The sequence below is a fragment of the Oreochromis niloticus genome, linkage group LG7, assembly GCF_001858045.2.
Source record: "Oreochromis niloticus isolate F11D_XX linkage group LG7, O_niloticus_UMD_NMBU, whole genome shotgun sequence".
Lineage (NCBI taxonomy): Eukaryota > Metazoa > Chordata > Actinopteri > Cichliformes > Cichlidae > Oreochromis > Oreochromis niloticus.
In genome coordinates this window covers 18039486-18303854 of record NC_031972.2, presented here as the reverse complement: position 1 = coordinate 18303854, position 264369 = coordinate 18039486, and the positions used below count along the sequence as shown (strand labels likewise).

General features: G+C 40.7%; 11 protein-coding genes and 4 long non-coding RNA genes across 25 annotated transcripts; 4 read left to right on the top strand and 11 right to left on the bottom strand.

The window, feature by feature from the left end:
• Window positions 1-2940: 2940 nt before the first annotated feature.
• Window positions 2941-7242, bottom strand: LOC102081351 (uncharacterized). Of its 2 annotated transcripts, none has more exons than XR_266710.3 (3): window positions 7150-7242; window positions 4343-4650; window positions 2941-4132 (listed from the first exon to the last, which is right to left on the bottom strand). It is a non-coding gene; the product is annotated as an uncharacterized LOC102081351 (long non-coding RNA). The 2 variants fall into 2 exon arrangements; XR_266709.3 differs by having other exon boundaries at window positions 4373-4650.
• Window positions 7243-19561: 12319 nt separating this feature from the next.
• smad7 (SMAD family member 7) lies at window positions 19562-36391 on the bottom strand. The gene is made up of 4 exons (XM_003451503.5): window positions 34806-36391; window positions 33914-33967; window positions 30287-30358; window positions 19562-20472 (listed from the first exon to the last, which is right to left on the bottom strand). Exons 1-4 carry the CDS (start codon window positions 35269-35271, stop codon window positions 19934-19936), a joined length of 1131 nt encoding a protein of 376 aa, XP_003451551.1. The 5' UTR covers window positions 35272-36391; the 3' UTR covers window positions 19562-19933.
• A 1525-nt stretch (window positions 36392-37916) lies between these two features.
• On the bottom strand, window positions 37917-42446 carry LOC112847370 (uncharacterized). Its single transcript, XR_003220886.1, has 3 exons — window positions 42028-42446; window positions 41255-41372; window positions 37917-39630 (listed from the first exon to the last, which is right to left on the bottom strand). It is a non-coding gene; the product is annotated as an uncharacterized LOC112847370 (long non-coding RNA).
• Window positions 42447-46237: 3791 nt separating this feature from the next.
• dym (dymeclin) lies at window positions 46238-106241 on the bottom strand. Its single transcript, XM_013275202.3, has 17 exons — window positions 106001-106241; window positions 104792-104997; window positions 99880-99932; window positions 99560-99653; window positions 97506-97642; window positions 96656-96722; window positions 93942-94067; window positions 88747-88886; window positions 80401-80586; window positions 79142-79320; window positions 78073-78198; window positions 77844-77957; window positions 76602-76696; window positions 73329-73428; window positions 58643-58825; window positions 55591-55704; window positions 46238-47639 (listed from the first exon to the last, which is right to left on the bottom strand). Exons 2-17 carry the CDS (start codon window positions 104929-104931, stop codon window positions 47490-47492), a joined length of 2004 nt encoding a protein of 667 aa, XP_013130656.1. The 5' UTR covers window positions 104932-104997; window positions 106001-106241; the 3' UTR covers window positions 46238-47489.
• Window positions 106242-107068: 827 nt separating this feature from the next.
• c21h18orf32 (chromosome 21 C18orf32 homolog) lies at window positions 107069-108794 on the bottom strand. Its single transcript, XM_025909434.1, has 3 exons — window positions 108661-108794; window positions 107629-107845; window positions 107069-107408 (listed from the first exon to the last, which is right to left on the bottom strand). Exons 2-3 carry the CDS (start codon window positions 107806-107808, stop codon window positions 107343-107345), a joined length of 246 nt encoding a protein of 81 aa, XP_025765219.1. The 5' UTR covers window positions 107809-107845; window positions 108661-108794; the 3' UTR covers window positions 107069-107342.
• On the top strand, window positions 107852-113453 carry rad1 (RAD1 homolog (S. pombe)). 3 transcript variants are annotated; one of them, XM_013275200.3, is made up of 7 exons: window positions 107852-108378; window positions 109205-109443; window positions 109557-109665; window positions 109756-109913; window positions 110130-110230; window positions 111171-111269; window positions 112519-113453. In XM_013275200.3, the coding sequence occupies exons 2-7, from the start codon at window positions 109249-109251 to the stop codon at window positions 112694-112696; spliced, it is 840 nt and encodes a 279-aa protein (XP_013130654.1). In that variant the 5' UTR covers window positions 107852-108378; window positions 109205-109248; the 3' UTR covers window positions 112697-113453. The 3 variants fall into 3 exon arrangements, with proteins under 3 accessions (XP_013130654.1, XP_003451546.1, XP_005456338.1); XM_003451498.5 differs by lacking the exon at window positions 107852-108378 and adding an exon at window positions 108748-108872; XM_005456281.4 differs by lacking the exon at window positions 107852-108378 and adding an exon at window positions 108777-108872 and having other exon boundaries at window positions 109242-109443.
• bxdc2 (brix domain containing 2) lies at window positions 113318-117534 on the bottom strand. The gene is made up of 10 exons (XM_003451497.4): window positions 117341-117534; window positions 116058-116169; window positions 115921-115964; window positions 115767-115837; window positions 115627-115676; window positions 115463-115536; window positions 114456-114506; window positions 114153-114254; window positions 113917-114045; window positions 113318-113823 (listed from the first exon to the last, which is right to left on the bottom strand). The coding sequence occupies exons 1-10, from the start codon at window positions 117488-117490 to the stop codon at window positions 113578-113580; spliced, it is 1029 nt and encodes a 342-aa protein (XP_003451545.3). The 5' UTR covers window positions 117491-117534; the 3' UTR covers window positions 113318-113577.
• A 5521-nt stretch (window positions 117535-123055) lies between these two features.
• Window positions 123056-136784, top strand: dnajc21 (DnaJ heat shock protein family (Hsp40) member C21). Its single transcript, XM_003451496.5, has 12 exons — window positions 123056-123452; window positions 123972-124065; window positions 124196-124319; window positions 125878-126009; window positions 126159-126463; window positions 126550-126701; window positions 130961-131054; window positions 131225-131380; window positions 131683-131731; window positions 131843-131976; window positions 134132-134216; window positions 135074-136784. Exons 1-12 carry the CDS (start codon window positions 123356-123358, stop codon window positions 135233-135235), a joined length of 1584 nt encoding a protein of 527 aa, XP_003451544.1. The 5' UTR covers window positions 123056-123355; the 3' UTR covers window positions 135236-136784.
• A 296-nt stretch (window positions 136785-137080) lies between these two features.
• LOC100702026 (alanine--glyoxylate aminotransferase 2, mitochondrial) lies at window positions 137081-155388 on the bottom strand. 3 transcript variants are annotated; one of them, XR_002062731.2, is made up of 12 exons: window positions 155186-155386; window positions 153651-153739; window positions 150538-150722; window positions 150310-150433; window positions 150138-150232; window positions 149973-150066; window positions 144164-144256; window positions 143755-143887; window positions 143140-143228; window positions 141195-142160; window positions 140262-140360; window positions 137081-137503 (listed from the first exon to the last, which is right to left on the bottom strand). XR_002062731.2 is itself a non-coding variant. In XM_005456280.4 (12 exons), the coding sequence occupies exons 1-12, from the start codon at window positions 155280-155282 to the stop codon at window positions 137402-137404; spliced, it is 1350 nt and encodes a 449-aa protein (XP_005456337.1). In that variant the 5' UTR covers window positions 155283-155380; the 3' UTR covers window positions 137081-137401. The 3 variants fall into 3 exon arrangements, 2 of the variants coding, with proteins under 2 accessions (XP_005456337.1, XP_019216561.1); XM_005456280.4 differs by having other exon boundaries at window positions 141195-141344; window positions 155186-155380; XM_019361016.2 differs by lacking the exons at window positions 137081-137503; window positions 140262-140360 and having other exon boundaries at window positions 141201-141344; window positions 142076-142160; window positions 155186-155388.
• A 1270-nt stretch (window positions 155389-156658) lies between these two features.
• agxt2 (alanine--glyoxylate aminotransferase 2) lies at window positions 156659-175729 on the bottom strand. Its single transcript, XM_003451538.5, has 14 exons — window positions 175553-175729; window positions 174826-174914; window positions 174457-174647; window positions 172124-172247; window positions 171943-172037; window positions 170558-170651; window positions 169797-169890; window positions 169184-169284; window positions 168833-168925; window positions 167379-167511; window positions 166469-166557; window positions 166219-166368; window positions 158187-158285; window positions 156659-157267 (listed from the first exon to the last, which is right to left on the bottom strand). The coding sequence occupies exons 1-14, from the start codon at window positions 175647-175649 to the stop codon at window positions 157166-157168; spliced, it is 1551 nt and encodes a 516-aa protein (XP_003451586.1). The 5' UTR covers window positions 175650-175729; the 3' UTR covers window positions 156659-157165.
• A 1979-nt stretch (window positions 175730-177708) lies between these two features.
• Window positions 177709-195531, bottom strand: prlra (prolactin receptor a). Its single transcript, NM_001279548.1, is given in 9 exon segments — window positions 177709-178897; window positions 179009-179078; window positions 180566-180662; window positions 181401-181542; window positions 181749-181918; window positions 182961-183130; window positions 188360-188492; window positions 188814-188908; window positions 195353-195531. Coding segments are annotated over 8 exon segments (1893 nt in total). The 5' UTR covers window positions 188887-188908; window positions 195353-195531; the 3' UTR covers window positions 177709-177859.
• Window positions 195532-197354: 1823 nt separating this feature from the next.
• Window positions 197355-201206, bottom strand: LOC112847573 (uncharacterized). The gene is made up of 3 exons (XR_003221183.1): window positions 201159-201206; window positions 199288-199383; window positions 197355-198315 (listed from the first exon to the last, which is right to left on the bottom strand). It is a non-coding gene; the product is annotated as an uncharacterized LOC112847573 (long non-coding RNA).
• Window positions 201207-201328: 122 nt separating this feature from the next.
• Window positions 201329-244796, top strand: nedd4l (NEDD4 like E3 ubiquitin protein ligase). 5 transcript variants are annotated; one of them, XM_013275198.3, is made up of 32 exons: window positions 201329-201657; window positions 203421-203494; window positions 207452-207533; window positions 210328-210366; window positions 211074-211127; window positions 220254-220289; window positions 220946-220996; window positions 223406-223467; window positions 223737-223839; window positions 224676-224830; window positions 225699-225834; window positions 225946-226131; window positions 226254-226331; window positions 227782-227841; window positions 229125-229262; window positions 230208-230414; window positions 232911-233108; window positions 233363-233440; window positions 235158-235212; window positions 236563-236621; window positions 236953-237018; window positions 237833-238062; window positions 238746-238867; window positions 239032-239102; window positions 239299-239394; window positions 239507-239580; window positions 239687-239747; window positions 240179-240238; window positions 240561-240668; window positions 241442-241538; window positions 241892-241964; window positions 242870-244796. In XM_013275198.3, the coding sequence occupies exons 1-32, from the start codon at window positions 201613-201615 to the stop codon at window positions 242970-242972; spliced, it is 3057 nt and encodes a 1018-aa protein (XP_013130652.1). In that variant the 5' UTR covers window positions 201329-201612; the 3' UTR covers window positions 242973-244796. The 5 variants fall into 5 exon arrangements, with proteins under 5 accessions (XP_013130652.1, XP_013130653.1, XP_013130650.1 ...); XM_013275199.3 differs by lacking the exon at window positions 220254-220289; XM_013275196.3 differs by lacking the exons at window positions 201329-201657; window positions 203421-203494; window positions 207452-207533; ... (1 more) ...; window positions 211074-211127; window positions 220254-220289 and adding an exon at window positions 214927-216181.
• Window positions 244797-245940: 1144 nt separating this feature from the next.
• Window positions 245941-248563, top strand: LOC112847572 (uncharacterized). Its single transcript, XR_003221182.1, has 2 exons — window positions 245941-246309; window positions 247178-248563. It is a non-coding gene; the product is annotated as an uncharacterized LOC112847572 (long non-coding RNA).
• Window positions 248564-248711: 148 nt separating this feature from the next.
• alpk2 (alpha-kinase 2) lies at window positions 248712-259425 on the bottom strand. 2 transcript variants are annotated; one of them, XM_005456274.3, is made up of 10 exons: window positions 255705-257625; window positions 253121-254663; window positions 252887-253034; window positions 252613-252740; window positions 252460-252504; window positions 252065-252363; window positions 250144-250232; window positions 249836-250053; window positions 249682-249730; window positions 248712-249586 (listed from the first exon to the last, which is right to left on the bottom strand). In XM_005456274.3, the coding sequence occupies exons 1-10, from the start codon at window positions 257469-257471 to the stop codon at window positions 249379-249381; spliced, it is 4494 nt and encodes a 1497-aa protein (XP_005456331.1). In that variant the 5' UTR covers window positions 257472-257625; the 3' UTR covers window positions 248712-249378. The 2 variants fall into 2 exon arrangements, with proteins under 2 accessions (XP_005456331.1, XP_005456332.1); XM_005456275.4 differs by lacking the exons at window positions 248712-249586; window positions 249682-249730; window positions 249836-250053; window positions 250144-250232 and adding an exon at window positions 259367-259425 and having other exon boundaries at window positions 252262-252504.
• Between the last annotated feature and the right edge of the window lie 4944 nt (window positions 259426-264369).

Here is a 264369-nt window from a genome sequence, read left to right as displayed (position 1 = left end):
CTCCTTTACCTTACCTCTTTATATCCCCTCCACTCCCATTCTCTCTAGCTTAATTATCACCTTTTCATGTCCATTCATTATCTTTATCAGTCTTCCACACCCTTTCCCTCTTTCACCCTCCCTCTATCTCCTCTATTATCACCTCTTTACTCTCCTTCATCCCTTTCTCTCTCTTTCTTTCCTTTTTTCCCCCTTTTCCTTCGCCCCCAACCAGACACCCTGATTCTGCTGGATGTTTCTTCCTGTTGAAAGAGCATTTTTCCTTTCCACCCTCTCCTAGCGTTTGTCTCTAACACTGTAGGGTCTTTACCTTTACCTTACTCCCTCAATCATCCCATTCCCTATACCCATACTCTTCTACACCCTCTATCAACTGAATCAAATAGCATTATAATAATTGTCCATCCATGCATCGACAGATGAACATAAACAGACCTCAGCTTACAGGTGGATTTGAACCCAAGACCTTCTCACTCTTAGGTGACAGTGCCAACCACCGCAACTCCATGTTGGCCTCTGTTAATAATCATCATCATTATTATAAATCATTAAACAAAACCAAATAATATTCCTGCATGGTTGCTGCATCTATGATTAAAGAACATTTTCTTTCACATGGTTATCAGACTCTTTTAGGATTCTTAGAATACTTCTGTTGTTAAATGAGATATAAAAATGTTTTAGGAGACCCTGAACTTCCTTTTACTGTTAATACATCAATAAAAGTAACTGAAAATGGAAACCAAAAATGTTCCCAGTAAATATTCCCATTGCTCCATGTCTGCTACACTGGAAATTCTTTGCTTTGTTAGAGTCCAGGAAGAAGTCCATAAAGTCCATAAATCGTAATTATCCAACATCCCCAGATCTGTTTTCTTACAGTTAAGTGGAAGTTTGCACAGTGTTTGGTAAGTAATCAAATTCTCAGTGCTATATTATAAACATGAAGGGATGCATCACATGACAGAAACACCCATTTAGATAAAGAATTGTCTTTCAAAGCTTTAAAGGTTTTTTTTATTAATGGTTTCTGTAAAACAGATAATCAGACAGATTCCAGTTATGGAGTCACAAAATAACTGAGTGACTTTATTACCTGATCCAAGGTTAAACTTTCTGTAGACGAAGCAGGAATTTAATCTTTAACAATCACAATCGTCAAATGGGATGACGAGAAGCCACACGGGTAATTGCAGATGTTTGAAAATCTGACATAGTCTTCTAAAATAATAATAGCTGTTATCTCATTGAAAATGCGGCATGAATTACTTTTTTCCAGTTGATCAGAAGGCCAACTTAATATGGGGATTAGTCTATTAAAGCTGGTAAAACATCAACGACATATCTTATAAAAGTAAGCATGATTACGGTATGGCAAGTTGCAGAAGATTCGATTATTTTTCAGTCGTTCTATGGAAACAGAGTCTAATCTTTAGAGAAAGATTAGACTTGAATACAATTTATTGGTATGATAAAATAAAACAAAATGCTATTTGAGGAGTGACAGCTTCTGGAGCTATCAATTTCACAATATTTGTTTTTTTAAATTAATGAAATAGAATTCTAAGCACCACAGGAGTGTTTATACCCACAGTGGGTATAGCAGAGCAAGGGCTGTATGTTTGGGGCAAAATCCTGTCACACATACTAATGTTGGTGATGCGAAACAAACGCAACATTGCACTGGTGTCACTGGTGCTACCGTGTAAGAAAACCTTCCTTTAGCCAATTTCCTGAAGATCTATTAAGAATTATTCACAGTCAGTACAATGTCTCAGGCAATTTATCACAGTTATTTTCTCTTTTATTTCATAATTTCATAGGAAGCCTCTTTTTCGGTCACTGCTTCCTTATGATGATGATCAGTCAGTAAGATGGAGAGTAAGGATCTTTGGCCTTACGTATGTTACCGTGTGTGGCTTTGTTTCCGTCACATCAAATAAAATGTGTTTCGTTTGGCATGACAATAATTTTGCATCCACTGAATGTTGCTACATTAGAATAAAGCAGCAGAAACTCATCTTTCAGACACTTTAACATCTTTAGCTCTAAAGATTAACAATTATTGGCCACAGGCAGTATCGGGCAACAGACTCAAACATCACAGTCTATAATAATACAAGGACATCCAAAAAGTCTTCAAAATTAAAATAGGTTATGTCATAACATCTTATATAAAGTTTCACATGTATGGGAATAAAAGAGGTTTTGTCTGCCTTTTCATAGGCAAGTAAACTTGCTGGCCAAGATGGTAACAGCTGAAAGGGACTGATGGAGGGTGTGAGAGCTGTATGACCAGCAGAGTCAGACAGTGGTGTTTAAACTGTATCTGTTTTGTCTTGTGTATAACAGTGAGGCTATTATGCCAGGATTAAATACTGAAGGTCCAGACAGATTCAATGAGTGACTTGTAAACCAGGCTTAAAACTTCTTTACTGATATAAAACTTCTGACCTTCCTTGGCAGATTTTGAATCGTGGCTGTTGAGTTATCTTGTATATTGAGTCAGAATATACGAGAGAGAGAGAGAGGTACCTACCTCTGTTCCAAGATATTTGAAAGACTCACCTGCTCTACCAGCTGTCCTTGGGGTTAGGCATGTCGCCTTTTGCCCCTACAACACTGTTCCTCTGTCTTGCGTATAATAAGCTTTAAGGTGTTTTCCATCAGTGACCTCATGTCACCAGGGCCATATCATCTGCACATTTTAAAAGAGTCATTGTTGCAGTACGGGAAGTACTGCTATTTGTATAAATGTAAAAAGAAAAACTGGTGATAAAACACGATCTTGTGGCAATCCTGAGTTTAAAACTCTGTTTAGATCCATACCACCAAAGCTGGGTTGACCTGCATTTGGATTAAACAGTAAAGTAAAATGTGAATATTCGCAGTATTAAAAGAATATGAATAGTATGAATAGACCCCTAGTTTGAGGATGTATCCAATGTCCAGCAGAAATAAGCTCTCATACTTCACACTAAAATTTAGCAAACTGGAATGAGTCGGATTTATCATGGAAGCTACTGCATGATTACTTATTTAAAACTACTTTTGAAACAGTGTTATTATAGAAACTACATGGTTGTGCAAATGAACAAATCATGCAATCACACTTCCAACAAACCTGTTAAAATAAATATCATTATTCTTCTGTGATTCTGACAACGTGTGCTGAAGAGACAGAGAAATAATATTTCATCAAAGTACCAAAAGAGTACGAAAATACCTGCCACAAAGAGACGGCACATGTGGTCTTTAATTAAATGCACAAAAAAAGATTTAAAAGAAAAACACAGAGCTGTTGTTTTTGAATACATAAGCTGTATTAGTGTGACCAAAGTTCAAATGTTAGAAAAAGAAAGGACCCATGTGATGAAACCATAAACAGCGCTCACTCATATCGGTAACATTACTCTTCTTTAAAAAAGTCTGACAGCACCGTGTTTGTTTTCCTTGTTCACCAGGAGTTAGACCAGAAGGTCAACATCAGTTTAATCTGTGTGCTCAGTTCAGTAATAGGTTGGAGACATGGTCAGTCTAGGTTAGCTGGGGAAGCAGTTTTCAATTCTGACTTTCTTCTTTTCTACTCAATGCAAGGGCTGCAAAGTAAAAATATCAAGCCAGTTAGGCCCCTGTTGCTTCTCCACTTGCCTCTGCTGCTGCTGCCACAGTGCTGTAAAGCATTTCTTGCTTCATACCGTAGAATTATTTATCTTATCTAGCTTTCCAAAAACGTCTGCTTCCCTGTAACAATGGCAGAAAGGGCGGAATGAAAAACATTTTCTCAGGCTCTTTGCAGAAGGAGCCATACACATCATCACACATATAAAGCCTGTCAGCACACTTCTCTCTCTCCGTCTGCGATTGTTCTCAATAACCCCTGTTGCCCAGATGAATGATGGCAGGTTACTGGATGAAAGCCAGCATCTACTCCACTCCAAGTCTCTCTCCAGCATTTCATTCAGTACCATTCAATATCAGGCATCGCTGCACAACCCAAAGAGTGATGTGTAAAAGAGGTGGTGGTGGTGGTGGTGGGGGGGCTGAGATGAAATAGCAGCGTGTTGCTCACGAATGATGAGCTCCGTTGGGTGTGACTGTGGCGATTTGGAGCGAGGTGCTTGTCAGTATGCTGTTTGAAACACAATAAAATTACCTTCTTTGATTATTTAAAAAAAGTACGTTTCAAAAAATCTACAAGTACAGCAACTACAAAGATCACTCTAAGAAATAACAATGACGTTGTAACCCCGTGATTTAATCTAAGAAACTTTGGGGAGGAACAAAAATATTTATTCAGTTGATAAAAACTATATTTGTATATGTAATCCTTGATATTTACCACACAGTGCACACAGCACAACAAACCCACCAGGACTTTCTTCTCTCTCTGGTATCTTGTTTTAAAAAAAAAAAACAGTCCCTCCCTGGCGGTATTTTTTTTCCCCTTTATCTTGATCTTCTTTTTGCCAGAGTGTCTCTCCGTCTCTCTCAGCTCCAGTGTGTTTGTTTGGAGAGTACAGCTCGCCCAGTACAACATGGAAGTACGTCAACGTTGCTGGCTCCTTCGTAGATAAGGGCAACAGGAAAAGACCTCTCATAGAGAGCAGAGACAGGAGGGGAGGAGGACGACAAAGGGCCAAAGCCGCGCTGGTGAGGAAGAAAATATAAATGGAGGGAAGAGAGGAGGGATCAAGAGGTCATGCACAGTGCAATACATCAATGACTTATTACATCATAAAGATTTTTTCTTATGTCTCCATTTACTGAATCCTGTCTTTATCATGCCTGGATGTATAAAAAAACACACCTGGCTGTTAAATTGTTGTAAAGTTTTATAATCTCATTAAGTCTCTTTATCAAGGAACCGCTGCTCATGTTCGGGTTTATAAAGATACGAGTGGATGCTGTCATGTCATGTGAGTGTTTGTCTCCAGTTATTTCCCGTTGTGTGGTTGGTTTAGGTTCTTGTTTAGGCTTGTGATGGGTTCGTATTGGAATTCTGGGAATGTTATTATATGCTGATGACATTATTTAACTTGCTCTAAACAAAAAAGGATCGCCGTTTCTGAAGTCTCACATTTTAATGTAGTAGAACAATTCATGTGCACACTGGCCACTTTATTAGTTACAACTTGCTGGTACTAGTTTGGACCAACATTTGCCTTTAGAACTGTCTTGATTCTTCATCGCATAGATTTAACAAACTTGCTCAGAAATGTTGGTCCGTCTTGACATGACAGCATCACACAGTTCCTGCAGACCTTTTGGCTGTACATCCATGATGAAAATATCACCATTTAGTACCTTCCAGCATCGCTATATTGGACCAAGACCCGGTGACTATGGAAGCCCTTCGATTACAATACGATTTAAATGCAGATCAGCTGATATTAAGGGGTACAAAGGAATTATTCGACATACCATTACACAACCCCCATCCTGAACAGTTGATAGAAGGCAGGATGGATACATACTGTCGTGTTGTTTACACAAAATACTGAACCTACCACCCACGTTGAAACTCATCAGACCATGCAACATTTTTCAAACTTCTGTTGCTCAGTTTTGGTGAAACCATGCAAACTCTAGCCACAGTTTCCTGTTCTTAGCTGACAAAGTGGCGCCCGCTGTGGTCTTCAGCTGCTGTAGCCCATCTACTTCCAGGTTTGATATGTTGTACATTCATGTCGTGCATTCTGCATACCTTGGTTGAAATCTAAGTTACTGTTGACTTCCCCTTAGATCAAAGTAGTCTGTCCATTCTCTGACCTCTGGCATCAACATGACACTTTTACCCAGAGAATTGATGCTCACTGAATTTTTCTCTTTCTAGGACCATCCTCGGTAAACCCTAGAGATGGCGGTCTTGGAAAATCCCAGTAGATCCCATTTTCTGAAATATTTAGATGGCACCAAAAGTCATGCTACATTTAGAGCAAGTTAAAATAACCTTTCTTCCTCGTTCTGATGCTCCATCTGAACTCCAGCACCCTGTCTTTGCCACGTCTACATGCTTAATTGTATCAGTTTGAGTTGATTGCATTATCAAAGAGTTGCAAAGGTTTGCCTAATAAAGCAGCCAGTGAGTGTATTTAATTGAGCTAAAGACAGAACATGATGTTAACAGCACAGCAAAATCGCAAAGTTGACAGGTCAATGTCTCAACCCTTTTTGAGTGTGTTACTTCTCTTCAAGGTGATCGTGAATCGAGAGTATCAAAAACATGTCTGAGAAATGTTTTCAAATTTTTCACAATGTTAGCTCTCACTACTGTGAATGTTGCAAAAGAAAATCAATTTAAATCTGTTATAGTAAGGTGGAGGCAGACAGGTCAAACTATAGAAGCAAGGAAGTTTTTTGGCACTCCGAGGCCAATGCAAAGTAGACGGCGAATTTGTCAGTGTAGCACAAAAGAAACCAGATTTCCAACAAGTCTGTAATCAAGCATGCTTGAATAGACAAGCCTTTATCTGCAACACGTATTGTTATGGCATTGAGTGAGGAGATAAAAACAGAAGGTGTAGCATTCATCCCGATACATTCAGTGTTTCCCTCCCTTTATATGTCTTTATCTCTTCTTCCTGCTTGATTCAGGACTAATGCTTTGATCTGGTTCTTCACATAACAAGGCCCCAAGGTGGACTAACACAGCAGACACAGAACAAACTTAAATATGTGCTTATGTATACATTTGACTACGTATATCTATCCTTAAACTATGTGTACTTTCCGTGATAAACCTATCCAGTAGGTATAGCGTAACCACAAAGCCTTCTGAAACCCTGCCACATAACTTAAGCTATAATTTGACGGTACCACCATTTCCTATTATTCATTTCAGGTACTTCTTGTTCTGCCACTTTTTTGTTAACCAAATAGAAGAGGAGTGTACAACTTGAAGAGAGGGAACCCCACCAACAACGAGTGATTTGGTTATACTACTGATCTCAGTTGTGAGTCCTAGTCAACATTAAAGTTTTTGACCGGTATCCAGGTACTTTTAGTATATCCCTGCATGTATATATTCCATTGTTAGTTGGACCTCACAAATACCTTATCTAAGCATGAAGGTGACCGATTTAGGATATAGCTTGTGGGATGATTTTAAGAAAACAGACAATCCCAAACCGGTGACCTCAAACATACCTTATCATTTGAGACATGCCATACCCGATCAGTCTAATGCAGGGGTGTCAAACTCCGGGCCTTGAGGGCCTGCAGGTTTTAGATGTGTCCTTGATCCAACACAGCTGATTCAAATGGCTAAATTACCTCCTCAACACGTCTTGAAGTTCTCCAGAGGCCTGGTAATAAACATTTGATTCAGGTGTGATGACCCAGGGTGATATCTAAAACCTGCTGGACACCGGCCCTTGAGGCCTGGAGTTCAACACCCCTGGTCTAATGTTAGCTACTTAGCATTGCCAGTTTTAAGCTCTGTTCGATCACTCTTCATTCATGACTAAACGTACCTGTTCATTATGTTCTCAAGCACTCTGGACCATGACTGGGCCATCGCCACATTCAAGATTCAAAGCGTTTATTGTCATGTGTACCAAGAAAAAGCATTTCTCTGTACAATGAAATTCTTTCTCCGCTGTCCACACACAGATGCCGGTTAATATGTACAATAGATAAAATACAAATAGCATGAATAAATAAATGGAGACAAAAAGGAAAAATTGAAGTATTAAATTGATTTATGTGCAAAAGAGGTATGAGCTTAATATGCTGGTTGATATGTGAGATGACCTGATGTGCAAAAATTATTCTTACTGTTAAAATAGGTCAGCTGCTCAACATGGCGATCTTTTTTAGTTATTCCATTAAATTTTTGCCGCTCTGCTTGAGTTCATTGTCCTGTTGCATGACTCAGTTTCACCCAAATTTGAGGATGGCCTCACATGTTACTATAGAATGTTTTGGTGTACAGACGACTTCATGGTTGACTCAGTGACCGCAGAGTGCCCAAATCCTGTGCCTTCAAAACAAGCCCAGATCATCAACCCTCTGCCAATATGAGGTGTTTAGGCTGATATACAAACCCATGCCATGCTGCCATGTTCTTTTTAGAGAGAAGAGGCTTTCTCCTGCCAAACCTTCCAAAGCCATACTCGTTCCATCTTTTTCTAGCTGTACAGTCATGAACTTTCACATTTAACATGCTGAGGCCCGTGGAGACTGAGATGTGTTTTCTGGGGTTTTGCACAGTCTGACCTTGGGGTGATTTGCTTGGAAGTCCACTCCTAGGAAGATTGGCATCTGTCTTGAATACTTTCCTCTCCATAATCTTCCTCACTGTAGGATGATGGGCTTCAAATTGTTTGGAAATGGCCTTATAACCCTTCCCAGATTGATGGGCAGCAACAATTGCTTCTCTAACGTCACTGCTGATGTCTTTCCTCCTTGGCACGTGTCAACACACACCTGAATGCTCCAGTCCAGCAAACTACTGCAACTTGTGTTTTCATAGGAGGGCTCACACTTGCTCATGATCAATTGCATTTGATTAGCTGCACTTGGCAGCTACTTAACCTCTTAAGTCCTATGTGTGTACTTCATTTTTCATGTACTATTTCTATAACTATAACTTCTGCTAAACAAGTGGCAATGCAGTGTAGCATACTATGTGCTGTTGTTCATATGAGGTTGTGTTTAGCTAATTCTAAGACCTGATAACAATCAGATTATTTTTATTATGTTTCTATACAGAAAACATTCCTTAGAATTGAAAGAGAGAGGTGTGCTTTTTTTTACACTGAAAAAATAAAATAAAAAGTCAAGAGTGTGCATTTCTCCAGAAAGGATCACTATAATTTCTCTGCTGAAGCCACTTTATCATAATGTGCTGTTTAGTTACTGTATTTGTGTTTTAATACTGCCTAAAGGTCAGGTCTATTCTGGGTGTTGAGGTTATGGAAATATCATTATCTTGATTTAACACCCATGTGCTGGGGGTTAAAGAGAAATTGCTTTTTAACCTTGATAAAAGTTCTTCTATTTCCTGAATCTAACCACATGCAGCCACCACAGCCTCTGCAGTAAAAGTCATCTAATTTATGCAGATTAATTTCGTCTGCAACCAGTTTCTCAGAAAGTCCAGTGTGTTGAATAAATGCTGCGATTCATTGTCATAATTCACACTTGATTCTGTAAAAGTAATCCAGGAAGTATTTAAGTTGATCAGTACAGTATAGCTGTAAACAGAGACTTTTTACACGTGCATTTTAGAGGCACACAAAAAAAGGAGATACTGAATGTGGGGGGGAAGGAGACTGGACGGCTTGTTCTGGCCCAGCCAATGTGTCTCTTGCAGAAGGCGGTATGTTGGTGTGGAGGGATTCCCATTCCTCTGAAGTCTGGCGCTCGGTATCTGGTTACTCCTGCAGGTCTGATGATTACCCTCCACTCAAATTCCACAGCCCTCATTTACTCCAATCCACACAGGAATCTTGCAAAGTCAGCTTTACACACAGAACAAAGACACACATAAACACAAGGACCGACAACCCCGATGGCTCTCCAGTCCAATTTTAAACCAACTTTTAACTCAAAACATTCAAATCTAATTAATTTTATGACCCCTTCTCTCATCCCCGTTTCCCCTTCCAGTTGTCTCCGTCACAAATTCTCTCAAGAAATGCAACACACAACACAAGAATGCAACAGCCTGGATAATGACTTCGACTGTGGGTGAGGTTTGTGTTGCCACTGCAGTGCTAACCTGGTTGTAAAATGCCATAATACTGCAATCCACATGTAGCCGTTTGTCACCTCGCACCAAACTGTAAGCAGAGCAGCAGCAATGTGGCGGTTTAGCCCTCAACCTTTTCTGCTCCCCTCCTGCTGCAAGGAATGCGGTCGCAGACAGCCGACTAGACACTGACTCAGCTGCGCATATACCCACATGTTGCACAGCTCCGTGTTGCTGCCACAGGACTTGGTGTTCTTTCAGAGAGACCACTTGATTTAAGACATCAGTGTTTGTGTGTTAGTGTGTGAAAAGGTCACACACTCCCTGCAGGACGTGCCTTCACCCTTGTATTTGGCAGTCATCTTGTCGCCAAACACTGCTTCCTTCCTTTTGAAAATAAATTTCCCATTGCTTTATTAAAGTCAGGTCTCTGTCAGGTAGTGTGACATCACAGTGTTGGCCTGTGGGAGAAAGGTCCAAATGGACAGAGGACAGTGCAATTCATAATCAAGAGGCAAGCTAGGAAATGTCTCTGCTTGGTTAACGTAATTGAAAAAGGAAAGGAATACGATATTGTAGTGATCTCAAGCTTGTCCCACGGTGATATTGCGCAGATGAATTATTTCTCATAGGTTATGTTTCGAGTGTTCACTGGCATTTCTCTTGATTTATCTTGGTAATAATAAGCGCACAGTATTCAATACAAATGGGAGAGAAAGGGCATCAGAGAGAGGGATGTATGTGATGATTTAATGTTATGGCCATGTAGAGGGTATAATGTATAAAACAGGGGTATCTATGGAAGAATACAGAAATCCAAACAATCTTTATTTTGCAAAACCATCGCTAAAAGCAGACCTGCTGAGCATTTTGTACTCAAAAGACAGATTCTGGGTGGAATGTCGCTTAGAAAGATATTAAGGCGATGATTCACACAGCTGGGGAAAACAATTTAAATTGTGTTATAATTTTTGTTGTTTGCCAGTTTGATCTCGGGCAATTGCATGGCTTTTGCAGGTCTACACTTTAAAGTCAATTTCATTTAGCGCTCTGCTCTGCCAGAAAGACGTTGCAGCTGCTTAAGTAAATGAAATCAGATACGGTGTGAGGCTTGCAATATTTGTGAAAAGCCAACAGACAGTTGAAGACGAGTCATCCTGTTTCTTTCGTCATTGAGCCTGTGATGCCTAAATCTGAAACGGCACAGGTTTTTCACAGTATACCAGCTGGTTTTTGTTCAGTTGTTCTTCATAATTTAGTAATTTTGTCACTGTGTTTAAGTTTTACAATCTATGCTCTACAACACTAATCCCTACTTTTTGGTGCTTCTTTTCTCCATTTTCCAGTCATAAAAAGAATAGTTATAACTGAAATGCATTAATGAATTGAGAAAATAATATGTTAACTGCAAATCAAGCTAACAGCTACAAGCTACAGCCCTGTCTCAATGCAAATCTGGTGCTAATAACTTCCTAAAAATGATTCATCTGCAGTAACTGTGCAGTGATAGAGAAAGAACAGTTCTACTTGTGTGTGCTAAAAATGTTTAAAAATGAAAATGTGCTTACTGTTATCATTTTGAAGTATAACTCACTGACGTCTTTATTAGGTACACATGCTTGACTCCTTCTGAAGAAGGGGAAGAAAGGTGAATTACGTGACTCAAATGTGGCATTATCGTTGGTGCCATATGAGCTGGGCTGAATAGTTCAGAAACTGCCGATCTACTGGGATTTTCCCACAAAACCATCTTTAGGGTTTACAGAGAATTGTATGAAAAAGAGGAACTATCTAGTAAGCGGCAGTGATCTTTGCGAAAATGTCTTGTTGATGCCAGACAGTTTCAAAGGGAAGACAACAGCAACTCAGATAATCACTTACTATACCCAAGGTATGCAGAAGAGCATCTCTGAACGCACAACACAGTGGGCAACAGCAGAAGACCACATCGGGCGCCACTCCATTCAGCAAAGAACAGGAAACTGAGGCTATGATTCACATGACTCACCCAAACTGGACAACAGAAGATGGTTTTGTCCAGTGGTCTTGATTTCTGCTGCAACATTCAGGTGTTCGGGTGAGAATTTGGGACAAACAATATCAAAGCACAGATCAACAGTTTGGGGCTGCTGGTTGTGGTGTAATGGTTTCTTCGCACACTTTAGGCCCCATAATACCAACTGACTATCTTTTAAATGTCACATCCTACCCTGGTATTGCTGCTGACCACCTCTAAGACCAACCACAGTGTACAAATCTTCATATGGCGATTTACAGCAGAATAATGGACCATGTCACAAAGCTCAAAATTTGTTTCTTGAATGAAAATAAGTTCAGTTGTGAAGACAAATGAGGTTCCAACTTGAGAACTTACAATGTTTAATAGTGTACATTGTGTACATTGTGCTTTTCTCTCAGCTACACTGGTGTGTGGTGAGGTGATTTCCGTGCTGTTCTTTGTCGTAACTGCGTTTTGCCATTTAAAAGACAGAGTTTCAAAACGTCCCTCAGAAACCTTCAAGAGATCCTGCTTTCGTGTATTCCTGTGCTCTACATGCAGGCATATGTGGCTGCACAGTCGTACGGAGGAAGGAAGTAAGCACTGGTTTAGAAACTCACAAATTCCAATTACAGCCAGCTTGTCTGTAAGCACCAGATCAATGTTGGCTCAAAATTCATCACACTAAAAGTGCTGTGCTCAAAACATTTTTCTAATTACAATCAGGGAGCTGTGTTCCTGCTAGTGTCAGCTAATTTTAGTTACAGTAATAGCAAAGTCTTTTAATTTACTGCACTTCAGTGTTCACTGACCACCCAGAAAGATTTCATAGCAAGAGAGCATGCTATTTACATGTAACAGGACTTCAGTGTGCATGTGTGTTTGCACGTGTTTCAGCCCATCTGTACTTGTGTTTGTTTTTTGTGTTTTCTTTAGTATGTGCAGGTCAGGAAAGACAAGAGGGCGGCCATACTGGGGTTAAAGTGGCATATGAAAGCCAGAAGTGACTGTCATCTTCTTTAAACCCCCTATTGAACTCCCAGCATGTAAACATGGCTAGACTGTCCTCGCCCCACCACCTCCGTCACCCCCAATCCCAAGCCCCGGCCCCCCTTTGGGGCACAGACTGTCTTATCTCCCCACCAGGGAAGATGAAGCGAGGGAGATGGGGGCTTACTCTTTGTCTACCGGCACAGGGCTTTGTGCTTCTCCCCCACAAGCAGGCACATGTGCACAAATATATGACAGCATATACACACGAGCACAAACACAGGCAGAGGTGAGCAAATAGCATGCAACACACACACGCCAAGCAAATGCAAGGACAAAGCATGCAGAAACTATTCATCCATACATACTGCACACCAGCATTAATACGGTGTCACATGACTCATATTCAAGGAATAATTGGCTTAACAATCCAGAGGATGTCTGCATCTGATTGAGTGCTAGATTCTGATTTGAAAAATAATCCCTGACACGAAAAGGTCAGGGTATATTCACACACCTGCAACAGAACAATGCAGCCACCACTAACCCCACCTATGGAGGCCCCAACCAGGGACGTGTTATTTTCACAGCGTGTTGGAAGCGCTCCTTTCAGATTGTCCTCCACGGTGACACAAATGCACCATGTAATTTCAGGGTTTTATTGAGTTCTCTTCCTGAGGTCTTCTCCTAATCACTACACCTTGACCTCAGCGGAAAATGTCATGAGGTCAACGAAGAATGTATAAGGGAAAAGAGAAATGTGGTGCTCGGTTTACTTTATAATGTAATAGTGGATTTTGTTGACTTGGCTCACATGAAACAGAACAACTGGCGATCCAGTGTAACTGCCAATTAATTAAAGCTTTGTGGCAAAAATGAACAGAATTTATGTTAATCCTAAACACTAGCAAAACACCAATAGATAAACTGAGGGCACAACTAATGCAAACTGAACCATGATAAACAACCTTGATATATATATATATATATATACACACACACACACATATATACATATATATATATAGATAGATAGATATATGTTAGGTAAGGTAACAGCTTCATAATAAACTCATTTTATTACAGCAGCATACAGTTCATAGTTCACTCGTGGGTTTTACAAGCCTGTAGATGAAGGTTTAAAACATATGAAGGGATTGTGGCATGAAATAGAAACATACCGATTATCACGCACGTGATTATCACCAATTGTCAGTTATGTTGATTTTTTTTAAATAGCAGTTGTGTGAAATACACAGTATTATCTCACCTCCGAGATAATACCGCTTTGTATCCATTGCGTGTCCTACACTAAAGGAGGTTATAAAGGAAGCACTTGGTATTTTAGTTTGAATTGGCCAGCTGTCATTATGAAGCTACTTCCAGGTCAGTTAGGAACCTTCTTAAGCAATAAAAACAACTATTGGACCTGCAACCCTGGTGAGTGAGGAGGCAACTTCAATTAAAAAAAAAAGAAAAACTAATTTACAAGCATGTTCAGCTTGAAACAACTATCTCCTTTGTGGCAGAGCAGAACATCAAGCTATAAATCACCCAGATCAATGGGATTCACTCAGATGTTGAGAAGCAGGTATAGACGAAGTCATACATGCACAAGGACAGAGAAAACCGAAGGACAGGAGGCCCACATATAGCACATGTGACAAATATGGATACTGACTGAATTAGCTGCTGACCCAGTGGTTCAATAGCAATAGAAGAAAGACACTGCCAAAGGTGGCGAGAATCCAGAAGAATAGAGACACTATTGGTGGAGATGGTGAAGTGACCCTGATACTGTAAATCTGTCTTATAGAAAAATATTATAACCTGCCACCATGGCCGTAACCAAGGTCACCAATGTCTGAACGTTGTTTTTCTAATACAACACAGTATAAATTGTCCCAACACCACTTGTGACGCTCTGGATGGTTTTTACTTTACTCTATGGGAATTGCCCTGCAGTGCGTTGTGTTTAAAAGGTTTGGTTGATGCATGACTCAAAAGGAAAGACTATTGGTTTGTTTAGGTATGAGCAGTGAATCAGGGGCACAGCAGGGCCAGAGCCATTGAGTAAGTACCTTTTTTCCTTGTGACATTTTAATTTCAAGTGAAAGAAATATTTTGTATTTTTAGATTTCGTTTTATTTCATTTTTTTATACTCACAGTTCACCATCACACAGGTGCTCCTGCAAAATAGGGAATCTCTGCAGGTGCTACACCTTTAAAATATGATGCATTAAGAGAAAAAATTCTGGATTTCACTCATTTCTAGAAATGAGTGAAGAGAAGAAAGACAGAAAGCCTTCTTTCTTTCCTTTTCTTTTCATCCTGCCAGCAAGCCTTAAATGCAAAATTCCCCCAGCAGAGTTTACAAGGTGTTCAAAAAGCAGAATAAAGCACCAATAAAGCCATTTGGGGGGGAAAAAAGAGAGACTATGTATTTTACTCATCTGCAGCATTAGGTTGTTACACAAAATACTGCATTAATTGTTGATTGTTGATAGATTATGTTACTTAAGAGTACTCTCTGGACAAACTCATTTGTTACCCTAGTCATGACATTACTGTTGTTTTATTAAAGCTTCGGAATAAAACTGTAATTCTACTGTGGAAATATGTACAGATAGAAATGGAGGCTACGATACTACAAGCTACCTGTGTTACCTATTGAAGTTCAGTCTCTGGCTCCTGGGCTGGGGTTGGCATACACTCAGGGTTCTTTGCTGTGTGTGCAGGCGCTTGCAAAGCAGAGACATTGTGCTAGGAGTATTGTTTCTGTCCTAATGCGGTTTGCACTTTAACACTAGGCTCTTGTTCTTTGGTGCAATGGAAATAAAAGCAAAGTCCATATCGACACTCCTCAAAAGTTATAGACCACTCTACCAACTTCCTCCTTCCTGAAATTAGCTCATTGTAGTGGAAGTGCACAGGAAGAAATAGACATGCTTGACATTTTAAATTTTTATTATTATTATTTCTATCCACCCATCTGCCAGATATCTGAAGGACTTTAGTAACATAAGAAATGCCGTAACTGTAATGTGATTACTTAACTCAGTATAGTAATGTGTTACATTTCTGCATTACCAAAAAATGTAATGGCAGTAACATGTCACTCCCAACACTGCTTACCTGATGCTGATAGCCATTTCTTCTTGTGGCTGGAGCTTAAGTGGTCAGTGTCCAGGTGATAGTCTTGTCCCATGGTGACTTTGGGGGACTTTGTTTACAGAAGTATCCAGCCCTAGCAAACAGTGAGTCTAGCTAAAACATGGTATTTGATCTTATTTATACCACTGGAAGTCTAAGGAGCTTACCCCTGGAAATTTGGCTAATGGCAAACTAGTAAGCTAACATAACGGGCGTTTTTTTAAAAACGTTAGTATGGGCTCAAAATGTGGTCATAAATATTTTGTACTTGTAAATCAGTTTTGTACTTGTAAATCAGGATTTGTATGTGTAAAAAGAATTTGTGCGTGCGTAAAAAAGATTTGTATGTGTAAAAAAGATTTGTGTGTGGACTTAGCCAAAAACCCCTCTGCAAGTTACAAGTACGAATTTTGACCCTATTTTTCTTCCTGTCATCTGATTGGTCAATGTCATGTCAATCACAAATGTAACAATCCAATCAGAGAACAGATGGGTTTGGCTGTTGGAGGGGCACTTTTTTGAACTGCAGGTCCTTGAAGGGAATAAATGCCCTTTTACATGCCAACCCAGCGTTTTCCTTCATCACCAGGAAGGAAAACAGTCTGTGGTCGTCCGAGTTTGGTGATTTGTGTGTCACAGGTCTACGTGCTTTATACAGGGACTTCCACAGCCTTTTCAACAGCGCTGCGGACCGCGGGGGGGGGGCAGTGTTTTGGAAATGACAGTCTTCATTACAAAGCTTTCTTCGTTATGAATTAGCATACATGTTTTTATTGAACATTTGAAGAACTAGCAAAAAAAACAGAAACTCTTGTAGAGGACATAAAGTCAGAGATAGAAACGACAAGGAGCAGGTGCATCTAGTACAGGTAGAGCTGCTGCAAAAACCCACAGAGCTCAGCAGCCAGCGCAACAAATTCTGGATCCTTTGCTTTTAGTTAGCAGTTAGCATTAGCAGCACATCCTGCGTCTGATGTGAAAGGACCTTTATGCTGCGCACTGTGACTCACAGCAATGGTCCCGGGTCAGCCCTGACTTTGTGTTAAACTAATCCTAAAGTAATAATGGTATTTCTAACCACTGACATACCACAACTTTATCCTTTCAACAGCTGCTGAAAGTAAGGGGACCTAGCTGCTATCGGATATTTATATAGAGATCCTCCAGCTTCAAACTGTATTACCCTTCAAGGACCTGCAGTTCAAAAAAGTGCCCCTCCGACAGCCAAACCCATCTGTTCTCTGATTGGATTGTTACATTTGTGATTGACATGACATTGACCAATCAGATGACAGGAAGAAAAATAGGGTCAAAATTCGTACTTGTAACTTGCAGGGGGATTTTTGGCTAAGTCCACACACAAATCTTTTTTACACATACAAATCTTTTTTACGCACGCACAAATTCTTTTTACACATACAAATCTTTTTTACACACACACAAATCTTTTTTACACATACAAATCTTTTTTACGCATGCACAAATTCTTTTTACACATACAAATCCTGATTTACAAGTACAAAACTGATTTACAAGTACAAAATATTTATGACCACATTTTGAGCCCATACGTTAGCTACACCACATTTTGATGTGCCAAAGGTAAATAAATTGGTACAACGTGTGACCGGCTGTTTCTTTGTTCATTTCAGACTTACTTCAGCTAGCATTAACCATTGACAGTTTCACAGTAGCATAACTGCCTGTCATAATTTGACAGTCAAAAGGTATTTTTTTTTATTAAATCCAAATTTTTATCAATAAATGCTACTCGTTTGCTCAACTGGGATTAGCTGCCATTTACTGCATTGTACCACTAGGGGCACCACTTCACTAATTCCACTAATTTATAATACAACAAGTTATTCTCAAGAAGAGCTAAAAAAAAAAAGTCTTCATTATTGTATTTATTTGGCTAAATATTCTTTCCTTAGAAGATGTTGAAGGCAGTGTTTTTGCTGTTTTTTCCTAAAACAGACTCATTTAAACATACTGAGTCAGATACTGTGGAACTAAATCACTCGTGTTTTTCCTAGAAGCGATTCACACAAACAGCTTACTTTTGCTGTGTACATGTACGTGCTGACGAGAGATTCTGGAGAAATCTGCAATACTTTTAATGGAATTATTGAATCGGGGTCACCCTGTCTGGAGAAGTCATGGGTCATGGATATAAGGACGCACAAACACACACAGCTCCGAGCCGCTTTAGCTGTATTAGCAGGGTTGGGGATTATTGTTTCGAAGGACACACACAACACACACAGATAGCAATGAGATTTAAGGGTCCCATCATGTGGAAAGATTTTGATTTAAGTGATTGTCTCTGTGTGAAGGTTTCTTTGTGGGTTTTGAAGGCGATACAAAGATATAGAGTTGTGTAGGTGTTGAGCACAGTCTTTAATAAGACAGAATATAATAAGAAAGAATATAAATATGCATCCATCCTTGTGTTTCAGCCACAAGCACTGGCTGATATATTTTTTCAGTGTGGCTTTATGTTTCTGATTCTTAGCCTTGTGGTGTATATCGACTCCTAGCAAAAAAATATGTAAATATTGCATTTTCCAGTGTTTAAAAAAAAGTTGTTCAAATACACAAGCAAAATGCAGCAATAAGAAACATACAAGCACATAAATTCCCCACTAATTATGCTGGACAAGACCTATTTGAAAGGTCTGATATTTCAGACATTTCTAAAGGGTTTCTTCAAATAAGGAGGACATGAAGAAAAACATACAGACATCTTTCTGTCTAGACTGCAAAGTTTCTATCAGTAAATATGATTTTTGTCTGTGGTATTCTCTATGAAATGCCATGTGTTCTTTAGCAGAGTGCAGGATGGGGTGGTTAGAGGGGATTGGATGGCGTGGAAAGTGGGTCTTGTGAATGTAGGTCTTTGAGACAGTGTGTGTGTGGGTAAAGCAGGCTTACAGTAGTAATCCTCTTCACAGACACCCATCTGACTAGCAACAGGACGGGACCCAGACAGACACACACGCACGCACGCACGCCTCGCGCGTACACGTGTTTGTTAGAAGGAAATCTGTTTTGGTTTGCCCTGTTTTGAGAAATAGGCTGTTAATGTGCCAACATCTCCAAGTGCATGCTCGATTCACCCCTCTGATATCTGAAGATGTCTAAGTGAAGTTGTAATCTTCCAAAGTAATCTTCGTAAAGTTTTAATTTCCTTAGGTGTGGCACCAAATTCTTCTGCGATTGTTTGAATGCTGCATTCTTTTTGTTTTTATCAGCCCTTTAAATAAAGTTGCGCCTCCAGGAAACCGGACCCTCTGTTGACTTTATTGGTTCCTGAAGTTTGTCATTAGGGCTTCCTGGCTGTGATGTCATCAGTTTCTTAATGACAGAGAGGAAGAGGGACATTCATCCCCCAAATAACTCAGGAAAAACAGACAATTTTAAAAGGCATAATGAGCCTGTTGGAGCACGGACAGTGAGTTATGGCTCTGTCACCGTCTGACTCATTTCATCTCGGGAGGGAAATGCTTTTAAGTTCGTGGCACAACATCAAAGTCCCTCAGTAATATAAAGTTAAGCCACTGTTGACTTTGGGTGTAATGAAGACAGAATCAAATTAGATGGGTTTTAAAGAATTGACATGTGGATCCATTCAAATAATCTTATTTGAATTATGCACTGAAAGCAAACATGAATGAATGAATGAGACCACCACAACTCCAAAGTAAGACCGGACAAGAAATATTATTTGTATTTTTTTTTTATTATTATTTTGGCATTTCTTTGTTTTGCATTTATATTAAGCAAAGTGCATCTTATTTTTTTTTCTCATCAACACATTGCACAATACATAAATAATGATGCATATAAAACGTCTTCATATTTACAATTAATAATATATTTATATATAACATAAAATACATTTTTTTCGCTTCTTTAATTAAATCCTAGTCATTTATTAAACAAAAGTCCCGTCAGAATTTTAGACTTTCTTCTTCTTTTAAATCCTTTTTTTTTCCCGTGGAGAGAAGGGAAAAAAACCAAACAAGGAACGTGGGTGTAGTCCGTTTGTGAGGGCCGTTGAAGAAGAGGGGGAAGGCTGCTGCTGCTGCTGCTATCGGGTGTTAAAGATGACTTCCAGCCAGCACGGGCAACTACTGATGAACTGTCTGGTGTAGCACTGTCCCCAGCCTTTCACAAAGCTTATCTGCACTGTGAAGCCTGTGCGAGGCTGCTGCGTGAACTCGTGATCGTTGGGCCTCTGCAAGCTGCCGGCCTTGTCATAGTCAAAAGCTTTGATGGAAAATCCGGGGAACACCTTGTGCACCAGTAGCGTGCGCGAGTCCGGGTTATCCAGTGTGGCCGACTTAATGAAGATGGGATAGCAGCTGCGGTTGTAGACCCACACCCCGTCCGGCTCGCGCGTCAGCTGGATGCCATAGCCGATCTTGGCCCGCACCATCTGCACCAGCGGGGACTTGTTTTCGGAGCAGAGCTGGCCCAGGCAGAAGCCGTTCCCCTGAGGTAGATCATAGAAGATGTCCAGAGAGGGCTCCTGGACCGAGTAGAGGCGCCCGACACGAGTCTTCTCCTCCCAGTATGCCACCACGCACCAGTGGGCCCGCTCGCCAGACTCCTGCAATGCCAGGGAATCTGAAAGGAGAGTCAAGAGAAGGAGAGGGTTAGATTTGAGAAAACACGATGACACTGAAACATTAGGCAATAAAATACTCGAAAGGAGAGGAGACTAAAGAGACATAAAACCAGAAAAGAACAGTGTTTTATAAACAGGCCAGCTAGTAAAAGTAGATCAAGAGGTAAAGAAAAAGTCAACTATGTCGAGGAAGAACACTCCCAAAACGTATTAAAACGTTGCTACTTCAGAACAGTTTCTTCCTCATTCCCTGTTTGGGAAATGGGGAATTTGCTTTTGTCAAGAGCCAAAGCTAAACTGTCATCCTCGATTTCTGCCACACAGGAAAACCATGTTGGAATTCCTGGACTTCAGACAAGAAAAGCAACTCTGAGACACTGGCAGGCAAGCGTCCACACGCAGTACAATATTTATCTAGGCATTAAATGCTTATCTTCTGTCTGGCTCGCTGTATTTTTGTTGCGGCGTGGCCAACAATGTGCTGACGTCAACCGACTGTCCGATCGTCTCCCTGTCTCTCTCTCGATGGCAACGAGCTTCACCCCGCTGGAGGAAATGATAGGAAACCGTCTTCGAATTTTTGCGTGACGGAGATTAACCTGAGATGGCAAGAGGAACTGGAAGGCTCCATCTCCCGTAAACACGTAAACCGTGTTTAGCTGACGAGCCAGGCGGGCTGTTCACTCTCAAAAACCTCCCGGTTGTCTGAATCGTTGACAAGCTAGGCCTCTGCAGTCTAAAGTTTCCCTTGAGCGTAAAAAAAGTGTAGCGTTGGCCACGTTCCAGTTTCCAAACCCCCCCCCCCTCCACCACCCTTTAGAGTGCCTCCTGCGCCATGCCTTGCGCCCCCTCGCCACCCTCCCAACCCTTCATATCTCTATTCCACAGAAATCTGGCTCCCAGCTACTCCCAGAGAGAAGAGTGGGAGCCAGTCAGGCGCAAGGGAAATAGAGGGAGACAGAGAAGAGAGGGCGAGAGGAAAAGAAAGAGGGGGTGGGCAGGGGAGGGAAGGCTTTTCACATATTTTGACTGTTACTTTTGCAACTTTGCTTCCTCTCGTGGTTTTTTAGGAGCCTCCTGCGCCTCTGGGGGGTCATCGCATAATCGCCTCAACTTCTATCTAACTGTTCGGCCATCTTTTATACTTTCCGTCTTCCTCACACACACACACATGCACACACACACACACACACACACATTTACAAAAATCCAGCCTCTATGAGATATGGAAAGGTTAAAAAACAGTTTGCAAAGGGAAACAGATATGAAAAAAATGGACAGAGCCCCTCTCAGTTGCAACCATCCTTCCCATTCAACAGCCACCCCCCCCTAACCCCTCTTTCTTTAATCTGGCAGTAGCTGTGAATGTAACCGGTAATTTGGAAGGTCCCGTCTGAGAAAAACTGCAACATTAATGTGGCAGGATCTGTGCTGGCCCAAGCCGACTTACCCCAGCCTGTCATTAGCCTTCATTAGAGGAAAAAAAAGAAAGACAAAGACAACACCGGGGAAAGAGACAGAAACAGGAGGAGAGGGAAGGGGGCACCAAAAAAAAAAAGGCGCATGCCTTCCATAAAACAAGAGCCGCTGAGCTCTTTGAAGTTGGTCTGAGCCGAGCCTCGGGGAGTTTATCGTAAATCCATCCTCATGGGGTGCTGGGGGAAACTAAGTACCTAGCTCTCTACCTCAGGCCAAACTGGAGGAAAAGAAAGGTTCATCTTTGAGATAAGAGACAGAAAGTGTCATCTGTATCTCAGGCCGGTGTCACTCGGTCTTGCACATACTGGGGCTGATGGGCAAAGAGGACCGAGTGGACTGGACTTTCTTAACAGCTGACAGCGGGCCTGCTGGCGGAGCTCACCTGTGGGGCCCTTGTGTGTTTGTTATTGCTGAGAGAGACAGGGCCTGGCGTCAGAGGTCATTAGAGCGGCTGCCTGTCTGAGCCTGTCATTGCAGCCTGAAAACACCCTGCTATTCAGGACTACACTAACTGCGTTTCACCCCCACCCTCTCCTTCCCCCATCTCCCTAGTCATCCTCCCCTCTCAGAAGCTCGCTCAGACTGCAGGTAAGCGAGAACCGCAGAAGAGAAAAGAGATGAAAGGATAAAAAGTACGCAAGGCAGACAAACGGAAAGGGAACTTATAATAGAGAGGCCGGGTAGCAAAGCAGCACGGAAAGTAGGATTCAAATCCTTTTATAGGTTAAAGCTGCACCACTGTATTTTTAAAAGAACACTACAAGTGCCGTCTTGCTGGACAGTTAAGTTAAGGTCTGATCCAAGCTCTAATAAACAGTGCATGCCACTCATAATCCAGCTCAAACGGCCCTCACAGGTAAACAAACACCAACTTTCACTGTTCAGCAAAGCAGTAGAGCCGAAATGAGCCGAGATCCTTGGGGTGCCGCCTCAGGAAGAGTATGTTCGCAGGTTGTCCTGACAGCAGATGAGCTTACACCTTATACTGATGAACATTAAATGAACAGACACATATACATATATTAATATAGGTGAAAGACACACTCTTTATCTGTGGGCCCCCGTATCAAGGCGCCTTGAGCGCGAGGCGAGACTCATTTAAACTGATTTAAATTTTTAACACATTTTGTCTGACAGTCTGCCTCCTCGCGTTACCGTCTGACACTATTTCAGGTGCGTCTGGTGTAGGTGCGTGCGAAGCTGTGCCGTCAAAGCGCCTGTCCTAGCGTGTTTTCATCAGATATGGTCTCTGAAATGCTTCGAAGGCTGTTTGATTCTCTCGTCTGTGCATCCGTCTGCCCGTCCAAGTCTTAGCCCTTGTCTCCGTCTGCCTACCCCCACCTGCTCATCTGCACCCTGTCCTTTCAGGCCTCTTCATCACTGGAGATAAGCTGGCTAGCTAGCAGCCCTCAGGCCATCTGTCACCCCAGCCCTTTATGTTCTGCCCCTGTCTGGCTGCTCTGTCCCATGGGGTCCACGTGTAACCCCCCACCCCTCTATCCCCAAATAGAAAAACAGTTTTCATGCTAGTTTACTAAGAAGAATGCCAAAATGATGCTGCAGGATGTACGGGCTAATGTGAATACTGGTTATGAGAAAATCAGCATATTTCTAGCTGTATTTTATTTTATTTTTTTTGGTATTTAATGCACCATCAGCTTGGAGATAAGTCCGCTGCAGCATATGAGGAAATTATAAATACATGTTGTTAAATAAACATCCCAAGCAGCGCAGCATTTTTAGCACATAATAGCAGATTTGGCAAATGGTCAGGGTGTTAGCTCCCCTGTGGTTTTTAATGGTCCCCAGGCTTAAAGAGCGGACGCCACGCTAGCTGAGACAATTGGACTCAGTTTGAAGGGAGGAGGGGTGGAGTGGGGGTGGCAGACTAGGTGCTTCTCTTACACAGTCTGCAAAGGTTAATCATTACCTCTGTCTGACTCCACACACACACACACACACACACACACACACACACACACACACAAAGTTGTTTCTATTCTTAGAAGTCAGCACTGTCACAGAATTACACGTTAACGCCATCATGGACACACACACACACAAAAAACCTCCAACCTTCTGTTCTGAACTCTACACTTTCAACATCTGTAAATAGCGAGGAGGCTCCTGAGAACCGTCTCGCATCGATCCCTGAGAGCTATGTGTGTGTGTGTGTGTTTGTGCTTGTCTCAACTCAGACGTGTAATGACCCTGTCGTCATCACACACACACAGAGCGCGGCTGAAAACAGGAATGAGGAAGACATAAAGGATACAACACCGCTGGGGTGGGGGAAAGGGCCCTTCACGGTGCCTTATTTTCCAAGTCAACACCCTCTCTCAAGCAGGGGGGAAAGTCTATCCCAGAGGTCAAGGGTCAACCTTGAGGCATTCCTTTTGCTCTCTCTGCCATGACGTATATGCTCAACGCTGTGTGTTTGTGTGTGTGTGCCTGAAAGCCTGGCATTTCTCACTCCGTGTTCACAAAGAAATGTAGTCTCATTGATTTTAGTGTAATCAACAGCAAACTTTCAGCCTTCTCACAACTACTACTGGCTGATCAGCTCACTTTTTTCACCGCAAGAGACAGAAATGTCAGCTGTTCTGCGTGTTACCGTTGTCTCACATTAGCACAGACCACAGATTATAGACAGTATACAGTCTGGCTTGTGTTTCTCAAGTGCTGAAAGACAACGACCAAGTCTACACTTGATTGTGATTGATTACTTGTTGTGCAGCAGAGTATGCAGCCATTAACAAAAAAAAGCCATTAACTTGGGCTAAATTATGTTATTCATCAACTGAATTGCACCGTTTCTTCAAAGAACAGAAACTCAAGCTAACATTGCAATCCTAAAAAACAAGAAAGCGAAAGAAGACGAGAAAATGAAAAACCTGCAAGTCACCTGCATTACCCACAATGCAACTTGACATTTCTTGGTAAGTCCACACTGATGCTACGTCAAGTGATATATCGAAGTTGCATAGAGGGGGGGGTGCAAATGTGCAAAAATGACTAATACGGCCATTTTCACCGTGCATCAAGCAGTAAAACTACTTTTACTGCTTTAAGTGTCCAATTGTGTCTGTCGAATGCTACCATTTGCAAATTGAGAGCGAAGAAGAAGAAATGATGCACCAAAAGGCAGAGTATGAGAAAAAAGAAAGAAAGAGAGAAAGGAAGACAACTGAAAGGCGGTGGGTTTAGTAGCAGACAGAGGAAGTGGTGCTTCAGAGTGGCAGGTTGGGTACGATGCAAAGTCTTACTCCTCCTCCCCCCCCATTTCAGGAAACATAAATAAGCCCCGATGGCAGGAAAACCACCAAGGGGAGTGGCACGGTTTCGCTATCAACAGATCTGACTCCTTGCAGAAACACAGATAGAGAGAATGAGTTGCAGACACGCCATCTCTACCATGAACCATCCAGCCACGATGGAGGGGGGAGAGAGATAAGGAGAAGAAATGTTGCATGCCCCCCCCCAATGTCTCCATCTATGGTATAATTTTCTCTTGAGTGGACGTTCCTGCTGTAATTACACGATCCGCATGTCTCGAAGTCGCTCAGGCGTGGTGTTCTCCGCGGCTTGTGACAAAACACAGGGCCGTTTCGTAATGAAACGGGGCGGCCGGCGGCTTCCATCTGGATCCACATTATCGCTAAATTGCAGCACAATACTTTTTTCCACTCAAGGACACCCTTGTTTCCGTGGCACACCTCCTCCCTGCTCCTGCTGAGTTATTATTCCAACACTTCATCAAGCTGACCCCAACACACACACACAGCCACTCCCTGCAGCCCAGATTTCCCAGGGTGACAGGACAAATAAACACCAGCTAGTTGGCTACAAGGTGCCAGGCAGACTGCAGTGATGTCATCGGCTCACTTTTTGCAAACGCACAGGTCGAGAGATTACCCGCAGGATCTGTATCTCAAGAGCCATTTATGCACACAGACACAGACAGATGGACAGACAAGCCTGACAATAACCTGCATTGTTGTGGCACAAAAAAACAAACAAAAAAACACCGTGGGAACTAAACATCTAGCAGAGCCAGTTGCATGTGATCAGAGGTTTTTGTTGCATTCTTACTCTGTTATTAATTGTCATACACCTCTACGCGTCTGCGAGCATGCATGTGTGTGCATGTGTGTGCGCGTGTGTGGGTGAGGGTGGTTATGCCAACGCTCAGGATAGAGATGTGGCTACCGACGGAGTTGAGCCTGTCACCAAGATGAAGAGAGACAGAGCGAGAGGGAGAGACAAATACACACCCCTCCACTCTGAGTACACAAAAGACAAACCGACTACATGAATGAGCAGGCGGGAGGGTGGAGACGGCAGTACTTTGTGTCACACTAGAAATTTCACACACACATACACACACACACACAGGTTTACAGGCATGTGTCTCCACTTATTTCCATTCCTGTTTTTATCCAGTTAAAGACGGCTTCTATCCCTTCCTTCCTCTTTCCACTTCGCACGCTCTGCCTCTCTCTTTCTTTCCCTCGCCTCCCTCCTTCATTCATATCTTCATACATTGAGGTAATGTCAAAATCCACTTCCACAGAGTGACTGCAAACCAAAACAATGTTCATCTTGTTCTGGGCTTCCCTCCAGCTTTGGCTCATGGCCAAATCTGCATGGGCCTCTTTTCAATCAACGGGCTCGGCAAAGGTAGGTAAATGTTTTCAACTGCAAGCGATGCTGCGAGAGGACAGGGAGCGTGTGAAGCTTCGCAAAAACTAGATGCGCTTTCCTCTTCTTCCCCTTTCTCTTTCCACCCCCCACCCCGCACCTCTCTATCCTCTGCTGTCTGTGTGCGCTGTTTTTTCGATTTGTGCAGCATAATGACACAGGGTGGGGAACAGAGGACAGCCAAAACCAAAATTAAGTCCCTTGCCAAGAGGCGGTTTGGCTGCCGCGCAAGGAGAGGAAGTGGGGAGTAATGAGAGATCCTGGCCCGGCACGGGGCGGCCCAGCTCCGCTCGGCTCAACTCGTTGGCTAACGCACAGCCTCCAAAATTACAGAGAAGAGAGCAGAGGAACCAGCCACCTCTCTCTCTGCCTCTCTCCCTCTCCACCCAAAGCCGCCATCTTCTTCCCCTCTCCATTCCTTCCTCTTACTGTTCAGGCAAAGGAGAAATTTAAAAAAAAAAGAAGAAGAAGAAGAAGAAGAAGAAGAAGAAGAAGATGTAGCCAAAAAGCAATGAAGGTACAACCAAAACAGACACCTTGTTACGGTCAAGAAAGTGCGAATTCGCTCTACCGTAATGGGTGCCGCACGCGTTTCTCTCATGGTTTAAGGAAAACAAATTTTCAGTTACTCTCTCTCTCTCCCTCCTTCGGTGCACTCCACTGTTTGTTTTCTGTCAAGATGAGGCCTCAGCTGCCTCCCTGTCCGCTCGCCTTTTCCTCAAAGACATGAGGTCATATCCTGCGCAGCCCTTTCCTCTCCCTGCTAACCCAAACAAGGCAGGAATGCTGAGGGAGACTGAGGGTGCTCTGTTTCTGAGCTGAGCTCCTAATTGCTGGAGGTTCTTTTGCAAAAAAAAAAAAAAAAATGTAAGATGCCGTCTTAGGTATTTAATACTTCATACCAAACATACAGGCCTTATCTCGCCCTCCGTTTGCACCAAAAATGGGCCGTTTCTCTGGGACCTTCAGCATGACAGCAGAACTAGTTTGATTTAATGAGCCAAGGTGCCAGGACTAAATTTAATCTCTGATGAAGGTTAAACCTCCAGCCGATTCACTGGATGACTAATTGACTGACTACAGGGCTGGCCGACTGTCTGTCGAGTGAGGTGACTGGTTGGTGGTATAAGAATACAACTGGACCTAAATTTAACCTGCACTGGGAGGAAGCGCCTGTGTGACAGTCGGCCATGCGCCAGGGCTCACACCAAGTCATTCTATCTGCCCGCCTGTGTGTATGTGTCAAAAACTGTATGTGTGTGCGTGTGTGCATGCGTACATGTCACCACAGCAAGACGGGATCCTGTTACACATAGGCACTCCGGGTCAGTCCCCAATGGCACCAACAGGCATGCCACCGACACACAAACACCAGCACTATACATCCCAGAGACTGGGAACATCAACAGTGGTGGCCTGTAACTTGACTTTAAAGAAGGCTTTAACAATAAACTGCAGAAAGCTGACAGTTAATGTCTGATCCAGACTTCCATATCTTCAAACTCACAAGTCACGAATCCAAAAACTCACAACCAACAACATATTGCAAGCCTCTTTAAACTTAACAAAATGAATGATTGGCAATGTGAATGCTACCTGATCTGCTCATAAACTCAACTGAATGCACTATATGGCTTTTAACGAGTTACTTAACACCCTACAGATTCATAACTCAGAGTCCAGCACCCTCTTAACCCTGGCCTGCTCTCCATTTCAAAACCTCTCTTTTTGATCTCTCTCTTCTGTTCTTGGTTCAACCCAAACCCCTGATCCAAGCCCTCACTCCCAGCTCAAACAGAGATCAGCACCCCGACACCCAGCTCCAGGCCTCCAGCCATCGACCCCTCCTCCTCTCCTTTTCCCTCCTCTCTACTCTGTTCCAAGCTGATGACGTGAGCCAGCGAGAGGAGCTTTGGAGCTGGTAGCCTGGCAGGCAGCCTAGTTTGCATTTGCGCTTGTCGCTGTCACAGCTCACTTAACTCCTTCCTGCCTGGATGGCTTTTCCTGCAGAGAAAGAGCCTCCTCTTTCCTGACTCCCGAGATATCCTTTGGTCAAGCTTCTGCCCTCGCCTCAGGTGTAGTTGCGCATTAGATCTACAGCTCGAGCCTTCTCCTACAGACGACGAGCACTTAATTACTGCACTACAACGCCAAAGCAGAGAAGAAGTGGCACAACTCTTGCTCACTCCCAAGTCTTTCCCACTCTCCTTCCCTGAGAGCCACCCTCCTCTCCCTCTCTGTAAATATGTCTGGAGAAGAACATAAAAAGGGCAGAGTGAGTGAATTAGAAGGTCAGCAGCGGGCCTCTGGGAGAGCCATGTTTCTTTTGTCAGAGCCCCAGAGGGAGGGAGCAAAGAGGGAAGCAGGGAATGAAGGAAGGGAGGGAGTGAGAGGACGAATGGATTAGCCATTTTTTTTTTTTTCTTGGCTTGCCAGGGAAATCATGAGGGCAGAGCACTGGAGCCACCCCGCCTGGCCTCTTCTACCTCTAATGCTTTTTACTGAGGAGACCCATTCACTGAAACGCTGCCATGTCACCCTCGCCAGGAAAGAAAACAGGGGTAGGAGGAGGAGGAGGGGTGGCATGTATACTTCACTGAGGGAGGGGAAAAAGAAAGGGAGGGGAGTACGAGGAGACCTGTTAAGACTCCACTTCTTGGGTTTCACCGCTTGAACTGGGCCTAAAATGTGTCTTTAGTTAATGCACACTGGGCCTACTTTAGTGTCCATCTGATGGTCTGGCAGAGGAGGCGGAGGAGAGGAGAGACTGATTTTTAGGTTCTCTGTTCCTCTAACACACACACACAGGCAGACAAGCAGGCTAACCCCACCACCACCACTAAACAAAGGAGGGGGGTGGAACGGGCAGCGAACACCAACTGACATAAAACAGGCTTTAAAGGCCCGGTAATGGGAACCATCTGAGGCCAAGGAAAGCAGAGAAAAGCACAGAGCAATCTCAGGCAAACGGCGAACAAACTCTTTCTCTCTCGTGAACACACATCTTAGTCTGGAGCCTGCGGATGGGGGGCAACGGGCAGGGAAGGCGGCGCTGCCAGAGGGAGATTATGCGGGAAACGCCGAAGAAGCTCGAAATACATCCTGCCAGGGAGGTTGAAGAAAGAAAGACGCCTGTGTCTCGCTCTTATCCCCACAGAGCCCGGAGGAGGATCTAACAAATACGTCCCCTGTACGCGCAAACACACCCAAACAAACACTCATGTCTGTCGAAGCCAGCTTTTTTTGCTCGCCTTTTTCCTCCCTCAATACCACACACACAGAACATATTCTTCTACAAACAACGCTTGAGCGTGTTTGTCTTCCATTACAACACAACACGGAAAGGGGATGAGAGGGAACGGGGAAGGAAAAGGAGAAGAGTGGAGCGTTGTTCAAAGAGCCAGGAGGGAGGAATTTATGTGGATGTGGGAGAAATACGCCGCCCTCCTTCAACGGTTTTTTTTATTACAGAGGGGAAGCAGGGGCCCCCACAATCACCGCCTCCATCATCGCAAGTATGGAGGGAATACGTGTGGTTGTTGGGAAGAATCAATAGAAGAGGAAAAGGAAGACATAAGTGGAATGGATTGGGAGAAAAAGAGCAGAAAAATGGGTAATAGTAGGAATATTTACCTGAAAGCCCCACAGGGGCCGAGTAAGTCGTTCCTCCAGTTTCACTGGATGAAGGTCCAGAGTCTGGAGAATCTAATGGAGAAAGAGAAGAGTTTGAATTAGTGTCGTGTGTGTGTGTGCATTTGCATGGCAGTGAGAGGAGACGGCACAGCAGCAGCTGCGAGGCCGTCAATCACTCTGGTGAAATCAATGCCTAATGAAGACGCTGACGACGAAACTCGCACCCTCACACATACGCACAGGAGACTTACAGCGGAGCGCTTCTCACACCCCTGATAATCCCCCATAATCCACTGCTTCAGCAGGAACGTTAGCCCGGCTTCCCCTGCACAGACGAGCTGCTGATCCGAAAAGAGGTGTATTCTTTCTGCTAACGACTGAGCGGAGGGTTCAGTCTGGGCACGATAAACCCCGCTCAATAACCCAACATTACACGACCGCTCTGGGCCTGAGTAGATCGGGCTTGTGTAAAAGATCCGAATGTCAAACCGACATCGGAGTCTTCACGCCAAAAAGCAAACAGAGCTGTCAAAGATGCAAAAACAAGCCTCGAAATCATTTAGTGGGATTTACTCAAAGAGACGGAGCTGACACAGGCGATCGTGGCTCAAGAGTTTGGAGCCCGCCTTGTAATCGGAAGGTTGCCAGTTCGAGCCCCGGCTCGGACAGTCTCGGTCGTTGTGTCCTTGGGCAAGACACTTCACCTACCGCCTACTGGTGTTGGCCAGAAGGGCCGATGGCGCGATATGGCAGCCTCGCTTCTGTCAGTCTGCCCCAGGGCAGCTGTGGCTACAACTGTAGCTTGCCTCCACCTGTGTGTGAATGGGTGGATGACTGGGTATGTAAAGCGCTTTGGGGTCCTTGGGCGGGGCTAGTAAAAGCGCTATACAAATACAGGCCATTTACCAAAAAGTTGCTTATTCTAAATGTTCTTCACGGTGAACCAGCAGACGGGCACAATAGATAGAGAGAAAACTAGACCTTCCTGCTCTCTCCTTTGCTTTGCATTTGAATGCTAAACTCCCACTAAGACTTGTAATGTAGACTAGTTTCAACACGACACCTGAATGGAGCTTCAACAAAACCACAGCATATGCTAGGAGAGGGCTAGCCCCAATGCAGACTGCTGCTGGTAGCTTGGGACTTACTAATGATACATATTCCATTTGCCTCAACAAAGCTCACTATCACAGTATGGAGCGGTGGTCAGCTCCACTCTGTAAGTTCAGTGAAGTTTTCCCAACTCCCAACAAAGCACGCGCTCTGACTGCTGAACAAGGCGTGAAAAAGTGTTATATTTATTTATTTGCACCTACAAAAGTAATCCACGTATGGCAAGGAGTGCTATTGTGTTTCCGCTGAAAGCAGCTGACAGAGAGCCGACCAGAGTGGTTTCGCTGCTCCCTTCCCACCCTGGCCCGTCCAAACGCAGCCCATGCTGCTGCGGTCACGGTAACGAGATGCACGGGCATAACCCAAGCCTGCCTCGCTTTCACCGGCTGCCAACGGCCTTGCCCTGGTCTCCCGGGCAACAGTTCACAGCTGACCACAGGGCTGAGGTGGGGGGGCATCAGAGAGAAGGAACTAAACAGTGTGTGATTTATATTTCCCAGAGCTGAAACAAGGTAGCGTTTTATGTCTGGCCTTCTTTCATATTGACCGCCACTGCTGGAGTGGGCAGGCACCATGACACATATAACCCCCCCTCACCCACACACACACACACACTTCCTGCTTGCTGGAATCATAAAACCATCATCATAAAATTCATGGCCCGTCCGCTCCATGCAGATTATTTAGTAACGTCCGATCACCCTCCATGCAGATTTCTCTGAATGTCATGAGGATTTACCACAGCCTCGGATAAACCAAACACACAGAGAATTCTACAGAAAACTGTAATAACGTCCAGCTACATGAACAAGCTGATGACTGACAGTTCCCTGAGGTGGTAGGGAAAAACCCCTGGCTTTTATTTTTTCTTTTTAACTTTTTTGCATGATAAGCTTATTTGTCCCGTGTGCATACAAGTGTGTGTGCGCACTCTCCACCACGCTGCAGTGTCCTATTAATACTTCTTTCACCCTACTCTGCCAATAAGGAGACGCGCAGACAGACACGAGTCGTCTCCGAGTAACCACAACCGCAGCTACGCACGCTTAACGCACGCTTAACGCACGCTTAACGCAACCGAACGAGGAAGGAGAGCAGCAGGTACGCTCTGCAGAGGCGTAAAACTGACACATCTGCTTGCACGCACACATTTTCTGTGTTTTCTTTTCTTTGGGGGGGGGGGGGGGGGGGGATTTAATTCCCATTCAGGCTGGTAGCATGAGTTGTATAATCATTTCCTTTGTGTGCATCCAGCCTGCTTTTCCTATTTACATTCTTGTTTCCTTTCATCAGGGGAAAGTCTCAAACTGAACTCGTACGGAGACGCCACTGCAACTCCACAGGGCAGACTTCACATCAGCTGAGCGTTAAGCACGGAGAGGACTGAGCTCTGGCTTTTCTTTTTTTTTTTGGTTTTCTTTTTTTCTTTCCAACACTTTAGATCAACCCTACTTCTATTTAACTTTTTGAAAAACGCTCTTTAAGGACAACATCACTGCTAAAGCGGTGATGACAAAGACGGAGGGAAGGAGGAGGGGGGCTTTGAAGAACCGCAGCTGCAGCTGCAATGACTTCCTATTGTTTCCACTCACTCAAAGCCACTTTCTCCTCTTCTCCTGACTAACTGGCTGGCTGGTCGCCTAACTGGTCATTGTTTAACTCCTGCAGTTGTAGACAGCAAGATGATGAGCAAACGAGCAAAAAAACAACACAAAACACAGAGGACAGGATGGGAAATTATGTAGATCTCACACTATTCTAGCTACAGTGTGAAGTTTAACACACTGAAAACTGACTTCGCCTTGTTTGACATAACTTGATGCCACTTTCCTGCACAGAGGAAGAGAATGACAGCAGGAGCGATGTGTGGACTGAAGTGCACAACTAACACTGTTGCAACAGCTACGCTTTAGATGTGGAAGAAATTACAACAAAGCCTCTCTTCTGTTCTGTAAGACATCAAACCGGGAAATGGGGACAGTGACACCCCCAGCTATACACACACAGACACACACTAGAGACACACAAGCCCTCACCCTCATTCTGTTGATTAATTCAGCTGATAAAGACTGGCTGGCTCCAGAGACGCCGCTGTCTGTCTGTTTCTCCCTGTGCTGCGATTCACAATAGATAGACGAACACACAAACAAACTCCCTCCCCCCCTTTAGCCACACACACACACACACACACACACACACACACAGGCTGCCCCCGGTGATGTGCCAGTCAGTCAGTCTATAGCTGGTGTCTCAACTTTGTACTGCCTTGCCCTGGCTGTCAGCCATGCTGGAAATGGCTAGCCAGTCAGCCAGGCGTGCCACTCCACTGCTATCATAAATCACAACATAACATGGAGCCATTTCCTACACACACACACACGCACTGGAGAGGCACAGACAACACAAACATTCATAAATGCAATATAGCCTTTTAGATGGAAATGTTATGCAAAAACAAATGCGCTTCTGGCAATAACATGAATGCATGTATTTATGCATGAACAGCAAGCTCACCTGGTGGTTTAAGATAGTCCATGGGATAGCGGGAATATGGTGGAGGAGGAGACTCTGTATGGAGAAAAAAAATGAGTACATGAGGAAAAAAAAGGGGGAAAACAAGGGAGAGATCGAAACTTTATGATAAGATTTGTCATTTTTCAGGGGAAAAAGATTTGTGTCTGTCAGCTCCGCCTGGAGAGGCAGGCTGAGAGGCCGGCTGGGCGGCTATTGCCTTTCATTGGCAGGCAGATAAACAGGGGGGGGCCGCCTGGCGCCAGAAGGGCCACTATCAGCGTCTAGGACAAACTGAGATACGGGCCTCTTTTGGCCCGGGACGCCAAGCAAACGCGCGCACTCAGGCGAGCGAGCGAGCGCGTGCACGCACATACACACAGAGACCCTGGAAAAACTTCACTGTGGAAAGACTGGAAGACTGTAAAGCCCTGTGCACTTTGGAAATGCCATCTATGAAAGGTTTAAATAGCAGAAAGGCTTTGTTGTTGTTTGGAAAGCGCATATTTGAAGTGCCAAAAAAACATAAAATAAAGCATGTTTGGATACACGTTACCGTTTTTACAACACGGCCAATCAATCAATTATTATTTTAGTCAAATGACATGCCAAACTCGGATTTAATGACGCCACACTTCCGAAAAGATGGGAAGGTGGAGGGGGGTTTGGGGGGTGGGGGGTCTCAGCACGCTAGTTTGACCTTATGGAAACTCAACACAACTGTGCCAACAGAAGTGATGTCATTTGAATTAGGCTAATTAGCTCTTTAGGTAATTGAACTTGAACTTGCTCTGAAATAAGGCCAGAGAATGCCAGAGAATTCAAAATACTTGCTGCCAATAAACAGATAAATAAATAAATAGATAATGTCTATTTTCATAAAAATCCAACTCACCGAGTTCACAGAGCCTGCTCATGTGGTGGGGATTGCAGCAAATGAGCTCTGGGTTGATTTTCCCGTAGGATTCACAGCAAGACAGCCTCTTCAACTCCGAGGAATGCCTGAGGTCCGGCCACCTGAACACTTTGTAGAGCAGCATGGGGAGAGAGTAAGACTGTTGACCCACTTTGGCGTCCACTTTGCTGGGCAGGAGCAAACAGGGGCTGCGGGCACCCCCTTTGGACTCCACTGCCTGCAAAAGCACCTCCAATTGTTTCTCTTTGATCTTTTTCAGTATCGAGTGGGTCAACGCCTTCAATTCAGCCTCCGACCCTGCGTTGGACTTGGCCACCTTTGTCGTTTTGCCCAAGCAGCAGCCCCCGGAGCCATGCGTCCCTCTATCCGTTTCCCCGTCGCCCTCCACGGGCGCACGGCTCCTCCAGAGTCGCCGGACGAGCCCCGATCGTTTGGTCCTAAACATGCGGGACGAAAAGAGGGTTTCCCGGCTAAAAAACGAGCATTGTGTCCGCAAATCATGAAGATTCCGGGATCCGAGTCCAGGCGGTGATAAGCAGCCTGAGAAAAGACGGTGGAAAAACTGGGGTCTGGACAAGCAGAGGAAATCTGTAGCATACGCCAGTCTCTTTCGCCGTCTCCTGCACCCCAGATCACCAAAAAGAAAGAAAAAAGCAGGCAGGGTTCACGGGACAGTTAACTTTTCCTCCGGGGATAAGTCACCATCACCATCGGGAATTTAAGACTTGTGTCTGATGACGAAAACCTAGCAGAATGTGATCGTTAATAGCGAATGGGGGAGCAACCCTGCTGCGCGGAGCCTAGATGTGTTACAATTTTCACTTGGTGATGTGCAACCCAGAGCAGTGAGCTGACCCCTTAAAAATACTCCAGGCAGATTTTTCAGCAAATAAACACTGCTTTTAAAAAAAGAAAAGCAAAGAAAAAGAACGAAAAAAAGCTTTCTGCCAGTGCGCAGTAGCTTTAATGGAAATTACAGAACGTGGGGCCTAATTAAGCCTAAAATGCTATGGCAATTATCCCATGAAAACCGAAGCTCGCTGCCGTGTCTTCAGGAGCATTAATCCACAAAAATCCGTGATCCAAACTGCACAGAGTGCGGTTCTCCACCGGGCATGCGGAGGCTTTTTTTTATTTATTTATTTGTTTATCCGCTATCGTCCAAATATGCCAATCGTCTGCAGAGGATGTGGTCTGCCCGAGTTGAGATGAGCCAAGGAGCAAAAATCCAGGTCTGAATCTCTCACCCAAGTTGAGTTGCGTTTCTAAAGCCCGGAGAGAGAGAGAGAGAGAGAGAGAGAGAGAGAACACTCGTCCAGCCGCCGAGCCTTTCGACCTGTTTCAGCACACAGGCGAACCTTTTTCTTTTTCTTGTCTGAGCGTTAAAATAATCCCAAGCTCGTATCTCACGCGAAGTTTCCGTGGAAGAGAGAGCGAGCCGCCGACTGCGATCTCGAGGGGGAGTATGAGGCTCTCTGTAAATGAGGCGGATGGTTTGGGTGCCCTTGCTCCGTCTCCAGTCTCCAGTGCGCATTGACGCGCCCGGTCACGTGTGTGTCTAGACACCCTGTCGCTTAAAAGAAATGTGATTGTGTGTTGCGCAAACAACAGATCAAGCAGAGCCTGCGGCGCACACACACACACACACACACACACACACACACACACGAAAACCTTTGAAAGGAGGAAAGTTTGGGGGCAAAAAGTTGCCAGAAGGGTAAAGTTGAAAATAAAAGGGCAGTTGAGAAACTGTGAGATGATATAAAGTCTTACAAGAAATTTCTCTCGTCACTGTTTAATGCTGAATAATTGGCAGAGCGATAATGACGTAAATTTGGCCCCTTTGTGTCATATAAAAGTTTTTTCTAAGTTTACTTGATGATTGTAAACTCAAATGTTCTTTTCAAGCTCCAACAACGTCTAATAGCTCTGTTATCTCAGCTTTACTAACACTGGCTTCGTATTAAAGCAGCTCTGTTGCTGATGTGTGAGTGTGTGTCATTTAAGCTAGAAACACTCTGATTTCCACCTTTTTTCTCGTAATATAACATTTGCGCATTTGTCATCATGATTACTCAGGATGGTTTGGCTTGGGAGGGGGCTGCGTAGGATGGTCTCAAGGGCGACACTTCAACCACTCACCGGATATGTCGGGTCGTAGATGAAGCTGGTTCAGATTAGGGATTTTTTTAACGTATAAAAAATGTGCCTGCAAGACTTAACACAGGGAGGGAGAGAGAGAGCGAGAGAGCGAGAGCGGCCACTGTGTCCCAAAGCCAGACGGGAGCGCGCTGCTGCCGCCCTCTGGACGTTTGGTTTCCAGGTGGGACGAGCATCACCAGTTTTCTGCCTTTTAATCATCAACACGGCGGTTTCCACCCTCTTTTATTCATCCAGCGCTCTTGCCCATCACTTTCCCGACTTGCCTGACAACAGATGGGATGTGCCCACATGACTGCTGTCTTTATTATCGGCCGAATCCATATTTATTATGACAGGCGCAGCGGTTTGATTCTTACCGTTTCGATCTGTTTTGCCGTATTGTGTGTCGCTGAAGAGGCAAAACACAAACAACGTCATTTAAGTGTGACAGCTTATTTCTCTATATGGGCACACATAAATGATCTGTTCTCTCAATAAACTCATTTTTATTCAAATAAATAAATAAATGATTCACACTTTGAACCCAAAGTGTCCGAGGCCCTCAGATAGGATCTCCTAGCATCTACCAAACCCTTTGCAACGTGCGCATGAATAATATGCGTGTGTCTGTGTTTGTGTGTGTGTTACCTACATGGCTTCATGGGTTTACCTCCACAGACACAAGTCCAGAGGAGGAGGTGACAGGGGTGCTCCGGGGGCAGATGGGATGGGTGTCTGATAATGATGATTGCAGAGATGTGCGGGGCTGGGTAGGGGGGTGGGGGCAGAGGTGTGCATGGGGGTCGACGGATGGGGGTCGGGCTACCCGCATTGTCCCAGGATCACCCACTGGCGCCGAGCAGGAGGAGACTCAACAGCCCAAACAACGCAGGGGACTGCGCCTCTTTTTTTTTCTTTTTTTGAAGAAGTCTGGAAGCAATCAGTCAGGGGAAAGGGTCTGTCAGAGGTATTGTGGAAGTCGCTGCAGACGCACGCTGTCCCCTCCCCTCTCCCCCTCTCTCCCTCTCCACTTCTCCCTGCCCTTCCTTTTGTGTGTGTGACTGACTATTCCCCAGACTCCAGGAAGTAGCCAATTTTATCTAACCAGTTTCCATTTCAGTCTGGCGAGGAATGTCTGCAATAAGGTGCAGGACTAGGACTCATTAATATATATATTTTTTCCTCCCTGCCTGATAACGTTTTCATGTATTTTTAAACCACACCTGATAATAACTGAAGTAAATACTGAATGGTGCATTCACATGCTTGGTGGAGTCCTGTAATTTGGTGTTGCGAACACTATATTTGTGGAACCTGTCCCCCACACCTCTCCAAACTAACACGTCAAGGTCTTTTATTGGATTTTTGACAGTATGACAGTACAGCCATTAAAACGACATGCACTCACTGGACTCTGTACATATCGATAGAACCACTTTGGACTTCTTTTTGCTTTCAGAACTGTTTTAATTCTTCGTACAACAGATTCAACAAGATGCTGGCAATATTCCTCTGGGAGCTTGGTTAATACTGACATAATAGCATCACACAGTTGCTGCAGACTTGTTGGCTGCACATCCACAATGTGAATCTCCCATGCCACCACATCCCAAGGCTGCTCTATCGGATTGAGATCTGGTGTTTGTGGAGGCCATCTGAGTACAGTGAACTCACTGACATGTTCAACAAACCAGTGTAAGGTGATTTGTACAGTGAGTCCATGAGAACTGTAGCCTCAGTTTCCTGTTCTTGGTCTACAGGAGTGGCAGCTGGTGTGGTCTTCTGCTGCTGTAACCCATCTGCTTCAAAATTTGAAGCTCTAGCTTTTAGCGCAGCAGTCCCATCCACCTGGTGCTTAAACCCTTTGTTTGCAAGGGGCAGCCAATCAGAAGAAAGCTGGCTAAAAGAGAAAGGAATTGCTCATTTCAGAAAGTGGATGACCCAAGGGGGCTGTACCATCATCCAGTATAAAATGAATTATTACTCTGAACTGTGCAAAAGCTACTCCAGCAGGGTCCAAAAATAAAAATGGAGCTGGAAGTGCTTTCTGGTTGACAACTGGAGTGTGGTTCTAATGTTCTCACATCCTAAGGCTACATACAGCAGGCTTAGTTTCATGTTTCCCCGCCTGTTCACAGTCTTTGTGCTGAGCTAGCTTCCAGCTTCAGCCTTATGTATTCATAAGGCATATATACAGCAGTCTTGCTCATCTAAGTCTCAACAAAAAGTGAATAAATGTATTTCTAAAAGCTGCTGAGCTGTTGCTTTAAGAGCCTTGTTAAGCTCAATCAAGTGACCCTGCAGAGGTGATTCAAATGAGGGCGTGCAGTTGGCTAAAACAGCATTACACAGCAAGAGGGATGATTAATATTCTAGACAGCAGCCCAAGCCTTTACTATAATTTATTGACACAGTGACTGGTTTCAGACGAGTGGGGGTCACACATATGCAATTAAACAGGCTTATTATGTGTGAATGAGAATGTTAAGAATAGGGTGAAGACTGCATGCAGGCAGGCAGCCAGTCACTGGGGAGATAAGAATGATAGAAATAAGGCAACTTTAATTAAATAGATAAGAGAAAACTTTAAAAATTCACAACTTGCACATCCGATGTCACAACAGGAAGGATGGAAAACACCCACACTGGTAAATGACGCAGCCTGTTTAAAAAAAAAATAAACAAATCATGCTGTGAAAAAGCATAAAAAAGGAGGAAAAAAACCTATTCATCGTGTGTTGAGAAAAATGTACAATTATCAGCATCTCCAGTGGGGTTTGCTCTATAATGAATGAGAGAAAGCTTCAGTCTTGTGCTCAGACATGCGGTATGACCCACATTTTATCCCAGAATGCTAATGTTAGCTACAGACCTACCAACCTGCCCCAGACTCCTTTTAGCCAACTGAATGTTCAAAGAGTGAGTTACTCTCCTACGCTAAAAATGTCAAAGTCTAATGCAACAGCCTGGCGATAAATTTTACCTTCATGAAGGTCGTGATCTTCAGTTTTAGCTGAAATGATTAAGAAAAGTATTACTCCAAATATTGATAATATCGATACCAGCGCTGGTATCAGTATCGGATCGATACTAGCACGATAGGATCGATACTTTCTATCCTCAAAATTCTGTATGTAGCCCACTGAATAGTGTTAAATAAATTCTTATTCTTTTGGAAATGAAAAAAAATATAACACAAACATGAACTATGAAAAATGTACCTTTTTGTCGCCTGCCAGGTCTAGTAGATTTACAGCCTATATTTAAACAACAGAAGCTGACAAAGCGCTTTAGAGACTAGAGATTTTAATTCTTGATCTACAAAACATTTAGTTTCAAAATACATGAAAGTATGAAAGTGTGTTTTATTATAAAATGTGGAATGTAAACATCAAATCGTGTAGTGTTCGAGTGTTCATGTGTGTTCAGAATTTGCAAATCAATAATGATTCATCTCAAAAATCATGACACACTGCTCTCCCCTATATAAGCTAACTTTATAGGTTAAAAGTGTTGGTATCAGTATTGGTAATTCTGGCCCTGTATTTACTTGGTATAGGATAAACTGCTAAGTTAATGCTGGGTAAAACCTGAGGACTGGGGTGTAAGTTCAGAACTTCATCTTTAGCCGACAGTTGCTCAGTATGTAGCTCGTGCCCTGCAGCCAGTGGTCAGTCAATACAAAGAAACCCCTCAATTCAATATTAATAACTTTTAATCAATCCAGACTTTTAAGTTGGATCAAAGTGAGCCTGACACGTTGAGATGCAACAATGTTATTTTACACCCAATTACACGTGCAAAGTGCACTGAAGCTCAAAGAGTTATTATAGATGTTATATAAGATTCAAGTTTTCATATGAGAAGCATTTTGTCTTGTCCAAGGGGCTTTTGTCTTTTCAGTATGAGATGAACTAATCTGTAAGGTGTTGTTTGATAAACCTCTCACAGAGAGCATCTACTTTCAGATTTCTTTAGTCTGGTTTGGGTTAAGGGATTACATCTTTGTCATGTTAAAGCTGGAGGCCTCAGTGACCTAGTTCTCTTTAAAGGCCACTGGCGTGAAACTGCATGCATTTAACTGTCCTACATGGACGAGTGCCCAGGCTCAATTGTGATACTGATGTCAGTCATTTTTTTTGTCCCTTTAAGCAATTGCGTGATGTTTGTGGACGAATGTTTGTGTGGGATGAGTCCTTCACAGGAGCTACACGGTATCGCTCACTTAACTCCACTTATGCTTAATTCATAGCACCACAACTGTGTCTGCTTGCAGAGATATTTACCTACAGAGGGCCTGAAGAGAGGGGCTTTCAACCAATGAAAATCTTCCCATGCAGAATTCCAACTGCTTGTTCCTCGATGTGTATGATGTTGTGAGTTGGTTGAATGCAGACTGGCAAACTAATGAGAAGAGAGCAACGGTGGAGCAAAACGGGAAAAAACAAAACATTAAAGGCCACAGACCGGTCATATCACATATACTATCACATGGGCCATCTGACAGCAGATGCTCACTGCAGGCAGACGAGCTGTCCAAGGCAGCCAGTGTGCTGGTAGTGGGCTACCACTGCTGAACAATGATTTTCCCATTGTGCTTCATGGAAAATATGGCCTTAAATCTGCATACGTCATCTGCTATAGCCACTGAAAGCTAGTGAGGTGCTAATGTTTTGCATCAGAAGGATAACTCTGCAAAGAAATGCTAGCTTTTCACACAGGACATGGGCCAGCCACTGTTTTAACTTTAGAAAAAAAGATGAAAAAAAGAAGATAATATTCATATAGAAATGCTAGAAAAGAAAAATGTTACAGTTTCCTTGAGCAGGGAGAACTTTAGCATGCTCTCCATGCTAACATTAACATGCTAACAGAAGCGGCTAAGAAAAACTGAGCTAATGATGAAATTTGATAAAACAGAATAACTAAAATGACTACAATTATTCCTGAAGGGATCACAAAGGTTTATAGAGAATGTTGTGGCATTACATACACCAAATGTTCTATATAGAGAGCTTATTAAAATTATATTTTTTGTATAGTTCTTCATCATCTTTACCTTCATTGTTCATCCTGCAATCACAAAAACAAGACTGCGCAAAAACCTTGAGCTACCCCTCATTTCTTTATAGTGTGCTTCTGATGAGCCAGACTCCTTTTATCCAACTGAATTTTCAGTGACTTGTGTTTTCTTCTATAATCTCTCAAAAGAGATTTGACTAATAGTTCTCCAGACTTTCTCCAGGTCTTTCTGAGTTTTGCTTTGGACATTGGCTGCTTTATCACCTAGTTTTAGTTTAGTCCTTGTACCTGACAGACTGTTAACAATGACATACGAATCATTTAAACAAACAAAAAGACACAAAAGTAAAGCGGTGAATCAATTTTATGTCTACACATGACAGACAACTTGTCAAAGAACAAGTTTTTAAATTGTATCTTTATGCACGTTATTAACACAGTTTGCCAGGCATAAAATAAGATTTTTGCACCAACAAGGTGATTTGCAAATATCTATTATAGAAAATTTGGCAATCTTAAAAAAATATACAAAAAAACAGAACAAATTGAGGATTAAAGAAAAAGTAGGAGCCCTAAAAAAAACCCCATATACATAAGATGAACAGAATCTGAAGGCGATTTCCTTAAAAAAAAAAAAAAAAATACAGCAAGAGTAAAATTCCATTTCCTATTCCAGGGATCTGACACAGGACCTGAGAGCCGCCCCTTCAGTTGAGCCATCTAATGTTTGCTAAAGCCTCATCAGAAGTGGTCTCAGTACAAGGCAGTCAAGGAGCCATTCTTAAGGAAAGAAAAAAGGTAAAAGGCTGAGGTAGTCCAAACTACAAAAGAACTGGACTGAAAATCAGTGGCAACAGGTGTGATGAAGTGATGAATCAGAGTTTGAAATTTTTGGGTCAGATCGTCATCAGTATGTATGAAGGTTGTCAGGAGAGAGGTATGCGTCTGCAGCCATCTGTAAAACACAGTGGAGGTACTATATCACGGTTTGGGGTTGCATTTCAGGTGATGTTAGGATCTCATCAAAGCTGAATTATGAATTATCAACACATAAAAAGCACCATGAGATTTTGATACACCATGCAACACCGTCTGAAAAGTGTCTGATTGGGAACAGCTTCATTTTTTTAATGTGTTACATTACTTTATGACTTTACATGACTTTACATAAATAGACTGATGACTGGTGACTGGTACGAATTAAGCCATGTCATTTATAAGATGAAAAACAGAAAACACTTTCAGTGTGAGGTATGATAAAAGGAAAAAACGAAGAGAAATGTTTCTCAAGGCCAGCTGGACAGGGCTTGTTGACTTCCTCCAAACCTTCCATACTCACAAAAACGAGGTTAACTGATGCAGACATCAAGATCATGATAATATGCCTGTCTCATCTTTATATCTCACTGATATTTTCCACTCATGGGCCAGCCCACAGATGCAATGCTTTAATTCCAGCCAAGCTTTGGTGGTTTATTTTTACATGTGAGTGAGAGCGGAGAGTGAGCCAGCGACGTTATTGTGACAATGTGGCTCACTGGTGTAAATGCTGTAAACTCTGGTTTGGTGATAACCCATGGCTGTAGAAGCACACTCCACTCACCTAGACCTTGAGGAAAAAGTACCAACATCTGGGGGGAAAAAAAGATGCACACACACAAACAACAACAACAAAACTACCCATCCCAAAATCCCTGGCTCCATCCATCTTCCTGCTGTCACCTGAAATGGGATCCGATGGTAAGGTGACCCCTGCGCCATAAAGGAACAAGGGGAGCCATGTCACTGTGTAAAAAACCTCCGCTCAACCATCTGGCACAGAGATAATAGAGCTGGAGGCAGGTGAGAGTCAGTGCAGAGAGAGAAGGCTTCAGTCTCCTTGAGCGCACGCAGTTTCATTGTAACCTACCAATGAACCCGTCCTGAAAATGAGCCATTCTTTACATCAAATTGCATCCATTATATTGTCCCTGAGAACAAGAGAATTTCAGGCATGAAAACCAATACAATAGAGACGAAAGGCATGAAATTCTCTGGGGAAGTGGGAGCTCCGGCGACACAGTGGGTGCCATTGTGCCGTAAACTTTTGCCCCCCCCCCCGCCTCACTCCCGACGTGGTTTTCCGCCTCTGTTTCTGCTGCTTTTGCAGCGATGATAAAAACAGGCGACAATAAGACGCGCGGTCAACGCTAAAGTCTGCTCATAGCCTAACAGTCCAGTCTTAAGGATGATCGTTCTTTTGTGCCGCAAAGATGCAAGAGAAGACTGTGGCTGAAATGTGCCGGGCAAGCAGGGATGAAATCCAAGGCTAAACACACACACACACACACACACACACACACACACACACATATATTATATATATATACATATATACACATACAGTGTTGGGCAAGTTACTTGAAAAAAGTAATCAGTAACTAATTACTGATTACTTCCCCAAAAAAGTAATCCCGTTACTTTACTGATTACTTATTTTCAAAAGTAATTAATTACTTAGTTACTTAGTTACTTTTTAAAAACACAATTTACAACCTGAATAGGTGATAAAGCAATAGATCTTTCAGCCCAATTCTACTTTTTCTGCATAATCCATCATACAAAATGTAATCAAATGGAAATGTCTCTTTTTAAAACTTGTTTTATTAGTTTTAATCTTTTAACTTTATGCATCAAGCAAAAATTAAATTATATGCAACATTCTCTGACTGGAAGAAATTAGTTTAACATTTAAACCTATTTTCTGCACATTCCAGCACATAAAATAAAATATTTTTTTGTGTTTACACTCACTCTTTCAAATAGATGCAAGTAAAACACAGCAGAAAATAAATAAAGTCAAAGGCTAGTTGCTCTATTTTCACCTGTAAAGCAGGACGGGGGTAGGCGGAGGTTTAGCCTGGTGCAGGTGTGCCGCAGCGGTCAGTTGAAGAATCCGCGAGTTTCTCTGTGAATTTCCCATTACAGTCGTAGCGCACTCGGCGCTTGCTTGGAAGTTAAGGGGTTTTTTTTCGCTGTAAAAAGAAGTTTTCTTCCCACGCACAACGGACGCTAATGTTTTTGTCACTTTTTATGGAATCAAACTCAAAATACGGTCAGTACTTCCACGCTTTAAACGCTGCACGCTCATACTCTCTCCCGTACTTGATATATTATCCATTGTTGATCTGCAGACAGCTGTTGTCACGAACGTCGCACTCGCTTACGTCACTATCATGAGACATTCTCGCAAAAAACTCACGGTTTTAGTAACGCAGTAACGCAGCGTTCCTACGGGAAAGTAACTGTAATCTAATTACCGTTTTTGCAATGGTAATCCCTTACATTACTCGTTACTTGAAAAAGTAATCGGATTACAGTAACGCGTTACTTCTCTGTATATATATATATATATATATATATATATATATACACACATATTTTAGAGATTAAAAAAATCTAAATCTTGCGCATACAGGCTTCTCACATCTTTTTCTAATCCTTCCTTCTACACTGCTTAAAAGGTCACTCTGATATCAAAAGAAATTACACCTCCTCAGACTTTGTTTCCATCTTCAGTCTGACATTTTCTCCTGTTCAGCTGATTTTTGAGGGGGATGGGATTTGTCCCACCCGCCCCGACTCAGTCGCTGAAGATGTGTGTGTTCTGAAAAAGCCATTTTTAAGTCAACACTGAAGTGTAGAAATACCATCATGCTGGTTTCACAGGTGTTATGAGAGCAGTGTTCGATTGGATTGCCGGCAATCGCGAGGGTTGTGTTTGTGATGATATGACAATTTGCTGAATACAACCAGCGGCCAACCAATTGAGCGAAGCCCCCCGTTGCACAATGACACAGACCGACTCAGATTGATTGTTTGATTGCAGACTGATTGTCTAATCTGTCTGCGTTCATCAATTATTAGCAAACCTTCACTAATCTGTCTGAGAGCGATTGGAATCAGACCAAGTCAGACCGCGACTGTTTGGATTGTTGCTGTCATATTTTTATCCCAATGCGACTGAGCCATAAAGGATTGTGCAACTGGGCAAGGCCGGAGGACATTTCAATCCACTCGATAAAAATCAAGACCGGCTGCTCAGCTTGTGGTCGATAAACACTTTGCATTTGTCAGGCTGACAGAGTCATAAACAAGGTTTTCAGTCCAAAGTTGCATAACCTTAAAACAATTAAGACAAACGTGATAAACGTCACATGAATGCTGCAGTATTTCACTGCTAAATAACAGCGTGACACTCAGGCTGGTTGGATTTCATATTTTTATTTAAACTTCTATTTTCAAGGTAAACGTTGCCACAAAAAGGACAGCTGTCATCATATTATATGCATTTTTATATAAAGCCAGGTTCCCCGTCTGGGAATAATCAAAGTATAGTACCATTGCTTTTCTCTTTCGGTAATAGTAGTCTTTTCAGCACTACTGCACTTTACATTTTGGGATGGTGAATATATATAAAAACAATATACATGAAAATAAATAACAATAATAAGTCCCTACTTAAACATGAACGTAACCAGTTAAAGAGACAACGGTAATTATGCACAACAGGACAGGAGGTTTAATGACCGTCCCTGGTTTAAGTATTTGCCTTGGGTGAGCATCAGGAAAAAAAATGCTAATGACAAAAACAGGGTAAAGTCTGGAATAAATGAGCTGCAAGCAACAACGAAATCAGACGAATTAAAGAGTGATGCAGAGTGCTTATATCATCCGGGGACTGAAATTTAATTAAGCTGTACTTGAATGTGGGGGGTGGGGAGGGATATTAAACAGCCGGCAACACTGTAACTCCTGCATACTGATGATGACAACAGAGAGTTTTCTCTCTCTTCACTTCTTCAATTCAAAAGCGCAAACGCGTCAAAAGCTGTTGTACACTGAGAACAATGTATGCAAAAAGAGAAGAAAAACAGTTTATGAGATAATCGCGTGTAAAATCAACAATAATAGGACATTTGAAGATGAGTGGCAGGTGTTGAGTCACAGCAGGTTTTTAGTATTCAGTGCAGAAGCAAATGAATGTTCATCAGAGAAGTGTAACGTGTGTCCGCATGTTTTAATTGACCTATTGAATTAGCCAATGCCAGCGTCCTGAGCTCCTCGTGATATCACAAGTCAGCATGTGCTGAACCAGATGAAGCAGCTCAGACGCTCCAACAGGTGTTCACCGTGGGACTGAGTGACCATGTGCATGAGCGGGAGCTACCGCGGGAACTGTAACCCAAGAGCAGGTGAAGCTTCACAGTGTAGAAGCAGAGAGATTATTAAGATACGAGGGAGAACGAGGTTGTGCTGCATGAAAAAGAAACACCATCCTCTACAAGGTTGAGGCACTTTCAAAGCAGCGTGAACATACTATAAAGGGTAATGCATACACACCTACCCAGGACACACACACACACACACACACCCACCCACACCCACACCCACGTGCCATCAGTTCCTTTTTCTGTACTGAACGGAGATGGAGACGCGCAATCTGCTGCAACGTGTCCTTCAGCCGGAGTCCATGCTGAACAGCTCGATCCCGTGTGGGCTCCAGTGGAGGCCGACTCCAGAGTTGAAGACCAGCGACCACACGTAGGGGATGAAGAAGTCCTCTGGCTGGTCCTCCTCCACATACTTGAACTTGAGCTCTGGGAATTTCTATTCACAGAAAACACCGGGAGAGAGAAAAGTGGAATGATGAGCAAGTCATAAAAAAGCAAATGATGATGCAGAAATGTTTCTGCATCGAGTCTTTTCAAAGAAGACATTTTAACTTATCAGATTGACAGTTTTATGCAGTATGAAGTCGACACTGAAACTGCAGTTCCTCCAGTGGTCAATGGATGCTCACTAAAAAGTGAGCGAATCCCCTTAAATTCTGATGTTAAAAGCTACTTTCAGATGCTCCCTTTTTCACGAGGGGGTTTCTTATATAGTGCCTTTATACTCTACTTCAGCACTCAAATGCTTTATAATTATGTATGTAGTTTATAGTTTGTCACATTCACCCATACATTCATGCAAACACTTGTTTCTACATCTAATCTAACATTCGCAATCTGAAGAATGCATTGGGAGCAACTCAGACTTCAGTATCTTGCCGAAGGCTTCTTTGGCATGCAGACTGGAGAAGCCAGGGACCAAGCCACCGAAATTCCGATTAGTAGATGACCTGCTCTACCTATTAAGCCACATGGCGGTACACTATCCCTATAAATTCCCAGTAAATAAACATGTTCAGAGCCTGGTAAGAAATAAATATTTTGGAAATAGCTAGCTCTATTATTAGCTCTAATTAGAAGTTAACTGTGTTGGTGTGAAACAGCTGTAGAGTTTATGAATGTAGCTTGCTAACTGATCTCACTCTTGTCCAAATATGGTCACTTTTGTTTCCAAAAAACCGAAGATGTTAAGCTTAATTGCTTCATAAACCAACAGGTGGGGTCACGGTGGCTACATCTATCTTTTATATGCAGTTTATGCTGTTAAAAAACAAGACCTGAAGCAGCGTATTAAACCTGCGCTACAATAACGTGGTATTTGTTGTTTTTTTTCTTCTGTGTGTTGTAAAAATGTGGATTGCCAAACACAGCTCACTGAAATAAAGTCTTTTTACTGGAGCCGGCTGTTGAATGAATGAAATACTTTCACATGAAGAAGAAAAGCTGTGCTACTCAAATCACTGTTAATACCGTGAAATATGACGGAAGACCTCTTTGAAACCTTGACACTTCCCAGCAGTTTGTGAAGTGGGAAGAAGTTTTGAAGGTGTTCCTGGTTTGATCAGGAAAAGTCTCCTTTTTATTTTTCCTATAAAGAGGAGACATGATCTTCACTTGGGGGAACTTCTCCACTTTGGGTTGACATGCTGTCTTTAGAAATAGCACAAAAAAAAAATTCAATTGCAGCTCTATTTAGTTTCATATCATCTATTTTTAACTGGTGCCCTTTTTAACCTCTCACCATAATAAAAAGTAAAACTGAGGCAAAATTCTAACAAAATCTTTCAATGAAAATGAATTTTAAGAGTTTAAAAGTCACAAATTAACAGATCGATAGCTTGCGTAATCAGTTATCATCTTGAACAGCAGCTTTTTCCAAACCCTCTGGAAGCCCACCAACCAGACCAGACCAGACCAAAGCATGCATGAGCCAGCCCACCTGACAGCAGGTAGGCAGCCGAGGAAGCACATCAATAATACATAATGGTACCTCATTATATCCTCCTGTCTGCACATGCATGTATGTGCACACACGCGGCCGGTAATCAGTCTGTGGTGAAAGACAGATGCTGTAAGCCTTTATTTGATGGTCTGAGTCCAGTCTTTTCAATCCTGATTGGCTCCATTCAAGGCCTCACTATCGGTATCACAATGACACAGACCGAGGGACTGTGGGGTCACAGGCCATATGCCAGGTTACTGAGGCTAAACTGTACACACATACACACACATACACACACACACACACACACACACACACACACACGAACACACACACCACTCCCATTGTTGATGGCCAGACACAACACAGGAACTGTATTATCTGGGTGGTATGGGTGTGTAGGTGACTCCTTCGTAGCCTAACGACTCATCCGGCGTTCACATGACCTTGTTGGTGACAGTTGCTCCACACATTCAGGCCTTTACTTGTTAGCGTAGAGGAAGAAATACGGCCTTTAATATTTCATTTTGATTGAAAATAGTTTTCTTCAGCAGTGTCGTGTTTACAAGCATGAACAGACGGCAGCCGAGCAGATTAATACCCTGCTGCAACCACCATGATATATGAAAACATATGAAGCACAACCAGTTGTGCTAATTAGGCAATTAGGTTAATCAAAGCATAAACCAGCAGACACAGCTATGTCAACATAGGTTTGAAACAACACATGTTACAGCATCAGCATTAACCTATTTTTACTCCTAAGGCATTATGTGTACATGCGCAGTCAATGTTAACACCTCCAAAACTAATCCTCTATATGAGGAAAATACAGCATAAGCGCCTTGTTTCATAGAAACCAGACACACATAAGACACTGAGGCTACTTTGGTAAACGCTTGCTTAAATACTCTGAATATAAGTAGTTCTCCATCATGACCCCTGAACACAGCAGTCACAGTTTAAAGAAAAAGGTAAAGAAACTCAGAGCTTACGCACAAGCACACAAATGGTATTTACTCTAGCATTACTATATGGATTTGGATGCTTTATATCTGTATAAATACAGATATGAGTGGCTTAACTTCAGTATTAAACCCATAATTTATCATTTTCATGGCCTCATTGAAAGAATCTAAATTATTATTCATGGGAAACGCAGAAACATCACCAATCATATTATAATCAGATCTTTACAAATCTCTGGCGTGCTTTTAGTATTGACACGCTAACATTATCACTACTTCAAAAATGGGTGCCACTGAAAGGAATTCCTCTGTAATTATAGGAATAGCTTGGCATCCAATCTGTGTTTCTTGATATGGATGCGAGGATCAATACCAGACTCGTGCCTGTACTTTAAATCTAAAATTATAGTTAGCCATCTGCTTAGATTAGAGTATGTCCCAAGCTGAATAATAAACACTTATAGAGGAGAAGTTGCTGTTTAACACTGATATCTCTGGTGGACAATCGCAAGAACTCGACAGGAATCTGGCACAAACAAAGCCCTAAATATGTCTTACTATAACACACAAAATCTACACCTGTGTGTTTGTTTCTTCGGCTGCCAACTCCTCCTACGCAATCAGGAGTTGAGCAACAAAACTTGGCACACAGGTACGTCTTGGGCCCCTGAAAGCACTTATCTATATCATATCAGACATGACATCCCATGTTGCCTAGTAACCACCTAGCAATAGGCTAAAATTACAGTTTTTAGCAGGCAGGCATCTACAACACCTTAAAAAAAGCATCCTTAGATTCCTATAGTTTAATTTTACACCAATAACATCTCATTTATATCCGCAATAGCTGAATTATACACAATGTGGGGTTGCAATCACCTAGAAACATGCTAAAATGAACCATTTTAAGCACATAAACATCTACCATCTCTATTTTGTAAAAAGTTTGCCAGCAGCATGGGTGTGTACTAGTAAACAAAATATGCTATTACAGGATAACTGTCCCCTGAAACCATGTTACATCTCCATCTTTTCATCTAACCTTTAGCAGTAAAGTGTTAATCTTTACTAATCTCAGAAGCCCTTCAGTGGCAGGTAGAGATGATGTTTGTTGAGCTATGATGACATAAAAAAATTGACACAGTGGGAACTTAAAGTCGATGCAATTTCCCTAAATTTCACAAAACCAGAAAAGAGAAAAATGACCCCGAATCCCAACGGCCGCCTTCTTCTTCTTACATCTATGTTTGAGAGCCCCACCAGGGTAATTGCCTTGCATATTGCTAAGTGCCTCACAGCAAAAATGTTGCTTTCAGGCTTGAGTGAATACTGGGGGAAAAAATAAAATCAGAGCATCTCCAGACTGCCACATCCAGTAACTAATATTATCTCTGTCCCTTATTCTGTTCATACTGTCCCAGTACATATCTCCTCTGTCTCTCTGCTGACTTCCCCTTCCCTCCCCTTCTCTGTTTTGTTCTCAGTCTGACTGCTGTCTGGGGCCCACTTGGCCCGGGCTCATATCAGTTAGTTATGGGTCCTGGCGGGTCAGGCCCTCGCCCCTGAACACAGACTGGCTGGCTGGCCTCATATCTTTACTTAGGACGCTGTGTTCCCTTTCCTCCACTGTGCTTTCGCTGTCAGAGCTCGGCGGCCAGACACAGAAGAATGCGGCGAGGGAGCAAATAAGAACTTGATACACACAAACACACACATTTACATGCAGGTACACGCACAAACACTGAAAAGTCAGATTTCGAAACGCTTTACAAATCTTTGACAAAAGTCGTGGGTTTTATATTCACATTCTGCTTTTTAAAGTTGTCCTCTGGGAAAGTTTAGTTCGTTTCATGGGTGTGTGATGTATCTGATAAACATCTTTAGCCTACAGTAATGTTAACTTTAGCTAGCAAACTAGTTTGCTAACATAGCTCATGAGACTAGCTTTCATTTTGATCCTCCAAATATAAACAGGTTACATTATATCGATATTTTATTATGGTATAAACTTTATATACATTTTTAAAAAATGATCAGAGGTGGAATTTAACTCTCGTTTGTCTCAAATAGTACGTTTGAGTTAAAAGTCAAAGTATTTATTTCAATCTCACATCACTTTACACCTCTGTGACTTTCTCACAGGCAAATATTAACATACTGCGATCACCACAACTGTCTGAAAGCTTTAGTTAGTTATATTTATGGGCAATGTCCCATAGTGACAGCTGAAAAATAACTAAAAAGATATGATCCTTTATATGTTTCAGATAAAATGAAGGGTAAACTGATGTAGTAAATATTCTTCTATTGATTAATGATTAAATTTTTTATTTGCAACATCATAATTTTCTTAAGAGGGAAAGATATCAGAGGTGACATCGGATAGACTCCTAAGTCTTACTTTGAATGTTCTAACAGTATAAAACAGTTATTATAGATGAACTGGAGAGAACTGGAATGTTTAAGAAAACTTCAAGGTGACCTTTCTTTCGACAGTGTGGAGCCATTTTCATACATGAATTTCGGTCATTTTCGGTGAAAATGGGTCCCATTTTCCAGAGTTATCGAATCCACTTCAGACGTGCGTGCATTACTGGAAATACTTTGCAGGCTTTAAGTGAAGGAGCCTTCTGGACAGGGTGAGAAGAAGCTGGGACACATGACGGCGACTCACTACCAGTGAATGCACTGGAAAAATATCTGTACCAGAGAGCTCGCAGACTAAAAGAGCGGCCAATCTCCGACCTAGAGAGCGGTGGACGTTTATCACACGGTGCTTCATTTGGTAAGCACTAGAAAAGTTCAGGGCTACAATGCATTTGTGAAAACTGCTTAATACTATTAACGCTTTGCAAAGCCCCGATTGCCCTAAGTTTGAGCTCTGAAGGCGGATTGTATTACACAAGTTAGGCATGGGCTTTCTGAATTTACTGCACTCATCTGAAAGAGGATTTCTACATAGAAACGTATAGAAACTGTGTTGTCAGTGTGTGGGAAAGTAGTAATGGCCAGCCATCAGGCCTCTTAAGCCCCAGGTACTGACTGACTAACAGCTGGTAATCCCCCTCCCCCTCCGTCTCTTCCTGAGGAGCCAGGGAGTCTGTAGGCTATCGCTGCTCAAAGAGGCAGATTTCAGCAGGAGAGGCTAAACAACACATTCCGCAGGCACTGCCTATAAGCGCCACTCAACCTCACACACCCTGAAACAACACACACTCAAAGAATGAGAGGCAGGCAGCTGAGTGTTGAGGGTCATCCAAGGGGTACTTACCACCTTCAATCCTTTCTTTCAGTTAGCGCCTAATTTGCATGTCTACATTTTGCCCGGTTAAAAATCTGCATCCTCACTTATATGTTTCTATTTCAATGCATTTAACTAGTGTCCATGCTATCGTCATGTCAGTGGTTTACCTGACAAGTGTCTGCAGTTCCCAACCAACCAAATTTGAAGTTATTATATTGGAGCCATGTACAGGCTGTGATATACAGTAGATTAACACTAAATGTGGATTTTTTATTTTTTATTTTTTTTAAAAATACGTAATTTTAAAGATCATTTTGAAACTAAAAATGTCCAAACATTTGCATGCAATAACAGTAAATTGTGTCTTAAGCATCAGTTATTCTCAGTGGAGGACAGCTGGAGACCCGATGGGGTAATAGTCAGTCCTGTTATGCCACACACTTCTTGGAGGTCTGCTTGAAGTCAGCTGTCCGAGTGAATGGCTAGCTGATGCATTCGTATGCACTCACTGCGTGCTAACCATCTGATGATAAAATTGATTTTGGTGGGACCCAAGCGGACATTAGCAGACCTGCAGACATGGGAAGTATAATCTCCACCTAAGCCTCTGTTTTATGCTTGTTAACTCGCCTCATGTCAATGTAAATGGCTGAATTCTCATTGCAACTGCATAACTGAGCAGAAAAATAAATAACCACAAAAAAAGACGATATCTGAAAATAATGTCACCTTATTGATGAATTTATCAGTGTGCAAGAAGAATCATGGAATATAGTTTGGGAATGAAGTTTCATAGATATTCTTCCCCAGCTGCACTACAACACCATAGTGCTGCTTTCAGCTTTCAGCGAGTGTTAACGAAATGTTCTGATTTTGGTTGTTAGTGTAGACATGGGTGCAACTTTAAGACTTAAAAATTCATGCACTCATTTACATGCAATGTTCACACGACCCGAGGGTAGAAAAACTCCACAAACAAATTAATAAAAAACAAAAAAACCCTTTATTTTTAGAGAGAGAGAGGAACAATCGCTTTTCCCGAACATTTCATTCATGTCAGCCCTCTCCGTGGAGCAACAACTGATTGAGACACCGATACTGCTTCATCTGAGTAATTGCCGACTTATCGATGACTCCACACAATATTAATCTAACCTATAGATTTTTACATTGGGGGGGAAGCTGAATGACCTCATAGGATGACGGGAGGCGAGAGGTGGAGAGACAGCTGTTTGTTTGAGAGATGGTGCCATCAAATGGTAGGGACTTTTCCCAGAAGACACATTGCCCAGATATACTTTTCACTTCACGTCACCCTGTGGAGCTGGAAAGCACTCTGATGTGGAGAGTCAGCGTGAGACTCAAAAACACTTTTGCACAAAAACGTAGACTGCCATTTAGTCGGATGGTCATCAGCAGACATACACAAATGCAGGAGATAACACACACACACACACACACTCATGACCCACATTCACTTGTGCCACAGGTACAGCACTCTCGCTGAAGGACATGAGGGTTATCCACATGGCTCTGCGGGTAATTCTGTGAATTCATGGTCGCTACATTAGTGCTCTGACGTGCTCGCTGTGAGCACGACAGAGAGAGTGAACATGGACTCGTGGCCGCGCACCATCCCTCTTCCACAGACAAATGGCTTGCAGCCAACCGCCAAGTATGGAACATGAAACACATGATAAAACATGCAATTAAGAGCTCCCGAGCTGCTGTGGAGACCGCTGGTTACATATTTCCTTACTGATTAATGGAGGAGCATTGGAAAGGGAAAGGGTTAGAGAACCCGCCAGGAGTGTTGGGTAACGAGGCATGGTGGCAGATTTATGTCTCCTTCATCCCCTCCCCCCAATCTGATGTACCCATGACAAAGTGCCGTTAGCCGTCCCCCCATCCCATCTCCTTGAAATGTCATTACATGTTCACATGTAGCAGGTAAGCAGAAATGGAACGAAGATGGGCATTAATGCTAATGAGAACTGGGCTTTGGCCTTTTGTGTCCACTCCCAATGGCTCCTTTCCATCATTCCATTGCCCGAATCCATATCCCAATCCCAAACATCTCAATTGTTCAACTGGACTCTCTTCACATACATACAAATTTAACACTTCTTCTTCTTTTTTTTTTTACCTTTTAGCAAAGCCCACATTTTATGACTCCTGTTTTCCATGCTCTTCCACTTTGTCTGTCGCCCCGCTGTCTGTGTGAGTGAATTACCTTCAGTCTGTCTTTTGGCAGTGCCTGGGCTCCTTTCATGATGACCTCCTGAACTCTCTCAACAGACAGGTCACTTCCAGCCTGCTCCAGACGCTGACTGAAGAAGCCAATAACCTAAAGGTCAAACGGGAGGAAACAGCCAATCACAAACTTGCCATAGGGTCTTTTAGCTTGCCTTAAAGCGCTTTGAGGTGACTGTTATTGTGATTTGGTGCTATAGAAATAAAATTTAATTGGACTGAATACAGTTGGAGTATTTCGGGGTAAACACAGAATTTAAATACAAATTACCACCAGTACAGTGTCCTCAGTTTTTCATGTTTAGCCAGGAAAATGGGTAATAGGTGCAGTTATTTATTGAAATGTACAAACACACAGGGAAATACAATATATAAGACAAAAGCACATTTTAAAAATCAATATGTTGGTGCAAAGCTATTATTTTATGCTTGTGAAACTATGATATATTAGGCATTTTTTATAGATTTAACTAGGGAAATGTGGGGGAATTGTGACAGGCTGCTAGTAACAAAGTGTCTAAAGATATAATTAAAAAAACTGGTTCTTTGCTAAGTTGTCTTCAAGAGTAGACACAAAGTTAAGATGTCTCTTTTGTTTGAATAACTCATAGGTCATTGTTAAGTGTCTTAACAAAAAATATGTGACAAAGCAGGCAGTGTCCAAAGCAAAATCCACTTTTTATCTAATAAAATAGAAGAAAACACAACTCACTAATGAAATTTGACTCTTGTTGATTATCTCATCATATTAAATGGTTATTTTAAAATATGTCTCGTCAGGTTTTGTGTTAATGAAGTTATTGATATCTCTGTTCCATTTTGTTCTACTTGTAAGTATAAATCAGCTGGTAGCAATAGCAAAAAATAAATAAATAAATAAAAAAATCAGTATTCACTCTTGTCTGTGTTTCCTAATACACACACGGGACCTTGTTCTCATTGAGCTTTAATGTCAACTCCCAGCTCCATCATGACCCTCTCCGACTCTTCTAATCCCTCTGTTTGGAGCTGTCACATTAATATTTCAGCAGCCACACCCGATATGATGACACCGGGTGCAATATGAAGATCTAGGAACAAAATGGCATCATGCTACACGCGTAGGCCTGAGAGACCTCAGCTGTGTAAACAGTAACACTGGTCAGTGTTCCAAAGGTGGTCTGAACATCACGTTGGAGGAATCGGTGCTGAACCTACAGTACGTCGACAGCTCGTTTTCATTTGAGGCAAAATATTGCCGCTTCCATAAACGGCCATTTAAACACGTGCATGGGCTGCCATGTTTCCTAGCAACAGTAACTCGCTTCTGTAAATGCTTCTTTATAAGGATACAGTACAGCACACACTATTCAGATAAACCAGCCACATTAAGGACACCTACCAAATATTATGTAGGACCAGAAAAAACAACTCCGATCTGCAGTATCAGCTACCGTGACATGAGCAGCAGATCCTTTAAGTCTTGTAAGTTGCAAGGTGGGGCCTACGCGGATCAGAGTTGTTTTTCTAGCACATCCCAGGTATGCTCAGTCAGAGCATATTGTTGTCGTATTCTTTAAATCTTAAACAAGCACGGCAGGGGTGCATTAGCCTGCTGAAGTGGATTACTGCCACCAGAGGATACTTTTGCTTATTTTTCTGAAAAGGTGTATGTAGTGTGCAACGATTTCCAATGAAACCATGGTCCAGATCATCACAGTACCTCTTTCGGCTTCCCATAATGCTTTTTGGTGCCATTTCACCCCAGGTAAAGGTTACCAATACATGCACGGGTCTCCTTAAAGCTTAAACTGAAGTGAGCGTGCTTTTCATTTATCGAGGGCTAAAAGGCAGAGAGACTTACAAACAAGCAGCAACTAAGGATGGCTGCAGCAAAGATGCAGCCGTGGACCACCCAGCATTTGGCGCACGTCCATGTGTTCCAAACCTCAGGCTTCAAGCATTAAAATAATCATTGCATTTATGATTGTGTAAGTTTATCAAATTACTCTTAAGCCTGTTAGAAGACAGAAAAAAGTGGCTATAATTGGAAGAATGACTAGATTTAATTTTGGACTGGACTGGCTTGACTGGTGCCATTACAATGAGATGTTTTAAGAGATACAGCTGATCATAAATCAAGATGATTTGCAAAGCTGGGTGAATTCTGCTTATTGTCAGCAGAAAAAAACCTAGAGTTTAATTTTATTTTAGCTCACTTTAAATACGTAGTTCACCGGAATTAAAAACTGCTTTCTGGGTTTAACCTCAAAGAAGAAATCTAAGAAAGTCTTTTTTGTGTTTCCACTGCTCTTCTAAGTTTTTCCCTGAAGAAATGTTTGGTGTTCCTTAATTACAAAAAAAAAACTATTACAAATTCCTTTTAAAGCTCCTTTTTTTGTCAGAGCAACATTTAAAAAATGCTTCTACAGGCAATTTTTTTTCTCAGTGTGGGCGGTTTTAAAGATTTCAAGCACACCAGAGTTCATGGACTATGTGTGTCTACATCTATCTAATACTAATCTCTTCATTAACTCAGAAGGCCTCCCATATGGGCTTATTTTAGAAGAGCAAAAAAGCCGCCTCGCATCCTGAATAGCCTCGGGGAAACTGACTTAACCGAGGGATTCTACCTAGGCATGCCTCCCTCATACTTATGGATAACTGTAAAAGCCTGCGGCAATGTATGCAGCAACCCCCATCCATTGCACACACACACTCATAGCCACCAAAGCTTCCTTTCCCTTCTCTACGTGACTGTGAATGACAGATTTCTCGGACTGTGCTTTCTTACTTATACACCACACATACTCATTGAATGTTTGAGATGTAATGGGGAGATACTTGACACCAGTGGACTGATTAATTCAATCATACTACTTAAGTCATGCATTCTGTATCGCCCGACTGCAATCTTCTGCCCGGCTTTTTCAACATTTCTGAGCAGACAAAGAGGACACTGCAGAAAAAACTGTCAAGCTTCTCTTAATTCACTTGTGATGCTTTGGGCGATTCCTAGTTTAAAAAACCCAAACAACAAAAAACAGACTGACCGTGTCGAGGTTCTGCATGATGTCCTGGAAGGACGGGTGCGTCCTGAACTGCTCAAAGAGCTCCCTCTTGTAGAGCAGTGCGTACACCAGGTTAGGGTTGTGGTGTAGAGAGTTGCACAGGCAAGAGTTGATGATTTCCAGCATCATGCGGATGACTTCCTCAATCACACTCAGGTCCTGGGCCTGGAGGGAGAGGGAGGATGTAAAGGTTAATTGGTTTCCCACTAGACTGGTTCCACTTATTATATTGTTTTTAAATGATTGTTTTCTGATAGAACGATCAGCAGGGGGTAACAGACAGATGGCAGAAATGGCAGCAGGGATCAGACGAAGGACAAAAAGTAAAGCATGAATGTCAGCCAAGGTCTTAGCAAGTGGCAGAAGGGTGATCTTTTAAACCAGATATCAGGTTGTGTCGGCCTATGTTTCCTTGTGTGGCAAAGACGGCTACTGAGTGACACGTGACAGTCAAAGACTATAAGAAGGACGGACAAAAAGACGCAGAGTTTTAAACCTGACATGATAGCGTTGTTTTCAGTGTTATTTCAAACTAAGTAGGCTTGTTTTAAATCAACACATAAACCCAAAAAGTTCATAAATAAGGATTTAAAGATGGGAACATCAACACAAGTGATTGTTGGAGAAATGAAGTGAAATCTCAAAGCAACATCAAAAACAAGTTTGACATTTTAGAAAAATATGCATACTTGCCCTTTGGTGAAGACAAGGTTGATAACATGTAATATCTATGAAGGTTCAGACAACCTTCCAGATAGGAAAATGATCTTTCTGCTCCCACTGTCTGACTCCAACTAGCTGTGGCGGCCAAATGGTCGCTCGGCGATCGAGCATGTTCCACCCTCGACCTCCATTCTCCAAACAATGCCGGTCCGATTCTCAAACAGATTGACAAAGGCTGGCAAAATGACTGTTGTATAATTTATGAACGGAGCCAGTTCGCTAACGTGTTGCAATCAGTCTGAGTCGGTCTGCAACAATGAGTGCAACTGGTCGGGGACACGTCTTTTTATAATTGTGGACTTGATTTTACTGGTTATCAGCGGGTTCTGGATAACAGCAAAAGTGACTCTGTTATTTTGCAGTTAAATTACCATCCTGCAGCAACTACGTCACCATTTGAGAAAGAATTCTTGTTTCAGATCTACCAGCTTCTGACTGGACTCTGAATGTAGGTTGTCACTTCAGTTTAATTTAAATTTCTGCATATGTAGACAGCATTTGCAGTTAATCACAGTTAACCAGTGCATTATCATAAACTGACAGCATGTAATTGTCAACTTGTCCCCATATCATCCCCATTTCTTGACTGCATTTTATTGCAGTTTTATGGCAGCTGACTGCAAGTGGTTGCAGACCTGCTTCCCATCTTTGAAGCAACAGTTTCAAAGCCAATAAGATTCCAAGTTCATTGACCTATAGTTGATTTAATTGTGGTTGGTCCAACTACTACTGTGACTGCAGCAATATGATGTTCCCTTTTAGTAGCTCCTTTTGCTCAAGAGCGGTGAAATGTTATTTTTGGCATAATTACGTCCAAGTCCTTCCAAAGAAACAGTTCAACAAATTTATAAAGGCAAACAGATTGCCTTTATAAAGGGGGTTATTTTTATATTTTTGTTTTTGTACAGATTAAACAAGAGACACAATCTGTGAGCTTGAGAGATGCGGGTGCAGCAGAAATATTTTGTTGGCTTTGGATACAGTCCAACTACCGTCTCCGTGTTTTCAGCCTTTACGATAAGCTAGATAAGCTAGGACAGCTAGCTGCTGACTAAAGCGTCATAGTGATCACATACGTATGACAGTGGTATTAATCTTAACATCCAACCATAAAAGTAAATAAATAAATTATATTTTATTATCCCTGCATTCAAAATGTTCACAATTAAAAGTGTACAAATTAAAAAGTCCTTAATTTTGCACTTAGTGTGAAGCATTTGGCCACTCTTTTGCTTTCAATAGCTTCAGTTATTAATCAGATGAACAATCAATCTTTTTAATAACTTGCAATTAAAGCAGTCAGTAGGAGAATCCTTTCTACACAGTGAGAAAGGTTTTCAGTGCCATTGATGTTTTTAAATGATGATAAAGATGTCTGCACCTGTCAACCTTTAAAGTTCGGTTTCATTTACCTTATCAGCGTGTTTATGCTACAGAAACCTTGGACCTTAATCTGCGTGGTGGTAACTTGTAAAACATGCGCTTACTTGTCGCCTTTAATGATATTGAAAATCGCTTTCATCATTAACGGAAGTCTATGCAGCTAGAAGAGTTTGGTTTCATCACACAACCTGCTTTTAATGGAAAAAGGGATGCTTTAAGAAAACTGGCTTATTGTCACGCATTGTTCTTTAGTTACTTCATTCACAACAATCCGTTCACAAGAGAGACAGACAGACGCCACTGTGTTGAGATAACGTCTTTTTGGCGTGTTCAATGGTGGCGCACAACAAGAAAAGAGCAGAGAGCGTGGGAAAATGAATAATCTACAGAGAGATAAAAACTTTGGTCAACAGAGTTCATGACTGATTTCTCATGGTGTGACAGCTGTGGGCAGAGCGTTACAAAATCTACTGTCTACGTTTGATGATATTACAAGATAAGCTCCATAAATGAGAAACCAGAAAAATATAACTCAATAACAACGTGACTCATCTCAATTAAACCAAGAACTACTAACCACGAGTGCGAGTTTCTCTTCACTCCCCAAAAAGACAAAAATATGATCTCTGCCTCTTTTTTAACACGAGCTATATTATATTTGATCTATACACAGCATACAGCATCTATGTTAGGCTAAACAGAGGCAAAGCCTGCCTGTGTAAGCAGCTCAGAAGAAGCAGCTAGGACAACAAAATGCAAACTAAGAGAATGCAGGAGTCAGGGACATCCAAAGCAGCTTAGCTTAATGCAATGGACTTCTAATGAAATCAGTCCAATGGTAGTCTGACCACAACTGTAACACGCGACGTAGACTATCTGACAGGTTTTAGTTCGGATCCTGGATCTTTAAAGATCCCTGCATGCCTCCAAGCAGATATGAATAAATATGTGTGCTCCATTCTGCACAGTCTTCATTTTGCAGTGCTGTCTGCATACATAAAAAGTATTACAATTACTATTACTATATGTAAGAATAGCATGACATAAAATTTCATTGAAAAGATCTCCCACTGCCTTGCAAAAACTACCCAAACCACTACCAAGAACTGTCTGAAAAAACCAGCAGATGGGTGAGAGGAGAAAGAGGTGTGCCTTATACCAAAGTATTTATGAAATCTGTGTGTAATAATGCTCAGTGTAGTGTGCATTTATCACAAGATGTTTACTCAGCTAAAGTTTGCCCATCTTGTTTTAGTTGTGCCACAGCAAAAATGTAATTAATGATATAATGCCGATAATATGACCTCAGTCCTTTATGTGCATGTATAAACTATGACAGTGAAACGCAGGCAGCTGTGCTGAATACAGTGCTTACTATTCACAACTGTCAAAATTTCTCGTGTGAAATGCATCATTCTAAGTGGTTTTCATACGTGAACTTTGGGCAATTTTGGGCGACCTGCATTAGGATATTTTCCACAGCTGTCCTTTCTCACATGCAGCACATACAGTAGCAGGAAACAGGCAGTTTCAGTCACGTTTGTACTATTGGGAAATGCTGCGTATTGTGGGTAAAGTACGCAGGAGGCACCACGCAAAACTCAGCATATCACCAAAACCCGACACCATCCAGCCTTTAAGTAGGAATCTGTCGGGTTAAAGCATCACGCGTTTGTGTTCTCACATGTACCTCTGTCGGCAACGGTGCATAAATATATGAATACTATGACAAAAACAATTTGACGGCACTTTTCCAAATGTTTAACTGACCAGTTCAGCCTGTCGGTCTGAAAACCTTTAATCATCGTCTTTGCTTTACAGGAAGCCTCGCCTTAGACAGTTACTCATCAGAAACTTCCTCTGGGTTTACACGCTGCCACATTTCAGGCTTGAAGTAAAATTCCTGTAACATGTTCATTAGAATAGGCAGCAGAGATAGCAAAGCTTTCTGATAAAGAAATAGAAAAAAAAAAGATGTATTTCAGAAGGTCTCATTCTTGAGCCGGGCACAACGTGAGCTTTTATATTCGCCATAGCGCACTTATGCTTACTGATTCATTTGCATCACTGTTCTGCTGATGACCTGTTTTGATCAAGAATTTGCAATATCTGATTCGAAACAGCAACATGGTGAGACTCCTGCTGCGAGCTGATTGGCCACTGAGTCTACCTCCAATCTGGGCTAATCATCTGTAACAGAACTGCATGTGGTAGCATTTTATATTCCATCTTCAGTGCCCTGCTTTGAGAGAAGTTCTTATCTTATAAATAACTTTGCTTGCTGTGATGCTTTTTTTTAATACACACAATCACTCCCTGAAAAAAGCCGGGGGATTAAGATAACAGTAAATAACTGTATTCTTTTGTGCACTGGAAAAGGTTACTTTAGAAATATAATGGGTTACAGATTATTGGTCGCTCTGCTGAAAATGTAATAACTAGGGCAACCCTTTAAAATTAATTCAGAATGATGTATCTTATTATTTTTTGTTTACGGTGTGATTACTTTCCTACCAAACGTATTTTTTTTAAACAGGGCAAATCCAGCTGCTGCAGGTTACAGAGGTGTGACACTGTGCAGCACAAACAAGCTTCACGGTGAACAGCGATGCTGGAATCTGTGTCAGAAGTGTCCGAAAAGAAATGTTGAATGTCCAGCACTGAAAGGCATTCTTGTCCAGTGATGTGGCCAACTACCACAGGTGGGGTCGCAGGCATGGAAACGGGTTGCTCAAAGCAATGCACATCGATTTGATTGGAAGAGAACCAAGGAAAAAGAAGGCTCGGACGCCACCATAACTCAGCTCGCTGAGCGTGTGACCCAAAGGCTGCAACAGGGGTAGCCTAGATTTGAGTCCACTCCAGACCACTTCCTGCATGTCATCCCCCCACCACCCGCTCCTTCTCCCTGCTTTCCTGTCGGTGCTCTATACTTTGCTGTCAAATAAAAGCTGTAAACCTTGTAAGCCATCCTATTCTCCAACAGCTTTGCTGACCCGTGTAGCTCTCTGACAGAAGCCATTCAAGCCCAGCAAAATGATGAAGAAGGATCGAACAGTTCTAGATTTCTGATCTTTATATAAAACAATACATCAAAACCATCAACGCGACTGGTAACAGAAATCTAGTTTAGTTATTTCAACACACATCCAATAACATTGCTGCACTGATTTCCACAAGCGTGGTGGTTGAAGGTGTTGAGCTTTAACCGGCAGACGTGGAGAGGCAATAGGAATGCAGGAGAGCCAGCTCTAATGAGGATTGATTGTGCGTCTGGAAGCAGAGGTGGCTCTCTGAGCTCGACTCCACTGCCTAGCTATACTTGCTCCACTCTTTTCCGCAGTGGCAGGCCATAATTAGACAGAAAGCAGGGACAGATAAGAGAGACAACTGAGTAGGAGGATGTGGAGGCAGGAGGAGGAGGACAGCAACAAAAATGGTAGCATAGATGATAAGAGAGTATGGGGGGTAGGGGGGCTAGCTGATGGAGAAAGCGGACGTGACGAAGAGGAGACAAAAGCAGGAGAGGGAGGCAGAGTAGGAGTGAAGGATGCCTGGTGTGTTTGTTCTCCAGCTCTGCACCAAGCTTAATGAGATTAGTCTGGCAGGGAAAAAATGCCACACTGGGGAATTCAGGTCACATGAAAATAGGCTAGCTAGACGTCTGCCTGGCCTTGTGTGTATGTTTGTCAAGTGGATGAGATTAAGAGGTCCACGGTCTGGTTGAAACCCAGACAGGATTTAAATATCTTGGCGGCTCCTCCTCTTCCACTTCCCACTCTGTCCTTTTGCACTTTTTTTCTCTTCAAACTGCATCCTCAGCCAGAAAAAACAAACAACAAAAAAAACCACTTGACATGTGTTTGTTTGACAGCATATTCTTCCTACCTCTCCCTCCTCTTCTTGCCTTATTCTCTCTTAGTCATACATCGTTTTCCAACCTTGTGCCTTGTCATTTGGTCACAGCCACTCATGCTGCTATTTCTCGTCTTCTCTCCACCCAGGAAAACATAGGGCTTGGGCATGAGTCGTATCATTAGGCTCAATGATCCCGTCCTGTTTTACTTGCATCACCACTATTGGAAAGAATAGCGTTTATGTGCCCTTGTAGGTTTACACCCTTCCCCACCTCTGTGCAATTCTGCTGTTAATTCTTCAACATACCGAGTGCGAATGTGTCGCATCTGCAGGCGTGTTTGACCTCTGCCGTGTCTGACAACTGGCAGTTTGTAGATGCAAGCAGTGACTAGAAAGCCAGAGCCCGTCCTTTCTATCATACCCACACATGTTTTTAAGCGAGCGTTTGTGAGTGCGGACAGGGTGTTTAGAGACAGAGACATGCAAATCCCTGTAAAGTAGGAGCTGGCATCATTAAACCAATAGCTTAGTGATTCCCTGGCCGGCCCTGCTGCTCACTGTAGGCTGTTGCAGGGCAGACAAACCAGACATATTAAGAAAGAGCACTGACGAAGACAAGGGCATGAGGATGCAAACAGAAAGAGTGAAAAGCCACACCTACAGGTTGAATAAAGCACAGTGGAGGAAAAGGATGAAGAGGGGGGAAAAAAAAGCCACATGGACAGACAGAGAGGGTCAGACTGGCTGAGCAGCAGCAGCAGCAGCAGCAGCAGCAGCAGCAGCCTGCCCTCGTCTTTTGGGAGCTTTTTTTTTTTTAAATAGGTCATTGTCTGACCCGCATTATGGTACCACAGCCATGTCATAATCACACCATTTTGAAGAGCATTGTGCCCAGGTCAGCTTCTCATTACCCCATAGTTTCGCATACCCACAAAACATCCTTTGTTGGATGCACACAGAGGAAAAAAAGAAAAAAAGACAGTGTGTTTGTGTGTGTGAGGGGAGGGGGAGGGCTGCACAATGTTGGACCCTAAAGAAAAAACAGCAGCATCAACACGGTGTGATTATTTTGGATGCTGTCTGCATCACTGTCTCGTGTGTGAAGGGAGGACCCCATGTATTTGGGTCCATATACCTTATCCAGATTAAATAGGCACACTACTTCTCTGAGACTTGGCTAGCGCTAACAGCGGGGTGGCTTGGGTGGGGAATGAAGGCAGTACTGTGGGTCATGACGTGAGTGATAATGATAAAAAAAAAAAGATGACGCCAACTGCTGCAACAGCACTCTGGGAGATAGGTAGGCAGTGCTAATTGATCTGCTACGAGCTGTGCTCTGTTTTGCTGTGCCTCGATCGCGAAAGGACCACAACGCAGCAGGGCTGCCCTAATTACCATTTGGAAGCAGCAGATCATTAGGACCCCAGAGCACCTGCTGCCTGCAGGGGTGGCAGTCCTACTGCCTGAGAATAGCAGCCGAAAGAGGCAATGATGGATGACAAAAGAGGAGAGCATGGCACATATATAGAGAGACGGGCTAACAGACTAATAAACTAATAACTGGGCCTATCGTCGTTGTTACCGGGCAGGTGAGGGGGTGAGGGGTGAGGGAGGGGTAACCCCTAAAAGATCAGAGACCAAATTGTGGAGTCAGTGCGTAAGCTAACTCTCACCTCTCAGCAGGAAAGCGCCTTAATGAGAGGAATGCAAGGAAACAGATTTATGAGACAGAGAAGAGAAGATAATGAGCTACTTATTGCGTGGCAGAGAGGTTAAGAGGTTACTTGTTATATGTGATTAGTTTATTCTATGTTCAATTTCACTAGAGGCTTAGCTACTCAGCCTGGAGCCTGAAGTTGAGTTCATTTGGTGCAGTTGAAGACCACCACTCTAAAAGATCTCATTTAACTTGGTCTCCTATAGGCAAACTCCTAATTGGAGTTCAGTTAAAAAAGAAATGCTGGTGTGTTACATATACATTTCCTTAAATAAAATGCCACAACCCAGCCCATGTATTACTAAGATGATTTTAAGAAGTCCGTCTGAGTAACAGATTTGGAAATTCAAGGCTCGCATGAGAAGGTCCTCTGGAAAATGAGCAACATATATTTATTCTCTTTCATAACTTTCCAGGAATGTACACTTGATTAATTAAAAGATCAACACATAATACTGATAATTAGGCGTTGTTAGATTGAAATAATCTGTTAAATTAAATGTTCTGGAGTTACAAAAGAGTGTTCAGATCTTTGTTTGTATGTGTGACTTACACATTTGATGCCAAACGACCGTGTGATGAATTGCCTTTGCTTGCTTTGAATCGAACTATAATACCTGTCTGAATAAAGCCTCATAAACAGCAGAATGCATTTCATAACCTGGGGAGGTGGGGAGGTCTTTATCAGCAGGAAAAGCTGTAAAACCTATAAAAATAGGTTAAAAAACATATCAAAAAAGTTTTCCCGTCACATTAGCCAAATTTATTAAGTGGTCTGGATTGCAGTCGTCGCTGAGCCGGGATTCTGAATTGAAAGTGAGAAACACCATTTGCCAAAGCGTTTCCATGACAATAAGAAGTCTAAACAATCATCTATGTTTAACCCGTCTCATCTGGCCAACTTTAAGCTCGAGTGTGCTGTGTGGTTTAACGTTGCTAGGATGTGAAGAGGTCTCACTTTCTCAGTCTTCTCCCTGGTGCAACAATTCATAACGTGAGAGTCCTCTGTGATCTCATCATCTTATTACCAGTTTATAAATAACCTTTGGGGTCAACCTTTGCTGATAACAGCATGCCTGAACTAGTCTAATAAATGGTTCATGAATTGTCTTTTTTGTGTGCAGCAATGCTGTGCAAAAGTCTTGAACCACCCTTTCATTTCTTTATGTTTTGCTGGGAAAAAGAGAAATAAGTACAGTGATTTTTCCAAACATGTACACACACATGGAAATACAGTTTAAAAAAACTGAGTTTGTGCAATTCTAACAAGCTTACAAGTCAGTATAAATCAAAGCTCCTATGATCGTCTTTAATCTTCAACACAGCCTGAACTCTCTTAGACAAGCTTTCTTCTAATTTGTAGACACTTCCTAGTTCACCTCCTCCACACATACTGACGAACATTTGAAGCAAAAAGCTGAAATTTGGATTCATTGCTCCATAAAAGCCGTTGCTCCAGATTTTCAGTTCACTTCAGTTCTTTTGTAATTTGGCACACCTCAGCCTTTTCTCTCTGGCAGACACTTCTCAACTTCTTGACAGCCACTCTTCCAGCTGAGACCATTTCTGATGAGGGTTCAGTGAACAGTAGATGGACCAACTTCAAGCTCCAAATGCATCTTTCAGGTTCAGTGTCTGCTCTCTGCTGGATTTCCCCCCCCCCTGTTTCTTAAGGACATGACTCTCAGATAGTGTCTAATTGCTGTAGATAGTTTTTAGGGCACTTCTTCTTTTGCCCTCCACTTATCTAGTTTCCTTAAAACTTTTAAGGACAAACTTGACAACACGGCAAGACATGATGAGTTTTCAGCTCATATCTCTACAAACCGCCATAAAAAATGTTCAAAGAAAATCTCTGAAAGACCTGAAGAAAGCCTGAACTATCGCTCATTAACGCTTTAAAAATGATAAGACAGCCTGGCTACGCTAAATATAAAGAAACGAGGGGTGACGTTTGCACAGTATTGTATATAAGCTTGTAACTTTTATAGTGTGTTAATTCAATTTTAATATTACCGCTTATGAATACTAATTGACTAAAGTAACACTCTAAAATATTACACTACACATTTTCAACCCTTTGTTTACATTCGGACTACAAATCTTTTTCCATCTACATGTGAGCTATGTTTGAATCATCAAACAACCTACAACACACTTAACGCAGTAGAACATCGTAAACAAGCGAATAAAAAAAGAAAATGTGCAGTGAGGCCACTTCAAATAAACTAAACAATAACTGTCAGCACAAACATTAATGCTGCTTGACTGATTACAACTACTCACTCACATAAACATCGCAGACTGTATAATAGCTCGCTTCAAAAGCACAATTTCTAGTTAACAGCTTGCATCACTGAATGACTCTGGACTTTACACACACACACAAAAAAATCATTTTGCAGCTTCCTAAGAAATCCGCACATTCCTGAAAGCCCTGATAATAAACAGAAGGCATAATGTTTATTATCTGTTGATATATCCCCGGGCTCTGCTTTCCTCTTAAACAAGAGGAATGGTGCTACAAAGCTAATGCATGTGTCTACTCCAGCTATTAAAAAGAGATCACAGAATGTGACTCAACCAGGACACATAAACACATAGACAGGGTGGTCCACCATGCTCCTGGCAGTGTCTGTGCGCATGTAAATGTGTGTGTGAGTGTGTGTGTGAGTGTGCGCGCTTGTAGTCTTTTCCCAGAAATGTGCAACAGTAAACAGACTAAGAGGCAGAGAAGTAACATTACCATTACTGGCTGGGAGCATAAACAGTGACAAACAATGCAACACATACTTCCATCTTTTTATGTTTGTTTGCATGTACAACCGCAAACTGCATGTCCTCGGCATATCTCATTGGATGGGACAGAAAAATAAGAATAAAAATGCAGACTCAGAGGTAACCATAGGATCCCATGAGAGCTGCCCTTCTTGGTCTGGGAGCCTCTGGATGTTCCCCCCGGGGGTGGGGGTGGGGGCTCAAGGGCCCCAACCCCTCACTCTGTCTTCCCTGATACTAACCAGACACAGCCGCGCAAACACATTCAGGGACAGGGGGCATGTTCTGTGTGTGTATATACCAGAGAGAGAGACAGCAACCAAGAGGCAGACATCTACAGGGAGAAGGGGGGGTACAGAAGAGGAGACGGAGGGAAAGATGAGACATTGACACAGAAGCAGACTGCACCCAGCTTTAACTCCCAGCTTAGGGCAGTTTGACAACGTTTTCATATCCGCCTCTTGGTCTCTCCCTCGTAAAGAGAGCGATTATACGTCCAGGACGATCCCACATTAAACAAACATTAGTTCTCTCTCCACAGCCGGGCTCGGCCAAATTGCATTGTTTCCAGATGCCTGTCACAAAAACACGCTTACACCCACCCCAGGGCCCTCTCCTCCCCTCGTCCGCTCTCTCCTCTCTTCTCCTCTATCTCTCCTTACGGTTGCCTCAGCCTCCACACCTCCCCAAGTTAAGACGAGGGTTTGTGAGTAACACCAGGGCAGGCTGCTTTCAATTACGCCGCCACATCCGCTACTACCGCAGGAGCAGAGGAGAGCCGGCGATGGAGGAAACAAAGGAGCCGGCATAATGAGACAGCAGCCCTTCCTTCAGATGTCACAACTCTCAAAACCAATGACGGGCTTTAGCTGGCGTGTAAGGTCGTGTTAAGTGGCCAGACATGGAAAATTAGGAAGGAATTTCAACTTAACACTATTAACTATTAAAAGAAGAAATTGCTATACTATGCTTTATACTTGTTCATATACAATTTAAGGCCTGAGAGCAGCTTTGTGTCAGTTTCATATATTATTTCTAAATAGAACCATGTGAAGCCTAAACCTGAGCATAATGAGTATCTTAGGGATGTCTAAGTGTAGCTCTGACAAAAATCAGCTACTTACAGCGACTACCTTCTGAGATTTTATTAACAAGTTGCTAACAAGACGCAAACTGCTGCTCATCGGGTCTACATTTTAAACTCTCCATCTATGCCAACCTCAAATCAAAGAGAATTAACAATAAAAAAAAGGTCTAGCAGTGCAGAGCCTAAAGGTATATTTACATCTCAGTGACCCCTCATTATTCTGTTTCTGCTCTATATGGCTGTACAACAGTGCTTTAAGCTAAATGCCACCTTCAGCATGTAAACAAGCTAAGCCGGGATGATGCAGACCATGTTAAACATTTTAGCTTAGCATACTAGCATTTACCGACAGGCACGAGAACAGACTGATGGGAATGTCCTTCCTTTTGCTTGATAATAAAAAACCCAATAGCACACTCAATCCAACACTTTAAATCTTACTCACAAATGCCAACATTTAGGAGGGAAACAACAAGCCAAGGAGTCTGAAGATAAGAAGATGGTAAGCCATACAGTATTAGCTGGAATATGTTTGTCAAAAGAGAGCCCATGGAGCTTCCTTCTGATAAGTAGACAGTACTCAGTGTGGCACATATCCCAAGTTACATGGCAATATATGAATCAATAAATAAATAAACAGAAGCTACTATAATCACTTTAATTTCTGAAAAAGAAGTCAAACATCTGCTTTTGAATTTCACCTGTGCTACTTGAATGTGAAAGAGATGTAAAACAACAGCAGGCTGGAAAGCCCCCCTTTTCCAACAAATCTCCTCCAGTGCTCGAAAACACCTATGACTAAGATATTCACCACTCAAAACAAGGGGGAAGCTAATTGTGTAGTTTTGTTAGAGCTTGTGCTCAAGACAAAATTTCACTCGACTTATGTCTCACGTCGAGTGTGTATATGTGTGTGTGTCCAAATATACAACATGTTCCCTTTCGTTACGGCACACTGTGTGGACACGGAGACGTGGATAGTAGACATGGGAACCAATGCCACAGCCAGTTAGTATAGTCTAAGCTCAAGGATAACAACAATATCAGAAAAGCTGACCAGTTCTGTCTTTAAAGTCTATGACCCAGACTATGTGTCAGACACTTCAAGGAAAACACTCATTCAAAATTCCCATGAAATAATGGTGCTGAAAATCTGCCATGTACCCTTGAGCAGTAAATTGAGTCTCTCTCAAAAGAGTGCTGTTGTGTAGATGATCTTATGATTTGACCTCGTACGCCCATGTACGAGCACGTCTTTGACTTTTTTGAATTTTTCGCTTCTATTATATTCACTTTAAGGCCATTTTCTCATATAACCGGCTGCACTCAGAATTTTTTCTTTTTTTTAAGAAAATGCAATCGTGGCAAACCGATCTATATATTTCTCCTTTTGATTTTCAGTCATATAAAATGTCCACTTATGCATGTTTGTAAATAAAAAAAACAGCATTAAAATAGACCCTGAAGGAAGGAGGCATCCAAACAAGGGTGGATAATTACGCTTTATACATGTGTGTTGTGTACTGTGGATGTCTGCTTGTAAGGGGCCTCATCAGACAGTCACTACACGGTTGAAGAAGCACTCACATACACTCATGTTTCCCCAACACCTTAGGGTATTTATGGGGACCTTGTCCAAACTCGCACTAACAAACACACACACACACAAATGTGTTTGCATACGCACGCTTATCTAGGACCAAGCAAATCTAATGAGACAGCCAGACCGAAAGGCAGACAAACATACCCGAGGGCAGCGGCGTCTACGTGTAAATACAGACGACATATGTTTGTCAATAGCCAACAGAATGCTCTCGTCAGGTGTGACTGTCATATCAACATATTTAAAAAGAGAAATTTGCTGTCAGTCAATACCATATTTCTTTTTTTAAAACTGTCTGTTTTGTTGTTTTTCTGTCAAATAACGTGCAAAATAACTAGTTAGCTAGTTACTGCATCTTCTTTTCGCTTCGATCCACAGAAACCGTAAAGTTGCTTTATGGTGCTGGGTTATGCCAAATCATTTTTTATTTTTAACCAATCATGACTACGTTGTGTTATAAAAGTTCAACGCCTCAAAAACATCAGGTGCAATTAGACAAGGAAAAGAAAAACTGGAACACAGAAATACATCAAATAAAACCAACTCAAGTGTAGAAGTACCCAATGTTCTTGTTTGTATTCATTTAAAACTTAATTATCAAAATTCAAAGGCAATGACAATGCTAATTTTTCATCATTATTGAATGTTAGGATCAAACGGTCAGTGGAGTTATTTTGCTGATTAATCGGACTGATCAGAACATAACAGTCCAACATTTGTTAACACTTATTTGCTTTCTTGCCAAGATTTAGATGAGAAAATGAGGACCACTCATCTCTGCAGGCTAAAACAACCGATAATTAACATATTATTATTGTGTTCCTTTAATGCGTGCAACAACCAAAGAGTAAAATAAATGCCATCATTTGGTTTTATAGGCATCAGGAGTAATTTATGGATGTTTAGCGCATCCATGCTAAGCCCTCAGTCTAAGGAGAATATTCACAACTAAAGTAAAAGCTCTGCCTGGTTCCTGGAACCAACATGTTTCAATAAATTCAAGTTTTACTTTGAAGACAAATGGTCTCCATTTTGTGTCACACTTTTCACAGTTTCACTACCACTTAGCAAGCAGTTGCCAAGCGTTTACAGACACGTTGACATGTTCTTTACAAAGTACTGCTGCAGCACTGTATAACTCTTTGCAACCAGTTTCACTTAGCAACTTCCACCAGCATCCCCTCACCAACCAGTTAAGGACTACACACGGTTCCCTAGCAACCAGTGATTGCCTATTTTCTGAATTTCTTTTAAAAAATAGATAACTTATGTCCTTTGGAAAGACTCATTTATCATTGACTTGAAAAAAATAAAATAAAAATCAGCTGATGTTTTTTAAAACTAAAAGATGCAAATACGCTGCTTTAAATGCAAACCGATCAACTCAGCTAAACTGCCACGGATGCCCACATCTACTTACTATTCATAGTCCAAGCACAGACATAATTTGGCAAATATGATTAAACTTAGTGCAGACTGGGACCGACTGTGTGTGTTTGTGTTTGTAAGTTTTACTCACATAGTCTGGCAACGCTGCGCTCTCTCCTTGTCTGCCTCTCAGAGACTGTGTTGCCTGCTCCAAAACCTTGTTGTGCTTTTTGGAAAGCAAAGCAAACAAACTGCAGGGGAGACACAGAGAGACGGAAAAGGAATGAGTGTGCCTGTGACAGATGAATAACAACACAACTCAAGTGCCATTTTATACTTAACAATGACCTTTCATTACCTCTGCTAAGAACAGAAACTTCTATTCAGAACAGTTTATTAATTTAAAAGCAGACCTGCTTGATTTGTAAATGAAGTCTTTAAAAATGAATGAATATTATTTCATTTTGGAATGACACTATAATCGGGAAACTACCAGGAGACTCATTTAATCACAACTCATGTTTTCTTTTCTAAATGCGACACTTTATTTGTGTACATCTCTACATGGAAATGGTCGTTCCTCTTTTAGCCTGACATGTCTGGCTCTTATTTTATGCGTTTGTCTAAACCGCTGCTGTTATGGGACCGCATGATGGCACGACACAGACAAACATCAGTCTGCTTGACTGCACCTGGGGCGTAGTAACAGTTTGGGTCAATGCATGCACAGACCCACAGACAGTAACCATTACTGCTCTGCTCATGCAACAGCAAACTCATTCATAGCTGAAAAGAGACAATATTCTAAAATGCATTTTTTAAGAAGCATCCTGCTGATTATCAGTGTTATTAAAAGTATTAGTGACCTTATCTTGTAATTACAACTTTGTAATCTCCTCTGTGGGTGCTCAGGGGTGCTAAATCTTTAATTTGTGTGTTAATCAAGAAGATTTAAAAAAAATCTGAATAAATTAAAATCAATGACATAAACATGCTAAAGAGGCACAAACAGAGCTCTGATAAGCCCTTGGAGCTACACCTACCCACCTGTCAGCACAGCACAGCACAGCGCACACATGCACACTCACACTCTAAATCCCATAGCATTCATTATCCGGGATAATTGGTGAAATAGAGCTATGTGAGCAGCTACGCGGAGGTCTACTTATCATCTTCAGACCTAAAGTCAAAGCCTCTATTAGCCACAACTACTCAAAGACCTCTATCTACGCTCGTTTCCCACCACATTTTAAGCGAGAGACCACCGAGTGAGCTCCACCTGGGACGGTGCCCACAATAACACACTGTCACAAGCTGGCCTGTCTCATCAGTGACACAAAAGATTTCAACAGTACTGGCATGATCCCCAAATCAGTTATGAGCCCGAAGTCATGACAGACACACTAAAGACCTAAAGACGTCCTGTTCCCAGCACTGCAGAGGTTTGGTTATGGACACACACTGTGCTCGATTGTGACTGAACATTTGTACATATGACACATAAATACTCATCTGGAGGCTTGGATTATTTTCTAAATCTAAAATTGAAACGTAGGAACGCTCATTTATACTTTCACTATTTTAGGGCTTTATTAAAATCAGCTCATATGGTTTAAAAATAAATCTATTTATGGCCCTACAGTAAACACAGTAAACATTTTCCCCATGCCTTTATGGTCTCAGTTACTTGTTTATTTCATACAACATGATGGTCATTTGGTATACAGCGGTCCCTCGTTTATGGCGGTACTTACGTTCTAAAAATAACCCGCGATAGGTGAAATCCACGAAGTGGATACAAACATACGGTGCAGCACTTCAGAGTCACAGTGCTAGCTTAGAGTCATACTGCTAGACTTATGTAAATTTGACAAGCTGAACGCATTCTGTACTGGACAGGAGACACGGCACGAGATTGATTGGCAGTGGTCTACAGCCAATCAGAACACAGAACACAATGCGCTATACAAAAAATAAAAAAATAAAAAAATCTGCGAAACAGGGAGGCCGCGAAAGGTGAACCGCATTATAGCGAGGGACCACTGTATTGTAATAAACAGACAATACAGCAGGGTATGTTTTAAAACAGATATCCATCATGTTGGCAAAAACGGTCACAGGTGATTTCATGGCAAACGGTAATCCGAGAAACAGTGGGCGGCACCAGAGTGGTTAGGCCTGTTTCTTATATCCAGTTTGACCAAAACAGCCTCTCGTTTGTTTTTGTTTTTTAAATTCTGGCACACACCTGTTTGCATACCAATGCACAAACCTTTCACACCAGAGATAAAGGTAAAACCTTTCCCCCAAATTTAAAATATGAATAAAATGAGCGTGGATCGCTGTTAAAAATGACAACGAATTTAGCTGTACTGGTTTATTTAGACACAATTCCAGCTTCTTATATGTGAATATTAAATCTCATGAATACATTTTTTAATAACCAAAACAATGAATTGATTAATATTATAAAACAACTGGCAGATTGAAGATGATCATTACCTGCAGCATTACAGTGACCTAAATTGCATCTGTTGAGTCTGCCAACACACGAGCAGGGATAGAGGAACAATTTGGCAGAAAGGAAATATTGATGGAGAGCAGGGAAAACGTTAAATTAGTAAGGAAAGATGTGTGGGGGTTGTGGTGAGGGAAAATCAACCCGCTGCCGCCTTAAAATAAACAGCACCAGCCGCGATTCTCTCAGAGAGTCAATTATGGAGCAGAGTTCAGCGCTGCCAGTCTGACATTAGGAAATTCCTGGCAGGAAATTCCCTTTATCTAGCAGCCAGCCAGTTTAGCCCAGCCTGGGCCATCGCAGTCATCACCATTATCATTATCATCAGACATGGAGTCGGTTCTTCTACATCACTTCTGGACAGACACGTAGAAATACAGAGACGCTGTTCCTCTCTGACTCAAAACACACCAAAGTCACAGATATGGATAGAGACACAGGCGGGGAGATAAGACGATCCTTGAGTGTGCGTGAGTCTGTGCACGTCTTAAGGGAAGGAAAAATTCCCTTCCTGTTGTCTGGAGTTAACAGACAAGAATGACTTGATATCTGTATCTGTGTGTGTGTGGTTTGGACCCCGTCCTCTTCTTCTGTCTCCACATGGGCCAAACACTTTCCCCTTAATTTCCCCCATCTTACATAACAAAGTCATTTGCACAATCTCACCACTCACTAAATAATCTATTTTTTTTTAGCCTCTTTTGCTGCAACTGCTGTCAAGTTACTATATTGACAAATATTATGTGATGCTTCAACATGAATCAGCAAAAAAAAACTACTGAGTGTTGTGTGAATGTGCTTTTTTTCCCTGCTTTTTAACCATCTCATACAGATATTCGACAGACATCTCATCATCTGTCATGCCCCATTTGCTTTATTATTTGTACACCTTTGTTAATTGCTTACCTTATGATCCGCTGGGCAGCGTACTGGTGGAGACATCGAAACTGTGCTGACATGTTGGCGAGTGCAGCGAGACAGTTGGTGTGCAGGTATTTATCCTGGAGAAGACGCACACACAAGCAAGCAGACAATAGTGGCATAAAGATCAAACTCAAAATTGCTTTTAACTCAAACACTCCAATCATGCCAAACGCCATCTGTGCTAAAATACATAATAAGTACTGTGAAAAAGTCTTAACCCACCCCGACTGCTTCATGTTTGCCAGGAAAATGGGAAACAAGTGCAGCGATTTACTGCAATATGTGCAAGAATATATGGAAAAACACTATGTAAAACATTTATATTAGCTTGTCAGTCAATATTTGTTATTCTTATTAACTTTATCCTGAACCCTCTCAGGCAAGTTTTCTTGTAATTTCTTTAACTAGTCTTCATTTATAGCTCTTCAGGCTTCTTGAAGGTTTGTCCTTCAGCTTTGGCTTTTTCACAGCCAAAGCTGTTCTCTGGATGTTGGCTACCTTTTGGTATGTCAGGTATGATTTTACTGAATTGGAAATTTCAGTAAAATGTATCTATAATATCTGTCTTATAAAGTCTTATAAGAACAAAATATATTTCACAATATTAACAAATGATTAAACTTCTTATAGAAAATGACTGCTTGCTTTTTTTTTTTTTATTTAATATGAAGCAGCATTTGGGATGATATACCAATACTAGAAAACTGTTGCCTACTACATCATCTGAGCTGGGAATTCTCTGAACATAAGGTCTGTGTTAGGACTGAATTTGCAATGACAGACAGTAAGAAATGCGACAGAATGACGCAATACATATTTGAGTAAACCAGGGCCTAATTTCGGGTAAAGACATTGTGATCTCTGATTCTACGAATCTCCCCCAGCACTGTGGAATTAGATGAAAAGTTAGTGTAAGGTCAGCTATTAAAAGTGCACCAAATAACCATTTCAGGGACTGAGAATTATGTGCTAAGCTCTGAATGCAGAACTATGTAAAATGTGACATAAAGAGAAAGGGAAAGTACATTTAGTCTGAGAAACATTTTCCATGACAATGTTCACAAAGGGAAACAATTTGAAATACAAAGTACACGGCATAAACACCTCATTAATAAATGTGCACATTCTTGTGCATTCTTGTGTTTAAGTCTTTTGCACAGTACTGTAACAGATGCCTCTTTCACAAATGTACAAACTGTCTTCATCACTGTGTGTTAATTTTACCCTTGTCCGGGTCATGTTGAACTGGATGGTGCGAATCACCACCAGGATGAGCAAACTGCCGAGAGAAATCTCTGTTAGCGATCTCTCTGTGTACCACGAGACGTTCTTCAATATCTGTGAGATGGAGAGGGACAGAAGTTAGACGAACCGGCTGAAAACATCAGGAATCATTGACTATTACCACCGAGAGAGACGGTTAACAGCTGAGACGTGAAGTGCGTCTACCTACCACCTCATGGATGGAGCGGTTGAAAGCATCGTCCTCTGTGAGGATGAGGAGAATAATAAGGGCCATGTAGACGTGATGAGAATTTCTTTCCTCTACGTGGTAAAGGATCTCCAGGATGGGCAACACCTGAGACAAACAGTGGGAAAAGAAAACGAGTCAAACATGTATTCGGGGTTGACATCTGCAAGGCTTCTGACTTTGTGTGGATTTTTCATGCCATGGCTGTATAAAAAGGACATGTTCAAGACTACGGGGGCACTAAGTCATTTTACTTTTGAGCTGGCCAACAGATGAGGTGTGAGCCACAGCTCTGAAAAACAGTGACCCTTCTCATTCCTCATGGATCATCTAACCAGCTAAATGAGACAAACCACACATACAAAACTGGGCAAAAATTGATAAGAAGCCATTAAACAGCTCAAAATTACCATAAAACATAATGTATACACATTCCAAACAGGGGTTATTCACATTATTCTATTTAACCCAAACAATTTACTAATAGTGCCAGAGGTGAACAAGTTAGCAGTTAGCTATAAACATACACAGTAGCACTATTTGCTCATTACACTGTCATGCAGCATTGGTTTATTGTTGAGCAAAGAGCCTAGCCTCAATAGTAGCCTCCCTACTTCTGAACGAGAGTTTCAAAATGTGACTGAAGATTAAATTTATGACGATTTCCAAACAAGTCTTGGAAACAACTTCATAGATTTCTTCTGTTGTGGTTTGTTCCTCGTCTTAGCTAATAAGGCAAAAAAAACGTATACTACTCCATGTTAAATCATTTGTAAATTGATCTGAGATGCTAAAGACTGATTTCCAGTCACTAAATGTCTTTGAATTTATTATGTTATAAGGAACAGCTGGCACGGTCCCACGCAGAAAATCGACAGCAGTCCCTGCACACATCTCGCCTGTTCACCGAGCCATGGCATCGGTCCCGAATGACGAAACTTCACAGTCGTACTGAATGTGTGTGTGGAAGGACTGCATGATGTGTTTTATTAAACATGTGTGTTATTTGTTTCCAAAATGTCAGATTCAGATTCACTTCAATCCGACCCACCAGATTGTCCATGTCAGTTCTCGACAGCACGTAGGTCCTCATGTTGGCGTTCTGGTGAAGCAGGGTGTACAGCAGTAATGTGGCCTGGTCGGAGCGCTGCTGCTCACACAGAGCAGTGTACAGACTGTTGAAATTGATCTGGAAAGTGTGAGGTTGCTCCACAGGCAGCGATGATGTGTCTGCGTGGACAATGGTAAATATTATCAGGATTAGTATTCACTGCCTTCTTTCACATATTACAAACAAACAACTGTCCCAAATATGGTTTTTTTTTCGAACATAGTAAACATTATGTGACACAGCACGGAAAAAGACGCAGACTTAAAACAGTAAAAACAAAAAAATGCTGTTTGAAAGTATGTACAGTTATATATTTATATAAAACTGTTAAGAGGAGGTGGTTAGCTTGTGATATTACTTGAACTCTGACCTAAATGTACGGCTCTTGTACTGAAGTTTGTGTCCGAGTGGCGGGTGGGTAACACATTGGACTTAACACTTTACGAATGACTGGGTAGCAGCAGTCAGCAATTTACAACGACTAACCTGCGTTAGTAATAACATTTTTAAGGAAATAAGGAAATGCATCACTTTAGAGTGAAGTTTAAGATTTTTAAGGATTTGAAGAGGGTCATAGCACTCTTGACTTTGGGAATGTAAACAATACACAGAAAAGCATTTAGGAAAAAAACAAAACAAAACAACCAAAATAATGCACTCCAATATCACTCTACCTATTCTGATTCAGTTTACATATTGAAAAAGAGCAGTGGGAAGAAAAGCACACTTCTTCAATCCCACCCCTTCACCTTAAGTTACCAGTTAATATTTATCCAGCTTTCGTATTGATATGAATCTCAATAACAACATGACAATAACACAGAACATATACAGCTACTACGTAAAATACACATTTTTATCATGTTATCTTGTTTTTTACAACTCCATAAATCCATCTTTAGCTTGGAGGGATAACTCCATGGAGACTGTGGCTGATGTTTCTTAGAAACCTAATGGAGTTCTTAAATCAGAAGTTTAATCATTTACGAACGCACTACAACTGACGGAGTATCTATGTGCGTCACTACTAAACCACAATAATTCAAAGAACAGACACAGTTTGACTTCTTCAAATCAAAGATTCATAGAAAATAAAAAGATAAATAATGAAATCTGTTTTTTTTCTTGATATGTTCGTCTAATCTGATTTTCGCATGCCGTGTCACACACGCCTTGTTTATCTAGTGCACATATATTACCTTGTGTGTTTCTGAAACAAGTAATAGCCTGGCGGTAGGGGTTGGGCCATTCAGGCCCATCTGTCAGATTGGCTAATACCAGCAGTAACAGAAGGCTCTGATTGGACAAAGGTAAAGGGTCATGTTCCTGGTCTATCCCAGCTCTGCTGCCAGCTCCACCCAATGTGAAGACACTCCACAGACCGCCTGCAAAGAACAAGACACAATCCTTATCACATAGGGTTTTTTCTCTTTTATTAAGTTTCATTTAAAACTGTAAGAACAAAAATATGCAATTTAGTGAGACAATTAGAGGCAGAAGAAAGCTTATGTACAGATAGGTAAAGTGTCAGCAGTGGTCCAAGAGATAAATAAGTTTATTTAAAAAAATTATGCTCATCATTGCATAAAAACCTGAAAACCAATTTTAAAAAAAAGTTTAAAAAAAAATAAAATAAAAAAATAAATCAACAATTAACCATACTGTAATAAGAGACAGCATGGATATACTCCCTATAAATGGCAACAAAGAGTATCTGGTTTAGTTGTAAGCCGCCGATTGGTTTTATATATTAAATAAGAATTTCTATAAATTGAAGCTGGAAAAAGAAAAAAGAAAAAAGAAAAAGAAAGAAAAAATGCAAAAAAAAGGCAAACACAAGTGATGTGAGTTTAGAGTAAAGGTCAAGCATCTTTAGCTTGCACATAGAAGATGACTGGATTCATCAAATCAGTATAAAAAATGTATTTTCTTTCATACACAGTTGAGTTAATAAAGAAGTGGAAAAGGTTGCTTCAGACAAGACAGGTCAATGAAAACAACTCAATTCACAGAACATCTGAAGTAGGATCAAAGAGTACACAGAGGGGATGAGACATGGCAGAAAGCACTCATAAGCTCACAGAAAAAGACAACCAAGATTAAACGTACAAAAGAACATGCTCAGGGAGTTGCGTTCACACCACTCTATAGCATAAATTCTATGTGGAGAAAGCTAGGGGAAGATCTGCAACAGAGAGCTCTGAGAGCAAAGAGATGGGAATAATCAAAGTTTAAACGGCCATCCAAGAGCACTGAACCAAATCCCACAGAGTACCCTCGATTAGCCCGGAAAAAAGAAACAGTAGCTGGTCGACGTTTGTATAGATGAGCAAACGCTTTGCTGAATAACAGAAACTAGTCAATCCTAACCCCAGATGCTTCGTTATCTTTTTAAGTTGATGTGGAAGTTTATTGGCAAGCATCACTGGTGTTATGGTAATATTATCAGCTTTTGGCATCTGCCACCTGAACATTGAGCTGCTTTGCATACTATACTGCCATTCAGTTTGTGTCTGCTGTTCAGTGATGATCAGATTAGAGTACAGCGGGTTTCTACAGCTTCCTGTGAAGTCTAAAAGAAAACATGAGTGCACCACGACTTGTATTTGAAATGAAAGTCACTATGAACATGAGAAATTAAAAGTAGCTTCATTCAGACTTTCATTGTAAGAATATAAATTATAGGCAGGTATGCAGATTTGAGGCTCGACTGGACTGAAAACTGTAGTCATCTGTTTCTACAGAAAATTGAAGTAAGATTCAGTTGGAAGAGCAGTTAGCTTGTACACGGAAAGCTTATCGAAGAAATCATTTGACAATTGAGTCCTTTTCAGCCTTAAAAAGTGATTTACACTTTAGTGGGGAAAAAAAGAAAAGTATTCACAGCCAGACTGATGTAATCAAGGCCAAATAGGCACAATGGAGTCACGCACAATGGTTAGCAGCACCTGAAATTTGAAACAACACAGACGGCGCCACGGCACAAACGGAAAGTGGAACTACTGGGTTAGGTTTTTTTTGTCCCCCCCGCCCTCTTTCTTGTTGGGTGATGAGAGACATGAGAGAATTTCTTGTAGAGCAAGTGAAGTGCTGGGGTTTTCAAGCATCAAGAGAAAGCTCGAGAAACATGAACAGCAAGGTACACAGATGACAGTGTCTGGCTCCTCCACGTCTAGCCAAACAGAATGCATGAACCAAGTGCTAGAGTGTAGTTGTGAGCCCACAATGATCCAACTAGTGAGCTCAAGAAGAAGCCAAGCAGATCTGTTGCCATCTAGAGCCGAAGGCTGGAAGAGCGGGACAAACGTCTGGCTGAAGTTACACATGGAGCCATGTTAATTAGCTGCCCTGAGCCCTGATATGATGCCTATTTAAGCCGGCATCCCATCATATTATAAAAAGAATAACTGAAGAAAATTAAAGAGGCATTCTCATGTATCCTGTTTGCGCTGATGGGAAACAAAAGTGTCCAAGACAAAAAGAACGGTTCTGACTGAAGAAGCCTGAAACTAATTTGTTTTAAATGACTTTGCATTCTGAAAAAGGAGCTTTTCAAACACGTTTCCCCCCCTTATTTTTCTCCTTATGTTTACATGTTGGTTCACTAATGACTAGCCAAGAGCTACTCCAACGTTTGTGTTTAGGAATGTGAACCCAATTCCAGAGAGGAGGGGACGTAACTTGTTTATATGTGGGTGAAAGAACATCAGCAAAGTGCTTTGACAACAACAAGAAAAAAAATAACCCCGAGAGATGAATTACATAATTTGCACTGGTCAGTCTGTCTCTCCCTTACACACATACACAAACACACGCACGCACATGCACATGATAAGCTTTCATTTCTGCTGGCCAGAAAGAGACGCGAGTGTGAGAGAAAACAAGATCAAGTGAGAGAGGGCCAAGCTGTGACGGAGCCCCGTACATCTCTTCACTGGCACCACAGTGACTAGCCCAGCAGTTTCAGAGAGACCGGTCTGGCAGCCACATTTCCTGCACTCTATCTGACACACACACACACACACACACACACACACACACACACACACACACACACACACACACACACACACACACACACACACACACACACACACACACACACACACACACACACACACACACACAGCTCTATTTTACCTTAGTGGGTGCTGTTTGTTATCCATCTGGCCTGGTTCCCTCTGCCTGTCTGCCTGCCCACCACATAAACCCAATAATGCTACCCTGCTTAGGCTGCTCAGGACCTGGCCAGCTGCCCAGTGGAAAAAGAGGAGGAGGAGGAGGAGGAGGACACCAGGAGGAGGAAGGGGAAAGTGAGGAAAAGAGAAGGTCACACACTCTCTCACAGAGGCTGCTACACTGAAACCAGAATCTGGGCTTTAGGACTTTGGGGGGGGGGGTGGTGCTGAAAGGCGCTACATGCAATCCATGCCCCCAGAAAACCTTACTTTACTTGCAGGATGAGCATGTTACCAAAACAACCACTTCATTATCTGCACTTCTCCTCACAATGTGCACCCACAGTCTATAGAAACTCAGAGCCAGACCACACTGCAAGTTTCTGCAACACAACATGCGGTGCTGTTGCTTTACTTGGCCTTAGTCTTGCATAATGACTGCTGCCATCAGACACGTTAATACTGGCGCACAGAGTATTTAAATCAAAACATTAGGTGGGCTGAAAACCCTCTAAGTCCAGATCACCTAGATGAATTGATTGAGATATTGACCTTGACTCTCACATTAATTCTTCTGATGCAGTTCATAATGCAGGTTGTAGTAATGGAGTGAACATAGTTATGTTTAAAAATTTCAGTCCTAATTAAGCTGGCGTGTACCCCTTAACTGTCATTTTTCAGCTGCAGTAATTCCAGCCATAGAAGCAGGCTTATTAAAAAAAACAAAAAACCATACAGGAGTTCAAATCTCTATGAAACGAGTTCAATTTTTGCTTTTCTAATTCAGGAGCAACGTGAACATGTGAACACCTCAATGGAGACACTAGAGAAGGGAGCTGGGGTTGGGAAGGATTCCACATAGTTATGGCTAAAAACACAGCGCAGACAGACACTGGTCAACAGAGACAGACACAGTGTGCTACTTACTTATTTACTTGCATAACAGTGAATGAAATATGACTTCAGGGCTTTAGCCCAATGTTTTGGCCAAGCACGCAGATGCACTGATACAAACACATGCACGCGCACACACACACACACACACCCATGTGGATATGTCAAACCTCTGATGATTATCTTAAAAAAAAATGCATGTGGGGAAACATGTTGTGCAGACGATAAATAAACACACTTCTTCACAAAAAATATGCTCAAAGCGCATTTATCCAAATGCAATCCAAAACCATGCTAACATAAACATATTCGACATATGAGAACATTCCACAGATTTTGTAACCATCATAATGATAATACAAAGTTCTGCCACAACAAATCCTCCACTCCTAATAGCAAAATGAGAGCAGTCTCCAGTCCAAGCTAGAAATGTATCATTTTCTGTTAAGTGCACTATGCCAATAATGTCACATACACGTACACATAGCGTGTCTGTGTGGCTGCTGCTAACTCAATATTAATCATGTAGACTGCAGATAACAAACTGCAGAATCAGAAAGCTGTTTGTGTCATTACATATTTAACGAAAACAAAGCCAAAAATGCAGAAGAAGGAATGTGGAAATAGAAGTACACTCCATGATTCAGTAGCTTGTAGAGACACCTTTAGCAACAATAACTTGTATGATAAAGTGTTTGACTTTATCAGTCTCGCACATCAATGTGGGGGATTTCTAGCCACTCTTCTTTACAGTGCTACTTCAGTTCAGTTGAGGTCTGCGGGTATTCGTTCTTGCACAGCTATCTTAAGGTCTCACCACAGCATTTCAATCAGGTTGAAGTCTGGACTTTGACTGGGCCACTGAAACATGCTTACTGTTTTCTTTATCAGCCATTCTGCTGTAGCTTTGCTGCTGTGCTACATTGTTGCATGACCCAATTTGGGCCAAGCTTCAAAGATAGCTTCACATTTGAATCTACAATAGTTTGGTACGCAGAGGAGTTTATGGTTGACTCAATGCCTGCAAGGTACAAAACAAACCCAAATCATCATGCCCCCACCACCATGCCTTACAGTTGGTGTGAGGTGTTTGTGTTGATATGCTGGATGTTTAACCAAACATGGTGCTGTGCATTATAGCCAAACATCTCCACTTTTGATTTGTCTGTCCAGGGGAACTTGTTACAGAAGTCTTGTGGTTTGTTCAGATGCAACTTTGCAAACCTAAGCTCTGCTGCTATGACTGTTCTTCTGACAGTCCTGAAGTCTTCTTCTAGTTGGACTGTCATGACCTTGCTAAGTCGTGAAGAGTCTGAGATGTAGTTGGGTTTTTGTTGTTGTTTTTTTTTTTAATTTCTCTGACTTTGCACAGTCTGACCTCAGGGTAAATTTGCTGGGACATCCACTCTTAGGAAGTTTGGCAACTGTCTTAACAGTTTTCCACTTGTGAATAATCCAGTTATTCGGAAATGGTCTTATAACCCTTCCCTGACTGATGGGCAACAACAATTGCTTCTCTTAGATCATTGCTGAATTCGTTCCTCCTTGGTCCAGACCAGCAAGCGGATAGATCTCTTCCTTTTATAGAGGTGGTCACACGTGCAGATGATCAGTTAAACAAGTGCCTTTGATTATCAGCACCTGGTGGCTAATTACCAATTGAATTCCTATGGAAGCAGAGTGAGGGGAGTGAAGAGGAGGGGAGGAAAAGCTCCCGAGTTGCCAGTCTGGGTGATAATCCCCCCTGCAGACGCTTGCTCAGACTGAGACAGCAGAGTGTGTGACAGACACCCTACCCCTTAGACATTAAAATGGCAAAGAAACTCAAGAACTGCTTTGCTTTGCCAATGGTCAGTGTCTGGTTCTTGGAAAGAATCTGTCCACGATTCAAGTGTGTAGGCATGGCAAGTATAAAAAACAAAAAAAGCTAGTGTCATAACTAGTCCAGACCAAACTGTGTGTGTGTTTAGGGGTTACATCTCTAAATGAACTTCTCTCACATTCTTTCCTTTCTTTGAGAAATAAAACAACTGTGAATTTAGCTAGCATACCCACTGTGTGAAAAACTGCACAGAAACAGTTTGTGCGTTTGCTGATATTTGTTGAGCTATTAGAAATATTGCCTTCCACTTCAAAAATGTTTCTCCACGTTTGTAGTGCTAGCTATTTGCTGAAATACCATTACCACAATTTACAGACATCTGCGCCAAAAACGCCATTCTGGATCGTTCGAAGTCACTTTAACCCCCTAAGTAGGATAAATGATCTCTTCCTTTACAATAACCCTCAGTGATGGATACATCAATAAGATTGTGTTATTGTTTCCTTTATTATGTTCCAACTGGTTTATTGTTGGAAACGCACTCATTCACAGGAAACAATAACTCTCTTCAAATGTCTTAAACCTAAAGTAATGAGCACATTTCAAAAATGCAAGGAGTAGAAAGTACAGATGTAGCGAGTAAAAGTAAAAAGTGGTCAGAAAACTAAATGCTCTGGTAAAGCGCAGATAGCCGAAGATACTACTCAAGTACAGGAACAAAGTATGTGGATCCTTCTCACATCTGCCCGTGAAATCTTTCTCTGACATCCTTTGGTACACGGCCACATTAATACAGATGAATAATACTGCTCTTTGCCTCAGCTGTATTTTGTCCTCTGTGCTACTTAGTTCAGTAGACTGAGATAAAATGAAATCGGCTCAACATAAATGCCATCATTCAACTCAAAGCGCTATTTTGCATAAATATAGCTTTGCATGGCTCAACAGTTGTAGTTCAGTTTAATATCATCAGTTATTTTCGACTGATGACTTTATATAATCGTTTTCGCAAGCTGAGCAATCCCAACCACGAGGGGCAAACTGCCCTTCAGTTGTGAAACTGGTCTAATTCTCCTAACTAGCCAAACGTTTGCTAGTATAACGAAGTTCAAGAAAGTCATCTGATAGTTACTGTTTTCAGAATAACACCCACTTGTGTATTCTGTCAGTGCCAAATGCCTCCATGCATACGAGACACAGAGACAGAGAAAGAAAACAAGTGTTGTTTCTGAGCTCTGAGCATAAGAGGGCTTGTGTCTTTGTTGGTCTGCGTGTGTGTGTATAAGGGAGGCGGCTGCAGACAGACAGGCTCTAGAGGATTACAGAACAGGACAGGGCACCATAACTCATCGAGCTGATCACTGGCCACAGACAGACAGGCTGGCTTGAATGGTGATGGCTCACTGATAGGAATCTGCCACCAACAACCGACAAAGACCGTTTATCCGCGGGGGAAACCCGTCCCTGTTCTCACACTGAAACAAGCACACACAGTGCACATTACCAGCTAAAAATGCACACAACAAAAATCCGGTCATTTTTTGATTTTCGTCATTCATTTCGTCAGCGTTGGTCTCTATTTATTTCTCAGATGCTTCGGGTCAGTTTATATTTTATAAAATCCCCCCCCCCCCAACATAACTGTAATGTATAAATCTCACAGTGTGAGGATGTGTTAATCCAACAGTTTAATTTTGATGTGTTGCTAGTGGCAACATCACTAGAACAAAAGGCAAAAATGGGTGAGAAACACAAGGAGTCGTTATGGAGACAGAAAAGTAGGCACCCAGTTAAATTCACACAGGGAAACCCCAACCAGCCAGTGAATTCAATTTGGCATGTTATTGAGAAATTATTATATTTGAAATTTTTTGCAGTGTGTGTGAGAAACAATATGAGAAAGGGGAAAATATCATTCTTTGGATGTGACTAGACACATCGCTGCTTCATTTTAGGCAACAATTTGGAAGGAAAAAACAGGTGACTGCATCTGAAAAGCTCACCACAGTCCCCTAACGCAATAATACAGTAATCTAAGGGTGTTTTCAAACCTGCAGTGTGTCCGTTTAAATCAAAGTAATTCATTTACCCCCCTTGGTGGGTACATTTGAGCAGGTGTGAACACATTAGAGCTAAAAAACCTCTCATAGCCTCGTATCCTTTGTATTTTGAGTGTGGGAAGGTACCATAGATGTGCAAAGGCCTGTGTGGGTTAGCAACTAGCTGTGAACTGAACATAAATTCTCTGCGTTCTCCAGAACACAGCACCCCACCACAGACACGTGCAGCCAATGAACGGACTGAACATTATGACGTAGTTTGCAGTGACGCATTTTGATTCGCTTAGCGTTCACTTGGATTTTTAACTGCGTAAAAACAAATCAAACCACGGGGAAAAGCTACAAGTAAATGACCTATAGGTGTGAAAACGACCAAAGTTCCAAAATTTTACAGAAATTTACAAAGTAAACTGTTTAAATATTCACGTTTTGACTTCGAATTCAAAATAAAAATATATCAATAAAAACATAAACACACAAAAAGTGGGATCTGCCTTCTTTTTGGGGTAGCAACCTGATTAGTAAATACAATAATACAATAATTATTAAGCTTTCCCTTTTTTTATCGTGTGTTGATGAGTGTGCTCGTACTTGCCACCCCTGACGCCAGGCCATAAAGCAAGCCGCCTTCAGCTTTTGGTTCGAAAATGTGGGTCGAAGGAGGAGGACACTTCTCTTGCCTTATGAAGTTGTAGAGCAGGGTCTTCACCAGTCGACTGGTTAAACACATGCTGTGGAAAAGGGATGATAATGGTTTTAAAAAGACAAAACTGGACACTCAGACTCAGCTCGATGTGAGACATAAATGCACATTTATACCTCAGTGCATATGAAAAGTCAAAGGAAATTGGGATTGTTATTTTATTTTACTTTATCCTCCCTTTTTTCTTGCATCACAAAGAGTATGGAGTAGTAGCTGCGGTCGTATTGGGTTCATCATTTGTCTCTATATTCACTGCCTAGATTAGGCCTTAAAAGTAAAGCACACATGTAGAATAAAGCCCTACAGTTCTAGTCTTAGCTTTATCTCAATTCTTTAAAATTAGATCATGTGTGAATAAGTGAAGGGCTGAACAATAAAGGTTTTGAATAAAATATGGAGGCAAGGACACAATCACTGTCATCGTTAGCACTTTAGCTTTCTTTATAAGATATATAATAAGTGAAGCCGTCAACATTTTATCAGTTGTGTTGCTGTCTACACAGATATTTTTTCACCGAAGCATGAGCCCAGCTGCAAAAGTTCTGAGAATAAAAGCATTGGGGTTATTTGGTCATGTTTAAAAGACAAGAAATGCTAATTTTAGAAACAGAATATGAACAGATTGTGAGGATTTTCTCTAGAGAGAGAAAAAAAGAAATCAGCTCTTTTGCAAAGTCAGCCTTAGCACCTTCCTAGTCGCTGATCACGCCATATTCTTCACAGTGCAGCAGAAAGCAAAACGCACATATGTGCATGCAGGTGCGTGTCTACAGCCATGTCTAACATCCCGCTCTCCATTTACACGTGTCTATGTTGGGCATCAATCTTAGTGAGTTTTCCTTTCTTTACACATAAGCTGTAATTTCTTGTGGATCTAATATCACTTTCTGGAAACACTAAATCTTATTAGATGGCCTTCAAAGCTGTTTTGTCACTTGAAAACCTTTCATCACTTCAATCCACTGAGCCAAAGTGCTCGCTTTGGTTGTTTTAGTCTAAACTGTAACTATTAGACTCATACAAAACACATCAAAATACAGCAGTTATCTAAATTTAATAACATTCAAGAAAACCATTTCCATGTACAGGCTTGCATTAACATTTATTATCATAAACAGGCTAATGTTTTGCTCTCACACTGCTGTGGCTGTGATTGGCTAGATTAGTTTCGTTTTCTTCTTTTGGTATCAGTTAAATGGGACACGGACAACCAATAGGTTCACTTTGAGTAGTAAAATATATGGGAAAATAGAAAGAAGAAAAATATTATGGGACTGTATTTGTAAAAAATACAAAAAAATCCCTATAATATTTATTTACAGGTTCAGACATTTTAGCTCCCCTCCCAAAAAAAATACAATGGTTTGGCATAAACATTAGTTATGGACTGCAACTTGTGGTATGGCACAGCAGTCTGAGGGCTTTTGGCTAACACCTTGTGAATCCTGCAGAAGTCAAGCCATTAACCACCGCATAAATATTTCAATGCACCTATTTTTCAACTGTCAAAACTGCATGCATTATAACCATTTATTCCTCTGCCCAAACTGGGTCTTCAAGCTTCAATGATACAATACAATAAGTTCCCCATAGCTCTGCACAGTGACAAGCATCAATGCTAGTAGAACGGTTAGGCATATTAGCCATGCTCCATGCAAACACCCTGTTGCTCTGTGGAATTACCATCAAAAACAAAAATAATTCACTGAGTCTCGTTTTATCAGATATATGAAGTGCCTGAAGACTTCTGCATTTCTGCAGCCAACAACAGAACATTTGGTGTTTTTGCTCATTGCTTAGACGTTTTAGAGTCAGACGAGCCACTCTAGCAAGTGAATAAAAATGGCAGACTGTGAAGCAGCAGCTCATTGTTTATTTTAAGCAGGGGTCCCCAATCCCAGTCCACGAGGGCCGGTGTCCCTGCAGGATTTAGATGTGTCCTTGATCCATCACAGCTGATTTAAATGGATAAATTACCTTCTCAACATGTCTTGAAGTTCTCCAGAGGCCTGGTAATGAACTAATCATGTGATTCAGGTGTGTTGACTCAGGGTGAGATCTAAAACCTGCAGGGACACCGGCCCTCGTGGACTGGGATTGGGGACCCCTGATTTTAAGGTTTGCCAAACTGGCTGCTTTGTAGGCGTTCTGCACGTGTATTGCGCAGTGATGTAGATACACTCAGTGGCTACTTTATTAGATATACCTATGCAGCTTCTTATTAATGCAAATATTCAATTCAATTTCATTTGCATATAGCCACAAATCACAGTCACCAAGGCCCGTTTTATAATGAGGTAATGACCCTACAATATTAGAGAGAAAAAAACCTCCAAAACAGATGCAAGCACTAGGCAACAGTGGGAAGGAAAAAATCTCTTGTCACAGGAAGAAACCTCTGGCAGAACCAAGCTCAGGGAGGGGCAGCCATCTGCTGCGACTGGTTGGAGGTGAGGGGAGGGAGACAGAGATATATACTATGTCCTGAAACCAGCTAATGATGTGACAGTAACTCATTTAGGCGTGTTTAAATCAACCTGCTATCTCAACGGTTTACAGAGGATGGTATAAAAAGAGAGCAAATATGCAGTTGGCAGCAGTTCACTGGGTCAAAATGCCTTAAGGCAGGGTGTCCAACTCCAGGCCTCAAGGGCCGGTGCCTGCAGGTTTTAGATATCACTAGAGCTGGGCGATAAAACGATAACGATATGTATTGCGAAATAACTTTTTCTCGATAGAAAAATTAAACTATTGCGATAGACCTCATCTCTCTTGTCCTCTTAAAAAAAAAAGAAAAAAAGAACAGCCAATCCAAATTAAGTAGCGCAGAGCCGAACCAATCACAGCAGCAGCGTCACGTCACATGACTTGTTACGTACAGCACAAGCGCCAAGGCGCACATGTGTATTTGTTTTTGCAGCCGGGCCGCCCAGGTAATGAAGGAAATGAGTTTGCCGACTACAGAAAAATCAACCGAGAGCGTGAGCGAAGGTTACCGAAGAAAAAACAGATGATGGTTCCAATGCTGGAGAGATTGTCAAACGGAAGGGCCACAGAAGTTCCGTAGTGTGAAGGTATTTCGGCTATTTCAAGTCTGACAAAAAACAGAGTAGCGCGCACTGTAAATTGTGCCGAAAGCAAGTCTAGATATACAATAAAGCGGTGCATGCTCAGTCTCTGACTGAAAGCGCCAATTCGTCATTCGGCTTTTGTCAGACTAAAGTAACTGTTAAAACTGTTTGAAAAGCTAAGCTATACAACAAGGAGAGATTGATGCTACGTCCACACGTACCCGGGTATTTTTGAAAACGCAGATTTTTCTATGCGTTTGCACCTTTCGTCCACACGTAAACGGCGTTTTCAGTCACTGAAAACGGAGATTTCTAAAAACGCCTGCCAGGGTGGATATTTTCGAAAACTCCGTTTTTGCATTTACGTGTGGACAAGAAAAACGGAGAAAACGCAGCGTCAAAGGTGTGCGCCTTTTTTGACGTCACACTGTGCGCCACGTTATTGTTTTGGTGAAATGAATTTCTACAATACTGTTACTGTTAATTGTCCTCTCTGCAGTGTTTAAATGCTTACATAATATACACACATAGTTACTGTCCCTCCACACATACGACTCGGTTCTGTTTCTATGCCCCATCTTTGTTTACTATTTCCTACCGAGGCTTCTAGACTTCTGATTGGCCAACATTTCTACACTGTTAGGAATATATCGCCACCTGTTGCTTTGGCATGTTCCTAGCAGCGTTTTCCTTCATTTCTGCGTTTACGTGTGGACGGGATTATTTTTTTAAAACGAAAACGGAAAATCTCCGTTTTCAAAAATACCCATGTACGTGTGGACATAGCCTGAGAATTTCCTTTTAGTTCTCAGTTTATTTGATATTGACAAAAGTTAGTCAATTTTGTCTGTTCTTCTGTAAAACGACCTAAGATTTATTTTTAGAATTAAAATTTTGTTTCTAAGTGGAATTGACAATTTAGTGGTCTGTTTTGTTTGTTCTATTTTGAAACTTAAACGCTTTAGCGGCTGCCTTTTGTGTAGTTTACAATATTTGCCTTTATCTGAAACTGAAGTCTCATGTTCCTTAAGTACATCTACCCTGTTGAACTTATTATGGGAAATAAATATTTTAATTAAAACAAGCTGCTAATTATTTCACATTTTACTTGTGAGCAACGGCACATTTAAATCTTACAAATATAGTTATTTGGCTTATATCGTGATATATATCGTTATCGCCTGAAATGAAAAAAACATATCGTGATATGAAAAAATCTTATATCGCCCAGCTCTAGATATCACCCTGGGTCAACACACCTGAATCAAATAATTAGTTCATTACCAGCCTCTGGAGAACTTCATGACATGTTGAGGAGGTCATTTAACCATTTAAATCAGCTGTGTTGGATCAAGGACACATCTAAAACCTGCAGGAAACTGGTCATTGAGGCTTGGAGTTGGACACCCCTGCCTTAGGGGGAATGCCCAAACTGCTTTATGTTGCTTTAATAAGGCAACAGTAACTCAAATTACAGCTTTTTGCTGAAGAGCATCTCTGAACATGCAACATGCTGAACCTTGAAGCAGGTGGGGCAGCAGAAGAACACACCGGGGGTCACTCCTGTGAGGCTATGTTGCATGGACTTAGCAAAATTGTTGGACAACAGAATAAAACTTTTGCAGCATCCAGATGGCAGGGTCAGAATTTGGTATGAACAACATGAAAGGATGGATCCATCCTGCCTTGCATCATTAGTTCAGGGTGCTGGTGGTGCAATGCTGAGTCCCTTGGTAACAAGTACGCATTATATAAATGCCGTAGACTACCTGAGGATTGTTGCTGACCATGGCCATCCTTTTATGACCACTGGGTACCCAGATTTAATCTGTGCCACTAAGAATTCAAGCCGGTCAGAAGCCAAAAGGGGGACCAGTTTGATATAACTAATAAAGTGGCCTGTGAGCACATAATCACATACAAAACACTTCCATTTCTACCTTTTCTGTTAATATGGGCACTTCAAGTTAAGTGTAGTCTTCAGTGGAGTGTGAGCGAGTGCGTTTCCTCACCATCGTCCCTTCATGATGTGCTGGTAGATAATTCCGTCTCTGAGGATGTCTTTGTGGAAGAGCTGATAGGAGAAGAATACCAGCAGCACGGTCACTGCCTCAAACAGGATGCTATAGGTGATGTCACTAAATAAAACAATGTAACACAAAGAGTTCATGTAAATAAACAATAAACTCAATTTTATAGCTAAACATCTGCATAAAATAATATTTATAAGCGTTTCATGCATGCTTTCAAGCAGAATAGATTTATATGCTCTCTCAGCTGCACTGATGCCAACATCTCTTCATAAAAGGATGACAGAGCACTGCAGGTAGCTGAAGGTGGCAGCACTACATATCATGCCTTGATGATTCTTTTCAGACCTGTTTTATGACTAAAAACATCTTTTTTGTAAACAGTTTATCCATTTATATAAATAAATTCAGACTCTACAGTACATTTCCTACCTTGCTGAAATGCCAATTCTTAGCACACTACAGGTTTCCAACATCACGGAGTTATAAAATGATGCTCATATGTACGCGCCCTTAGTTCAGTTTTCAGCCTTCTTCCCATTAATCAGTGACAAAAAATGATTTTTTAGCTTGTCTGTTAGATTTCTGCCAATAAACTCCATTGTTTATTGGCTGAAAACCGACAAAACTTTTAACTTGGAAACTATGATTTTACTAGTGTGGCATATATTATCAACATATAGAAATAGCTATATCAAGATTATCATGTCACATTTGACCTCTGATCTCTCCTTCACTATCAATAAATTGATCTGAAGGTGATAATAATGCTATATAGAGCCATTTAAAACTATGTTTCTTATTGCCATTGTTTGTATTGATAACCTATAACTATCACATTACATTGTACCTCTGACCTTTTCATTAGGGTCGAATAAGGTCAACTTTTCATTTAAAGCTTTATCTTTAAAACTGTCTGTTTGTATTGGCAACATTTGGGAAATGATACTGGTGTATGGGGATTGTAAATATCACATTACAGTTTTACATGTTTGACCTCTGATCTCACGTTTACATTTCACATCTGCCTTTATTTTAAGTTGACCCCAAGTTTTGCTGTACCTTTAAAGAAAGTATTGGCAAAAGAAAGAAAATGAGCTGCTTAGTTAGTTAGAAATATACTGTAGTGTATATACTGAAGTGTAATGTTATACAAGAAGCTCAGGTTGTTCATGTTCAGTCATTTAAAAATCAGAACCTACAATCCATGACCTACTCTTTAATTAATTACAGAAATATTATGTAATTAATTAAAGTAAACATCTGTCATACTACCAATATCAAATTCAGGGCCGAGGGGAGCTGGAGCCTATGTCACCCAGACAGATCAGCTCTCACAGTTTGCATAGAAACAGTGCATTTTGCATGATAAAGGCCCAGTCATGTCAAAACATTGTCTTTTGAATCCAGTACATACTCACAAGCTCTGTGTTTAAGTCTGCACATATACACACACTGCACTCTAGCTGAAACCCTTTAAGCCAGTTTTATGGGCTACTTAAATTTCTGTTTTGATATTAATTCCATTACTGCACGCTGTTTTTTAGCTTTGCAAAGCACTTTGTCACCAATCAGCTACTGTTTTAGTTGGATACCTGTGAATGGAAAAATAACCACTCTTGCACTCGTGAGACAAAGCCACAAAAAAGGCACAGGAGCCGGATTGGGACTTGGGGGAAGCTAACTAAAAGAATGGTGGGTTTCCCATCCAAGCCAGGAGCACGTAGAGGGGAAATGGGCTAACGGCCACAAAGTGGTGAAGGGAAGAAAAACAGAGAGCGATTTTAAGCTTGGAACAATGAATAATGTTGGAATGTTGAATGCATTTACACAGGAGCCACAGTTTGATGTTTGGAGACAAGAGAAGAAAAGGAGAGTGAAAGGTGAAGAGGTGCAGAGAAAATAGAGGCAGACAGTGAGAGAAGGTATCCGGAACGACGCACAGAACAAGTGGAAGATGCTGTGACAAGAAGACGTCGATCATGATTCGACAAATTCGGTTTGAAAAGCTCGAGGAGATTGCTTTGCCAAACATATTGCGTGTACTTTTTAAAAAATCATTCACTTATTGATAAGTAAACACAGAGGATGTTTGTGTTCACACCGCCCAGCGGGAATAAAGCCTGATACAATTTTTCAAACATTATGTTCCCTCCACTCCCACTCCTTGGAAATGCTCCTAAACTTTCATTCCAAGCTTTTTCTCTTCCCCCAAACAACCAACACTTTCTCTCTTATTTTAGCTCTTTCAGATCGCCGTGCTGCCAGCGTCAGAGTTCCAGCATGTCAGTCTGGCGTGTTCCTTAATGGATTTCATCTTCTCTTGGTTAGTGACTCAAGACAAGAATAAGCAAGCGCAGCACGCAAACAGAGCTACACATACAAACTGCTTTTCATTAGCTCCTCAGTCACTAACATGCTACTCATATTAACAGGGGAAAAAAACACATCAGCAAGAACAAACTAAAAGACAGATAGAAAAGCAGAGCAAAGTTGACATTTTTTTATAACAATTATTATGACGCACGTCAAACAAGTGATCACGGACTATTACAAGTCCAATCACTCAGGCAATGTTGTCAAACATTTAGGCTGTAAGGATCTTTCTCACCGTTTCAGAATAGCTCTGACATGCCCGACCTTTTTAGAGTGTTTAATTCAACTTTTTCCTCACGCAAAAGACGGGAGAGACTTACAGCAGCGGCACTTCAACGATCAGGTGAACAAGGTTGGACAGCAGCTCCTCAAGAAGGTCTTCACTTCCTGTTTCTCCACAAGGGATTGATAAAGTAAATATATGAGAAATACTGAATATAAGACAGTATCAAGTTAGTTGCCGCATCTCTGCTCTTCTAATCTGCCACTAATCCAATCCTTAGTTCCCACAGGTTGCTCCGTGTTTTCATGCTCATTAAACAGAGGAAATAACACAGGAATTATTTAATAAGGATATCACACAGAATGCATTTCATACTTTCCTCATGATTATAATTGCAAAAGGATGAACAAATGATGACAAACCGGTAGAACAACAAAGCCTAAAACTGTTTAATGTTAAATCATATTTTCCAGCAGTTTAGCACGATAATTCCTAATGACATAATTAATTATATTAGTGTGACCTGAACTCAGATAAGCAGCAAGAAATTGATGGACGGATAAATCATTTTGCAAAGACTAATTAATTCAACTTCATTCAATTTAAGCCAATTCTGAATGTCTCTTAAGTATGAAAGGAAGTCTTGTACAATTGACAGTTATTATATGAGACATCTAAAACTAGACCATAACCTCTGTTACTCACTTCCAAGAACTCACTTGGAAACCAAAAACGTAAAGAATGCTGAAGATTTCCTAACAGATAACAGGAAGTTTTGCGTAAGGTGCACTCAAGTGCAAAAAAACTCAAGAAGTTCTCAACAGAGCTGTTCTGTACATTGCTACTGATTCTAAGAGAGCACCTTTTTTTTTTTTAGCAAAATCTTTTCAAGCTGACTCTTTTGTGTACTCTGTGGCCCTGCCTGTGAAAAAGACACTGGAGCTCACCTCCGCAGGATCCTGGTGCCCTCTCCTGGTAGGAGAACTGCTGGTGCAGCTCAGCTTCGCTCATCTCCCTGATGAAGACCTTGAGCAGGCAGCGAATCATGAACAGTGCATTGTGGGCCTGCCAGATAAAAAGCTGGCTGTGGAAGAGAAAAACAAAACCAAGTCATCTCATGGGCATGCTTCTGGGTGGTTAAAAGATGGATACTTGCATTTCATTTAATAAAAAAAAAATTACCAGTGGCTGCTTTTCAGCTAAACATCAGGGCTCTCAGATGACTGAGAGTGAGCCAATAGCAATTCTTTGCACAGCCTATGGGTGTAACAATAAAGTATGTATGGCTGAATATTACTCTCATCTGCTTCAAGTAAAAGTGATATATTAGCTCTAAATTGGCATAAAAACTTTGACAACTTGTGATCTAAGAGTTTCTTGATTAACTCTAGGATTGTCGATGAAGCTCAGCCTTTGACACAGTTTTGTCTTTTATACAGCTTTAAACACACTGAACATTTCAGAAGTGCTTCATGTGTATGAGGGCTTTTATTTTTGAAAACTAATCTTTCGGCTTCCTGCTTTCCTCAGGTGCTGTGTGGAGCTTGTATTGGCTTAGCTGATCAAACACACAAACCCACACATGTGCAATAAGACTGCTATACGTGCAATTCTTCTTCTGACGAAGTTGTGTTTTTGTATTTTCCTACTCAGTTGTATATAGTATTTGTATTTCTATTTTATTCTATTGTATATATTATTCTATTTTATTCTATTGTATATAGTATTTTATTTTATTTTATTGTATTTTATTGCATTCCAGTGTTTTCTAATTTCTGCTACATAACTTTGCACTTTTGCTGTAACAAAACAAATTTCCCACCTGTGGGACTAATAAAGGCCATCTTATCTTATCTTCTGTAAGAACAGACCTGGCACTGCTTTAACATCTGTGGAGTGCAGTGCCACTTCTGGGATGATTCTAAAACATCTGGTAAAATCCAAAGTATTGTATTGGTTGTATCCAAACTTAAATGCAAAGCAGCTCTGACTGAAGTATTATCAGTCTGACACAAGCACAAAGAAGCTAGGGGTGAAGATTTTTTGCATTATGCTCAAAACTAGTCCATAACTTCTCTGATATGCCATTTACAGCTGACATTAAAATGAGATGTTTACCTGGATAGTTATCTACACACAATGTGCACAGGCATCTGGAGGCAGCCAGATCACACCGTTATCAAACCCTAGAAATATGTAAATGCAATCCTTACAGCATGAGCACATCCTTAAGTGGGAAAAAAAACAGTCTGCCCAACATCTGGAAAGCTCTGCTAGTAGGGGAAAACCTCTTTTTTGACAAAGGAAAAATAACTAGAGGAACTTTAGCTGCCTTGTCTCCCTTTATCTGTGATGTGGCACATTTAAGAGGGATTCTATGCCTGACCTAAGGCTCTGGGTTTCAAGGAAGAAGTGTAACTTACCAGGAAGCAACATACTTAATCCCCTTTTTAAAACTCTTAAAAGGAGTAAACTAAACATATTTTGCATTTAATTATTCTGTTACATGTACCTAGTAACTCCCCAACACTGCATAAGTTTGAGAAACAAACACAAAAGAAACCACCCACTGCAAGCCAAGTTTCACAACCACTGCAGACCAACACTGAGGTGTATGTCAGTCTCTGCAATTAACTATTTGCACACACCAATTATGTCACACCAAGAAAATGTGGATTTGTGGGACAGACCTGCTATGAAATGTGAGAAAAAGAGAAGAGGCGCAATAACGCCAACCTCTAATGCTGCTCAGCACAGAAGAAGAGTTCCCACCCAAAACATTTGGTGACTTGGGCAGAGTCAGTCTCTGTGGAAATGGAGCTTTGGCTGTGAGTGCTGATTATTGCCACATACGTATGTTGATAGTTATACCTCTGCAGTTTTTCTCATGGGAAAGTGCAACTACTTCAGCGTTCCTCTCTCTCTCTCTCAAACAATAAGTGGCCTGCACTGAATCCATCATTGACAGTCAGTACTTCCCCTCTGAGGTTCTCATACTCACTCTTGGCATTCTGTAGAGATTTTCAGCTCTTTGGTTCTTCCCAGGAAAATTCTCACCAGAGCGCCAAAGTTCCCCGTTCTCGGATTGTTTTCAACTTGGAGGGGGGGAAGATGGACAGAACAGAATGTTATTATTAAAAGCTTTACATAAACTACAGAAACCTCAAAATATGATCATTTAGCATTCAGTAACTTAAACGTTATGATTAAAATTCAAACTCTCGAGAAGTCAGTTTTCTTTGGGACTACTCATTAGACATATTCTTCCATAAACACATATTATGTGAAATTATAGGAATATTTATGTAGTAGCTAACATACTGAGGATCTTGGCCAGGGGTATGACAGCTTCTTCCAGTAACTTAGATTCTCCACTGTGAAACAAACAAACAAAAAAAAACAGAAAAGAGAACAAGTCAGGTTAAAATGGACAGAAGGAGCTGACTGCTTGAGTAATCTTCCCTCTGCTGGAAACTCAAGGTACTACACAACAGTAACATTCAAGTCAACAGGAACAAAAAGAACAAAGTTAAACAAATGCTCATAAAAGTCTGAATAATACATACAACATGGAAAGATACAGAGCATGACTCTGTTATAAATCATGGTTTAGTTGAAGGCATTGGACGCTCATCTTCTTGTTCTTTTGGATGCTCCCATTGGGGGTCACCACAGTGGATCAGCCTGCTTCCATCTGACCTAACCCAAACGCTGTCCTCTGCATGTCCTTCTCTACATCCATGAACCTCCTCTGTGATCTTCCCCTTTTCCTCCTGCCTGGCAGCTCTATATTCAGCATCCTTTGCCAAAGATGTCCACTCTCTGTCCTCTGCACATGTCCAAACCTACAAAACTTAACTTCCCTCTCTGATTTTGTTTCCAAAATGCTCAACCTGTGCTGTCCCTCTGTTATACTCATCTCCAATCCTGTCCATCCAGGTCACTCCCAATGAAAACCTCCACATCTTCACCTCCAGCTCAGGTTCCTTTCTTACGCATTGTTAATGCCACAGTCTCCAAACCATATGCCACAACAGATCTCGCTACTGTCCTGTAAACCTTTCCTTTGGAATAATATTTATGTCATAACAAATATGCAAAAAAAAAAAAAAAAGCGCAATCGAATTCCTCGCATGTAAATTCATGCACAAAGAAGCCGTTGTGCACACGAGAGTGTCAGCTTTGCACGCGCTGCTACAGCAGCGACAGAAACAGTTTTAAACTGTATTTGCTTACAATATGAAAAATAAGAATGCCGAATTCATTATCAACAGTTACTGTTTGTTGTGCAGCAGTGGAAATACTGACAACTGTCTTGGATTACTTTAATGTTGAGGAAAAATTTTAAACTAGAGGATTCTAAGCCAAGTTGCAAGCTTCTGCACTGCTCTCCCAGTCTGTTGTACAGTATTACATAGCTTCTCTCATTAAAAAAAAAAAAAATCATCATAACGAGAGGCACACATAACTTCTAAGAAAAAGATAAAATTGTTTCTTAATTAATTAACTAAACTTAATTTTATAAAATGTGAACAAATATAAAATGGGTTTATGTTGCTACCAGCTGTACACATGTGGCTACAGAGCTCCACTCAGTGTGGGTTCAGACTCCACTGTAATAGTTCATCCAGATAATATTTCAGGTTCTTTGAACAGAAAGTCTGTGGGGTGGATAGGAGAGTAAGATGTGACAGGGTTTGGTTGGTAGGTAGTTCATTTGTCTGAACTAGCATCTAACAAACAGTTCAGTTTGTTGCTATCATGCTGTGTAAATCTAAAGGCTCTTATAACTATATTACACAGCATGCTTGTAGCTGCTAAGTGCAAGGTGTCTAACTTTTTATGCTTTGTGGTTATCTCTGTGCTGGTAACCACAGGATTAACTTTAGTCATGTCTGTTGTATCCCAAAAGGTTGATTCTTTTCATCTGGATGTAGCGTTTTCTGTGGGAGAAACGTTTCGTCACTCATCCAAGTGACTTCTTCAGTCTCAGCTGACTGCAGGTTTCCCCAACCTTATGAACAGTACATTTGCATAATGCCTGAAACTAGCACCACTGAATGCACAATGGGCTGGGAGGTGAGTTCCTTGATCATTAGTATGCAAATTCTCATGACCATTGATCAACAACTACTGATCAAAGCACTGATCAAACGTTTCTCCCACTAAAGACGCTACATCCAGATAAACAGAATCAACTTTTTGGGATTTCCTTACCTGGATGATTGAGCATGCATCAAGACATGTCTGTTGTAGATTCATCACTCTGGTCTCCAGCCAAAACACCACGCATCTGCTTTTCTGTTGTCACAGTGTTCTAGAAATCATTCTAAGTTTTGTTTGATAAGTTTATATATTTGTTTGTTTAAAATCTTAAAGTCCATAAAGAGGCTAGCAAAAACAATATTAAAGAGCCGTTTCTCCTCCGTACTTAAACACTGTAGAATTCTAGGGCATGTTTGAAGCACTCCCATCTAGTCACGTATGCGCAGTTACATCTGTTTGCTGCAGACGGAACAACCTTTTGTTGACAGGTTTAAATGTTTGTATTTTGGCCAAACTTATAATTGCCAGATTCTGATGCAAAATTATTTTGCATCAGAATATTATTTTTTAAATCATAGAAGCCTTGTAATACTGTAAAACAGATTAATGGGACAGCAGTGCAGAGGCTTCAGAACTTGCCTTACAATTCTCTAGTTTAAAATATTTCTTTAACATTACCGGGACAGTTGTCTGTAATTTCACTGCTGCACAGCAAACAGTGACTGCTGATGATTAATTTGGCAACTTTATTTTTCAAATTGTAAACAAATAAAGTTTAAAACATCGTTCCGTCGCTGCCACAGTGCAACTTAGTTTAACCCAGTAAACTGAAGTGTCCATCAAAGTGAGCAGTCACATTAGGACCCCCGTCCTCCTTTAGGCTCCGCCTTCAGACAGTGAAAGTGCAGTAAGTAGCAGAGAGCTACCCACGAGAGTGTAAAACTGTAGCAGCACGTCCAAAGCAGACACTCTTGTGTGCACGATGGCTTTTTTGCGTGCGCAGCTGCTGAGTTTAATGTGCAGGCGCTTCCCTTTCACTCAGATAAACGGTTGTCAACACAGGTGAAGAACAGAAGAAGAGGCAGAGTTTTCTCAGATTATTAGTAAGATAAACCATTAGTGGTTCATCTTCCTAATACTTTAAGAAATCTCTGTCTGTTCTTCTGCTGTATTGACAACCATTCCTATGAACGGCTTTAGAGTTGGTGGGAACCTGATTAAGTGTGGTGCCAGACTTGACCATCTTTGACATTAATAAATACCCCATACTATTACCCTTAAATGTAACCATGACAACAGCAAACACTTATCCTGACCTACACCTAATTTTACTTTACACCATTTCCTGTTTCGGTGTTAATTTAGCTAGCTGCTGGCTTCAACTACTTATTTATCATGGCACAAAGACAGTGACACTGGCCATCATTCAACTTTCAGAACAAGAGGAAATTGTGCAAAAAGATGTGTATCCACAAACTATCAATTTGAAAGTCTCTTGTTTGATCACGTCTCACCATGTGACTGTTTGCGTCTCAAATAATTAAAGATTTATTCCTTTTGTTTAAAGGCCAAGTGCCTTACACAACTACAGGGCTATAAGCCTTTGAACAAATAACAGAAGTAAAGCCATTAAGGACAGCCAGCCCACTGTTGCAATACTGGAGAAGAATGACACGCATAAAACGCTGCATGAAAGTGCTACATATGTAACCAAACCATTAGAAAAAGCAACAATGTTCCACTTTCTGAACCTGCAAGTGCTCAATGGGTTCAAGTCACATGACTTTCATCATTAAAGGGTGAACATGAGGTTTCTTAAAATGTCAAACAACAGAATTTGTTGAGAAATCTCTGTGTGTCCTTCTGTAGCCGACACAGCACTCCAAGAGCACTAGTTATTATAGATTACCATTCAGTAGTTTGGTTCAATATAGCAGCAACCTGATATTTTAGCTATTTGTGTTTATCTTTTTGAGCAGCAATTAGAGTGTAAGGGCAAATACACACAGGAAGAAACTAACACCAGTTTGTCAACCAGAAATCTCAATGTTCAAATGGACGACTTGAAGTGATAATTACTCATGACCGACCCACTGACAGCAGCAAATTGCTGTATACTTGGACAGGCCTCAACTTTTTGCCTTAATACAGAGGACACTATTTCTCAGTCTTATTTTAGACAAACACTAAGTATGAATGTAAAATGTTACATGTGTCTTCTGTTTCTGTTACTTGGTAGATACTGTAGCTATATTTATTTTATGAATGAAAAACATCACAACATCAGTAGATTAACATGTAACATCAGTCAATCAGTCATGGTCCACCTGAAAGCGCAAACAAGGTGCCTTTCGTTTTCAGTGCTGTTTACAAAGGAACTAAACGTTAACGGTTAACTGGTCTGATCACAGCCAAGCAGATCAGCAGCCCTGTTAGATCGTTGCTCAGGTGCTCAGGTTGCTCAGGATTTAAGATTAAACCTTACAGTTTAATCTTAAATCCTGGGTGTAAATCTTAAAAGGACTTTCTAACTAGAAGGCTTTGTTCCCTTGTGGTGGAGGGAACAAACCATTATTAAAAACATCAGTGCATCTCAGGTCTGCAACCCAGGAAAATTCACTTATGTCAATATGAATGTTTCCTCCACTCTGTTTGCCTTCCTGACTTACTGCTTGTTTTGCCGGTTTTGATATGTGAAGGTTTCATCTGAGTGATTTAAAGTGTCACATTGTGTATAAAAGTTATTTATCGTAAAAGTACAGTAAAGTGGTGTTTAGAAGTCATAGCCTCAATTATTTGACTTAATAAATTACTAATTAAGTAGTTGAAATTAGTAGAGTGATGCCAAGTAAAAGTTATGTGGACACCTCCCCCCACCCCTTTGTGTTGCGAGGTGGGGCAATTGTTTATTGGGCTTGCTATGGAACATCCTAGATATGTCTGATGGGACTAATGTGCTAGTAGGGTAGGATGTCATCGGGGATTGTGGTTGCCATGGATGGGTGTGATTGGTTTGCAACAATGTTAATGTGAGTGTCTTTTTAAACTAACATAAATGCTTGGAGACAAAGTAGGACACTGCAATGACTGTTTGCAGTTTTAATGTGATGGCTGACAGGCGTATTGAATTTCAGGTGTGTGTGCCTGTGTCTAAGGCACACACAATAAAAACAGTGTTCCTTTTTACCTGCTGGTGGGACTGATGAAGGTGAAGGAGATGAGCTGGTTCCAGAAAGGGTCATTCTCCGATATGGACTCTGTGCCCACCAGGGCCTTGAGGCTGGGATTATCGGACAGGTCACTGACCTGACTGGTGTTGGCTCCCATCTTTGCTGACTGTGCTCAGCCAGACTCGCTGCTCTTCACTGCTTTTTCACCAGGCATATGCCAAACCTGGGACAAAGAAAATGCTTTAATCTTTGGAGGCACAGACAATAAACAACTGAGCTTCAAATTAACTACAGAATTAGCAAATTCATTAAGGTTAATGTGAGAATGAATGAGCTTCTGTTTACATTTATACATCTCCTACACTCAGATCTAAATAGGAATAGACAGAGGCCATCCTTGTCGCTTTGGGCTTTAAGAAACAAGGGCACCAGGGGTGCCAGGGATGACTGTGGTTCAATTGGACAGGTTCGATCCCTGGCTACTGCAGGCTGCATGGGGAAGACACTGAACCCAGAGTTGCATTCACTGGAGTGTAAATGTTTGATTAAAAGCACTTAGACATATAAAATGTGCTTGTATGAATATGTGTCCGTGTGTAAAGTTGTGATGACACATGCTGTATAAAGTGCTCTCAGAGCTTAAGCACAAGAGTAAGAGCCAGTTTACATACACTCCTGGTTCTTCATGTTCGTGCATTACAAAAACTGTAAAACAGATCTCACCAACTCAAACACAAACTCATCCTTGAAAGCCAAAGTTCACAGCATCACAGCAGGACGACACACACTGAACCAGGACATGACTTTTGTTTTTTTGTAATGACACACCTTAGACACACAGGTGTAGTCAGCATAAGTGAAGTGGAGTATAGCATTTACAATATTTGCATAGCAGTGCTAAACCATAAAGGACAATTTATCTTTCTCCAGCAAGAGCTAAAATTCCGTTTTCATATTCATTATATTCATTATATTATATTTACTTTAAATGACACTGTTTAAAGAATTGTTTTAAAATCTACTTGCACGACGTTAGCTTGACCATACTGATTTCAAGTGCAGGAAATAGCCTGCCGCTTAGCAGTTTTCATAGTAAACAATATAAACTCAAAGTCCCACATAAGAATGAAATAGGCGCTAATAAATTTCTCATTGAGGAGTGCTTTGGTTTAGTCAGTGGTTAATAACGCATATACAGAGAGCAGCCAGCTGACCGTTCAGCTTACCTGTCATAAACGCTTCTCTCAGCTGTCCGCGGCTCTGCTGACTCCCAGGACCGTTCAGGGGCGACTACTGTTTTTTAAAGTGACCTGAAGTTTAGTCCAGTTGATTTATTAAGTGCGAATGACAAAGGAAAAGGTCTGAAATTGTTTTGTAATTCAGACAGTTAAGTTTACTCTACATACTCCTTTCCTCCATGTTTTCCACGTAGCCACCCTGTGCGTAATGACGACATATGGGCGGTTACTACGTCTTCTTCGTGTGTTCGTCCAGTTGGAAGCTAAATATCAGAACTGCTGCCCTCTATTTTTTTTAACTTCTCTATTTTACATTTTTTAATAACTAGTGTATGCCCATACTATAGCATTGTTTCGGCTGTTCGCAAACGAAATCACTTTCAGCAAAATATATATTAATAAGATAAGATGAAAAAAAAATTGGTGCAATACATGCTGTTTATATGTTTAAAAAAACTTTTATTTTAGGCTATTGCTAGGGGATTTTAAGCATATACATTTCAAATTATGGGGTGTCCTGAGGCATCTCGGAAAATTGACAGCCCGGTCAGCATCATGGTGAACGTGTTTGAATAAGGGGAAGCCAAGTTACACAACAGAACATATGCAGACACAGTAACAAGTCAATAATAGCATTCACTTCACTTGTCAATGGCTTAAATGATGTGGCTGATCAGTGTAGAGTATATTCCAATACTTTAAAGATATTAAATATTATTAACTATATTTTTCCTTTTTGAGCAATGTGTGAAGACAAATGTTTTCCAGTTGCTTCTATGTCTGGAGAAATATGACATAGACATATTATGTCATAAATATGACATAAATATGTCTGTATAATAACATGGAACACTGTTGCTGAACACTGTTACTACCGGCAGTAAACACAAATGTCAGGTCTAAATTATTAGTTTATACTTACTTTCGTGTCAAGTTGCTAACATTCTTTCATATTTATTTTAATTATTTCAAAGTTATATGAACAAAACAGCTTTCTTAACAACTCAAATATGAAGAGAACACATTATTCAAAATGAAGAAAAAGCAACGGAAGCACTTAAGAGGTCTTGTTTATTTTATTCATTATTTATGCTTAAAGTTTAACTTACAAAATCTATATCATTCAATACAATAAACAGATGTATCAATTCATGATTAACAGAAAATATATCAACAAGATGGATGACAAAAATAAAAACAAGCTCCAAATAACAACTGGAAGGTTATAAAATCCAATTAATTCCAAGATGCTTTATAAGTTAATTTATAGTTTCTCTAGAAGAATGAAATATTTACATGGTTTATGAAGCATTGAATATATTTTGAGGTGTCAGTCTGTCTTCTTATCCGTTGCTATAGTAGATCCATTAGCAGTGGCCTCGCCGTTGCTTTCAGGCTGAAAAACATGAGTGAAAATTTTTTTAAAACTTGCAATCAAATAACTATGAAATTTTTACGTTAAAAATGACACAACACAGAGACCCTTTGAGTGGCTCCTATTAGTTTTACTATCATTTTTAGATATATTCGCTCTATATACCAGAGCTGGGAAATATTTCCATAATTATTTTTAAGTTTCTTAATGAAAACATCACAAAAATTATCCATTTACTTACCTTGCAAGTCCCATTACTCTTTTCACTAACTTTTTGGTCATTAGTACTGGTCTCCTGCACTGCCTTTTTGCTCCAGAATATATTAATAATGGGTGAAATAAAAGGATAGAGATAAGGCTCCAGGAACCTCTTGTAGACCCACAAGAGGACAGGAATCACAATACAGGGAATGCACACCATAGCTGTGGTTTAGACAGGGCAGTAAAAATGGAAAAACCTGCAGTAGAGAAAAAAACATTGTGAGTTGTAAAAAAAATACATAGTAAGTTTATGGTTGGTTGTTGAGATATTGCTACAAGGTTCCTGTAGAGTGATTTAATAACATTTCATTAATTTCTTAACATGTATACAATAGTTAAAAAACAAAAACAAACAAACAATTAAACAAACAAACAAAAACGACTAAAACCCCCCCAAATCAAACAACAATCCAACATACACTTTAAAACACGAAAATAAAGCAAAAAAATATATTGGTTGAAATGACAGAAATGTGTACACAATTTGAAAAGTAAAGGAATCTTTCTTTATAAATAGGTTACACAAATTTAAAAAAGAAATTTATGGCATATTTACAACAATTACTGCCTACGTTTATTTTAAACTCTTCTGGTGTATATAAGTTAGAAATGACTGTACTGAGACGTTTATTATTTTGTTTGTTTTATTTATTCTGGCAGCTTGGGTCCTCCACACAGAGCGACCTGTCAGCCATACTGACGTTTACAAGGCTAACCTGAGCTACCTTAGGTAACGATAGAAGGAAGCTTTCTTTCACACGACTACACAAATTACTCTGTTCATGATTTCCGTTGTTGTGTGCTGTAAATTGTTTTTCGATCATTTTTAACTTGACAGTTGACACACTATTGGTTTCATGCTCTCTAAGCTCAAATCAAACAGTGAGCTAAAGCTAGCGTCCTATCACACCCCGGTAGCTATAACGATTATGAAAAACTGTCACCAAAGTTCAAACATAAAAATAAAAAGATTTGAACTGTTACACGAGGAAGACAGAATAAAGACTCTCACCTCTGCCAATCACAAAATGATGTTGTCACGCACTACCGATGGGCAGAGTATGTTTTATGGCGAAATATCTGGAATGTTGCTGACGTAAGACGTACTTTAACTCCAACTTCCGTAGAAGAAGAGCGACAGGCGGAAGTTGTTCACCACCGGGCGCCTTTCTTCAAAAACAATCACAAGAACTGCTGCATAACAGCTTTATAAGAGACACGAAGGTAGTTACAGTTTTTGGGGGGAATATTTTAAATACATTAATGTATAGGAGGATCTAGATAGTACAGATGTAAATTATATTACCGTTAATTTCTGTTTTACGTCACTTTAAACTACAAGCGAGCTACAGAAAAAAAAAAACAAGCTTAGTACTTCAGTAAAAGCAAAGTGACAGTTCGGTGTGTGTGTGTTGTAGAGTCGACACATATCACTTTGGCGTATTAACATTCTGTCCGATTTAGAATATAAATGATACGCCATTCAACAAAGTTTCAACTTCATGCGCATGTGATGTATGATTGGAGCGGCTAATTTGATGTGTTTACCTTTACAGGGAGCTCACAGCGGGTATCTGTGCGCCTTTTTTTCAGCGCTACAATGCCTCTCGCCACTCAGTCGCAGGGTGATGACGAACAGTACGTTTTAGTGGCGAGTTTGGACAATGCTCGCAATCTCTCCAACATCCTGAAAGCAATCACCTTCAAAGATCACGCCATCTTCACAGCTACAACCAATGGCCTTAAGGTCACAGTGGAGGACTCGAAATGTCTGCAGGCCAATGCCTTCATCCAGGTGTGCTTCTCTTGTATTTTGTTAGTGAACATACTTAAATGAGCAGGTATGTTTACGTTGTGTTTAATCCTATAATACTGATACCTTAGTGAAATTGTACTCATGTCCCCCAGGCTGAGATCTTCCAAGAGTTCACCATAAGAGAAGATCTGGTGGCTTTTCAGATCAACCTCACTGTTCTCCTCGATTGCCTCAATATATTTGGTGGAACCACAACACCAGGTAAAATTTATAAAAATAAACTAATAAAAAAAAAACCCCACCTGAGATGTGACTCGGCATGCTTTATATCTGTTTTTTGTGATGTTGCAGGTGTATCAACAGCCTTGCGGATGTGCTACAGGGGGTATGGGTACCCTCTGACGTTGTTCCTGGAGGAAGGTGGTGTAGTGACCGTGTGCAAGATTAACACACAAGAACCAGAAGAACCGATTGACTTTGAGTTCTGCAGCACTAATGTCACGAACAAGGTTAATTTCACTTTTTCTGTTATTAAAACTCGAATATTGAATATACAAAAAAATCAGATGGGAAACGATAAACTAATACAAATGAATCAGTTCAGAAATCACAGTTTCTCTGGTTTCCTTACTTTACAAATCCAATTGGGATAACAGTATCTGCAGGTGTTAGAAAACAGGAAACACAACTCGGTAACAACTGATGTATCCCTGGCTCTTTTGTAGGTGATCTTGCAGTCAGAGAGTTTGAAGGAAGCCTTCTCTGAACTGGACATGACAAGTGAAGTGCTACAGATTACCATGTCCCCCAGCCAACCATACTTCAGGTGTGCTGTCCTTACTGTACTTTTTCTACAGTATTGTGCTGGTTTATGATTACGTTGCTAAAGTTAAAAAAAATAACTGTGTTTAAAATGACTGTAAAGGCCTTTACACACCAAGAGCATTGGGAAAAAAACCTGACGAAATTCATAATTTAATACATAACATATGTAAACACTGAAATGATAAAAACAGAGACTCTGGTTTCAGAGCAACAAGGAGAATTTCGTGGTTTCATTCAGAAGTTGAAGCTGTATCACGACCGCTTACTTACATACATCTTTCCGGATGTCATTGGGGTAGTTTGAATTCTTGTGGGCAGAGTTAGGATCACATCTGAGGGGACAGAGAAGTAATTTCGTAGAACTGATTGTGTGTCTGTATTAAAATTGTATTATTTACTTTTGCTGCATCACCGGTTTTCAGCACCGGTGTGTGTTTTAAACTACAAGCACACTTTTGTTGCCAAATGCAGTGGTCTGATTGGCAGATCTCTTTATTCGCGTTCTGAAAATTGAAAAAAAGTCCGAAAAATATTTTCAATGCACAAAATATTTAAATGAATTCTTTTATGAGTCTGGTGTGTAAAGGTCTTAAAAGAAAAGTCATTGAAGTTATCCACTGGGGAAAGTATTTGGGATTAGACATAATCCACTTCTTGGAAACTAAGTCTTCTTAACGGTAAAGGTGAGGCATGTTTTATGCTGGATTGTATTTATCGGATTGAAGCTAACACTAAATATAATGTATAGCTAAGCTAAAGGTAGGAACAGTGACTTTCTTCAAGGATTTGTTGTAACAAAATAGATCTTTTTCCTGTCATTCATTATCAGTGTGCTGAGGTAGTTTGCAGTGTAACTTTGTCCCCTCTGCATTATTTTTGAAAGTGCTGCTCTTTTTACCTTTCATTTATATTATTATTATTTGATTTGTTGATTTTCTAAGGTTGTCAACATTTGGGAATGCTGGAAATGCTCATTATGATTACTCCAAAGACTCGGACATGATGGAGCTGTTTAAGTGCACCGAGACACAAACGAACAGGTCAGCACACGAACACATGCACAGATTATTTAGACTGTAGAGAACACAAACTACCCATAGGTGGACTGGTAGGACAGGAAGCACCAACACAGCGACTAAAACCAAATGTCATACAAAGTAGTGAATGACTAAAGTGCTCTTTATCTCCTGGCGTCTACCAGTGATCTTTATCTCGCAACTGTCTGTGACTGACATTACTCTCATTTTCAGTTTTGACCCTTTTACATGCCTGTTCACGGATGGCTGCCGGGCAGATAACTCTGATAATAATGAAAAATTTGAAGATGTTGACATGAATGTTTTTATCCAAGTCCAAAAATTAAAAAGTTATAACAAGATATACACATCTTTCCTTTGAGAATTATAAAATTAGTATATCTGTTCAGTCACTGTGTCAAATATACCCTTGGACAACAAAGTTGACGTATATCAGATTCTCCAGCATCAGCTGGGTAATGCCAACAAACTAGACTGTAAATGACCTCCAGCAATGGTGGAAGTCATTTTTAATGAAACATAAGAAATGCTGGAATATATTTATATTAAACTGTTTAGTATTTTATTTTCTTCAAATCTAGTTTGTTTTATTTGATTGTAATTCTGAGCATTTTATGGCTTATGTTTTGGAAAACTAATAATAACCAAAGGGCAGTGATAATATTTTTTATTATTAACAAACTAAGCTTTGAAAATATTGACACTCACTTGTGTACACACACTAATAATGAGTGCCAGTGTGAACTCTGATAAGTATACACTCACCTTGTAGGTGCTCTAGAAATTCCTGGAATTGGAAATACTTCACTCAAGTAGACTCCCATGGTTTGACCTTGTGTTGTATACTTGTGTGCAAACTGTAATTGCCAGCATGGCTTCTAACCAGAGGTCTAACTGGCCACAGGACGTTGCAGCACCTGCATGCAGGTGTTTAGGATTTTAATCATTTCCCCGGTGACCCTTCGTCCCCTTTACATCTCCTTAAAAGCAGACTTGTTATGACTTATGTAATAGAGCTTGTTGACTGGATACATTTGACTTGTAACTGAATAAAAAGCACAGAAAAATAATGACATTTACAACTGCAACTGGATATGCCGACACTAATGAGTCAGCACTCCTGGATCCAGTGTTAAGTGTTTTCTTGGCCTTTCTATCGTATCATGTTAAAAATCTCTGCAAGAGAAATAGTTTAGGCATAGTTTCAGTGTATCCCCGTGTAATGTTTTGCTTGTATTCTGACTGCAAACAGATACAAGATGTCCCTCCTGAAGCCGTCCACCAAAGCCTTGGCTTTGTCCTGTAAAGTCTCCGTCAGGACAGACAACCGGGGCTTCCTCTCTCTGCAGTACCTGGTCAGGAACGACGACGGACAGATCTGCTTCGTAGAATATTACTGCTGTCCCGATGAGGAGGTAGAAGAGAACTGAGAACACCGGATTCAAATCTGACTTGTAATAAGTACCTTAACTACACACCGGAGTCCAGTTTGCCAGAGGAGGCAGGTATGGAGAAAATGCTGGACTTGTAATGGGCACAGTGGTGAAAACAGAAAATGAACTGATTCATCATTTGCCAGATTTGAGAGAAACAGATGTTGTGCTTGTGATTTGCTGGTGTTCTTATGCTCTCTATGATTACGCCACACGTCATAATCGTAGGTCTGTGTGCTGCAGGAGTATACATGTTCGATGTGTGTTCAAGTACTGTATTGATTCCTATGGAGACTCAGCTGTTTTCAGTCATAAGTCTCACAATTTGTGAATGTTACTCCTGAATTTGAGTCTACTTGTTAAATGCAGTTCTCTTTATATTTGCATATCAGAGCTCGTCTTTTGACATATGCCTCCAGATGGTTGCAGCCTGTAAAACAGGACACATTAGACCCAGCTCACTGATCTAAAACAACTAGACAGTGATCTAAAACAACACCTATTCTACCTACTTTGAATAGGTGTGATTTCTCTTAAGCTGTGGACACACTTCCTACAAGTCTATGCTGAAACTATTCCAAAAGCCTTTTATGGAGTATACATCACAGGATACAGAGATCAAGTTGGTATTTTATTTCTGTGACATAGAAAAGAGCTTTTACTCCAACTCAATAAACATTACATCCAAAAAAAACCCTTGTTTATCAGAAAAAGAAGAAGAAGAAAGGAGTTCATAAACTGGGGCAACAAAACACGATGCATATTTGCCCAAGGACTGTTTATAATACTGAACTCGAGTCCTGACTGTGTGGTGACATTCCCATATTTTTACTGAATAATGGCAGCAGTATTCACTCAGCTTATTGCAGTCCATCCAGTTACCTGCGTGCCATCTGCATCCTTTGTCTTTTGAAAGCTTTTTGTTTTTTCTTCACCACTTTCGGCTCGGGTGCTTCCGTCTGAATGTCAGCGGGCTTTTCCTCAGCCGGTGTCAGGAAGACGTCCGCTGTAACGTCACTTTCCAGGTCCTCCTTCGCAGACGTCTTCTTTCCTTTCTGCATCTCCTTCACCATCTGCTTCTCTCGCACTTTGGCTGCCGCTGCCAGTCGCATCTCTCTCCGGTGCTGCAGGAGCATACAGAGAGATGTTCAGTGTAAGAACGTTAATATATCAGGCACATTAATTGTAACTTCAGCTATCGTGCAATGGATTTTTACCATGTTAGGAGAACGGAAGTCTGGGTTTTCATAGAGCGTAGGCCCTCCAAAGCTCCCCTGAAAGATCTTCATGAGGTTAAGAACAAAGCGAGGCCCAATCTCCACTAGAGAGCCATCTTCCTCAATGATCTGAACACAGGCAGAGCGAGGAAAATAAGCAAATATTTCATGCGGAATCTGTTCAAGCAAGGGCTAAAATATCAAATGAAATTTAGAAACGTGTGGCGGAAGAGTACCTGGTAGTTTCGAAACCAAATCCTGTTGTCTGCAATGGTGAAGGTGAAGACATGGTCCACAAAAGGCTGACTCTTAGGATGGTAGCGTGGGGTGGAAAAGGTCTACAACAGAAAAACCGAATGAGTTCAGTCTGAAAATACAATTTGTTCAACTCTTCAAGAAAAAAAGGTTAAAAAAAAAAAAAAAAAAAAAATCACATCTACTCCGTTCTTTACAGTAAAAACATGATATGTAATCTGACATTAGACAAAGTGTCAAAAACTGCAGTCACAGTTTACATCCACGCTGTCCTGGAAACGCACCTGGATGAAGAGCTCTTTCAGTAAAGCATAGTGAGGCTCCTTGTCGAATTTCTGTGAAAGAAAATAAAGAGTAAAAATAAAAACTTTAGCTCTTGCTCAGGAGTTTTTTCTTAAATTCAACTTAAACACAAAAACACCTTCACTATTCAAATCACAGACCGAGAATTTTGTATCAGCGTGAAGACACTGTGCAGATTTTTGTGACGCTATTTGTAGGGATGGGAATCGAGAACCAGTTTATGTAGAAAACCGATTCCCAGAAGTCCAATTCCTTGGAATTGTTATTCTGCCTTTCTATCGATCCCGCTTACTGGTTCCTGCACGGTTCGCTTGTCAGAGGAGGAAAAAGGCGACGCAGTCGAGCATGGATATGGACACTTATTTTTATTGCACAAAAGAATGAGATAAATGGTAAAGTGGAAAACTGGACAGAAAAAACTGCATTATACTGCTAACACAACTTCGGTACTTGTGTGGTCTGCTTTGTATTCTCCAAGAGAAAGATCTTAGAGATGTGTGTTCTCATTAGGGATTTGTGTTGGTGTGTGGGGTTGTAGCCTCAGGTTTATATTGTTAAATAGTGTATTTCAGCTCAGTTATAGTGTAACATGAAAGTAATGTAACGAGTAGTGTAAGGAATTATTTTTTCCAGGGAGTAATTAAGTAACGTACTGCATTACTTTGAAGAAAAGTGTTCTGTGTAATATGTCTAATATGTTCTGTGTAACATGCACAAACATTTAACCCACAGCATGCAGTTAATTTGCATGAAGGTAATTTCTATATTGCTGCAATAAGTAATCAAATCGATAAATGATATCGATCTCGGAATCGCTAAATTCTTACCAATTCCCATCCCTATTTCCTTGACTACACTAAACCATAAATATCTGATGTGGTGTTGATGAGACTCATAGTGCAAGAAATTCGGAATAAACACATACTGATTATAAACTAACAGCAAGTCTCATTTATTACTCCTGGCTTTATGACCCAGTTCTACTCACAGGATCAAACGAGAGCAGCGGCCTGGATCCTTTGAGGCAGTTTCCTGTCAGTTTGAGTTCGGCCAGTGTGTGAACTGTCGAAGAGGAGGGGCAATGCAATTATTTTTCCCAACATATAACAAGTGATTGCTGCATTTGAGGGCTTTAGTGGAGAAATAACTTACTGTTCTGGACTAGGAACTTTGCAGAAGGGCCATGGGGGCTGTTTGAAATCCTACAAGACAAGAACATGATTGAACTTAGTTCAGATTGGCTTTATTATGAGTCTGATGTACACGAGATGTAATACCAATGAAATTCTCACCACATATAGAGGTCCTGCTTCTTCTTGGCCTCAAAATAGAGGCACTTGTTGCAGTTTTTGATCTCACAAACCTGCCAAACAAATGACTTTATTCTCCTGGATGCTTTATATATGTTATATAAGAGTAAACTGAGATATTAAACAGCAAACTTACCTCGTTTATGACAAACAGCTTATCCTTTCTGTCCATTTTTGTGTCTAGGCACAAGATTTGTGGGTTAGTAAGGTAAGACAGATAACACAGGTGTTTGTGTGAAGCAATGCCGTAGGTGAATGCTATATGACACTAACCTGCCTTTGCATGAGGCATCATGGTCCTCAGGTCCTGCATCAGGTGTCTGGTTCTGAAGTTGATCCCTCTGGAGGAGAAAATCAGAACTCTTTCCTTGTTGGTCCATTTGCCCTGTTAAAGAGAGTTTACCTCAGAACATCGAACTAAAACAAATACCAGTTTGCAATTTCAGTCTTAAAATGCAACAAAAGCAAAGAAACAGCGTTCTTCTACTACGGTTCAGAGCAGATATGGATCTGCCCGGAAGTTTTTCCCTGTCTGCGGAAGGCTGTTGGTCCATTGTTTACCTCAGCTGTCAATTCTGGGTAAGAGGGATCCACATTTATTCAATCTGGAAGAGACCCTCAAACTTTGTGGAAGTAGTCTAATACAGGTCAGTGACCTTTGACCTCCATACTGAGGTGAGTTATTGAGGATATGCTGAACCTTTCTTTTGGTAAAAGCTGCTGTTTTGATGCTTTGTGAATAAACCCTCCGATGTAAGCAAACTGTTTATTACAGCGAAACCTTTTTGGGACACTTTCTAATTAGATGCTATTGTTGTTTAGCCAGTGACTATGAGTAACAGCAACAACATCAGGAATAAATTAGCATGTTGTTTCCATGTACAAAAGCACTGGCTTGAGGTGAGGATAACGAGGATGACATTTTCTTAAAATGCTGGTGGGCCTCTCTCTTTTCCTTTGCATTTTTGATTCTTTGATGAAGGGGACCCCTTCTCCACGACTATAAAACACAAGCATAATCCTTCAAGTCTTGAGTCTGAAGACGAAGTCACGAATTTAAAATAGCCTCCGAGGTCGACTTCTACGAGTTCTCTTCCTTTGGTGTTTTACACATGTAGCCGAGCTTTAGCCACATGTAAAATGCGACTGGGTGGAAGGGAAATGTCCTTCCCGGCCACTGTATTTAAATAAGCTGGCCGCCTCCACAAAACATCACGAGCCATTTATGTATTTTTAATGGATTAACGATGCGTTTATTAAAACGCATCAATTTGTTGGAAGGAACGTAATAACACACTATCATATTTATGAGCACAACATTCTTTCTTTTTACTATTAATTAGCCTTAAATGCCGACTGTACGTTTAAGAAGGCAGTTTGGTTTATATCTGTGGCGATATCAGATTGGGAATGTTCCGATATAACGAATTCCTCTATCCGATGCAACACACTGAACAGGTTATAGATAAGTAAGTAAAGTAGCGCGTAGTTGGTAAACTGAAGTTGGCTCACCAGCTAAAATAGTTCAGTGGACAATAACACGCTATAACTCTGACCTGAGAGATCGGTGCTGGCACCGTGATCTCATGTTCCTTCTCTCTTCCCACTTCCTCTAGGCCTTTGCCTTCATCTGGTACCAGTTTTCCTTTTTTCGGCTTGAAATCAACGGAATCTTGGCCGGCACGTTTTCTCTTGAACGGCGACATGTTTGCACGCACACGAAACTCCGAACTTCCGAAGAAAAAAAATAACATAAAGCAATAGTGAGAGTGACCTCTAGTGTCCTGGAGATGGTACCCCCAACGTCTTTTTTGGATGGCGGCTCTAGAAGAAAGAAAGAAAGAAAGATCCCCCTTTTCAACCCTGGCATTGAAAAAAAAAATTATTTATTCATTTATTCGTTCAGGATCACTCCTGTTACTCCTGCCTGCCAGAGACAGGTGTGGCATGATGCCAGTTCCTGCCTCCACCTGCCTCCACCTGCCTATATGGCATTCTATATTAAGTAGCTCCAGGATGAACCCTGCGTTCCCTGTACTAAAAAGGTCGATCAGTTACAGGGTTACATCGCCACGGTAACTCATTCTGCGAACCTTAAGTGATCGTCTGCCTAAAAGTGCTTTCTGGTATTCGCCAAAAAAGTGATTACTCGTATTTTAATTGCTGTCATTGACTTGTTGGCCTATAACATGTGAAATATGTGCCAAATGTTTCCCTTGTGATAGCTATTAAGTCATCTTGAGCCACAAACAACATTCCTGCTACAAGGTAGAAACTGAAATTAGTTTTTGGTAAAGTTTCTTTTATATGACCTTTATTTGTCCCATTAAAGAGTCTTGTTGACATTCAAAATGTCTTCTTTGAGGGGATCTGGCCAAGAATGTATCAGAAATGGCAACAAATTAGCATTATAGTTCTATAATGATATTTTAAGTGACCAAAAAGGACTTGATTGGTTATAATGTAGGTACAATAATGCAGAGTCATTCTTTTAAATAGAATAGAATAGAATAGAATAGAATAATCCTTTAATTGTCCCACAAGGGGAAATTTGGATGTAACAGCAGCAAGAAAGACACATATACAAACAAACAGTACACAAGACACAGAACAGAAACATACACAATTTTTACATATTTACATCAAGGGCAATGGTTACCAAAAACAGAGTACTGTACAGTTATTAAATAAAATAAAATGAAATACAGATAAGAGGCAAACCCAGGTTGTAGTGTGAATCGGTTGATAAAATAGTGCAAGTTGCAGTCTGACAGCTGCAGGGAGGAAGGACCTGCGGAAACGCTCCTTCATGCATCTAGGATGCAGCAGTCTGTCACTGAAGGAGCTCTGCAGTTCAGCAACATTTACATGCATGGGGTGGGAGACTCTGTCTATCAGAGATGTTATTTTGGCCAGAGTCCTTCTGTCTCCCACCACCTGCACTGGGTCCAGGGTGCATCCCAGAGCAGAGCTGGCTTTCCTGATAAGTTTACACAACCTCTTCCTCTCAGCTGCCGATAAACTGCTGCTCCATCATACAACACTGTAAAAAATGACAGATGCCACGACAGAGTCATAGAAGATCTTTAAAAGCGCTCCCTGGACTCCAAATGACCTCAGCCGCCTCAGCAGGTAGAGTCTGCTCTGACCCTTCCTGTAAAGAGCATCAGTGTTGTGGCTCCAGTCCAGTTTATTATTCAGGTGAACACTCAGGTACCTATAAGAGTCCACTATCTCAATGTCCACTCCCTGGATGTTCACCGGTGTCAGTGTGGTGGGTCTGCGTCTCCGGAAGTCCACCACCAACTCTTTGGTTTTCCCGGCATTGATCAGCAGGTGGTTCTGCTGACACCAGTCTACAAAGTCCAGAGTCCACTGTCTGTACTCTGAGTCATCCTCACCTGTGATGAGGCCAACTATGGCAGAGTCGTCAGAGAACTTCTGTAGGTGGCAGCGTGGGGAGTTGATGGAGAAGTCTGCAGTGTAGAGGGTGAAGAGGAACGGTGCCAGCACAGTTCCCTGTGGGGGCCCCCATACTGCAGACCAGTGTATCAGAGACACAGCCCTGTGTCCTCACATACTGTGGGCGTTCTGTGAGATAGTCCATAGTATCCACTGGGACATGTGGTGGTCCACTCCCGATAGCTCCAGCTTGTCCCTCAGAAGTCGTGGCTGGATGGTGTTGAAAGCACTGCAGAAATGCTAAAACAGGTAATTTCTTTATTTAAAATATAATCCCTTTGTAAATCCTGTTGACTACAGTCTGTTTACCAATACAAGCAAACATCTTACATGTAAAAAACACTTTCTGTCACAACGCCAGATTAGAGATGAACAGGTATGAACTCTCCACCGACTGAAGTCTTGATCAATGTCACAATTCCCGAATGATAAAGTTGTGATAAGTGATTTATTTGTTAAATCGCACAACTGGCATTTTCCCCAGGTTTTCTTCCTGCCTTGAAGTCAGCTACACTTTATCAATATGTAGCTCTTTTTCAGTCTTATTGTCCAAAACATTGAAAGCACTCACAAATTCATACAGCACTTTTAACACGAAACAGTACAGTTTTTTCTCTCTCATGTCGCTGATTTATCTGAAGTAGCTGTGTTATTTTGATTCTCTGTTATGTTTTTAACCACTTCATATTTTTTTAACATCATAGTTTATTCTTCCTTTGTAAAATCAGCTGCTCAGCTGGTGACATAACAATCAGTGTGATTGCCAATAACACCCCTTTCATGTGAATGTGCTCACACCTACAGTGGGGGAAATGTGATCCCCTGCTGAAATTGCAAGTTTGCTTGTTGCCAAAGAAATGAACATTCTCTCATTTTTTTTGTTTTTTGTTTTGCTAGTTTCATTTTAATAGAAAGAGGGAGAATATCAACCTATAATCCGGAAAAAAGCATCTCTCCACCAGCATGGGCAAAACCAAAGAGCTGCCAAAGGATGTAAGGAACAGATTGGAGGCCTGCACAAGGCTTGACTGAGCTCTAAAACATCAGCAAGAAGCTTAGAGAGAAGGTGAAAACTGTTGCAAATATTTGGAAATGGAAGAAATATAAAATAATCATTGGTCACCCTCCATGAAAGATTTTCCCTCATAGGATGAAGATAATCATGAGGAAAGTGGAAGATCAGTCTAAAACTATACAGGAGGCTCTGAAGGCAGTTGGGACCACCATCACTAAGAAGACCTTTGATAACACACTGTGCTGAAGTGCACTGATGTCTTGCAGCACCACCAAGGTCCCCATGCTCAATAAGGCAAATGTTCAAGCTCATCTAGTTGCCAGTGAACATCTAAATGAAGCAGAGAAGCCTTGGGAGAAAGTACTGTGGTCAAAAGAAACTAAAATCATGCTGTCTGGCATCAACCCAACCCTGCATGTTTGGAGCAAGAGAAATACTGAGTATCGTCCAAAGAACACTATTCCCACAGTCAAGCACGGAGGTGGAAACGTCATGCTTTCGGGCTCCTTTTCTGCTAAAAGTACAAGACAGCGTCACCACACCAAAGGTCCAATTTTCCTATTGAACATCTGTGGAAGGAGCTGAAGCTTCCAGTTGCCAAGTGGCAGCCAAGAAACCACAAGGATTTAGAGAGGTGGGCCAAAATCCCTCCTGATCTGGTTGCCAACCTGGTGACCAACTATAATAAACGTCTTACCGCTTTACTAGCCAAAAAGTGTTTTTTCCTCACCAAATACTATAAAAGTACAGGGACATACCTTTTATGTAATGTGTGTGTGTGTGTGTGTGTGTGTGTGTTTTTCTGGTTTATCTTTTGTGTCTCTCCATTAAAACTACTGTGAAGATTAGGGATATTTCTTTGTAAACGAGCAAACTAATTCTGCAAGGGATCGAACAATCATTTCCCCCACAACTTGCTCAGTTGACCAAGTGAGTTGGTAACCAGCTATGTGTGACCGCTTATCCTGATTGCCAATGTTAGGGTACAGGATGCTGATAACGGCTGGTTATTTTTGAAATACAGTATGACACGACACTTATGTTGCTGCCACGGTTTGCAGGCTGCTTTTACCACACCAAGTCCTCATCTTCATCTCTGCTGTCAAACAACATATATCCTAACCTTTGCAGCCATGCACCCATAGGTCTTTTTTCCTTTTATTATTCCCCGATTAATGTCCTGATTGATGTCTTTTCTTTTCTGGGCACTGATGATGACAATACCCAGTGGGATGTTTTCCTATATGAAGAAGAATAGCATTCAAGTCATTGTTACCACTTCCTAATCTGCTTATAATTACCTGCTCCTTCCTGTTGGTGGAAACAATACTGCAGACACGCAAAGGGTTGCGTGTGGGGAAACATACACAAAAGGTGTAATCAGAACAAAGCAGATTAGGAAAAAAACTAAAACTCAAAAGACCTCTGCAATTATTACTGCATTGTCCCAAACAGAGATTTATGTAACTGTGGATCTGAAACCTGCTGACACAAGCCGCTGTTTTACTTGTTTTTGAACATTATATATAGGTTTTATTTTTCATCTTTGACCTCCATAAACACGACATGAAGGCAGATTTAAAATACGTAAGGTCCTCTTTAATTTTTTATTGTAACAGGACCCAAGTTTAGTTTTAAGTACAGAGGTTTTCATGTGCTCACAATGACTAAGGTGGAGCATGGTGGGTGAGTAAATGATTGATTATAAAAGTATAAAACACAGAGGTGTGGCAGTTTGGGTGTCTTGTAAACTACCTTCTTTGTTTTCAGCGAGGGACATACTAAATCTAGGTCTTTAGTAGTTATTATTTCAACAAGCAGCAAGCTTTCTTGTTAGCACTAGAGGGCGCCATGAGCTCGTGAAGACAGGGATGTGGAGGAACGAGTAGTGAAAGATTGACTGTGACAGTAAACACGTGTATTTCTCCCTTATTAGCTTCCCTTTATTGCCTCTTTGTAAAATCCAGGAGATAATTTAAGAAGTACAAGTGTTAAAAGTACAAAGGTGAGTAGACATCGCCTTTCTTTTCTTTTACTCTCCAGGCATTTGTGTGTCACTGGTATACGCCATTAACACTGCTTTTTGTCTTCCAGATGGCGCCCTAGGTTTCTTTCTGCTGAAGGGAAGTTTAAATGTCTTGAACCTGCTATGCAAAGCACTCTGAGATAACCTTTGTTATGATTTGACACTAATAAAATTGAACTAGAATGTAAATGTGAAGAGTCACACTTTGAAAATGGAACATGAAATTACCATAGATTTTAAGTTTGGGGTTTTGTTAAAAGACAGAAAATCAGGGCGCATGCACAGGATATTAAGGAAATTGAAACCAAATGTAAGGATGCACAAACAAAACAGACACTTTGTTTCATATGAAGTTTTTGATGCAGACTCATTAGAAGGAAATTAGTTAACTGATGGATAAATGCATGAGAGGAAGTGTAGTGATACCTTCTGAACTGTAACCACGGAAAGTTAAAGTGATGTGCTGCCAGTTTGTGAAGACAGAACAGCAAAACTGGCAACCCCAAGAGAATATGAGGGGGGATTAAAACATATGCTGAAAGGCTAATCTAACCTGCAGCATTTGCTAATGTGATGAACTGAAAGGACCTGATTTGAGAATGCTTCACGTATTTTTCACCAGAAGTCGGATTTTTATTTTAATTTATTGTATTTATTTTCAATATTAATTAACAATTTCTGAGTGTGGAAAAAAAAATAACCGATCAAGTTTGAACTATAGAGGGCAACAAAGATCAGCCAAACCTTGGAATTTACTGGTATTTGAAAGAAGCAAAGAAGAAATCTCGCGAGATTTAGCGGCTTCAGCTCAGACAGTCTCGCACACAGTGGTGTGTATTACGCTGTCAAAACGCGTTTAAAAGTAACTTCAGATATAGAAGCTGTTTGTAAGTGACAGAAACAGTAAACATGTAAGGGCTAACATCACACTACTGTCGCTACCGCTAAATAAGTCTGACTTTTTCAGAGATACAGCGGGTATGCTAGCCGGTCGCTAGCCGAATGCTACCGTTAACCTCGCCTGGGACAACGTGATCATTGATTCTGTTTATTAGATTGCTGTTAAAAATGAAGTGTCACTATGAAGTGTTGGGTGTGAAACGTGACGCGGGAGACGATGATTTGAAGAAAGCTTATCGTAAATTGGCCTTGAAGTGGCATCCTGGTGAGTGGTAGCAACCTGTCAGTATAATAATGGTACTGAGACGTTAGCATCTTCTCAGATATACGTGTATAACATTTAGCATTGTGGGAGGAGATTTAATGTTGAGTTGTCGTAGAATCTAATTTTTGATTACTTAAAAAAAATGTAGTCACAATTTAAGCCGTTTAGTCTTAGTTGATTTTCGGGGAGGGTTTGCTCTTTTCAGTTTATTTGTAGTCCTGTTTGGTTAGGCTGTTTGGTTAGGGACAGCATTTAAATAGTTATCACACTATTTACAACAGCAAAAGATGTCAGTTCAGAACTGTGACATCACTGTGAGTGTTTTTCTGACATCATTGCAGGAATTCAGTGCTATAGACTGTGTTGTGTTTGTCTGATTTCTCATCTCTTTATTTCTTTCTTGCACCAACATGTCACTATCACGATTTGCTGCTTCATGGGGTTATCAATAAGTCTTTTAGGCAAGGGAGTCCCGCTAATACAAAGTGTTGTTTTTGTTTTTCCTTCTGAAACTTTCAGATAAAAACTTGGACAATGCAGAGGAAGCAGCAGAGCAGTTCAAGTTGATTCAGGCAGCTTATGACGTCCTGAGTGACCCACAGGAGAGAGCTTGGTTCGTACAAACACGGCAGTCCGAATAATGCGACCCGCAGATTCCAGAGCCTTGCTCATAGTCTGAGCTGTACTGGTTTGTACAGACTTGATAAATCATATGGATGCTTCTGGGTGTTCATGTGTTACAGGTATGACAATCATAGGGAGGCTTTGCTGAAAGGAGGGCTCAGTGGGGATTATGAAGACGACAGCATTGACCTGCTGCAGTACTTCACGGTCACATGTTACTCTGGCTACGGAGATGACGAGAAGGTTTGTGTGGGTTTGATCGTGTGCGCAAAGGGTAGTGTTGCCTCAAGATGTCAGATTATTTAACACAATTTTGTTTTCTTGACAAGAAAGATAAAAATGCGTATTGTAAAAAGTAGGAATTTCAATAAGGCAAGAAACATTACCTACCAACATGATGTAATTTTTTTTCTCTGTGCTGCATCTGTTGGTGGGCGTGAAAAGAAATAGTTTTAAAGCTTTCATTATACTCTACTGCAGACATGGAGTCTACTGGAGTCCATGTGGACCCTAGTGTTTACCGCTTGACAAACATCACGTCACTCCGACCCAAGCAGACCGTTGCAGACTTATGGATATTGAAAGTATAATCAAGGCTTAAGTTTGTGAGGCTTATCAGGAGCATAAACCATGTGAGATAAAACCGATAGGATGTGCGATAACCATGGCTGTAATAAAAATGCCCTGGAACTCAAAACAAATCCCACATAACTTGTTTGGGGCCATTTGGAAGAGAAACTCAACTCGGGAGCTGTGGCACCACTCTCACCTGAGATAACAGCTTTTCTTCAAATTCTTTAATTCTCACTCGCTTTTGCAACGTTGTACTTTTGTGTTACTCGCAGCAACAACTCCACCTCATTGTTAGTCCATTTAAAAAAGACTCGGCGCTTTTCCTCAACATTTTTCCGCGACGTTTCAAAGAGCCGGAAAGTAAATAAACAGCAGAAATGAGGTAGGTTGAATCGTCTTGCGTTTCACGTATGCGCAGTACTGGAACGTAAGCGTTTTCGGTCGTTTCAGTGTGGACGCACAACTCTGTGAAAACGACTGAAAACGATAGTGTGGACGAGCGGCGTTTTCAAATTCATCCAGGCTAGTGTTTACGTAGCCAAAGTGTGGAGAGAGTAGTAAAGTGAATTAATAAAAGAAACTAAGGTAAAGCAAGCATTAAAATTTTCTACCAAGGCTTTTTAAAATTTATTTATTTTTTGTCTCAATTTCCAAAATATATATTTGACAAAGAATCACTGGAGCTGAATGCAGCTGTATGTGTAGGCTTGGAGGTTACGCTGTTGTCTAAAATGAAACTGATGTGTGCTTGGTCCAAATCAAGTTGGGGTTCACCATCAAAGTAGATCCTACTTGAAGACTACAAATTCGTTCTTTGGTTGTAAGCCGGCATCATGGTATCAGCTGGTTTCACCCATTGTAGTTTGTTAGAATCAAAGATCACAGCTGTAAATTTTAATGATGGAGATTTATCTTAGATCCTTTATCTTCCCATCTTCAATGTGCTTCAGTGGACCGCTCATTAATGGCTGTTGAAGGTGCTTGATGAGCGAGACTGACCCCTAGTGGAATATTGTTGCTATGACAATGAACTAGAGGGTCAGGGTAGACTCTGAAGTATATTGCTCTACCATCTCAGCCTACACAGCATGCCCATGCCTTGACCCTGAACCCGGCTACTTCATCAGCATTCACTGATTGTTCTGGCAGCGCTGCCCTGAGGGACTGTGGGAAAGAAAATTCTTTGTGTCTCTCAGATTTTTTCTTTTACTGTTTCCTCTCTCCCTAGGGCTTTTACACCGTTTACAGGAATCTTTTTGAGTCCATTGTTAAGGAGGAGATGGAACACAGCAAGGTGGAAGATGAGGAAGAGGAAGAGGAGTTTCCTCCCTTTGGGGACTCGCAGAGTGATTACGATACCGTAAGGCTTTAAAACACACGTCAGCAGCTGTTTCAAACAGAAAGCAGTTTTTTTTGTTTTCCTTTAGCTGCTACTTCCCGTGCGTAAAACAAACACAGATCCTTCTGTTCTGCTCTTCAAGACTTGCTTTCTATGTTTTTGCATCACAGGTAGTGCATGTGTTTTATGGCTACTGGCAGAGCTTCTGCACTCGCAAAAACTTTGCTTGGAAGGAGGAGTACGATACGAGGCAGGCCTCCAACCGCTGGGAGAAGAGGGCCATGGAGAAGGAGAACAAAAAGACTCGAGAAAAAGCTCGAAAGGAGCGCAATGATCTGGTGCGACAGCTGGTGGCCTTTGTGCGTAAGCGCGACCGCCGCGTGCAGGCACACAGGAAGCTGGTGGAGGAGCAGAACGCCGAGAAGATTAAGAAAGTGGAGGAGCTGAGACGGCAGCAGAAGCTCAAACAGGCCAAGTGAGTAAAAGATGAGTAGCTGGGGACAGATTTGAGTTTTTGTTTTTAAAATTTCTTCCTGACACTGCTCTGTATGTCCATCCAAGACTGGCAGAGGAGTATAAGGAGCAGAGCTGGGCGGCCATGTCTGAACTCGAGAAGGAGCTGCAGCAGATAGAAGCTCAGTACGGAAAAGAGTTTGGAGATGCATCTGAAAGTGAGGAAGAGGAGCTGGAGAAGAACAGCGAAGAGGGCGGAGGTAAGGGTTACCTTCTCTCATGTCGCACTTGTGTCCCCATTATATGTCATACGCCGTTGGTAACGTCACCACACAGCAACAAGTATTAACGCTCATCGCTGCAGTATTTTGCTGAATGATAGGTGGCATCACTCAGGCAACACCTTCGTGTCAGCTCTAGTGTAGGAGCAGTTAAGTCTGATCTTTTAGAACTATTGCAACTTCTGTATAATGTGTCAGTCTCTGACCTTATGCACTGATAAATCGTTACAAACTGACACAATCATGCACTCATGTCTGCAACTCAGCGGCAAGGGCGCAACACGCTAGGTTACAAAAATCGAGAGGTTCACGACCAGCAGAAACTGCGGCTTGCGACAGCAGACATGACGTCAATTTGACGTCAACTTTGTCGTGCCATGCCGAACGGCAGCTATAAAGTGGCCCTCAGAAGGTCAGCTCCATAGCTACACAACATGCGGTCCCTCAAATATGTAAACAGTGATGACACATTTACTGGTAAACAGTAGACCAATTAAAACCTGGATTTATCCCATCTGTTTATAGGCTTTCTAACTTTCCTACCTTCAACAGCACATCAGAGATGGACACATCCATATACAGATGAACTGGACATGCTACTCCCATAACTGCACTTGACTAGGAGTTCTAAGTGATGTAACACAGCTACCTTAACTATGAAGGCTGAGGCGCAGTCTGCAGGGAAAAAGCTGTGTTGGTTGTGTGGGCGTAAAGTTTTCAGTAAATGCAGTGTTGGATGAACTGACGCTGTATGCAGATACTGGGGAAAAAAAAAAAAGAATTTTTTTGTTATTGTTTTTTTTAACATCTGAAACACGAGCATATATCAAGTCCATGTCTGAGAAAACAGTCACGGATTTCGCAACATAATGGAAGCATTTCCTTGTTTGCTTTGTTTTTTATATTTTAAATGATATATGGCAAGTAGTACAATAATGAATGGTCTTCTCAAAGCTGCTTGTATCAAAAAGTAAATAATTGTAGGAATGTAAACAGTTACTGTAGCCAATGTCATTAAAGTTAGTGCAATTCAGTGACATGTAATACATCTTTTTTTTTTATGAGTTACAGAAATCCAAGGCTGGGCTGTAAATCAGCGCATGGCCTCGAAAGGTCATAGAGCGAATTTTTTATGAGGACCTTTGCATTATCTGACAATATTGTATCGCTTGGAATAATGTTTGTATTACGGCCGACCCTGAAGAAAGGCTAATCGTGCATTGAAACAGCGGCACAGCTGGTGGTGAATTCAGCGAGAGTCGTGCACCTTCCGCAGCGGCTGCATAAAACTGAAGTAGCGGGTTCACCGAATGCCGGCGAGGCTGATCATCTGTGATCATGAGTGCCGACTCGGGGTGACACAATCGCAGCGGCCGTAGTCTTAACCTGTGTCTTGTTTGTTTCCGATTTATGATTAATGGCTGTGACGAGTTCATTTTTATTGATGTGACACTGTCTGCATGCAGCTGTTGCATGTTCAGTAGAGCCCATCCAATTTATCGGCGGGCCGATATTATCAGCTGATATTAGATATTAGCCATGTTATGATTGTGTTGATATTGCACAGTTTGTCCACTAGAGGCCACTCTGCAACTTCCCTGTTTTTAGCGCACACAATTGGAATGCCACAAACACAGGAATCAGTTGACCTGAGCCCAGTAGAGCATAAAAGAGTAAATAAATAATTACTCATAACAGATGTTGGGTGTGGCTGACAGGAAAAAAAAAATATCGACTGTTATATCAGAATATCAGATATTTAAATTGCCAATTGTGAGTTGGTCAGTTGTGCTCATATGTGTTCAGGACTCCTTTACTGTCGAGTCCTGAACACATAGCGGCCTTCTACCGAGCTGCCATGTTGGAATGAATTTTGGGAGCCTGTTTTGAAGCCCCCATCTAAATGCGAGAGGGGCTAAGGATCTAAAATTTATATAATGATCATGGGGAGGCAAACCACACACAAGTAAATATATTTCTAAAGGTGCTACCGACACAAAATTCTCTCCAGATGTCGGTTACAACACATCCAATCCACAAATCATGCAACAGAAGTCCATAATTAACTTATGTGTATTAATGAGGAATGACACAAGGGAAAAGTATTGAACTTTATTTAATACTTTGCTCAAAAGCCTTTCTTGGTGATCACAGCTTCAAGATGCCTCCTGCATGGAGAAACTAGTCGCATGCATTGACTTTGGCCCATTCTTCCACACAAACCTCTTTAAAATCCTGAAGGCTCCGTGAGCCCCGTCTATAAATGCTGAGCTTCTTTCCATAGAGTTTTAAATTGGATTCAGGTCGGTGGTTGGCTAGGCCATTCTAGCCGCTTTATTTTCTTTCTCTGAAACCAGTTGAGTCTTCTTGTCTGTGTGTTTGGGATTATTCTCTTGCTGAAACGTCCACCCTCGTTTCATCTTCATCATCCTACTAGATGGCAGCAGATTATTATCAAGAATGTCCCGGTACATTTTTTCATTCATCCGTCCTTCAATTAGATGAAGCGTTCCAGTGCCATATGCTGAAAAACAGCCCCACACTGTGATGTTCCCACCTCCAAACTACACTGTTGGTATGGTGTTTTTGGGGTGATATGCAGTGCCTTTTGACTTCTAAACATGGTGTCTTATGGCATCTAAAGGGTTCAATGTTGGTCTCATCTGACCAGACTCTACTCTCCCAGTATTTGTGGCGCTTGGCTCTTGGACAACTCTTCTAAGTCTGGTCTATCTTGCGGGGAACATCTGTCCATGGTCGGTTCATGATGACATTGTGTTCTTTCCACCTCTGGATTATAACCCCAACAGTGCCCACTGGAACCTTCATTAGTTTAGAAATTCATCTGTAACCACTGCTATCAGTACATTTTGCAACAATAAGGTTTTGTGAGAGCTCACTGGTTTTACCCATCATGAGATGTTTCTTGTCTCATTACCTTGGTAATGAAACATCTTTTTATAAGCCATCAGTTGGGACTGAACAGCTGATATTAATTTGCACTAAGTGGCAAGATTGCTTTGTAATTGCTGATAGATTTCAGCTGCTGTTATGACTTTGCACACCTTTTTGCACCTCCCTTTCTTCCCTGTGTCTTTTCTCATTATTACACAAAACTTGAATCAAACCACCGATGGCCATAAATTATTTGCATGTGTGAATTGGATGGGTTGTTACTAACATATGGTGAAAATTTCATGTCAATAGCACCTTTAGAAATGTATTTACTTAGAAAACTGTTGATGCATTGAATACTTTTTGCCACCACAGGCAGCTGATTCAGTGGCCGATTGGCTCTCTGTGAGCAAAGTGGGACAACCACCATCCCATGTAGGATAAAGTTCAGGAGCCTTTGTGTGCTAGATCTCCTCCTCTTATAAAATCTCTGATAATAAGCATATCCAGTCACAACTTTCCCCAGCTCTCAGGCATGAACAGCAGGTACTGAACACTGTCTGAGTCCTGTCCTGTGCTTTGGAACAAGCTGCCTGCAAACCTGAGGGTCAATCAAATCTGTGCATACACTCAGAAACAGACTGAACCACTTTTGTTATCACAGGCTTGCTGTTAATAACTTACACACACTGTGTGTGTGCGTGTGTGTTTGACTTGTATTTTATTTTTTGTGTTTTCATCGTAAACTCTTGCAGGTTTGTATGTTTTTAGATTTTTGTCTTAAGCATATTGGGTTTAAATAAATGTGCTACATAAATACAATTGGTGCTGTTATTATATCATCATTCATGCTGTAGTCGAGATTAAACGGGAAGTCCGAAATCCCAAGTTCCCACTCAAATAATCCCCGACGATCCAAGATGGCAGCAGCAAGTGTAGAATTCTAATCTTTACTGTGCTGTTGTGATATGTGACTCCCTAAACGAGTCATAAAGAGAACCAACTATGCTCTGTCCATGAACAAGCTGCAGCGCCATTTCTTTTAAATGAAGGAAAACAAGAAAACAGAAGAAAGCTGCTGTCAGTGATGACTGAGAGGGTCTACTTTGATAGGAGAATGGAAAAAAAAAAAAAAAATCAAACAGAAAAACCTCCGCCTGTTTTTCTGGCTATGACTAATGCTTTAACTGGAACATGGTCAGCTCTGGTTCCTCGACTTTCAGGGTAAAAGGAATGCAGCATTAATCCAACTTTAAGGATTTAAAGCTTGTGTACAGTAAAAACCAGAGCCTCCTGTTTGCTGGCTGTCTCTCTACACTAAATGCATAAATGTTCAATCACAGAGGCCGAGCAGCCGGATGGAGACGAGCTGACGATTGATGATTACGATGATCTGTACTGCCCAGCGTGCGACAAATCCTTTAAGTCAGATAAAGCGTGAGTGTGAAACGTTACCTTTTCAGCACTGCACTCAAAAAGTTTGCACCAAACTTTTTTTTGTTTTATATATATCTCAGATGAGTTTGGAACAGCGTAATCACTGTTATTATCTGTGTGCGTCACGCTTTTTATATTTTTCTACCCCTTTCTTCACCTTCTCTTCACAGCATGAAAAACCACGAGAAGTCTAAAAAGCATCGGGAAATGGTGGCTTTGCTAAGGCAGCAGCTGGAGGAGGAAGATGATGCACTTGGTTTGAATCTGGAGGGAAGTGAGAATGAAAATGAGGAGGAAGAGGAGGAAGAGGAAAAACCAAGGCAAAAGTATATATTTAATTTTGTTTTTTTAATTTCTTTTTTCCTTCTCAAAACTTGATTTTTACTGTTCTGCTACCCTGATTGGCAAGCATAATATAATAATAAATCAGAAATCCATTAGGAAATTTAAAAATCAGGCAGTGTGGAGAAAATGCACAGGAGAGGTAACACAGATACGAATGCACAAACAAGTGAAAACAATCAATTTTTAGTCCATTTAATAGCATACTAATTTTTTAACTTATTGGTGATGCATCGTATTAAAAAAGTTGAGTTGTTTTTACTGAGCTCTCTTTCCTCTCCTGTAGGCTGTCCAAAAAACAGAAGCGGAAAAGAAAACAGCAGAAAGCGGCCCCAGTGCGTATCACCATCACCGTCATCGCTTACATTGTTCGTGCCTGGTTTTGTGAATTGAATCTTTCTGAAGACTTCTCCGCCTTCTCTTTCCAATGCTCTCCTCCTCCATAGCAAAGTGCTCCAGGGGAGGAAGATGAGGAAGAACCAACACTGACCACCTGTGAGGAAGATGCCTCCAAGAAGTCAGCAGCAGACTCCACGGAGCCTGAGAAGCAGGATGATCTACCTCCCACAGAGGTCAAGAGGTCAGTTTGGTTTCTTAACTGTCTCTAGGTCTGTCTTCTGGTCAAGTGTTGCTTTTGTTTTGTTGTTTTCTCTCTCTCTCTCTCTCTCTCTCTCTCTCTCTCTCTCTCTCTCTCTCTCTCTCTCTCTCTCTCTCTCTCCTTCTTTTGTGAAAGCAGACACACATACCGACTAGTCTCTCTGCATTGTTTTGTTTGAAAGCATTCAGCGGCTTAGATAATGCTGTAGATTTAGCTGGTTTGCTAGGTACTAGTTTTTTCTGTCTTGCAGAAACCAAAGCAAGGTCATTAAGTTGCTGGGTAGCAACACTGAGTTGAAGCATGCTGAGAACCTAAGCTAAGATGGTATAGAATAGAATAGAATAGAATAGCCTTTATTGTCATTGTACAGGGTACAACGAAATTGGAGTGCCACTCCCTTGGTGCAAAATGCAATAATAAATATAATAAATAAAAAATAGTAAGATATAAAAGGTACAATAAAACAAACATAAGTACTCAAACAAAAGTAAGTATGATATTTACAGGATAGCAGCATTAATATAATGACAGTATGACAGTATGAATAGCAGCATAATATAATGACAGTGACAGTATGGTATGGCTAAGCAGGTTCAATTGTTTTTGTATACACTGCATGGCTGTTCAGAGTTGTATTGTTTTTGTTGTTTGTGTATTTTTTTCACCAAAAGCTTGTATTAATGGGAGATTTGGACTGCTGCGTAAAGTCGGTTCTAGCACATCACAAAAATTCTCAGTGAGATCTGGACTCTCATGTTTCATGTGCCAGATGAATCCTGGCATTCTCATCTTGTAGTATAGCTGTGCCATCAGGGAAGGAAAAAATGTAATGGTGATGTCAGTTACTTATGTAGCCCCCTTACTCTGATGCACCAGTCAATCTGACAAAGGGTAAATCTAGACTCAGACCACATGACTTTTTTCCATTGCGAGAGAGTCCAGTGTTAATCCTCCCTAGCAAACTGAAGCCTTTTGTGTCCTTTAGCCTCACTGATAAATGGTTTTCTTAAGGTTACACAGCTGTTCAGTTCCTGTCCCTTGAGTAAACTTCATATTGTAGGTGTGGAAATGCTCTCACTTTCAGCACTACCCTTCCAGGTTTTAATATTGCACAGGCAGCTCTTAATTCAATTTGACTTGTTTCAACAATCTTCTGAGTTGTTTTTACTTCTTGGCCGCTCCCTTATTTCCCCAAGCCATCGCCACAGCAACTGGCCAGATCATAAAACATGGGGATCTTGAACAACTTGGTCCAGCAAGAATTAAGAAGCTGCTAAAGCTGTTAAATGACCTGCTGCCAGCCGAAACATTAATCACTGCAGTAATCACCCAGAGTAAGGCTCTCACTTTTTTGAGCAGGCAGGGTGTAAAATTAATACCCGTTTAACACATGTATATCTACATGGCTTGAATATATGAGCTGTCCGTCTGACATGCACAATCTCTTGTTTATGTTTATGTCAAATTTTTGATTAGCTGCAGATTGTTTCTAAATGGCTCGTTAACTCTGCGGTGTTGTTCCTGTTCCCGAGGTTCTTGAGTCAGATTAGGTTGCTGTAGTGCTTTTATCCTTACAAGTGTGTCCTTAAACTTTATGCTGCGCCCAAGCACTTTATTTGATATGTGTGTGTTTGAGTGAGTGAGTGAGTGAGACAGAGTAATGTGGTGTAATAGTTAACAAAGCAAGGAACTCTGAGCTAGTTTGAAAGCTGCCATGAATACCTGTTGAGTCTATTAAAAGTGGGGACAGCGTGTCACCGTGGCCCCAAAATCTTTCCAAATGATGGACAAAATGAACAGAACAATGAATTGAGTTGTGTTCCTCCAAGAGTACTTTTCTTTACAATAATGTGCACGTTGTAGCAATGTGACAGTTAATGTTGTTTCTTTCATTCTGGGGTTTTTTTTTTTTTTTAATGAAGTTGTATTCTGTGACATAATATTTAAACCAGAAATTGGAAAAATGCATATGACAAAAAAGAAATTGCTAGATCATTTGTGTTGAGGATATGTGGGGCTCAACTTGGTGTGATAAAGGAGGGAACCAACAAATTCCTAGGTGAAACTGTGCAGCGTGATAACATCTTTTTTTTTTAGTTGTTTTTTTTTATCCTTCATGTGAATGTTACCTCTGCAGCACTGGGAAGACGAAGGGAAAGAAGGGAGGAGGAAAAGACAAACCAAAGAATGTCAAACAGCACACAGGAGAACAGTTTCCTGAGGTTTGTAAAATCCAGAATTCAGATGATTTTTAAAAAATATTTCTTGTACTGTGCAAAAGTCTTGAGCCGCCCCACATTTCTTTATACTTTGCTTTCAAGGAGACAGACTTTCTGAAGGTCTTTCAGGGTTTTTCTTTAGACATTTTTTCACTCATTTGCAGTCCAGTCCTTGAACCTAAACCTTCAGACATTTTTTTGTTTGTTAATGTTCTAGACAAATAGGTGAATCATTCCAACATAAAAACAGAAAGCATGCACCTAACTCAAGCAATAAAGCAGTGTTGTATTGACACTGCAGAGATAACTTAGCAAAGAATTCATTTTAAATGGTGTCCTTAGGCACTTTTGCAACAGTGTCTAAAGATGTTGCAATCTACAAAAAACAGATAACAGTTTGACAGGCAAAAACAAAACCCTGGATTTTTGGAAACAAAGTGATTCCACAAAGAGCTGAAAATATCTCATATCTCAGCATGGATTGGACTGTGTTCTTAAAAGCGTTTTAGGAAACCGGACTAGTAGAGGATCAAAGAAGTAGCACCGTATCTCCTATCCTAAAAATTCAGCAAAGAGAGATGATCTGAGAGATGCATCTGAACCTTGAGTTGATTCATCTACTCTTCACTGAAGACTTTTTTCCTTATATGCTTTATTTCCTTGTATGTTTGCATTATTTCCCAATTTAAAGAAATACATGTGGCTCAAGACTTTTGTATAGTATTGGTAATTAAATTCTAATTATTATGTGAGGAGAACTGTGCCGAGACATGCTTCACCCTGTCTCATTAGTTCAAATGCAGCACTTGTTGTTAGAAAACAATCGTCACTTTCATCACTTATCTCATTTCCACCTCCAGAAGGAAGTGAACCTCCGCTGTGTCACTTGCAATAATGAGTTCTCCACAAGAAACAAGCTGTTTGACCATCTGAAGTCCAGCGGCCACGCTACAGCCCTCTCTGGAAATACTCCTCAGAGCTCCATGAGCAAGAGCAAGAAAGACAAGAAGAAGAACAGATAACACATCCTGACCGGGACTTATGAACTTGAAAGAGCTTCACTCAGCAGGGACACTTAAAGGCTTAAAAAACAAAACAAACAAACCTCTAAAGGGGTCTAAAGTGGACAGCACTGGCTGACTCGTAGCTTTTTGTTTTTTTTAATTACACTATAATGTTCAGTAATACAGTTGTGTCAAAAAGTGAATCGTCCAGAATGGAATGATCAAACCTTTCCGAGCAGCCTTTCATAACTTATGACAGTCTTCATACTGAAACCAGTGGAGAAAAAGAGTTTTTGATGTGTATGTGATACTTCTATCTCCAATATTAAATCTGTACATCTCCAGGAAACCTCTGTCCTTGTTTGTCTATAGTGGTATTACTAATAAAGATGATGCTTCAGATTGGTATACCACCCTGAAATCATTACCTCGGCCAAGGTGGTTATGTTTTTGCTAGTGTGTCTGTTAAAATTTGGCTTACATCCACCAAAGTCTTCAAGGCCAACTTTTGACAAAAAGCCTTCTAACTCAGAAATAATGACTCTTATAGATGTTAAATGCAGAACATACCATATATACCATTTAAAATATCATGGTGCATTTGACCTCTAAATCTTCCTTCAAGGGCAAAATGATGATGATGCTAATGCACATACCTGGTCATACATGTGATGCAGAAGATCATCAGTTCAGGCCACTACCTCCATTGCTCCATGGTCCAGTTCTTATGTTCCTGTGTCCATTGTTGGTGCTTTTGATGATGGACAGTGGTCAGAAGGGCACATGACCAGTCTGCACATATGCAGTCCCATACACAGCAAACTATGATGCACTTGTATCTGTCAGAACCTACATGAACTTTTTTGGCAGTTTGAGCTATGTTAACCCATCTGTAGAATCGGCTCATACAAGGCCAGCCTTTGTTCCCTGCATGCATCAGTGAGCTGGGCCACCTGCGACCCTGTCGTTGGTTCATCACTGTTTCTACCTTGGACCACTTTTGATAGATACTGATCAGTGCAAAAATGGTCTGACCCAGTCGCCATCACAATTTGGCTCCTGTCAAACTCACTCAAATCCTGATACTTGCCCATTGTTCCTGCTTCTAACGCATCAACTTTGAGGAGAAAATGTTCACTTACTCCCTAATATAGCTCATCTGCAAACAGGTGCCACAATGAGGAGATAAACAGTGTTATCGACTTCACGTGTCAGCGGTCAGAATGTTAGGCCTGATCAGTGTTTAGGGAATGATATATGGGGCCTCTAAATATGTTACATTGGACCTCTGACCTCTTCTTCAGGGTCAAACGTTTAAAAATGTTTTGTTTTAACCGTTAAAACTATGCTACAAATGAAACTGCCTCTGTTTCTATTGGCACCATTTCAGAAATGATTCTGGCACATGGGGATCATAAATATCACATTATAGGCTCCAACCAAACATCATGTCACATTTGACCTCTGACCTCACTTTAACATTTCACAATCCCACATCTGCCTTTCGTTCAAGCTGACCCCAAAAGGTGTTAGATCTTTAAAGAAAGCATCAGAAAGAGAAAAAGGAATAAGATAATACCTATTATCCATGACCTACTCCTACATAATGTCTCTGTAATCAATGTAAACATCTGTCATGTTGCCCGTATCTGATTTTTACTGCAATATAAACTTCTTACAGTATGTTTTAGATAATGAAATGAGTATATACATGAAATACAACACTCTTCTCTTATAAGTAAATACTGCTCATGGTGGAGGTTTGCACTGTCGGAGTGCTTCTCGCTTCCATTAATGCCTCTGGGAATCGTGTGTAAAAGCGAACAGCTTGTTGGATGTGTCTAAAAAAATAAAAATCATGCATTCATTTCATCGTATGTTTGCAGTTTTATTGGGAAGACAAAAACAAAATGAAACTGTAATGCTGTGGTAGGTTCATCTCAAATATTTGTACAGGCTGATCACCAAAATGTTTATTCATTCGATCTGAAGTGAGTAAAATGACATCGAAGTTAGAGAAACAGTAAAAATCAGTGACTATAAAAGACTGATTTCAGTGGAGCCATTTTTATTAAAATTTGAAACATTCAGACAATACATTTTTTTAATTGTTTTTTTTTCTTAAAGGAGAAGTCCCTTGCTGAATGGTTTTCCATTCCAGTTCACCCCTCGGCATTGACCTGCTCATTTTCTGTCCGTGTAGCCCGAGATTGCTTTATTAAACACTGCCAGGAAGAAATCTACATCCTCCCTCGTGATGCACATGGGGGGTTGTATGCGGAAGGTCTGAAGTGGTGAGAGAAAGAAAAAAAAGAAGGTGAGAGTGGAGCTCATGGAGCAAAATAATCTATTTTTCTTTTCTTATCCTGAAGGCAGAGCAGGCGCATAAATTAATATCTAATCCGGGAAAGGCATTCGCTTTTAAATCGAGACCCCCCCCCCCCCCTTTCTGGTGAACAATCACTTGTAATAGGTGAAAAAGTTTAAAATGAGGTCCCTGTTATCTTCACTGTATCACGCATGAATAGCTGTGCATTAATTGAAAAGAAAAAATTACTTTTACAGAAAAGGATGCCTTTTAGATTCAAGGACAAGGCAGTTGAAAAGCTTTAAGCATCGAAACAAATTGTAAAGAGGCTTTCACATTGATTCATTGTTTATCTGCGAATAAATCTAAAAAGTTACGCTCTCGCTTTTTCCCCTAGAACAATACAAGGTTAGTAATTGTGGCAGTGACATTTTGATTCCCGACTGAATGGAGTTTTCAAAAATGTGCACCATATAATGTTTTTCATCCAGTGTAATATGTAATAATAAGTAACATAAAACACCTACAGTATTTTCCGCAGCCAGTCAAAGCACTGTGCCGGGGACGCGCTGTGTGAAATAAAACTTTCTCTTCAACAATGACATTTGATCAGAGATGGAGGTGAAATAAAGTTTTTGATGAACTGGGTACTCTTCCTCTGCTATTATTATTACTATTATCATTTTTATTATTTTTTTTAAAAGCTTTAATTGATAAGAAAGTGAATAAGAGACTTGCTGTCAAGCGCAGTAATTAGGTTAGACCACCAAAAAACTTCTAAAAAGGTTGGGATGCTGTAAAATAAATGAATAAATAAATAACAGAATACAATGACTTACAATCTACATTCACTGATCTTTTGGCCTCTTTCTGGAAGACAGCTGTGCCCCCCCCCCTTCTCTCTCAGGTTTCTCACACCTGATTGCCGCAGATGAAGGCATTCAGATCATTTGTGGAACTTCAGATTTAGCTCCAGCAGCAAGAGCTAAATGCTGTTCAGCCACTGGATTCTGAGAAGGGTGTGGATGCTAGGTTAGTGCTGGGTTGTTGTTTTGTTTTTTAAAGTGCTCTTGGAGGTTAAAAGTGGCAAACTTGTGGGACTTGTTTTGTAAAGTGGTTTGTTCATTAGTGGAAGCTTATTGGGGTTCTCTGCTATTGCTGTTTTGAGGCCAGCCGTTAGCTTAGACGTTATATTTTTGGCTTGAACCTGGAGATTAGTGTAGTACAATTGGAGGTTTTGGTTTGTTTTTTAGCCTTGGACACCCTGATGCTATCTTTTCCCTCCTATTTATTTTAAAAGGTGCAGGGTCATTGTAAATGGTAAATTACAAAACGTTACATAATTTCCCTTGATGCACAGCAAAGTTTTTGGAAGCTCAGTCTGTGATTTGCACTGCAGAGACTTTGTGTTGTAATGTATGTCTCAGACTTTGCAGGCAAGGAGATTGTAACACCGTGTTTTTTCGATAGTCCTGTTCAAGAATGAGTGCACCGTCGCATAGACTGTTCCGAGTTTTAGCCTTGAATCTTTCACTTATTGAATTTTTTAAAGAAAAACCTAAGTTTGACCAAAAAATCCTTGCTAATAACTGCTTTACAGCACATTCTGAAAGGCGGGGCACAAAAAAGCAGAAGCTGGTGCACCAACATTCTTTTGTGAAGTCTAGTAAGTTAAGTCACTTCTTGAAGAACAAAGACTAGTCCTGGTTTGACGAGTTTAGATGAGTGAATTTCCTCAAGGGCAAAACAGAGATTCTCTTTCACGATTTATTTATTTTTTGTCCCATATTTATAGTTTTATAGCTGATTTTTAAACTCATATTTCCTAACTCTGTATTGGGTTCTTAAACTAAGAACACCCCATGATTCTGTTGCTTGTAGAACAACCTTTTCAGAAGTAACTTATTTTATGTATGACTCTCACATAGTTGTGGAGGGATTTTGACCCACTTGTCTTTACCTTTTTCAGTTCATTGTGGTTTGTACAGCTCAAGTTCTCATCAGTGTTTTAGTGAAGTTGTGACCTGGACTCTGACTGTGTGTTTTCAGCACCTTGAGTATCATAACCCGACTTGGGCCAGGTTTAAGCTTTCAGATAGACGGCCTCACATTTGACTATGAAATGCTCTGGTATACAGGTAAGTTCAAGGGCGACTTGTAAGGGGTCCAGGTCCTGTGGCTGGAAAACGAGCTCAAATCATCACCCCTCCACCACCGTGCTGGACAGTTGGTTTGATTGGTTTGTACTTGTATGCTGTGTTTTGTGGCCAAACATCTCCACTTTGGCGAAATCTCCCAAGGAGATGCCTTGTGATTTTTAGATGCATCGCTGCAAACCTAATCCGTGCTGCCATGTTGTTTCTGCTGGCAGCCCTACGGTCTTTTTGTAATGTGAACTTTAACATGCTGACTGAAGCCTGCACCGTCTGTAACTTTTGGTTTCTTTGTAGCATCTTTGAGCTTTGACTTTGGGGTGAATTTGCTGGGATATCCACTCTTGGGAAGATTATGGAATTGTGTTACCACACAGCTGAATGCTCCACTCCAGCTATCTCAAAAATCCACTGCTTTTATAGACAAGTTTACACTTAGCACTGATCAGTTAATAAAGTGAATCTGATTAGTAGCAGTAGGGAGATTTTGTTTTTTGCATGGAGTCATGTAAACTTTTTGTTTTTCCAGCACATGACTGTAAACTGACACAAGGGTAGGTCAGTTCACGGTGACTCCGGTTACCTGTCCGTGCACTCCTCCTTTGCCTATCAGGACTCCCGTGTCCTTGACGTCCTCAAGGATCTCACTCATTGCTTCAGGAGGCAGCGGCTCTCTGCTGCCCTGTGGTTCAAAAAGAAGAGATGAAAGGACACACGGTGTTTGATGTGTTATCCAGTATTACTAATAGTAGTCAGCTACTTCTATAGAAGCTTAAAGCAAGCGTCATGTCTGCTATGGTCTAATATTTTAATGTTTCCTCAGTCAGAAAGCTAAGTTAAAGTACTAAATGGGATTTTTGACTTGCACATTTCCTCCTGTTTAACAATACATCATGAAAGGTGGTGAATAAGAATTGGATCAACATACACAAACCTCATTGGGAAAATTTAAGATGTAAATTAAAAACAGAATAATTATTAGTAGATCCATATTTTATTCCCAGTAGTATACAAACGGTTACTTTTCCAGCCTTTGGTTCCCACCACCACCACATCCCAAATGTCTGAGAAGCGCTGCTGCCATCAAAGTCAAAATAAGGTAATTTTTATTTGAGATAGTAGTAAAATGTTTAAGCATTTGATGTTTCGTTTTAAATAAAATGTGGGTTTATGAGATTTGCATATCACAGCCTTTCTGTTTTTATTTAAATGTTTTACACAGTAATCCAACGTTTTTGGACTTTGGAGGTTTTACTTACAAGCAACATGGCAGAAGTGTTAAATCAGCCCCTGGACATAACCGAATATGTAAACTGAAGAATTGGACTGATTTTTTATTCAGGGTTTTGGGAAGGAATAATTTGACTAATCTTCTCTGCTAACGGCTGCTGCTGGTCCACTGTGGTATTTTTGAAAACAAACTGAATTTGCTCTGCTCACAATTTAAGCACAGATGGCGACTGCTGCTACTCCTAATGGTGTACCAGAGATGAGTCACTTGTTTAGAATGCGCTACCTTGTCTTTAACCATTTCCATGCCGATCTGGAGGCCTTTTCCACGGACATCACCGATAACCTCATATTTGTCTCTGAGTTTTGCCATTTGCGTCATCAGATAGGTGCCCACATGAAGACTGTTCTGCTGCGTGCTATCCTCTCTGATAGTCTGACAAAAATTAGTTCAACATAAAATGTGCAGCATTTTGTTTCACTTCATTTTTTCCCCATTCCCATTGCTAAAAAGGAAAATGATGCAGTACAATCATTTGAACTTAACAAGATAACAACATTCAGTTCAATTTTGTATGTTGGGAAAAAACATTTTTTCAGTCAGTGCTTGTGGTTTATTTTAAAAAAACAACTACGCTGGAAAAAAAACTAATCGGTTAAGATTTGGAAAAACTGCCCTTTTCTTTTGCTTTTTAATCAGCTTACATCTGGAGAAATGTGATCTGGTGTCTTTGGCATCTTTAAGCATATATTCAAATACTTAATAAGGAGGGGAAATGACCAGCTATTAACCACTTCAGAAAAAAAAAGAATCAACCCCACAATTTTTATCGACAATTGGACCACAGCATGCCCATCTTCAGCTGGATAGGACAACACACTGTGTCGCAAAGCTCAGATCCTCTAAAGCTATGAGTTCACTGTACTCAAATGGCCTCCACAGTCCTCAGTTCACTCAAGCACCTTTGGGATGTGCTGAAGTAGAAGATTCGCATCATGAATGTGTAGCTGACAAATCTGTCAGTTCCAAAGAGCTAATAGGTTAAACCTTGGCATATCTCAGAAAGGTGTGCAGTGTATTCACCAAAAAATTAGGAACCTGGAGAAGTGAAGGACAAAAGAAAAGTGGCAGGATTAAAAAATACGATGAACGGTATCTGACAAAACCTGAGAGATGGATGTGGCCCTTCAGTTTATCATCTGCTGTTCGCCTCAGCGTCATCAGAAATGGTCTCGGTGGAAGGGCAGCTGTCTGTGATGAATCCAAATGGGAAATTTTCCGTTCTAAATATTGTCACTATGTATGGAGGAGATACAACAGTGTGTAACAGAGAGCCTTCAGTCATCTGTAAAACACAGTGGAGGCTCCGTAATGGTTTGGGGCTGCATTTGAATCAGTGGTGTTGGGGATCTTATCAAAACTGATGGAAAACTATGCAGTACCATCTGGAAAATGTATGATTAGCAACTGCAGTAAAAGCATACCTGGGTAGTAAAACACATTATGGAACACTGTCAGTCATGGATTGGCCTCCCCGCAGCCGGGACCTCATTATTGAACCAGTGTAGGATCATATTGACAGAGAACAGGATAAAAAGCAGCCAACGTCCAAAGAAGAGCTTTGAATGTCCTTTAAGAACTATTCCTGAAGACTGCTTAAAGAAATTACAAGAAAGTTTGCTGTGATGAAGAATAAAGGTGGTCAAGCCAAATACTGACTTTCAAGCTTGTTAGATTTGTACAGAGAATAATGTTAACCACTCAAATCAGTGTGCAAACATGTTTTTTAGCTACTTCCAAGTTGCTCAAAAATATATTTATACTACCAGTTTAATCATTTCTTTAGTTGTTAGTCGCCTCGTCAACTCTCCACTGCCGAAGCAAACATTGTGTTTTTGAAAAGTAAAAATGGCAGCGCATATAAAATGGTACTCAGCAGTATATTTTATGATGTATAATGTGCTGCAGCTTTTTATGCTTCACTGCGTTGTGTGATAAGCTTTATCTGCTTTGTTAGCAAAGGTAGAGACAAATAAAACAAAGATGTATAAATCACTATACTTCCCCACTCATGTGTGATTTACAGAGGTGTGCGCAGTGGCAGGGAAAAAAAACTAAACATGTAATCTATCTTCATTCACTGGGCGAAAAGACAAGTTATAAACTTGCCTGACTGTGTAATTATGAACTTCTCAAACTCGTCTATGGAAATAAGAAGATCGGGTCTTACATCGAGAACCGATGAAGCAACGGCACACGCCAAGGGATTTCCTCCGAATGTGTTGAAGTGGGAGGCTTTCACAAAGGAAACAGCGATTTCTGGAAAAACACACACACACATGAATAGACAAGCTCACACCTCCGCTCACTGCTTGTAATTAAAACTTCTGCCACGAATACAAATGCCTCAGAATACATGCATTGCAAATGATTTGTGTAAGTATCAAGGGGTTTCATGTTAATTTTTGGACAGTGGGGTCCTTAAGAGCATAAAATGTGCATCTAAAAGTTGACCAGTATGTGAAAGCTGTTTCTACCATGAACGCACAGCAGCCTATTATTACACACCCACTCACAGAAATAAACATACATTTTCAAGGCTAGCATTGTATTATTGTAATTACCATGTGAGTCAGTGTTTGCCCTTATATCTTTTATGCTTCATGTCAATGGATTTTGCATGACGTTCTGAGGAAAAAAAAGCCTGTGTTTGCATTTGAAATTGAAAATTGCTGGGATCACATAAATTTAATTAGGGCAGCAAAAAAAATACATAAAAAAGAGGTTAAGAGCCAGTATACATGCTAATTGAATTTAGGATTTGCACATCTTTATGTAATCTCACCTGGTGTGGTAACAACAGCTCCCACTGGGAATCCATTGCCAATACCCTTTGCCATTGTAACCATGTCAGGAATGACATCATGACCTTGGAAACCCCAAAAGTGGCTTCCTGTTCGGCCAAATCCAGTCTGGACCTGTCAAATGCAAATGCCTTTTATATTAAAATTCATATATAGCTCACTAATAATTAGATTATTATAATACACAACTGGATATATAATTACATAATACATTAGTTATCCACAGTTCACTCAAAGAAACCAAGAGTTTCTAAAAGAAATTCCACTGAATTGAGTTTAGCTAGCTTTTATAAGCAGAGTCATTACTGCATTGGCTTAGCCTTGCAAAACTGTTTGGTTTTTGCTTTATTTCTTGTTTGAGAAAAACATAACACCTTCGTGGTGTCTGACCTCATCAGCAATGCAGATTCCTCCTGTCTGTCTTACAAGTTTGTAAGCTTCCTTGAGATAGTTTTTCGGGTACTGTACAGCTCCTCCCATGCCCTGTACAAACCAAACACGCTTATATTCCTTTGCTAACATATTCAAAAAACATAACAAAAACAGAAGCAGTCATGCAGAAAAAACCCTGAGTGGTAGCATAACAAATATATTTAGTAAAATGAATGTTGTTTGTCTGCTACTATCACATTGAGTCAAAAATAAATCCAGATAGTCGGATAAAAAGAATATAGTACCTGAATAGGCTCTCCAAAGAAAGCTGCAATTTGACTTGGAGCGCTGGTAGCAAATGTCTCTTCTAACTGTTCAATGTAATGTTTATTTGCTATGCAAACACCTGGGGGATCAGAGACAACAGTTTTCTAAAAGTAACAGTATAGAAATGTCTATATGTTTTCAAAAAGTGTTTATTGCACCACGAGAACTTGCCTTTTCTTCATGTTTCAGACAGAATAATTTCTCGTGCAGGTGTGTTAGCATGCTGAATTTCCAGGTACACTCTAGGTGAAACTCAGGCTTACAAATTTCCTCAGAATGATTAACTATTACAACAAGTGAATGATTAGCAGTTTGAACTGCAGGAGTATAAACACTTCTTTCGCTGACCTTCTTTTCTCTGACCACACTTATTAAAGGTCTAAATTTACCTGGCAAAACAAACAATTTAACCAAAATTCACACTTATCAAGGCCATAAATGACATGGTGATTTTGGGTAATTTTTCTTTTCCAGGGTGAAATGATTGCACAGAATACATAACAAATAATGGGCTTAAAAAACAACGTCTTTCAACTTGACAAAGCCAAGGTCTGTTAAGGTCCCGTTAGGGATCATGATTGACTACAGCTGGTGGTAAAAAGGATTTGTTTGACAGCACTTACTGGATTGACCAGTACTCAGAACAATGGGAAAGTCCAAGGAACTCAGTCAAGATCTAAGAAAGAAAATCGTAGCTTTACACAAGTTGGGGAGGTCTTGTGGAGCTATTTCTAAACAGCTGCAGATTTTAAGCAAATAGATGCAATTTGAAAGTGTGTCCCCTTTAACGAGGTCTGGAAAAAGACCCAAACAGTCATCCCATGATTTGAAGACATTCTTTAGGATGTTCAAGAACAACACAGGAACCAGAAAGCCTGCCATGAACTGGAAACAGCTGGAACACCAGCATCACTGTCCACAGTGATGTGAGTTGTGAGGAGAAAAGAATCCCCTGCTCCAAAATCAACGCCTTCACGTTCGACTGAAATTTGCAATTGAACTTGGATAAGCCAAACGGCTCCTAGAAATTTTTTTTAATGATCAGATGATACAAAGTTTGAACTATTTGGCAACAAAAAGGTAATATTTGAAGAGTAAAGGGGAGGCTTTCAAACCTAAGAACTGTATACCAACTGACAAGCATGGTGGTGGTAGCATCATGCTCCGGGGTTGTTTTGCTCTCAGGGGTACAGGTAAATTACATAAAGTGGTTGGAATATTGATGAAGGAGGACTGCCCCCAAATTCTTCAACTTCATGTCGAAGCTTCAGCACAGTTTTCTGGAATGGCCTTTCCAAAGCCTAAACATCAACAATGCCAACAAATTTAGATTAAATGCTCGGTGATGGCTTCCAAAACTGTCTAACTGAGGTGCAACTTCAAGGGATCTTAAACTCTTCCCCATTTGTCTCCAAAAATTGAATCTGTTCATCTGGACGTAGCGTTTTGAGGGAGAAACGTTTCGTCACTCATCCAAGTGACTTCTTCAGTCTCAGCTGACTGCAGGTTTCCCCAAACCTTATAAACAGTACATTTGCATAATGACTGAAACCAGCCCACTGAAGGAACAATGGGCTGTGAGGTCAGTTCCTTAATCATAATTATGCAAATTCCCATGACCATTGATCAACAATCACTGACCAAAACCCACTGATCAAAGAACACTGATCAATGGCCATGAGTACCATTCACAGAGAGTTGGGGAATGGCTGCAATCACAGCATTGTAAGATGGCGAAAGATGTACCCTTAGGCCCCCTCCTCGATTCAGAGATGGTCTTTCCCTTTTCACGTAAATGGCCTCCTCTACTCCGCGCTCAAACCAGCGTTCTTCCCTGTCCAGGATGTGTACATCCTCATCATTGAAAGAGTGTCCACTGGCCTGTAGGTGTAAATAAACTGCAGAGTCCTGGCCTGACGAGGTAGCTCTTCTGTGTTGTGCCATCCGCTTCGCTAGAGGTTGTTTGGTTTCCCCGATGTATAAATCCTGGCAATCCTCCTGGCACTTAACAGCGTACACTATGTTACTCTGTTTGTGTCGGGGGACCCGATCCTTGGGGTGGACCAGTTTTTGGCGCAACGTATTTTGGGGTTTACAAGCCACAGAGACGCGGTGTTTAGAAAAAATGCGTCTCAACTGCTCCGATTTTTTCTTCCCCATTTGAAATTCTACTAGGAGTAATGCTTGAAGCTCTTTTCTCAACTGAGTGGTTTCTGTCATATTTCAGGCCTGCTTATAGAACAAAATAACTGGGTTTGCATCAGAATTTAAATAAGTAAATACATTTAGACTTGTGCACCCAATTCTTGTGTTTTTTTAAGTCATTATGTAGAATAATGTCAACCTGGAAAAGAACTGTTCAAAGAAATCACTAAAAGGGTCAAATTACCATAACATTCATACACAGGAAGAGCAGATGTTAACTTTTGACCACAACCATACATCCTTTACATCCTTTTAGTGTTATAAACATCACGATTCCTTGTAAGCACACAATTCACACACATGCAAGCTATTATTAGTGCAGGTGATATAGCAATGCTTAATCTCCCAGACCATGGAGATGAATGTTCCTGTTTATGAGAGCGACAATAAAGATAATTGATGTGTGATAAGCCAGGGGTGCATGTGTGTGTGTGCCTTGAGCACAGCTACACTCTCTGATGGTCTGCACAGGGGAGTCCCTGCAGTAGCTTCCTCCCCAAGGACCTCTAAACACATCAGGGCACATGGTCTGTTTATTGGGCAGAAACCAAGTCAGCTGGCTCAGACTGACAGTTAATGGTTAACACAGAACAAAGACAACATCATAAAACCTGGAATGCTGCCCATAAGATTATTTGCAATACCTGCTCAAGTAGTGCCCGCACCAACAACAAACCCTTACCGCTAGACGGCACATCCGCATCGGTTTTTGAGAATTCAGGAAACATACTGAGAAAGGTTCTAATGAACCACTAAGGTAGCATACATGTAAACACAACTTTTCTGAACAGAGCGTGCCACGCACCAGCATTTATTTATTTGTTCTTCTTCACACTGTGGACATGAATAATAAGTCTAACATGTGCCACATGCAAAAATATTCCGAGGACACAGCAATTGTGGGATGTATTAGGAATGTACAGGTGGAAGAATACAGGAACCTGGTCGGTGCCTTCTGTAACGGGATTAAGGAGAACTGCTGCATCGTGAGTACAATCATAACTTGACGAGAGAATTGAGCGTAAAAGCGGAGCTGTCAATTTACTGGTCAGTTTATATTCCTACCGTCACCTATGGTCACAAGCTCTGGGTAGTGAAGCAATGAGGTCATAGGTACACAATGGCCATGGAAATTAATTTCCTTAAACGGGCGGAACTGGCTTCCCTGCCCTCTTGGTCATTGTTCGGTCATTGGAGTAGTGCTCCACATCATAAGAAGCCAGTTGAGGTGTTTTGGATATGTCCTACCGGGACAAGGCCCTGGGGGGAGACCTAGGACTCGCTGGAGAGATTACATCTCTTGGATGAGCTGTTAGAGAAGTCTGGGTGTTTATGCTTAGACTGCTGCCTTTGCCACACAAAATCGAATAAGCGGTAGGACATGGATGGACGGACATCAAAGTGGCGCGGTCATACAGATATCTTGGTGTGCAACTTGATGACAAACTGGATTGATCTATCAACTCTGATGCCCTCAATAAAAAAGGCCAGCACGGACTCTTTCTCTGCAAACGCTAATTCTTTATTGAGTGTAATAAAATGCTGCACTCGTTTTATCATGCAGTTGTTGGCAGTGTTGTCAGCTTTGCCGGTTTTTGTTAGGGTAACAACATCACTTATAAAAACTGTAAGAAGCTGTATAAGAGGGTTAAAAAAAAGCTAGCTCAGTGTTGGGTGGGGCTTTGGGAGCTGCGTTTGAGATGTCTATGAGTAGCGAGCAGCCCCCCACCCCCTCCCATTTAAACTGGATCCATCGATCCATCCTTCCTTCCATCCTCCTTTCTTTTCGTCCTTCTGGGCAAGACTGTAAATGGGTTTGTCGGCGATCAGTTGCCGCTCCTGATCCTTTGATTCTGACCTGGCGAAAATACGCAACTTGAGACAGACTTCTTCATTTCAACAGCTTCTTTATTATCCCATGTACGAGGGGGAATAAGCACAGCGCAAAAGCCTCGTGCAGATTCGAAGGGCAGTCCCTCGATCTGTTACATTTATACTTTTTCAATGTTCCTCATTCAGCACCTACTTTTCCTGTTATATAGCACTCTGTGTTCCGGTACCGTTCATACACAGTTTTGATCAAAACATCTCTTCCTTCCTTTAACAAGGAACACCTTTAACTCTTATCTCTCCTTTTACAGTGCTACACTTTGATTCTGTGTCTTTCACTACACTTGTCTTCGTCCCTATAAGGTGTGAGTGGTTATATACTGAGTCTTGACGTACAACAAGTTCATCACCTAGTTCTACTTTTTGTCTATAATTACCAAGACTGTGGTTAATGCTGCCCTTTTGCACCCTTTCCTTTAATGCTGCTTCTTACTAACTATTTTTCTCCTCCAGTTACACAGGGGGCTGCCAGCAGTATAATACTATCCACAGTTCCACAGTTTATTAAATTTAAAAAGCCAAACTTGAATAATCTGCTTTTCTAATAAAATCACGACAAGATTAAAAATGTGAATTTTGCAGAGGTATCATGGTGCAACAGGTCCAGAAGCCTACATTTTGTCCAGTAATGTATTAAAATAAAATTAAAAGGCGACTTAATGAATGAACATAATGGAAATTATTCAGTTATATTTCCTGTGGCAAAGGGAATGAATTTGAATGCAGATCTACATCTTTGTGTAGCTTCATATTAGAGTATATCAATGCCAACCTTGAAAAAGGGTACCGTGATAAAAAGCAAAGCCAACACCGTGATGAACGACAAAGAAGAGTATTGTCTTGTCTCATGAACATAATATAATGCAAATTCCAACAGTCAACCAGTGTTCACCAACTGAGGCCCATCCACTCAACATTAAACATTAGCATAATAGTGCTTCTTCTGCTTATATCCTCCTGAGAACCAAGGAAAAAAAGAATCTTCCCATTGAACTTTTTTTTTGTGATTTCCTTTCTCTCTGGAGCTAAAAGAGGCCACCCAGACATGGACTTAGGGGTAGGGTAGCTCAAAAAGTTAAAAGATATAGACCATTACAGCTGACATAAATGAATAGGCTGGTTCTCAGGAGGATATGGATGAATGGCTAATGGCACAGCCTCTAGTATGTTTATGCTCTGCAGCTAAATGGAAAACTAGAAAGGCGGCACAGATTTTATTCTTGGTGGCGCTAGAGCACGCTCTAACTTGAAAGTCAGACACATTAAATATATATATATTTTTTAAAATCTATAATAATCCATTTACAATAATCTAATATATTATCCTATATTATACAATATGTGCTTTAGGCTGTCGCAGGGCTTTTTCTTTAGCAAGACACCTGCATTACGTCATTGTACTTACATGTATACATCCTGAACTTGTGGCAATGGGGAACTTGCAAGATGATTTTGCAGTAAGACCCATGGTCTGTTGGCTTCCACCATGATATGATCCCCTGGAAGGTAAGAAACAAAAGATCCATCATGATTATACACAAATTAAGCTGTGTTACAATAAGACGTTTACCTGAAGGTGATTATATCAAAGTTGCCAGTGTGGAGGCGAGCCATCAGCATTGCAAGCTCATTGGCTTCCGAGCCGCTGTTGGTCAGATAAATCACCTGGATGAGAAAACAGAGAGGACACATTTTAAAAACAGCCCTCATACTAAGTAGATTCATGGACTATAGCAGAGCACCTTAAGAGGATCTGGTAAGTAGGAGGCGAGTTTGTCACAATACTCATGCAGTTCGGGATGGATGTAGATGTTAGTAGTATGCCACAGTTTCTTCAGCTGCCTCTGTGTCGCTGCTGTGACTTTTCTGTGCAAACAAAGGTCAAAGTGGAAAGTACTGAATGACCCATTTTTGTATGAACACCTGAAATCAGAACAAAAACCATACACGGTGAATAAGAACGGCCTTACGGATGGCAGTGGCCCACACTGACGGTAGCCACACCAGCAAATAAATCCAAATATCGCTTCCCATCCACATCCCACAGCCACTGCATGTACCCCTGGTGGATGAACACGGGCTTCTTATAGTAAGTTATCTTCATGGTCATGCAGTTCTGCTTGCGGATCTCCATCATCTGCTCTTTGGACATACCCTAAAATTACGCAGAAGAGATGTTACAGAGTGGGAAGATCGTAACTTTTTTTTACTAGTGTTAGCACAGTAGTATGTTTAAAGGATAAAAGAAGGACTTCCTGATTTCTTTGCCTATAAAGCTGGTTTTACATACTTTGGCGGTTGTTATTGGAAGACATTGGACAGAGTTTATTAACGCAAAAGCGTCACGACCATGTGAGATAACAGTCGCAAAACTTTACATGTGTGTAGTAAAAATGGAAAAATCAAAGATGGGTGTGGTCTGCCTTATGATTCTGAGTAAAGGTGCAATAAGGTTCAGGGTGCCTTGACACTTTACTCTCCTTGTATGTAACATGTAATATTCTAGACAATGGCAGCACCTTGGGGGTGAACTTGATCCCAAAACAAGTGAAGCCAAAGAATCATTCAAAGATTTAAACATTGGCTTTGGTGCACTAATAATCAGCTGGGTTTACCTGCATGTAACATTACAATTAGTTTTGGGTTACTGACAAAATCCTCTATAACATCCAGAAAGGTACATTATAGATAGAGTCAGACAAAGTGGAAAACTATGCTGTGGCTGGAATTTTTAATTCTCTTTGCAACTCAAGGACACAAAGTCCAAAACAGTGTCGGACCATCATTCATCACACCATACAAGAACCAGTATCAGTGATTGGAAGTGAGTGCCACTGGCGACTTGCACATTTGTGAAGGAACCATTATTGCTGAACTCTGAGGATCCAAAACCCTATATCAGGCAAGAATTAGAAAATCACAATTAGTGTCATCGATTCCAAAATGTTCACAGATTTGTTGAAAACAGAAGCAATGCAACTTTTTTAAAGTATAGTTGCTGGCATAAAATTATCTTTTGTCTTCAGAAAAGTCTTTATTCTTTGTGGTATGGATTCAACACCACCAGCCCCAGAGGAGCCCAGATAGCTACTTCACTACTAAAGACATTTGCCGTTGTGTTGATGTGTTTCTCAGGTAAATCTCACAGCTAATCAAAAGAGTTGATACAGTCAGAAGTACAGATCTCTTGCTTATCTAAATAGCTTTGGTATTTACAATAAAATCACTTCAAACTTATTTCAGATACATATAAAAGAACAAGGCCAGTCAGACACTGTCAGCAGTGAGATTCAGTTGAACCAAATAGAAAAGCATCCTCTCTGTCTTGTATCACAAGAATACTATACATATAAAATGCAGAGTGACTTAATGTAACTCTTCCCTTCATTGGCTGCCTGTAAAATCCAGAATGAAATTCAAAATCCTGCTCCTCACATTCAAGGTCTTAAATAATCAGGCCCCATCTTATCTTAATGACCTTATAGTACCATATCACCCTATTAGAGCACTTCGCTCTCACATTGTAGGCTTCCTTGTGGTTCCTAGAGTATTTAAAAGTAGAATGGGAGGGAGAGCCTTCAGTTTTCAGGCCCCTCTTCTGTGGAACCAGCTTCCAGTTTGGATTCGGGAGACAGACACTATCTCTACTTTTAAGATTAGGCTTAAAACCTTCCTTTTTGCTAAAGCATATAGTTAGGGCTGGATCAGGTGACCCTGAATCCTCTCTTTTTTACGTTGCAAAAGGTGTATGCTACTGGGGGATTGACATGATGCATTGAGTGTTTCTTCTTCAGTCACCTTTCTCACTCACTATGTGTTAAGAGACTTCTCTGCATTGAATCATACTTGTTATTAATCTCTGTCTCTCTTCCACAGCATGTCTTCTATCCTGTCTTTCTTCTCTCACCCCAACCGGTTGCAGCAGATGGCCCCGCCCCTCCCTGAGCCTGGTTCTGCCAGAGGTTTCTTCCTGTTAAAAGGGAGTTTTTCCTTCCCACTGTCGCCAAAGTGCTTGCCCATAGGGGGTCATATAATTGTTGGGTTATTCTCTGTATGTATTATTGTAGGGTCTACCTTACAATATAAAGCACCTTGAGGTGACTGTTGTTGTGATTTGGCGCTGTATAAATAAAATTGAATTGAATTGAATTAAATTGAACTGATGTAATATATATTTTTTCCTGTTCAAGACACCAGGCAGGAAGCAGTGCTGATTTCTCAAGGGACTGTATCGTCAGCTCCTAGGTGCTCTAGTAATAATAATTTAATATCAGTAAGATTCACCAGATGGTAATAAGACCTGTTCTGATGTGTGGGTTAAAGTCTGTGGCACCAGCAGAAACACAGCAATAAGAGGTGGAGGTGACAGAGTTGAAGATGCTAAGATTTTTACTGAGAGCGACCAGGAAGAATGGGAAATGAGTACATGAGAGGGACGGCTCAGGTTCAGCAGTTTAAAGTTTAAAGTTAGAGAGGCGAGGCTGAGATCGTTTGGACATGTGCTGAAAAGGAATAGGTGAAATACTGGTCATGAAGATGAAGCTGCCAGGCAGGAGGGAAAGATGAAGACCATATATTTAGGTCTTACTAGGTCATGAACTCGGGCCAAACCTTAAATAGCTTCAATAAGACAAATCCTCCTACTTTCACCTTAAGAACAGATAAGGAATTTTAGGACTTACCTTGGCATGATTTAGTACGGTATGTACAGACTTCTCTGAACACTTGTTTAGACAGCTGCTGAATGAGAAAGCCATAAGTAGAATCTTCACTGAGACAAGGAAAGACCAAATAAGTGCAGTTCTTACATTATTACACCAACTTTCTTTGTTTGGCTAACAAAACACTATATTTGTTAGGCCCAAAATACATTTCTAATCTGCTGCTCCACAGTGACCCATCTCAGGGATCATCTGGGAAAGATCAGCTTACCTCATAAAAAACGTATCTGAACTACAGGAAAACCCGAGATTGGCTCCGGCCCCGGTCTTTGGGGATTCGTATGTTTCTTTTTATATCTGATGACTTTCTTTTATTTGTGAGAGGGCTTGCAGAAGAAACTGAATGTGCCATCACTGCTTACCTTGTATTCCTCTAGTTTGAAACTGCACGGGGGCATCTCTGGGATGTCTACCATATAATATTTGATGGCTGATTTCTGATGTGCTGCTCCTGTTAAAAAAGAAAAAGAAAAAAAGAAACATCAAAATGCATGAAGACAAGTGAAGAACATAAGCTTTCGGGTTTCTGAAGCACTCTGTGAACCAATCAAACTTTTACCGTGGCATTTCTGTGACATTTGAGGAAAGCTGTTTTGAGTGTCTTATAACAATTGTAATCTTGGCCCTTTCATTGCAGTCTGGCAATCATTTCAGATCTTCATTTTATACTGAATTGACTTGCAATTTCTGAAAAAGCAATTCAGAAATCTGAAAACAGTGCCCTCAAGATCTTCAGAATAATACAGGTTTAAATTGTGCTCCGTGACCTTTGTTGTTTTCCTGATTTTCCGAATGTTTTGGTTAATAGTTAATCAGGTTAAAACCTGGTTAGTGCTTTAACCACATTAACTTCACATTGTGTAACAGAGGATGCATATCCCTCCTGTTTTTCAAAGACAGGAACATTTAATGACTGGACCGGCAAATGCACACGTTATACAACCTAACTAGAATTCCTGCTTTTACTACTACTTACATCCAAACTAGTCAGACTCATTTGGCTGGAGGCAGTTAAACATATTGAAGCTGATGCTAGCAGAATATCTATGGACAGTTTGAAGATGGGGACCAAAGATTAGTGCCATCAATTCAGTAACAGAGCAAATATAAAATATGGTCACAACCTCCCATTCTTTTCCTACATTCAATCATTTTGGATATAAAAATGTCATCAGTTTATCCCTTCTTATCTTGTAAGCTGTTTTTGTGGCTGCTCCGTAGTGTAGCGTTTCACAGATTTCCACTAACAAGCAAAAGATCACAAGTTCAATTGATTTGAAGACACAAATACCTCTGGGAGTTGTAGTTCTAGTCTAAAAAAAAATCTGAGCAAAGCAAATATGTGGAGCAAAGTATGAATGACGGAGCAGCTGAAAGTAGCTTCTAATGAGATTAATGAGATTCTAATGAACTCATGATTTATGAGATCACAGTGACCTCTGCCCTTGACCACCAAATACTTATCAGCTCACTCTTGAATCCAAATGAAATGAAATGTGAAATGTGCCTCACACATTTGGCAGATTTCACAGTAAAAATCTTATTTGAGCAAAGACCAGCAGAGTTTATGTACAGGTAAAAACACTAACTCCTCAGATGATCAGTGCTATGTATTTGGAACTTTTTCCCACCTGTCATTTAATTTGAGGTAGTAGTCTTGATTTCATATCTGTTTTAGCAGTAATACATATATATTGTGTTTGTCCTGCAGCTTGCATTAACAGCAATTTTACACAGATCACGTAGCCCTGAAAGTACTTTTAATAAATCATGAACCAACGAGCTGAGAAGTTTAAGTAGGAAAAAGTCAAGTGGTTCCTGGTTACATAAAGGCTATCTAATGGATCATCATGACAAACATTTCTTTTGTCCTTGGCTCATCTCCATGGTAACTCACCACTTCGCAGGTGAAATCTGGCCAAACTGGTTAAACAGCTGGACCGTCCTGTTAAAGCTGCACACCGGCCACTTATGCATGAGACCACTTTATGCATGTTGAGCAAACACACACACACAGCAGCTCTTCTCCCTTCACCGTTTGACGCCAACCTGCAGCTTTGAGCTTTTTCTAAGATCGATGAATGGGTGGGCAGGCAGCAGCCAATGGTGATGGTACCAAAGTACCATCGTTTCTTTGTAGCGTCACACAGCGTCTCAAATGGATAACCACTGTTAACCATTTGAGATAGTAGGTTGGTACTGGTTCTTGCCTGTTTACGAGTACAGAAGATGCTCTTAGGCAACTGGGACTGTAAGGGTTTGTTTTGGGGGGTTTTAAAAAAAAATCCTGCTGTTCAAGGTCACTTTTCCTCTACTTTAATATTTTCCTAATTAATAATTTCTTATTTTACATTTTGAAAGTCACAGCTCTTCAATATGTGAACCCTAATTCTCAGCTAAGAGCTTCTCACCACACATTGCATTCAAGGATAAATTACAGGTTGAGCACAGTATGTGGAGGTGAGAGTTCAGAAGACTCAGTTGGACTTACTGCAGCATTAGTACCCTGTATGTTGTCTATTCAAAGCATTTTGGCTAGGATGGACAGATTTTTTTTTTTAATTCCAAAATTCAGTACTTGTTTTTTTTTTTCTCCTGCAGTCCATATTACGGTGTACAATCCATTTTTTAAAGGATGATTTAGATAGATAGATAGATAGATAGATAGATAGATAGATAGATAGATAGATTGATAGATTTTTGTTTCCCTGGATGTCATTGCTCGTAACATTTGCCTGCTTTTTAACGGTCCTTTTCTTTTTTTTTGTATATTTCCAAGCATTAGATGCCATATAGCCTTTACAGGCATCCGCTGAGGAATCAGTTGTTTTCATAATGGTGCATACAGAAGCATGGCTTTAGGGACTGTGATCACTTTCTGTTATGGGATTAAGTTGCAGCATATTCTCTCCTCTGTAACACAACAGTTTTAAGTCACAACTGACTGCAGAGAGGACGCTATATATATATATGTTACCTTGGCGGTCCAAACCCTGGCTTCCTGTGTGAGGTTCCTTTGCATACTCTAGCTTCCTCTCACAGTCCAAGGACATGCATGTTGGGTTAATTGGTGACTCTAAATTGGCTCAGGATGTGAGGTAGATAAAGTGTTTTAAGTAAGAAAAGTATAAAGTGCTTGAAAGCACTGTACACATGTATGGTCTAAAACACTTTGAGTGGTCAGTAAGACTGAAACTGTTATATAAACATGAGTGCGTCACAGTAGAATAAGTTTTTGAAATTACAGCAGTATTCCAGTTTGCAGAGTGCAGCAGTGTTACATGGAATCATAATGCTCCTCACAGTGATTCAGTGAACATTAACAGTTATTTCACTTGTATGCTTGCAATGAAAACAGCTGGACACTATGTTACTGTTTCCAGAATATCACGTTTTATTGGTCTGTGGAAATTGGATTTTATCCATTTATTTACACTGATAACAAGATAATAAATCCACTGTCAGAAGAAAACATCTACATCCCTAGTAAGATGATTAAGTATAACTTGCTTAATAACCAGATTAAAATTGGTCAGATTTGGTTTCTAGCTTTCATTATTACTGTAGTATCATAAGTAATAAGCAAAGCATCCCTTTATAAATGATCGTACACATTTAGCAGATCTAAAAGAGCAAAATGAACTAAAAGTTAGTTATCAATTTTAACAGTGCGGTGTTTGAAGTCTTTGTTATAACAAAATCGTTACACATAATTAGAAAATGTCATCTTCTTAATCACTATACAAAGGTAAAAACAGAGGTAATGAGGTTATTAAGATTAATACTGAGACTTTTACTCTTTATATTGAAAAAGGTCATCTCTGGCTGACCAGGGTCTCTTTAACACGAAGCAATCCGTCTGACCTTTTCCAGGTTTTTATCTTTTTTCCATGTAGTTGCGGACAGACTTGTCAAAGACTGCCACGAAGAAATCAGCATCTTCCTTTGTGATGCACATGGGCGGTTTGATGCGGAAGGTCTAAAAGAGTGATACAAGCAGAACAACAGAGATTATGTAGGATCAATGACTTACACTGTTAACAGGAAAACACAAGACTATTTCACTCATCCACTCATAATAATGTTATAGGTTTGGAACAGTAGACACCGTTGTATTGAATTATCCATCATTTGGGGGGTGGGGGGCATACAGAAAAGAAAAAAATACTTTGGCCATTTTGAGGCTATCACTGATCTCACAGAGGCCCTGTAATAAACTTATGTTAGGTAACACAATGGGCTTCTATATGCCTGTGCAAATGTTCCTCTAAAATCATCATTCGTTCTCTGCTCATTGTAATGGTGTTTGCAATTAGAAGGAAGCCAATGTGCTTTTCTCTGAAAGAAAAACATTAGAAATTGTCCCAATACTTTAGATATAAAAATACATTTTAGGTGAACCAAATGGCTTATACACAGCAATTTCTCTTTTTCAGTTAACATCAAGTTAAGAAGTGCAAACAGGGTCCTGCAGGGTTCTGGACTATTAAAACATCATGATTCTTTCTCCTTTATGAAAATAATCAGTGTTCTGCTACCACAAAAAATACCTGCAGCATGTTGTTTTCTAAAGCCATAAATAGAAGAACTAAATAGCAGAGTTGACATCACAATGTCTCAATAATGTATGATGAGCAGAGCTGGAGGCACAATTACAGATAGAGAAATGAAGAATTCCCAAACCAATATTTTCTGTAATTAAATGTATTATCAAAGTGAGCTACTGCTCAGACGTCTATTTTAGATCCAAGGTAAAAAAGAAAGTAAGCAAAATGACAAGTGTGCTTGAATTGTAGAAAACAACTAGGTTTGTGCTGAAGACACAGCATGTATCGATGCCACACTGCAGTCTAGCACAAAAATGAGTATACAGAAGGATAGAGGGTGAGTGAAATTACCTGTCCATATATTGCTCCTTTCCCAATCAGGACTCCCATGTCCTTGACATCCTCAAAAATCTCAGCCATTGCCTCAGGGGGTAGCGGATCTCGGCTGGCCTACACATAACAGACAAAACGGATGTGGGTGGATGTTTTGGTAAGCACAGTAATTTACCCAGCTCAATTACCAGGATAATTTTACCAAATGGCTAGTCCTAAATCACTTTAAACATAGAAGGAGAAATAAATATTTGCCTGGAAAAAATGGTGCATCACTGATAAATTGTATGAGATGTGGTGTGTGACAGTACCCATACAGAGAGGACTGACAAAACGGACGTTTTTCAAACCTTCACTGTAAATATTCCATACGTAACATTCTTTATTCTTTAAAATAAGGACAGAAAACATTGTTCTTTATTCTTTGTATCCATAATCCAACAGTCAACAGTAAATTCTTTGGTTACTAACATTTTTTAAACGTATTCACTTCCACTTTTAAAGGCTGAGCCACATATAGAAACATTATCGAGTCAAAAGGAAAAAGCATTCTTTCTTCTCTTTACTTAAACACTAAACATTACATGTAAAAAAAATAGTATATGTCACATCTGTCCTAAATTAACAGTATAAGTACTTACCAAAAATCTTTTTTTAAATGTTTCTGTAAAAGTTAATCCACCAGTATGTGCAAGCGCTTTAACCAGAATTATATTTTTAATGTTAACATATAATAATTGTTTTTATCCACCAATTTTCAATTTTATAGCTTTATTTAAAAAAGAGAAAAATAATCAAGAAAATTATTATTTTTTGATTAAGATGCCAAATTACAGTTATTTACTTGGATTCCTGAGCAAAATAGTAGTTTTTAGTGGTTGGATGTTATGCTTAATTAATTTCTGACTGCCAGTGTGCCAGGTCAAATTTAGGTATTGAAAACCTGAAATCATTATTGTTTAAAATGGTAAACCGCTGAGAACCCGCTGAAAAGGAAAGCATTTGTATGAAAACACTCTGTGATGCTGCATGGTCTTTGAGACAAATAGGGCAAGACATAAAGTGTTCTCACAGAGCGATCAAGTGTGCTTTGGAGGCGGAAAACAAAATCAGAAAACAAAAGCTGACTGAAGCAGATGTCAGACACCTCAAGGTTTTAATTACTAGAGACAGAAAGAAGACCACTGCTGATCTTCAGACAGAGATAAGCTTCTAAATCAGAGTCTGAGAGGTGCTCCAGTATGACCACAAGCAAAGGACTCAATGAGTAAGGCTTAAAGGGAAGAATAGCTGTTAATAAGACCTTATTCAGACTTCCAAACATCTCAGAACACCTCAGAATTGCCAGGAAGCACAAACACTGAGCTGCAAATGACTGGAAGAAGGAAGTCTAGACACAGAAATCCAAGTTTGAACTTTTTGGTCAACATTGTCATTTTTACATTTGCAGAAAAACTAGCAAATGTTTTGATGCCAGATCCATTGCACCCACAGTGCAGATTCCATTATGGCACGAGGTTCTGAGAATGCCACAGGCAAATTAGTTGTCAAGGGGTGTGTGTGGATGAGAGGAAGAGAGAACCCAAACGCAGGAATCGCAGGTAGGTGAGGACTGGTGATTCATATTAGACAACGGAGGAATGAACAGAACATGAGATGGCAGACTGACTAGACGACTGAAAGACTGGCTGAATGACTGAATGGCTGACTGAGCTGAAAGCACACACAGCAACGACAACAACAATGACAAAACACTGAACTGATGAAACTGAAGAACTTAAATACACAGGCTGAATGATTAGTGATTAGAGACCAGTGAGTGAACAGCTGAGCTTAATCTGACTAATGACACATGGAAGTAACTGGAACAGCAAAACAGGAAATGAGAACGAGTGACAAAATAAACTGAACATGAACAAACTGAAAACACTGGGTGAACCACCCAGGAACCCTGACATTAGTGAATCACAAACAAGATCTACCTCAACATCCCGGAATCCCTTCTGGACTGAAACCGATTGGTTGTGGGTTTATATACCAACAAAAGATGATCCCAAACACTCTTCAAAGCTGTGCAAGGACTCTTTGACCAAGAAACAGGAAAAAGGAAGTACTGGAACTGATGGAGTGGCCAAATCAAAGCCTACAATGTACTCAAAGACAGACTCCACAAAAGGTTAATTCAAAGCAGGTCTCTGGGACTAGTTAGAAACTATCTGAAAGTCAATATCAAAAGAGCCTGTCAAACTGCACTTTGACAACGCCAGCAAGAATGCAAGCTGCTCAGTGCCTAAGGGCGTATTACGTCTTTTGGTTATTATATGTAAGTAAGGACTATGTAGTAGTTGTTTGTTGAATAACTAATATAATTTTTAGTTTTAAGCAAGTTTTTTACAGATTTGTAAAAAAAATTTATTTCCTTCTTTCTAACGTGGTCTAATAATCACAGTATATGGTATAAGACTAGAATTTTAAAATAAATTTAACATGTGTCTGTCTGTCTCTGTGGTTGTATGGTCTACCTGTTGAGTCTTGTATCCCCTATTCAGTCATGTCTCTGCATTTCTTTACCTATTCCATGTTTTCTGTTTTGCTTTAATAGTCCCTCATCCTGTGTGTGTGACGCTCCGCATTGCTTCCCTTGGTTTGTTAGTGTATTCTGTTCAGCTGTGTTCCACACTCGTTTTCACTCTGCCCTTATCTCATGTGTCTAATTAAGTCTTCAGTTTTCTTTAGTTTCTGAGGGCAATCTCCCCTCTAGCTGTGTTCTGCATGTCCAGTATTTTCTTTTCAGGGTCCTAGTCTCTGAAGAATTAAATTTCCTGTATTCTGTTTCTCGGAAGTCCAGCAATAAAGTTGCCTTTAAGTTTAGTCCAGTTTCTGAGTCCTACAGTTGGGTCCTAACTCTGCTTGCTTCACACAACAGCTCATGACAACGTACCAAAGTAAGGACACAAATGTCTATGACAAACCCTCTGATAGAGCATACAGACAGGAATTCTTTTCAGCTTTCAAATTAGTGAATGGATTTGAATTCATTTGTTTAACCTTGAATTATGTATGTTGAGAAGACAGACACTGAGTGACTAAATATGGTTCACAACCTGCAGCCATGTTGCAAAAGAAAAAAATATTTAACTAGATGGTTGGTACACAGATAAAAAAATAAATAAATGAATAAAGACGGCAGCAAAAAATAATTAAATAAATAAAATTTTCACTATGTTTTTATATTTGGAATGAAAAGTTCACCCACTTCATTTCTCATTACACTTTTTCTCTTAATGTTTATCCATGTGGTTCATTCCAGAAACTGTGACTCAGTTTCTCAAAACTTCAAACACAAACAAAGAGTTTGCTGCTTTTGTCAAAACCCCACACATCTCTTGCGAAATAAAAAACAGCGCTCAAAAAAACAAAAACACGTCCTCTCTTCTCAAAACGGGTTCCTTCCACAAAAACAATTCACACAGATATTACCTGATGTGTTCTCGCAGACCATCATATAAACACTGATGTGATAAATATAAAACAGTACCATGAAAAGTGCTCATGCATGTTTTGGTTTGGTGAAGTCATGCTACGTATTCAAATGATTTTGTGCACCTATATGCAAAAAAGAAAAAAGAAAAAGAATAATAAAAAAATTACCTATTTAATGTATATATTAAGCAAATTTACTAATTTCACCATGTAATGTAAGTACAATGAGAAACCCTACACAGATCCCAAAGGGTAAGAAATATATGTGTATTACTGCAATACAACGTGTTCAGCTGAACTGACAAAAAAACTGCTGCTACCTCACAGACCCCCCCTCACTCTTCCTCTTTGTTCTTCCTGTTTCAGCTTCTTGCCTAACTCTTGAAGAAATGACTCAAAGCCTCTTTTATACTCTGACACATGATTAAATTGTTCTTACAGTTGAGTTTGCAAAGGTGCAAAAAGAGTTGGACCAATTTCTAAATCAGTGTGTTGCATTTTGAAGGCCAGTGTTCCTACAGGTGAAAGAAAGTGTGCTGAATGATGCACTTTGTGTTCAGAGATTTGCAAGAGTTTGATTTAGAATGACATCTGAGCAAAACAGGTGGAAATGTCAGTAGTAATACATATGTGCTTTTTAACATGGCCTTCATAAATGGTAAGTAAAACCAGACTATTACTGTATTTTATAAATGTGTATCATAGGATATTATAGGATATTCAATCTATTTTCTTTTCTAAAACAAAAGCCTGATTTTTAGAAGCGCGTGAGAACGGCGCAGGATACGTTTCTTCAGAAACACCCGATTTTATAGGTCAAAGGAGTCCTCTAACAAGCACAAGGTGTGTACAGGATTATGGCTGTTTAAATACATGTTTCTTTTTGTTTTGTTTTTAAATTATGTATTAACTGGGCTTTTTCTCCGATTTGCATCCAGGATTAATAAACTGACCAAAAAAACATTCAGACTCTGCGATCACAAGACCAAACCTTACGCCAGGTTTGTATACGAATGTCTGTATACATGTTTCGGAATTTAAAAAAGGTTTAAATAATTACAAATGTTCTATTGCCCACCATTTTTATACCTACAGGCCTGAGACAGAGCACGATGCGTGTGGAGAACTGGGCCCATCCGGAATAACACAGGCCAAACGCTGAGTATACTCATAAAGAAAAAAAGACACGTGTATATTCTGTTTTGAAACGACACAGTGCGTATATATAATGTTTTAACACATGTCTAGGTGTACAGCCAGCACAGCACCCCTTCGCATGATGAGGACAATGACGAGCCCGTGTCATTTCTGGAATATTTACGTCATATAGAACTGCCAGAAGAACAAGACCAAGAACAAGCAACCACAATACAGCCTCTGTGTGACAGTGGAGAGCCAAACCCATTTTTTTCTAACATCTACAGAAGTAGCTCTATGTGGCACACAGCAAGTAGCATTCTCTGATGTTAGCAGATTTGAGAAACACTTAAACGTCAAGATTGTAATCTATTATAACGCTGCAGGGCATAAACGCCTGCATTGTTTTTTCACACATGATGAGCCAAACCGAAACACGCTTATTTTGTATCTGCACATTGGGCATTACCATGAGCATACTGATTGGAAAACCAACAGCTTTTCTCGGGTCAGCCTATGTGTGTAATTTCTGTTACAACACATATGAAGCACCACTATACCACAGCTGTAAATACAGATGTAACGTATGTTTCACACTCTGTCATCAGCACAGGGGACCCAACATGAAATGCAGCGACTGTAACCACATCTGCAAATAACAACAATGTTACCAACAACACAAATTACCAGAAATAAAACACAACATGGTCCCTTGTGATAATATGAAGCACTGCATGGGTTCTGGTATAGTGGTGCTTCATATGTGTTGTAACAGAAATTACACGCATAGGCTGACCCGAGAAAAGCTGTGGGTTTGTCAATCAGTATGCTCATGGTAATGCCCAATGTGCAGATACAAAATAAGCATGTTTCGGTTTGGCTCATCATGTGTGAAAAAACAATGCAGGCATTTACGCCCTGCAGCGTGATAATAGATTACAATCTTGATGTTTAAGTGTTTCTCAAATCTGCTAACATCAGAGAATGCTACTTGCTGTGTGCCACATAGCCCTACTTCCGTAGATGTTAGAAAAAAATGGGTTTGGCTCTCCACTGTCACACAGAGGCTGTATTGCGGTTGCTTGTTCTTGGTCTTGTTCTTCTGGCAGTTCTATATGACGTAAATATTTCAGAAATGACACGGGCTCATCATCATCCTCATCATGCGAAAGGGTGCTGTGCTGGCTGTACAGATAGATATGTGTTAAAACATTATATATTCGCACTGTGTCGTTTCAAAACAGAATATACACGTGTCTTTTTTTCTTTATGAGTATACTCACCGTATGGCCTGTGTTATTCTCCACACGCATCGTGCTCTGTCTCAGGCCTGTAGGTATAAAAATGGTGGGCAATAGAACATTTGTAATTATTTAAACCTTTTTTAAATTCCGAAACATGTATACAGACATTTGTATACAAACCTGGCGTAAGGTTTGGTCTTGTGATCGCAGAGTCTGAATGTTTTTCTGGTCAGTTTATTAATCCTGGATGCAAATTGGAGAAAAACCCAGCTAATACATAATTTAAAAACAAAACAAAAAGAAACATGTATTTAAACATCCATAATCCTGTACACACCTTGTGCTTGTTAGAGGACTCCTTTGACCTATAAAATCGGGTGTTTCTGCAGAAACGTATCCTGCGCCGTTCTCACGCGCTTCTAAAAATCAGGCTTTTGTTTTAGACAAGAAAATAGATTGAATATCCTATAATATCCTATGATACACATTTATAAAATACAGTAATAGTCTGGTTTTACTTACCATTTATGAAGGCCATGTTAAAAAGAACTCTGTTAGTCTTGTTGACCGGAAGAAATGCTCTGCTCCGTAGCGTGTCCTGACACCGAAATGCCGCGACTCTAAAGCACTGAGGATCATTTTATGTGGGCGGGTGTTTCCAAAAACAATAGAGGGCGCCGCTGTGTCTGGGGGTCCCAACATATAAATGATGCACCTGAGGGCTTTTGCCTTTGCTGAGGAATTTCAATCAATAAACCTTTTGTTGAAACAAACGTTGCTATCTACATGGGGCAAAATAAAGAAGGGCACCACGACGCTGCTAGCTAGTTCGGACGATAGAGGGGCGCCGCTGTAACTGCAGTGGTGGTGGTGGTGGGGGGGGGCATAAAAGCACATACGTATCACTACTAACGTCCTTAGAATTTAGCAGTTTTGAGCCATGCTGTCAATCCATTTATGTGCTTCACGTTTTCTGAACTGTGTGCATAGTTTAATTTTGTTGCATGTGTTTGATGGGGAAAAAAATCAATTGGTCCACTGACTGTACAGCAGTGCTACGGTTTGATGGACCTTCGACATCACACTTGTGCTGATTAGAGACAGTGGTGTTATTCTGAACTACCAATCATTTAAATTAAGTCATGGAAATACCTGCTGATTTCTCGCTGTTTGTTTTTTCAGCTAGAAACCGTGGTGTCCGTCCTCCAATCCCGAAAGGCCGAAAACAGAATCGGAACTAACGAGCTGCTCACGATAGGGAGCCAAAATTTCCTTGCAGTCCAATTTCACTGCATATGCACGTGACAAATAAAGGGCTTCTATCTATCAAAATGTATCACTTTCATACACTAAAATTCAATTTCCACATTACAGCCCTTTGACGCCACCTGCAAAGCACAAACGAACAGTGCTGGCGAAGAGAAACGCTGCTCAAAATGACACCATTAACAACACATCAACAGCAAGATATTTTCCAAGCAGAAATCACAAATTCTCTCAAAAATGAAGTCACTGAAATAGAAGAGTCAGCTCCAGGGCAACAGTGAGCAGAGTTTCTGCCACTGTATTGCAAGCTCCAGTAGCCTGAATGGCCTGTTGATTCCCCAGTGAGACAAAGCAAGAGGATTAACAATATTATTTTTTTAGCTAATACATGTACTCTTGCTGCTAGCAGTTTTACATGTTAAAAAAACAGTGTGAAAAAACCTATAGGATGATTGAAAAGAAGGCACTGAGAACCAGGCGTTACAACTGTAAACGATTTTTCCTGAACAGCTGATACCCACCCACCTGTGTTCTTTGCTGTGTGTGAACAACATTAACTTCTTTTGCTTGTATAGGCTGTAAAATGGGAAATAAGCTCCCTGCTTCCTCTCTTTTCTCACCCACTGCATGTACAGAGCTGCAAACACAGCTCTGCTCTGGTCTGTCTGTGCATCACAATACATCTTTTTACAAGCAATTTTTTTCTGGCTGTAGAGTCTGTATTATTTCTTTTCTTTGTTCAATTCTTTCAAATATTAAAGGAAAATAAAAAAAAGTGCATGCACTGCAGCCACAATACTGTCAGACTGGCACAAGTGCTGCAGCTAACGGTTAACTGGGGCACTGCTGGGCAATGGCCCCAGGGAGACACAATGCAAATATGTATTGTATAAACATATGAATAGAATGGGTCACTGCACCTTGTCTCGGACCATTTCCACACCGATCTGCAGGCCTTTTCCACGGACATCACCGATGATCTCATACTTGTCTCTGAGTTTCGCGAGCTCTGTTATCAGATAGGTGCCCACACGAAGGCTGTTCTGCTGGGTGTCGTCCTCTCTGATGGTCTGTTAAGGAAAAATGCAGTTGTTTTTCTGTATTTTAGTGTCGCTGCTGTCACTGTTATTTTGAACAGGCTTCATTGAGAAAAGGTTAAAGAATTCCTACATCAAGCACCGATGAAGCAACAGCACAAGCCAAAGGATTTCCCCCAAAGGTGTTGAAGTGAAGCCCCTTGGAAAAGGAGGCTGCAATTTCTAAGACAAACAAAACAAAACAACAAAAAATGAAAAAACAAATTCAAACTTCCAGCGACTGCTCCGTTTACATTACATCTCAAAATACAAGATACGTAAAATACTTTTGTGAAAAATGAATTCATGTTGAACTCTTTATCAACATGATGCTAGGTCTTTCAGTATTGTTTAACACTAACAATCTAAAACGGATGAAAATGGAAGTCTGATGGTACTTTTCAAGGTAACACCTCAGTCAGACAGCTACTATATGATAAACAAAGAGAGGCTCACATTGAGGCTCAAAGCATTAATAATCCAACAGTACAAGTCTCCCAGGGCTCCAGCAGCATTGTGCTAATGGAACAAGTACTAGAAGCTTTTCTTCTAATCAATCTATGTCTTAGGTATTCAATGCGGAACTATTTTTTCCTCCTTGTCTATTTCCTCAATTTCTTGCTGAGAGCTTGGCTGAAGTGGTGAGTCACAACTGGAGAGTCGATTATTTCATTCACTCACAATTTCAGTAAAAAAATAAAATAAAAAAAAATTCTGGTCTGCTTGTTGCTTGAGAAGGATAAAGTAATTAATAAATAAAAAAAATAAGCTTTTATGGTGTCCTTGTTTTTTTTTGATAATCTATAAATACATATTAAATTGTTGAGTCTTCACATCCAAAAAGCTCCGTCGCTACCTGGCAGAAAGAGACAGATGCTGTCTCACCACGGCCAGTTACATTTTGCCAGTTTAGTAGTGAAAATAATGTATAGTGTAATTAAATGTATTTGTTTATGTTCCTTGAGTATACAAGCAGATCTTCAAACACTCGAGCATATTCTCACCTGGTGTTGTAACAACAGCTCCCATCGGGAATCCATTGCCAATGCCCTTCGCCATTGTAACCATATCAGGAATGACATCGTGGCCTTGGAAACCCCAAAAGTGGCTTCCTGTTCGTCCAAATCCAGTCTGGACCTGCCAGGTGAAAAACAGATGATTAAGTGATTTATTTATTTATTTTTCCCCCTTTTAGGAGTGCTACAGTAATGGAAACACAAAGAAAAAAACACATAAGTGTTCATAAGAATTTAATACCTATTGGGGGTGTTGTAGGAATCTGTAATTTAATCAAGATAATAACACATCTCCCTTCAAACGCTGAGTCTCATTCACTAATCCTAGCCTGCAGCACCTTTGTCTTCCTTCCATATTCAGTGGTGACTCGAACAAAATACTGTCACAGACATACATTTTGGTGACTGTTAAATTATTGCACAGTTTCATTCAGACTGGCTTACCTGTCAGAGAGGAGATAAGGTACATACTGACATATGTGCGTTGAAATGGTCTTAGAGTACATACAAACTAAGTGCACACACAAAGTAATTTGTTGTTTTTGGAGACAGAAATGCACTGCAATAGTGAAAAAACAGGAGAATTTTACAACTGAAGAAAGTGAAACAATAACGCCCACTTCCTCATTGAATTTCCTCAAGACTGAAGGAAAAAATCCAGGGCTGGGGTAGCTAAGGTGGTAAGTTTTGTGTCAAATGGTACATTTGCCATAAACAGTTTGACATGGACAGTTTGACATAAAAAATGATGCAGAAAAAAAGAGCAGAATAAAAGAAAGGAAACAGGTGCCGGACTGCCTGATCTTAGCACAAAATTGATCTGCCACTATTTCAATAAAATCCAATTGATTTTTAATATTAGGAACGAAAAACTGAAATATGATCAGGTCTTCAGTATCAGTCGATCTATTTTGTTCCCATTTGTTCTTCAGTCTATTGCAGGACATGATCAATATTGTGTATCATACTTTTGGTTTTCTGTTGTGTTTGGTTGTTGTATTGAAACAGACTACTCAAAAGTTTTCCTATGAGAACAGGTTTTTCTAAACAAAGTTTATCAGACTAAATCCACCTACTCCTGCATTTGTGTGTAAAACTAGTATGTGTGGTTGAGGCACAGATGTGCAAACATACTGTTTATGCCCACTGACTTGGTAGCTTATGAGTGATTGGCAGTTACTTTCTTATTTTTTAATGCATTTAGGAATATTTTATAACAATGCTTTACCATAAAGCACTTTATTTAAATGGAAGTAACACAGCAGATTCAACACGTGTGGCAGCACATGTACCAATGTGCTTAATCTCCACTTTCGAATAAGCTGTGGCAGGCTTAAAGATTTTGTTTTAAAGAATTTAAAAAACAAACAAAAAACTAACCCAAACAAAACAATGTAGCTAAAACTTTTAATTAGAAAACCTATTTAACATTTGCACCTAACCTCGTCAGCAACGCAGATTCCTCCTTGCTCTCTTACAAGTTTGTAAGCCTCCTTAAGGTAGTTTTTAGGATACTGCACAGCTCCTCCCACTCCCTGTATAAACACACACGTGCACATCCCACTGTCACATCTTAATTAACACAAACACAGCGACCATTCTGAACAAGGTAAAACAACAAACATGGACAGTATGATCACAAAGGCCTGTTCTAAATTAAATCAGAATCCATTCAGTGTAACCACGTGTTTAACCTAAAAAGAAAAAAGGAAATATTTAAAGAAACAGACATGGATAGGAGAATTATATAGAAATATATAATTTATAATATACTCTACAACTGAATAAAGTACCTGAATCGGCTCTCCAAAGAAAGCAGCTATTTTATTTGGGACACTTGTAGCAAATGTCTCTTTCAATTGTGCAATGTACTGTTGATTTGCCATGCAGTGACCTGTGGAGGGGGAACAACACAAAAAACTTTCTTGTCAGTTTAGATGGTTGGCTGATTCAGATACTATTTTGCTGTGACAGATGTTTGGTTTGTGCAAAAATCCATGAAATTGTGCTGACAATGGGACCATTTTCAAGTGGTCTAGTAGAGACAGGTTATAATTAACATTCCTGAAAGTGGTAAAACATTAAAAGAAGTAAATACTCAACAGCTGCCTTGTTTTGGGGGTTATAAGTAATCTGCCCTACTCTGTATTATGAAAGAAGTGAATCGCAACTCAAAAGGAAAACAGAAAATTACAAAAATGAAAGTATATAATTTTGTTTAAATGCATGTTTCAATCAATAATGACCTATGCAAAACAAAGCCCCCCCCAAACACATCTCCTTTTTTCACCTGGATACAGACAGATTATTATAAAAAAAAATTAAAAACATCTCCCTCTTTTATTCTGTTTATTAGAACAGAACAGGTGCATTGGCACTGAGCCACAAGTGCACATGTTTGTGTACCTTGGGCACAAGTGCACTCTCTGATGGTCTGAACGGGGGAGTCTCTGCAGTGGCTTCCTCCCCAAGGCCCTCTGAACACATCGGGACACATGGTCTGTTCATTGGACAGAAATCAGGTCTTCTTATTTCAGTTTAACAGCACAAATAAAGGATCACCAAACTTTATTGCTGCGAATGCATCGGTCGCCTTCAGCCCATTTTAGAATTATATTTAATTAAGTAGATATAAAATGTGCAAATGAATTAGTTTAAATAATGCAAACACATTCAGTGAAAGAATATTACCTTTAATACATTTCAGCCTTAAATGTGTCACTTTAAGCCAATTATTAACCAGATGCCACCTACAAGTTTACTTTGTTAATGTTTCTAAATCATGTTTATCTCGATCAAATGTTTTCTGCTGAGACTGGATTCATCCAGATGGACAACACCCACTATCCATAGGGCACCAGGGATCACTGAAAAGTTTGCTTAGAGTTAAAAATTAAAAAATTTTGACTCACTGCCTTTGGAGTCATCAGTACTCAACCCAACTGAACAACAAGGAGATTTGCATATGAGGTAATATCTTTTTGTGAGTAATGTTAGATTAAAAGTTGAAAAGATTTTCAAGAATTAATGCCAGTGTTTTATTGCAGTTTTTTTCTTTAATTTGTCACTCTTGTTTATATGTGTGTCTATGCACTGAATGGGAAAGCTTCCAGTTTTCAGATACAACAAAGTTTTGGGGTTTTTTGCTGTCTTCTTGTAGTACCTACATTTGTGCAGCCAAAACCACTGGCAACAGGGTATTTATATGCTGCATTGGAAGTGAGGCCAATGGTCTGTGGACTGCCACCATGATATGACCCTCTAGAAGACAAAAATACACATTACTGGCAACAATACCGCAATCCTCAACGTTGTTTTTCATGATTTACTTTAACTCTGTGCTTCTCTTTTCAGTGCCTCCAATCAGATAAAATAACATGAATTAATAGCAGAAAAAGGACAATAGTAAAAACAGTAAGACAATAAAACAAACAAAAACCCGAGGCCGGTAGTACGAAACAAGATTATAGGATTAGCAAAGCTGCTTCAACCTGAGTAATTTCAATGTTACAAAGGTGTGGCATCATGACAACTTATATTTCACGTCTAACTAGATCAACAAATATAAATCAGCCCCTACTGACAGTTCTCTGGAAAATAGCGGCAGCATTGCTGAAGGTTGCCTTCGACCGCTGTGTGTGGCTACAAAAAGGTTTTTATAAATGTCTTAAGCCTTTGTTGTTTCCTTGGGAGCACCTGTGAGAAATATGGCAGCTCCGAAGCAGTCCTATTCCTGCATTTTTCTGTTGGCTGCAAACAATTTAAAATCATTTTTAAGTCTTAAAGATCCCTTGAAACCTTGCATCTCCCTAGCCACTTTGTTAGGTATTCCCGTAACTCCACTGATAAGCGTGCAGACAGCGTGACTTCAATCTGAGCATCAGAATCATAAGGAAACGTGACTTCTAACATGGGGTGGTTGTTGGTGCCACATGGGCGGGTTTAAATATTTCAGAAACTGTTGATCTACTCTGCAGAAAAAAAAAAGAAAATAACCAGTGAGCGGCAGTTCTCTTGGTGAAAATGCATCGTTGATGCCAGAGGTCAGTAACTCAAATAAACACTTATTGCAATCAAGATATGCAGAAGGGCATAAAACACATTCATACAGCATTTATAATACTACACTACTTTCTAGTATAGCCACTCACACTTCTGCTCTTTCTGCAGCTGCTGTGTTTATTTTAGTTTGTATTACATGTTTAACCTCCTTAATATTTCCAATCATGTCAGTTTTATCTTCTTTTGTAAAAATCAGCTGCTACACTGTCAGTAGACCCATCCCTGTTTGTGATTGGTCATTCGCTTCAACACCACCCCCTTCATGCGAAACTCTGGGTCAATAACCACCTTCATGAGATTGATTAGGCTGATTATACTGGGTATGTTGACCCTGCCTCGTAGTAAACAATGGCTATGAATTTTTGTCTGTTAACAGGTTAGTAACCAAAGTTGCCAAAAATCAAACATTTCTACATAATTTACAATTTTCTTTCATCAGGAGGTGAGTGGGATAGATTTGGTATTCATAGAAAGAAGGAAAAATTTAGACCTTAAACTAATTATATCGTAGTTGCCTGTGTGGAGACGAGCCATCAAAATTGCCAGGTCATTGGCTTCCGAGCCACTGTTTGTCAGATATATCACCTGGACAGAGAACAGACCAGCACACTGTTTAATGACAGCATCAGCCCATGATGACAGCTAATTCAATGAAAAACTCAATATCTTACCTTTAGCGGATCTGGGAAGTGGGAGGCTAGTTTTTCACAATACTCATGAAGCGTTGGATAAACATAGATGTTAGTTGTATGCCACAGTTTCTTCAGCTGCTGCTCTGCAGCTGCTGTTACTTTCCTGTCAACAAAGAAGCCATTTCATTTTCTTCGTGACAATATAATATGATGATTTAGTAATTAGAAAAGTACTTCAGCAACTTCCAACAAGTACTTTGCTAAATATGTTAGATTCAGTCATTCAGAGTGTTCGCACCAGTTCTTGTACAGTAACCTTTCTCAACGTAGAACAATGCTTTCATAGTTACTTTAGAGAATTCACAAGCTAACTGGGCTTATAAAACTATAGCGTCTAATCTATAACTTTCATAGCTCACTTGTCTGAAGTGCGGTACACGTTTGTTGTTAGATGCAGACTGACCATTTCTGCAGGGAAAAATCAGTAATTATTGATATTACCAGCTGCTGCTGTCTAATGCAACAGGTGTGAAATAAGATTAAAAATGTCTAGAAACAGCTGGAACCAACAAACTACCTTCGGCTCATGTTAGCATTTAAAAAAAATCTAATTAAAGGCATTACTCATTAACAGATGTACAACAGTGAGGGAAAAAATCAGGTGGAAAGGACGTTGGGGACTTTACATAGGTTCTTTAAAGGCATGAAGAATGTGGAGTTTTTTTAGCGCTTCGTGATTTTTTATGGAGTACATTTTGTGCTGACATGTGGAAAAAAAAGTGATGTTCAGATTGTGTCCAGCAGACAATAAATTAGCTTGGCAAAGAGAAACCAGGAGACAACTGCCAGGCCAAGGACTGGGAGCCGATTGATACTGGGCCATGAGAGTTGAGGCTCGGCTATTTTTTTTTAATCGTTTTTATCGTTAACTCGGTTTCCCTGGGTCTTTTCCCGTGTGTTATGAATAAATCTTGTTTTTTGGTACCGGTACCGGTTTCATTTAGTTGTATTTATCCGCGACACCTTAAAGGGCGGTCCGTGAAAATATTGTCGGACATAAACCGGTTTGTGGCGCAAAAAGGTTGGGGACCACATGTAGGGCATTCTCTAAAACGACCAAGCTACTCGGGATGCTAGAAAGACTGAGGTCTTATTGGAGAGGCTTACAGAATTATTAGCCCCATATTTTTTTTTCAGTATTTCCAGAGTATCTGTTAAATAGAGCAAGGGATTTTTAAGACGAACATCTTTGTTTTATTGTCGATGTTTATATTATTTTACTTTACACATAGAAACAAAATTATTTAACAAAAACCTAAACTATCGGTTTCCAAACTATTAGTCCCCCGATGTTAATAGTCAAACATGTATCATATCTTCTTGGATAACAGCCTGCAGCAGCTTTGTTGTAGTTTTCAACAAATCTCCTGAGAAATCCCAGCCCATTCTTCTTTGACTAATCGCTCAGCCTCCTCTAGATTTTATGGTCAATAGTCAATAACGTTTACTTTGGTCCTCTTAAGGTAGTTCTTCACCAGGAGCCACATCTGATTTGGGTTGTTGTTGTCGTGTTGAAAGACAAACAGCATAATACTCCCGCCACCGTGCTTCACTGTGGGGATGGTGTTTTTGAGTTGTAAAGAACACACATGTCAGGCTGCGTGTTCAGTTTGCATAATCTTTCTCCAGGTTCTCCTGGAGTACTTCAGTCTGCCTTAAAGGCATCTCTACTTGTAGTGATTGTCTTCTTTAAGATTTTATTCTTTAGGTTATTCACTCATGTCTTAGCAGTTGTTCTGGGGTCTTAAGGCACATCTCTCACTAGTTTTATTTCCAGAGTCTTTAAAACCTTTCAATCCTGCCAGGTTTTTTCTCTTTTGTGGGGCTTTTTCTATGAATTCCTTTATGATACTTCTCACTCCAGTTCTTGACACTTTGGGATAACACACTGGGATAACTTGTATTTCTATCTTCTGCTTTGTGAGTGTCAATAATTCTTGAAGTTACAATTCAAGTTACAGCTTAAACCCTTGATCAAATGTTTATATTGTGCATAAATTTGAAGATAACCACGGCTGTAACTGGATTGTTTTAACTCTGAGCATTACAAAGTTAAAGCACATTTTTTAAAATAATTATTTTATTAATTGTTATTATTAAATAATGTATGCTTTCTTAAGAAAATGGGCATGTTTAAAAATGCGTCATTTTAAAATAAAACATGCTTACAATAGTATTGTATGCTGGGTGGAAAGTGGTGCATAAATGTTACAATAACCGACTCATGTCAGTGTCTCTACTTCATCCATAGGATGCCTGTGTTTGTTAAATACTTCTCCATGTGTGGCACAGCAAACTGTAAAGGACCTTACGGATGGCAGTGGCCCACACTGACAGTTGCCACACCAGCAAACAGATCCAGATATCGTCTCCCGTCCACATCCCACAGCCACTGCATGTACCCCTGGTGGATGAACACTGGCTTCTTATAATAAGTAACCTTCATGGTCATGGGGTTGCAGTTCTGTCTGCGGATCTCTATCATACGGTCTTTGGACATACCCTTGATAGAGACAAGTACACAAGATAAGGGTTGCAGAACAGGATGTTTATTTTTTTTGTGACCGAGGTTTGTTACTTACTGGGCTGAAGTGCTCATTTATTCAACCAACTAAGTACTATTATTACTGAAGCGATTACATAATGCAAGGCCAAATGTACCAGCAGGAGTCTGCTCTTACCGTGTATTTTTCTGGATTGAAATTGCACGGGGGCATCTCTGGCACGTCTGTAGAGGTAGGCTTGAAGGCTGATTTCTGACATAATGCTCCTGTAAATTAATTGCAGCGTAAAAACAAAAGAAGAAGAAGGAAAGAACAGCTGGTTGACAACCATCGAGCTCTCTATTTTATCTGGCAGAGGATGATCAAAGCTTTGGGGTGACATTTCAGTGACATTATGTGAAACATCTTTCTGTTGACACAAATGCCAAATATTTAACACCCAATGAGTGTAATTACTAATCATCAACAAAAAAACCCACACACATCAGGTTTAAACTGTGTTTGCTTTTGATGCTACTGGTTTCATTTCATTCACACTTTTCAACAATATTGAAGCCAGGATGGGACCACATTAAGATAACCTTTGACCTCACAGCACACTGATGCAATGCTGCCTGTTTGCTTGTTGTGAAACCAGCAGACATCTACAAATGGCATGGCTGTGACAGATCTTCAAATTGAGATATTATTAAAAGAAAAAAAAAATCATAATCGGTGAATCAATTAACTGAAATACTGACTGGGAAAATGTTAACATTACATAAAGTTATGCCAGCACAGCAGGCCCCTCACCCAAAAACAAAAACAGGTCATGTTTTGTGAACAGTTAATAGCAACAAAACAAAAAGCGTAACACACTTATATAGTGAAGATAAAAGCTGGAGCTGAAGCAGGGAGAACTCACCACTTGCCCGGTGGAAATAGGCCAAACTGGGCCTTGAGAAGGACCCTCGTGTTAAAGCAGCACAGCGTCCGCTTAGACTCGATATAGCTTTATACATGGTGAGCAGGCACTGAGGGGGTACACGTCAAGTGCTCTTCTTCCACCGTGTTGACAGAAAATAGCAGCAGGTAAGGCGGGTACCCGGTTTTCTTTCTCAAAAAAAAAGTGTTTGAAGTGGGCGGTGACGTCCCTCGCGCGCTCACAACGTCATAGTATGTGCCAGCACATTCCTAAACTTGTCCCCCTTAAGATTAGCAATTTATTGGAAAAAAATAGTAACCTCACAAAGTTATGCGCACAAAGAAGATACAGAATATATACTAAATTAGTATCAACAAAAAAGTCTGGTTTAAAAACCGGTTTAAACCGGTTTTTAAACGAGTCCACAAAAAGAGAAGGATCATTTTTATTGTGTGAAAAGGATACACAGTATAAAGATTTTTCATCCTTTTATGTACTTAATGTGTTGTGTACTTTATTTGTGTACACAACAGTCCATTTTTGTTCACAAGTGAGCCAAAAAAACATGATTATTAACCCGAAAAAATCAGAGGAAAACCAATTAATAATTTTCAGATTTCTTTTAAAGTACAAAAAAATTGATTGCTCCAAAAATGTTAAGATTTAAATAAATAGATAAATAACACTTATTTACGGTCTTTTGTCCTGTCTCTCTGTGCTCTCTTCTCTTTCCCTGCACCTACAGCAAGGCAGACGGCTGCCACTTCGGAAAGGAAAAAGGAGTTTTTCTTTCCCACAGTTGCCACGTGCTTGCTCATAGGTGGTCGTCTGATTTTTTCTCTTTAATATTGTGCGCTCTTTACCCTTGAGGAGAATGTTCTTGTGATTTGGTGCCAGATGGTCAATTAACCCTAGAATTGAACTGAAATGAAAAACTGATCAGAAAGTGAGAGGATTGCATAAGTAAAAAATTCATTATCCTTTTTTCTTTTTTGCGTTTTAAATTCACTTGTGTTGCCTGTTTTGTCATGTTATTAATTTTTTTTACATGTTCTAACAATTTTTTAAAGAATCATTGATTATCCCCCAGCCAGTCTTATTGATCACCAGTGGATGTACAAGAACACAGAACCACTTTAGTATTTTGTAACAAACAAAAATTAGATTTTATTTTCCTGTGATTGAAATGTATGAAATTCTTTGATCTTTTCATATGTTGCCACTTCAGTGTAGTAATGCTTGGATCACCACAATGCAATAACATTTTGGTAAATATTAGCTATTATTAATGAGTACTCCACAAAGCAATCCAGGGACCTGCACACCACCTTATGGTGGGCTGCTTCTAAACATGCCACCCCTGCTTCCTGCTGGGTAAATGTATTTTTCTCTATGTTGTAGTAGATTTTAGCCTTATCATTAATAATATTGTAAGCTAAGTAACAATTACACATATGTAAATATCAAATAAGGACACAAAAAATAAACAAAATTCCATTATTTAGTCTTTTTATTTTGTTATAAACATGACTTTCCACAAAGATTTCACATTTCATTTTTAAAGCTTTACATATTATAATACGTACGTGTAGGCTATACAGACATCTATGCATACAGAAATAAAGAGCAGTGTTGTACATTACCATACCAAGTAATAGAACACTACTTTTCCTTTCAAAAATCTAAATATCTTTGCAGATTAATACTGCAGGAGGTGTATTTACAGAAAAACATTGTCTCTGAATGAAAAAATAGAACAGTACATTCTCACTTTTGCTGTGTTTGTTTTTAAATTTAATGCTATACATATTGTAGCTTTAAAGAAAGCAGCTTAAAAATGTAGTGTTGGTTTCTATAAGGAAAAGGGAAAATACACTCACATACAAAAGATTGAGACAAAGGTTGGGCTTTCTGCAGTTTTTAACAGATAATCACAATTACTATATGGTATATCAATAGGATTGAAGAAAACAACATTTATGTGCCACAGATGATGGTTCATGATAGACATCCAGTACAATCAGGATGATCATATAAAGTACCATGTTGAATTTTAGAATTAATTACAAAACTCAACTAAGTTCATTAGTCAGGATATTCAATAACAATTATTTGATAATCAATAGTGTGTCACTGCTCCGCCCTCAGCAAAGATATGTCTCTTACAGGAGAAGAAGATAAAAAAATAAATATACATTGTCTTGGCAATTTTTTTTTTTTTTTTAAGGAGTGTTAGTGCTTTTTCGTGTGTCTCAGTCCCCACCTCTTGCAACGTTCTACAACTGCCAGTTTGGGCTGTCACGTCTACTAGGTGTGCAGGGAGAATACAGTGGCAGTGTCGACATATCCACTTACTGCCAGAACCCTTTCATCCTGGACCGGCAGGGCAACGGGACTGCAGGCTGTTTGCTTAGGAGTGGTAAAAGCGATGGAAGATGTGTAGCAGCTCTCGGCTGCTCCAGCCATCTCCATGCTCTCTTCTTCCACCACCTCTCTCTGGAGCAGCAGCCCATTGTCACTGTCTACCCCTTTCACTTTGCTATAATCGTCTCTCTGTCCTACCCAGGGACAGGCTTTTTCACGGCTATGGCCTGAAGGAATAGGATGGAGAAGCACTTTATTCTCCTCATTGACCCTTTGCACTTCAACGTACTCAGTCATCTGGGTGGGCAACAGCAGACCAGTGGGTGCATTCCTGTCGTTGACGGCTGAGATGTTGCGATCGCTGTGAGCCTGGAGTTGCGGGTGGACCTCTGTCTGGGGATAAGGTTGATTATTATTAAAGCAGACCTCCCAGTAGCTTGATTGGAGAGCCTCTTTGATGTAGTGGTCTGAGGATGGGGAGCCCGGAGGAAACTGGGTGTTAGAAAGGCAATGCTGTTTGTGCATCTCAAGTGAGTTGTGGGGATCCAGTGGGCTGTACGGAGTCACTGGGGAAAACACAGAAGGCCAGGTCTTAACCTTCTCACTTGATGCATCGGGGCTAACTACATCCTCATTAGCACATGGCATCGCTTCCTTCTCCCAGGCTTCTTTGGGCCCTTGTGTCTCCTTCCCAATTTGATCTCCCTCCTGATTTTGTTGCTGCTGTTCCTCTTTCGGCGCGCCACTCTTATCCATCAGCAGATTGTCACTGTCACAGCTGCCCCGGCCAGAGTCACTGTCGGATGCCGAGCCTATGGATTTCAGGCAGCCGTCATGATCCTTGCCTTTGTCGACCATCAGTTCCTGCTGTTCTGGCATATACACTTCTAAGTATTCTACCAGCAAGTCCTCATAGTTAGACGTGGTTGGTGGGAAGTCAGACACCACCAGTGCGCTGAACACCTCGTCAGACTTGCCACTCTGCACACAAACAGTAAAACTACTCAATGCAAATAGAAAGCACTATACAAATAGAAATTTTCTTCTGAATAAGAAGCCATCGAGACAGTGTTCATGATGTTACCCCTTTACCTTGAGAAGCTGCTTGTCAAAGCCTTTGATTTTAGGACCTGGGACTGGTGGCAGCATGCAGTGCTTCAGACTTTACACACAGACACACAAAAGGCTTTGTTAGCAGCAGTTAAATATCACAGATGTGATGACTATAGTCAGTATTTTATTTGCAGTATGTTACCTAAGCCCAGAATGGTTACATTATCGCATGAGCTAATAGAGTTATTTATAGTTGATTACCTGTGAGACATGTAATCAGATTTTTCTTTCCTACTAATGGAAATTTATACATGTGAATAAGATCATCCCGTGCTTTTTACAACAAAGGAAGGACTGAAGTCTGCACAGAAATATCTTTTAGCCGTGTCTGGTTTTTTACAGAACAGACTGTGAAAAATGGGCACCAGGAGTATTAATTTTTTTGAGGTAATGGGATGATTCAGCCATAAAATGTAAAGAATTTCAAATAATTTGATAGCTTAGTAATTGCAGTATTTTAGTAACAATATTCTACCGTAGGATCTAAGTGTAAGTGTGAAGAGTGCTTTGGGCTTATGTAACATATGACAAAGTACAGTCATGGTAGAAAGAAAGTACATCCTTAGTCAATTCTAAGGTTTTACATATCACAATGTTAAAAAATAACATAAATCTAGTCCTTAGCAGGTCTTAAAACTCAGGTAAATGCAACCTTAGATGGACAACAGCTCGTGACTTATTACACACTATAATTATTTATATAACAAAAACTAATAAAACTAATGCAATAACTCGAAGTAACTGTTTTCTTTGGGACTCTATCAATCTCTCATTTCACTGTGGAGGAATTTTGGCACCCTCTTCTCTATAGTATTGCTTCACTTCACTGAGGTTTGCAGGTATTCGTTTATGCACAGCTCTTTATGGTCCATCACAGTGTTTCAGTCAGGTTGAGGTCTGGCTGGACTTTGACACTGGCCAATTGCAGCACCTTAATTCTTAATTTCTCTTTTTCAGCCATTCCGCTGTAGATTTGCTTCTGTGCTTGGGATCATTGTCCTGTTGCATGACCCAGATTCAGCCAAGCTGTCAGACAGATGGCCTCACATGTGAATACTCTGGTATACAGAGGAATTTATGATCAACCTTGACTGAAAGATACCCAGGCCCTATGGCTGCAAAGCAAGCGCAAACACATCACCTGTGTTTGACAGGTGCTATGAGGAGCTTGTACTAAAATTCTGTGTTTATTTTTCACTAAATGTGGTAGTGTGGAGCAAATCTGACAAAACTTCTGCTCGTCACACTTGCATTTGATTATCCGGAGCTGGCTGCTACTTACCGTCCTAATTGGCTTAATATTTGTTAAAAAAAATAAGGACATGGTGTCGTCATTTGTCGTTGTTAATATGAGGTTGCGTTAACCTAATTTCAAGACATCATCACAGTTGTTTTGTCCTGATACATAAAAGCTTATATCTGATTGAGGGTGTACTTTCTCATTACGTTTTGAAATTGTACAGAAATAATACATTAAAATAATTAATAATAACCAGCATTTTAACAAAGCAAAGTGGTTAAGAAGATCATTGTTACCTGTGGCTATTCATTTGTATCAGCCATGTGAGGAGCAGTAAAATGAAGGCAGAAAAGACTAAAACGAGGATCCAGACAGACTTTCCCCGATGGAGATCTGAAAGATGCAACATAACAAAGTGTGGGTGCTTCAGCAGAACAACGCAGTATCCAGCATTTTTTTTTCTCCCTGTGTTTAGTACCATTACATCATGCTAAAGTGAGGCAAGCAAATACTTTTCCCAAGAGGCCGCATGACAAACTGGGATTGTTGTGGAGGGCCGTACCAACAAACTTATAAATATTATAATATTGAGCAGAATTCCACTTTTTGGTGCGACCGTTCAAAACAGTTCCGGTTTATCATGTGGCCCATTGGGAAAATAAATATCCTGCTCCTGTGCTAAAGGGATTATCTAATTATGCATAGATAAACTTTCTGGCAGTGAGTTATGATAACACTCCCATATGTGTGAGATATAATGATATTAACATTACATAAAGACTTTGAGGACAAGGATAAAAATACACCAGTTAGCACATGAAACAAAGAAAAAAGTAAAGCACATAAAAGGCAGTAAAGCCACAGTGATTGAAGGAATAAGATTTCTAGTGATAATTAAACTGGTTAAACTGGTTCCTTTGCAAAGAGCCAGATTAGCTTCCTTCTTTAACTTCTAATCTTCATGCTACGGTAAACTAACTGACTGCTATTTAGATTATAAGAGTAGCTCTTAACAAGAAAGTGGTTTAATATAACTTTCAAAAATTTCAACTTTTCCTTTAATAAATAAAATATATTCTATACACTATATAATAGTTAGTTAATGCAAAAGACAGTTGGTGGATGTCTTACACTCGGGAACTTTGACGTAGGAAGTGGAACTCCATTCACTCCAAAAGCCGTGATCGGGCTTACAGCGCACCTGAATAAGGTATGTACCACCTGACCGCAGGCTGAAAATGTTAAACATCTTCTGCTGGCCTGCAGCGTGATTCTGGAAACACACATAGTCAACAGAAACACACGAATCAGTCATTCTGTCAGGCTGCCAATATACAGATTTTAAATGTTAAAAAACCTGTCCTCTCACTGACACGTCATGTAGGTCCCTTACACCAGTCCAGAGCAAAGGTTTCAAATTTGAAAGGCAAATACTTCAAAGAGCATGTCACACCCTGTCATGCGCTGTGACCTACGTACCTCCCATTCGCTTTCCTCATCCTCCAACTTGACGCGGAGCTCATAGATTAGAGTGATCCAGCCAGAGCGAGTGTCAGCCTTACGAGGTGGTTCCCAAGACACTCGAAGAAAGGGCCAGCCCTGATCCTTCATTACTGTCACTTCTAGCTTTTCTGGAGGATGGGGCTTGACTGGAGCAGAAGAGAGAAAATGTGAATGAAAAACAGGGCAATAGCAAGTCCAACAATGAATAAAGATTGTATTACTGAACAAAAAAAACAAACAAACAAACAAAAAAAAACAATAGGCATCAACTGGGCCTGTGAACGGCAGCAGGTGAAACCACTGCAGGGTGAATTATCAGCTGTTACACAGCAAACAAAAGGACACTCCCAGCGGATAAGCACGAGCATTGCAGGAATGACCTTCAACATATTTGTGGACGTGTGTATTATGACATATAGTAGTGATAAATGTCACTGTTTGGGCTTTACGCTATCCTCGTGGAGACACATATCTGACAATTGTGAGGTAACACAAAGAAAAAGATATGCAGATCGGGTAAGAACAAATCGACACACTTCCAGTTAAGGAGGCTCAAGGCCAAGGTGTATATTTCTCTTTTAATTTATTCTCCCTTTTTAAATATTTCATGAATATACTTTTTATTTAGAAGGATGGAACTACTTCTTACTGAAGTATTGAATTACTTGTATTAAAGTACCTTATTGCTGTTAGTGAAGTAAATGATTGTCTAAAATAACTGGACAGTGTGCAGTTTTGAAGCAGGAGAAAAGAGAGGAGATTTTCCATTGCAGTAAACAACCATGCACGCGCTCAAGTGCGACTGGCCTACACCAAAAACACATTGGAAGCTCATAAATGACAAGGGGGTGAAAGAAATGTTTGTTACAATTTCAAAACACAAGTGTGTTTTAATTTCGTTTAATTTAGCATTAGTTAATGGCGAATGAATGCTAAACTTAATTTCAGTTGATTTTGTAGATCGTGCATCAGCTAGTCCTTTAATCGCTGCAAAGGAAATTTCACTGTGGACATTAAAAGGTGACCTTTAGTGAGCAGTTACAGCATAAAGGGAGGGGGTGACTAAACTCCAAGAGCATTTGCCACAGTGTAGCGCAGTGTGCCGCCGAGCAGCTGTGGAGCTGCTTTTTTTTAATCCTTGTGGTGAAATTATGAAAACCCCTCCACCCCTGCCCCCATTCCCCTCACCAATGTAGACCACGTCTACATCCAGAGGGTCAGAGTAGGTCTTGCCCAGTGCGTTGGTGGCCACCACGGTGATGTTGTAGCTGACCCAGATAAGGGTGTCGTTCTTGTTAAAGAAGCAGGAGTTCTTCCCGGCTGTGTGGTAGTCAGGGCACTCGTGCACTACGTCAGAACTGAAAGAGAGGCAGAAGAGCGGCATGTAATCACAGGTGTGCGCTTGCAATGTACTTGCACAGCCACATTAACATAACAGTGTACGTCCTCCCTATTCCTGACACTGCATGTGTGTGTGAGAGGGACAAAGGAGGACAGATGGTGAGAAAGTGGCAGCAAAATAAATGGAGGCCATTTTTTTTTTTTTACTGTTAAGCTGCTAAGATGTTGTGTTTAATTAAAAGAGACAAAGAAAATAACTTTGGTGCTGTTTTCTGTTTTAACTGCAGCTTCATATCCCAGTAGACCTGGGTGTTTTAATGAACACAACTGGGAGTGTTTGCATGTAGAACATGGGAAACATATTGTTGCTGCTGTCGCAGTAACTAGTGACGACTGGTCGGGGGACCTGTTAAGGTGCGGACACGACGGGGAAAAATATAGCCTGAGCCTCTGAATGCCCGTGAAGCTGCCTGGGACAAACTCATACGAGCTGGAGACGGAAAAAATAAATTAAATAAATAAACTTTGATTGGTTTGATTTCAGAAAAAGTGGGGAAAGTGACTCATGTCATCTCTATGGTGAGCAGAACTTACACAAACCAATTAATCAAAGTGTGTTTGTTCTGCTGCTACACACTATACCACAGTTAACTGAAAGCTCAATACAAGAAGACATCAAAAGAATTAAAAACAATAAAGAAATACCACACCAATAATGTAACGTTATAATGGTATTACTTTGATTTATTTATAGAGTTACTGAAAGAAGCACATGTGATGTGTCAGGAAGCCATGGCAAAACTGACTAAGTGGAAAAACCTGTCCTAATAAATCTGCGCCATAAAGCGTTTTAGGCAGAACATTAAGTGCAAGATCATCAAATTAAAATATTGATGTTTAAATGTAAGTTTCTTAAAGAAAACTTTGGGTACATACATGTTTGCAAGCTGCACAATTAAGACATGATATGTGCACAGTGAAACCCGCCCCGGCACATACCAAACCAAACAAACAGGCACACCTCTGCTGCACCTGCAATACTACAACATGTATGGCGGAACAAAACAGGAAAGTTGACGTTAAAGGGGGAGAATCTCAAGAGCGGTGGGGACTGAGAGCTTCTTCGTGTAGTTTAAAGAGCCAGTCTGTGATTTTTTTTTTCTCAGTCCAAACACCAGCAGAGATTGGAAGCCACTGACACGAGGCAAAAAGCTCCCGGACTGAAAGAGGCAATATATGTTTCTCCTGCGAATGGATGGATGGTTAAGGGGTGGACTTGTTTTTGGCAGGGAGCAGCGACAGACTAGATTTGTGTCACCTTCAGGCCTTTATGCTAAGCTAATCAGAGCCTTAGTAACAGATATGAGGAACATCAACTTTGCCCTCCTCTGTTTGTTATGTTTGTTATGTTTAGGGCAGGCTAGACTTGTTCTCCCTGTTTTCTTTTCCTCTTTGCTCTCAGGTTGAGTTGTGGGCGGATTGCTGCCCATGGGTGGAGCTGTATTTTACCAGACACCTGCACTGTATCATCAATGCTGTGTTCTTATGTGGTGGTAAATTCGAGTCTTATGTTTGATGTTTGTTTGCAGCTGTTTTTATTAGTGATTCCTTCTTCTTGTCCATCTGGAGTTCTTGGCAGACTAATCAAGACACTCACCTGTCAACCTTTTTAGAGTTCAAGAGCCACCACCGGGCAGTGACAGTACACCAAATCTAATTCTGAGGCTTCCTGTGGAAACAAGGACTTGCCCACTCTCCCAAGTCTCCTCAGTCGTCCTTTGATTCCAGTCTGCCTAGCAACAACCCCTCTCTCGGCCTGCTATTCACCAACCAGTTACTGATTTTGTGGACTTTGTAAATAAACCTTTTAACTTCTAACTGAGTTTGCTCTCCGGGTCCAGCCACAGAAAAACCTTGACAGAACGATGTAGACAACCCATGGACGCAGCAGACTGTGTTAGGTGAACATGAGAAGGCTTTGACATCTATAGTTCAGCAGCTACGTGAAACACATCAGTGGGTAGAACAGATGGGTAATGCACTGTAAATAATTCACTCCAAACTGTCACCTTCTCCCATCCCGGAAGCGCCAGTTCAGGTCAGTGTGCCCTCTCCTGATGCAGTTGCCTTTTCACAGCCATCTTCATCTCACCTGAACTATCTGGTGGAGAGCCAGGTCACTGGGGTGGATTTTTGCTTTGGTACTCGCTACTGTTTCAGTGCTCTCCACGGGCTTTCTCAAACGATTATTCACAAAACAGTACTTCTAAGGGTCTGGGCACTCAAAAACACTAAAGCATATTTACTTTGAAACCCTATAGAGTCTGTGTCCTACACACAGTTCATTAAGGATTTCAAGTTAGCCTTTGAACACTCTCTCCATGAGGAAGAAGCAGCTTGACATGTATTCAGCATACATCAAAGTCTGTAGGAGAGTTTCTGCTGAGTTCAGGGTAATGGCTGAGACAGGGTTGCAGGAAAAAGCCCTAAGATGGACATTTTATGACATCCTTAATGAGCAAATGAAGAATGAATTGGCCTCTCGCGATAAATCAAATTGTTTTGAGGAATTATAGCCCTTGCTGACCTTATCGATAACCACGTCAGAGAACGCGTACAAGAAAAAAGACACGGCACTCACTCGCGTCTTCCCTCAAGCCGTCTATACAATCTCTGCGGTCCTGAACACCTCGCCATGGATAAATACATCAAGGACTCCCTTGACAACGGCATCGTTCAACCGTTCTCCACTCCAGTGGGTACAGGTTTCTTCTTTGTAGAGAAAAAAGAGATTCGGTAACCCTGCATCGACTATGAGGGTTAAATCAAATCACTGTAAAAAATAAGTATCCTTTTCCCTTAATCACCTCAGCCTGTGAGCCACAGCATTCACAAAATTAGATCAACGTAATGCTAATCATTTGTTCCACGTCCGGGAGGAGGATGAATGGAAGACGGTATTTAACATTCCATTAGGTCACTATATCTGGTCATGCCATTTAGTTGAACTAATGCCCCCACTGTCTTTCAAGCCCTGGCCAATGATGTCTTAAGAGATGTCTGAAACATTTTTTTGTTTGTTTTTTGGATGATACCTTGAGACCCTAGAAGAACATCATGTCTCCGCAAGCAGGTACTACAGAGACTACTTTAAAACAAACTCTTCGTTAAGGCCAAAAAATGTGGAATTTATGCTAGCCATGTGAAGCCATGTGAAGCTGTAACTGACAGGCCTGTCTCCACATCCTGGAAACAGCTACAATGGTTCCTTAGATGTGCAGACTTTAAATGCTGCTTCATCAGGAATTACAGCCAAGCTGAAAAACCCGACTCACTTCCTCTTCCAGGCCATTTAAATGAAATGGAAGTAGGAAGCAGATCAAACATTTTCAAAGGTTTGACTGACCCATCCCGATCTGTCAAAACAATTCATTATTGAAGGGGGTCTCTCGGGGGCGGCTGTCCTGTGCTAATGTACTGAACCTGATGGTAAGCTGCATGCCTTCTTTTCTTGGCATTTGCCTCCAGCAGAAAAAAACTATAACGTAGGCAACCGAAAGTTACTTTGCTATCAAAATAGCTTCAGAGGAGTGGCGACACTGGCCGAGAGAGCTGAAATACTATTTATTGTATTGACTGATCATAAAAACCTAGTTTATCTCCAAAGTGCTAAATGACTCAGCTCAAGACAAGCAAAGTGGCAACTGTTCTTTATATGTATGGCTTTATTTCAACTTAACCATAATTTATCTACCTGGCTCCTGAAATGTGAAACCTGATGCTTTGTCTCGTCAATTCTCCACAGACTCAGACCCTGTTGAACCAGAACTCATCTTACCTCCATCCTGTGCCATTGTAGTTAGTCTTTATTATTAGCCTGCCTCCCTCAGAGGGAAACAGAGTAATTTCAGTTCATCTCTAAAGCTCGGAAAGCATTTTGTGAGGCCCTAGGTGCCAGCACTAGGCTAACCTCACCCTGACAATCTTTTTTTTTTTTTTAAGTTAAAGAGCCACTGCTGGATAATCACAGTCACAGTTTTAATCACATGACTTCCTCCGAAAAAAAGGAATTACCTGAAAATCACCTGCCGGACCACTCTCCAACCATCTCCTCAGCCTCCCTCAGTTTCATGCCTGCCTGCCAATAACCAGTTTCTCAGTCCGACTTTCACTGGTGACAAGTAAACACTCAAAGACAATTCCCTCTGAGCTACTGCAGTCAGATTCACTCTGCCCAGCTTTGCTAATTCTCTTTATTAATCTCCCCACATCATTCAAGAATATAGAGTTCATCTCCCAAACTCATCAGCCAGGTACTGATTTTGTATACTTTGTACATAAACCTTTTAAACTTAATGGTACTTGTCTGATTCCCTCTGAGTCCAGCCACAGTAAAACCATGACGCGATGTGGCTATATGCTTTGCATATCAGGAGTTCAGTACCATTCTTGTCACTGTGTGGCTCAGTTTGTATCAGGCTTTTCACATGCAGCACATGCAGCCTAACATACAATATAGGTTGTGTTCATTTTTCCTCTGTTATTTTATAGGAGGGGGAGGTTATTGGGTTTTTTGGTATTTTTTTTGGCCTTTTTATATTCCTGTCAGTTTGACTTCCTTTGTTGGTTTTCCTGCCTTTTTAAATGTTTGCCTTGCCCTCATTAGTATCACTTGTTTTAAGCTAAAGTACCTGTTTCCAATTAGTCTTCTCTACTCATAGTAGATTATTTTTTTTCTTTTCACAGTTAGTGTCCCAGTGTTCTCCAGTCTTAATAGTATTCCTCATGACACCCTTATTATCCACTGCATGACCACGGCCTGCCTGGATCATTTACAAAGTGTGTTTTCACTTTGTAGTTAAATAAGCTAGTACTTCCACTCCTTCTCTGTACATCTGTATCAACCTTGAAGTATTTTAAAATCCATGTTCACGGGCACCTCTTAGCACTTTGCAATCTTTATCCTCTTACACCGTTTGGATTGAGGCCATTTAATAAACCACAAACAAGAACATCCCATTGTGCCAGCTGTAGTGATGGAGCGCTTCTTTGTATTAATATGAAAAATAGTTATTTTTAACAATTGCCAAGTACTTACACTTCCCTTTATAATACATTATGCAAAGGGCCCTGATATACTAATATTATGATCTGTGAACTAAAAAAAGAACTATTACTCACTGTTTGTGGCTACCAGATAACATGAACTAAAATTAAAATTAGGCGCTTCTGCGTGAGTTTCTCACCCTTCTTTTCGATAGTAGAGAGCGTATGTAGTAGGCAGTCCCCCATCAGATCCCGGCTTCCACCAGCATGTGAAGGTCTCTTTCTCTGGAGAACGGCATTTGATATCTGTGGGCTTGCCAGGTAAGCTATAATCTAAAGACAGATATTAGATGGAAACAAGGAAACATAGGAATTTACCAGACTACATCCTAAACAGTGTGTCAGCATGAGCAATGAAAAAAGGCGCAACTTTAAATTACATGAGAAGACGAAAGAAATAAAACTTTAATGTGAGTTGAGAGTAATACGAAACAAAAAAATATCCACGGATGAAACTCAGTGTTGCTTAGTGCTTATTAATTATGCAGATCTGGCTTGTGTGTTAACCAGCTACATCACACCTCTCGGATATCTTAGCTCATTTTCAGAAACCTAAGAAGATGCTAAGACTGAGTTTCAAGCCAAAACACTTACGTGTTCCGTCTGTGTGCGGTACAAAGGCTGGCAGCAACAACAGCAGGAGAACTTCTCCGACTTTTGTCATCATTGCACCACAAAACCTTGTTGGGCTGAAAAAAACGAGAGAAGGAAAGGAAAGAAGAAAGGTGAAGACGGAGGAATTGTCTGATCTGCCCTCTGGACAAATCAGTTGACCCACAATGTTGATTGCACATCTTGTATTGAGTTACAACACACTTGAATGACAAACAAAAACTGGAACACGCAGCCCGTGTGGTTTCTTATTGTGACACTAGCCTGTTTGGCGGTGAAGTGTTACATGCAGTGCTAAAATTAGTTCAAAGCCCTTCGCATTTAGAAACAGACGGTGTGAAAAGATTTTAACCACAGGTGAAATAACTTTATAGTCAGTAGCAAAGAAATATCCAATATTGGATACGTTGGATCAGTTTATGCTGAGAAACCATTTCGATCAGTTGCCAAGAATATGAATCATAAGCCAAAATGGTAAACAAAGTATCTGAGTAAACTGAAGAGTAAAAAACTGATGAAAGACGAAACACCTTCTAGAGGATAATGTGCTGTTTCACTAAGGATTAAAAAAAAGCATCCACTCTGTCTCTGACTACCTCTACCAGCTGGCACACGCAGCGTAACTGATTGCATAACCTGTGGTCGGGCTTTTGCCCTGACAACACACACAGCAGGAGGCTGATTTGCCTTGCTGGAGACTGGCTCGACTCATCTTCTCATGACTGGAAAATCTGCATTTGCTTCGCCATGTGCTGATGTAGTATCAGTTATTACTCTCCATGACCCTTTATCTCTAAAGCCATTGGACGGCGGGGGTAGGGTAGATGCAGGAGGTATTAGTTAGAGGTTAAATAGATGGGAGAGCTAATGTTGCATGAGCGATAAGGCTGACAGAAAAAACAACAACACTTCCCTCACATGTTACCTCACATGCTTCCTCCCTTTTCTTTCATTGCTGGGCCTGAACAGTTGTTAAGCCAGGATTTGACATGTCAAATGCAAGGATCCTTTGACCACCCCCCCAATCCCCAGTACATCCAAGAAAAAGATCAAATATAAAGAGGGGCATGATTAGACTTGAAGTGTTTTTTGTGTGTGTGTTTTTTAAGGGAGCACCTGATGCAGTTTAGCCTGAGCATATGCAAATATATGAAAATGACACTTTTTCTTCAACACAAAGCTCTGAAAAACTACAAAAAAGGGAGATTCAAAAATGAGAAAATTTGTTTGAGGGAGGCGTGCAACCTGCTTCTTATTTGCATGTGAAAAAAAAAAAAAACAGGACAAAAGCCCGTTGAGCCATTATCCTTGCAGCATACAACAGAAACTATGAAGTGCTTTTATAAATTCAATTTTTAAGCCAGACTGTTCTTTGATTAGATTTTTTTTAAATCAAGAATATAAAATAACCATTTCCTTAGAAAGTGTCAAAACGGAGCTATTTGCTTTAAAAGGTGCCGCCTTGACTCAAGAGAGTTCCTAGATGCGCGTGGCATGTTTGCCGTCACCTTGACATGTCATGACATGATGTGAAGTACTTCGCTGTGCATGCTTTAATGCGCCAACAGTGAGTGTGGGTGGAAACATGAGAGCCCTGCAATAAAATTGCATACATGCTATTTCTAAGAATGACAACCTAACACACGCCGTGAAAAACACAAAACTGGACAAGCACAGGCACAGACTGACTTTTTTTCTCATGAAAGTTGTCAAGTTTTTTAATGGCATGTGTTTCACAACAGGTAAATTCTACATTAATGATGTGCTGAGGTGTAAGGCGCAGGTGTGCTTGGGCATGTGCTGTCATATTATGTGTAGTGGTATGCTAACTTAAATCTGACTTCTATTTAATTATCGCGATTAAAAAAATCTAAGGGTGTCTGTTTTTTTAGCAGCAACAACCTACAGTATTACTAACTTGTTACTAACTTTAAAAAAAATAATTATTATTATGGTGCCTTCATTTTACTAACGTCACCATGATCTGATAATTGGCATTAAGATCAAGGCACTGGATTAGCCTCCTGCTGCATATAGCCTTCTTACATAACCAGTAGTCCAAACTGAATAAGCTGCTAAGCTGGAAAAGTGCTGGCCAACAGAGTGAAGCTCTTCCCTCAGTATTACTGAATAATCCTCACTGTATGGATTCTCAAGTGTGTTTCGAGATAAACAAACAAACAAACAAAAACTTGTACCACCACATTTATGAATTTTAAAGTTTGCTGTAGTACTTTTTAACATCTTGCCTGTTATTAATATAATTCCTGATTATGACGAGACCTGCATCATGCATTAAGGAAAAAACAGCATTCGAGTCACTAACATGTAATGTAACATTAACAAAAAATGCTGCACGTCTTGAGAATGAAACCCAGACATGTCTGTTCGTGATCTGTAAATAAGTAACTACATTTACTGTCGACCTCTAAGGTAAAAAGGCAAACGTGCAGAGAGGTGGTAGAGTTGCTGTTGTGCATGAAGTTTCATTTAAAAAATTGAAATAAAATGAAAAAGCTGGGAAATCAATGCCAGATAAACCTTCTGTTAGTTTTAGCATGATCTGCACATGCAATGTAAACATGAGGCATGACAAAAATATCCCAAATCACTCAGCCGGGTCACTGTGAAACTGGATTCATGCTAGAGATTATAAATCATTCAGGATTTTGTTTGTCAGCAGTCTTCCAGTGTCATGGTACACGTGCTGGATGATGAGGTGGTAAAATGCGAGCAGTGAAGCATCGTCTGATGTGGTCGTACAACAGCTCCACAGCACAACAGCTCACCTTTGCACAGCTGATGAATAAAGAACATTTCTTTCTTATGCAGGGTCACACTATTCTCAAGAGACCTGACCGACACAGCTGAGCTATGGGAGACGTGTTTCTGGGAACCTGTTTTTCTCTCCTGGAAGGTTATAGAGATTGAGCATGCAAAGTGCACAACATATCTTCAATCATTTACTACGCATCCACTTATGTCCCTATTTAGAAAATAACAATTTCCCTTCCTTGGGCCGTAAGCATGTCTGCGGAGGCACTAATACATTTGAGCGTTTTGGGGCAGTATCGTTGAGATGATATCGATTTAACAAGCCTGCAGGTTTGCCATGATCTAGCTCGCAAAGTTAATTATCTTTGTAAAAGGATAATAAACTGTACAGTACAATTTGTATTTCTGACCATGACTTACTGCACAGTCTGGGTGAAGAATATATAAAAAAGATACCGTAAATCACTCAGATTGCATTCCTGCTCAGACTGGAACAGACCAAACACACTTCCTGGTACTGAAGTAAAACCGGTTTGAACACTAGTTCCAGTGGCATTCAAGGAACAATCAAGGGTAGAAACCAGCAGAAAACGACATGCAAAGTTATGTCAGAGCAGTTTTCACAGCAATTAAACAAATCTAAAAGAGACAAACTCTTACCTTAACAAAAACATGACCTTTGATCGCTTTAATTGACCTTGTTAGGACAAACTTTAAGTCACACAGTTGGCAAATTACACTGACCCGTGCTTGTGTTTAAAAAGGTTAACTGTACTGTAGGTAGCTGTTTTCAGTCCATATTTTGCCATAAATAACCAGCAGAGTGAAATGTCTGCTGGGGATTCAGGCTTTTATTGTCATTGTGGCACTTGTGGAAAAGGTTCAAGATAACACTGAATACACTGGCAGGGCTTAAATGACACAGTAACTAGGCTATAGTGGCATCCCACTAAAATGACAGCTTGGCTTCTTCTTTTTCTTTTTAAAGAAAAACACAGAACACCAATATGGTTATTCATCACTTGAATAAAGTTACTGCAACACCTTTCACATGTATCAAAGTCCGTATTATGCTTTTTGTGTTTTTCCATGTGTTATGTGCCAAATGGAAGGTTTGGCAAAGTAAGAAAGGCCCAATCATGTGCAGAAGAACTTCTTCTTCTCTCCTAGTGAAAACACTGCTCTTTACGGGGTCTACACGTGCCCTATTTTCAGCAACTTAAAGCCATCACAGGCCGACTAACCATTGGTGATATGAAATGGGCAGGCACCATTTTCTGAAGCCAATCTTAATTTAGAGGTGACTAAATGACAAGCAGAGGGCAAATGTTTGCTACAGCGAGAATCTGGAATGCTCCCTAGCATCAAAGCATAAAACTTTTGATACGTGGATGGGCCTGAAAAGCCCACCCTCCATTACTTATTTACATGACTGTGTGACACATTTCCATAACGCCTGCTTAGCTAATCAAAGAGTGACCAGCCATCTTAACCAAAACCAGATTCAGCAAGCTGCCTCCCTGTTGAAACTTCTTCTAAGCTCCACTAATTCTAAGGTATGGGCACCTTAAATGCTCTGGTATGTACCGGCTCTTTAGCCTACTTCAAGACAGGGTGTATAGTGCATAAACTGGTGTAAAACATTTAAAATATCTTATAAAAACTCTTAGTTGTGTTTTTTTAATACAATGTATGGAACCTGATGCGGGGGGCCTTTAACCTGCATTCTTTCTAATGGCTAACAGGGGGCAATGTTCTGGTTTCAAAAAGAAGTACGGACATTGGAAAACAAGGGAAAGTGGGAAAACAAGCCCTGCTCCGTAACCTCGGTCATCGCTTTCCTAATGAATTTGTTGTCTAAATAGCCCGCAGCCCATGGATAAAGCAGGACAATCTGTAATGTGTGCTCAACGCTGGTAACTATGGGCAGTGCAGCGTCCCTCTGTTTGTCAGACAGATACACCTGTTGTTCCTAAAATTTCAAATCTGAAACACCACAACGGCAATGGCAAAAATGCTCAGCTTGAGGTGTCACAACAGCCTTTGCTAAAGGCTATTTCCATCCTCTTTTACATACACACTGTGGATGCATTAATCCATCGCTCGGAACTGGGCTTGTTGAGTGCTGCTAGGATGACTGCTTAGACCAGTGGCAGTGTCCAGTGTTTATCTGTTATCATATCAATAAAGGCAAAGCAGCTAAAACAGAACCAAAACAGTAAAACAGATCCTGCTCTCTCTCTCATTACTCTTCAGAGAAAATCCATCATGGGTTGCCTCTTTCTTTCAGGAACAGCTTTTTTTCTTTAGCTTTACTTCATTGTTGCATTATAAGGTGCTGCTTGTGAAATTGTACTTGCCTCATTTTCTTGGCCAACCTGTATCCTCTTGTGTTTTTGAGCCACTCAATTGCAGGAAAAGAGATTTAAGGACGTCAGACCACGCACTCCTCACTACCTGCAGCAATAATGATCCCACTGATCTTCGGCCTCGCTATGATAAGAAATTGGTTTGTGCGATAAGGGGGATAACATGTATTTATTGACCACTAGGGCCGCCATAGCATCTGTCTTTGAAGAGAAATATTCCTTCGAGTGTCTCCTGTGAGCTTCTACGACAAATCTAGTTGGTCTAAAGCTCCATGTTTTTAAAGGTGTAACAATTTTCTGATAGTGAAATGTCTCCTCATATACCCAAGGCATGTGTTAGACTTGATGTAGGTGGCTCTAACAGCGTTTAATTGTTTCTGCTGCCTTGTGCTTTTCTTATAGTGGGTGTATATTGACATCCCAGTGCACCTCTGTCTGGTTTCTTCTTGTGAAATATTAAAAAAAAATAAACTAAGCAGCTGGGCTGAATGCACTTGGAAAGTGGTGGGAGACCAAAATGAATGTCTAATTGGAAACTATAAGAAGTGTGTATCAGCATGTAATTCCCTTACAAAACAGCATTGGTAAAGAGATTCTGAAGGCGCTTAATTTTAGTGAGTCACCACTTATTTCGACGCCAATTACAACCTTTTCCATAGCAACAGTTGCCGCAAAAGCACCAGCTACTACTATGGATGTTAATATAAAGCCAGTCAACCATGCACCTAACATGCACACACTCACGCACACACACACGCACACACACACACACACACACGCAAATGATATCTGTTAAACTGAACAGGCTGGATCTTGGAACACTCACACTGCCCTTGCTCTTCAACTGTGATCCTTGGTTTGCAGCATGCATGACAAAAAACAGCCAAAAAGCCAGAAGTGATGAAACTTACATGGACTTTATATCACAGCAGCAATCTGCACGCAATAGCTGTGGTTTTATAAAGCCTCAGTGTGGGTTGCTAATAGCGGAAAGACTCGGTGAGCTGCAGACAACTAACACTGTAATCCAGTACTGAGTTGATCAGCTTGAGGCTATAAGGGCCAGTGGCCTTCCTCACCTTTTCCTAACTAGACTTAAAGCCAATAAAGCATGGAACAGACACAGGAAACCTCATTACTCCTCTGACCCCGCGCATCATCATCATCATCATCATCCTCCCACACCGAGAGGGAGGACGACAATCTCAACCTCTGCGTGTCAGCTGTCAGCAAGGGAATATGTCTTCATCCAGAACTAAATCCTATTACACTCACTTTTTTATAACTCCGCAGGCAGCGCGAAGTCACTTCCACGTCACGCACACTTGTTCCCGATAATAAAATGTGGAGTAGGCAGAGAGAGCATTTATGACTTACCTGGATCGAAAGTTTTTCAGTCTCCGCCGCCGTAGCGACTTCGCTGCAGGCTCCCGGGAGAGCCGGCTTTTAGACACCGACCTGTGTCTGTGATTTAACGCGTTTCACCGACAGCTGAGGAGAGGAGCGCGCGCCGGTCAGCTCAGCCGTCCTGTCAGCGAGGTTATCGCCAACATCCACTGTGCGCTCTGCGCTGATCCCGGGTAGGGTGGGGTGTGGTATGGCAGCTCCGCCCATGTACGGTTAAGGTTGACACCACGGACCTGAGGTTTCGAGGAAGTACTACCGACTGGCAGAACAAGTTTGACATGGAGCCATCAGAAGGCGTAACGACATGTAGGGGAGAAGAATAAAAGAAAAGAAAGAATGCGTTTAGTGTAAAGTCTTGTAGAAGAAGTTAATTTATGAATGTTTAATCAGTGAGAAATAAGTGCTGACAGTATTGCCTCTCCCTCTCTCTCTGTCTGTCTGTCCCCCCCCCCCAGTATTTGTATGCGTGTTTGAGTCACCCTGAGGAATTTGGTTACATGTTATGGTTAAGGTAACTTTCCAGGAAATCAACGATCACTCAAAGCAAAATGGGCAGGTGTGTGTGTGTGTGTGTGTGTGTGTGAAGGTATACGTTTGGTGGATGCCCTGCACACAAAAACGACATTAAAAACAACATGTAAAAAACACATGGTTCATGACAGACACGACTGTTATTTACCTGCTGCTCATGGTGTTTGTACCTATGTTCTTTGAGTGTCATGCTTTTGTGTGTGCGTACGTGTGATTGTGGTGGCAAATTGCCTGCCCATGTGCTTTTTTTTCTTACAAGAATGTAATATGTCTATGACTATATTTTCTAGTCACATCTTTTTTTCTTTTTCTTTTTTTTGCACTTTAATGAAAATCACGTAAAGTGCGTCAAAGACTCGGCACTGAAGGTTTGGTAAGGGTTACTACCACACAAGTTTCAAGCTGAGGAGAGCCACGGCCTCTTTGCTGCTACCTTAGTAACTTTTACCCCCTCTGTGTATGAACAAACATTGTAAAACACATTGTGACAATCAGAACAATGTGTCCTGCTAAAACAGCGCTCGTCCTGTCCTCTCACGGGGAGCTGTAAACATTGTAAAGTCTCCCGGTAGGCTTTATTTGAAGTCCTTCTTCCCCTCTTCATAGGCGACACCATCCGCCCGTGATTCACTCTTTTAATTTATGCTCCAGCCATGTGTGAGTGGAAGATTTATCCCTACTGTTCTCTCTCTCTCTCTCTCTCTCTCTCTCTCTCTTTCCATTTTTATTAGCAGCATCACCCTCAGGCCTTTACACGGGGTCATCCTCACATAGATTATACACAGGACGAGTCAGCTACCACTAGCTGCAAAGATTGAATGGGAAAGAACTGAGTGCATTTTTTAATTGTATAAAAAAAAGAGTAAAAACAGAAAATTGCACAAAAGCGTGCAAATAACCCGAAAGAATGGCGCATTGTTGAAACTTTACAACAGGATGTAGCATAACCCTGAACATTATGTTCCCGCTTGAAAGACGGCAAGTATCTCTATGTGTATCTCTGCAAAAAAAGATCCCAAACCTGCCGCTGCAGCGTTTGCAGAAATGAATACACTTCGAGCGACTTTGTTTCCAAATCGACTCTGGATGCAGCGAGGATACAGACGGAGACAGGAACAGATTCCTTTAGGGATCTTTAGGGATCGTACGTGTATCCGATCATTGTCTGTTGACGTAAATTTCGTTTCTTCTCATTGTGTTTACTTTCTTGGAAACCACACCTAGAGAGATCTAACAGGCTCAGATGCCAGCCCACATGTGAGTTTATGCCAAAGATGGGGGCCAAAAGAATAGAAGGTCCTGGAAAACGGTAATGAAATAGACGCTATTGTGTATATGTCACGATAATAATATTGATAATAAAATCAAGGATCAGCAGATATTTTATACGCTTTGCATCTATTTGCATATATAAGCGTTGTGAAACCTGGGTTGTTCATGCAGTATTTTTATTCCATTTGCAACATTTCAGTGATTTTTTTCTCTTTTTGGGGGTTTCTTTTTGAGACCCTTAATATACACAAATATGTACCATATCTGCAATCAATCACTACAACAATCCTCTCGTATTTTTCTTGCTCAACAAATGAAAACAGCATCATCATGCTTTTGGAGACATCGATGAGCTTCTGAGCGCGCTCATTCACATCAGAAAAAAACTATTTGTGAGTAATCACAGAGTAAAAGCACGCTTTGTGTTGGAGGCCTTCAAACCGAGGTAGCTTGGGAAATCTCTCTCCGTCCCCCTTTTCAGCTCTGCTTACATGCAATAATGTTATATAATATGGCCATCTGCTCTTCCACGTGGATTCAAAGTATCACTGCCACACAGCCATGTGTGAGTCAAGCCAGTCAACATCTGAACAAGGATGCTCCTTGATGGGATGCCCTCCGTTTAAATGCTCACAGGTGCGCGGATTTATATACCCATTTATACACGTTTCCAATAAACTGCGTCTTTTTGGGGAAGTTGTTTGGTATGCGAACCGTCTTGTCTGTGCACGTCCGTTTGTGCTGCCGTTGTTGCAGTCGAATAGGCCTGAGGCACGTCAAGCAGCCATAGATGAAGGACTGAGGTCCCCCCCGAAAATAACAGCAGCCAGGGGGGGTCTAATTTTCATAGATTTCAGCGCTCTCTAACTAAAAGCGCACCAGTTCGAAGACTGAACGGGTCAAACAGCACAGCAATTACAGCTCTCCAGTGGCATCTAGTGTTACTTCCTGGAACTGTTTCTTTTCTAAATATTAAAGTCTGTTAAATGGACCAAATCAAAGGCTCAAATAAAACAGATCTGCTTTGGCTGATAAAAGCTGGGTGTTTGTCGCAGGCCTGTCTGTATGCTCTGGTAGCTTTTAATTAGGGAAGAAAGCGTCTAGACCGTAGAAGAGGACCGGTGTTGCTCCTGAAAAGCGAAACAAACACACACACACAAACATACAAAAAATCATTCGCAGTCTTCAAATGTTGGCGGGCTATGAATGGAAGATCAATGAATGACAAACATGCCTCATCAGATCATCAGATTCATTTCCTGTATTCATTGCACACATTAGTCAGTGCATAGTGTGCAAGTTGTGATAAGGCTTCTTTAATAACGGGTTTACATGGTGTAATCTATTATTAATGGTTCAGGCATCTGTTACAATGCCAGCTGCAGGGTTTGGCATGTCTAACCCTCTAAAGTGCTAACTCTCCTTTAAAATCCTGAGTCTTCAGCCAACCTTAGACATATATATATATATATATATGTATATATATATATAGAGAGAGAGAGAGAGAGAGAGAGAGGATGTGGAGGGTGAAGGTAACGGTGGTCCCCGTGGTAATCGGAGCACTAGGTGCGGTGACTCCCAAGCTAGGCCAGTGGCTCCAGCAGATCCCGGGAACAACATCGGAGATCTCTGTCCAGAAGAGCGCAGTCCTGGGAACAGCTAAGATACTGCGCAGGACCCTCAAGCTCCCAGGCCTCTGGTAGAGGACCCGAGCTTGAAGGATAAACCGCCCGCAGGGGTGAGATGGGTGTGTTTATATATATATATATATATATATACACAAAATATATATATATATACACACATATATACATATACCAACGTTCTTTTTAAAATCTTTTTGTTAAGTAACAAGTATTAAAAAGGCACTTAATGCTGGGGATGAACCCGCATCATGTCTACACATAACAAAGAATTAATTTCAAATTGTACAAACAGCTAAAAACTTGGCATATCTCATCATGGTGTCCACTATGTCCTTACTAAATTACATGATGGCAATTAGAGAAAAAAAGAAGAAGAGGTAGGTGTAAAAAGTTATCTATGGCAGTCATATCTGAAAATCATGTCCTTAAAAAATAAGAAAAAAATCCAGCACAGACCTGATGCTGGACCTGAGAGATGCATCTGCCTCTAAGGTTGATCCATCTACTGTTCTCTGAAGCCTCAGAAGAAGGATGGCTATCAAAAACCTAATTCTTGAGAAAGGAGTGGTAGAAAAGGTAGAGGTATGGTAAAATATGCAGGAAATTGACTTAAAATCAGAGGGAACCAGTCCGATGAATGGCAACAAGAGTTATAAATCCACCTTTGAAATATTGTTTCAAATTATTATTAATATGCATGGAGGAGGTCAGGAGAGAGGTACAACAAAATAGAGACGACTCTGGCCCTTCCAGCACTTTACAGGAAGGGCCAGAGTTGTCTCTATTCTTTGAGGCGACTGAGGTCCTTCGACATCTGCCGGACAATGCTAAGGATTTTCTACGAGTCTGTTGTGTCCAGTGTAATCCTCTACGCCGTTGCATGCTGGGGGAGCAGGCTGAGGGTCACAGATGCCAACAGACTCAATAAACTGATCTGTAAGGCCAGTAATGTTGTGGGGATGGAGCTGGACTCCCTTAAGGTGGTGTCGGAGAGGCGGATGTTGTCCAAGATAAAGACAATGTTGGATAATACCTCCCACCAACTCCATGACATGCTGGTCAGTCACAGGAGCACGCTCAGTGAGAGACTGAGATTACCAAAAAGCACCACTAAACGACAAGGAAATCATTCCTGCCTGTAGCCATCTCCCTTAACCTAACACACTGTATACTGCAATAGCTACACCCTTTTTGCACATGCTCTTTTTTCTTATTCAGCTATTTATCAATAAGTGACTTATATGTATATATATATATATATGTATGTATATATTGTATATATTGTGATATTTCTTACTTAGTGTATTGTCTGTCTTTGTTACTGTTTGTACTGGAGCACTGTAACCAAAATAATTTCCCCTAGGAATCAATAAAGTATTCTGATTCTGATTCTGATGATTCTGACAACAATGAGTGTCTACAGCTAACTGTAAAACACGGTGGAGGGCCTGTCATGATAGGAACTGCATTTTAGCCAGTGGTGTTGGAGATCTTGTCAAAATTGGTGGAATTGTGAATGCAGAAATGCACCATTAGGATTCGATCTGCAATGAAATATCATTTGGAAATTGTCTGATCATCACCAGCTTTATTTTTCAGTGTGACAGTGATCCCAAACACAATGCACGTGCAGTAAAAGCATAGATAAACACAAAGTGGAACACTATCAGTCAATGATTGGCCTCCCCAGAGCCTGGACATCAATATTACTTGGCAGAGAACAGAACAAAAGGGCAGGCAAAATTTAAAGAAGAAGAGCTTTGAATGCTATTCAAGAAGCTTGGAGAATTATTCCTAAAGACTACTTAAAGAAATGACAAGAAATCTCGTCATTTCTTTCTGTCATTGCAAATTATTTACTTGAACAGCCTCTGATGTGTTACCAGAACATAAGTTTTTGTTTTTTTCACAGCAGTTCGCATAAGAGAATAATCTTAATTTTAGTCAACATATGTGATCGCACATGCAATAAAAGGTATAGTTGTAATTTTACGGTATACAATGAATATACAATATCTGACTCCTCGTTGAGCTGAGTTAACTCGATTTCCAAAAGTATCTCTCAGTTTTCGCCCCTTCCTGGACTCAATTAATTTCGTGATCCAGATCAGTAGATTGACCTGCTACTTGCTGTGATTGCAGCACGTGATAGGCTGCCTGCTACAAGCCCCGCCCAAGTCACGATCCCCTTCGGGTTCTCCGTGACGTCAGTTAGGTGGAGATGGTGATATTATATGTGAAAACTATCTTACACATTCTGGCTATTTCAACAGTGAGACATGGTTATACATAACATAAAAAGAGCGAGAAAAATATAAACGACCCACTTAATTTACACGTCCTCTTCTTATTTAATTGGCCAGCCAGGAGCGTTAGGGAAATTCAAGGCGCACTTTATTGGCTGATTTTGACAGCAATCACGTGTTCTTGGCACACGATTGGCTGAGCTCTTAGGAGGAAGTCAAGTGTCACAACATTTCGGGAGGGATAAGCTCGGAGTTGACAAAAGCGGTTTGCCTCAGTCGAAACATTTCGCCACACTGTAATTTTTTTATTTTTTTTCATTTCCAAGTTGGGTCGTGGACGGACCACGCGGGAAAGGATTACGTTATCCGGGTGCGAACCAACCACCCGCGGCGTGCCGAGTACTTGCTTTCACAGTGGACTTTACCTTCACCGCTCGGCACAGAGAGGAGAGTGGGACTTTATTGTTCAAGGCTAGCTAGCTAGCTTTGCAAAGCGGCTTGTTTTTGTGTGTATTTAGCGTGGACCGCAGGCTATATGGCTGCGAATTACGAACCGATATATGGACTTTCAGAAGATGAGGTAAGCTTTAAACTCAACCAGGGCCATTTAAAAAAAAAAAAAAAAAAAGTATACTACAACCAAGAGTCTCTTCAAGAGGGGTGCAGCCAGAGATGGCCAGCGTTAGCCCGATAGGCAAGCTAACAACCCCTTACCCTGGATAACATTCCAGTGTAATGTTCGGCAGCTGTCAGTTCCTCCCTGTCTTCGTGTCCACTAGTTTTCTCAGCTCATTTTCAGTAGCGCTTTCACCACTGTGACTCCAGTCGTGAAACCAAGCCGTCAAATTTAGTCGAGCAGCCTCTGTTGGTTCGTTCCATCCTCGGTTTAATTCAATTTATGGACGACTTAGAGCTTAACCGCTACCTCGCAATGCTCTATTGTATCCCAGATGTGCAGAATGGAAACCGACCGATTTCTCGGGTGGAATGGCTCGATCCCAGTACAAGCTCGACCGCTGTGTCAGATTTAAACACCACCTCTTGTTTGTAATCGTGGCTGCCTGATAAGTGAGGTGATCACCGAAGGAGTTGGATGTAGAGGACTGTGTTGCCATGGCATTCAGATTTACATAAAGCATGTAGCCATTAATTATGAAATAATACGAGCGTTATTGTTTTTTTTGTTTTTTTTTTTAATACTGCAGCATCATAGTCACGAGTCAAATATTGGACATTTTTTTTTTAAAACAGGGGAGCTGTCGTATAATCAGTTATATGTTAGGAGCAGTCTACTCTCAAATGGCAAGCAGTGTGGATTTTTTTGTTTTGGATAATCCTGGCGGACAGCTAAAAATAAATCTTTAATGGTTTTTTAAAGGGGAAATAGGGGTGTGACTCTTGATTGTTGAATTTGCACTCTGCCTGCATTTGACTCATCTGTCTGTCTGACCAGGAAGGATGCAAGAGGGTTCAGCTTCAGCAATTCACTGAATCTGTGTTACGTAGATGCACTTTCAACCCTGTGAAGTTAGTTTCTCTAACATCAATCTAGGGATTGGCCGATTTAGCTCCCGATTATCAATATTGGATGTATTGGCCACTGGTAATTTGTTCTGTCACATCAAGTTTTTAGTATGTTATGTGACTTAAATGTTTCAGTGACAGCAAAGAGGAAACAAATACCAACAGCACCACCAAAATAATGATAACAGGGGGAAAGATCTTTATTGGCTAGAAAATATTTTTAACATCAGGTTTGAAATGTTGGCGGAGAATTTAGGTGCCTTCTTATGTTAACATTGTAGTTATTATCTTTTTTTTTTTTTATAATCATTAGAAGGTGAACACTATCATTTAACCCATTGATAGCTCTGTGGTACCCTGCAGATATGAGGCTTGTCTGTAAAACCATCCCTCACACACTCTAAACAGATGGGGATAGTATTCACTGATGATTATGCCATGAAACAAAGCATTTGCTGTGATCATGAGGTAAACATTCAGTAATGCACCCCACTCCCCTGTTCTTCTCACGTTGTCATCTGGTGTTATGCTAGCATCATTAACTATGTCAGAGACCTCCCCAGTAAATTAATTGCAGCTGCAGTGACTTGGAGAAAAGTGTAGACACAGCCTGGCACGAGGTGGTTTAGCGTATTGTCTACATATTTTGGGATACTGCGTTTGAGTTTTAGTGCCAAGTTACAAACTGCCATTTATTTATAGGTGAGCTTTATTGATTTAAAAAGCAGCTCATTGCAGCTGGCTGCTTGAAATATCTTGGATGACTTCACTTAGCTAATTAAATGTTTTGACCGGTCATCTCTTTCCCTCTGTCCACAGCATGAAACACGAGTGTTACGCGTTAAGGTCATTGCAGGAATTGATCTTGCGAAGAAAGACATCCTTGGAGCCAGGTGCGTATCATGGAATTTTTGAGAACACGTCAGAAGATACTGTTTTTGTCTAAATAATAGAAGTGTTAGGTTGCTTTCCTGTCATCATTGTGAAGGCCTGGTGAGTGGACTTGGGCTTCTTTCTTTCTGGTGCTCTACACGTTCTCTTCCTTCACAAAACTAGGGTGTTTTGGGACCTAAAAGAATGCATACACATCATCACAGTTCAGATAGGTCATGCCAAACATGTCAGCTACTTCACTCACTAATAATGATTCGCCACGGATCATTACATAAAGAAATCCATGCTTAAGGAAAACTAGACAGGCCTTAGTTCTAGCATTGTGTTTAGCATCCCCACTCTTTGGGGTTCTCCTTCTAGCTAGTCCTTTTTAACCTTGAGCAGCACAGTGTTATGCACGGTTCCTACATTCCTTCTAGTTACAGACCTTGCACCTCAATTGTTAATCAATGACTTCCATCCTGCCTCTTCTATCCTACTCATAACCCACCTCTGTTACCCTTCTTCCAGATAAAAGAGCTTGACTAATTATTATACATGCCACATACCTTCTCACATGTGGGAACACAGTGGTTAAACTTTTTATGATCTCTGAAGCGTTATGTCCATCAATGTCCCCTTCCCATGTGTGATTCTGTGAAGTGCAACAGACTGTTAATACAGTTTTTACATGATGTTACATAATAACCCTCTGTGGAGTTATTATAATTTTTTTTTGTTAAGCATTGTAACTTCTGCTCCTTGAATTTTAATTACCCACAGCTTTGCTTTTGCTCTAATAATATGCTGAATGACTCGCTGTCACTTCTATCAACACCACCTCTACCATCCTGCTGGCTGTTGTTGTATTTTTCCATGTGCCAGTCAGAGACTTTCTTCTTAATTTGAAACTAGCTTTCTAGTGTCAAACTAAACATGGAATATTCATTATGCTGAAGCTCAAACATCCATTAGAAATAGCAATTACCAAAGAGCCACTTAAATGGCACAGCATTTCAAATCTTAACATGTGATCGCCTTTTGCTGTTATAGGTCTTTTAGCTACATCTTACCGAATGCCTGTTTAGGTTTGCAAGTGTGATTGAAATGCAAAACATGTAGCAAGACTTCGCAGGACAGACTCACTGAAGATTGCTTATCATCATTCTTTGAAGTAACATGTTACATGATGCTGTAAAGAAAACTTAAACTATATTAAACTGTATTATAATATCTGTCTGAAATCACCACAGGAGCTCTACAAGCCTCTTCTGAATTTGAGCTCTGTGCTTACTGTTGATCATAGTAATGTATCTGAATTGTAAGAATGCAGACATTGTCTGAGGAAGAGCTTGGCATGTGTAGCACTGTGTGAGTGCTACTCGCATGCCAGAGTGTATGTGTTAGCATCCTGATGCCCTGCTGGCAGGACAGCTCAGCCTGGCTCAGGAGAAAGCTGAACTGTAATGCAGTGCACTGAATGAGGTCTTGATGTGTGGCTAGCTACCACAGGAGACAGTGCTGACTTGGCAGTCTGTCACCTCATAAGATGCTCAAACAGTGCCAGCCTGTTCTTTTCTTCTTTTTGCTCCAAATGTGTTCCTGTCGGTGCTCCTTTGTGGCTCGTGTGTTACATTCTGTTGTTTCAGATTAAATGAAACACTCTGAGGTTTTGTTTTCACCGTTTTTGAGCAGCGATGAGAGAAAGTCAAGGAAGTAACTTCAAAGAGCAAGTGGACGGGGCTATGTTTTGATTCCGGCTGCTTTGGTATCTTTAATCTTGTGTTGACCACAAGTAGCCTGTCTCTCACCCTTAGAAGGACTTTTGCTCATAGAAGGAAGGAGACAAGAAGTCTCAGTGCAGCTGGGATACAGTGGTCTCATTGTTTTTGTTTAGTCACAGCATATCACAGAACCACACAAACACACAATTAGAAGCTGTGTTCCTGAAGATGTTAATTAGCAGGACCCGTTTTGCCTAGGGTATGTTTGCAACTCCTTTAATATCCGTCTGTCTGCCCATCTATCTTCGTTCTTATTCTTTTGTTTTATATCAACTTCTTCCTTCAAATGAAAGTAAGACTGCACTGTAGCTGCCAGGCAAAATGTAATTTTGGTATATCCGAAGTGAAACTGAATTGCTGATTAGGTCAATCCTAATGCTATGGTTACTGATTATGTCCAAATAGATTTAAAACCCACTCACTAATATTTTGATATTTTAAAAAGTGTTTAAAATCCTGTCTTTAACCTTATACTAAGCAGTTCTTGCTAAGCAGCCACAATTGTAGCTCCTGAGACCACAAGAGGTTATTACAGGATGCTGTGGCAGTAAATTCTGTGAAGGGTGTTGAAACGTGCCATGTGGGTCGTGCCAGAAACCCCAAATCATCATCTCGACACAAAACAGCAATCGCACCGTTCACCTGTGTCAACTCAGCATACTGCTAATTTGACCAAAGACATCTGAAGCCGAAGCAGTCGCGTTCTCGACTGCAGTTGTTTGAAGAGTAAGTAGCAGGGGAAGGGTTATAGTAGTAGCAGGCAGTTATTGAGTTGCCTAAATTGCCCTACTAACATTATGTTCCACATCATCTTCATATACCACAGATAACAGTGTCTGGTGGTGGCTAACATGTATATTAGCTGTGTTGATAACACTTAATTTCAGTTCTCTTCATGATGTTGGGGAACAGCTAAGGTGTGTGAATATATTTTAATGATTTAAAGTCTGAACTTGGCTCTCTTGATTGGAATCCAGGTTACATATTGATGAGATATCAAGTTGGCAAGTCACCACAAGGACAATTATAAACTCATTTGTAATGCAGGTAATATGCATCTGTCGATAAGTTACAGTTGTTTTTATAAATTGTGGACTGCAAGGTACTAATTAAGGTGTATTACATATGCTTTCACTGAATAAATCTCTAATGTCAGTGTAGCCATCTCTCTTCTAACACTACTAGAGAAACTAATTTGAACCTGCAAATGCAGAAAAGTGTAATTCACACCAAACTGTCTCAGCACATATATCTTATTACATTAGGTTGAGCAAAGGAAAAACCTTTTCTTAGTCTGTGCAGAAACCCTGTCGTTGCTTTGCTTCTTTCTCGCTTTGCTCTTTGTCTTTTTTTTTAACCTCCAAACACTAGCTTTCTATAAACCGAGTTGATTAACTTGATCAATAAAAAGTTATTATACTGCAGTGTCTTTTAGATATCCTATTTAGATGTATAAATGCACAAGTAAAAGCATCCTCTGTGTTAATTGCGCTATAATTTTAATGTAAAAGTTTCATGTAGGACTATGTAACTTTGCAAAGTCACCTTCTCCACATGTACACAGACCTTTTAAATAGTTAGTTCTCCCAGGGAAGGGTTTTGGCAAAGTGTGGCATGGTACCAGGTGTTGCCTGCTGTGACTAACATCAGCAGACTAATTGGTCTTCGCTGTGAACAGTAGATCACCGCTCAGACCAGAGCTCACTGGAGATTTCTACCCTGTCAGCACCTTCAAATAAGCCATGTGGGGAGTTTTAAATAGCACAGTCACACATGGTCTGCTTATTGTTTGTACTGCTCTCCTCAAAACGTTTAGCTGTTTCTATTTTTAGCAGTTTTTACCGATAAGACATGATTTTTATTTCTCAGGATACTCAAATGGAAGGAGTTTCTAACTAAGGTGCACCAATCGCAATTTTCTTTTTCTTCTAAGTGTGAACTGTCTACACTGGAACTATAACTGATTGCACTGAGAAAAAAAAGTCAATTTGTTTGTATATGCTAATATGTAATTTGCTTTGGTCTTTTATCACTTTGGAAATCATTGTTTTGATATGGAAATTAAATGAAATATGAAATGTATGTATCCTACTTATTATAGATGTATGTTGTTTGTTATATTTATTGCTGGGAGCAGATGGTTTGAATTTGGATATGCTTCTGACTTTTTTTTTTTCTGCTTTGGTTTTGCAGTGATCCGTACGTCAAGCTTTCCCTCTATGTTGCTGACGAAACTAGAGAGCTTGCCCTAGTCCAAACAAAAACGATTAAAAAGGTAAGTCCATAAATAAACAGTGACTTTGAAGCGTTGAACTGTAGCATGTTTAGTCTGATGTTTGTTGTCTTAGAGGTCCTGTTTATGTCTTGGGTGACGCAGTCACAAGTGGACAGCTACTCTGCAAATAAACATGGAGCCTACGGAAGTTTTGCAAACCAGCTTAATTATTAAGGGTCTCAAATTAAAGTCTAATTAATCTTGACTCAAAACATTGTGCTGCTCTATGTTAATTTTACAGCCAGTCTCACCAGCAGGGCACCTGTCGCTAATGGGAGAACTATTGTAAATGGCTGAAGCTAACGGGAAACGAGCAGTAGTTTGGAGATATTTCATGCTATCACACTAATGTGCTGGTGAGATTTCTTATCGTGTACATGTACAGTTGTAAACAGACTTGTTGGGAATAAGTCTGTTAGCCAGTACTAGTGCAAGAGGACGTTGTGTTTCTCCACTGGTAGGAAGAACACCGATTGTGTAGGCGTTCTTTAAATGTGGCTCCAGATAAATTTATGTACACACTGCTAAAACAAGCGAATGGCATTGTGTAGCCCACGGCATATCTGAATATGGTGTGAGCAGTCAAATCTGCGTGTGCATTCTCACACCTGTACTTGGAGGTTTCTCCTTGTGATTGGATCACCCAAGATGCATGTTAATTCCAGGTGAGAACAGAGCCGTAGCTTTATTCCTTAGTCACACACACTCAGTCACCAATGGCAGCAGACTGCTATGCAAGAAGTAATCTGGAGTTCATTGTACTGCCTGATGGTGCTTTGGCACATGGAGGGATCGAATGGCCAGCCCCTATATTAGTGGAGAGCTCACTCGACCACCTGAGCCTTGAAAGCCCAGTGAACTCTAATGAACCTACTTGTATTGCTTGGCTAGCTTGGCCATCCCTGCCAAACTAATCTACTTCCACACCTGCACTTTAGATGGGCCTTTTCAGCCACTTAAATGTGCACTTATTGAGTCCCTTTTAAAGTCACAGGTGTGGGATCACAGATCATCTTAATACAAACACACACTCCGTACCCCCACACCTGCCAGTCAAGGCAAAGCTCCAGAAAGGCACAAAAAGGCAGGGCTTCCTTTATCTGTTCAGGACAGTCTAGAGCAGGGGTCCCCAATCTCAGTCCACGAGGGCCGGTGTCCCTGCAGGTTTTAGATCTCACCCTGGGTCAACACACCTGAATCACATGATTAGCTCATTACCAGGCCTCTGGAGAACTTCAAGACATGTTGAGAAGGTAATTTATTCATTTAAATCAGCTGTGATGGATCAAGGACACATCTAAAACCTGCAGGGACACCGGCCCTCGTGGACTGAGATTGGGGACACTTGGTCTAGAGGGAGACACTGGTCGAGCTCTTTACCCCGTGGCCTATTTTTGAGGAGGAAATCTGTTCACAGCAGGGGGAGCTATTACTTGCCATTATTGTAAACCCAGGACAGGAGACATTTCCAATTCAAAGGAAGCTGTAATTTGAATGGAAGTGCATATTGATTGCCAGGATTTTTGAATTTTCTGAGCTGTATGGTTTAAATTTCATCTGAAATGTGTTGGGTTCTGCTGCACTCCATTTTATTCTTTTCTGAGGCTGTACTTTATAATATGCAGGGGTTAAACTTTAAAGCATAGCTTGACTCAGTTTCTTACTTCCTGGTAGTAAAGTTGGTTATAAGAAGCTGCCAACGAAAGCCTGTGTTGGAGTCAAGCAGCTCAGGCCCACATGCAGCCAAACATATGCTGCCAGTGGCCATGGTTTTCTTTATAGGATATAAATAGCTGACAATAGCACTGCTATGTGGAGCAGAAAAAGAAGCAGTGGTGCTGAGCTCTTCTGTGGGCTTCATGTGTCTTTAAGTGGGACACCTTTGATGGCATCTTTGTTGTTGAAGCTAAGAGTTTGGCTTGTGGCAAGATGACATGAAAAAAATGGGATATGACAAAGAAATAAAAAGCCAATCTGAGGCAAACATCAGTATCTAGACGATGCCCTGAGCACAGAAGAGCTGAGGTTAGGCTGTTCTGGATATTTTTATTTTTGTTTTTGCCTTGTGAGCCGTGGATTTCATTAATATTGTTCGTAAATCACAGCAAAAAATCCTGGCACAACTTCACCTGCTTCCAAGGTGCATGGAGAAGATGAAAGAATTAAAAAAGCAGGAACTCCAGCAACACTTGAGAAACAAAGAACAGCTTTAATAATTGACCAACGCGTTTCGGCTTGTGGCCTTATTAATATTGTTCGTCCAAGTACAGCGAGTTAATTTGTAATTGTGGTATCTCAGTAGTTTTAGTACAGATGTTATTTTATCACTGCTGTAAAACATTTAATGTTTATTATTCAGTGTAACTTGTGAAATTCAGGTTTCATTGACATTTGAGTGTTTAAGTCATTTGAGTCACCAAAGGAATTTTAATGAGAACTGTCACTTAGTTCTCAGTCTAATAAAAACATCAAATGTGTGAGGCAGAAGGAGAGTGGATTGGGGGGGGGTGTAACTGCTGAGCTGATGCATCCAGAAAGTGGGTGAAAATCCTCACGCCTGTTAATCTGAAGGCTTATTCTTATCACAGGAGCAAGTTTGCTGCAAACCACCTCTAACAATATAAGAGAGGATCATTGGCATGCCAGATAGAGCCTAATTTTGCACTTGGCCTCTCTTCTCTCACTCTGAGTGGGATGCTTTTCATACATCTGTTCTTTTCTGTGTAAACTAATGATGCTGTTTATTGTGTCTTAATGCAGTTATTCATTGTGGCTTCTGTACACTGTGTTTCAGACCCTCAACCCAAAATGGAACGAAGAATTCTACTTTAGAGTGAGTTCAGATTTTGAAATGCTTTCTTGAATGATGATGATTATTTTTATTTTTTATGTTTTTGCTTTGACAGTCTGTTATTGCTCTGCTTTGGAGAAGTAGTTGTATAGCTGTGAATCTTTGGTTGCAGTTTAACATGACGATGAGACCCACGTCTTCCACCCCTGTAATCAGACAGGACATTATAAGCATAGTGACATATATATGATAACTCTAGACTGAGGGTCTTTAGTTCATTGTTAGGTGGTTGCTAGGCATCTATAATTCGAGTTTTGTGAATATAAATAGATAACATTGTTGTGAAATTAAAACGATAGAATACTTTATAAGATGTCATGGGTGAATAAATGATACGAACTGGTCATTTCCCGTTGTTAGGTAGTTAAGTCGCATAATGATGTCATAATGTGTAATATGGATAACAGCCTTTTAAGAGTACAAGTTGTACCTTTGTGTCAACTTTGATTGCTCAACTCCTGATAGTGTAGGAGTTGTTTATGAGGAAACAGATTATAGTAAAATGGGCAGTGCAGCTCAGGCTTGTATTTCAATAATTAGACAGCTGACTACCTTCTAAGACTCTGCACAGTCTTGAATTATTACAAAACAAAAGCAAGCAGCCAGTTACTCGCAAATGCACATACATTTTGACATAAACAGCAAGCAACTTCTCTAACATCTTCCTTGTTATTTTGTTGCTCCCACAGGTGTGTCCACAGAATCACAGGCTACTCTTTGAGGTGTTTGATGAAAACAGACTGGTAAGATTCCCACTTTTGTAGATTTATTTAGTTGTCTCGTGTCGTTTAATCTGCTTCGTGCAATCTGTTCTCCTTGGAAATATTTGCACAATATATTGTCTTTCATTTAATGTCCTATGGTGATAATTTGCTTTCCAGTAGCACTTTATTTTGTTCTCTAGTCTCAGTTACGCCAATAAAACATAATGTGATGACTGTAAAACTGATATTGCTAAATTTGTCTCAAACAGTTCTGCTTTCATTATACCGCAGAGATTTTCAATAACTCGGAATAAGTTTTATTGACTTTGTCTGCCCTTCCTCATGTGTTAACAGTTTTCGTGATGTGAACCATTTTCCTGGTTTAACATGACATGATTTCAGCTGTAGGATTTGTAGATTATAAACAGCATACAGCTTGTTTGACTGCTAGTTTCAGTACTCTGCTTTCAGACTGTAATCCACTAACAGCACCTACATTCCTCTTATGTCAAATTTCTCAGATTTCCCCCACAGACGAGAACACTGGTTTCCTTGACTTGTGAAATTAAAACCCTGTTTAGGCCCTCAGTTGCCTTGACAACTAGATTAAATGTCTGCACATTGTCAAGTCTTGCAGTGAGTAAAACCATCACAAATGGGTCTTGTAATCAATTTACTAATTCACTCTTGGCTCTAAACTTGACCTTGGTTGGAGTATCTTCAGAGAAGGCGTGCATAAGAAAAGTGGTTGCTGACACCGTGGAGTCATTGTTCTGTAGAATAAGCAAAAGGCTCTGCTAGCAGTGTTATTTGTTTCCTATGTCTTCTCAGTACCTCTGGGTCCTGGGTTTGATGTTGTATAAAACAAACAGCGGATGCAGCCCAACATAGTTTTGGTGATCTTGGCTGGATAAGGCACATTCTGTCGGGGCCTCTCAGATTCAGGGCTGTTGCTGAGGACCATCGTGGGAGGTTGAAACATTTGGGATTTGTTTGGGGAGTGTCTTTTTGTAACAACACGTTCTCCAGTTTTATTACTAGGTGAACCATATAAATATGTGAATATTTCATTGATCTAAACATGTAACACATGTCTAACTTGCTCATTTGCACTCCGTCCTTTCTAAAACGTGCAGCTCTAATTTTCCTTCAGTATAGTGAGCACTCTCTTTATAAGAGGATGACACGAGAGCACAGCACAGGCAGCCTCAAGCACGGTCCTCTCCTTATATGTCCGAGGAGGTGCTTTTTGTCTTTCTCTTGGTGCGTGCCAAGGCAGCTCCCCCACCACTGGTCAGCATTTCTTTGAAGGGACTACTTGTACTTTTGTATTTAATAATAAACAGTTTAATAAGATGACAACTTGGAATAGTTTTGTACTATTGTGCTAGAGCATAGTACAAATATAAGAGAGCTATGTATGACACCGATGGTTGAATTTGAAGAAGAGGCTGAATAGACCTACAGCACAGTGCAGTTTGAAGCAGGCATGTTATGTCATTTGGCAAGCTGGGCTCGCTGCCATTGGACCACACATTGGCATTTTGTTTCTTTTATACAGAACATTCCCCATAACATTTCTCACACAGACACACATTTATTGACTGTGCCTAACACTGCAGGCAGTGTGTCATCACTAAGTGTAACTGGCTGCCAAGCCATGAGTCTTCCTGTATTACAGTGTCTTTCTTTTGGCTTCTTTGTCCAGTCAGTATCGCTTCTCGATGCCCTCTTGTCGACAATGCAGAGCTTTGATATTTATTTTTTTCCATTCGTTTGAAATACTACAGGCTGCTGGTTGCAACTTGTTTTTTGAAAAAGATAAGGTGACACACTGTGGTCTAAGCCATAGGTCGAACCAGTCCAAGCGGTTAAAACAAGGCAGTTGCTTTTCAAGCGTGTAGCTCTGAAATGGCAAATTGTGATAGGGGCTTTGTCAGTGCACGGAGGCGGACAACTCCCCCACTAACTCTGGCTTCAGGGCAAAGTAGTCCAACTCCCACTTTTTCACATGATGATGCTGTGGTGAATCAAATTGTAGGAGTGTTTTTTACATTAATGTACAGTATGTTTCATATAAAGTGTCTTTTCCTGTGTTGTAACTTGGAGTTAGGCATTAGAATTTGTGTGTGATTTCATTCAGCATTACAGGCTAGGATCACAGCAAAGTTGTGTCTCGGACTGCTTTTGGATGCAAAAGGAATGACCTATAAAAGCAGCGTCAAATGTTTGGCTGTGTATGGCAGACATTGCATGTTTATTCTGTTTCAAGTAGACATGCCTTTTTCCGAGTGAGGACCGTGCTGTTCGCTTTATCAAAGCTGTGATCTGTCAGATACTCTGCTCTTTACTCTCAATCTCACTTTTTTTTTTCTTGATCCATTTTTAGCACCAACTTCCTTATGCTTCTTGTTTTTCTGTTTCCAAGCTGCAAGACGTTACAGGATAAATTATATTCTCCAGACTTGGTGTTGAATTTTTGACATGATTGGCACCAAGTGGCAATTGGTGATCAGTTAACAAGTAACCTTGCTGTGAATCTAGAATCTAGAAGTTATTGATGCTTTCCTTGTCCCTTCCATTTCTTTCTTCTCCTTCAGTTCACAGCATGTCTTTTCCAGAACAGGCTGATTGCAGGCAGCACTGAATGACTGGAATCGTTCAATGCCGAAGGAGTTGAGTGGGAGCAAATAAACAGCTGACTGGCATTGCCAACATTGCTGCACTTATTTTCGTAATAATGCTCTAATTTTATCGAGCTTTCCCATTTTGATCACATTGCTAAACTTTCACCCCTCCCTAAAAATCCAAAACTGCTCGCCATTTAGTTAAGTTTGATCCAAAAAGAGAGTGTTTAGTCAACGATATCTATCTAAAAGAAGTCATAAGAAAGTTTCTGTAGATGAGCATGCAGTGGTTCGGCCATCTGTCACTCTAGTTAAGTTTCTGTTAACTTATTTTTAAATTCAAAGAAATCCACAGTCAAAAGAACGAAACTACTTGTATTTAAGATGAATATGTTGGGAACTTCTTTTGTTAAATAATATGAGCCACTATTGAAAAAGGAATGAGTTATGATTTAATTTAATAGGTGTACTCTTGGTGAGTGGTGTTTTGATATTGAGTGCTACTCTGGGGAAACTGAGCTACTCTTACTGAGAGATCAATTTTAGCAAATGAAATCAAATTCCAGATGATGTTTAAATTATGAAGTAAATAGTTTAAAAACTCATGAAGCCAGATGAAAAGAGATTAATGAGATGTGGAGGCAGGGGAATTGGCAGGGTTAGAAAAAGTTCACGTTAATAGAGGGGAGGATGGATAGGAGTAAGCAAGCAGGATGTAGGTGGGGTCGGTGGGGGGGGGTGTTCATTTGGTACGTGAGGGCAGTATGGGATCGTAACAGGAGATGGCAGGGCCATTTGTAGTCACGTGACTGCCAGGCAACCCACTGTCACCTCGGAAACCAGGAGTGCCGGCCACTCTTATCCAATCATGTCGGGAATGCTGGCTGTCACTTGGCTCAGGCTATTTCTGCCGTCTGTCGCTAGTGCTTGCCGGTGCTAAGAGACTGGTATACAGGGATCCTCCTCCTTTTTTCTTTTTTCTCCCTCCTTTTTTTTTTAAACACCCCCCCCCCCCCCCCCCCCCCCCCCCTTAGCCATCAGCCCTCAGCCCTCACTCTCCCTCTCCTTTGAGTGCGTTGTGTAAAGTTGTCAGCTGTTTTGCAGTGGCTCTTTTGCTTTTGTGGTGTGAGTACTTCTTTTCTCAGTTCAGCTTGGTGTGGGAAGGAAAGTTGCGGAAGAGACTCGAAGAGGCTGGGAGAGGGGAGTGGGGAGGGGGGAATGGAAGAAAAGAGGATCAGTTGTCTAGCCAAAGGAGAAGTGGGCAACAGTTAGGATACTGAGGCAAGAGCCAGAGGAGAGAACCAGCAGCCACTCAGTAAGAAAGTGAGAGGCAACGGGAGATTTGGACGTGAGGTGAAAATGGCACAGCGTCTGCGTTTGTACTTTGGCTCAGGACGCAGTAACACAGCCCCGGACATACTGGAAGGAGACTTTGAGGTGCAGCAGCGAGACGACGATGTGGTCACGGCACACCTCGCACAGCCACGTCCAGCATCGAGGCCTTCCCAGGACTCGGCTACAGAGCACGTCCCATCAGCGGCTTTTGGTTTCCACTCTGAGCCTTCGCTTAAACGCAGCTCCTCCATGTTCATACCCCAGCTTGCCGCCTACACTGAGCCACGTCCTACTAGGAGCTCATCCATGCACATCTCCCTTCAGCGCTCCAATGGATCCAGTAATGGAGATTCCAGTGGTCATGCTGATGATGTCCCACCACCCTGTTATTCTCCCCCAGGACCTGCGCCTGCCTATACCGAACCACAGAGTCAAGCTAACTTTCCGCGGCAGTCCCCTCCTCCATACTACAGCCCTGATTCTTTAAGTGTGCAATCTTCTCTGGCGGAGCCAAACCTTCCCAAGCGTAGGGTCTTTAGTATTGGTTCCAGCGGTCATTGTACGTATAACAGACGCCAGCCTGGCATCAGTGTTGGTGCCATCTACATCCAGAGGAATTCTCCTGACAGCTCTGATGTCCAGCATTTCAGAATCCTTCCCTATGGCGGTACCAGCTGGTCTGTCCAGCAGCAAAGCCTGGACCAGTCCTCTGGTGTTAATGGCACAAAGCAGAGGCTAGTGTTTCAGCTCCAGCAAAATCAGAGCCAGGATCAGAAGCAGGGCAGACAACCGGGTGATCCATCACAAGAACAATGCACAGATGCTGGACCCAACAGCTCAAGAGGCTGCCATAGGGTGCGCTACCCTAGAATTCGATTACATAGAAGCCCGTCTCATCAGAGGCTGCTGGTGGAAAATAATAATCAGAAAAGTGGTGCAGACAGTCAGACTATAGACGAGAATGAAACAGATGTGGAGACAGAAGCAAGAAACAGACCTGATGGTTGTACTTTAAACTTTAGTGGGGAAAATCCCAGAAGGCAGCCACATTTCAAGATATATTTTACCCCGGGTGGAGGTGGAAATCAGGATGTGAGCTTTGGCAATGAATCAACGACAAGTAATTCCAAGGTAAAGAGTGTGGAAAAGTTTAGTAGAAGCATACTCTGCCTCTGAAATGTTTGGTGAAAAATTGTTGAATTACAAAAGCGTTATGTAACATTTATAGACTTGTTCTAATGTTCCTAGAGAAACTGATATGAGAATGAATAGTAAACAAATCCAAAAATAGTGGGTGGCATGTGACATTTAGTTTAATATGACTTGGCTTGTTCGTCTTGTAGCCAAAAGGGTGAGATCCAGCACTGTCATGGACATAACAAATGAAAAAGCCTAACACATCTAATTTGCAGTGGTTGCTTAAGTACTATTTAACTCTAAGAATATAGGCTAGACAGGGAGAGATCTGTGTGGTGCTGATACAGGGTGGTGACTTTCCTGGACCTAAAAATCACAGACAACCTTGCTGATCTAAATCACACATGCTGCTTTTCTTTCACTTCGTAACCAGAACGACTTAAAATCTCACACACGTCAACCAGTTTAGTTGTGCAAGAAATGGATGAATGGATAATTTGTTCCCATGCACTTGTTGCCTTCCGTTTCACAGAAATGTGACACTGGGGTTTTTGATAATACCCTTAAGTGCAGTCAGCGCTCTTTAAGAGCTGGCTGTGTCTATTTTTAGTTTACCTCGAGCGTGTTTGTTGGTTTTGAGAGCAGGCGAGCGGCATGTCTTCTCCAGTTCTTGGCTGGTATGGATGTGAATTGTTGCAGCTGCTCTGCAGGCGATTAAGAACTAACATGACAGTGCAGCCCAAACAATGATCAAAAAGTTTCACAAGCATTGTCGGTTTCCTCAAAGCCTGAAATCTTTTGGTGTTGCTCTCCTGTCTTACGCATAGCTCCAACTCTGGTACTAGAATGCTATAATCAGTGTGTTTGCTGTTTACTTATTAAACTTTTAAATACTTTCGATGTAGAACTTTTCAGATGTTTCTTTTAAGCTATTTTTTTAAAATGGCACATTAGAGCTGTAAACTCAACTTTTAGCCTAAAATTAAATATAGTAGATTTTGAAATGAAATGATAAGGCCGTCATTGACTGTTTGAGGTTTACACCATTTAGCAAGCAGGATGTAGGTTTATCATGAGATGTTTAGCTCCAGGAAGGACCGCCTAAACAGGAAACTGTTTGCTCATATCATGTTTTAGTTCATCTGACCAAACCACAGATTTCATTCATCTCTGAGTCAAACCCCCCACCCCCAAAAGAAAACAAAAAAACTCCCCCACCACAAACCAGATTGGTTATTTGTAAAAGTATAAACATGCTTTTTTTTCTTTTGAAGCTAGCCTCAAGTGGCCACTCCAGGAACTGCAGTTTTTTGCATTTAATCATCAGCTTGAGTTTATTGCACCTCAGCGGTTTCTTCTTGCTTGTATGTGTAGAAGTTGTGACCAGTCGGCCAAAGAATATCTCTTCCCACTCAGTTTGACTGAGCTTAGTCTGCATCCAGGCAGATACTGTGATGCACAGCCCTGCCAGTGATTTCACATTATTCAGGTGATGAAAAAAGAGATGTCAAGATGCACGCTAGCAGTAGCAAAGGTGATGATGAAAAGGGCAAGGGCGGTGTTGATAGACAATCTAGGTTTGGGAAAAGAAAAAAATATCTATATATTCCAATCTTTTATGTTGAACCACATGCATTTGGCTCAGTTTGTTCAAGGTTTCATCCCTGATGGAGGAATGACTGTTTTCTTTCTGATCTAGTGGGAAAAATGAACCTTTTCCTTTGCCCCTCATAGTAGTGATGTGAGACTCCATGGCATCCCGTTTCTCAAGCAACAAGGAAGTCCCCAATTAGACCATAATAACAGGTCTTCCCCAACTGATTGCCTGGAGTTGGATTGCCCCTTTTTAAAACTGGGCTTGGGATGACGTGTGTGTGTGTGTTTGTGTGTGCGCACACCAGATGGACTAGCTGCAAACTGCTATGCCTCCGTGCCATGCCCTCGTTACAGCACTGCCTTAGTACCCCTCGGTTTCCATTCACTGAGAGCTCCTGGAGGCCAGTAGGCTGGCTATATTTACCTGAGGCAAGATTGTGGACAAGTGGGGTGAGGGCATGCTTTTTATTTTGGTCCAATAGCATGTGAGAGGCATTCGAATCACTTGTGTTGCGCAGGGCTTTTCTCTGACAGTGTGGACTTCTCTGAATTGCATGGTATTGTAATTCAGTTGTGTCAGCAGGGAGACTGTTGAGAAGGTGAGACAGCCTTTTCACACCTCAGTGCCAGCTTGGACTTGCTCCAGATTGCCCTTTGTCATAAACACTGTGTCACCACATCTTCCTGTAGCTTCATAGCATTTCCAGTTCTTAGCACTTTAGCTGCTTTCCTATAGTCTTGAAGGATTGAAGTGTGTTTAGGAATTATAATGGATTAGGTTTTTACTCGTTCATTACATGTGAATTGAAGTGAAGAGCAAAATATCCTATAAACATTGGCAATGAAAGCTGCTGTCTGGATGTTTTTGGATTTAATTACAGGGTCAGTTTCTGGAGAGAGATGTTGCTGCAGGCGTCATTTAGGGTTTTTAAAAAAATTTTTATTTCATTTTTATTATTTTTGGTGCTGTGAGAACCACAAAATCGTTTGTAATCCACAGATATTACGGTGATATTTCAGCACAACGATCTGAAACGGATATATTCTCACCCAAACTTGCCAGAGTAAAATAAGAAGCATGTGAAAAGCAATTGTTTCGGTGACCTACTTGTGTTCTGTTTTCAAACTTTTTTTGGGCTAGCTTCCTTTTTTCTTTCTTCTTCTTCTCATACCTCAAGCCACTTTCTTTGTCCACCCCTACTTCCTTCTGTTGGTCTTTGGTCGCACCCTCAGAGTGTAACCTGGTCCTGGGAGGCAGCTGCAGACTCCAATCTGACCCCTTAATGACTCTGTAATTAAATCCAACTCTGTATATAAGGTCAGAGTTGAAATGCTTGTTATGGTTAGTGACATTTAAAAAAACAAAACAACAACAACAAGAAAACAGGTTTGTCTCCAGAAGGTGTTGTTTTCCATGTGATAATATCATTGCAATTGCTTATATCATACACTGGAAGTGACAGCGCTACTGCTGTTTATATGATCATGTGGTAAAAGAGTTGTGGTTATACTGTGGTCAAGTTTGCTTTTGATGCTCTCTCAAACTTGGAGGAATCTTATGTCGGACTGCTTTAAATGAGTTATGCTAACAGTAAGTGAATCCTTTAGTTTGGTTGGTTTAGAAATTTAAAGCATCCATTGCGGTAATTTGCACAGTAGTGACTCCTGGTTTCCAAGAAGGGCTCATTTACAGTGTGTTTTTCAGTGGAGGTGGGTGGACGTGCGAGGATGAGTGACTTCACATGCGTTCATAAATGTGTGTGTGTGCGTCTGTGTGTGTGTGTTTACATGCCTGTGCGTTAATCAGTCATCATTTTTATGTGACTCATTTGTAACCTTTTCACTACTGAATTCCAGCTCGGTTAACTGTGGTGGGAGCCCAGTGCAGTCACTCCACAGCTCTTTTTCCTTTGTTTATCAGAATAAACTGGTGTTTTGTTTTAAGTTTTTTAAACACCTTAACCTCAAATCAGTGTAAAAAATCCTTTCCAGGCCATGCAGTCTATTCTGTAGAGGCTTAAATTCTGCTTGTTCTTATTCTTCATCCAGAGGTATAATACTGTTTTCAGAACCAAGTTAGTTTTTGATTTTTATTCCTTCTGAAAACTTGTTTTTGCTTTTTTGATTTCAAGTTAAGTAACGACAAATATGACATTTTACTGTCAAATTAAGCATATATACAGTGTTACACAACTTTCACACGTGCCACAATGTTGAAAATTTCCTCTGTTGTACATTAACAATAATCAGTCTTTAAAGGAAGCAACAGACTGAAGGTTTTTTTTTAATTTTATTGTATTTTTTGTAATTGTGGTGAGTGGGAGAGTGTATAATTGACAGTCAGTGGTTATTTTGTTGCACTACTGTAGTTGTCTTTGCGTAAATCTGTCACTGCATCATTTCAACCCAGCTTGTGTGTCAATCAGTTAGTTTATGCCTATTGTCTAAATCAGTTGTGTCCTACACACAGGCTACTTCCAAGAATGGGCTTTTCCATCTCGGACAGGTAATCCATACTCGGTAACAGACAAATCTATGGGCCTCTTAAATCTCAGACACAAACCTTCCCTGTTTTAAATTTTTCCCTGTGGTCACATCTGCCCTTCTCTCCTTCTGTCCAGCTGATTTGGCTTTTATCTGGTGGCTGTAGATGTTTTTTCCTTGCTGGGATCGCAGGGTTTTCTCCCATAAAGTGTTGCCAAAGGCCTGTCCATAAATAAATCTCGCTCTGAACCTTCTGTCTGGACACATGTGGAAATCTGTCCTGATTTCTGAGAAGCTGATCTTCAACCTTAACTAATCAAGTGCAATTGTTTTCAGTAAGACCGCGTGGAAATACTTGAACAGTTTTTCTTTACTGCCTTTAAACTTTCTTGAGATTCTCAGGTTTCCACATGTGTTCACAAATTAGGCTGGAGGTCACTGTATTTCTGGATGGGGCTGTCCATGAAATGAACATCTTTTTGCCTTTCTTTCCGCCTGTATTTAATACATACAAAATGCTGCTGGATAATCTGGTGATTTTTTTACCTCAACATTGTGGTTTTCCCTTCATTTTCCCTACTGATGCTTCAGGCTTTTCACAGACACACTCAAACAAAAACAAAAAGTCGTTCTTTTTGAATTTCAGCTTCTAAACGTGAGCTTTTTCTTTCCCCCTAGACTAGAGATGATTTCCTTGGGCAAGTTGATGTTCCTCTCAGTCATCTGCCGGTAAGTTATTTACGTCTCTGCTGTCATTTATTTATGTCTGTATGTGTGTAAAGTGTGAGTGCGTGTGGACACACTGGCTGGTTTAGCACTGTTTTGAATGCTCAGCTGTTTCTTATCTACAATTTTGCTGTTTCTGATTAACCTCTGTGAAGGTCAGGGCGAGAGTTTGTTTGTGTTTTCCCATCTTGAGTGTGAGAAAGTGCTAGTCACAGGTAATGCTTTTGTTGTGATCAAACAGCGCTCTCTGTATTAGAAAGGGAAAGCGGGCTGTCTAGCATGTAAACACACAACATCTACATGCAGAATCAGGGTGCTTGGGAATTTTTACAGTTGAGGTCTGATGCAAGCACAAGCCATTCTCACACCTGCGACATTATGTAGTGGAAATAAATATGAAACCGTTCAGCTGGACTGAACACGAAAGGTTGTTTTTTGGGGTTTTTTTTGGTTGTTGTTGTTTTTAAAACCTTCCTAGTAGTAAGTCAGTGTGATGCAAGAGTAAACCAGGTAGTTGTCTGGGGTCTGATGTCCTTCTGTCCTCTGCATGCTCTGCACAGAGAACACATTTGAAGTTGATGTGCTTCTTGTGAAAATGGCAAAACTGAGTAGAGCTAAAGGCTTAAGAGACCTACAAATCATCCTGAAGCAGCAGCACCTCTGCACATTTGAGAGCTTTGCTGCTAGCTTGGTTGCGGCTCCCTGAAGTTCTGTCTTAGTTGTCGACCTTAAAAGCCTATCAGTAAAAGTTTTTGGGGTTAATTATTAATGCCCTATTTGGGTCCCACAGGCCCAGGAAATTATTAGCAGATAAAAGCTTACAGCTGAGTCACGTCGAGAGTTGAAGCCTTGGGACAACATGGATAATATTTAGTCCTAATGTGACTTATGCTAAAAAAAAAAACATGCGTGTTTTAATGATTAAACATGGACGCTTGGCACGAATAACCTGCTGTAATGCTTATACAAATACCTGATGTATAAAAAGGTATGCGTCTGGTTTAATTCGGTTTATTATTTCATGCATTACAGAATTTCTCGTCTTATTCATAGTTACTGGGCATAACTTAGTCATGTCTCCTTTCTCCGTAATAGCTTCTTGTAAACGTCCTTTTACTTTTCATGAAACAGGACATGAATACTGACTCATCCGAGTCCATCTGGTAGCTACATTTTCCTTATGGAACCATGACCTCCTCTTAGCAAATAACAGGACCACGCCATTCCTCCCGTGTTGTCGTAGCTCATTACTCGGTCTTTTTCTTGGTCGTCTGTATTTAAGCAGGCTCCACACTCAACTACCTCTTTTTACCGGGCTCTGTGTTGTATGTGGTGAGACCAGATAAATAAAACCATGTGAGGTCTGAACGTTTAGCAAATCAAAAAACATGTATGATTGGAATTTCCCCTTTAAAGTCATCTGCTTGTGCACCTCGGGACTTCTCGCAGTGCTGCTGCTGTTTTTAGATGGGACCATGAAAGTGCCAGGACATCCATACTGTGCATTTCTGTCTCAAACTGAGCCGACATTCATAGTAAGGATTATCATCACCCTGATGAGAACTAATCTCCAGAGATTCTCAACTTGGATACCGAACAGTGTTTTCATTGAAAGGATCTTGATGTTCAAGGTTAGGACAGGAGCTTAAGTAGTGAGCTTGTTGGTCGTTTTTGCCACATTCACAGTTCACATGCACAGTAAACAGCTTGAACTGTGCACCATCTTATTCACTACTCACCTGACTCATCAGAGTTGCCTCCCTGTGACTTTAACCTCTTCAGATTGGAGGACAGAGTGGAGCTCCATGGACTGACAAGTGGCTGCAGAACTTGCTTTAGTCCACAAGGAAACCATCCTAAATGGGAGCTTGATTGATGAAACTAATATTAGATATTATTTTATGTTAATACTGCCCCTAATATTTTGACTTGGAATTTTGTTCCAATGAATTTCAAAGTCCTGCTTTGAGGAGCCCCACCTAATATTTTGAGAGCAGTGTTTTGACTGTAATTGAGGTCTATAATTTGGAAACTTGACACTGGTTCTTTTCACACATGTTCTTTTTCCTTTTACAAAACTTTCCAGCATCCAAGATTGCTTTTTTTTTTTTCTTCTCAATATGAAAACTGACTTTTGGCCTCAGTGGTATCTCACAGGGCAGTACGCGGTGAGCAGCCAGCGTGAACTGGTTTGGCCCTGTCAGAGAGCGGTGTGAGATTGCTGCGAATTACAAAAGGCTGCTCAATATGTAATAGGAGAAGCTCAGGATTGCATAATGATCCTGGGATGGCTGTGCAGAGGGTTGTACCCTCTGTTGAAAGCTGGCGACTGTAATATTCTGATATCGCAACATGTGTATTTGCTTGTGTGTTCACTTAAATGCTGTCAGCAAAAACCTCCTCTATTTGCAGACAGAGGATCCTGCTATGGAGCGGCCCTACACGTTTAAAGACTTCCTGTTGCGGCCAAGAAGGTCAGTTTTTGCTGTGTTTGATATAAAATGAGAAATAGTAGCTGCTTTTTTTTTTTTTGGTGTCTGTCTAGTTTGCTCCCTGTTAGCAAGTGGAGTAGACAGTGACACATTATTAAAGTTAGATCTTGGTTCACAACACTGTCTAGACTCTGGCCATATTGGAGTCTAGACAACAATAACTTCATGCGACTGTCAGCTAAATACTGAACTTGGAATTCCAACTAGGACTAATGAGTAGGAAGTATTTAAAGCAGATGTTTTCCTTTCAGTCACAAGTCCAGGGTGAAGGGTTACCTGCGTCTGAAGATGGCCTATCTGCCCAAACAAGGAGGGCATGAGGAGGAGGGGGGAGACATGAGGGAGGAGGCTGAGGTAAGGTCTAATCCTCTGTTGTTGTTGAGTTAGTATAAACTGCTGACTTTGCATTACCTAAGACATTCTTTGGACTGATTTTTCCACAATAAAACCAAACCAGATTCTACTGTTATTCCTTTCTGCCACATGAAGGCAACATAGTTCTAAGCTTGAAAGTAAATGTCCCACTGTGAACCAAAAGTAATGTGAGAGCATCTTTCTTTTTTTCTTTTATTATTTCTCTGAGAATTTGGGAAGCCTCTCACTGCCAGCATCTGGTAAAAGTCTTTTCCAGGTCAGGGTCTGGAAAAAACATTTACTATGTGGCCTGTTATTTGGAGAAAATTGAGCTTTTCCTACTTTAATGTGTGTTCTTGGATGTGTGGAAGAGAGCTAGAGGGCGAAAGGCTTCACAGATAAGGTGACATTTAGCAGCCAAAGCGTGAAAGCTCAAATGGCACCCCTCATGTTCATACTGCTAAAAATTTCCTTTTTTTCCCCCCACTGTTCGTATTTCTTTTTTCTTTTTCTTTTTTCATTATATTACAGCCTCATTACTAACGCTTTGTTTTTGTTGTGGCTCTTGTTTCTGCCTACGTATTAAATTGAGCGTAAATTTGCCAACACTACGAGTGAGATTGTTGCCTAAACATCAGCTTCGTCTTGGATTGTAGGCATAGATACGCCTGCCTGCTGGCAGCCATGAAACACGGGCATTAAGTAAATGTTAAGTAAAACATGAAAAGGGGGGGAAAAAGGCAGGAAAAAATATAACCAGCTAAATCTTTAATGTACTTCTTTCTGATCTTTGGCTTAAACCTACCATACTACCCTTCAACCATACTGTCTTTCAGGGCTGGGATGAGTCCGCTGACTCAGGCTCCCAGCGACCCCAGCAGCTGCTGCCTCCTCTGCCTCAAGGGTGGGAGGAAAAAGTGGACAACCTGGGACGCACCTACTACGTAAACCACAACAACCGCACTACACAGTGGAAACGGCCTTCCAACATGTACGCCTGATCTCGCACTAACACAGACACGAACCTTTAAGATGTCACTGTTGGGTTTTATACATGAAAAAATCAATCACTGTGTTAACACCCCATTAGTGGGGAAATACTCTTTAAAAATATTATTTAAGATGGTTTTTTTTTTTTTTTTTTTTTTTTTAAAGACAGGATAACTGGAGTCGGCCACAGTTATTCCTATTTGTAGACTTTACACTCCTTTAAAAAGTAATAATTTGATATTTTAAAATATATCCATGTCTCCACTCAATTGGGAAATTATTATTATTATTATTATTATTATTATTATTATTATTAATTATATAGATATATAAAAAAGAACATTAATTATAATATTTTTAAAAAGCTACATTTTTGAGCTTTATCAGTGTTTTTGCTAAAAACTAAATAACTGCACACAGGGTAAAAACAAAATCTTGTTTATAGGGGCCGTTAGCTTAGCTTTGCACAAAACTGGAGACAGAAGAATGGACTGAATGTCAGTAATCTAATGTGTTTGTCCTAGGCTAGCCTTCTGACTTAGCTTTATATTTAGGACACAGATAGAAGAGATGCTTTTAATCTTCTGAGGTAGCTCTTAGGAGTAAAATGAAAAAGCATATCGCTCAAAACGTCAAAGTAATCCTTCAACAAAAAGTATACATGGTTGACAAAACATGATGGACATATTTTATATCATTATTATTCTGAGCACACCCGGTAGACTGTATGGTATTGCTGAAATAACTAAATATAACATATATAAATATAACGTTTGGCTCTTGTTACTAAGTAATCCTGCACAGGAGAATTAATTCATGATTATTAACTTTTGGTTTCAATTCACATTTTCTTGCCACATGTCTCTCAGAGACGTGATTTCAGAGATTGAGAGTGACAATCAACAGCGGCAAATCCATCAGGAAGCCCACCGGGTTTTCCGATCAAGGCGCCACATCAGTGAAGACCTGGAGAACGAGCACCTGGAGCCCAGGGACTTGGACAATGTGAGGAAAAAAGAGCAGTCCACTCAAGCACACTTAAACCTCATCTACAGTGGTAAAATTTCCAAAAGATCTGTGTTACATCAAGATTTTGTCTCTTTGTTCTCCCGGTAGTCTTGGGAGCTCATCACAGAAGAGGATAACGACAGCTTGGCTCAGTCTCTGCCCGGTCCCTCCTCCGTTTTGACACCACAGCACACGCCAACACCCATCACCCAGGAGTTCTCAGAAGACTTAAATCTGAGGCTGTCGCTGACTCCCGATACAAACGGCGAAGTGCCAGGGCCCAGCTCTGCTTTGGTGAGACTGGAGAACCGTTAATTTTCCATTGTCAAAAACCTGGACCTGGTGTAAATGTAGGCAGCCAAACAAGAGGCAGCGCTGGCAGTGGCGTTTATTCTCTCTTTGCTTCCTTTGAACAGAGCCAGCTGTCAAACCGACTCCGTTCCTCAAGTATGACGGATGGCGTCAGTGATCAGGCCCAGGCTCCTCCTCTTATGGTACATATTTCTAAAGCCACAAACCCTTCCTCCAGCTTTTTCTACTTTCCTTCTCTTTCTGTGTTATCTAAGCAGGTTGCTAATGTCTCATTTACCTCTTCCTTGTGGACATGTCTGTCCTGTTAGTTTACCACATGCTAAATCACCTTTCTTGCTCCTCTTGCATTTCAACCTCCAGCAGATGCTACTACCCACCTCACCCTTTGTTTCTTCCCTCCTTCAACTGTACCACTTATTCTACTTACTTTACTTTTTGTCTCTCTAGGATTACCACACCTCTTCATCTCTCATCACTGCTCTTTGTGATTCACATTCCACTGTGTTTGAATTGTTACGTCCCACCAGAATCATGATTCCACTTAAAAACTCTGAGACAAAAAAGTAAGATTGGAGTCCTGAGTCATGGCGTCAGCTGGGATTCAGCTTAACAAACTGTCACGAGATCTGAGTCAGATGTTTGTCACACAGCTGAGTCACAGCAGTGAGCTTTAGCATTGTCAAGAAAAGGTGACAGTACAGGTGCTCGTTTCTTTCTTTCCCTTCCATGATACGTTTCTCAGAACTGGACGACTGTTTAGAAACCATTAGAGGGGGGGGGAAAGCATTTGTTTGATGTCTATACAAGGTTTAATGTTTTCCTGTGGGCGTAGTGAGCAACCACAGGAAATCCCCCCCCACCCCCCTTCTGTTTAATTTTTTTCTTTTGTCAATTTGACCGTAATATACTTTAAAATATGTCATTAACTTAATAGGAGGATATAAGGTAGCTTTAATTTGATGTTACAGATTTAAAATTGTTCCCATATTTTAGTTTTCTATTTGTTTTGGTAGTAGTAGCTATTAAATTGCTTTATAAAAGGCTGCTGTTGGAGGACTGATATCGTTTATGTACTTCTGTGTAAGCAGAACAACACCTAGTTGCATATCTGCGTTTAAAACTGAGAAACAAAGCATGTAAATGAAAGAAAATACATTTTTTTCCTCCATTTTTTTCCTTCTGAATTTGATTGTTTTCTTATTGGTTCCTTTTCCCACTTTCAGCACTGTAAATCACTTACCTGCTTGAACATTTTCAGGACGCATCTGTTTCTGGTTAAAATTAAAGATGCTGCACATTGAATGGAGAGGGAAAAATCTGTTTTCCAAAGGTTAATTATAGCACAGGGATCAAACTTCTTTTTTCCCCCTCTTGCCATCCAATCACAACAGCCGTTTGCTTCACTCTGTGTCCTTGCTGTTCACAGCCACTGCGCTCTTAGGCCCATAACCAAAAGATTCTCTTGTCTTTCTGCCACTCCTCACCTCCTCTGAGAATGAATTTTCCTCCCTTTTGTCCACTCAGTTTTCCTCTCTCAGCCTTCACTAGTGCCCACACTTGGATCTTAACTTCCACCCTTAAAACATAACCTATTGTGAACTAAAGACCCTCTCCCATGTTGTCTACCACCAGCAGAGTTCCCAGTCCAGAAGAACGAGAGCTCAAACAGTCTCAGGTGGTGAGGAGCCTATGGTAATATCTCAGTTTATGCACAGTATAACCCTTCATCACACATCTCTTAGTTCCCTGACACTATGTAGGATGGGACTGTCACCGAGAGCTTGCTCATTAGGAAGATTTACTCATTGTTACACCAGTTTTTCTTTCCAATAAAGTCCTGTACGAGCATATGCTGAGCAGGGCAGTGTGATCAAGAAAGTCCTATCACAATGTTTGAATAGAGTCACATTTTAAGTCAAGAATAAAGCCATGTAGCTGTTTCTTGGCAGCCATGCAAGGGAGCAATATTCATTTAAATCCCATTTTTCACAGCCTGAAAGCACTTTGGAAATTCAGCGAAGTACAAACTTACAAGAAATGCATGCGTGCATTTCAATTTTATTTTCTTTTGAGGTGCAGAAAAAATACTGCTTTTTTTCAGTTCCTGTAGACCAGGAAGCCCTAAACAGCACTATTACTTACTAATTTTTTGACAGGAACATTATTTCTGATTCCTCTAAAATCAGATCATATGCCAAATGATGATCTGCATTTTAGAAAATCATCAAAAAAACAGATTGCCCCTTTCATGCTACACATACTTCATAATGGACACAAACAGCTAAATAAAGCAATTACTTTTGAACACATTAGAAACATAAATCATGTGCAGCGTTAGAGCAGAAGTTGTCTGTTATGTGTCTGTTTCTGTGTTTGTTGTGTTTTGACCAAGAACTGACAGCCTAGCTGTAAATAACGAATGCCACTGATCAGTCATTGATAACGAGCCATGACGCTGCATCGTAAAATGTTGCCAGTGTTCAGCCATGCTGTCTGTGTAATACATCACCAGATTATGCTGTGATTATTTGGTTGACACTCTGTAATGTTTATGCTGGAAATGGTTAATAGTTCACTTAGTTGGATTGTAATAATCTACCATTTTTCCACAAATGGTGTTTATTTTAGTACTAGTTTGTTGTTTTTTGGGGGGATTGTGTTTTTTGTTTCTTTCTTTTTTTTTTTTTTTTTTTTTTTTTTTTTTTTAAATTGCCACCTAAAAAAAAAAAATATATATATATATTTATTTATTTATTTATTTATTTATATATATTTAAAAAAAATACAAAAAAACCAATGATCAGATATTATGTATAACTCTGGTTCTCAGCTTGAATTTATTGAATGCATTTATTTCTATCCATGTCTTTCCCTGCAGCCTCAATATAAAATATTAGAGTCCCTCCACTTGTCTAAATGTACTATTCTGTACTGATTAGCCATATTTGCTTTGCTCTCTCTCTACACTTGGCCAGTCTCCCTCGTCGACTGCTTACACCTTGACCACCCCTGGCCTGCCCCCTGGATGGGAGGAGAGGAAGGATGCCAAGGGAAGAACTTATTACGTCAACCATAACAACCGCACCACTACATGGACTAGGCCAGTTGTGCAGGTACAGCAGGTCTGAAGTGTAGCTGTCGGGCTGGCTGGACCGTAACCCAGCCCCATGATTCTTCGGCTGTGTGTTGGATCTCTTCCCACTCTATTCCCCCTCCTGTGCTTCTCTTTTTCTCTGTGTACAAGAGTGAAAGAAAAAGAGAGAGAGCTTTTAAATGTCAAAGTTCTGCGTTGTTTTGTTTCCTACTTTGTCCAACTTTTACTGTGCGTCTTCCTTCTCTTGTCTAGCATTTTGTGTAACATAAGGATGAAGTTCAACTGTGTATTGGTCACGTGTTTCTAAACCCTGGCATGGGACCGCAACCACTACTCTTCCCTCCCTCCTCCCATTTCCACTCCATTTTTCCACCCTGCCTTTCTGTCTGCAAGCGAGGCAGCCCCACGTAAGCAGTGCTCACAGAGAGACGGCTACAGAGGGGACTGGGTGTATGTTTGATGCTCTCCTTTGAAATCCACCCTTGCATTTGTGCCTTTTTATGGTCAACTCTGTAACTCTGTGACTGTATTATAAATGTCATAGTCTCCTCATTCTCTGATTCTCATCTGTTTTCTTAAGTACTCGGAAGGAGAGGCAAATCTATCAAATAATTCCTCTGTGTTTGTTATAAAGTTATACCCCGCTGTAAATGTGGGCTGTACCTCCCACCTCATCTAGGGGTGAAAGTTATGTGGTAATCTTACTATTTCAAACCTTTGTCATTGTTTTCTAGTTGGATATAAAATCCTATTGTTGTTTTGTTCGTGGCCCTGAAATGACCCCTGCCTTTGAGATTTTAGTGGCTTATTTCCCAAGGAAAAAAAAGCCTGCATCCAGACCTTTCCAGTGCAGAAAAGCATGCTTCTCAAAGAGACTTTATTTTTATTTTTTATTTTTGGCAAACAGCATGGCATGCTTGATTTCTTCCCAACCTAACCTCAAAAGTGCTGTTCTCACTGACAGCTGACTGAAGACGGCGCCAGCACCTCAGCAGCAGCAGCAGCAGCAGCAGCAGCAGCAGCATCATCATCAGGAGGAGCCTCAGCTCTGGCACCTGCATCCACCCCTTCCTCCTCTTCCAATGCCTCCAACAACCACCTCCATGAGCCCCAAGTCCGACGACCTCGTAGCCTCAGCTCCCCTACTGTCACCCTTTCCACCCCCTTGGAGGTGAGAATTAGCCACCTGTACTGTCCCGCTCCACCATCATTCCCATCTCCTTTTCCTCTACATACTTGAGGACCACCTATTTCTGTCCTACCTTCCTAAATCTTTACCCTCCCGTCCTTTCTTGCCATGTGCTCCAAATTGCTAAACCATGATCTTCACTTTCTCACACTTCTGTCTGTCTGTTCCTTCTAAAGATTAACATTTCCACCTGTTAGCTCTCCTCTTTTCAGGTTGCTGCTTTTGTCTTCTCCTCATTGCCAAACTTAATGAAATCTTCTCAAGTGTTGTTGGGATCTCTCCATTAATGACAGTTTTCTTTTTTCATATTGCTCTTACTTTCTCCTCATTGATGAAAGTTGAGCTCATGACTGTGTACTAAAGGACCTTGCAGCTAAACACTGATTAGATGAATAATATGATCCGAGCTTTCCTTAAGCACCACGATTCACACTATGGTTTAAAAGAATAATAGCATGAACCTGGTGTGGTAAATCTAAGATGGCTAAATTATTTAAATTGATAATGCAGGGGTCCCCAACTCCAGGCCTCGAGGGCCGGTGTCCTGCAGGTTTTAGATCTCACCCTGGGTCAACACACCTGAATCAAATGATTAGTTCATTACCAGGCCTCTGGAGAACTGCAAGACATGTTGAGGAGGTAATTTAGCCATTTGAATCAGCTGTGTTGGATCACGGACACATCTAAAAACTGCAGGACACCAGCCCTCGGACCTGGAGTTGGGGACCCCTGTAGTAATGGGTCCCAAATAATGTAATTTGTTAAAATAAAACTAGGGACATACAAGTGAAGGAGTGGAAAAACTATTAAATAAAGACTGTTTTGGTAATGCAATGGCAAATCGGTTTTATTTGGGAAGGCGTGACAAATTGTAAATAAGGAACTTAAGGAAGGCTGTGTCAATATTACTGTGTGTTTGCACTAGGTTTTATAATCAAATAAGACCGCATTCAAGGCTAATTCACTCTCTGATGCTACTCTATGCTAACAAAACATCAAAGGTCTAACTAAAGTAACAAAGCACACAGAAAGCTTAATAGAGGAGATTATATGTAGCCAGTCCGTGTACATTCCTGGTGTTTGACTCATCTAGTGGACAGATTAAATATTAGCTTTTTTTTTTCCATCTCTGCTTTTCAATAACCTGAATGTTAATGACCAATAGCAATTCATAGAGTCATCCTGCCGCCTCCATGTTACGTTGTTCCCAACATTATGCTTTACATGACTGCTTTCTCTCACTCATTGGTCAGAGGGTGTTAATATTCACACAGCATAAGTGGTTAATGCGTTAGCCGTATAACACCTGGGTAAAATATTGAAATTTCTACTTGTTGTTGTTGTTTTTTTGTTTTTTTTTAAGCTGCAGGCTACATCATGCAGATAACCTTTGAGGTTGTCAATTTAATTGCATCGCATTAATTTGCACGTACATTTTCTCCTCAACCTAAATTATGCACTACGAATGCAAATGTAAGTCTGATCAACACGTTTCTAGAAATGCATGATCTCATCTGGTGCTTCTGCAGCCTTTTAATGGCTTTATTCGGTGGTGAAGATGCTACCTAGGGAACAGACCTGAACAAGGTTTAATTAAAGTGTGTGCGAGTATTGTGGAAGTAAAAGGAAGCGAAATAGTCACAGCAGAAAGTTGTAATTACAACTTGCAGGGGATGTGGGAGGTTTGTGGTTAATTAATGCACTCTTCTCTCTTGTTTGAAAGAAGAAGAAAAAAAGTCAATCAGTGATGATTACTGCTATTAAAAAAAAAAAAAAGAGAGAGAGAGAGAGAGAGAGAGAGAGAGAGAGAGAATCTCTCTCTCTCTCTCATGCAGGGACACTTTTTAGTCTGGAGGACATAAGGAGCTTTTACCAGAGATGTTCACTTTCCTGTATATAAATAGTTTCTGGTATTATGTTGTAATTGGGTTTCCTTTCAGCCTTGACAGAGAGCTCTGTTACCAGATTTAGATTAATGAGTTCTGCTGGATTTAAAGTAAACATTTGTTAGTTGTTCTTGTACTTCTTCAGTATCTAGGTAACCAAGAGAGAACAAGAGAAGTCTTACCCATTATCTGGGAAGGGTGATAAATCAGATGTGTGTGACATTTTCATTTACAGGTTGATGGAGTAAACAGCATGGAACATGGAAATCAGAAACGAGCCTGGTGTTAACTGATATAATAGTTTAAAGAGAAAAGTGGTGATGATACTTTCAAATGTTGCAAGTTTTAGATGGAAATCTCATGGCGCTAAGAATTCTAATCTTTTTCTCTTTTTTTTATGAGCAGACAAAGAAAAAGGAGATTGTTGGAAGATGTGTTTCTGTCTCTGTTAATGATCACTAATTTTCTATCTCGCTGTCAGTCAGTGTCTGTTGAAGTTTCGACATGTGTCCTTATTTTATCATGAAATGGGAGATAGCATTACATGATCTTTATTTATTTATTTATTTATTTCATGTCACTGTTTCCCCAGGGAGCCAACAACATTCAGGTACGGAGGGCTGTGAAAGACACACTTTCTAATCCTCAGTCTCCCCAGCCGTCCCCTTACAGCTCCCCAAAGTCGCAACACAAGACCCAGCAGAGCTTCCTGCCCCCAGGATGGGAGATGAGAATAGCTCCAAATGGACGGCCTTTCTTCATCGACCACAACAGCAGGACCACCACCTGGGTGAGCAAGCACATTGCTGTTTAGGGACGAGGAAAAAACACTCTGTGATTTTAATCTAGTGATTAGAAATTGTGGGGCAGTATTTAGTGTTGGTCTTTTAGTGACATCTGGTGGTGGTAAGGTAAATTTTATGTGCACTTTGACAGAGCTGCTTTTTTACCTTCTAATATAGAGAACAAGGTGCACATTTAGAGTTTGTTGTGCTTTTTCCAATATAATAGTTTACTTTCCTGTCTTTTACTGCTGACAATCAGGAGGATCCCAGGTTGAAATATCCGGTCCATATGAGGAATAAGAACTCAATGGAGCCTGGTGACCTTGGCCCTCTTCCTGTAAGTACAATTACTATAAGACTAAGTATATATTTAACCTTTGGCCTACAATGGAGATGCAAAACAACCTCATGAATCACAAAGACTGCATACCTTTGTGCACACATCATTAGCAATATGTATTCTGTCTTTTATGTGTGTAACAAATCTGCTCGTTTGGAGTAGTACAACCATGTAGTCTTAGCTAAAGTAGAATCAAGTCAACATAATAATTTTGTGTTATAGTGCATGTTGTAATCAGCGTGTGATTGGTCTGTTTATGTTTAAAATTAAAATATGAAAGAAATTACTTTTACAGTAAAATATGAAGCTTCATGTGATCAGACTCATTACACATTTCCATTTTTAGTCATGTAAGAACAGAAGCTGTTTGTGTGAAGCTTAGCCAAGAGGGTCTGGGGACTGTAATAACCTAATTAGGAGGTGAAACCTTCAGATTCCCTGGAAGTGGGCAAAATGTTACTGTAACTAGGTGTAGTAGTAATAATAATAATATTACTAATGACAGTAATAATAAAAAAGCTTTATGGGTTTGTACAACTCACAGGCTTGTGTGGTGTGTGTGCATGTGTGTATGTGTTCTCTCTCTCCCCCTTTCTCTTTTCTCTTCATTCTGATGGATCTAATGTATGCTTCTTCTACACCTGGCCATGTCTGTTTGGCAGAACCTACCAGAGGAGGTTGGTTGGTGCCTCCCTCCCTCTGCCTGCCTACCTGTCTGGTCCAGTCCAGTCTGGTCAAATGCCTGCAGACAGCCTTCTGTTTTCTTTCTTTTTTTTTCCTCCTCTTCTCTCTCTCTTTCTTTCAGTCTTTTCTTTTTTCATGACCAGCATGGGTGGATTGTACCTCTACCTCCTTTTTAGTATTTTACCCCACTTCCTCTCTCTGTGTGCAGCCTCCTTGCACCACTGCCGCTCCTTCTGTTAATGTTTAACATTTGGAGCTCCCCATCATTGTCCTTGGATCTCTCAGTCTGTAGCAATGTCTGAGAAACGGTTAACACTAGACGGATTTCCCAGGCATTTGTTGGAGTAGGACTGATTGAAGGAGTGAGACTAGAGTACATAATGGGAGTAAAACAAGGAGGGAGGGAGGTTTCAAAGGAAACACAAGGAGCTAAATATATATATATATAAATACATATATATCAGAGGAAGGAATTGGCTGTATGCTGCATGTATTCTCAGTTTTTTCAGCCTGGTCTCCACTCATGCAGCAGCAGCATCCTTACACATATACCGTACGTCTTGTAGCTACACCTTGTTCAACAGATTGAACTGTGGCTTCCCCCCACCCCTTTACACTCAGTCTACTGTAATGTTTTTATTTGCTTGATTGCTGGTGCCGTACGAGTGTGTGTGGCCTGTGACACTGTACTGAGTGGTCACCGTGTCAGTCGTGGTATACTGGTTTGAACTCATAGTGGTGATTTAACCTTTATGTTGTGGTTGTATTCCTGCCTTGCTGATGTGCCAGACCGAACTCAAATAGGGCACAAAATCCTTTCATTTCCTTTGTCGGTGTTTGATTGAGCTTACCTTGCTTGCAGTGCTGGGATGTCATTGTTTGGACCATTTAATGGTCAGTGAAGTTCAATGAAACATAAATTTGAAGAAAAGGAAAAATAAATGGATGGATTTAAATTGCTATTTGAGCACGGCCTGTTTATTGGTGCTTTCTAGTAGTTTCTTATTCTTCCTCTCTTCTTCTTTTTCAGCCTGGATGGGAAGAAAGAGTTCACACAGACGGACGCACCTTTTACATCGACCACAGTAAGATAACTTTTCCATGCTTGCATTTGGTTATGTGTGCAGTCATGTGAAAAACCAAGTAACACCCTGTTATTCGGTTGCTTGTAGAGCTACATTTAGCAGCAACAAACATGAGGTAGCTATTTTCTGGATGACGTTATCAGTCTCTCGCATTGTTCTGGAGGAATTTCGGTCCACCCTTCTTTATAAAGTTGCTTCAGTTCATTGAGGGCTGCACGCATTTATTTATGCACAGCTCTTCCACACCATTCAGTCAGGCTGAGGTCTGGACTTTGACTGGGTCATTGCAGCAGCTTGATTCTTTGCTTTTTCAACTGTTCTGTTGATGTGTTGCTGTGCTTGGGATTATTGTCCTGACTAAGCCTTAGCTGTCAGACAGATGGCCACACAAGAATACTTTAAAATACAGTTCACGGTTGAATCAATGACTGCAAAGTAAATTTATGCTGTGCCTAAATGGTGTGTTTGATTTTTGGCAAATGTGGTGCTGTGGATTATTGCAAAATATCTCCATTTTGGTATCTCTACCTGGAGTTCTGGGAAAGTGTATATCCCATTGGGTTACTTGTACTGTTAAAGCTTAACAGCTGTACTCGATTTTGCTGCTGTGTTCTTACCTTCTACTTTCCTGCTGGATCCAGTTTATGATCATTGCTATGTTACAATTGAGTCTTTATAATAACATTGTCTCTGATAGCAGTCAGACTATTTGGCTCTCTCATGAAGGCTAAGTTCCAAACTAGCTGTTGGTGTTCACCTGATCTGACTTGAAGACAGTCAAGTATTTCACCTCACCAACTCTGACCTCCATGCCATCCTTTTTTTCTGTTTTTCCTGTCCCGCAACCCAAGTTGAGTTCCATCTAGTCACATCAAGTCTGTTAGTACATCAGACCTAGTAGATATATTAGTGAATGGCTTTAGCTTTTGTTGACATCATCATCATCAAATCCTTTGAATAGTCTATCCCTGCAACACGTCTATTCATGAACTCCGTGAACCCTTTCACTTTGGCTTCAGAACGCACTACAGCACAGAGACTGCTCTCATCAAGATCACAAACAACCTCATTGCAGATTCTGGCTACATCATCCTCATTGTCATCGTCCTCTCAGGAGCTTTTGACCTGTTTGTTCCTGTGGCAGCAGTAAGGGTGTACTAAGTTTTTTACAGGATAGCATGGAGTCCTATGAAAACCTTCTTTTTCACATTATATTGCTTTTCTGCCATTATTTTTTTGTTTCTTATTTACTCAAACTGGTTTCAAACATCTGTTTTTTTCCAGTGTCCCTGAACATAATTTCTTAAGGATACAAATGAAATGATGTTCTGTTGTGTTCATTTTATCCAGATACAAAGAACACGCAGTGGGAGGACCCGCGTCTACAGAGTCCAGCCATCACAGGACCAGTGAGTTGTTTCCTCTTACTGCCCCACTTGTTTAGGGAGTCGCTACATGGAAATGACAGCTTTTTCTCTTAACATAGCAGTTCTATCTGTCGTCCACTCTCATCAGCCCCGGCCCGTCTGTGCACAGCAGAGATAAATCACTTAGTAGTTGCATTTGTCACTTAACATGCTAACACCTGGTGTCCCTCTGTTTACCACTTCAGACTTCACTCTCACTGGAAGGTCGCCACCATGTTGCACTTGTGTTCAAACATTTATATCAGGAAACCCAACGAGGAGACTGATAATTTTTGACTGTTTCTTGACTTCTGTGTTTTGTTTGTCTTTGCAGGCGGTTCCCTACTCCAGAGAATTCAAACAGAAATATGACTACTTCAGAAAGAAATTAAAGAAACCGGTAAGACTTTCTATCCTGTGTCTCTAGTTTCTGTCTGTGCTACTCTTGCATAATTATGCAAAAGATAAATGTTATCCAAACTTCCTGACTTCCTCTTGCACAAAGCAGTCTAATTGCTTCTGTTTTGATTATGCTTGATTGCGTGCTTATTCAGCTTTCTTCACACTGTCACAACACTGGGTGACTGAGTATAACATCTGTGTTGTATATTAAATATTCATTGCAATTCTTCCACATTCTTTTTATTTAAAATATGCTGGAGTTGGTACATAATTACCACTTATTGTCCATTATTTTTCTTTTCTGTTGCTGTTTGATTTCTGAATTTAATCTTAAGTGAACAGTGACAGTTCGTTTTAAACAAAGATTAGTTTGGACTGTCTGCTGACACAACATTATGTATTTGCGTTTTTTAGTAACAAAAGATTCACACATGCCCAGAGACCAATTGAGGACTCCCCCCAGCTAACTCTGGTTCTTAGTGAATAATGTGTATTCCTCAAGTAGTTGCTGGTAATCAGTAGTAATCTTTTGGATAGAGGGTTTTAAACCAAAGAGAAGCAAATTTTAGTTTGAAGATGAATGTTTCCTGTTCACAGTTTCCATCACCAGTGAATGTCATCACTGTCCAACAACCACGCCGACTTGTCACAGAATACAAATTTTGTGACAGGGGGCCAACACCATCTGTTATATAAACTTTCCAGTGGATGATCTTTGACATTGCTTTCTTCTAAGAACTGTCTTGTTTTAGCTGTTTTTAAATCAGTAACAACAGAACCCTAGTTACAGTTTTTACTTTTAACCATTTCAGGCTGACATCCCTAATCGATTTGAGATGAAGCTACACAGGAACAACATCTTTGAAGAGTCTTACCGTCGAATCATGTCACTAAAGAGGCCAGATGTTTTGAAGGCACGTCTATGGATCGAGTTTGAATCGGAGAAAGGACTAGACTACGGTGGTGTGGCCAGAGAGTGGTTTTTCCTCTTATCTAAGGAGATGTTCAATCCTTATTACGGCCTTTTTGAATACTCTGCAACGTAAGTGTCTGCTCGTTTGTGTGTGCCTCCTTTAAGAGCTGTTTTTGAGACTGAAGAAAGGCGTTGAACCCTTGTGAATTCAACAGGATATCACACACCACTCAGGACATAGTGTTACACAAAGCTAGTCGTAAAGGAACCATTCTTTCTGTTCTGAGCCATGAAAACATCCATCTCTACTCATTTAAATGAGTTGGCTGTTGAGGGGCAGTGCTGCCGTGTCATCCCCATGAGAGTTGTGAAAGTTTCCTTTTACTTTGATTAGCTTTTCCTCTTATTCAAAAAGCCAACGTCAAACAAGGGCTTCCCACACACAACACGCATTAAGGTGGTCAAAGTGTCTTATGTTGTACCGTCATCAATATGTAATGACTTTGTTCTCACATATTTTTGACATGAAGTACCCAAAGAAAATAAATGGTGACATTTAAGGGCAAACAATTGAAAATTTTAAATGGAAAAAGTAGTCCATAGATGTGGTTACATGAAAAGATGTCTCCACTCCACTGTTCCTACTTTTGTGTTTTGTGTTGTTTTTTTCCCCCTATTTTTATTACAATTCTTTTCTAAATGCCTCACTTTAGTAATGTGTATGCATTTAAACGCCTAATCTTATGAAATCGATATTACTGTCAAATGTGAGCATGAAATCCCTTTCTTCATCTGTGCTCATGTCTTTCCAGGGACAACTACACTCTCCAAATTAATCCCAACTCTGGCCTATGCAATGAGGATCACCTCTCCTATTTCAAGTTCATCGGGCGTGTTGCTGGAATGGCCGTGTTTCATGGAAAGCTGCTGGATGGTAGGCGACTTGATTGTAGAGGATCGTTTTTGATATTACAAAGTTAGCACAGAATGTTAAAGCACTCTGTCAGTTGTGTTTTTAAACGTGTTGTAGAATGTAGAAAATAAAAGTGATGTTGATGATTATCATCATGTTTTGGGGGGTTTTGTGCCTCTTTTCAGGTTTTTTCATCCGACCATTCTATAAGATGATGCTAGGAAAACAGATCTCTCTTAAAGACATGGAGTCTGTGGTAAGGTTTCTTTTTGCACTACAGAGCCAGTGAGTTTGGATCTGTGAAATATTTATTCCTTGAACTTGCTTTACTAAAATAAATAAATATATTTTTGATTAGCTTTCTTTGGAACAGTTTTGCATTGATGAAGTAAAACTCTTCTTTCTCACAAGTGAAGGCCAATGAATTCTTTAATTTTCTTTGTGTCTAATAGGACAGTGAGTACTACAACTCTCTAAAGTGGATTCTGGAGAATGATCCCACTGAGCTGGACTTGAGGTTTTGCATTGATGAGGACAATTTTGGGCAGGTGTGCAGGCATCGAAGCAGTCACTTTTAATCAGTTAAAACCTCATTTTAATTTCAGTATACTAATGTTATTGCGTATCAGAAGAAAACTCGCCTTTTATTTAATCCTTCAGACCTACCAGGTTGACTTGAAGCCCAGTGGCTCAGACATGGTGGTCACCAATGACAACAAGAAGGAATACATAGAGTAAGTATTTTTATTTTCATGTCATCCGTTGACTCATATTTATGAACAAAATTGCAATCATATGCTCATCTACAATAATAATAAATATGAATTTTCCCTCTGTCAGTCTGGTCATTCAGTGGAGATTTGTCAATCGGGTCCAGAAGCAGATGAACGCTTTCTTGGAGGTATTTATGTACGCTTACCACTCGAGGGCAATGTGGCCACTGATTTTTAGTTAGTTTACCTAAGCCTTTGGGGGGGCTGTAGCTTAAGAGGCAGGTCATCTGCTAATCGAAAGGTTGGTGGTTCGATCCCTGGCTGCTCCAGTCTGCATGCATAATATCCTTGGCCAAGATACTAACCCGAAGTTGCTTTCCGATGCAACTATCAGAGTATGAATGTGTGTGAATGTTAGATAGAAAGCACTTACATAAACAAAGCATAGAAAAGTGCTTGTGTGAATGGTTGTTGTATAGAGCACTTTAAGTGCTCAGGCAAAGTAGAAAAGCGCTATAGAAGAAATAGTCCATTTTACCATTACTTAGTTTAAGAGTTGAATTTAAATTCTTCTAAAGCTGCTTACTTGTTATTATAATTCCTTTTGTTTAATTTTCAGGGCTTCACTGAGCTCATTCAAATAGATCTGATCAAGATCTTTGATGAAAACGAACTGGAGGTATGAATATCTTTCTAGTAAAGCTAAAAAAAAATGTTTAACTTATTATCCAGTGGGTAAAATTAATATCAAGATGGGGGGTTTTTTTGTTTTGTTTTTTTAAATTAAAATACTACTTGTGTGAGAATATTTTATCCTACTCTTAAGCTGCTTTGTCATCTTTAGACTGTCCTAAGTAACCTTGCTTGCTGGGACACTTATTATAGACCGTTTATTTAAGGCTATACCTGGAAGATTCGTTAAAATTTTTAAGGGTTTATTTTATGGTAAAATGTGGCACTGGGTGTAAATGCTGTCTAACTTCACCCCCGTCTCTCTGTAGCTGCTCATGTGTGGTCTGGGTGACGTTGACGTCAACGACTGGAGACAACACACCGTTTACAAGAATGGCTACTGTCCCAATCACCCCGTCATACAGTGGTTCTGGAAGGTATGCTCATTACTCAGTTACACAGTTCGAGACTCATAACTGGATGCAGCAGAAGCATTTAAACTATGTTAGTCTACGCGTTTCTGGACGTTTCATCATAAAAGCACGTTTCCCTCCATCTGGCCTGCGAGTGGAAGTTGCTGGCCTCGTTTTTGAAGATCAAAGTCTGTTTGGAAGAACAGGCTTGTTTGCTCTGATGAAAGAGGCTAAAGTGGTACCTGCCCCTGGTTATCATTTGTCTTGACTTGAGCGTTAACACACTCACACAGCAAACACACACTAGCCACAGTGACTGCTGTGTCCTGTCATCTGATTAAAGGCTCCGACCGCTTCTGTTTAATTTTGTGTCGTCACTTTTTCCTTTGATGTTTTTTCTTTTTTTGTGTGTGTTCAAATGTACATTTATACTCTGCGTATATTTGTGAGGACACTCATTGACATAAACATACCCTTACCTCTTGCCAATTAGTTAACAACTAGTTTAATAACTCACTGTTAACCCTAAAATGCAGTCCAGCAGTTCTTTGAAGGTCACAAAATGAGGACCGTCCATGTCCTCACTTTCCCAAATGTCCTCACGTCAGAGATCTAAAACTTCATCCCCACACAGACGTGCACAAAGGCAAGATTGCAAAACTATATGCAGAAACTTTCTTCAAATATCATTTTGTGTTGAGTTGATGGGAAAGCATTAATAAAGAGAGTGTTATTTATTTTTTTGATTGAAAAATTTTGTTGACTTTTTGGAAATTGAAATGTTCCTCTCTCGTCAGGTTGTCTTGTTGATGGATGCTGAAAAAAGAATTCGACTCCTCCAGTTTGTCACAGGAACATCACGAGTGCCCATGAATGGTTTTGCTGAGCTTTATGGTACGTGACCTAAGCAGATAAGTTTGGTGTTTGTGTGGTGTTTTCTACTTTTGTAGCAGTGTTAGCATATGCTTGGCCAGAACAAGATGCAACAAGGTCACAAAAATCCTTTTCTAACAAATTGTGGTCCAAAGATTGAGTAAATGCAATTCCACACATAAAAAGAGATGTCAAGATTTGCTAAGTTGTAAAATGTCACATTGATTTGTTTAAAAAAAAAAAAAAAAAAAATCCTTTGTTTTAGATTCAGTAAATATCCAAAGGCTTTCCTGCAGCCAAGGTCTTAAAGGGTTTAATTTGTCCTCGTGTGTGCATCAAGAGTGGAATCATAATTGTTTCTCCCGTTGTGCCAGGTTCTAATGGTCCTCAGCTGTTCACCATCGAGCAGTGGGGAACACCAGATAAGTTGCCAAGAGCTCACACATGGTATGTCACTGCTACACACACTCACAGAACAACAAAGCTGAGAGTCTGCAGCTGTGCTAGCAGCTCTGTGAAGCTGCACAGTGGTGCTTGGCAAAAAAATCTGACATGCTTTCAGTGACAGTCCTAGCAGGCACTTAAAGCTAAACTGATGGGAATGTCAGCTGGGCAGAGTTTTTGTCACATGCAAGGTAAAAGTGTGCATGGTACCAGTTAGTGTGAAGACATTCATTTTTATGTTTTTGCCCCCTGGTGACCACATTAAACTTGGCAGTAATATTCTTGGTTTTCAGTTTGTCGGTCATCCAGTCCAATGTTCAGTGTGTGTGCGGTCTGTGTTCTTCTCTTTAGCATCACGGACTGAATTTGTATATTTTTTTTGTAGCCACGCAGGAGAAGGTATGAGCTAAATCGTACTTGTGAGCTTATTTCTCAAATACATTGTAGCACTATTGCCACTGTTTTATATGCTGCCATAGTATTTGAAGCCCTTTTGTATGTGAAAGATTTACACAAGTCTTGTACAGAGGTTAACTGCATATTTGCAGTTCTTCCTATAGTCTCATATGACAGACAGACTGGTGCGGCGTCAATGGTCATGTGGAGATTGTACTGGTCTGTCATGGTAAGAAGTGAAGCTGTTGATGTACTGGTCGCTCTACATTCCTAACCTTAACTATGATCATGAGCTGTGGGGTAGGGCTTTAATAATGAGACGGGGTGAGGGTTTTCTCTGAATTACTGTAGGATCTTTAACTTACAGTAAAAAGTGCCTCAAGGCAACTATTTGGCGCTATAAAAATGAAAATGACTTGAGTGATCCCTGTGGATGATATGACATTGCCTCATACAGAACCAAAAAATTTAATTAATTAATTTATTATAAATGTTACCTTTTTCTTTTCCAGTTTTAACCGCTTGGATCTACCAACCTATGAATCATTTGAAGACCTGAGAGAGAAGCTCCTGATGGCCGTCGAGAACGCGCAGGGCTTCGAGGGAGTCGACTAGAACGGCTCCCTCCAACCGCATCCAACCCTCCAACGATAAGACAAAATGAAACAGGGATGTCAAACCAGCTGCTGTAGCAGTTCTGTGCAAGCATGTTGTACTGTAATGCCTGACTGCGAGCCACCTCCACTGCACGGTGGTTCGAGACTGTACAGCGACTTGTCGAGCCAATATGCCTACGTCTTTATATCTTTTAAGTCTGGGTAGGTCCCTCCTTTTAAGGTGCTGGGGAAAGGAAGGGAGTGTCGCACTGTTTCGAATGCTGAATTCTGTTATCCACAGGCATGAGCAATGAATGACAGGAGCTGGCCCCTGATCCGCTGTTTCTTCCCCCTCTACCCTCGTCCTGTGAAAATCTACAGTGCTGGAAAACACCAATGCATTTCAATAGCTCCTTTATGTACACTATAGCACAGTATTTGCACCGCCTTCTACAGAGGGGTGCTTCGCATGGCCTTAATCTGGCTTCTACATGCACTATTTCTCTAAGAAACTGCAACGGCACTATGATCACAACACTCTCAAATCCTTAGACCAACACCAGATTACCTTAGGAATGCTAGCCAATCACATTTCAGGAAATTGGCCACGCCCCTCCGTAGAGCCTTGTCTGCACTGTGTGATCAGAGATCACCATGCAGCCTTTTTGTAGAATAAAGTTTTCTTTTTTTTCAGCCACTAATAATGATTCAAAGATGGGGGATGAGTTCCCAGAGATAGGAAATTCTTTTTTTTTTCCTTAAAAAAAAAAACCATTTTGTCATCATGGAACAAGTTTTCTTTTGAACATTTGGTATAACTCTTCCAGGAAAGTACTCTCAGTGTATTTGTACTGATGAACAATTGTTCTTTACTATTTTGACAACTATATATGACATGGTGTGTGAAGTGAAAATCTGGCTAGTCTGGGAAATGATTAATCCATATCATTTGTTACAGTGATAGCAAATGTGTTTAATAAAACTGTTTTTATTGTAGTGCTTTGAGAGCAGCATGAAACTGTATCTTGTGTTTGCTACGTAATAATTTGGAAGTGTAATTGATCTTGAGGTTGGGGAGGGAAAACTTAAAATTAAGGGGGGGGGTAGTTTCTCTAAGACGTCACGATTACATTAATATTCTCATGCCTGTTGCTGTTCATAATGCTGTAAATTGTACTTGAGGCGAGATTTAAAAACAATTTTAAGTTCTTTCATGATTATATGAATATATGTATGTATGTATGTATTACATTTAACAGAAGTATTACTGATCAACACTAAAATGAAGCTGTGTGTGTGTGTGTGTGTGTGCGTGGATGTTTGAGAGAAAAGCTGTGATCCCCACTGAATATAAAGCAGCACGTTTCTTACAAGGAAAAGAAGTGTTTTCTTTTTTTCTTATCTTGTTTCTCTTTTTCTAACACTATTGAACCTAAAGGGCACTTTATAGATCACTCTGAGGTCATGTCGCCTGTTATGTCTCTTGTCATTTACTTGAATGTGATTTCCCCCTCCCACCCTCTCTTATTCAAAGCACTCACTTGGTGCAATATGTGGTCTGTAAATCTGGGCTACTGCTACAAAAAGTTGACAGAAATGAAGCTGAGCCTTCACATCTTTTAATATTCTTTTATCTCTTCCTTTTTCCCCTTTCTCTACATTTCCCTCCCTTCTGTTTCTTCCGGTTTGTGATCCCAACACTCAGACTGACTCTACAGTTTTGTTTTTGTTTTGTTTTTTTTAAACAAACGAGGGTTAATATCATTTTGTTCACAGTTCGCTGATTTCTGCAACTCTTTGTGGTTCATTTAATTTCAGTCAAATAAAAATCTGACTTCTCACACACTGTGTTGTTTAATCATTCAAGATCTGACTTTCCTTAAAAACGAGGTGGAAGAGCCGTGAAACGGACACTGTTTACTGTTTCAATAAAGCCCCTTTGGAGAAATCTGCTCAAGTGCACGAGCATCCTGTACATTTTGGATAAATCGTCAGCCTATAGTTGTGCATGTGCTTCTTATAAATGTGAAAGGTTGGATCGTATGGCTTAAGTCCTCCATAACACCTGCACGACTCCCTTGAAAATGAAAGTTTGCTGAGCTTTTTTGCTTCAAAGTTGCAATTTGCATCAATAATGAATCAAAAACTGTAAAAATATAATAAATTACAATATGCTAGTAAGGATTATTCAGTGTAATTGGTACTTTGACTAATCGTGCCAGAACTACAACTACATATTCCTCAAATTTTAAATGCCCCAATGTGCAGTGTGTAAAATTGATTGCCTTACAGATTTGAGGGTTTTTTTTTTTTTTTTGCATGTTTGTTACTCTTACATATTTCAGATCAAACAAATGTTGATATTAGTCAGAAAAAATAACTTCTTAAATGATGATTTCATTTATTAAGGAAAACAATTGCCTCCAGTGTTTAATGACAGATTAACTGTCATTAAATTTAAATTTCACTAGCCACACCCAGGCCTGATTACTGCCAGACCTGATCAATCATGAAATCATTTAAACAGAACCTGTCTGACAAAGTGAAGTAGACTAAAAGACCTCGAAAAGCATCCTGCCATGACCTAAAGGAGCTGAAGAACAGATCAGAAATCAAACCACTGGCTGAAGCTTTGGAACTGCTGCCATTGCTGATTAGACATTTGTGTTGAACAGCTGAACAGGTGTACCTAATAAAGGGGCTGGTGAGTGTATTTTTAACATGTAATCAGAGACTTTTTCTAACTTTATTACTGACTGATCATTCATACAAATTTGGGTGGATAAATATGCCCCTATATTTTAATTTATCGTATTTTAACTCATTTGATGACCTTCCTCAGAAATAACCGTCTCTTAAAGTGTATCAGTTCAGCACTTCTGCCAACTTACTTCACTCACACAAGTTTGCAAAGTTTTCAGAAATCTTTGTAATCCCAGATGAAGCGCTGCTGCTCTTTTTTTTTTTTTTTTTTTTTTTTTTTCCACCTACATTCTTCAATTCTAACTATTTCTATTCAGTTTCCAGGTATCTGTGCTTTTTTTTTTTTTTTTTTTTTTTTTTTAACTGAAAATTTGTCTGCATCGACAAATAATCGAAACTTACTACCATCTTTCTCTCTCTCTCTCTCTGTGTGTATGTGTGCACGTGGGCGGTGAAGGGACCTCAGTTCATTCACACAGGCAATCTAAGAGTTATCAGCTTCAAGGACGAGCAAATAAAAGCCACCCTGCCAGTCCGGGGACATTTTATCAAGCCCTCCTACCCTCAATCTGGTCACAAACAAACCAAAAGCCAACTTTTCTCCTGTAGCTCCTTATAAACGCTTTCACTCACTTTAAAAAAAAAAATCACAGGTATTATTGAAACAGGTTTGTTTTGTTCTTGTAGATGTACATGAACTTTTAATGGATTTGATTTCAGGTTAAACACTTGTTTCTGAGTAAAACACTGGACCGTTCATGTAAAGCTGTTTTCAGTGTCATACAGGCCTTTGTTAACCTTGCATTACAACAGTGAACTTAAAAGCCTGTCAAGTTCATGCACGCTGTTAATCTCAGTTTGGTAAAAAACTGTATGAATTACATCTAATTACATGTAGGTTTTATATTTAAAATTATAAACAAGTACTTTAGCCATTTATCCATCACTTTAATTAATTCAATCTCAATTTCATTTTTCAATTCAATTTAATCTACATTTCGGCGAGTACTGTACGTGTAACTCTACTATCGCAGCAAATAACTTTTAGCTAACTCTTGTGACCTTTGACACTTGTGGGATTCGTGTGGTTTAGCCAGTAACTGTTCATTCACCTGGCAGCTATTGCAGATTAAGTTGTGACCTTAGAACTGATGTTTTTGGTCATGAATAAATTAGGAACTTCAAAGTTTGGTGTTTAAAACCAAGAACATATGAAACAGCACATTGCAGTATGAGTATTTTAGATTCCTACCTCCAACAAAAATAAATTTCATTTCCACCAAACTGCTTTATTTGCTTGGGAGCAGCACCAGTCTTAAGTTTGTTATTGCTGAGCTCAAAGTGACTTTCAGTGAATCCTGATTATTAAGGCCCTGACCAGGTGTTTTTTTTTTTTTTTTTTTTTTTTAAAGTCTCCCCTCCACCTTCTACCTCTGGTCAGGGTCGATCAATACTTCCCCCGTAGCTTATCACTAATGTGCAACTGGCTGTTTGTCCAAACTCTGCTCTGTCTACATAAAGACTTGGATGGGACAGCCCTGAACCCAAATGCACCACGGATCACTTCACGAACCTGCAGCTGCGGACGCTCTACTGGACTTAAAACTGGCATTAACAAAGAGACACTGGCACGAGAAGGAAGACCGAGAGTAGAAGAGAAAAAGAGTAGCTGCAGGGAAAAGTGCAACTATTGAGTATGAATGAATCTGGAAAGACCTTTTGAAAATTAAGGTGAGTAGGCATTTCCCTCCTATAGGTCTGAAGCATTTAATGTTTGAATGAACAGTTTAAATTGTAAAGAGCTCTGATGGACCCTCGCCTGTGCCGATTCAGCTCAGATGTGTTTAACATTAAAAGTAGACTGAAAACTCATTCAAGCTCATTTGGCATACAGCCTGACCCAGTCTTTAATTTCATCATTTTAAAGAAGTTAAGGTAAACTTGGTAATTGAGTCTCACATGGGTCTTTCTTTGTCTCCTTCACACACACAGGTGCACACAGCTGCAGTCATCCCCACAATCAGTTAGGAAAAAAAAGACTAGACTGGACTTTGGACATACTGGATAAGCCTAGAATATTTACATGACACTATGGCTTTTTTTTTTTTTCTTTTCCTTCAAAATCTGTTATTGTCTGTTTTTACTGCTTTAAAAAAAAAAAAAAAAAATTGGCCAAGTATAAACTGCACAATTTATTTAATCTGGATTTTTCTTTCCTGATTTTACACTTTTCCCCCGTTTTGTTTCACCAGGTCACCCATCCACCACTTTGCACCAACAGCGCCTCTGTCTGCAGAAAACCTTGTCCTCCAGAGCTGTGGAGTGTGACAATGGTGTTTGTTTCCTCTCCGTCAAACGCCATTATCACACTAAATAGCTACAGTGTGAAAAGCACCTCGGCGCATTCCTTCACTTTTGGGTTTAAGTGTTTTGTTTTTTGTTTTTTAAATAAATCCTCCTGTTTTAAATTTGTTGTTCACACTGTAAAGCAAGACTGTATGTCAGCTGTGCCAATGGCTCTGTGCACACTACACCAGAGCAGGAGATGGAAATAGACATTTGGTGTGTTTATGCATCGTATGTGATGCTGAGCCTCTGAGTGTGGCCTACTTTCTTTTTGGATTCAAGGTGCTAATTTGCTGCTAGAGACCTTAAAACAGGCCTTGGTTTACTACTACTGCTGATGCCAGATTTGTAAATGTAACGCCTATTGCACATTTGTCTCTCTGTTTACCATAAATAAAGTGCTTTTGATTTGTTGCTGACAGAGGTTCACATTTCACGGACGCCTTCAAGACCAAGCGGAGAACAAACATACGCAGGAATTTGTATTCCTTCTAGTAATGTTGACTCACCGTCTTTCACCTGTCCTACCACGCACATGCGAAAGAAATCAAACATTTGCAACCTCAGTGCCACGTCAGCAATGTGGGTCAGGGGTCTGAAAGGTAGAAGTGAGGAGTGATCAGAGGCATGTTGTATAAAGACTGTTTTAGACTGCAGCTGAATAGCTGGAATACTCCTGGGATCATATAGCCTCTCAATGTCAGGTTAATGTGGTATTATAGGGTTCACTCGACGTGCCTTTCCCTATACATGCACTGAATGTGGGTAGCTGGAGGACTTTTATACCACTAAAGTCTAACTTAGAAATACTGAGAGACGCTCACAGCTGCTCACTTCTACATACATTCAAGTGATACATCAACTTTATGGGTAAAAATGTCTTTGTTTTGTGTCCAGAGTTGGATCATGATGTCATTCTAAATCAGTTACATGAACAAATAAAATGTAACATTAAACTGGATACATGTTCATCAATTATTTGCCAGTTTGCAAAGCGAACACACACACACAAAAAACAAAACACACCCATTCGTACAACCTAACTTAAAGACATTTCATCTAATCAATCAATAAAAAGTCCATTAATTTAATGAACTAATAGTTTGAAAATATCCCAGGAGTAGAAAAACAAGAGGAAATTGTTCCTCGCTCATCAGTCAAGACATCACAGTTCATCGACAGTCTTGTCAGCTGCAGCTGCTGCTTGTGCTACATTTATTACCTTTAAAAGGTCTCCTAAAATCTAAAAAGTTTATAGAAACTGTCCATAAAACTCTGCAGGATTCAGTCCAAAGTGAATCACGCGAATCACTAAAAAAAGAAAAGGTAACAGATTCAATTGATAATCAAATCCTTAGTCCAGCATTCTCCTCCTGTTATGACTTCCCCTTAACTACTGGGCCAAATGTTTTCTTCTTGGGTGCAGTGGAGCTCTGGGATTTGGATTTTGGAGCAGATGCTGGCTTTTTGGCTTTGGGCTGCAGGGATTTGAGACCTAGCATCTCACAGTACACATTACACAGATGCAAGGCCTTAAACTGGTCTATGAAGGAGGTGCCACAGTTTCCTTTGAATCCCTTGTATCTACAAAGAAAAAAATAACATTCAGAGATCAGTTAGTGCAAATTCACAGTTTGCACATAGAGTGTGTTTGGTCTCAATAAAATGTACATACTCACCCTTTCTTACAGGTGGCTATTCCCACATCAGTAAGCTTCATGCCAACTCCTGAAAAGCAACAAATCACATAGATGTTTAGATTTCTAACCTGCAAAGAAATAGTTCCCACAAAAAAATGATTTTTTACAATTTTATTTGAATTGTTTTCCCGACCTTGCATGTCAGTAACCAGCAGGTTGCCGTCAGTTTTTTGGTAAACCCAGTGCTGGAAAGCACAGCATTTCTGTCCTGCCTCTGAATCACGCCTCATCAGGTTGATCTCTTTGCCGTCCTTGACTGAATATTTAACAAAGTCCCCGATCAGCTCCTCTTCCAGCGTGGCGTAGGGGATGTCATTCGACGGACGGTGAATCAGGTAGATGGGAATTATCCTGGTGAATGCCCCAAACAAAGTAGCTCCGATTAAAAGCGAATTAATGTAGTGAAGAAATGATAACGAGCTTATCAAACGTGTCACTCACTCTGGGATGTCTCCGAAGGCTTCGGTGGACTGAGCAGCAGCAGTGTAAGCTTTGATGTACTCTCTTGCTGTGTTCTGGACCTGGCATTCCTGCAGAGCATCAAAAATAAATGAAATAATAAAATGAAACAGAATGAAGTGAACTGAATCGATTGGTGAGAATTTTATTTTTTAATCCAACTTTTAACACACATACAAAGAAAAAATTTGCAGTATGTATTCTGTAGAACAGCATACTATTACAGACACTTTGGAGTTGTAAACTAAGTATAGTGTCATTATGGTGCATGTAGGTAAAGACAAAAGTAAAACTTTCTTTGTAGTCTGGTAAAAGAGCACTTTTCACCTTTCCTTTATGGCGTTATGGCAGATTTTTTTACTTAATACAAGATATTTTAGCTTGAAATAAGTGGAAAAATCTGCCAATGAAACAAGTGAAAATTGTCTAGTTTTTTTCTAGTTTTAAGATTTACTGTCTTGAAACAAGTTCCTTTAGCTTACTGAAATGTTGCCCTTTAGCTGATTCTGTCTTATTTTAAGTGTAATGAGATGATTTTGACTAGAAATAAGACAAATACTCTTGGTAAGATTTTGAGTTTTTGCAGTGTAGCTGTCAAATACTGTGGTGTACTGGGCTTAGCTGCAGTTAAAGTTGGGCCAAGAGGTCCGTTTTGCAGTGTTTGGTGATTAAAATTCAAGTGTGGTCTAGCAGCTTAAAACAAATGTGCTAGTGCTACTTAGCATGTCTCCCTCACAGTCAAGAGTCACTTCAGTCTCCAGAAAAAGGATGATAGCAACAACCATAGAGCTAATCATATATAGACTGTGTATAAAATGTAGCTGAGTTCCTGTTATGAAGATTTACCCTGAGCTTTAACACTGTCACTACCTTACTGTTTTGAAACTGGACACAATTAGTCCAAATTAGGTTTTGCAGTCAGATAACAACTAACGACAACTCACTTGGCCACCATAGTGGACGTGTGACAGTGTAGAGCAGGGGTGCCCAATCCCAGTCCTCAAGAGCTACTGTCCTGCAGCTTTTAGATGCATCCCTACTCCAACACAGCTGAATCAAATAGTTGGATTACCAATTCGGCATGCCATCAAGTCTGGCAAATCAAGTCGCGCTCAACGACTGGGATTGGGCACCTCTGGTGTAGAGTCACATCACTAAGTCCCCAGCCACACTTAAGAACGGTCTAAAACCATTGGGCAACCGCGGGTCATTAGGGAAAAAGAGGTATGCTCCAACCAGCTGGTGAGTGGTTGCTGAGATTGATAGCCCCAGTAACAAAGGCTTAGAGATTAGTCAGTGAGCTCCTAACAACCACAGCTGCTAGGGAGAAAACGTGTTCACCAGTCAGCTGACAAAAACCTTCTTTTGACTGATTTGATCGCTGGCTGATTGCGACAGTTCTAACATGATAACATGGAAGATGCTAACATGTCTGTAAACATGCCAACTGCAGCACTGAGACATGACTTTTACTTTGATTCTGGTTCATGTTGTATTTTCTCAAAGTTTGCCACTGCATGGCTACAGCTTAGCAAGTGCTAGCACACAAGTCAGCATCTTCCATGCAAACTACAGGTGACTGCACCAATATGCTAGCAACCAAAGCAATCACAAGGTTTTTGTTGCAGTGCCATCTTTCCATCAGCCACCAGGTGCAATAACCTTAAAATATGATCTGCTTTGTCCTCCTTTTTGACTCTAATGGAGACCCTCATTTCCAAAATTAGCCTCATGTTTTACTTAGTAAATTTGAAACTAGTGACCGGGGCTAGATATCATCAGGAGAGTTAGCGAGGGCGTAGTGCAAAGGGAGCTGAGGGCTGTTTTCCTACAGTCTTCTATAATCTCATAATTACTCCTTGAGCCATGAAGAATTACTACAGACTAACTGTGATTTTCGTACCTCCACAGCCAAGGTGAAGTTCTTCTGAACAAGCTCTTCATTGTTCTTGGTCCCATAGCTGATAGCATTGTGCACTTTGAGCACACAGGAGTGACCTGGCAGTAACAGGGGTATCTGACCCGCATGCAGCTTGGTCCGGAAAGCCCGCCGATGCATGCCCTCCCCAAAGTGTTCCTTTTCGGTGATCATACTGATAGGATGGCTGTCTCCAAAGTATTGATCGGATAAGAAATCGTCTTTGAACAAGAGTCTGGAGAAGTGGGCGTCCTCTTCTTCACTACTAACCTCAACAGGGTCAGCTGGGGAGGAAAAAAATACAGACACAATACTACATCTGGGGTCTTCTTTTTAAAGCCCAGCTGTAGAAAGTAACATGCTCCTAGATCTTAACTCACATGAAACGGTTTTTGGAGCTAGAGGGATGACAATCTCACTGAGCACTGTAAAATAACGGGGAAAATAAAAAAAAATGTAGTTTTCATTTATATACATCATGTAAACGTTTTAAAAATTTTCACTTTCAAAAATGAGCTACATTTCTTTGTTACCTTCATATGTGAGCAGGTAGTCCAGGCTGACTGAGCCATGTAAGCTGCTGAGCTGGCAGAGGTACTTGCCCAGATCTTTGTGAGAAGCATTGCTGATGGTCAGGGACACTCTGCTCTCGTCCCCTGCACTTCAGACAAAGGGACAGTGTTACTCAGTAGAAGAAAACAGACAGTTGCAAAGCAGCTTGCAGATACAAAGCAGCTGCAGGGAAGCTAAACCAGCTCGGTAGGACATTATTATTGCTAAAAATGACATAAAAGTCATATGAATTACCTTCTTTTCATCTCAACCAGGACAGTACCCTCTCTGCTCCAGGTCACAGTGTAGGCCGAAGTTACAGCAGCAAACTGACACCACAGGCACAGACTCTGGGGGTCACCACTCACTGCCACTGCCTGGATAGGCTTCACCACCTTGGGCTCTGCAGATATTATGATAGGCTTTAATAATGCCATGTGAAATATGTGTTTCCATGCAGAGGACTAGCTGTTTAATCAATTCCCGTACCTTCCTTGGGTGGAATCCTCTGTTTGACCACTTCACTGTACGCCTTCTTACGAGTTCCTCCAACATCAGTCTTGAGCTCAGCTTCCTTTCCTTTTGCTGACACGTCTGACTTTGGTAGTTTAGACTCCAAAATGCTCACAGTCTTCCCAAACTTATTCTCTGACAGACGTCGCCTTTTAACCACATCATCATTCAGAGGACTTGTAAAGTTCTTTGGCTGGTGGCCCTTATTGTCTGTGGGATGTGGAGGTTGTTCTCCCTCTGACGCTTTAGCCTCCGATTGCTGCTGGGACTTTATTTCGGCTACATCTGGCTGTTCGCTTTCCTTTTGAGCTTTGCCAGCTTTGGCACCCAACTTAGATTCGAACAGCTCGATTCTTCCTTTTGCAGTCTTTGATTTTGCTCCATTCTCCACTTCAGCCAGTGGCTCCCCCGGCGCTGTATTCTGACCATGTTTCTTTTTCTTCTTGCCGTGTGGCTTGCTTGTTGCCTTCTCAGTTACTACACCTGCCTCAATAACCAATGTGGCCTCCTTGGCCTCAAGTCCAGATTGACTGTTCTCACTGCTATGATTTTCTCCAATAGTAGGGTGAGTGTCTTGCTGGTTGGAGGTCTGCTGAGCGGAAACACGGTGACATTTGCTTTCCTGTTTTTTGGAAGGTTGGGTGAAATGATGATGACCAGACGATTTATCCTTTTTGGATCGTGTTTTTCCCTCTGAGGTGTTCTTGTGGGTTTTGTGAGGCATCTTTTCAGTCTTTTTATGAGTCAGATCAACCTTCTCCGATTTAATAGCTTTGGCTTTTACAGGCTTGGAGACAAATGGATCATAAATATCTAAAGTGATGCATGCAATGTGTTTCTCTTTTGAAATGAAGAAATTTTCAGCGGGGATAGGGATGAAGTTTTCTAGTTCCCTATTGAAGTCATCAATCTCCTCAAATATTGTCTTTCTAGAAAAGAAAGAGTCTACAGTGTCACTAGTTTTCAAGCCTTGTAGTCCCTCTGGTGAAGATCTCTCAGCAGTCTTTGTCGTATTCTGCTTTTCATGAATCAACTCCTCACCGCCTTCCAGAGATGCTTTGTTAGTAATTCCATCCGAGGTTGGCAAGAGAGCGCTCTGTCTTACTTGATTGCAACTGTTGTTATTGAGAGAGCCTTTCAAACAAATCTGATCACCTTCCAAACTGCTGCTTGTCCTACAGTTGAGGGAAGGGCCAATACTCACTGGAGCTAAGGGCATAATAAATGTGGGACTAGCCCTCTGCGCCTCCACCTGACGTGCTCTATCAAGGTCTGGCAAAGTGTCAATAGACACGCGGTTGTCAGCATTAAAATGCAGGCTAGGTTGTGTGTCTCCACCTGGCACGTTTGAGTCTGTCAGAGCGTCCGGGGTGAGGACACTACGATCAGTTATTGATTTGTTTTCATCCCTATTAACCTCAAATCGCCCACAGCTCAGTTTAGCTTCCGGCTCGGCCACTGAGCCCAGCTGGACAAGCCTGTGTTCATCTGTCACTTCACACAGTCTATCTCCAATGGGCTGATAAAGAAAAGGACAAAGAACAACAAAGTGTTAAACTGAGAATTAAAGAAAGTTCTCTTTCAATTTCCTCTATGGCTGCACATAGACGAACACAGAACACTGTAACAGTGCTTTTAATACGCTGCCTTAGGGTTCAGTATCAGGCAATTACATTAAAGACTGATCAGATATTTTTCATTTCAGCACGTACCTTTCTATAGAGCCAAAAATCAGACGTTTATAAAACACCATGCTTCTATACCCAATCCACCAGTCCATATGTCCTGCATGCAACTGGAACCTTGACTGTCAGTGTTAAAGACTCTACCTCCAGCTGCAATTGCACCTCTAAGTCAACCAAAAGCAGTGTCCTAGCCCCAAGAACCTGTCAGGGTCCTGATCGGGGCTTTTTAAAGGAGATGTGGTGGAAATGGGTGTGTCAAAGGGTGCGTACAAATAGAGAGAGGGCAATGGAGAGTCGTGTTTCAGTTTTCAGCTGTGCTCTCCTCTCACCCTGACACGCCAAGGATGCATGCTATTATCACTGGACTCTCAGCTATTATTAGGTGCCATTTCTGTCAATCCAAAGTTTTCCTCTTAGGCACTCATTTTTCCCTCAGCACCCACAGCTGTCAGTCTTTGAGGTTGGGAGCCAAACGACTTATCCAATCAAGGCTGTGGGTGCAAGGACTTGGTTGCAAACTGAATGGCTCCAATCCAAAGCAAGCCGACAATGCTCGCGAGCCTGGTGTGTGGTGACATACGTGGATTTTATATTCAGCGCAACTCATGACTGGCTTAGTGATATTAAAGGTATGACAACGACGACAAGGACAAGAGCAGGAATGTTTTTTAACTTTGTGCCTGTGTTTCAAAAGGGCATGACTGATTTGTCTGCTGGCCAACGATGCTGTTGGCCATCATGCAAACAGACAGACTGGAAAGAGTTGCACACATCCCCCAAGCACGACTGCAAAATATTCTGTAATAGTTCATGTTTTCACTTCATGCTGATCACAAACTTTCACCTCTCAAGTGTTCAAATATCTACCATCTTACCTCCTTGGTTATTAAATCTGTAGGAGGGTCCAAATCTGTATCTTCTATTATACTCAGTACGACTGGGGTTTTTTCATCGCTGATGAAACTTTCTGTGTCCTGGGACTCTGCACATTCATCAAACGGAGAGAGGTCCAGATCAGCAGAAGTAGATCCAGACATCAGTGTAACCACAGTTGCATCTGCTGTGTTTTCTCCTGAAAAGGCCACCGTTGTACCAGGTGCACCTCTGGATGGGGAGCACTTGTCTCCCTGTGTGGTGGGTGTTGGATTGCATAAGGATTCAGCCCCCTCTGTGTGATGGGGTTCGAGTCCTGTAGAGTCGAGGCACAAAGAGAGACAGCCTTGCCCAGAGTGGATGGAGCTCTCTGAGATGTTTTGTGTGCTTAGAGGTTGATCCTGCACACCCATTTGTGCCTTAGCTGTTGTTTCTAGATTGTGTCCTTCTTTCACAGTCTCTGCTTCTGTATGAGTATTTACCTCTGATAGGGCCTGTGTCAATGCATCTATTTCAGCCCCTATTTCTGAAAAGGCTGATGTGAAGTCCTCTGATGGAGCTGCAATGATCCCAGTCCAATCTGAGAGAGCACTTGCCCAGCTGTCTACTGATGACCACCTCTCAATTGGTGGCCCCCAACCTTTGGTGTCATCGCCCGTCCAGCCAATCCCCTTGCTACCTTCAGGGTTGTAATGTGAAACCTGTGTCTCTCTTGGGGAACAAGACAAGTGACTGGCAGGAGCGAGAGCTTCTTGGATCACAGAGTGATGCATCTTGTCCAAAACATCCCGATCTTCTGTATCATCACCAGCCAGATACTGATGTGCGTCCTGCCAGACCTCCATAGGGCTGTTGCCGCGCGGGGGGGTTGCTCCAGTGACCTCTGCTTTTCTTTGTCTCTCATCATTTAGAGACATAAAGTATGCCTCACAAGCATTTACAGCAGGTGTTCTTAGCCCCAAGTGTTCACTCACGTCTGGCTCATTATTCTCTGTGGATTGTTCCTCACAAGAGCTGTGATGACATCCTGTCACGCCTGATGAATCACACATCAGTACATGTTTATCACAGTTAGGGTTCACTTGTTCCCCACTTGTTTGTGATAATGGCTGGTATTCAGAACATTTAATCTCACCGGGAGCTATACTTGGGCTTCGAATGAAGTCCTGCGTGTCACTTTCAAAGATATAAAGATCTGACAAAGGCGCTACAGCCGTATCGCTATCTGAACTGTCTGACTGAGGTGATAACGACCTTAATAATGGAGGTTTGTTTTCAGAGCTGAAACTGGGACTGGAGTAGGGGACAGTGACAGACAGCTCCATCAAACCTTCAAGTGTGAGTGACACAGCCCCAAAAGATTCAGGTGGAGTATGTCGTTCCATGAGAGGAGAAGAAGCAGATTCAGGCTGAGGTAAAATGAGGTCCTGACAGAGTTGAGGTATTAGAGGTGATTTCCTTCCTGACTGGCTCAAACAGTGCTGAACCCTGAAATTGTCATCCGTTGGTGAAGCCTCTGAGGAAAGCGAAAACTGCTCTGATACATTTTGGATGGACGATAAAGACTTTAGGCTGTGTGGGTCTGCAGAAACATGTAGTGTGGATTTATCGGTGGTGTCTGAAAGACAGTGCGCAGTCTCTGTTCCTGGTTCTTGTGCAGACAGCTTGTCTACTGTGGGACTGTGCATAACCGAGTCAAAATCCAAAGTCTGACTGTCTGTCAGAGCCGGCTGACTTTGGCTGTCTGCGCAAGGAAGTGAGGCGTCCATGGGGACTTCTAGTCGAGCGTCTCGGGGAGGTTGTCAAAAAACTGACAGCAACATGAGGCCGACAAAGTTTTGTGTACAGTGACAGATTTGTTGCACCTTCTGTCATTATTCCATCCCAGAGTACATTTGGATCCTTGTTTATCTAATTCAGTATCTGCAAAGTGACACACTAGGTTAGCATAAAATTCAAATAAATAAACAGTTAAAATGCAAAGATGTGAAAGAGAATCTCTGGCTTGAGTCTTATGTTTGAATTTACTTCCTTGAAGTATCTGAAGCAAAAGCTACTATCTCCTTTTAGCTGTCAGTTTGCATTTTGCTTATCTAAGCAGCAGGAGATGGTTCATTCAGTGGCATGTTGCATCTATTTCAAGGACGTTTAAGACACACTTGACATATCTTATCAACAGGAAGCCTTCCTGCCATTACTTCTTTGTTGATAAAGAAGTCTGCCTCGTGATGCTTTTCTTGTTGCCAGTGGAAGATTGTGCTCTCTAAAGTCTATTTTCTTGAATAGTCAAGTGGTGGTGAAATGTGCATTGACTACATTATCAATATACTATTTACCTGATGAACAGAAGCGTTACTTACACACTGAGGAAACCATTTAAAAAAAGGTGCAAAGTTGGGATTCTTTGTGAAAACAAAAAAAGTTAATTAAAAATTTAATGATTATTGCTAACATGATACCTGATGTTCATGAAGCTACAGGGAAAGTACCATCTCTGGTCTGTATAGTTAGTTAAAGCCCTTCACATTTATCTAAATTTGTTGTACAGCAATACCTCACTACAGCAGCAATTATTTGGTGTCTCTACGTGACTTTAACATCGAAGATGCCTCTTAAAATGCCATTGCAGACAATCCGACACACTTGCAGCGGGCATTATATGAAGTGTTGATGGTGGAGACTTTAAATCATGCACGCTGATATACAAGATTTCTGGAGGGGAGGTAGTGGCACAGACACTGGAAAAATACCAGAACATCTTTACCCGTGACCTGCATTTGTCACATTCATTCCTGCTGCACGCAAGGACACGTCGCACAGCCCTCCACCTCAGATGTTTACTATGAAATTCAAATCCTACCTACTCTGAGTTTATTGACAAACTTCTATTTGAAACTGATTTCACAATGATTTTAGACAGAAAAAAAAAGATCAGGGTTAAAAACACCAATATTATTTTTTTCTATGTCACAATAAAGCCAGTTAATCTGATGAATGACCTTAATACCAACCAAAGTAAATTCCTTTTTTTTTTCTTGATCTCCTTGATCAAGAAAAAAATGTCGTACATTTTTTAACCCCACATTTAGACTTTGTTAAGATATGACAGTACATTTCACTCTTGCACATGCAATTCAAAGCAGTTTTGGTGGCAGGATTGAATGGTGTAATGTAAATGTGTTTGGGTTTGAATTCTTCTTGTGGATCTTCCAAAATAAAACCAACCTCAGCCAAATAACCTCCCCAAGTGTGCTGCATCTTGAAAGTGTCTCTATTTTCAATCTTTTGCCTGAAAAGCTTTTGAACAAAGTTTTGATAATATCAGCACAGGCTGCCTTAAAATGTAAGAGTTCCCTGACAGTCACATATTAAAAATGAAGAGGGAAATGAAAACCGAAATAATTCACATAAAGGAATCAATTCAGATTTTTGACCAAGCGTGTCGTGTGTATCGTGTAGCACAGCGGAGTTTATGCGTCCACCTATCCAGATGAAGTGTGACTGTCCACGTTTACCATTCCAAAGAAAGCCACAAACAAATGTCTAACAAGTCATGACACAGGTGAATCATAAAGGATAAAAGTATAACTATTACTCAAGGCATTAAAACAGTTGTCTATCTGGTGAGGTGGGGGGGATTTCCAGCCATGCAAGTAGTACGTACCCTTTTGATAGCTGTATGGTTGAGAATATAGACCTATGATGTAGGACTTCAGTACAAGCATAGGCAGAGCTGGCGGTCTCGGGGTGTGAGTCTATTTTTAAATGTTGTCTCCCCACAAGTACAAAGTCGGTTATCTGATATAGTGGACATGTGCCGATCTAACACTCGATATCTATATTTACAGGCCGTTTCAATGATGGCCTACTTTACAGACTGAAGACTTGAGTTGCGGTTGTTTAATTGTCTGTTTGATTTCTTTGATTTCTTGTTCAAATCATTTTTATCCTCAATTATAGATTCTGATTACAGGAAAAAAAAATCTTAAAATCTTGTGTGTTTCTGTCCCATCCCCAATAACCCCAGTTTACAGCAGTATTTAAATAAAAAACAGATATTACACATATAATAAAATACAGCATATACTATTTCAGTTATTTTAATGTAATTAAAATTCCTGTCTGATTAAACTGTGCTAGCAGCACACCTTTAACAATGAGGGCCATTTTCCTTGAGAAATTAATACCTCTTCAACTACTCTGGCAAAGCTACAATGCCCTGTTTTCAGTGGTGAAGAGTTCGGGGAAACGAAACAAATTATCTTTTGAGATGTGGATTCAGAGAGTGATCGTCTTATAGTGCTATACCATACTCATCGTATGCTAAATGCGAAGAAAGAATCTGAAGACCGATGACTCAGTTGGTTACTTTAGGACAGCGATGTCAAATTCAATTTAAATCATGGACCACATACTTTGTTCTTAGGTGGGCCGGACTGGTTAAACCACTCTTTCTATCAGCCCAAAGAAGTTTAACTACTCATTTACTCTCAAATATATCTTTATATAGGAAAACAGAAATTCAAAATGTACAGTTCATCTCAGTTTTTCTGCACAAAATGAAGTGCTTATGGAGAAATTAGATCATTACAAATTTCAGGGCTGAAAATTGTGAGAAATAAATGTGTAAAACCAGAATAATTCTGTTCATTCATTGCCCAGGATGTCCTCTAATTATAAAACTGAAAGTATTTGTGAATTACAATAAAAAATGAAAATGATTATTTTTTCACTGTGGACCCATTATGAACAAAACAAACCAAAACAGACATTCCAATAGTAGATGGTGAAAAAACAGGAAGTTTTCCTGTTATTTATTATTATCTATTACTTCATTACTTTGGTGTATGGCCATAAGGGAGCTCTTTATCAGCAGGACAAACTGTAAAACATCTTCTCTCTTAGCTAATCTTTCCCATGTTTCTATCTTTAAGGGATGGACAGATTTATAACTAAGTGCTTCAAGGCTGTTGCATCATCCTCCCTGGAACAGGTGAGAGGATGGGAACGGATCATTTTACTGCTTTAAAATCAGCACATTGTAAATTAGGAGCCAACGCTGTCCAATAAAACAGCAATACATCAAACCTAAGAGAAAAAAATATCAGTGTGACTTTCTATGACTATTTTAATTTAATCCTTTTAAACTCTAAAATAACAGCTTTGACAAAGCACTGCGTCATTATTGTTTGTTGTGCATGCAAATCAGTGACACGTTTCCTGAATGACTGGATGAGGACACAAACCATTAAAACCGTGTCATATCATTTTACTCATTTTGTGCCATTATGTAACGCTCGCGTCCTCACAGCTGTTGCTTTCCTGTCGGGGGCTTTGAAAATCACTGTGGCTGTGACGATCCTGGGCCTGGGTCTGTTTTTGGATCTTGTGGTTGAATCCTTTGTTTGGTGTTTTGCATTCATCTTTATATTTTCTTAGTTTGCCTTCTGAGTCTTAATCTCCCCTATGATAAGTACATATATGTGATGGTGTTTCTGCGTTTACTTATAATTCTCACTTCTAGTTTTAATTTGGGGATTTCTTCAGTGTCTTGGGTTTAGTTTAGTTTTTCCCTTTCCAGGGGAAGCCGTGTCTGCTTTCCCAGGTTGCCCTTCTCTGTGCATCTCTTAACCTTCCCCACATCTCTCCAGCCAGTTGTGGATTTAGTTTATTCTCCTAACGGACTTTGTTGGAGTTTGTTTTGTTTTTGGTTTAGTTTGCCTGTCTCCATCCATCTGTATTTGGCTCCAAAACTCTGAATTTCATGATGGCGGCAGGCTTGGTTGGTACCAAGTGGACCGATGTACACATTTCTGGGTGTTCACCTTAACAATAAACTGGACTGGTCAAAACAAGAAGGGCCAAAGTCAGCTCCCTTTGCTGGGCAGGCTGAAGTCTTTTGGGATGTGCAGAACATTACAAAGGACCTTTTATGACACTGTGATGGCTTCTGTTATCTTTTATGCGGTTGTCTGTTGGGGAGGTGGAAGCACAGAGCGGGATAGGAAATGGTTTAATAGAGTAGTAAAGAGGGCTAGCTCTGTTCTGGACAGTCCCCTAGACCCCATAGAACATAGGGTGAGAGGAGGATGTTAGCCAAGCTAAGGTCCATTATGGACAACACCTCTCACCCCCTGCACGAGACTGTGGATGGCCTGACAGAAGTGGCCCCCACTGTGGTCTGCTGCTGATGTAGCCCATCTACTTCATTTCAAGTTGTTATGCATTCTTGGTTGCAGTGAACGGTTATTTGAGCTGCTGTTGCCTTCCTATCAGCTTGAAGCAGTCTGGCCTTTCTTCTCTGACCTCTGAGAGACCTGCTGCTCATGGGACACTTTCTCTTTTGCAGACCATTATCTGTGCTGTAAACCCAAGAGATGGTCAGGATGCAGGAAAATTCCAGCTAATCATCTTCTGAAATACACAGTGAACTTTACCAGGTCGTCTTAGTCGTGTGCATACATGATATGCTGCCACACGACTGGCTGATTAGACTGGATAAAGGAACAGTTGGTGTTACTAATAAAATGGCCAGTGACTGTATATAAGTGAGTGATTTATAAATCTGTGCCTTCTCAGAAAGAACATATTGAAAGGTAACAGTGGAGGACAGCTGATGTGAAAATCTCAGCATACAAAAATAACTGTTGAATTACAATGTTACAATTTCTTCATTCTGTTGGTTGGATAGAGTTTTATTTGTTACACAAAAACACAATCGTAAAGTATTTTTGCAGCATTACAAACCTTAAAACTATTTTTTAAAAGCATTTGACAGACAAGTTGCTCCACCACGAGCATGTCATTGGGACGTGGCCCCATGGAGTCGTGTAGTCATGGAGAGAAAAGTATCATCTTACCAAAGCAAGATGTATTTTTACACCATGTTGTTACACCAACTCATTCAGCCCAACATGTGCTCCCTCTCTCTTTCTCTCTCCCAGAACTTCTAGGGCAGTATGGCGGGGGTGAGAATGGTGCCGCACATGAAAGAGGTGTGCGTCACAGCCGTGTTTTGTTTTTGCGTGTACGTGAGAGCGTCAGCTAAAGGATGATTTTCCATAACCAATTAAGGCGAGGGCACCAGAACAAAGAAATGCATTACACCAGTCTTATGAAAGAAATACTTGGCTTTAATGTTACGCTGTTATATAGGGACATTATTTCCATAATGACACACTAAATGCTGCAGCTGGAAAACTTGTCTAAAATTTGAGTGATAAAGATTTTTTTTTGCCATCACTAGAGTGTCAAACATGATCTAAACAGATCTATTATTAAGAGTTTTTAAACCACTTGACAACATTTTACAAAAGCAGAGACTACTCAAGTAAAAATGTAATGTGTGTCTTTGTGTATGTGGCAGAGAAAGGCAGCACAATGGAGAAAAAAAAGATTTTCTTTGAGGCTGCTCACCAAATATTTTGCATCTTGATAGAACCACGCTTGTCGTAACTTTAAGTGCTTTCATGGAAACGTAGCCGTGTGTTTTGCGTCACCAAACATTTAAAACCTTTTGCTGTGATCTCGTCAGTCAGTTTCACTTTAAGATGAGTCACTGACATGGAAAGTGAAGTGAAACCATGGTCTAATTCAAACATATTGTCTTGACGAGAACAGTTAATAGTAGGGAAAGGATGGCGGGGTGAGCTATGAGTCAGTTGCAAGAAAAGCACTTAGACACTCAAGAAGAGTGTTCGATGTATTTTTCTGTAATTTCAGTAAAAAAAAAAGGCCTTTTTATATATACATATATATATATCTATATATATATATATATGTATTGTCAACCACATATGATGTAGTAGTTGTTTTAGGTATATAACTATAATCACAACCACATCTGTACCTTGCTTACAGGCTGGCTATGTACAGTCAGAGCTTGGTTTTCTTAAAGGGCTAATGGGCTTGAATACCTACATAACTATGCGACAGTCCTGAGCCATTGCTCATTTCTTTATATTTTGCTTCCAAGGCCAGACTATCATGAGCACTAGTTCTCCAGACTTTCAAAGTCTTTCAAAGCTTTTCTTTATACATTGGCAACTTTTTCTCTCATTTTCAGTGCACTGGTGTTGAAATGACTACTCATTTTTGAAGTTTTCTTCCTTTCTTTTCTCCTGCTAGAAAAAAACTCTCTTAATATGCTCTTCACATTAACCTATGAATCACTCAAGCATAAAAAAGCGATCGACCTCAAGGGATGAATCAGTGTTGTGTCGACACATAGCTTAGCAAAGAACCAATTTTAAATTGTATCTTCAAACATTTTGATATTGGCAGCCTGTTACAAAGAACGGGATTTTTTTTCACAGTTTCCTCCATTAAATCTATGAAAAATACCAAAGATCATAGGTTTTTTTTGCAACAAAGGGATTCCCAAAGAGCGTGCGTTCTTTGAAAATTTGAGGAAACCAGACAAAAGAAGAAGTGGCAGCCCAACTATCTACAACAAATGAACAATGTCTGAAAGTCATGTACTTAAGAAATAGGAAACAAAGACTTGACACAAGGTCTGAGACATACATTTGGTCCTTCAGCTGATCTATCTACTGTTTGCCAAACGAAATGGTCTCAGTAGATAGGTAGCTGTCAAAAGCCATTCTTAAGAAGGGTAAACAGGGAGAAATGGTTAAGGTATCCCAAATTACAAAAGATCTGGACTGA

Excerpts from the sequence above, each read along its gene's own strand:
- smad7 (XM_003451503.5), bottom strand. The coding sequence starts at position 35,271 with ATGTTTAGGACCAAACGATCGGGGCTCGTCCGGCGACTCTGGAGGAGC. Across the intron at positions 30,359-33,913 it reads GGACTATCTTAAACCACCAG|ATTCTCCAGACTCTGGACCT; the intron begins GTGAGCTTGCTG and ends TTTCTCCATTAG. Across the intron at positions 20,473-30,286 it reads GGCCCCTGTGGGGCTTTCAG|ATTCCCTGGCATTGCAGGAG; the intron begins GTAAATATTCCT and ends CTCTCCTTTCAG.
- dym (XM_013275202.3), bottom strand. The coding sequence starts at position 104,931 with ATGGGAGCCAACACCAGTCAGGTCAGTGACCTGTCCGATAATCCCAGC. Across the intron at positions 99,654-99,879 it reads ACCCCTGGCCAAGATCCTCA|TTGAAAACAATCCGAGAACG; the intron begins GTATGTTAGCTA and ends CCCCCCTCCAAG. Across the intron at positions 77,958-78,072 it reads ACCGCTCCATCCATGAGGTG|ATATTGAAGAACGTCTCGTG; the intron begins GTAGGTAGACGC and ends TCCATCTCACAG.
- c21h18orf32 (XM_025909434.1), bottom strand. The coding sequence starts at position 107,808 with ATGGTGTGCATTCCCTGTATTGTGATTCCTGTCCTCTTGTGGGTCTAC. Across the intron at positions 107,409-107,628 it reads AGAGTAATGGGACTTGCAAG|CCTGAAAGCAACGGCGAGGC; the intron begins GTAAGTAAATGG and ends CATGTTTTTCAG.
- rad1 (XM_013275200.3), top strand. The coding sequence starts at position 109,249 with ATGCCTCTCGCCACTCAGTCGCAGGGTGATGACGAACAGTACGTTTTA. Across the intron at positions 109,444-109,556 it reads AGGCCAATGCCTTCATCCAG|GCTGAGATCTTCCAAGAGTT; the intron begins GTGTGCTTCTCT and ends CATGTCCCCCAG. Across the intron at positions 109,914-110,129 it reads GCACTAATGTCACGAACAAG|GTGATCTTGCAGTCAGAGAG; the intron begins GTTAATTTCACT and ends GCTCTTTTGTAG.
- bxdc2 (XM_003451497.4), bottom strand. The coding sequence starts at position 117,490 with ATGTCGCCGTTCAAGAGAAAACGTGCCGGCCAAGATTCCGTTGATTTC. Across the intron at positions 114,046-114,152 it reads TTTGGTTTCGAAACTACCAG|ATCATTGAGGAAGATGGCTC; the intron begins GTACTCTTCCGC and ends GCCTGTGTTCAG. Across the intron at positions 113,824-113,916 it reads ACTTCCGTTCTCCTAACATG|CACCGGAGAGAGATGCGACT; the intron begins GTAAAAATCCAT and ends ATGCTCCTGCAG.
- dnajc21 (XM_003451496.5), top strand. The coding sequence starts at position 123,356 with ATGAAGTGTCACTATGAAGTGTTGGGTGTGAAACGTGACGCGGGAGAC. Across the intron at positions 124,320-125,877 it reads GCTACGGAGATGACGAGAAG|GGCTTTTACACCGTTTACAG; the intron begins GTTTGTGTGGGT and ends CTCTCTCCCTAG. Across the intron at positions 126,010-126,158 it reads CGCAGAGTGATTACGATACC|GTAGTGCATGTGTTTTATGG; the intron begins GTAAGGCTTTAA and ends TTTGCATCACAG.
- LOC100702026 (XM_005456280.4), bottom strand. The coding sequence starts at position 155,282 with ATGCATAAAGTGGTCTCATGCATAAGTGGCCGGTGTGCAGCTTTAACA. Across the intron at positions 141,345-143,139 it reads TTGCTTCATCGGTTCTCGAT|ACTATCAGAGAGGATAGCAC; the intron begins GTAAGACCCGAT and ends AATTTTTGTCAG. Across the intron at positions 140,361-141,194 it reads TGGAAATGGTTAAAGACAAG|GGCAGCAGAGAGCCGCTGCC; the intron begins GTAGCGCATTCT and ends TTTGAACCACAG.
- agxt2 (XM_003451538.5), bottom strand. The coding sequence starts at position 175,649 with ATGTATAAAGCTATATCGAGTCTAAGCGGACGCTGTGCTGCTTTAACA. Across the intron at positions 172,038-172,123 it reads ACTTCCCAGATCCGCTAAAG|GTGATATATCTGACAAACAG; the intron begins GTAAGATATTGA and ends TTCTCTGTCCAG. Across the intron at positions 166,369-166,468 it reads TTGCTTCATCGGTGCTTGAT|ACCATCAGAGAGGACGACAC; the intron begins GTAGGAATTCTT and ends TTTCCTTAACAG.
- nedd4l (XM_013275196.3), top strand. The coding sequence starts at position 215,075 with ATGGCACAGCGTCTGCGTTTGTACTTTGGCTCAGGACGCAGTAACACA. Across the intron at positions 220,997-223,405 it reads TTCCTCTCAGTCATCTGCCG|ACAGAGGATCCTGCTATGGA; the intron begins GTAAGTTATTTA and ends CTCTATTTGCAG. Across the intron at positions 241,539-241,891 it reads TGGTTTTGCTGAGCTTTATG|GTTCTAATGGTCCTCAGCTG; the intron begins GTACGTGACCTA and ends CCGTTGTGCCAG.
- alpk2 (XM_005456274.3), bottom strand. The coding sequence starts at position 257,471 with ATGGACGCCTCACTTCCTTGCGCAGACAGCCAAAGTCAGCCGGCTCTG. Across the intron at positions 252,741-252,886 it reads CTGGTTGAGATGAAAAGAAG|TGCAGGGGACGAGAGCAGAG; the intron begins GTAATTCATATG and ends CTTTGTCTGAAG. Across the intron at positions 249,731-249,835 it reads GCTGGTTACTGACATGCAAG|GAGTTGGCATGAAGCTTACT; the intron begins GTCGGGAAAACA and ends GTTGCTTTTCAG.